A 271040-nucleotide genomic window follows, 5' to 3' on the forward strand; every position below is an offset into this window, starting at 1 on the left:
AAGAAAAGAAAAGAAAAGAAAAGAAAAGAAAAGAAAAGAAAAGAAAAGAAATAAAAGAGAAGAAAAGAAAAAAGAAAAGAGAAGAGAAGAAGAAAAGAAAAGAAAAGAAAAGAAAAGAAAAGAAAAGAAAAGAAAAGAAAAGAAAAGAAAAGAAAAGAAAAGAAAAGAAAAGAAAAGAAAAGAAAAGAAAAGAGAAACAACTAAATCATCTGGTCCATCCTCTGCCAATTGAGAACTGCTCCTCAGCTTTGCTGCTGGTTTGTGTGTAGCACTGCTCCGTGAGTCAACCAGTGGGACTTATGCAGCAGCTTAGGGAGACTCTTGCACAGTCAACTGGGAATTTTTTTCTTCATATTGATTTACATAATGATGAGATCAGTAGGGTGGATATTTGGCTTACCCTAGTATGAGATGTTGTTGGGTTTTCTGCTGCATTTCAGTGATAATTTACATCGTCTAATCTGCTTTACATTGAACAGCACTGCGCTTCCTTCAAAATACATTTTAAAAATCTAATGCTAACCCTCTACATCCATCATAGAATAAATAAAATGGGTAAATGCTGACCTATTTTGCTCAGGTTTTGTGATGGTTCCGCCAAACTTACAGTTTCGATGTAAATCAGACCTCTGAAGGAGGCATTCTCTGTTGCCTCACCACTTACAATGGTTTGTTTCAGATTTTTTTGCTAAATACTAAACCTCAAGAATATTAATATTCTTTGCAAGGCACATTATAAAAGGTAAATTTCTATAGATCTGCCAAACTTGGTGATATAGTGGCAGTGGGATTTCTATTTTTTTTTTTTCTTTTTAAATAAATCAAGAGTGGAATGTCAACAATCTGAGATAGGCCCAGAACATGGGATCAGGAAAGTCCCAGCAGCTGCGGGGCTGGGTGAGTCCCAACCCACATCTGGATCTAATGTGGGGCCAGCTCTCCTCTTGGGGTGAAAACCCAATGCATCATGCCAAAGCCCTTATTTAATAGATCCTTCATGACGACGCAATTTGACAGTAAACAAACAGGTTTCCAACGCAGATGCTGTCGTTCGCAGGGTCCCCACGGTAATTCACCTTTTCAGACCCGTTTTCTTAAGGAACGGACGCCTGTGACCCGCGGTCCGTTCAGTTCCCGCAGCTGCGGGGTTTTCTGCTCAGAGCGGGGACGGCGACGGAGCGGCAGGGAGCGCTGACATCTAGCGGGTGCTGCGGGAAGCACGGACGCTGCTCCTGCTCGCGGCCGCCAAACTGGGCTTAAAAGACGGCTCATTCTCAACCATCAGTTGCCTTGGAGGGGCACTTGGGGGCTGTCCGAGGATACATGGCAATGTCCTGCTTCTGACAGCAGAGCATCCATTACTAACTTCACAAAACCATAGAATCATTAAGGTTGGAAATGACCTCTAACATAACCCAGTCCAACCACCAGCCCACCCCCCCCACGCGCACTGCCCACGTCCCTCAGTGCCACATCCACACGGCTCCTGAACACCTCAGGGACGGTGACTGCACCACCTCCCTGGGCAGCCTGTGCCACTGCATCACCACTCTTGCTGAGAAGAAATTATTCCTAAAATCCAACCTGAATCTTCCCTGATGCAACTTGAGGTCTTACCCCTTATCCTGTCACTGTTACCTGGGAGAAGTGGCCAATCCCCACCTCACGACAGCCTCATTTCAGGTGGTTGCAGGGAGCAGTGAGGTCTCTCCTGAACCTCCTCTTCTCCGGAGTGAACAACCCCAGTTCCCTCAGCTGCTCCCCATCAGACTTGTGCTCCAAAACCTTCACAGCTTTTTTGCCCTTCCCTGAACATGCTCCAGTGCCTCAATGTCTTTCTTGTAGTGAGGGACCCAAAACCAAACACAATACTTGAGGTTCACACAGTTTTGGGGCTAGATGTAATTGTCATCGTGTTTCTCTCCCCAGTGATTGGCCTTTCTAGCCTCAGTAAAAAGAAATTATAAGGCATTCCATATGCAAAAGGAAACATCATTCTGGTTTTGCAGGGAGATAAATCTGTTGGCAAGCTGGGAAGTTTCAACAAGCAACCATAGCTCATGGAATCCTTCCACCTCTACTTGGTTTGGGAGCTACTACATTCATTAGTCAATTCTACAATACAAACTATTTCTCTTATTAAAAGCACATATTTAATTAGGTTAAGATGTAGAAGAAAAGAGTACTTTTATCCATCAAGTTCTTCACTGCAGTTCCCATAGCTTCTGGCAGAAGCAGCTCCCCAAGCAAGGAGGATTACCCTATATCACCAAATTGTTTTGCAGCCTTTCTTTTCCTCCCACCCCATCATGTCCAAGGCAGATGGAGGGTCTGGAGAAGAATATTTACACTTGCCCATGGTATACTGCTTCTGAAAAAGTTCAAGCATTAGCAGATGCTCTCTTTCTTTGCCCCAGCTCTGCCTTGGCTAGAGTTCCCACTTCTTCTCCAGGTGCAGATGATAAGATCCCTTTTGGGGTCTAAGAGGGAAAAGAAAACTCCAAAGGCTGGAGCCAATTCAATATACCTTCCTGCAAAGGGAATGGCTTTCTGTGGAAGACTGTAGAAAGAGAAACAGACAAGAGAAAAATAGACGTTAAATACTTTCACTTCCATACTCTTAAAAAGACTTTCTTCCTTATTTTATCTGCTTTTCTCCAAGATCACATTACAAAAAAAATGAAAATGAAAGCCATAACAAAAACAAACAAACAAAAAACCCCTCAAAACAAACCCCACAACAAAGAATAGGATCTGCAGCATTAAATTTGAAGGAGGTGGGACAGGAAAACCACCCTGACACTGAAGGTCAAACCATCACTCTGTAAAGTCTACTGCTGAGGGTAAAACAATAAGGGAGTTAATGTGATATATTACACCAAAGGGACTACATTAGCTGTGCTTGGTCAGTTGTACTGCTGTTTTCATCTCTGACCACTATTCTGAAAATCACAGGCTCCCTGTCTTGAGGAACTGTAAACCAGGACTTGATCCTATTGCAGCAGCGCATCCTCCAGTGAAATGTTCAGCATGCCTTGCTTTCTGGCACCTCTCCTCCCATGACAAATTCAGGTCATGCACCGCCAGCTGGTGACCGACACAGTACTCCTCGCGGGCAAAGCATCTGCCTAGAGCATTGATATGCAGGTAGATGTCTTTTTAATTCCTACTTGCAAGATCTCCTTGATCACTACCCCATGCTAGCCATTGGGCTCGTCTTCAGCAGCATTTCCCAGTGACTGTATCAGGCAGCCTGAAGACTGCTGTGGGAAGGCACCGAGTGCAGCAGCAGATAGCTTGTCACTTGGCAAAGAGCAGGACAGCCCTGCTGGGCGAAAGTGTCGCTGGTGGCGTGGAGCTTTGTCAGGCTGGGTGTCCCATTTCCTTCCGCTACACAGTATGTGTCGACTCTAATCAAGAGTGTGATGGCATTACCCTTTAGCTCTCGTAGCCCACCGGGGATTATCACCATGCATTGGTACACGGAGGTTTCAGAAGCATGCAGAGGCGAGTTGCTGGGATGTCAGGGAGCCACGCAGAGAGCGTAAGTCACTGCGAAGGAAACAGCCTCTTCTTGTCTTTCTTATTATACATGTGTATGGGAGAGAGGGAAAGACAAAGCCTGCTTGTTGTGCTTTCCTAAGCAAGACATATGAAGCTGATTATTTGTAGGATGAAATATATGAGCTTAACTCATGTATCTGTTAGGACTTTAAAAAAGAATGTTAAAATTCTACCTCCTTCCCCCAGCTGGGTTCATATGGGTAACATGTTCCTTTAGTGATGTACCTCCCCTTTCTAAGCTGCTAATAAATAGAAACAAAGCTGGGGCAAAACCACATTTCTAGAAGGCATGATATTTTGGGGAGGAAGGGTGGGAGGGAGAGAGATCTGGGAATGTTTTTATTTTCACCCAAGAAAATGCAGTTTGCACACCAGCCTGCTCTGAACACAGGAGGCTGCTGTAACTGTTTGCTGTTGCTCCTGTTGGTAACCAAATGCCGCCAGCAGATGAAATCCTTTGATACCTCGCTGCTGCTTCTGAACAGCTTCCCCACCATGGCTGCAGAAGTCAACATTAGGAGTTTATGCCGAATTTTAGATATAGCTGTAAAAGATTCAAACTTTTTAAAGGAAAAAGAAGTTAAAAAAAAAAAAAAAAAGAATGCAAGCACGCCATCCTTTGCATCCAAGTGAAACTTGGGTCACAGATGCAGAGAAGTGCAAAGTTTCATTGTTACATCATATTTACATTATTTATTTGTAAACTGCACTTACTGGAGCGCATGTTCTTGTTCACTTCACATTGTTTATTACCAAAGGTCCATGGAGCCTCCCCAGGCTTTGGATGTGTGCAGGCAGTTCTGAAGAGCAGAAAGAGTTTGAAAGGAGCCAGAAAATCAGTTCACACACTCTTCCTGAATACATATTGAAAATATCTTTGCCAAGCACTGGCCTCACTAGAGCCAGCCTGTAACAAAGCCCAAGGACTTATTAATTCTCAGAGTGCAGAAACAGGTGCTGTGAGTCTGCTACTTCTGCAGCTTGGGTTTGTGCTTCTCTCCTGATAGTTTTTCCTACTCTCATTTAACTGTTGGGGCAAAACTTCTTCAATACACAGTGATGAAGTGAGCTGTAATTAGCAAGGGAACCCAAGAGCTGAGGATATTAAATTCGCACCCTGGAGGCACAAAAAACTTCTTGCCTTTCTACAGCTAGCACATAAGCCAGTGAAGGGGAGCAGGGACATCCACCTTATTAACATCCCATGGCCTACATTTTTGCTGGAGGAAAGTGCTGATGCAGTAACCTGAACCCCATCCCATTTTCCTAGCTCCTTGCCAGTGCCGTCTGCCCAGCATGTCTCACTGGTGCACGCTTCTCTGCTGTGTGCATATGGGCAGCAACATGGGGAGGGCACCGTCAGGCATGTGCCAACACCTCTCCGGGAGGAGAAGTTCCAGCTTTTCCTGCCCAGAGGAAAATCCATGCACAGGTGTGGGGTGGGTGTTTGTGAAAGTGCTAGAAAGAAGTAACACATACAAGATATAAAAGGTCAAGCAAGAAGCATCGCTTAAGAAGCAGGCAGGATGAGGGAGGATTTAGACACAGGATGAAAACTGTAAAACAGGCTTTAACACTGTTGTTGTGCTCCCATGGGGGAGAGAGACTGAGCTAACAATTTTGTATTATGGGCAAACAAAATATAAAAGTAAGCCTCTGTGAGAGATCACTGTGCTTCTCCTCTCTGCTCAGACAGGATTTGTTTTTCATGTAATAGATGTACTTTACTTACAAGAAAAGCCCTCAAACCTAAAAGTCAGTACACAAAAGCATCTCAGTTCCTGACTCATATATACAGTTATTTCACTGAAACAGCATGTGTCATCAATAAGATCAGATTTGCCTATTTCAGTCTTGGTATAAAGATATGACCTGGATGTTACCTCTCTCCCTATAGCAGTAATATGGAGCAATGCAAAGACTGTATTTGAAATCAACCCATTTCACACACATTTGAAAAAGCAGAGGCTTCTGAGGCATTAGGTTGCTAAGTATTTTATGAAAGCAAACATCTAGGCAGACAAAACTCCCTGTGTGCAATTCCAGTGCAACAAAGGCAACAGCAGCACTGCAGCCTGGAAGGCCAACCGCACCCTGGGCTGCACCAAAAGAGGGATGGTCTGCAGGGAGGGGGAGGGAACTGTACCCCTTCTGAGGCCCCATCTGGAGTACTGTGTCCAGACCTAAAGCCCCCAGCTCAAGAAAGAGTGGAGCTGTTGGAGCAGATACAGAAGATGCTCAGAGGGTGGGAGCACCTCTCCTGTGAAGGCAGGTTGAGGGAGCTGGGCTTATTCAGCCTGGAGAAGAGAAGGCTCCAGGGAGGCCTCACTGTGTCTTTCCAGTGTGTGAGGGGAGCTTATAAACAGCAGGGAGACTGATGTTTTGCATGGTCTGATAGTGGTAGGACAAGGGGGAATGGCTTTAAACTAGAAGAAGGAAGATTTAGGTTAAATGTAGGGGAGATTCCTTACCAAGGAGGCAGTGAAGCACTGGCACAGCTGCCCAGAGAAGCTGTGCTGCCCCATCCTGGGAGGCGCTCGAGGCCAGGTTGGATGGGGCCCTGGGCAGCTGAGCTGGTGGGGGGCAGCCCTGCCCACGGCAGGGGTTGAGGTGGCTGAGTAGGATTTGAGTCCCCTTCCAACCCAAGCTGTTCTGTGATTGATTTATTCAACAGAACAGAGATTCCTTAGGGATGCTCACTACTCCACAGGAAACAAGCCCTTTGGACCCACTTCTTATGAAAAGAGCAGTAAACTCATCCCATCCATTGCAGCCCATTGCTCTCTGCGGTGTGAACACTGGGGACCGTCCTGGCAGACAGGGCTCCTTCAAAATGTACAGATCCAGCCTCACAGCAGCCCCCTTGAAGATACACAGAGAACTCAGGGACGTGGGACCTTAACAGAGGCACCAGCTTCTACATCATGTACTCCGAAATACCTCAGCTCCCCAAGAGACAAAAACACCACACCACATTGCTCACAAAAACAAAACAGAAAAAAAGACCCACCACATTTTCTTAGACTTACCCTGGTTAATTGCCCAAAAGAAGAGAGAAAAATGTTTTCTGTTTCAGGTTCTTCTACAAAGAACAAAAGGTAAAAGTTATCCAGCATAAAAGGACCTGAAAACCAAACCCAAATTCGCATGAGCTTTCACTCCAGCGCAAAGCAGCTTGGCTATGCTCCATTAAGGAAGGCACAGCTGGCAGGTGCGGGAACTTCAGATCTTCTGGTTTAATCCAGTCCTCACAAGCAGAAGTAAGTAAATCAGTGTAATTTTTCACACATGGCTATATTGACCCTCTGCTAACCCTCCTCCAACCCCAGTTACAGAAAGGGAAATCTCACTCCACTTCTCCCCACTTCTGTAGTGAATTCCCTAACTAGGCAGCACTGGGGCTCTCCTCTCCAGTGGAGCAGCCCTAGCAGGTGTGGCACTGCTCTTTCCCTGCTTCTGACCTGGGCTCTAACCTTCCCAAGGGTGGAAGGTCTGTAACAAAGCTCATAATGTCTGAAGTGCATTTCTTGTGCCTCTCGTATTGCATATAATCTTCCTCCAATATTTAACTATTGAAATTCCTGCTGCAGAAACTTGATGCTTTCTGTGGAGCATCCATTATACAAGATAGTGCTGCATTTTGAAGAGACAAAAAGTTTGTTCTTTGGCATGCTTACTCAAGCACGCGCATTAAGTCAGTGTATGTGATATGAAATGTATGCGAGTAAGGTTATTCACAAAGATAGTGGCAATGGAAGTGTTGAATTGGCAATTGGAAAAACACTTGAACCAGTTATAACCTGCACAGAAGTGTTTTATTCATTTTGCTGATGGCCTTGGAGAAAAAAAGTAAGAGGAAATAAACCCAAAAACACTATTTCTGGTCATGCCACAAAATATAGCACATCATGAGCTTGAGAGAGAGATAATCATCCTTACTCCTCCTTTTTAGGCACTAGGTGTGGCCATAAATCTTTGTGTTTGACTGATGAGGTAAAGACAGATTTTCAGCCTTCATTCCATATTGCCTGACATTTACAGCTTTAAAAATTATGTCAATATTGCCTTTGCAGTGTTATATTTTTTTAGCTCTCCTTGGGTCTATTCTAAGTTTCCTTAAAGATGAAGCAGCCAATAATTAATTTGTGCAAAAGAAAAGGCAGATCCTTAAGCCCTTTCCTGCTGGAGAGCAAACCAAAGTGTGTGCTTAGGGATGGAGGTAGTTAAGGGGTTTCTCATATTCCTCTTTTTCCCATGAGGAAGAAGGTGATTTGTCAAAGCCCTTATTATATAGGAGGATCCACTTACAGTGTTTGCAGACATGAATTCAATCCCAGGCTATGAGTTCTAGCATTCTTATAAAGATTCCCATATTAGCACTGCTGATCAGCATTGTGCTGTTTGAATAAGATGTTCACGAAGCCTCCATTTGAAATACTCAACAAAAAGCAATGTATTGCTATTAATCACATGTAACCCAGAATTAAGTTTAACATTTGGAAACTTATAACAGTTTGGAATGTTATCTCTTGGCTATCCATTAAGCAAGCCAGGGAGGCAGGCCTCCTACCAAACGGCTCTCTTTCCCTAGCTTGCTTTAGATGCATTACAAATGCCCACCAGTGAGAAGCAGTTTTCCAAAACTGTTCTGAACAAGATAATTGGATGCTGAAGGCAACAGAATCTCTTCTACTGCCTTCAGAAAAGGCTGCTGCTGGAAACTCACTTGACACGGATGACTTCTTTTGCCCACTACCGATCTACATCCATCAGACTCCAGTTCCTGCTCTAGTCGTTAGAGATGTGTGCTGGTGTGATACGGCTACTGCAGCCTTTAATTTGGAACTTTTGTTTGGTTGGATATCAGGCAGTTCTTACACCTGTAACAATCTCTCCTAGTCATTATATTCAAAGAGATGTTCATTATGAAGCAACGGGTTTCCCACCTTTCTACACCAGGTGAAATTCTGCCCATCTTGATTGAGTAAGCAGCATTTTCAAAGAGAATTCACCATATGATGCTGTTTTTCTTAATTTTTAAGTTCTTTTCCTTACCTCACCAGCTCACTCCAGTGTCTAAAGAAAAGCTTTGCAGCTGTTAGTCCTGTAATGTAGTTGGTTTTGAGGGGGCTCCTTGAAAACTCGAGAGGGCACATCTTCTGCCTCAGTCTCTGTGAAACCTCGGGCAGATTCACACAGAATCATAGAATCATAGAATCACAGAATGGTTTGGGTTGGAAGGGAGCTCAAATCCCACTCAGCCACCTCAACCCCTGCCGTGAGCAGGGCTGCCCCCCACCAGCTCAGGCTGCCCAGGGCCCCATCCAATTTGGCCTTGAGCGCCTCCCAGGATGGGGCAGCACAGCTTTTATGGGCAGCTGTGCCAGCTCCTCACCGCCCTCTGGGGAAAGAATTTCCTCCTGACATCTAACCTAAATTTCCCCTCTTTTAATTTACAACCATTCCGCATTATCTACCACTATTAAACTGTGTAAAAATCCTGCTTAGGAGTTCTCTAATAGACGTAACTGCTGATATTTGGTCTGAATTTCTTTTAGTAGAATTGTCTGTAATCTGTTTCTGCTTATAAACTGAAGCTTATACCTTATATGAAACAAGCTGTAAAAAGAAACAGAAGAATTTGTTAAATCCAAAGCACTTGCTAGCAGATTCTTGAAAAGTTTTCTTTTAGGACACGTTGCTGAGAAACATACAGTGTAAAATCACAAAACATTAGTTAAACAACAGGAGAAGTATGCTGGTTTTGATCTTTCCTACCACACTACCATTATCTACAGGAGATCAGCATTTACTACTTTCTCCCTGTCATTTTTTGGAGTGGTGAAATTCACTTCTGTGCGTTTACAGAAGTGACTGATCAAAACACTTTTCTGGTAGGGACCCTGGAAACATTTCCTGTTGATTTTGAAGCCTGACAGTTGGATTTGTCTCTGCTCAGCTTGAGTCATGGCAACCACGACACTTCTGGCTGTGTTGGATTTCAAGATGTTTCAAACTTCACATGCTCTTTGGTGAAAGGACCTCTAGAGGGAGGCAAAAAGAGATGTGCATGTCATGGTGAACAACTTCAAAAAGGGGTGAGGGAGAAGGCTGTCTTTGCAGGCCAAACGCACTTCATACCTCTTGAGGTCTGGGGTTCCGTCCATGCTATCATGGTCCATCTCAGTTCCTTGACTCACTGCTTCAGCAATATCAGCTTGGACTCCTCCCTTGTGCCAAGGGCATTCTGTGTCCTATTTAATTCCTTTCTTACTCCTTCACAGTGGCTTTTGTTATTCTTTATCCCAGCAACTCTCTGTTTTGTATATGAGTCCTACAGTCTTCACCTACAGGGATTGTCAGTTTTCCCTTCATCACTTCTGCTCCAAATATAAACCACTGTCTGTACAGGAGTTTTTATGCAGTATTTGCTGCTGAAATATACAGTGAAAGATATGTTGTAAATATTTTTGCTGAATTTTGTGACAGATTATTATGGAAAGGATATAGCTCTTACAGTACTAAACTGCTTTGGAAAAAGTGTTCTTCTGTATTCTGGGAGACTTTGAAAGACAAAGGACTTTTTATGGTTGAGGTTGGTCTTTTTTGTTTTTTTTTTTTCCCCTCAGCATAAAGCAAAAAAGCCAAATAAACTACTGAACTCTCCTGAATGGGACTGTGAGTCAGCTTCAGGGAGAATCTAATCAACAACCTGTCATCTTGCCTTAGCTTTAGGAGGGTGGGGGAGGCTTGAATTGCTGCAGCTCTTCTCAAGGAAAGTGCCTATCACCTGGTTTCTGCTGCCAAATGCGTCAAGGGGAGCTGGGATTCTAAGTTCTTGCTTTTAATCAAACCATATCCCTTTCTGAAGCTGGGTTCAGCAATTGGCTCAGCCTCTTCCATGCACAGAAGGTCTGTGTACTTTAGACACTCAGCCTCCTTGCACGTGTAACTTTTTCAGGAATGCACAAGAGAGATAGGAGCTCAAGCCACAGCAATGTGAAAAGATAAAGGCTCCTAAATCTCTTTTGGTGCTTGAGAAAAGGCTAACTGTTGTCCCTTCTGATCATAGCGAGAGGAAGAAGGAAGAAAGATGGGCTGTGAGGCATGCCTGTGCCATTTCAAGATTTTGGAGCTGAAAGACAAAATCTTTGAAGCCAGTTGTGTAACTGGATTGGGAGTCCAGAGGGAGTGCAGAGCACTGGTGTGAAGTGCTTTCTTTGGCATGTCTGACTCAGGAGACAAGTCTTATGAACCAGCTACAGGTTCTGAGTGCCTTTTTGTGGTTAACTCCAGCTTGAGAATGTATTGCTTGCAATAGTCTAACTTGAAAGTGATGAAAACATAGTTTGTTCAGCCAAGTTCCACAACCAAATCTAAGGGGCACAATTTCCTGGCTAGTTTCAGAAGAAATTAGGTGTTCCTGTTGTTATTTTGGTTTCCTGAATCAGAAAGAACAATGGGAACCTTAGGACCACATCCATCTTAGCTGTGGGAGGACCAGTTCTTCCAACAGAGATGAGGCCATAGCTCCAACAGTCCTCTAGGTTTCTTCCTTCTTGCTACATTCACTTCTTTTCTCCAAGTTATTCCCTAGAAGAGATATTTTTATATGTTGTTCAATTTTCTTCAGACTGCAAATAGCTAGAAAAAGAATTGTCAGACCAAGGAAGAGAAGGTGAGAGAAGGAGAAGACTCAGGCTGCTGGGATAGTGGTGGCCCATATCTCACGGGGTATGGTTGTCCCAGCTCATGGTTTGACACTAGCAGCTGACAGGAAGAGAATGCTGAGATGGCACTCATGTGAGAAGATCCAGAGACACAAGAACTACTTGGAGTCTCTTTATTCCAAGATGGAATATGGATGGAATATGGATGGATATGGCAAGAAGCTCAATACTAGTATGGGCATTTGTTAGTCTGGGTTGCGTCAATCTACTCTGCTACCTTTCTTCTAGTACAAGGGTACATTTTCCACTTGTTGCTGAGATCCTGCCAGTTCCTACAGGCTGAATGTCATGAATCCTTGATAATGCAGCATATTTCAACAGCTTTTGATGCACTGATGATTGCAGATTGCTGCTGACAGTTTTTCTCTGAAATGAGCCTTATATGGTTTTTGACATGAGAACAGTCATGATTCAGTTAAGAGCTGCTGCAAGGCAATATGAATGGGTTTAAAATCTGGCCTGTTTCTACCCCCCTACCCATTACATACAGAGTTCAGAATACTTTGTAAGGCCTTTTGCTCAGACTATACTAACTATGGAATATCTTATCATCAGTGTGCTTACATCCAACAGCTGAGCTCTGCTGCTAGCAGAGGGAGATTCAAATGATATTTCTTGATGGATTCAGAAGACCAGCTCTGTTGTAAATACAGGGGTGATGTAGAGTAAATGCAAGTGACTAAGGTGATTATATGTAACTGTGTTGTGCGTATCAGGAAAGAAAGCAATTTGGAGGTGTGAGTTTGATTATTAATTTGGTTATTTTTGATTCTGACTTCTTGGTGCATAGACAAGCATATGAAAGTGTCATACGAGTAGTTTTATTTTCCAGTTGCTGTTTTTTATATCTGTAAAATCTGCATATTCTGTATGTATCTTTATTTACTTTATTTACTTGCAGTCACCCTGCAAGAGCAATGATTGCTGTCTTGGCCACACTTTTCTGTTACTGTAATTCTTTTTTGGTAGGCATCCCAGACAATAAAAGACACAACCACATGTTCTCAAAATGCACTGGGCAGACATGATCACAATACAAAGATTGCTCTTTGCTGATGTTTGAGACCTCATCATGAGATCTGCCCTGAAGATTTAGTGGTGGAGTATGGCTCAGAAATGGGAGATTAAATATGAGCCCTCACAAGGGATGTAAGCTCAGTGTGAGAAGTTATCTCCAGGAGGAAATGAGAAATGTGGGAATGCGCTCCAAGAACTGATCCTCACCTGCTGTGTGATCTAACTTTTATACCTCGATTTCTTTTTTTGTGTAGCACAGGTCATGTTATCTACCTTCTTCTGTAGATCTTTCTCAGATTGAGAGTTGTCTAGACACATAGCAAGTAAATATTATGTTATGTTGTCTGAGGTGAACACAAAAGGACTCTCCTACAGTAATGTGCATCAATTTTCCTTGACTTGGAGAAGCAGATCCCTACCCTGAAGTTCACTCACTCCATGTGTCTGGCCTGACTTACACAGGCCTTTCCTTTTAATTGCGGAGCAGAGCCCTTAGACATGTTGGATAGCATCCACTTAGTATGCTGCTTTCCACTTAGTGGCTATCAAAACCTATTTCTGCTCACCTGACAGTGAAGAAGATTGAAGATTTTTTATTCCAAAGCAAACAAAAGTAAAAGCTTTTGCTGACCTATTGCCACTTGCCTGAGGACTTGGAAGTGAGCTACAAATTGCGTGTCACTCAGCAAGCCATTATAAATTCAGCATGTTCCTTCTATCCAAATCAAAACGTTGATGCAATTTGATGCTCAGACAGGGCTAGTTCACCATGCCCTGCAGGGAAAGGCCCAGCAGGGTATGGCCAACATAGTGCCAATGGGACCAGAGGCCTTCCTGGGAGGTCAGCTGTATATGTTCACGTCTGCCTAAAGAGAGAAAGAAGGGAGGCCTTTCTGACAGGTAGCTGTCTGTCCTTCAGAAACCAGAACCCACAAAATGCCAAATGCCTTCAGTTCCTATTGACTTCAGCAGCCACTCCTTAAGAGTGATGGTGTCTGTCAGGAGAAGAGCCTGAGACTTGCATACATTTTGTTCTTTTTGTTTACCTGGTAAAACTGATGCCGTTCTATTAATCTATTCAGACTTATGGCAGCTGTCAGTATAATACTTTTTGTGTTTGATTCTCTTCGTGTCCTGACGGCAGCTGAGGCAATGAGAAGCTGATTTTATGTACCTGTAGATGCACCTCTCTGCGATTCCTCTGAGAATGAGTTCCATGGCAATAGGAACCTAGTCAAGCAACATCCTCAGGTTTTTACTTCTAGCATTTTTTTGTTTGTTTGTTTTTTTCCCCCCAAAAGTGATTTTTGCACCTGGTCCCCCCAGAAACATGGGTTGCTCTATGACTGCCATAGAAATTTTGAAATACAGATGGCTTTCGCAGTATGCTCAGAAGCAAACCTTAAAACCCTAATTATTTTCAGATCATTTTTCATCTCACTGATACAGATTTTTCTCAGTATCAGTGAATGTCAATGAGGACTTTTTATTACTGGGCCACTGGATATAGAAGAAAATAATTTGAAGTCTAGTAAAACAGTAATAATTCAATGCTGATATATTCAGATGTGTCTGGAGAGGTTTCAGGGTTATTATCTTGGTGGAAATACCACAGTTTCAGAGGCCTGAATTTGCCATTTACTTTTTGTTTCGGAAGCTGCAGTACTCAGTCTAAGAATATGTAGTTTTCACAAACAGAATCTGATAGAAATAACATATGTCTTTTTTAAAACAATGCTTGGTAATAAACCCAGACCTCCAGTATTTTAAAGATATATGTAATGTTTTGGTGCCAGCTACTCAAAAATCATTTAGAGACCAGCAACACAGGATCAGATTCTGCTGCTGTTCCTCAGCACGAGTCGTATTTTGCTTCCATTCAACTCTTTTGAGGCTAATTTGTAAGCAGATAAAACTTGGTGTGAGAAAGAGCAGTAGAGCTGGACCCTGAGTCATACAGCACTTGGCAAAAATTAAAAAATACCATAGGCTCCTGAAATTTTCACTGAAGACTGGTGTTCACCAGCAAATAATTATTATTAAGGTGATAACAGCAAGTCTTGGCTTCACTGGCCCTTTACCACTTTGAGTAAAGAGTTAAAGAGTTATTTGCCAGGTTATTAATATCTTGGCACTTGATGCAAAAACAAAACAAAACAAAACAAAACAACAACAACAAAAAAACCAACCACCAAAAAACCAAAACAACAAAAACCCTGTAGTTTTCCATGGTTCTTAAAGCTGAGTATACATTTATTGAATGAAAGCATTTATTAAACATACGGGGACAGATTCTCAGCAGACATGTAATAACTTGCTTCCACTTGCCAAGGACTCCTGCTTGCTGTGTTTTATTATGCTGACCACTGCAGATTGCATGGGTAGAAAATGGTAGAAAAAGGAAATGGGTGGAAATGTGTCTTTACTCTGGAGAATCAAACCATTTTATATTTTCTGATATGATGTAGATCTGAACTCTGTGGCTTGGGTTGCCCTCACAGTTTTGTTTGTTACAAAATCATGAGTGGCACAGAGAAGTGGGGAATGGCTGTTCTAATGCAGGACACAGTTTAATATTAAGCATTTGTATGGGTTGAAAAAGTAGTTAGACAAAACAGTGAAAGAAAAAGTCATTAACGTGAAATGCAAAGATAACATTTCAGGGTCAAGAGGTCTGTGATTGTCAGCTTGCTGGAGGCAGGGATATTATTTTGGAAATGTCACATGCTTTTCTGTTTTTACTCTTTCCTAAACCTCAGCTATTGGCACTTTTGGGATACACTGCAGGAAAGCACGGAGCTTTGATCTACCTTGCTTGTAAATTTTTTCTATATTGATAAGTAAAACACATTTTTGAGTCAAAGAATGAGAAAAACTTTCAGAAGGAGGCTGCTTTATACTGAGATACACGCTTTCTCTATAACCTGGATTTAAAATATAGCTTAAATCTCCCAAAATTAGAATGGTTCAGATAATTTGGTATGATCTCATCACCATATATGTTGATGGTACAGAATTACTAGGTGAAGGGAGACTTTGATACCAAAATTCAGGCTGATTAAAATTAAATGGAGTGTTTCCAGTTTACAAAGTTTGGTAGAACTTTGTCCATCTCACAGATAATCAGTTTGATCTCCAGGAGAATAGGGCAAATCTTGCAGGCCTCCTCAGTTTTCCTTTACCTTGGCTCAACTTCCACTGAAAGACGTAGGCCTTTCAATCACATAAAGCATTCGGATGTTTCCCAGCAATGCTAAATATCAGAAGATAGACAATCCAACTGGTTGAATACAGGGTGCTATTAAAGGGAAATTAAGGTCGTGCAAAGAAAGCTGTAGTAGGTGTTCAGAGCATGAGTTATGTGCACCGCTGGTTTCTGACATACCTTCCTCTGCTCAAGTAGACATCATCAAACAAAAAGGGCCGCACATTCATGTTGCTTAATGCCAGCTTGAATTAAGATCTGCTCGCACAATTCTTGTCTTTCATTTGTTCTCAGAGTTTGTCACCGATTGAGGTGACCCTAGCAATTATGTCCTCTGAAAACATATCAGTGTGAACAGTGACAAAGAGATAATTTGACGCCATCCAGAAGTAAAATCTTGGTCCAGGACTTATTTAGTGGTAACTTCAATGGGTACTGAACTTGGGGCTGAGAGATTTCTACGTTCATCTATTTATTGCATCTATACAGTAAAAAAAATAAAGAAAGAAAGAAAAAGATAGAAACATGTAGATAAGTCAGAAAACATCTAGGGATGATCAAGTGATGTGAGTCACAGAAAGGCTACACAGATGTCAACAAGAGGGCCTGCAGGCTGTTATTTCCTCCTCTTTTGCTGTAATTGATTTGTAAAATGTTTCACCAGCCATACAGCACAACGCACTGCACTGCTTTATCTATCAGCATTCAGATGATCTAATGCTACTGGCCAAATCCAAGGGATGATTGTTCCATAGCATGTATTAAGCTCCAGGAAAAGGAAGACAGTTTTTTGCTTTTTTTTTTTTTTTTTTTTTTTTTTTTTTTTTTTTTTTCTCTGTGGAAACAGTTATTTTTTATATTTGTACAGTATATTTGTATCCTCAGTAAGTCTTTTAAGCAATTCTGGGGGGCAAGAGAGTTCTCATGGAGAATCTGATACATAATATAAAGAGAGATTTGATACATAACATGAAGAGAGCTTGACCATTTCTGCATACCTTGAGCCTCAGGACTCAGCAGCTGTTGTGATCTTCACAGGATGCACGATATTCCAGTGATATGTGAGAGAATGGAGAACAAATAAAACAGAAAGAGGAGGGATTAGATAGTTTAGGTCCAAAAAGCATTAAACAGCCCTGATAACTCCTGGGAACTATTTATTGATTCCTTCTATGTACCGTACATTCCCATTAAGTGATTTCATTTCCTTATTTCTCCTAATCAGTTTGCTTGGTTTAGAAGTCTTTTGCTCTCTGCAGCCTGGAGGTGCACAGATAAGTTCCATCTCTCATGTGGCTACGCTTTTTATTGCATGTGAAAAGTTGATACAATAAAAGTGACTCCTTGGAGCCAATAGGTCTGGAGATTTCATCCTCACAAATTGCTGTGCCAAGGAAGTACTGGAGGGTTAATTGCTGCATTAGGCTTTGGCAGAAAGTCATGCCTTTTCCCATCTCTGTGATGGGCACTAACAATGTCACTAGAAGATGTGGCTGCTTATGAAAAGCATATTGCTGCCTTGGAAATAGTAGGAAGGGACTAGGAATAATAATGAGTCAGTGTACTGTAATCATAGAACTACTGAGCTGGAAGGGACTCTTAAAGGCCATCTGGTCCAACCCCTTGCAATAAACAGACACACCTACAGCTCCATTAGGTAGTCAGAGCCCAATTCAGCCTGATGTTGGGTGTCTCCAAGGACAGGGAGACATTATAACAGTAGTAGTGACAGCAGTACAGCAGCATTGGAGTAGCCCCAGATATCGGGCTAGCCAGGGCACTTTGGCAAGTTCTTGTTCCCTCCCTGGGAATTCTTCCTAAAACAGGGCCACCCATGAGGTTCTTCAGGGACAGAACAATCCTGGCCACCTGATACTCTCCTTGCAGATTTTGCAGTCAGTTTAGGGCTGGAATTCCTCAGCCTGGCTGCTTGGCAGCACTTACGTCCAAGCCAGGAAGAAAAATCCACAGCTATACAGGAACAAGAAGGAAATGAAAACAGAGGTGCAGGACACTGAGTATATTTCTATTGGCTCTGCCTGCTGGGTGCAGTATATCAGTTCCTGAAAGGTCCCTCCTTTGCAGATATTTACAGAGGCATCTGCAGCAGGCAACTGGACAGTACCTAAGTGGTTGAAAAATAAACCCACAGTACCTCATTTCCCATTCTTTGGAACATGGTAAAATTGTCTCCTGTTCCTTTCAGCTCCTAAACTCAATATATTCATCAGCTCATGAAAAGACACTGGCACATGGTCTGGAGAGACGCATGTTCAAAGAAAACAAACCTGCACCACCAGTACTTTCCAAATTAAATAAATGCCCTCGTCATTGTATGTACTTTTGTAAACTAAGATAGCAGCACTGTGAATCATTTTCTTCCATGTGGTGCTGAGCCCCTTGGAATACCTTTGCACAAAGGTTTTGTGCACAATGTATTTGTCTCTGTTTAAAAAGACACTGGTTTCCTCTGCAGTGCTCAGTCATACTCACTTGGTGATGTCCTGCAGTAAAGACATGCAATCAACTTGTAGTCATGCATCACATAGCATTGGTAATAGAACAGTTCATCACAGACTAGAGTGGAGTGTCCATCCCCATCTTGCCACTTGGGGAAGAGGATGATGTGCTATTGGAAAAACACAAGCATCAGTCCTACCCTCAGAGCAGGGCTTAGTGCATTGCTTTTCCTTGGAGCTCACATTCAGCTCATGAGGGGCAAAAAAGCCATCCCAGCACCAGACTGAAGGCTCCATTTAATCCTGCTTAAGGAGTTTTGAATATTGTATGAGTCTACTACCCCTCACAAGGGGAGAATTTTCACCTCAGAAGGCCAGGTAATAGAAGAACTCCTGACACCCTATCACTCCCCCCAAAAAAAATCCAGCACTGGGCCCAGAAACAAGTCTGTAACTTGAGTTGCAGAGCAGTCTGGATGCAGATTGAGAATGACCTGTGCTGTGTTTTACATGAGTGCATGAGTCTTACTTATTACGCTGCTTTATGATTCCGCATAGACAGAAAGGATTAAGTTCCCATTCATGTCCAGGGACTATACACACTAGCAGCTATTAGATGTAGTTCATCACCTGTTCAAATCCCACATGCATTGATAGGAAAATTAAATTCAATTTCCTTTCAAGTTTAAATATCTCTAAAGATATTCCCCAAACCAGGAAAGCACTCAAGTGAGTGCCTCACCCAAAGCATGAGAGCAGAGCTAGCAAAGCTCCTGGACCGGGTTGTGATCCATCGCTGATATACACCTGCACCTGAGAGCACATGGCATGAGGTTAAGGCACTGGGGTACTAGAAACACTTGATTATTGTTGAGGTCCTATGATTTTGCTCCTGTCTGCAAGATTTTCAGTTTTAAAAAAAAAAAGGCCAACCGAAAAACCAAACCAACACACCAACCCAGGGAAATTAGCTACAGAAAGGCAACATTTCAAAAGCACATAGTTCTCTTGGTCTCTTGGGGAAAATTTTACACAATCCTAGTTTCAAAATAATGTTCAGGTTGCAAAATTGAGCAATCATAAAAGTCAGGAAATTTAAAAAGTTAGTATGTGTCTTTCAATGTTAGCTCAGCAATAGCAAATATATGTGGTGGGAGTTTATACTTGCAATTTCTGGGTTATATATTTATAAAGTTTATACATATATAAACTTTAAAGTATTCTTGTTGACCTTTAATAAGCAACATAAACTATATCAGGTATTTTATGTCTATAAAAGGAATCTTAATTATAAGAATTTCCTTGCTTTGGAATTCAGAGCACTTGATTTTGAAATATAAAATGTCCCCGCTGGGTTGCTGAGTTATTTTGGCTTTTTTCTCACTTACGGGTGAAAGTAATTGCTGGGACAGAATGGGAGTTTCACCTGTGTCAGAACACAATTCTCACATCAGAATACTTTTGTGATGTTTATGAAGGGCCGTGATTTATAGAGCTAGTGAAGACTGACTTAATTCTGGGGGTTGTTGTGAGAAGTACGAACTTCTGTGGTAAAGGACCGCAGTGTTTCCCCTTTTTGCTGGCAGGAGAACTAAACCTCCCCAAACAAATGTTCTCTACCTGAAATTAATAATACGGAGCTGTTCCACAAAATGTTTAAAATACAGAATGATCTTTCCAGGCCAGATGTATGACTTTCTCAAATCGACGTGTTGTGGTTTAACTTACCGTGAAAACCTAAATACAGTGTGATGGTAGTGTTTAGATAAGACAGATGTAGAGTGCAGTGCAGGCTTGGTCTTGCAAAAACGCTGATCCTTATAAATGAGCTGTATTGCGCTGTGGGATTTTCCTGGCTGAGTATTTCAAAACCCAGGCTAGATTAAATCATCACAGCTGGGGAGAAAAAAATCAAGAGTTAAATAACTACTTTATGAGAGCTGTAAGAGTGTGAAAGTTTTAAGAAGTTAAATAATTACAGCACTCTCTGAGAGCTACAGGAAAGACAAATGAGTTTGTGGCCAGTGGTTGTATTTCTGCTACTCGTGTACCAAAAGACAAATGAAAGTTGTCAAAGATGTTGGGAGAATTTTGGGGCTATCACACAGCTATCAGATGAAACACAGAGCAGTGCAGGCCAGTAAGGAGTCCCACACGTACCCAGCTCGCAGAGAGGATGGCACCTTAGCTCAGTGCTCCCACCAACTTCCATACTGCAATGGTGTCATGGGCACTGTGCAGTCAGTCACAAGCATCACGAGTGCTCAACCACTTGGCTGTCAGCTCATTTGAGTGGAACTGAATTGGTCTGAAAATAAAATATGTCTCCCATAGAATAATATAGAAACATGGGATGGCTGAGGTTGGAAAAGACCAGTAGGATCACCCAGTTCAGCCATCAGCCCACTCCCACCATGCCCACTGCCCACGTCCCTCAGAGCTACATTCACATGGCTCTCAAACACCTCTGGGGACGGTGACTGCACCACCTCCCTGAGCAGCTGCCTCGTCACTTTCTGACAAGAAATGTCTCCTAGCATCCAGCATGAACTTCCCTGATGCAACTTGAGGCCATTCCCTCTTGTTCCATCACTTTACCTGCAAGAAGAGGCCAACCCCCACCTCGCCTCCCTTCAGGTGGTTGTAGAGAGCGATAAGGTCTCCTCTGGGCCTCCTCTTCTCCAGACTGAATAATCCCAGTTCCCTCAGCTTCCCTCCATATGTTTCCTATGATGGCACACATGTTTGTAGATCAACAGCTTTGTGTAAAATCTCCACTGGTGTGTTGCAAGACCAAAGCCAAAGCAAACATTGAAGGGCAAGGAAGATCTTTTCATCAGGTTTGTTTCAGAGGTCTCAGCCCTTTAACAGGACAGGCTCAGGGAGTTGCTCTGCATTTATACCTACACACACAAGCCCAAGATGGTGCCTTGGAGGCTGAGATACTGGTAAGCTGGTTGCTCCCCTGGCTTTTGGAGTGGCATTTATCTTCTTGTGCAGTTCTTACAACGCTTACCACTCTAACAGCCTCTGTGCACTTTCACTGGGTTATCAAGTACCTGGATTTCTTCAAATACATCTTCAGCACTTCAGCATTAAGTAATATCAATAGTATGAGAGTGAGGGGACAAGGGGAAGAAGGAGTGAGCTTAGGTGGGATACAAGTAATAAAAAAGTATGATAACTCTCAGTAGGTATTTGCAGGGCACACACATCAGCGAGGTAATCTGTTTAGGCTGATTCAAGGAAATATGGCTGGAAGAAGGAGCATGAGATTTTAGCTTGGCACTCAGGAGGTATTTCTGAACTGTGAAGCATACCAGACTGCAGAGCAGCCTGCAGCAGGAAATGTCAGAAACTCCAGGACTTGAGTAACTCAAAGACTGACCTGGCAGAATCACCCACGAGTAGCCTGCAGGCAGTGCAGTCACTGGCCATAAATTACCGTAACTCAGGTACAGAAGGTAGCCAGCCAGCTACACACACACAGACTGTGGGACACAACCCCAAACCTCTGCATCCCGATACACTGAGCCAAATGCTATGCTGGTGCAAGTTGGTGCCGCCCTATCCCCATCACCAAGTGACACTGTGTGGATTTATGCTAGCAGAGAACGTGGCCTGAATGCCCTGACCTCTGAGCTAAAACAGCTCCAAGATCTCTTCGTGCTCCAGGGCAATAAATACTCTATTCTAGCTGCTAGACTTTCATAATCTGCCCAAGCAGCGATTAATTCACCAGCTCACGCTTGCTGACAGGAATCCTCCAGGGCACAGAGCCCCCCGTAAGTTCTGCGTCATTCGGGCTGCAACCTTTTCTGCAGATGTGGTGGCCTTTTAATCTGAGGGCCTGATAAAAGCCCAGCCTACGCACAGACTTTCCCTGCTTCCAGCAGATCATGTTCCAAAAGTGGATATGGTTGTTTCAAACGCAAGGCTATGAGAAGGCTTTCTGATGTTGATGTGGTTACATTTGTTCTGGAGGGAAAAGGTCCGCAAGACATCGGTATGCAAACGATTGGGGTCTGAGTTCCCATGACTCCTTGTTTTGCACAGTTGTTTTTACATACTGATACTGCATATAAATTCTGTAAATCAACCCCCAATCACTGAGATAAATTGTTATCTTGCCTTTTCCTTTTATACTAACTTTCCAACAGAATGCTCCATTCAGTATAGAGCAGCATTTTGGTGGTCTCGCTATACTACATCATCATTTGAATTGGTGATGAAACCCTCCATTGAAATTATTGCCATTTTGTATGGAGGTGAAAGCCAAAGCTATCTAAAATGCAACCAGTATTTTGTGTCTGGCAAGTGGAACCGCATACATGACTTTCACAGCACCAAGCATTTCATAGCACAGTATCTTGTCCCATCTCCCACTGAAATTTTAATTGTCAGCTTTGTTGTGTCTTCTGAGCCCTGGAAATGAAGTTTGGCATCTGTGATTTGCCCAAAACTCCCTAAGAATATTGTGGAATAACATGGATAATGCCCCCATACAGCAGCCTTATTTGTGAATACAACTTCCCTGAATACAGCCCATTACACTAGATCAAGTGAGGTTCTAAAGGAATAAAGGTTGTTTAATCACATACATATACAGTACTTTATAATGTTTGTGTGTTTGTGGATGGATTCAAATTACCCAAAGAGGTACTAATAACTCCAGCAGAGTTTCTTCTAAAGCCACAGTCAACATGTAAGAAAAGAGTCCATTATTCCCACCATGTTAAACTTACTCATCTAGCAGTGTCCCATAGGCAAGCAAACATTTCCTAGATTCAGTAAACCAGTTTCAGTGAGAGGATTGACTTTCTGAACGAAAATGAATGTTTGTAGTGTTTATTTGCTACAGTGCTCTTTAAGACATTAATATTATAAATAAAAGGTAGTATCAAGTATTGCATGTAGTACTTTATAAATGTACCATTCATCATCTCCTCTTCTATGTTAAACTATGAAGAGGAGCCCCTATCATAATGTGGATGTTTATTATCTTTCACAACTACTGACCTTGGCTACATTCAGTGAGAAATGAGATCATGTGAGCTGCAAGTGGTCCAGGCATAAGAGCCTTAGATCACATGCCAACCAAATAATTGCAACACACATATCCCTCTGTCCAAAGAAATCAATCATTATACTATAATCAATCATAATTCAGCTTAGTTTTGTTCTTTGTTTCTTTTTTCCATACCATGGGTTTTATAGGTGGACCTTGAGATGCTGTTATAGGTGTAACAAAGGACTTCAGGTTCATCACAGATTGGAGTACTTGAAGCATTCTCAGACTAAGCATCCAAAAACATCAACGGAAACATCAAAAATCACTGGACTCTTTTGAAATCTTTGGTCGAGAGAACAGTTTTGGAAATGTCTAAATGTACAAGTTTGGAAATATATATATGTGTACACATACACATCATTTCTTACAGGGAGTTGCTGATTGTTCAGTCTGGAGAAAAGAAGGTTTGGGGGAGACCTCAGCACTCTCTACAACCCTGAAAGGAGGCTGTGGTGAGGTGGAGATCAGCTTCTTCTCCTAGGTAACAGTGATTGGACAAGAGGGAATGGCCTCAAGTTGCACCAGGGGAGATTTGGGCTGGACATCAGGAAAAAACTCTCAGAAAGAACAGTGAGGCAGTAGCACAGCTGTCCAGGGAAGTCACCGTCCCTGGAGGTGTTCAGGAGCCATGTGGATGTGGCACTGAGGGATGTGGGCAGTGGGCATGGTGGGGGTGGGCTGATGGTTGGACTGGGGGATCTTAGTGGTTTTCTCCAACATCAGTGATTCTATGATTCTGGGGACACACCTTCATCCTGAAACCCTGATGTCAATTTGTGCAGTGCCAACTGCTGTGTGCTACAGTCCTCCTTCTTGAGGCCTGCTCAGGTGCTATCTGAAGTACCTCAGTGAGGAGACCCACTCCCCTCAGCTGCTGCTATTGACCCCACATTGCAGGTGGTAGCCTTGAGGGCAGCTCATCCCAGTGAAGATCTAAACCACCTCCTGCAGCACCTTTCTCAGCTCAGGGCTATCCAGAAGACTAAGGTGACAAAACTCCAAACTCCAGGAAAGTAAAACTATTGGGATCAAATTGTGGACCCTTGTCAGCACCCATGACCCAAACAGAGACATGAAAAATCATTGTATGGAAGTGCCGCTTGTGCCAGGCTGGTTAAAATTCAGCAACTCTGCACAGGGAAGTCCTGCAGACTTTGGGGTCTGCTGAGGGGCTCCCACTCCTCCCACACATCTGGTGGAGCTGCAGCTGTGCAGCAGTGATCAATGTCAGAATTTGCTGCGAGGTCTTGCTTCACAGGGAGGGGTTAGAGTGGGTGTTGGGTCAGGGTTGGTTACAATGCGCCTTTCAAGCTTTTATTGATTTCCTAATCTCTTCTTCAGGAAAAAAAAAAAAGGGGGGGGGGGGGGGAAATTGAAGAACTATGCTGCAAGCTCTACAAACCTTATTTCCCGGAGATCTACTCACCCACGCCCACATACTGGGAGGGATTTCTTCTTAAAGAGAGAGAAGTGCCAGCCAAATTTTCCTCCTAAAAGCATTTCAGGAGTTAGTAATTAAAGGGCCATGGGATGGAGAGAAAGCCAAACTCAAAGCGAAGGAATGGATACCCTTGCTCAGCTGCCTGGCTGAAGCACTGCTAGTTCATGCCTCAAAGCTCTGTTTCAGCTGGTGCTGATACATATGCCCAGCCATTATTGAATTTGGGTGTGTGGCATTAAATAAGCATGTAAAATGAATGCATACCTTGTGGCCTGGCTGAGCTGAGGTCCCCAATGGGGAGCACCTCAGGTCTTATTCCTTGCTGGAAGGCTGAAAAGGACATCGTTGCACCTCACCAGCCTGCAGCTCCCCTGCAGAGCTTGAGGCTGACAGATTTTTAGAGTTTTTGAGAGAACTGGTGCAGAACTTGAGGACTGAGGTGAGCCCTTGAGGAAGTGAGAGAACATGTAGCTAAGGGCACACAGAGAAATAGCAAAATTACTGAATGAAAACCCATCAGCAGAACTTCCTCAGCCCAGCAAATGAGAGTAACTGCAGACAAAATCTGCATGAGAAGAAGCAATCCATAAGTCTGGAGAAAAGACTAGGAGAGAACAGAAACAAAAGGATATGACTGATATGGGCACAGAATAGTAAAATGAGAAAAAATGAAAGAGGCAGCAGTAAAAAATGTATCTGCCATTTAATCCAGAGTAAATACCCAGATTAGTGACATCAGTTTCTGCTGTTTATTTGGAGCTTACTTTGGAGACAAGTCTCTTAAAGCTACCGCAGCTGTGGTACAGCCCAATGGAAAGTAAAGCCTGGGGCTTATCCCAGCCATGGCTGATCTTGTAAAAGACAAGCGACAGGCAGAACAAAAAGTTTATGTGGAGAAGTGTTCCTTCTTCAGAGCTTTTGTGTTCTTAAAAAGTTGGCACAAGCTGAGAGAATGATGAAAAAAAAGCTTCACAGTTCTTCTTCACAAATTTGCACATTATTCTAGCACCACTTACTGCTTAGATGTGCCGTCCTGCTCATCTTGGTCCAGTAATGGGGCCTTGGCATTAGGATCTAACAAAATAGCAGTGCTCACTAGACCAGCTCTGCTGCAAGGGTTCAGGTATGCCAACTCACAGCTTCATGCTGTTATGAGTTAAACTGCACCAAGAGGATGAAGACAAAGTGGTTTACCTGAGATGATGGGACAGAAGCTGTACTGCTGTAGAGCAGAGGGAAACAGGCACTACTGCAGCTGAAAGGGGCTTCTCCCCCAGGAGAACAGCCGTTTGACCAGCCTCTGTATTTTTTCACTCAGGACAGATGTCTCGCTTCCTCACAAAGGCTGGCTCTGGTTCTCTTATTTCCTAAAAAAATATTAACAAAACCAATCCATGCAGAAAAATGGCTTGCTGCTGCTCTTGCATTTAACTAGGCCAGCACAGGAGAAAAATTCCACCAGCCACACACCTGATCCCACTGTGGTGGTCATGTTCCTCACGTAACCTGTTAGGAACAAAGCTGTAAGGTGAGACATTTTAACAGGGGCGCTGATGTTCTTTGAGATAAAGGCATTACGTTTCTGCTGGCTTTGTTGCTTTCAGATAGGGAGTGAGAGGGCCGCTCAGCTGTGCTTAAAGCATTATTCAACACCAGGGGCAGCTGGCATCCACTGAGGCACATGGAAAACCTGATGCCAAGCAAGTGGGGCTAATTAATACCTGTTTCTTAAATTAGAAGGCTCTTAATGGCTAATGTTTAAAAATAACACCCTACCAATATCTAAAAATAGCTGCTGCTGAGTCTCAGAGTATTCTGACCTCCATTGAATTGGAAGTCCATTTCCCGTGACTGGTGGTGTAAATCACATTTACCTTTTATATCCCGTTCTCTCTGGGATTAGCTGCAAAGCCTAATGCCTGACCTTGAAAGCTTGTTTGCAAACACAGAGGAGTAACCTATGGCACTCTTCAGAGTGGTGTGCAATATAGGGGCTTAACATGTGGACTAAGCAATTGAAGGGAGTGTCTTTGTGCCATGTCCCAAAGTGAGATCTGTTTCTGCCTGGTCCAGGAGGGGTGTTGCCAGGGTGAGTTCTCTAGCAAGTGGTTTGCTTAGATCTAACAATGAGATGCCTTGCAGGAAAGAGTAATGTAAAAAAAAAAAAAAAAAAACAACAACAAAAAAAACAAAAAAAAGTCCCTCAAAGTTTAATTTTCCTTGTGCATAATATAGTAAATAAAATAATCTGGAAGACAAACATAGCTTGAGGACTTCTAGAGCTCTTCATCTAGCACATGGTGGGAACAGAAACCAAACATTTGGTGCTACTGGTGACACCTGCCTGCTTATTCTCGCTGTGCACCTCCATGCTGTGCTTGGGCATAATGTTTGCCATGCTACATTGCAGTACCTTGTGACAGCTGTTACAGAGAACAGTATGCAGTGCACCCTTACCTCAGAGAGACTGTGTGATACCCACCAGAAATAGGATTTTTGAGAGAAACCCTCTGCATTTTTCTCACTGCTTGCCAATTGGGCAAATTACTTCCAAAACCACACACAACAAGTTATTTTTGTGTAAGCATTAGATACAGAGTGTCTGAAATGAGGCCTAAAATGTGCCACCCTAAAGCAAAGCTGGTCTAAAGTTTTGCAAGGGGCTGGTACCCACCCAACACCGCTTCCTTCCCACTATATGTCCGCAGCAAGCAGATGCTCTCCATACCAAAGAGAAAGAGCATGTCTGAGCACAAGTCTCCAGGTCTGTAGGACTGCCAAACCCATGCACTCTCCATACATTTCAGTTTTTTTCCAGTCATCTGGTGCAAAGTCTAAGGTGGATTCTGGGTTGTTCTGGGAAGAGATGCTGCATGTTTTTATTACGCAGAGATCAGTGCCTGTCATGATGTCATCTGGAGACAAAAATTGCAGTCCTGCCTCATTAGTGAGATAAGGTGAATGTAAACCAGCTTTCGCTTCCCTCACTCTACTTGTTCCAACAGTCTTCATTAGTTTCAGCAGATGCTTTCCTCCCTTTCCCTGCAAAAACTTAGGCTTTCCCTGCAAACAGACATCAGGTCTTTTGCAGGATTGGAGCCTAAATTTGTTTCTGTTTCTGAATTCCAAGTTGGATTTTGATGCAACTGTTATTTTATATATTAAAATATCAGGTTTCTGCCCACACACAAAATACATGATGTATAACAGACCTTTCAAGACAGCCATTGGAACAGGCCACTTAACTGCGATTTATACCAAAGGAAGAGTTCCTATTCCTTGCTTTTCAGATGGAATTTATATATGACAAAACTGTGAAGGTGTTGCTCCTCAGAAGCTCCAGAATGTACATCTGGTTTCACATGCTGTCATTTAGCCCACAACCTAAAATCATAAGCTGAGTCTCCACAGAGGCTAATGAAAATTACTCCCCTTTGAGCTGCTTTATTAAAATGCAACCTCAAGAATTACTGGCAAGTCAGGAAAGAGGCTTTAATCCAATACTTGTTATCCTCTTCCACAGGTTTTAAATCATTCTCGTTGCTCCCCAGTTTGAGCAAATACACCCTCATTGTTTTTGTAGTCCTGCTGTGACCTTCTGGGAACGTTTTCATCGTGTAAAGCAACCTGCAGCTCCCTACTTTATAAATCTCACTCATTCTGAGTGTTAACACCAGCTAATTCTCTGCTTTAGGAGGAAATCATGTTTGTTTTAGTGAAGAGTCTGCTGGGAAGAAGAATATTTCAATTTAAAATATTTTTTTCCATTTCATAAATTGTCTCGAGTTTTTTTCCCAGTGGGCAATAGAAGCCTGTTTATATAAGCGGAGAGGGAAGCTTACTTTCCCATTACTTCCACAAAAATACGATTAACAGCGATAACTATGCTAATTATTGCACTAACCGCACTTGGAAGGCACCTTACTGGCTGGAGAGGGAATGCATTTGGGTAATAATTAACTTCTTTTTTCCTCAATTACCTTTTATTAGGAGAGTGGAAGGTGTCAAGGTAAAACAGCTGCATATCTTCCAAGAAAAGCCCATGTTTTCCGAAGGAATTCAAGCGGAGGTGCTTTATTAAGGGAACCGCTCAGGACAAACATTAGCATGGCAAGCACGGCCATTCAATTACTTGGCTTCTCTCTCAGTCTGCTCGGCCTAATTGGGACACTAATTGCTACTATTCTGCCTCACTGGTGGCGAACAGCGCATGTGGGCACCAATATTATAACAGCTGTGGCGTACATGAAAGGGCTCTGGATGGAGTGCATCTGGCACAGCACGGGCATCTATCAGTGCCAAGTGCACCGCTCGCAGCTCGCACTGCCGCCTGACCTCCAGGCAGCCCGTGCCATGATGGTAATTTCCTGCATCCTTTCTGCTCTGGCTTGCGTGATCGCCGTCGTCGGTATGAAGTGCACGCGCTGTGCCAAAGGGACTTCTGCCAAAGCCTCCATCGCGGTCTCCGGAGGGATTGTTTTCATCCTGGCTGGTCTCGTTTGCCTGGTACCCATTTCCTGGACCACTAACGACGTCGTTACAGATTTCTACAACCCACTGCTTCCCCAGGGGATGAAGTACGAGATAGGCCAAGCTCTGTACTTGGGCTTTGTCTCTGCATCACTGACCATCCTCGGCGGTGCCCTGCTCTGCACCTCGGGCCAGTGCAGCACAGACCAGGCTCCACAGCAGCTGCGGCCTTGCAGCAGCAGGACGGCTCCCTCCTGCAGACCACCAACTGCCTACAAGGGAAACCACGCTTCTTCCCTGACATCTGCTTCCCATAGCGGCTACAGATTGAATGACTATGTGTGAGTTCCCTTGAGCTGCCTGTGGGATGCAGCTGCATCAGAGTTTCTGCATGGCATAAGACAAAGCTAAGATGATTTTTAATTTATAAGGGTAACAATACAAAGTTTACTGTTGTTTTTTTCTTCCTTTCTTTCCATAGAAAGAAAGAATTTGAATCCAGAACTGCTCGCTTCAATGCACGGAAAATAAATGCAAAGAGAGCTGTGATACTCCACGGACTGCAAATACCTGCCTACTTCAAGCTGGGGTTTTGCATGCAGGGCAGTTCAAGAGCAGTTTTGCTCTAAAAATAGTGTTTGAGCTTGTAGTTTCTGCCCTGCAACAAGTACGAACTGGCCACAACTTCTTACTCGAACAGTGTTCCCACAAAAGAAGATGCAGTTTTGCCTAAAACACAATGTCATGGCAAAGCACAGAAGTGATTTCCTGTTGAGTTTCTCATTTCCGTAATGTGTGATATCTCACTGTGACAAGTTAGTTGTTTGACTTCTTCACTTTTTTTTTTTTTTTTTGTAGTGTTCAGAAATTTTAATACTAATAAAACTCATGTATTTGATAGCATGTTGTAGCCAATATTTTAAAAGTTTCTGCAATGTTTTTACCTCATAAAAATAAGATTGTAATACTTTTTTGAAATATAATGGAAACAAAACTTTTTCAGTTGATCGGAGTGATAGCATGGTTTGAGTTGGAAGGGTGCTCTAAGATCATCTAGTTCCAATCCTGTGCTATAGGCAGGGATACCTCACTCTAGACCACGTTGCTCAAAGCCCCATCCAACCTGGCCTTGAAAGCTTCCAGGGATGAGACATGCACAACCTCACTGAGCAACCTATTCCAGTGTCTCACCACTCTCACAGTAAAGATTTTCTTCCTAGTATCTAGTCTATCAGCTACAGGGTTCTTGAAATATGAGCAATAGAAAAAAAGTATACATTTGATTTTAAACTCCAATTAAAGGTGGAGAAAAATTAAATAATTTTTAGAAATTGCCACAGAATAGACATTTGATTCCTTAGGAGATATGATACTGTGAATATCCATGAATTCTGAAGATTAGAAAAACAGCTTTTAGAATGCTATCTCCCAAATACCATGTGATTAACATAACCTCTTAGGCTCAGTCCCAGAGCTTTTTGCCTGAGATCTTGACTGAAGATGCATTAAGCATGGGGAAATACTGCCCTGCTGGGCCTTGGCACAAAAAGTAACCTCCATGCTAGAAGAGATTGCACTCAGGGATTGTAAGCACTGCATTCCAGGAGGAATATAAATGAAGAAAATCCTGATAAAATGCAATAGTTCACCTTTGTATTCAAACAATTGAGAAAAATAAATGAGCACTTCATATTACAGTGAAGACCAGTACAAAACGTACTACGTGACCACAGTATAAAACCATCAAAACCATAGAAGCCCTCCATTCCTGCTAGCCCCACAGAGTTGTACATCCCTCTGGAACAACATATAGACCAACATACTGACATTTAACAGGGCTGAGAAAAGCACTTCCAACAACTGTGAGGTGGTGCACTTCATTTGGCCAAAAGCCTGTGCGCAGTTACGTTATCACTGGGCAGCGCCTCCAGAACTGGGAGTCTTTCAGCACTTCCCACATTCTCACCCTGAACCTTCCTTTCCGTGGTTGATTACTGGCCTTTTCTTTAATGTTGATTTGAATTTTGACAGAGTGTTTTTCAGCATCGAAGCCAGTCATCGTCATCACTGCTTTTAAAAAATGAAATGACATTTTAAAGCAATTTGCTGAGAGCAGCAATCACAAAAAGGATGTGGGGCCGGGCTCTGGCACTGGAGTGGTAAAAGACCAGTGTTTTATGAACTGCAGGTATTACATATGATGTGAAAAAAAGGTTGTACAGAAACCTCACTAACACTGAAAACAACTTAATAACAGATTTGGGGATGCAAGGAATGGATTAAAAAACTGCCTTAGACAATGGATTCTTAGTTACGGTGAAGTAAAATTGCTCATAGTCTATTGCACATTTTCTGGGATGCTTTTTTAGGGGGAAAGGTAGCCTAATAAAAGGTGGCCAGTTACGTAGGGCTTTTTCTGTGTTTATGCTACGGTAGATCTAGCCAAGTGATTATGATATCAACTTTGAACAAGATATTTGGACAGCCATGAATACTGGAACGCAAGTCCAAGTCCAGGAAATGGGCTTGTGTGTCATTAGGTAGTATGTTTGCTATATACTGATAAATTATTTCACTTGCCAAGACGTTTGTGTAGTGGGAATGCTCATGTGTAGTGCTATTCTTACTGCACAAATTCCCAGCCAAATAGGTTACGTGATAGTTGTAAGAACTGGCAAAAATACCTGGAAGTGCTCTGATGTCAATAAAGAAAGTGAAATGGTTTGTTTCACAGGGTGCTGTGAACCAGTGGATCCTATCCCCTGCTAGAATCAACATATGTTTCTGTTTCTTTTTTCTTTTTTTTTCTTTTTTTTTTTTTCTTTTCTTTTTAAGCTGTCATTTGGAGCAGTCTTATCCACTCTAGCAACATGAAAGGTCTGGCAGCAAGCAGGCAGGTCACTGAGACCTCATCCAAGGGCTGAATTCCCGGTGCCTTCGCCTTCCTGAGTAAACCCTCAGCCATCAGTGGCATCCAAGTGTAAAAGACTGCCAAGGACAGGCTGAGTTGCCTTGATATCGTCTCATAGAATGTGTGTAACTCTGATTCAGGGCATCACAAACAGTTAAATATAAATAAAGGAACAGAAGAGAAAAAAATCATTTAGTTGCTGCTAGAAATGGGTTAATAGTTCAAGGGAGAAAAATGCATCATTCTTTTATGACTGAACCTGTGGGATTAAAACCATGAGCATCCTTGCCAAACAGTATTCCACCACCTCCCTTCTTTTGCAGAAGAAAGATCTGACCAGCAGGCCATAGAGACAGACTGATCTATTGGCATGAAGCCTGGACAGGAGGCGGGCACAGAGGCAAACTTAGGCTCTAGATGCAAGGTGTGCTAGATGCTTGGGAAGTGATTAACTTTTTGGTAAAATCAACACACACCAGTCTTTGGCCCTGAAGACACTGTTATGTTCAAACCTACCCATCTGCACAATGGAGGCCAAAAGATCATGATATAGAAGGGTTACACAAAGCAGCACCTGGGATATGCAGTGCTGCTCGCAGACACAAAACCAGACTGGGCAGAGAGAAGCTCTTTGGGTTGACCAGTGTGTTTGTTTTAGGTTCTCCACAGTGCCTAGCACAAGCGCTGGAGTAATGTATATGGCAAACCATAGGAAGAGTAACTCATTTCCTCAAGAAATGCTTCTGAGTTAATAATACGAAGAAATGAGTTAGAAGTTCCAGTAATCTAAGACAAAAGTTATCAGATCATTTCTACAATTAGCTGTTAATTAGCTGTTAATTGTCCAGTTCTGGTGCCTCCAACACAAGAAGGACATGAAGCTGTTGGACCAGGTCCAGAGAAGGGCCATGAAGATGATCAGAGGGCTGGAGCACCTCCCCTATGAGGACAGGATGTGAGAGCTGGGGCTCTTAGCCTGGAGAAGAGAACTCCAAGGAGACCGTATAGAAACCTTTCAGTACTTGAAGGTGTCCTACATGAAAGCTAAAGAGGGACCTTTTGTAAGGGCGTGTAGTGAGAGGACAAGGGGAAATGGCTTCAAACTGGAAGAAGGTAGATTTAGACTAGATATTAGGAAGAAATTCTTTACTGAGTAAGACAGTGGAATATGTTGCCCAAAGAGGTTCTGGATGCCTGAAAGGGTTCAAAGCCATGCTGGACAGGGCTTTGAGCAACCTGTTCTAGTGGGAGGTGTTCCTGCCTATAGCACAGAGATTGAAACTAGATGATCTTAGAACTTTGAAATTTTGTGTACAGAATATCTACATCTATTTGGCTGCTTACTTTGCTGTGTATCCAGTAAGATGGTTTGTGGAGAAATAGGTTAGAAAGATGGGCAAAGGTAAAGGCCACGAGGCTGAGGAGGTGCTTTCAGAAAACTCAATCTTTTTTCACCCTAGCTGATCTTCTAAAAGGTACTATTTTTCCCTGTATGCCTTATTTTGCCATGCGGTATAAGAGAGACTTAATTTTTTAATTTGTTTTCTTAAGAAATAGTTCATAAAGCTTAGCCCATGCTCAACCTGGATATTAGGAAACATTCCCCAGCAAGAGCAGTGATGCAGTGGCACAGGCTGCCCAGGGAGGTGGTGCAGTCACCGTCCCTGAGGTGTTCAGGAGCCGTGTGGATGTGGCACTGAGGGACGTGGGCAGTGCGCGTGGGGGGGGTGGGCTGGTGGTTGGACTGGGGGATCTGAGAGGTCTTTTCCAATTAATGATTCTATGCTTCTATGTATTCCTATTACCTAGATTTGCCTTTTCTCACTGATAAATGAGTACGTGGTCATGTCAATTCCCAGGTTATTTCCTGTCTTTTCCTGTTCTTCTTACCATTACACCAGAAGACATGTCTGAATCTAGAGAGGCTAGATCCTGACAACCCATAAATCCATAGGAGATCTCTCTTGAAGTCACTAAATCATAGACTATTTCAAGTTGGAAGAGATTCATAGGGACCACAGAGTCCAATTCCTCATGCTATTACAGTTTCTCTCATCCTACCCAAGCAAGAGATCAAAATAAGGTGTTTCCCTTTGCTGAGAAACCTGCCAGTTTTGTAGGATGGTTATTCATTAGCTTTAACATCTGAATTGGCAAAAAATACTCCACAGAACATGGGCAAGATGCACTGAATTCCTTTTTTTTTTTCTTTTTTTTTTTTTTTTTCCCCAATGAAGGCTTCCTAGGGAAAAATGCTGTTAATTTTATTTTCTAATTTAAGCATGGGGAAGATCCATTCATTTTATTAGCTTGCACCTGAAACAACTTTGGTAAGCAAACTATTAGAAAGTAGAGTGAATAAAAAAAGTGAATCAATGCGCAGATTTGATCTGTTAAGAGAATATGTATATGTACTTTATATATGCGTGTGGACATATAAAACAGTGAAACTCTGGCTCTACTGACTTTACTGAGGTCAGAATTTAACCTATAAGCTTATTATTATTGTCAATACTTCCAAGTCTATTATAGAGCTTTTAACTAAAAGGCCTCCAGAGCAAAGAGAGTCAAAGTCATGGGATTTTTGCCCTGTAAGAACAGCAAGGTAGGAGTTGGAATGGCCATTTCAGAAAGTGTTTAATACTGAGCAGAGCAGCTGTATCCGCTGGAATGTATAAATGAGTCTCCCTTCCACTTGAGTCAAGGACAATCAATTTTATTTTTAAAATGTCATAATTGGTGATATTGATCAACACTCCCTAATGGGGTTGCTTTCGAATCCATACTGGCTTGGGTTATTGCTACTTCCCTTGCAATTCATGCTCAATTAGGCTGCCTTGCTAATGCATGTCAGCTTCGTTTAATCGCTCCTGGGCCTGCAGTGTGAGAAAAGAGCAAGCTGACAGAGTAATCCCGTGCTTTCACTTTTCAATGAGCTGCCTATTTGTCTTATTTGTTCATGTTTTAAGGGCTAAGCAGTTGTTATACTGAAAACATAGAAAAGCAAAAGTCAAGAAGTACTAATAACCCTTGAAAAGCAGAGTTAGAAGACGATTGCTTGTGCAAAGATTGTGCAAAAATTTGTGGTATTTTGAAAATAAAGTGGATTTTGTAATCAGGGTACTATTGAGTAGAATCTGTCTCATAAAAACTACAGAAAGAAATGGTGAGAAGCAAACAACTTCAGCGGGCTACATTGTTGGAAAAATAGCCTGTTTATTTGCTGGTGGGCTGAGGATAATGTGGCAGAAGCGGCTAGGATTAGCTGGCTATCATATCCTTATGGTTGCTTCCATAATATTTAACATAACTGTTAAGAAATGTTCATTGATTATGAGAAAGGGAGCAAAAGAGAGGTGGCAGCAAGCCATCACAAAGGAATTGACCACTGAACACATGAGATCTTCAGTCTGTGAAAGCAGTGCCTGCATTTCCCAGTTGTGAACTGAAACAAAGTGAAACCTACGACCAGCCAAGCATCTGGCTGCAGACAGAGGCTCTCAGGGTGTTTCTGTCAAGATCTGAAACCAAACACCAAAGGAAGGAAAATGCAGGTATGAGAAAAGTGAGGGAAAGGAGCTGAAGGGGGCTCTGTGCAGCGCAGTGCCCCCTTTATGGCTGGGCTGGCTGTCCCTGGCCGCCTCTCCACCTCCTGGTGAAAGGTTGGGTTTGCTGAAGAAACAAAGACATCAGAGAAACACGTGGAAGCAGTGCTGTGAGTCCTGGATTTCCAGCTCCTAAACCTGATGCGTACCTGGGGAATCAGCCCCAGGTCTCACCATGAGAGGTAGACTAAGGCTGCATTGTATTTCTTGTTCCCTTCTAATTTTGCAAGTGCGAGAGGTGGATGTTGCTGCACAAATGTCTGCCTGATGCTTAGGGGAGGAAGAATAGTCTATAACATTTTGGGTGCCTTGCTTCCTTGGAGATGAGGGCTCAGCATCAGCAACAGTGCATTTTGCCTGGAGGGAGACCTGACCTGGGTTGCAGCTGAGTTGATGTCATTGTTCAGAGCTTTGGAGGAACCATCACTCTCAGCCTGCGGATCCCTCTCCTGCAAGAGGTGAGTGGCAGCACCTCATGTCTGCACCTCTGCAGAGCTATGCCCACACCCAACAAAGTTATTGTAGGGGAGTATTAGAAAGACAATATGAAAATAACCTCACACCAGTACATGGCTGCTTGCCACTCTCTGTTTTTCATTGATTTCTTAAGCTTTTCATTTCCTAGACATGACAGCCTCCCTCTTGTTCCCTGTTTCCTCTGATCCAGACTTGCCAGGTTCCTTGGCTTACGAGCTTACTTCCCTTCTAGTTTTAAGCTTGCTGAGGGCTGTGCAGAGGACGGAAATTAGAGCAAAGAAAACTGAAACCACTCAAGACAGGCAGGGAAAAAGAAAGCTGTGGGCTTCAGTCTGAGATTTCAGCTTAAGAGGGCCAAGAAACATTCCAGTATTCTTACAGAGGCATACCATTAGTAGAGCATGAAGATGGTCAGATGGTAACAACACTTACAGAGGCCACCTAGAAGTGCTCTGTGATTCATTACTACTGTCTTCAAATAAAATGTTACCTGAACTCTACACAAGGTAATCTTTTTTTTTTTTTTTTTTTTTAAATATAGCTAGCTCTCTTCTGTAGGTCTCTTCCTGCAAGTTACTGTGTTAGAGCTATCTTGTACAGCTTTCTTATAAAGAAAGGAACAGTGCTACATATATATTTACTAGTATATTTTAACTGTGATATCCTTGCTCAGGAAACCTGGAGATCCTGCATGCATTTAGGACCTAATCCTACAACATTATGGCCTGCATAGCTTTGGGCAGAAGCAAACAGAAAACACCCAAACTGTCAATTCTTGCTCTCTGCACCCAGTTGTTGTGGGCGTTAATTGCCTAGCATGAATCATTTGGGTTCATCTACTTTGTATTCTTGTTTTGGCTGCCAATAACCGAGCATTTTTCACTATTTTCACACTGAACACTCAGCTAAAACATAATAACAACAAAAAAAAGCACCCACAAGTTCAAAAAACTCTCCAAAAATTGTTTCATAGTTTTAAAGGTCTTTTACATACATGCATAAATATACATCTACTCATTTACTTGCATGTATGTATTTTACCAGCTTTAGTTTTTGCAGTTGAGTTGGATGAAGCCGAATTATGTTCGTGGGCATCCATTAAGTGTACTTAAATTGGTCACTATGTACTCCTTTATATCAGTTTATTAAATGAACACTTTATTGGTATATTGGTATGTATTAGAAATTATTCTCCTGTCCCAGGTTGTGACAGACAGGCTTCTTTAGATGTTCAGGTGTAGGCAGTGCAAACCCAGAACCTGCTTCCCCTCTCCCAGCTTTTCCTTGCCTATACCAGTTTTGAGCACATTTGAATTTTTAGACAACTATTACACAACTGTTTCAACATAACAGAGTAAAGACAAAATTGATAACTGAAGTAACATGGTCACTGATGTCTGTGGGCTATAGGACAGAAACATTATGATGAGAAAACTCAGTTTAAACTTAACTGCAGTTGGTTATAGCATAAGTATACACATGTACCTAGAGAGATTTAGGATTTCTAACTCTATAGTAAAACCCAGCGTAGTGTGGAGTACGAAAGAAGCATTGCACGATTCACTGTGTGTGACAAACAGACTGCACCTTTGAAAGGCCACCATTGGTACAGAGGGACATCCACTGCTATACAGAGACAGAACAGAATATCTGACCGAACCTCCCCATCCTCAGATGGGTGCAGGACACAGTCCCATTATAGGACTTCCATGTAGCTCCAGTTCCAGTGTGTGACTGAGTGAAGGGCATCATGCTCTGGACACTCCAAGGGCTGTCTCAGTGACAGACCTGCAGCCTGTCTCTACCTCCTGTAAAAGCCAGTGGTGAAACATCCGGAATTAAGCCAGACTTAGCACAGAAATAGGGCTGCCAGCAGGAGCAGGGAAGTGATCGTACTCTGTACTCAGCACCGGTGAGGCTGAACCTCAAGGGCTGTGTTCAGTTTTGGGCCCCTCACTACAAGAAAGACATTGAGGCCCTGGAGTGTGTGCAGAGAAGGGTAATGGAGCTGTGAGAGGTCTGGAGCACAACTCTGATGGGGAGCGGCTGAGGGAACTGGGATTGTTCAGTTTGGAGAAGAGGAGGTTCAGGGGAGACTTCATCACTCTCTACAACCATCTGAAAGGAGGCTGTGGTGGGTGCGGGTCAGCCTCTTCTCCCATGTAATAGCAATAGGAGGAGAGTTAATGGCCTCAAGTTGCACCAGGGGTGGTTCAGGTTGGGTGTTAGGATAAATTTATTCTCCAAAAGAGTGGTGAGGCACTGGAATAGGCTACTCACGGAGGTGGTGAAATCACCATCCAGTGGAAAATAACAGGCTTATCTGATCCCTTATTTTCTTATCTGAGAATGGTAGTTTTCAATACAGAACTTAAAATATTATTAAAAAAAAAAACTTTTAGGTAGAAAAGGCCTTAGTTTTTCTTGGGGAGTGGATAGTGCTGGGAGTGACTGGGCAGAAGGGCATAGCTAGTGAGTGGAAAGCTCATTTGAGCAACTGGGATTAAGATCTGCAGGTAGAAACTGGTCTGCCAAAAACAAGAGCAGGTTGAGCATGGGAGACCAGCTTTATGGATTACTGACTAGTCCTGTTCCCATACATCACAGTGTGCCAAGTTCACTAGATGTCCCTCCTTACTGTAAGTACAACAAATATGACATACTGATATATGGCTTCTGCTATATCTATTTACCTATAGGAAATTAAAGATGGAAGAAGAGAAAAACTATTAAAGAAAAACTGAAGACATACATAAAAACTCAACACATTGATACAAAATGAGTAATTAAACTTAAAAATTGTGTCCCAAAATATCTTAAAAAATAAAAGATAAAATCTACATAAACTCAGAGCGTCCACCTCAGTTGCTACTGAATGCTACCAGTACGTTGCTCAGATTGGGTAAAAAAAATGAGAAAGCTGAAAGAACTGGTCAGACACATCATTCTAAATATCCTTTACAAAGATACAAAGAAAGTAGCACCATTCCAAAATACAAGCATTATGTTCCTTAATCCCAGTGACAGTGGAGCAGCTCAAATGTTTTCTGGTAGCCACCACCATAGACTAGCTGATATCATATTTGCATCCAGCTGCAGGGATAGAAACACAGCATACTTTTGCACAGTAAGAAAATCAGTGAAGTAAAATTCACATAAGGAAGTTGGTAGTTATTTAGCAGCTTACTGGTCAAAATCTTTGCCGCAGTTTCACTGAGGATTTGGCTTGATCTAGTTAATAAAAGAAAAATGAGGCCACACAAGAACAGAAGTTAAAAGAAATTTTCAAGAAAATTATGGAAACTTCCATTTACTGAGCCAGCATGGCTGAACTCAACTATGAAGAACTCGAGAACAAAAAGGACATAGTTGCTGGAACATAATCTCAGATTCCTTTCCTTTTCTCAAACTTGAGTAACATAAAAATCCCAGTTCTTACACTAAATCTGTTCATCAATGAAACTTTACCATATGCTGCAGCCAAGAGCGCTTCAAAAAAAGCTAACCTTGTGATACTGAATACCCCTGCAGAGTTCATCTAAATAGTCTGCTTGAGATGGAGAAGAATTAAAGATTTCTGTGTTACAAGCATTCATACAAGGAAATAGTACTGATGCATGTAAATTTTTACCTACATGAATGCTTTCTGATTCTCTTGGTAGGTACATCACTCAAAGGTAATATTGCAAAGGCTGCAGCAATCTCCAAGGCAGCAAGAAAGAGCACTAGCTTATATCAGCCATTAATCAAAGCCATCTGTTAAAGTCACTTAAATTTGTTCAGACTGCATGAAGGAGGTATATTTAACACCATCAGATTCCTATCTTTATTTTCAAACAGAGCACAGCAAATATTCTTATTCCAATATTTCAATTCTTACACCGTTCAGATCAGATTGAGTTGCATCAGTTACATCATGTATGCTTTTGGAAGGCAGCTGAGGAGAAAGACCCTGAAAGTTGGGACAGTTTAGTAAAATATATTCCTTTTGCTGAGCCCTGTCAGCCCAATGAGTCAGCTTCACACTTGTTAGAATTTCCAACAGTTTAATGGAATTAGTATTTGTTTCCTCTACAGTGAGAAAAAAACATCACTTTGCAGCTCTTTAAGATGCCAGCTGCAGAAAAGTGACAGCAGTTGAAAAGGTATTTCTGCCCTCCAGAGCATCAAAGTGCTCACCTAGTGACTCAAATGAACAACAAATGCTGTTACTTCTGGACACACAGGCTCCTCCCAGGGCTTCAACTCATCGTGTCCCACAGTCCCAAGTAAATTTACTGCTTTTGGCTTCTAGTTTGGCACCACATCTCTGAAGTTACATGGTAGACATAAGCAAGCTGACAAATTAAAATAGACATGGGCTTTGAACAGCGTTTCTGAATGTCTCATTGCTTCAAAGGCCAAAATTGTGTAATATTGGTCATTAGAAGAACTCACACTTTACAAACATGGGACTCTTCAAATTAGCCCTCTCTTCTGGTAACAAGTATGTCATAAACATTCAATATCAGCATGTAAGTTCTCCAGTAGGATTTCCCAGACCTTTATGCCTAGGCTGCATCAGAGGTCCACCACTCACTCTGTCAAAATGAGAAACACCATTTTAACCTTTGGAGTCCCTGGGATATCATACAGTTATCTCATATACACTTCAGATGATGTACTGAGCTTATGTTTCTGTATCTTTTAGATGACAACAGATGACATCACTATACTTGTAGTTGTTACTTTATTTATGCTTGATCAGATACCAAAGTGTGAAAGTCGACAATATCCAATCTAGATGAAATCATGTTTGACTTTCAAAGTTACGACTGCGTTTTAAAACATCCCCAAATGACAGACTGTGAAAAATACTCTATGAAGCTCCATTGTCATTCTGTATCTCAATTCTTCCATCCTCTATACTTCCCTTCCATAAATTGTTGGTATTCCCATGCAACAGTTCATTATTATTATTGCACGAGTAATTAGATAACAAACTTTAAAGGCAAAAAACTTATGGACTTACTGGCTTTTCTGAGCTGGTATTCTATTCCTTGCCAGCAAAGTATCTATCCTACATCCATGTGCTATTCACAAACATTATAACTTTTCCTGTCAACATAGGAAATGATTTCGACAGTGTCAGTTCAATGAAAGAAGTTTTATAGAACATTTCAAATCAGACACTGAGGGTGCAGTTGGCAGAAAGCACTCAAAACTATGGATTAACGAGCACTACATTTTAACAAAATTTGCTCCTAGTGCTTTTCACTTTGGAAAATGGCACTACATTTTCCTTGTAGCACAGATTTGCATCTGATTCCTTTGACTCTTCCCTCTTTAAATTAGTAAACTGTGCAGCTTATTTTGGAGAAAGGAGAAGAAAAGTCATCACTGACGTTAAGCTATTAATAATCTTCATAGACATTAAACAATCAATATGCAATAGACACCTACCAAGGGCTGGCCTTGCCAGGTGGTTGGGTCATGCTAATGGGTGGGTAGTGGAGATGGATGCAGTTGGTATTTTTAACCATTTCTTCTGCAGGATCCAGAAGTTATAAAATTCATCAGTCTTCTGCAAACTGGCAGTAACTAATTTAAAGATTTCAGTTGCTGAAGAGTAAAACAGAGATATTGCAGCTTTTCTTTAAGGACAAAACTCTTCAAATAAGCAGATGTGAAATTTCTAAAGGAAGGCTGGCTAAAAAGCTTCTCTTTTCAAATATCCTCTCTCCTGGTGGTTCAAGACATCAAAGAGGGCCAATCTAATACTCCTAGCTTTCCTGCAACATGGATATCTCTATTTTTAAAGAAGCACAAAATACAGAACTTATCCTAAACTTAGTGGTCTTTAGCTAAGTATTGCCAGTCCTAACTAGATTTGTCCATGGGCTTTGAAACACTTCCGGACATCAACAGACACAAAACCACCTCAAACTCTTTTAGCTAATCTCTCCGGTGGTTACAGCTGTCCTATTCCACTATTACTGTGGGTAGGCAAGAAAATAAAGAATCTTGTTAATTAAATCTGATAGAGCAGAAACAAAATAACAAGCTCCTGTGATAAAAACTGAACAGTTGTCTTAGGTCAGATAAACCCCCAAGAAGTTCAACTGAATGGATTGTCACAACAGCAGCAAATAGCTCCAGTATCCTATCCAGAAAGAGGTTCAGCATCCAACCCTAGATGCCTGTGGCATTATATTAGTGCCTAAAGGTTGCTACATCTATGTACAATGACTGCACTATCAGCAAGCAACTCATTACCCCCAGGAAATCCTAAGAGACGCATGGAATATGGAAAGCATTATGCTGTCCTGTGGTATCCACTGGGATATTTATGTGACTTGCATCACTGGCAGTCTCTCAAGCACTGATGGATTTAGCTCTGAGAACCCTAGGGAGGCATGCAAGGATCTCTGCCCCTGCTTTTTGACTATGACAGCCAAGCAGCAGGGAGACTGAGAGGACTGCTGCCAAGTTCACTAGAAAGGTTTTAAACAGTAACCAGCTTACTCAGCACAAAGCAGTGACAGCCAGCCTCAACCCTTTGTGGTGCAGGATGAAGCAGCTTTGTGACCAAACTTTACCATCCCCCAGATCATCCAGAGGCCCACGAGCTGGCTGTCAACAGCAGGGACCAAACATGGTCGCAGGAATTGAGCACAGTCAAGTGCTGCCTGACATGGGACATTGCAGTTCACACCAGTGGTAGAAGAGCATCGTGACATGTATTTCTGAGTATGGCAACATACCCCATGCCTGGGAGAGAAGAAAGAACTGGAGCATCTCAGCTTCATGCCATTACAGCAGGCGTATCCTCTGTATCCAAAGGAAAGGAATACTACAGCAGATTATGAGCTGAATTATCTGCTACATCTCCTCTAAACTTCAAGATATTCAATGGCAGCCAAATCCAACCCATGTTTCATCTGCAGGCATGTGGAAAAAGCCACCTACAGCTCCCTGTAGGTTAATCACAGGATCCCAAAGGATGTAGCCAATACCTCCCTTCCTATTTCAATGCAGTCTGAATTGGGTATTAACTACCTGCTGTGTTTGGCAAGTCTCTTATTCCTAAAATAAATAAGTGTATGAAAAGTCATAAACTCTATATTGGACTTTTTCATGAAAAAAAATCAAAGTAATGTCAGGTTTTTAGCAGCCTCACTTATTGCAGTAAATCTGGCTTCCACAGCTGTTCATGTTGTACCGTGTGCTTCAGCCAAAAGTAGCTGCAGTCCAACATTTCCTTCTTAAGGTATCCTTTACCCAGAGCAAAGCCAAGTGAATTTTGGACACAACTAGCATGCTAGAAATTATGAATGTGCTCTTATTAGAGCAGGTTGCATGTTTTACATTAAATATTCATTCAAATAACAGTCCAGCAAAATGTTTGTCAAGATGATAGTTACTTTGGCTAAAACAGCACATTTTTCCTCCAGTCTCCACCAAAACCTGCCCATATTTATCACACTGGGAATCTAAGGACATTACCAAAGATCTTGCTTAAACTCGGCTGAGCTCCTGCACTGGTGCCAGATCCTGGTCTCCTGTTTTATAGCCGTACCATTTCAGAAATTACTTGGTTCTCACTAGGGACAGCCCTTTTACAGGTTCCACTGCAGCTCATAAAAGGGAAAAAAAAAAAGGGAAAAAAAAATAATAGAAAGTAGCATTTTCTGCTCCTGCCTGTTGAAATCCTGCTTGTGTCGAGCTGAAACTCCCAGAATGCCTCATAAAGAGATTTGATTTCAGTGTCATGGTTTTCTGTGAAGAACCAAGTTTTCCTCCACCTCACACATCCTCACTGCTTTCACCCCACTTCTCCTTCACTGCAACTTTCTCTATCTCCCTTTCTTCAGTCACCACTTTCTTCAGCCTTCTCTGTGCTGCTATGTTCCTGCAGCCATTTTTCCAGTCATGGAACAATCTTTCTTTGCTTGGCCACAGATGTTTTCTCCTGCTCTTTTTCCAAATACACCTCTGAAGTCCCTGTCATAGACTTCTTACATTACTCCACTTGTGCTGGGGACTTGAAAGACACATTCGTTTGGTGGTCATTTGGTGAGTGGTTGGTTTCAGTTAGAACCTGAACCTGCAGTAGGCTACACAACATTGGAGAGGTCTCCTCATGCCAGGCAGCAGACATGGCATGCACCAAGCTTTGTACATCCTTTAATGCAGAGAGCGAAAATGTTTGTGACGCAGTTCATAAAGGTATTTGCTCCATACAGCTTATCAGAAATACCAGACTGGAAAATTCTGTGCCTTTGGTTACCCAGAAAACACCTCTTAAACCTTTCTTCTTTTGGTATTCTTCCATTTCATGGCTAATGCACCTTTCCAGAGTCTCAGCATCACCCATACGTAGCACTTACTGTGTTCTCACAATGGCATTAGTATTCTTTTTTCCCTTTGAAATCTGGGATGTAACCATGGGCCAAATTTACAACAGATACGACATATATAAAGTCTAAACATGAAAGTTTTCCTTTAAAAGACGGAGAACTTCAGTATTTTTGAAGAACTACGTACTGTATTCTGAATCAAAACCAGAGCTAGCGAGGCGGTTGAACAAATAAAGTTAAAGATTAGCAATATTGCCATCATGTGGCTACTATAAGCAAATGCTCAGACACGATCCTGAATTTATTAAGTATCAGAAAGAAGAATGCATCCTCTGAATCCTGCTGTTAAAATTAAAAAGCAATGTTTAATGTTGATATTTATTATTATAGATTACCAGTAGCTACTTTCCTACAAGGTAACTACCCTAGGGGGTACAACAGGCAGTTACATTACTCCTTTCACTGTCATCCCTATCCTCATGGATTTATAGCTAACACTTAAGAATTCACTCCAAAATCAATTTTGAGGTATTCTGCAAGAAATTAGAAAACTGAGAATCACCTCTTCCTGCAGAAAGCAGTAAGGAAGATCAAATAGTCATTTTACACAGTGGTTTTACATACCTTTCATATCTGCAATGGTTTATAGGTGTTAAAGCTCAAATGCCATAATTAGTTTCTCTGACTACTGTTAGGAAGATTTGTTCTTTTCAATAATGTTATTTTCACTCTTTTCCCATGCTGTTCTCTGCATAATCACAACAAGCAATTCTACACTGACTAAAAAATGGACAAGACAAAAGATGGCCACATCACAACATGACCTGGGTTTTTGCAAATTTTGTATAAAGTAGAATGTGTGCATACACATGATTTATAAGCTGTTGCAAACTTCCACTCCATTCTGAAAACTGCTTCCTTATTTCTGGGAATCTGATGAACAAAATAGAAAGAAAAGTGTATTTACTCACAGCACTTCTACAAAGAACTAATCCATACAGGTACTTGCAAGACACTCCAGTTTTCCTGGTTGAAGAGCAGTCTAGGTATGCATACACACACTATACCCACTACAGACCATTCTATGAGACACATTCCAATAAGCAGTTGTTCATCTTTGTTACTGTACTGTCTGCTCTCAAGCACACACTTGAATCCAGACGAAATATTGCAGCAAGACTGGTTGTGTTATCACCGTATATGCATGTGAGACACACTGATTTAGCTTGTTGCTGGCCACAGACATTGCCTTCTTGTAATAAATTATCATACAGCCAGAGATGCAGCTTTTTTGTAGAGTCAAAATACAAGTTTAAAATGCTGGAGCACAGAGCCAACATATTATCTCTCTTCTGCTTGCAGACTAAATCCATACCTTATTTTATGCCCCACTATGCATAAGTACATCCAGCTGGTGCAACCTTGCTGGTGCCAGGACAGGCAAAATAAAAACATCCACAAAGGTCCCACAGTGCCCAGTATGTAGTAGGTGGCATTCATTTAGCCCAAAGTATGGTTTTAAACCAGTTCAATTAAACAGGCTAATATATACAAATATCCATTTCCATTTCAATCTGGCCTGTTTCCCTTAGCAAACAAAATTTAAGAACGCCTATTTTAAGTTATTTCAAATAAATATGCCTGCGTAACTTATTTATTTATTTTTGCTGGTTAAGTGCACAGGAAAATTTTATACCTAGACAAAATCTGACACTATTTATAATCATTGCTGGTGTGCCTAAGAATCATACCATGCAAGTGTCAGATAAATAAGGCCCTACAAAATGAAGGTTTTCTGGTTAATATAAGTTGTAGTAAGAAAAATGTTTGGAAATGTAAAATATGAAGGGAAAAAAAAGGATATAAACTTAGGCTAGAGTGCATGCGAGCACTTAAGCACAGAATGAATCTAACATCTCTGTAACTGCATGGCACAAGGAAACTTTTAGCACCAAAGCTTTGGAGATCTCAGACATTCATCAGTCCATGCTAAAAAGATACAAAAAGATCTTCTGCTTTCATGAGAACCAGGATCAGGTTTTCACAGTCCCTGGACAAGCCCAGATTTAAGAACAGTTTCCAGACAGAAAGAAATTTGTGAACCTTTTTAATTATTCATGCTCCCAGAAGCAAACCCTCTCAAGTTGCAGGCCAGGAGGCCTCCAGGCCATGGCTTTTTGGGGTTTCAGTAGAGGGAATAAGCAGCCGCATTCTCAGCAATATCACTTGGATGAAAGTGGCTGCCAGGCTCAAGAAAAACACTGCTGTATGTTTGGCACACATGAAAGGGAACTGGCAGGGGAAAAGCTTAGCTGCTCTCTGTTTGCAAATTCCAGTTCTTCTGCTGGTGCTAGAGCACCTGCAGCCCAGGACACTAAGTCAGAAAGGCAAGGTCAGGCCATGCTGGTGGAAGGGAGGGCTCAGCAAGTTCATTTGTCCACAGCAGAGTACTTATTCCTTCTCTCGTGCCTCCTTTGGAAAGAGGACTAGAGAGAGTAGTGAATATGCAAAGGTCACACTCAGAGAAGGCTGGAGCTGCAAATTCAGGAGAACCTTGGCATCCATAGGTTGCTCTGCCAACTCTCTGAAAAAGAAAACAACAGCATAAAGAAAATGGCAGTACCTCCAAAACCTCATGGGACGAAGAATAGGCCTGCGTTATGGAGTTCTGAGCTGGTCAGAGAGTAATTGGCACTAAATCTGGGGATTTTGCTTTAGAACTACTGGCAGTGCTGCCAAAGAAGGCCCAATAGATCTCTAGATCTTCTATTCGTATCTGGAATGTGGTGGAAAAGGGACAGAAATACCTTGTACATTTAGTACTGTCTTGCATCTTGAGCACTCTTTGCCTGGTAGGCTTCCCTCAGCATCCAAATTCACAATAGAGTTTCCATTAAAACTATCAGAACCTTTGGCTGACCGCTCCCCAGACCAGAAGCACCGCTGGATGTGTGAGCAGCCAGCTTTCCACGCTGCTGTAGCTTTGACTGTCTGTTACCCCAACCCAGGATACTGACTCATCAGAGGTCAATTGACTGGAAGATCTGCAGTGTCAGCTCCTGCTGGAGAAGCCTTCTGATCTGCCTGAGACTGTTGATGAGTAGATTAGGAGAGGCTGTGCTCTGTTTCACAGCTGGCAGCATGGAGGAGATATTTTGACTGATGTCAATCTGTTGCATTTTCCTCCTGAGTGTATCTCTACGCTCAGCTCAAAAATCTTAATCCACACCACTGACTTTTACAGCCACCTCTGTTTTTACCTGCATTCTTCTCAATAACTATGGCCCCTTCCTACTCCTTAGACAGCAAAGAGAAAATCCAGAGGTATCACTAGGAAGGGAAACTGTCTCACATTTGTCTGATTGAGATTTCCCATTTGGACTCGAGAGCACAGTGAGCACCGAAGAGATTTGGGCCTTTCTGCCTACTGCTGTAAGAGCTGTCCTCTTTGCAAGTAAATATAGAGGGATCAAAGTTCATGTGATAGCCTCAGCACCCCATGGTTATTTCCTGCTTGTGAGGCAGGAGCTTAAGCTACACAATACAGAGTTTCCACTTTGAATCCATAAGGAAATATTAACCAAGTTTTGATAAAAAGCGATTAAATAATGGGATGTATTTAATATAGGTAGCCAGATAGAGGAAAAAATAAAACTAGCACTGATAGCACAGAAAGCATTATGTCCAGCTGTCTAAAAATTAACTATTATTACACACCAAAAAGTCCTTCCAGCAGTAAAGCAGTGAAACCACTCAATCTAAAATGTTGCAAAGCCTGTTTGAAAACACTAGTGCAAATTGCTATATTCCTGTATGAAACAAGGTATCAATAGTTCAGTGGCTCACTGAATTATTTCGTTTTAAGGAAGTAAATCTATACGTTTTTGTTGAGGAGCAAGTATTCCTTGCGATGGTAACGACTAATAACTCAGAGGAGGAAAAGAGCCTGACTAGGCAGCACCAGTCTGACACAAGTTGGAAGCAGCAGAAAGTACATTTCCAGTCAAAAATAAATAAAAATGACACTAATTAAGGAGTTGTCCTTTTGCTCTTGCAGAGAGAACACAGTTTACACGAGGGCATTGCTTGCATACTGCCCTCACACACTCCGTGGCCACTCTCTCATGGATACACAGCTACGTGTGACTGCCCTCATCTTCTGCATTTCCTTTTAATAGGGTAGAAGATAAATAAAATGGCAGTGCAACTTTTTAAGACAGATCAGAACAGACAAGCTGGTACTGTAATACGGACACACACAATTAACTTTTGACATAGGGGTGGGGCATGAAAACATGCAGCAATATATGTATCACAATCTGGGAACTCCTGGAAAGACAATCCAAAACTGGTCCTGGAGTACACACCAACCAGATGGCCCATACGCGTTTCAGATCCTTCCTATACCCTCTTCAAATAGCTTTGTGACAGAAATGATGCTTAAGAGATTCCTGGCAAGTTGAGGGCTGCATGTGGTACTTCAGGTCTGTTATCTTGGATCTCCCAACAAAGAAGGGATGTGGTGCTCAGGGACATGATTTAGCGGAGGGCTGTTGGAGTTAGGGTAGGATGGTTAGGTCGGGGTTGGACTGATGATCTTTAAGTCTTTTCCAACCTGAGTGATTCTATGATTCTATGACTCTAAGGGATATGGTGATACGGACATAATAAACAAAAACCAAACACGTCCTTTTAAAAGGAAGCTTGTCAAAATAATAAAATCAATTTATTTGTTGATAATTTATATTTGCTATATAGATTCAATTACAACATGTTACTAAAAACTGTTTTCTTGCTGCCTGGATCACTCTCCGCCATAACCGCAAGAGGAGGAATCCTGTTAGAACAGCGGCATCTAGTGGGCACTCTGCGCTTCGTTTTTACATCTCACTTCGAGCTGCAGCTAGGGCTTTTTAGAGCCACGGGCTGAACTTTGTACAACTAAACAATTACTCGTCAACAAAAGAAAAAAGGGCACATAGATCAAAATAGATCAAAAGAACAAAGAACTTTTTTTTTTTCTTCTGACATTGGTAAATGATTACATAGACACATTTAAAATAAAATAATATACAGAATTGAGACATAAAGATGACCTTTTAAAAGGTCAGTTAAGGTACATGTAACTGAGAAAGGAAAACTTTGTTCCAGCTTGCGCCCGTTGTCTCTTATCCTCTCACTGGCACCACTGAAGAGTCTGGCTCCATCTTCTTAACAACCTCCTTCCAGGTATTTATAGGCACTGATGAGATCCCCACAACCCATCTCTTCTGTAGGTTGAACAGTCCTAGCTCTCTCAACTTTTCCTCATAGGGAGATGCTCCAGACCCCTTCATCATCTTAGTGGCCTTTCATGAGGGTTCCTCCAAGACCTCCATATTTCTGGAGAGGCCAGAACTGGATGCAGCACTCCACCTGTGGTCTCCACAGTGTCAAACAGGCTGAAAAATGTATGTGGTTAAATTTACTTGGAGAAAGAAGCTCTGAATCCTTCACACGGAAAGCAACGGTGGCACTGCTTCTACTGAAAATGGCAACAGTTCTGATGCCTTTCCTGTAACATAACATTTAAGAAATCTCTACGTGGTTGCTTGAGTAGCATCCAAAGGAAGATTACATTTCATCAGAAAAAAAACTCCACTCAACACAGTTTTTGCTCCATCAGAAGTGGCTTCATCTTGGAAGTTTCAGGACATATTCTGTCAAGAGTACATAACCTGCCTTTATAGCCTCTGAAGAAAGACGACCATTCCATTTGACATCAAGACCCAACACAGTTTGAAGGCTCTTATTATGGCCTTCCTCATTCTCAAAATGCATGGGATAGCTTAAGCCCCAGGGGTTAATGGGCAATTCCTCCATAGTGGGAAGGAGTTAATGATTTTACTGAAATGTGCATGCTAAGTCCTAGTAAACTCTTATGGAGGGAACTCCCAAGCACAAGTCGAAAGGACTGCAAGGCATTACAAACACCCAGAGTCCAAAAGCCTTATGTGACTAATTAGGAAGACCAGTGCCTGAGAGATGTCTGCCTTTACAGCAAGAAAAGCAGGAGAGGCAACAACAGAACTATATGGTTCGTGATTGCTCCTACAGGGGTTTTGTCTGAAGAATATCTGAGGTGATTCCAAGGTTTGAAGGTTCTTTTTATCCACAGAATCTCTGGCGCTCTCGGTAAGCAATCTGTCTGATAGAAGCCTGCGTGTCAAGTCCTTTCATTAGAAAATAGAAATAGATCAAAAGAAATAGATCAAAGTGTCTGCTAAGATTTCCTATGGTCTCAAGCGACCCTGAAGTCACAACATAAACAGAACGTGTATCTCCTGTAAGGTAGATATTTGCTATGGAAGAGTCCCTGACTGAGCTGGCAGAAGTTGGTACTCCTGCTGCTGCCCACATGGTGTGGAGACTGGGCTTCAGAAAAAGAGCCATAACTTTTTGCTAGGAGTCCACAGAGAAACAGGCAAATAAAATTTGCTCTCTTGATGGATGATGACAATCTTGCAAGTAGCAGTAAAAAAAAAAGATGATGGTTTCTTTCCTTGTGACAAGCAGCTCCTTGGAATGCCTCTGGAAGCTCATCACCCGACTGAAGCAGAAACAGTCTTACAGTAAAAAGGCAGATGAATCAGCGCCAAGAGATGGGGATGGTCATGAAGCAGGCACAGCAGCAACACCATTTCGAGTTGGAAGAGACCCTTCAAGGCTATCTGGTCCAACATCCCTGCAGTGAACAGGGACACCTACTCAGTAATCCCTGTGCATCGTGGCCCAACAGGTACAGAAGATCATGCTACTTTCACCTCAGAGAACACAAATCGGTATCAAAATCCTGTTTATTTGGTCTTTGAGGGGATTTGCTGCGAGGGTACTGATATATACAACTACAAAATATTTTTGACTGGGTGCAGGTTCTGGACACCCAGTGAAGAGTTCTGCAGTTCCCAAGTTTAAAACTGATTTGTTGCCTCTTAACAACAGAGTAGAACATAACTAACAGAGAATGAATAGAAAAGGGAAGTGCGAAATTATAGTAGCAGAAGAAAAACTAAAACTAATGAAAGGAGTCCTTATTAGGAAAGAAAAAATACCAGGTAACGTTATGACAGAGATGATGATGTGGAAATAATCTCCAAATGGAAGCAGTGAAAGTGTCAATAAATCTACCAATCCAATTGCATCGCAAGGCAGTGAGAAAATAGGCTAGCAACTATATAAACAAATGTGGATGTTACCAGAATGTGTGTGGCATGAAACGAAGACTAATACTCTGGTAAGTAATTACATTCAAAGAGCACAAAGGCCTGTTATGTCATTAACACTAAAATAACATATTCAATCTTACAGCTTTCAACAGAAAGAAGCTCATGACAAAATGCATTTTGTAAGAAAACAAAAAAAAAAAAAAAAAAAAAAAAAAAAGAACTCCCACAAATGCATTACTGTGTTAGTTACAAATATTTGCTTTTTAGCTAACAATTCAGATCTCTACGAATTTTATTTCTACAGATTTCAGGGAAAAAAACTGTTTCAGATGTAACTTCACTTGGTAACAGACTTTTCACTCCTGTCTGTAAGAAATCCCAGGTTTGGCTAGGTCTAGTAAAGTTCTACCCTCATCTCAGTGGTTTAAAGAAAAATACAGTTAGTTCCTATTAACTCCTGTTGAAGTTTGATTGTAGTTAACATATTTCTATTCGCCTGAAACTTTTTGGGGGATAGGTATCTGTAAGCATTTCTTTGTGGAATTTTTATGAAACACTTTTCAAACATTTCTATTTCTGCATGTCTGATGCATTTATATACTTTGAGAATGACAGAAAACAAACACTAATTAGACACCTTAAAAACAATCAAATCCAGGGAAATCGAAGAGATTTAATACCCATTCTCGCTTTCCCCTCCCATGCGTCTCAGAACTTCATGACAGAAAAGTATGGACTAAATCACAAGAGAATTTTTTGTCTACATGGTATCGTTAACTAGATATAACTATTTACTAGAATAACTATTTACATTTTAAGTATTATCTTCTCAAAAATAAATACCTGATATTAAACAAAACTAATGAAATGGATAGGCTTGGAATGCTGTGGCTGAGCACTCTACTTCTGGAGTCTTCACACACCAGATAAAATTCAGAGCAGTGGTTTCCAATTGTAGGTCATAGTTTAATTATAGGAAATATTAAATAAATCAGATTTTAAAAGTGTAACATGCATTGGATTCATGTTTTATTTTGTTGGCCAAAACAATTTGAGTTATAAAAAAAGAACTGGGGAAAGCTTTTTGTGCACTTTCAATGTACAAATTCAAATCTTGGTGCCTCAGGAAAATCTCATGTCTTCATTTTTGTAAATATAGACACTTCCTTGTTCAGTGAAGAAGCTTCTTCCACTGCTTAATGCTTATAACAGGTCTTCAGAAAATGTCTTCCTTCTGCTTTCTGTTTTTTTTGCTGTTCTAGCTTCTGATTTCTATTTCAGTATCAGCCACACTGCATGCTGCCACATTCAGAGCATAAGAAGGTTTGCTTCCATTCCACAGGTACAGGAGAGCACTGATTATTCAGCACACTGCTACAATGCCAAGTCAACTAAGTCAACTAAGCCAACTGCCCCAGTGAAACAGCTTCAGGTATTTTGTTTCTTCATTTTCCTTAAGCAACATCAAATCAGAATGAACCCAATTCCTGAGAAATTCTATTTACTTGCCAGACAGGCTGCTGGAGGACACGATCCATTATAAACACCAACTCAGGAAATTCAGATGGAAACACTTAGGTTAGTGACCTAGTGAACAATTAGGTTAGCTTTTTGATAGCCAAATTTGCATGATTTCCTTGAACTGCAGCATCGAAGAACGCAGTCTTCAAGAAATAGATCCACACTTTGAAGACACTTCAGAGTTATTTCCTCTTCCGTAAAGCTACATTCCTGAAAACTGTCTACTGCTGCCAGACTACTCACAGCACTATGTCAAATACTCATACAGTACTTTAATCAGGAATTGAGGATTTATCATTTGCAGAAAGATACGGCCGCACTGTGTTCAGATTGAAGAGTCTTCTAAGAAACCAGCTGTTATTTGTTTGGTTTGCAGCCGATCTGATCTTCAGCAGACACAGAAAGAGGCATTTCCTCAGTTCTAGGACGTTTAGATGCTGGGGAATTTTGAAGACTGTCATCAGATGGTAATGGCCTCTCTGAAACAAGCAAATAAAAGTCATTGGTCTGTTGATTCATGAACAATTAAATACTCGAGAAACTGGTTTGAGAGTCCAGCACCTGAAACAAGCTTCAGGTGTCTTTAAAACCTACCTGTGTGATCTGCAGAACAAGTAAGTTTACTCTGCAGTGTTTCAAATGTCAGTCAATGGTACCATTATTATTGAACTGCTGTAACATACTGTCACATGAGCAACTGAGACAACTGCAGTGAGAACAACACACTTCATGTAGTCAAAAGCACCTTTCAAACACACCTACATAATGAAGAAGCTTTACAATCTGCAACTACTTTTACATCTGTGCTTGATTTGAGATCTTTATGGCTTGTAATAGAAGTTTATAATGGAAAAAAAGACTGGCAAAAAATTTTGCTGGATATTAAGATGCAGCACAAAAACTTACCATGTTCCTGTTCTGAGGAAGCAGGCACAGGAACCGTGTCTGTATATACTGAGGCTGGTGTTTCTGGCTTCAGTGATACCAAGTTTATTCTCCTTTGAAAGAGAAGAAACAGTTCAATTACTTTATTTGAAGATTTATTTGACACACAGTAATTTAAATTTAGGTCTTGTTTGGAAATATGTTACTAAACATACTATCTTCTTTGATATGCCAAGTAGGACGTTTTCAGAAGTTCTTTGAATACAACTACACATCTTTTTATTTATCTTTTTCCACAACAAAATACTTTTTCATATGTTGTATTTGAAATAATCCTACAGAGTATGTTATTTTGGTCAAATATTTTAAAGCAAAGACTGGCTGAAAAGGCAAAGAATTTAACCTGTTTCTTGACACCTGCTAAGGCTTCCAATTCCACTGCAACAGGTTACTTATTCCTGGTCTAGCCCCATCCACAACATTAACACTTTTGACTGATAGAACTCTAGAGGATTCTTTTGATCATTGAAGTGTGCTTTTAAAAATAAACAAACCAAGCCAGCACAACAACAACAAAATAAAATATTTCTTTACATCACATCTTGTGGATGACACTTACAAAATAAGAAAAGTGGCAGAGGATTAACTGATCTACTAAAAAACAGATCTTACAGGCAGCACCATGCATGCTACTACACAAAGACACTTATGGTATAATTAGCTGATATGATAAAATATAGCTTATTTCTCAAGATTAACTAGCTCCAGACACCCTGCCCTCCAGACATCAGTCACTTTCGACTCTCTAGTTAGCCCTTCATTTGTTAGTCCTTGTACACATGATCATTGATGTACAGAAAGCCATCATCCTGCAATCACCTTCTCTAAGACTGCTCTTTGCAGCTGACAATGAAACCCAGAACCTGCTTTCTCAATGACCACCTCTTCCCTAGCTACCTAGTAATCGATTTATTCCTTCGAGAAATACCAATAGGCTCCTAAATCATAAAATTAGCCTTTCTTTGCTGACAATGTCTAGACTTCTAATTGTGTGTGTATCAGCTCAGGATCTTACATTGCAGGCTCTGTGACAATATTGCAGAATGTGCAACAATCAATACTTGAATCACAGGCAATTTCTGAAAACATCTAAATCTTCACCCTATGGAACATCTTCAGGCAGTGCTTTAAGACCCATTCATCTGGTTCTTCACTTCTCGAAATACTTCTTGTCAGAAGGGTTTCATAATATTCCCTGTCAGCTGAAGGCATCATCTTTCTAGAAAGTGGGACATAAAAACAGACAACTGTGTCTGCCATTTCAACAAGGCTTAAGAGCCAGGTAAACTTTGCTACTGCCTCACGTTTTAGACAGAAATATGAGAGTTACATTTAGGATTTTAAAGACATTTTGACCTTATAGTTGCAGCACAACTAGAACAAAAAGTTCCAGGTCAAGACCAGGAATTTATATGTAAACCTCAAACCTTTAAATGTAGTACAAGCACAGCTTGTCTTGGCCTTCATATTTATGACTGCAAATGGCAATATAAATCTCACCTTGGCGTCTTGCTCCACGCTTGTAAAGTGTTGAGAGTAATCCTCCTGGGCTGGTTTCCTTTAGAACTCTGGCTGGCTGGCTGGCTGATTTTCCTCTCCTCTGAAGATGAGACTGGAACATTTTTTATGCCAACAGGTGTGAAAGGCAAGTCCTTAGCAGCAGCTACAGGCGTTTTAGGTTGGAGAGTGGGAGTGCTCAGAGGAGTTCCCTCTGTCAGCCTCGAGCCTGGGGAAATGACTTTGTGTGGTTGACTCTTCTTCACTTTCTTCTCTGTTGCACCAGAAGTCCTGACATTTATTTGAGGCTTTTCCTTCAGTGGTATTCCCAGTTCATCCTTCTCAAAGGTAACAAACGAACAGTACCCATCCGTAGAAGAAATAGCAAGAAAGGCTCCATCACTGGACCTATTTGGAATTTTTTTCCATTAAGGGGAAAGGTGAAAACTTCTTTCTTCAATCCCAACTCACCTCCATATATAACATACACTGTACTCGTCTGTACTTCTTCCCCTCCCCCAGTACACACATACATCTAAGTAAAACTGCAGTCAAGTGAAAAAACATCCAATTCAAAAGAACAAAAGATCTTCACATCTTGCCTTCACACCTGATTTAATCTCTCTGGCCATGCCAATGATTAGTGGTAGTGTGCTGCTACCAGAAACTACATCCATCTGACCTGGGACACAATATGGTCCATATCTTCAGCCACAGTTTCAGAAATATTGCTGAACTCTGCACATCCAGACCAGAAGAGCAATTTAAGCTCTCTAGTTATGACCCCCAGGCTAAGTAGAAGCCATGCTCAGAATCACTGTGGTGTTCACAAGGACAGGGGCTTGGTGCCCATTTTAATCAGTGATGTTGTGCTTGTACTTTCTTCCATTCCCCTTCTCGTGTTACACAATGATTTTCAGTTTCTGAGCATCAATTATAACTTCTAAAAAAAGAAGTGTCCACATGCTCTTCAGTTTAGAAATATGGGTCAGAAAAGCCTAACAAGCCCAATCCAGCAGAGGGATTATTCTGACTGCAGAGACTTGACTTCAGTTTCCAGCTCCGGTTCTGACTTCCTACATCAAGCCAGATTAGCTACTATGCATGAAGAGCCACCATGAAGAATTATACAGATAAAGCATTATTTGGCCACAATACAGATACCTAAACTCAAAGATAACCTTGGTAATCTCAAATAACATCACTGTTACCACTTACACCCCCTGGACAATGGGCTCTTTATTGTGCATGTATCTGTACAAATGCCACCTGCTTGTCCTTTGGCTGCTGGCACCTTGGTTCCCAGCTGATCAAAGAACTGTAATTCTCCACTTTACAGAGCAAACAAGATGACTTGCTGTCCAGATATTGCAATGACAGTGACCAAAGATGCGTCATGAATGAAACTCAAAAATAAAGCAGGACACCAGATGCAGTGCAAAGCTTCAACACAAAAACAGGACGTTCTCCCCAACACAACAAATCTTAAGAATCTAACAATGACCTACCATGAAATGTCACTGAGGGTGTGATAATGTATGTTAGAAACATAACCAAAAGGGAAAGACTGCTCAGTGTCATAAAAAAGCACAGAATCTTCTGAAGCAACAGCAAACACCAATCGATAGGGTAGATTCAATAGAGCGGGCGATGATTTCTGACTGATTTCATCTATAATGCAAACAAATGGAAACACTGAGAATTCTCTCTTGTATTCAGTGCAGGGTAGTAACTGCACTAGTTAGTCGTTATCCAAATAGAGATTTAATTGTTCATCAAATAATGACTGAGAAAATAGCAAGGCTATAAAATGTAAAGTTTAATGGCAAGCATTAACATTTCCATTGTCCACAGGTTCTACCGTCTCAGAGAGAAGACAGAAGTTCAGGTCATTCAGGTTGCTCATATTTTGTTTTGCAAAGTCTGTTACTTCCCAGTTCATGTTTTTCAACATAATTACGCACCAAAGTTTAAAGAGACAACTCCTAGGATATACATTAAATCAAAGTCACCCCAAATTTATGCCTGCACATTACATTCTGTATGTCTCGTACGAAATATATCTTGGTTTCCAGCTTCTAACTAGCCTTTTGCTTCCAGCATGGTTTCATTGTAAGGACAGATTATTCCGCTTTCCACTGGACCGCTAGCTAGCTACTTTCCAAAATTCCTAGAATACAGGTCTCCTGTTCACTTCTGTGATTATGGAAGCAATGCAGTGTAAGAGGCAGGCCATTAACATGTACTTGCACTTACAGATTTCTGGACTACCGCATTTTCACTTCTCTAGGAGCGTGCTGCAGAAACTCACCACTGCATTTAGAGCTACAGAGCATGACAGCTGACACTTACCTCCTTGCCACAGAATAGCACTGGATCTAAATATTATGATGGAAATACAGAACACAACACATTATCTCTAAGCCCTCTAAGGAATACTGCACACTAATCCTCTAAAGAAAGAGGTTTTATTTCACTCCTGCTTGAAATGAGCAAAACTCTGCCTTTTCAGCAGAACACAACCAGTCTGGTTAAAATATAAACACTCCTGCCCCACAGGGCTCATAAGAAGGCTAAAATTCAATCTCCAGGTAAGTTCTCATGCAACTTCATACCACTCTTCCCCTCCTCAGAATTCCCATTCTGATCAGAGATCAGCATTCCTTCTGGTTTGGCTTCCCTGAATAAACATCAAAGGGTGTTGCAAACTACACTAACTCTGTGGTGCTTCTGTGATGTGCATAGTTGAGACTAAAAGAAAATATTTCATTGCATTGCCCCTTTAGTGCAAAGCCAAGTTATTTACATTTTTCCTTCCCCCCCAAACAGAATGGTTAAAAGTTAAAGGAAAGTACTAAGAATTATTTTTGTAGCCTACGGTGCCAAGTAAGGCATTCATCTACTATTTCAAAAGCTACTCACGAGGTACTTGAGGTAAATTCAGGGTCTTAGAATCAGGAAACAGCTTCTAAGATGTGGTACAACACTATCTTAATGGAATGTTAAAAGGCTGGGGCATAAAATTGTATGGCCTGAAAATAAACAGTCACACAGGCCTTTTCACATATTTGCTGTAAAAATCATACTCCCTGAAGGATTTGCAGTACCTTTATTAAGTGCTCGTCTCAACTCAAAGTAGACTGGGCAGCAGCGAACAGCCAGAGTTGCCTTTCCTGGACAGGGCAGATGACCCATGGGCCTTTAAGAATAAGTATTTCAGAAAATAGCATTTCATTAGTATTATTTTGTTTTTTAATAAAATAATATTGACATCTTATTGAACTCTACCTTTTAAGATTATTTCTGGAGAAAACATATGTGGTGTTTGTCACATTTTCTCCTGATTCAACACAGCCAGCTGCAAAAATAAAGGCAAAAGCATTACTCATCAAATCAAAAGGTACTGACTGTACACTTTATGTCTATAAACATTTTACTTCTCGAGAATTAAACTTGTCATTTAGTTGGGCAAGAGCTGTGCAACTTGAATACAACTTAAAAAGGCATCCTAAATATTTATTTAACGCTGTTTGTGTTCCCCTTATATAATTCCCACTCAAAGCTTCTTTTTTATGTTGCCTGACATCTATAAATGCTGTGCTTAACTGCAGGGCAAACTGATTCTCTCCTTGCAATGTTATTTTTACTATAACTGCATAATGTTTTTAAGAAAGAATACAAACAAAGCGAGACCTGACAGTCAAAAGAAAATAATAACCCCTCATTTCTATTTTAACAGAAAATGTTGCCATTTCCATGTTTCAGTTAAGAAAAATGCCATAAATATCATTTTTTATCACAGAGAAAATTGAAGTTCTGAGCCATTAATGAAAACGTATTGTGGAGCCTCTATTTCCTTCAAGGGGAAGATGATAAATGAGGAATGGCATCATTCAGATAAATAACCCTCCCCACTAGTCTGAAAAGCAATCTTTATGCACGCTTCAAGTATAAACAATGCACTTGATAGCATATGTTCTTCTCACATACCTGGAGTGAGCAGTAAGGAACCATCAGGAGTAAAACTGAGTCTGCGGAAAAATGACTTCATGCTGTCATCATGAAACATCCGATAGCTCTTAGCCTGTAACATTGAAATCTTGACTATTACATGTGCCGTGAATATGTCAGCAGGAATTCAAGTGAGAAAAAAAATCACCTGGTTGTACAACCCATCCTCTTGGAACTTTTAAAATAAAAGGCAAATATTTTAAAAAAACACAGCTCCTTCAAACTCATTTTCTCTCTTTGCTATTAACTCTTTACAGCTAAGAAAAATAGGCCCTAATCCCTCTTCAACTAATCAAAACACTCTAAGAGTAGTCACATTAGACCAGTAATCAAGGACTCATAACCTGCAGAACAACATTATGTAGCAGTCAGTGTAAAAGCTTGTTCCACAGGCATTTAATTTTAACTCTTTAAGTAGAGGTTTAAGTAGAACTTTTATAATGGCAAAGAGCCCTCTCTCAAACCTCTCCTTCTGTCACTACAGCAATTGTTACAAATGTTTAAAAAATATAAATAAAAGAAATTGAAAAACCAGCTTGGAATTGTTATTTTAGTATCACTTTGAACTAACTTGGGGAAAGAAAAAAAAAATTTTTTGGGTTCTCTTCAACAAATCAGTAAAAATGTAGGAAATTCTAATCCCATTTTTCCTAAGAATTGGTTGCAAATTTCAGACTGCTGCACTGCAAGTATTAATGCGATGTTTTATCCGTCAATAAACATACAGCCACTATCTGACAGACAAGTTTCCAGTCTGTTAAAATTCACATGCATACAATTTTTTTCCACACTACTTCTAACGTTTACCAAATGTTAGTGTTATTACTGCGCACAAAATGCACAGTGTTATGACTTTACTCAGCTGAACTTGCTGAAAGATCAAGAGCAGCAGGCAATGTTTTCTGTTGATCGCTTCTAAAATGGCACAGGAAAAAATATGTAAAACACAAAGGTGAGACAGAGACAGAAATAGGTGATGTGTGGATTATTTGAATGGAAAATGCTCCTCTGCTTGCAGGGAACAGAGTAACTGATATAGAATAGCACCCAGCACGTTCTACAGTACCATTAATAACAGAAACAACATACCTCTCCTTCAGCTCCTGACTCAGATGGCATCTTGGTAACATTGAATGCCACACGCTTGGTTTGCGTGTTGTATACCCGCAGAACCCTACGTAGTAGAGCATACAATTAGCTTTCACAGTGTCCTTTCACCCCAGGTTTCACACAGTGTTACAACACTTCACTTTTTGGTCAGGACTGCCAAATATAAGAAAACTAAGTGACAAACACAAAAGTTTTAACTCCATTCATGAGAGACCACTAGAAAAGCTATATTTTTTATGGCTACGCAACCAATTAGCCACTGACAACTATTTGACTCAATCATGTTTCCAAAGTACCAGCACACGTGTTCATAAAGGAATTTAATGGATAGCAAACAGCCATGCCATTCCTACCTGTGCTGCAGTGGCCACTATGCTCCTGTGACGTGGGAACTCATCTCACCATTAGCTACATTTTGGGGCCTTCAATGAGTTTTCTTAGGAATAAATGAAAACTGGAGTGTAACACCACAGAGAATGTTTGAGCTCTGCTGACTTCATCTCCCTAAAACAGCAAGTAGCCAAAGCAAATCTAAGGGCTGGTCTACAAGTCCTGTCTTTTCTGCCAGCTCTGACATCCACTGAAACCTTTGCTTGGTTACACTGGTTTGTTAGGCTAGCAGAGAACTAACCTAACAAAAGATCAATTTGATTTGCTGAAACAGCTCCATAGAGTCCTGACAGAGTAAGGAGGAGAAAATAGGTGATGCTGTGGCATCCAGCAGTTGGTTTGAGGCAGCTGTGGAACAACAAGCTCTGGGTGCCACACAGCTAAGCTGGCCTGGCAAAAGTGGAGGAAATCTCTCTACTCCAGGTTGCTGAACATCCAGTCCAAGCTCCTGTTGGACTCTTGCTGAGCTAGATATTTGCCAACCTTGCAGAAGTGCCTGAAACTTGAGGAGGTAGGAGACTTCCTCTATTCAGATTAGTTCATGCTTTAGCTTGTGACTTGACTCCAAGAAAAACTTGTGCATCACTCTATTACTCACATTTTGCTGCTGTTCGTTTTAGTAAAAGCAGACAAATTTCTCATAAGTGGTTATCCGAAGACAGAGGCTCATAATGAACCAGTAGTCATTAACTCATCATTTCTCAGAGCCTATTGCAAATCTTAAATCAAAACTACTTCTGCACTATCACAGCAATTTTCTCTGCAACGGGTGCCAGATGGCACGCATTTATTAGCCAGCTGCAATCCCTTCAGAGCAGCACACATGCCCTCAACAGTTTAAGCTGAACTGCAAAGTTCTGACAAGCCCCAACTTTTATGAAGTGTGCATTTGCTTTCCCAATGACTTCACTTACAAAACTCCTGGGGACAGGGAGGGAGCAAGAGGGCAAAAGAAAGGTATCAATGGAAAAACATTTTAACTGATTACTTAACCTGCTCATATCTTTCTGTAAACTGTATTGATAAGGATGGACTTACTAGATCACTGACAATCAGAGAATGCAGCAATCTCTTTAAGATGCATCTGGTATCTCTAATGACTAATGGCATGAAAACTTATTGCCTAAAGACAATTTTCTTCGAAAGGCTGCATAAGCTTATTTGCCACTTAGAAAAGACACTCATACCTCAGGAATCACTTACCACAGCCATAAAGCTAACTAACTTAGCACGTTGCTTCATCTCAGCTTTCTTACAGAACAATCTGAGCCCACATAAAAGTCACATTTATAACATATCTGAGCATGAGTTAAAAGTATGTTTAAGAAGAAAACATCAAGGCAAAACACTTAGAGCAACAGCTCACCTATCACAACTCAGAGTTGCAATGTACTGGCCTAGAGGATCCCAGGTTATTCCTTGGACATAACTCTTGTGTTCATTTAATATTGAAACCTTCTGTCCTGAAATTACAAACAGTTCCCAAATTCTGAATTCAAATGTGCTTTAAAAACATTTATTCATTTCAGAAATAAAGCAAAGTAGAATGTTTTAAAATGTAAACAAATAATCTTTTGAACATGCATATCTATCCTGGTGGTACCTGACAAGAATGCTGGAAACAGGTACATTCTAGAAATAAAACAGCTAGTTGCAGCCAATTGGCAATGCCAATTCAAGAGCTGTTCCCTGTGAACTAACTCAGATAAGCAGCTTGGTTCAGGCATCAAATGAGCACACTTCAAAACTAAAAAGCATATCAAAATTTTTCTGATGTAGATAAAAAACTTCTAACGAAATTCTGAAATACTTTTCAATAGTTAACTGATTTGGGGTGTATGAGAAGTCAGAAATTCCAGCATTAAAATGTAACATTCAGGTGGGGCTAGAGATAGCTAGGTTCCAGGCCTGTAGAAACTCACTTCCTCCACCAAGCAGGCACTGAAAAAAGGCACTGCACGCTCACTGACTGATCATTTACTCACACAGCTTTCAGAAACGCTTCTACAGCAGTGCTAACTCATTCTTTCACAACTAAATCTATCATGAAAGCACGAACTCTCCAACCCTTCTACAGTGGAGTGGCACAAATCCAAAGTGCTAGGATGAGGTAAAGTTACTTGTAATTCTCATAAAATATTTCATTTTAACTGTCGGATATGAACTTCTAACAGCACGGTCTTGTTTTGTTTCAAAGACACAGCTCTTCGAAAAGATAACACAGGGTTGAGGCCAGGCTGCAAATTCCAGAAGTCCTTCTGGTCTGAAAGTCCCTGTTTTCGGTGCCCAACAACAATAGATGCCTAAGAGCATAAGAAGAAAGTGAGCACCTAACTGTACTTCTCCAGGATGTTCTGTGAGTTTCCAAGTTTGTACTTACACAATAAGCCAGTGATGTTGTCTTTGTACTAAACAGCCCTCTGGATTTTTTAATTAATTTTCATTCAGTCAGGTTTTTTTTTGTTTGTTTTTTGTTTTTTCCTTAACTATGCAATCTTTTAGCCGGGGTCAAGCTCTCCTTGAAACTCTTTACTTTTGTGTACCTACAACCTCAACCACAAGTCCTACATTTTCCAGTACTGGCCTCTTACTTCTGACTTACTAGTTCTGACACTGCCTAGAAGACACAAATTTCCTCCACAGCAGTAATTTCATGGTAAAAGCAAGCAGTAAGAATGGAAGGACATTCAGCATTTTTATCAAAAATTAAGGTGGCATCTGGTAACAATACCCATGCACGAACTTACACTCTGAGCACACACACGTCTAATTGAACATCCATGTAAGTTATACTTAAGGAAAGTCAACTATTTCCACATGAAATCAGAAGTGAAAGCAATGATCACATTGCTAATCAGAAAATATTAAACTCCTGTCAAGGAACCTAGCCTAGCTGGTTACTGGCAGCTATATACACACAGCTGGAAACTGCAGTGTCCAAAATATTCTGCACTGGCCCAACCTCTACAGGGCTTTTCTTGGAGAATATGAGCAATCCCACAGCAGTGGGATGAGCATGAACAAAAGTGTTTTGCTGAACAAAGCATAAAAAAGTGTCACACCTGAAAAAAAAGAAGCCTTCTGCATTCTTCTGTGCTTAGCTGAGGTAGTTACATGATACCAGTCAAGTTTTGTTTGCTTGCTGGGAAGCGTGGGGTGAGTACGAGCTTGAGGGAGGTGGGAAGAAAGGATAACATTCGCTTTCCAAGTAATCTGAAGTGATTACTTGTGTGCAAAAACTTTGCTGATCTGAAGGTATCTTTATATGCTGGAGTATATGCCTCACAGTTCCAGAAATCTACCAACTAAGTTGACTGTTCTCTCACTGAATAAAGATGTGCTTAATTACTTTGGTAAATACTTGGGGATACTTCCATCAAGGGTGGAGCCACAATGGCTAAAACACAGTGCTTACCTTTAATGACATCCCACATGATAGCCGTGTTATCTACAGAGGCAGACGCCATGTAATTCCCATCTGAAGTCCAACAAATATCATACACATCTTCTAAGTGGCCTCTAGAAGCCAGCAAAGGAACTGATTATTAAGGCAAACAGGTACATGTAAATGTAACAGCTGTACATGTTTTGGGGTTAAAAAAAAATAATCAAAGAGAGAAATAAACAACTGTTGAAGAAAAGGAACAGCACGATTTTCAGCTTCTATAGAATTTCCATACTCAGAGGCATTAAAATGTTTTATAAAGCACATCCTCCTTCTACTCAATGTAGGTTTCTTTAACATTTCTTTTTTCACATGCAATAAATGTCTCTTTTCATAAAGACTTTCCTGCATACTTAGGGGTTTCAGAAAAACAGTAAACAAAGATGCATATGCAGTAGAAATACAGAAAACTAGGTTTGATTCGATGTAGCTGAACAAATGTTTAAAAATATTGAGAACCACCCAGAAAGGCTTCATCAAAAGCTATGCATATTGCTTGTAGTTTGAATGTTTATTATATAGGGTGGGAGCTTCGGTAATGAATATTTGCAACACTAAATTTAGGGGAGGGGGATTGGCTCTGTTTGCTTTAAGAAGTTAATGTTACTAAGGATCATGCTGGTGTTTTATGCAACCTCACGAGCACATCTGAAACTGTTCTCACAGAAATCTCAATAGTTGCAAGGAATGTATTGGTTATGGATAGCAATAGTTACTTATGTTTTGTAAACAAGTGTAAATTTTGAATGATTTTGGCAGTATAGACAGAAAGTAAAACTTAACAGATGCTACACAGAAAGCAAAACAAATATACATCTCATAAAAAACTACTGCAGATTGCAGAACCACCCATTTCTTGCAATCTTCTGCTGAGAGTGAGAACAGAACACCACAGACAGTACTGCAACTGCAAACCAGCAGTGGTTTGATGCCTTAGCCACTGTCAGCAATACTTACGTGGTCTCTGCAGGCAAAGTGTGTCTATCTTATTAATTACAACATGGTTTGAAACAAAAGCTGTCCAGTGTAGAAGATTTTCAACTATTTAAAAGAACTAGTTGGAAAAGACTCCTCCAGCCTCACAGCTTCTATCTGGCAAATCTGCCCAAACTATTTCAGCTACTGATGTTTTTTATTTTAATAATGATCAAAATCTGCACTACGAAGCTAACAAATAAAACTTTACATTTACTTATATACAGGCATTAAAGTTCAAGTGATTGCAAATCTTAGGAACCAATTTCAGAGCACAACAGCTATGCCATGCAAATTCTTTATGTCACATAAATGCTGTAACAGAAGATGCAGGTTGGCCCTGTATCAAAACAAAGAAATTAAAGACAATAAAAAGATGAACTCACAGTAAGCAAATTTTAGAGAGTGTTGGAAGTCCTAAAATCACTGAACAAAAGACTGTACTAAATGATAAAATTCACTGTGGAATCAAAAAACACTGAATAGAAAAACATCTCAAAAATATTAAAATACCTTAAAGTTTTAACAACTGTCCAGTTCTCCTTGTTAAGCTGAGCTTCATCTTCATCCTGAAAAGCCAGTGGTTCCAATTCTTTGCTATCATTCAGCTTCCATAATAAAATAACAGCATCTGGACAAGAAATAATATGAAGCTTCTTTTCCACTTGTTTGCTAACACATTATATTTAGTTTAATGTTACAATCATCTCACATATGATACATGAAGAACAGACCTTAACTTGCACTGGGGAAGAGATGTTCCTACACTGCCTTACCCTTTTATTTTTTTGCATAATGCTTTAATTAAAAAAAGCAGATTCCCAAGAGTAAAATGAGAGTACAGTGTATAATCACAGAATGGCCTGGGTTGGAAGGGACCTCAAGGATCATGAATCTCCAGCCCTCCTACCATAGGCAGAGCCACCAACCTCCCCATTTAATACTAGACCAGGCTGCCCAGGGCCCCATCCAACCTGGCCTTGAACACCTCCAGGGATGTGGCATCCACAGCCTCTCTGGGCAGCCTGTTCCAGCACCTCACCACCCTCATAGTAAAGAACTTTCCCCTGACATCCAACCTAAATCTTCCCTCCCTCAACTTAGAACCATTTCTCCTAGTCCTGCAATTATCAATTTAACTTTCAGTTTGCTTTGGATTAGAGCTGGCTATGGTTCTGTATGTCATGCTTCTTGAAAATCTTCTAGTGCAGAAGGTAACACTCAGCTCTGTCTCACAGGACATACGCCCACCTATTGCTGTCCTTACTGGGACTGAAGAAACTACATCACCCTGGAGAGACAGGAAGAAACGTAGAGATTCAACCGCAGCTTCCCTGCGACACTAGGCAATCCATTCAATCTCCCCTCCTTCTCAGACTCACAGCCAGCAGTAAGTTACATAAAAACTAACTGCATGACAGGCATTTACTGCTTACAGCCAGAGGGCACATAGGAATCCGAAACTGAAATCATGAGAAGGTATGAACAAGTCCATACGTTCACTTTTTCCCCTTCACTCACCAAATGCACAAACAGAGCTTCTTTTCATCAGCACCACTGAGCACTGTTACTCACCATCTCCACCAGATGCAAGGACTTCACCATTGGGAGAGAAGCGCACGACATTTACTGCTTTGGTATGGCGGGCGAGATTGGACAAGAATTCCACAATAGCTTTTCCATCCGGTCCTTTTTCCACTTTCCAGATCTAGTTACAAAAGCACTGCGGGTAGTTTTTGGAAACAAGGTATAATCTACACGTCTCACAAGAGTTCACAGTTTACTCCTTGGACCATCATTCTGAACTTACCATCTGAAACTTCCACAGGTAAAGCTGCAGCAGTACCACAAATTTTCCCTCTTTGAGCTACAGCTGCAACAGCACTGAAGCATAGAATCACAGAATCATAGAATCATAGAATCACAAGGTTGGAAAGGAGCTACAAGACCATCTGGTCCAACCATCCTCCCATTACCACTGCTACCACAAGCACTAAACCACATCTCGTAGCTCCTCATCCAGACGCCTCTTGAACACTGCCAGGGACGGCGACTCCACCACCTCCCTGGGCAGCCATTCCAGTGCCTGACCACTCTGAGAGAAAAAATTCTACTTTATGTCTAACCTAAACCTCAATTTGCCTCTGAGGAAAAGTTTTGTTTGGACTACTGGAATTAACTCCTAATTTTTCATGACATGAATCCCACTTAGTACTTCCAAAAGAAAGAGGCAGTCCAGCCAGACACATATCACAGTTACAATTCATGATAATTCGTTACAAAACACATATGAAAGTATAATATTTCACAAAATATCACGTTGAGGATCCTAAGGAACATGCATGGATCCAATCAAAATGCACCCCACTGTAAAGACAGATTTGCTCTTTGTACTGCAGATCCTCTGCTAAAACAGAACATTTACCTATTCAAAAGGAAATGCGGGAGTAATAAAAAAAAAAACAACCTTATTATTTCTGTTTTCCTGCTTATCACACATATAACAAGACTCTCTTGCAACACTCTTGATTTATTCACACATATCAGATGACAGAAGAATGACAGAATATAAATAGACCCAAAAGATAATTAAAATGTAAAATTTTAAGCAAAGATAGATAAATAGACAGAAAGATAAACACACATCGCAGAAAACCTGCATGAATTCATTGCCCTCCAGTCCATTCCCAAGGAGCACATGAAGACTCTTGGCTTGGAATCTGTCATCATACCAGAATGAGTTTGAGAGAAGAATTTTGATTAAACAAGCCTTCTGTTTTACTGCACATCACCAGGATGAAGAGACATAAAGGAACTCAAACATGAACTGAACAGCCCAGCACTGATGGGAAACCTAACTATACTGCAGTTTTGGATCCAATAAAAAGGGAGGCAAGCATTTCAGAAGTGCTCAAGCAGTACTCAGAAAAACTCTGAGCACTGTATCTACCTTCCGTACTGAGAAGCTGTTAGAAAAGCAACAACACATTTGAGTCAACTATATTTGTCTGCAATGAAAACTCTGCCTCGCCAGGCCATTAACTTTATTTAAGGAGTTGACTAACATGCAATGAAAAAATAATATGGCTCATTCAGTGCTCTTGATTTCCCACAGTTTTCCAACGCACGCTAAGGCTATTAGAAAAAACAAGTGATACTGAATGACTGGGACAGTCCTCATGGCCAATAAGAATTTATAAGAAAGAAAACAACTGCTTGATTTTGCAGTGGTGAATCTGATAGCCACTTATTTTGTGGCTCAGGCTACGCAATCAATCGTTATTTTCAGAAATGACTCTCAAAAAAGAACAGCTGATTAACACAGCTTGCTAACACCAACGGAAAACCATTTCTGAGAGCTGTACATGGAGAATACTGAAAAGGCATGTGGAAAGATCCCACAGTGCTGACAGCTTACAAAACAGGCAGACGAAGATCAACTGTGATGAACACAAAGGAACGAAAACCAGTTGTTTGTCATTAACTCATAAGATGATGCCATAAATTTGGGGTTACTACTTAATTGCAGAATCACAGGGCTTGGAAGGGAACTTTGAAGATGTCATGGTTTTATGATTTTTTTGGTCATCAGTATTCCACACTATAACATCATGTAATGCATTGGGAGTGGGGTTTGATATCTGCCGAATGTTCGTCCGTCGGAGAAGAACTACATTTCCCCAGGAGACTTTGCTCATCATTTTGCTCAGTATTAGTATTTATTATATTTTGAGGATGTCCTCCCCAAAACCAGAGAATACTGAGTGGCAGGGAGTGTGGAAAGGTCTGGGAAAGACTTTAGACAAATGGAAATCTTCAGTCTCATGGAACTTTACTCCAGAACACCTGAAAGACCCTGAGAGTCTAAACAGCTATTTAAGGCAGGAATGTTGCGGCTTAGGCAGTTCTGAGGAGGCACATATGATTTGGGGCCTGGCTAATGCTTATCGGGCCTTATTCAATACTATCCTGGAGAGAGAGAGAGCTTCTGAAATTGAAAGGGAGAGTCTCAGGGAAACAGTTCAAAATGAGCGAGAGAGTCTCCTGCTCCAGAGGAAAAACCTCCGATCTGAGAGAGATGCCCTCCGAATTGAAAGAGACTCCCTGCAATCCAAACTCAACAATCTTCAATCTCAACAACACACCCTCCAATCTGAGCTAGATACTGTCATAATTGAAAAACAAGCTCCAAGCTGAACTGGAGGATGAGAGCATTGGAACCGACCAACCTGATCAACCACAAGAGGCACCACAATCGATGTCAGCTGCCCCTGTAAGAGGATGGAAAACAAAGCGAATCTCGACTCAGTTAGAAGAGAAGAAAGAGGAGGAAAGAGGTCCAGAGGAGTGGCTCCAAGGTCCGAGAGAAGCACCTCTGAGTCCAGGGGAGGGGCCCCCAGTAAGACCACGGTCACCAACACCTACAAGGGCAAGAAGTCCTGGAAGAGCAAGAGGTGAGCAAGATATTGTTACCTTTGTGGATCGATCTCTGAAAATGAATGAAATTCGAAGTCTGAGAAAAGACTTCTCACGCCACCCAAATGAGCCTATTGCTACTTGGTTACTTCGATGCTGGGACAATGGGGCCAACAGTGTGTGGCTAGATAGTAGAGAAGCTCGCCAACTGGGTGGCATTGCTAGGGACTCAGCCATTGACAGAGGTATTAGTACATGCCAGAACCAGGCCTTCACCCTCTGGAAGAGGATGTTGTTAGCTGTAAGAGAAAGATACCCCTTCAAAGATGATCTGATGCCCGAGAAGAAGAAATGGGCTGATTTGGAAGAAGGCATCCGTTATTTGAGAGAATGTGCTGTGGTGGAAACACTACATAGCCCCGATTTCATTCCTGATGAGCCAGACCAAGAGCATGATCCTGAGAGAGCCAGGTGTACACCAAATATGTGGCGTACATTCACAAAGACTGCACCAGAAAGGTACGCCGGTACATTTGCAGCTATGTATGGCAGAGGGGAAAGAAGACCCCTTATAAATGAGTTGGTTAATAAGCTTCAAGACTTTGAGTTACATTTAAGCCCTCTACGAGCTTGTGTTTCAGCCATTGAAAAAGTAGCTGAAAAGCTGGACAGAATGGAGAACAAACAAGAAGATATAATAGATAAACTATCAATTATGCCTGATGCCGATGAATACATGGTGGTAACAGATACATCCAATGAGGAACAGAATTCCCAAAACAGCCTACTTGAGGGGCTAGCCAACTTGATTTCCTCCCAGTCAGTGTCATCCAACGTCTCAGCTATCAAAAGAAGATGTCCTCCTGCTCGAACAAGTGACAACAGTAAGACCACGTCACGTTTTGCCTTGTGGCATTACCTACGCGACCATGGAGAAGATATGAAGAAGTGGCATAAGCAACCTACTCCTGCCCTTCGAGCAAGGGTAAAAGAGTTACAAGACAAATCAACCACCACGGTGAACTTCTCCAGAAAGGTGATTGCTCCAGTTGCTGCAGACAACAGAGGTAACAAATAGAGGGGCCCTGCCCCCAGCCAGGGGTGGGAAAGGGATAATAGAGTTTATTGGACTGTGTGGATTAGATGGCCTGGTACATCAGAACCACAGAAATATAAGGCCCTGGTGGATACTGGTGCACAGTGCACTCTAATGCCCTCGAGTCACCAAGGGACAAAATCAATTTATATTCATGGGGTGACAGGAGGTTCCCAAGAACTGACTATGTTGGAGGCCGAAATCAGCCTCACTGGTAAAGACTGGCAAAAGCACCCTATTGTGACTGGCCCAGGGGCTCCATGTATACTCGGTATCGATTACCTCAGAAGGGGATATTTTAAGGATCCCAAAGGGTATCGATGGGCCTTTGGAATAGCTGCTGTAGACACAGAAGGTGTTAAGCAGTTGTCTGTTCTGCCTGGCCTATCAGAAGATCCGTCTGTTGTGGGGTTGCTACGAGTGGAAGAGCAACAGGTACCGACAGCTACAAAAACGGTGCACAGACGGCAGTATCGCACCAACAGGGATTCCTTGCTCCCCATTCAGAAGTTAATTCATCAATTAGAGAATCAGGGAGTGATCAACAAAACTCACTCGCCCTTTAACAGCCCCATATGGCCAGTGCGTAAAGCCAGTGGAGAATGGAGGCTGACGGTGGACTACCGTGGCCTGAATGAAGTCACACCCTCATTGAGTGCTGCTGTGCCAGACATGTTAGAACTCCAATACGAACTGGAGTCAAAAGCAGCTAAGTGGTATGCCACCATTGACATTGCTAACGCCTTTTTCTCCGTTCCTTTGGCCAAAGAATGTAGGCCACAGTTCGCTTTCACATGGAGGGGCATTCAGTATACCTGGAACCGTTTGCCCCAGGGGTGGAAACATAGTCCAACTATTTGTCATGGGTTGATCCAAGCTGCACTGGAACAGGGAGGTGCTCCTGAGCACTTACAGTACATTGATGACATCATTGTGTGGGGCAACACAGCAAAGGAAGTTTTTGAGAAAGGAGAGCAAATAATCCAGATCCTTCTCCGTGCTGGTTTTGCTATTAAGCGAAGCAAAGTGAAAGGACCTGCCCAGGAAATTCAGTTCCTAGGCATAAAGTGGCAAGATGGCCGTCGTCACATCCCGACAGATGTGATCGACAAAATCACTGCCATGTCTCCCCCCACTAATAAGAGACACAATCGTTTCTGGGCGTAGTGGGTTTTTGGAGAATGCATGTTCCAAACTACAGCCTCATTGTAAGCCCACTTTATCAGGTGACACGGAAGAATGATTCTGTGTGGGGTCCTGAGCAGCAGCAGGCTTTTGAGCAGATTAAACAAGAGATAGCCCGTGCTGTGGCCCTGGGGCCAGTACGGATGGAACAGGATGTGAAGAACATCCTCTACACTGCTGCTGGAGAGAAAGGCCCCACTTTGAGTTTGTGGCAAAGAGCCTCAGGAGAGACCCGAGGCCGACCCTTGGGATTCTGGAGTCGAGCCTACAGGGGGTCAGAGGAGGGCTACACTCCAACTGAAAAGGAGATCTTAGCTGCTTATGAGGGGGTTCGGGCTGCTTCCGAAGTAGTCGGTACTGAAACACAGCTCCTTCTGGCACCTCGACTGCCAGTGTTGAACTGGATGTTCAAGGGAAAGGTTCCTTCCACCCATCATGCTACTGATGCCACTTGGAGTAAGTGGGTTGCGTTGATTACACAACGAGCACGGATGGGGAACCTCAGCCGTCCAGGAATCCTAGAAGTCATCATGGACTGGCCTGAAGGTAAAAAGTTTGGAACACCACCAGGAGAAGAAGTATCACGTGCTAAAGAGGCCCCACCATACAATGAACTACCAGAGAATGAAAAGAAATATGCCCTGTTCACAGATGGATCGTGTCGTATTGTGGGAAAGCATCGCAGATGGAAAGCTGCTGTGTGGAGCCCCACACGACAAGTTGCAGAGGCCACCGAAGGGAAAGGAGAATCGAGCCAATTTGCAGAGGTAAAGGCTGTCCAACTGGCCTTAGATGTCGCTGAACGGGAGAGGTGGCCAATGCTCTATCTTTACACTGATTCATGGATGGTAGCAAATGCCTTATGGGGGTGGTTACAGCAGTGGGAGCAAAATAATTGGCAAAGAAAGGGCAAGCCTATTTGGGCTGCTGACCTATGGAAAGATATTGCTACCCGAACAAAAAATATGGTTATAAAGGTGCGTCATGTAGATGCTCATGTGCCCAAGAGTAGAGCTACAGAAGATCAGCGAAATAACCATCAGGTAGACCGAGCTGCCAGAATTGAGGTGGCTCAAATAGACCTGGACTGGCAGAACACGGGTGAGTTATTTCTAGCTCGGTGGGCCCATGAGACCTCAGGTCATCAAGGGAGAGACGCAACATACAAATGGGCCAGAGACCGAGGGGTGGACTTAACTATGGGTGCCATTGTACAAATCATTCATGACTGTGATACATGCGCCACCATTAAACAAGCTAAGAGGATGAAACCTCTCTGGGAGGAAGGGCGATGGCAAAAGTACAAATATGGGGAGGCATGGCAGGTTGATTATATCACCTTGCCACGATCTCGCAATGGTAAGCATTATGTGCTCACCATGGTGGAGGCAACAACCGGGTGGCTTGAAACATATGCAGTACCCCATGCTACCGCCCGAAACACCATATTAGGTCTGGAGAGGCAAATCCTGTGGTGACATGGCACCCCAGAAAGGATTGAGTCAGATAATGGGACTCATTTTAAAAATTCACTTGTGGATACTTGGGCCAGAGAACATGGCATCGAGTGGATTTATCATATCCCTTATCATGCACCAGCCTCTGGTAAGATCGAATGCTACAACAGGTTGTTAAAAACGATGTTGAAAGCAATGGGTGGCGGAACATTTAAACACTGGGAGAAGCATTTGGCAGAAGCCACCTGGCTGGTTAACACCAGAGGATCAATCAGTCGAGATGGTCCTACCCAATCCAGCTCCCTACATATTGTAGAGGGAGATAAGGTCCCTGTAGTACATGTAAAGAACATGTTAGGAAAAGCAGTTTGGGTTTTTCCTGCTTCTGGGAAGGGCAAACCTCTTCGCGGAACTGTCTTTGCCCAGGGACATGGGTCCACCTGGTGGGTGATGCAGAAAAACGGGGATGTTCAGTGTGTACCACAAGGGAATTTGATGTTGGGGGAGTGCAGTCTGTAATCCCATGTGTTAAGCATGATGTAGTGATGTAGAATAAGGGGTGGAATGTCATGGTTTTGTGATTTTTTTGGTCATCAGTATTCCACACCATAACATCATGTAATGCATTGGGGGTGGGGTTTGATATCTGCCGAATGTTCGTCCATCGGAGAAGAACTACATTTCCCCAGGAGACTTTGCGGTCAGCAAGGGGATATAACTCCAAGCAAGGTCACCTGATCCTTCTTCTTCGCCTGCTCTTCGCTGTCTGCGCTTCGCTATCTGCGCTTCGCCGCCTGCGCTTCGCCATCTGCACTTCGCCGTCTGTACTTCAGTCACTCAACTGGACTGCACTTCTCACCCCAGCATTGTGGTGAGGTCTATACAATTCAAACAGACTCTCTCTCTCTCTCTCTCATTGTATTTTACTAATACTATATTTAGTAAAATCATTTGTTCCACCTCAGATCAGTGCTGTTGTTTTCAAGTATTTTGGGGTCCCCTGCTTCCCCTTTCCCAGAGGCGCGGATCCGCAGATCCCTCCACCCTGCTGGTCACGGAACTGGGCCGGACCAGCCCATAAACCGTTGACAGAAGATCACCTAGCCCAACTTCTCAATAAACACAGATCATCTTCTAAAAGATTCAGTTTGACACTCGGCATTAGCCAAGAGCAGTAAGCATAGATACAGCCATTCTGTCTACAAGTGAACAACCTCATGCTTTTGCCCTCAACATCTATTCCACTCATAGAACCATTAAGGTTGAAAAAGACCTCTAAGATCACCTAGTCCAACTGTCAGCATAACAACCACGTCCCTCAGTGCCACATCCACATGGCTGTTGAACACCTCCAGGGATGGTGACTTCACCACTTCTCTGTGCAGCCTGTGCCACTGCCTCACTGCTCTTGCTGAGAAAAAATTGCTCCTGACATCCAATCTGAACCTCCCCTGGTGCAACTTCAGGCCATTAGCTCTCATCCTGTCACTTCTACCTGGGAGAAGAGGCCAACCCCATCTCACCACAACCTCCTCTCAGGTGGTTGTAGAGAGCGATGAGGTCTCTCCTGAGCCTCCTCTTCTCCAGACTGAACAACCCCAGCTCCCTCAGCTGCTCCCCATCAGACTCATGCCCAAACCCTCCATAATCCATTGTCCTTTTTGGGACATTGCCCATGGCCTCGATGCCCACATCAGCTCCTAAAATACCTCAGATAACACCTCAGATAAGAGTACGTGTCATGCTTTATGCTATTTATGCCAGGAAGCAGAACAGAAGAGGTGTGAGACATACCCGGACAGCCGTGTCCACACCTGCGGAGGCCAGTCGGTTGATCTTCCCATCAGTTCCGTGCTGGAAGTCCAAGCTGTACACAGGCTCCTTGTTGTGCCACGCTATCTCGCAAGTGATGACCTTCATGTCTGCTAAGGAAAACAGAGCAAAATCCTGGCTAAATTCCTGCTCCCTATAACCACGATCCAAGTTAACGTGGACCTCACAAGCACTACAGGAACTGACAGGACGGTAGTTTCAGGAAGATCACTGTAGGTCGCCGCGATTACAGCGGCAGAGGTTGCTGTCCGACCGTTGCAGCACGCAGCACACTTCGGGCAGGAACTGCAGCTCTTCCCTCCTGGAGGAGGCCGACCCGACCCCGCACCGCCAACAGAGGCCGCTCCCGCCCGCCGGCGGTGGGAACTGGCAGTTTAACCGCGTGGAAGAACATAAGCCGCCCGACCCCGCCGCTCCTCACCGCACGCCCACAGAAAGCATCTGGACCCCTGGCCCAGCCGCACCGCGCGCCTCTCCCCTCAGTCCCAACCACTGTAACAGCCGCCCGCGCCCCCAGCCTCTACCTGCGACCCGGCCCGGACCAGCTCCAGCGCGGGAGCGCGTTTCCCGCCCCGCGCATGCGTGTGGGCTCTGGGCGGGCTCGAGCGGGGCGACAGCGCCCCCTGGTGGCACTGCTGAGGGCACGGGGCGGGGAATGGAAAGCGAGCGGCGTGGGGCACGGCAGTACGGCGCGGCTGGGCAGCGGCGTGGCCGGCTGCAGGGAAGCGCGGGAGGTTTCCACAGCTTCTCAAACCCACAACGAGGCGGCTTTCCCCTCGGCTTGAATCATAGAATCACAGAATGGCCTCGGTTGAAAAGGACCACAGTGATCATCCAGTTTCAACCCCCTCCTGTGTGCAGGGTCACCAACCACCAGACCAGGCTGCCCAGAGCCACATCTAGCGTGGCCTTGTATGCCTCCAGGAATGGGGCATCCACAGCCTCCTTGGGCAACCTGTTCCAGTGCCTCACCACCCTCTGTGTGAAAAACTTCCTCCTAATATCTAACCTAAACGTCCCCTGTCTCAGTTTAAAGCCACTCCCCCTTGTCCCATCACTATCAACCCTCATAAGCGGTTGTTCCCCGTCCTTACCTGCTCCCTTCAAGCACTGGAAGGCCACAAGGAGGTCTCCCCAGAGCCTTCTCTTTTACAAGCTAAACAAGGCCACATGCATCATACATAAGGAAAGCCGGTAACAGACTTACTTGCTTATAAGGGAAACATAGCACCTGATGACAAGTTTTGATCCAGCAAATTCAGATTTATTTTTTCATTTTCATTTTTTACAAAAAATACATTTTGACAAATAAAAAGCATTTCCATTAGTCCACTGTTCTTCAAAGTGTAAACGTACACTGTAATTTTTCCATTTTTAATATAGACTTACGCTATATTTTATGTCATCTACAATAAACTCAACTACAGAATCTGATGAAACATAATAAATAATGATGAAGGAACGGAAAACTACACAGCAAAAAAAAAAAAAAAAAAAAAAAAAGAAAAACTTTTTAAAATTTACATTACAGCCACCTCTCCAAAAATCAAACATTCAATTTAGCCATCATGAAGCAAAGCAGTATTGCATTATCCTTATTGGCATACTGGAACAGAAAGCATCCTGAAATCAAAGTACTGCCCACTGGAAGAAACTGAGCTACAACTAAACGGAACATAATCCAATTAAATATGGACAGCTAACAGTGCAAAAGCCAAAATTCTTGGCTTTACAAAATCGACAATTCCTAGGAACAAACACTGAATGCAGTTTCGTGATTTTATTTTTTTAAAAGCAAAAATTGGTTTTTTTGATCGCTGTTTGGATGATGAATGCCACCAGAGATAACAGGTAGATGGGCTCTTTGCCCACCCCTTATTCCTGATGACCTCAATGGAAAAAGCATGCAGTTGGCTGAAGAGAAGAATACTGTCACCACTGTAATAATAAAACTAGTGGCTTAATAATTACTGTGACTATATAAGAGGGAAAAAAGAGAAGGAGTCACCTATCTTACCTGTAATAAAAGATGCCTAAACATTAAGATAGCATAAACAAATCACATTTGAACATCTTCAGCTTTAGCTTACTATGTCATTTGACACCACAGATAAGAAAACATGCCTCTTGTTTCTCAAAATATTTCTACTTTGACTAGTTAAACAAGGATTGAGTAGCCTGACATTTATGTGCAGCATGGCCCATTGTGATTGAAAGGTAAGCCTCATACTGAGAGGCTTAATGCTCGCTTAATGCTCGCTTAATGCTACAACACTTTTTCTTCTGAGATAAAATATGCAAATATTTGTATACATTACAGACCTCTATGTCAATTATTTTCTGCATTGGGCAGCTCTAAAGTAAGGCTTTAAAGTCTCAAGAGGTGGTATTACAGCAGAGGTCCTCCAGGAATCCTATGCTAGTTTTGTGTATGTTCTCTCCAACAGATCACCAATTGCTTTTGACTTGGAAAATAGGCAGGCAAGAGCTGCATGTGAAAACTGACCACTTGAACTCACGTACTGGAACATACTGGACTTATAAACTAGTACTGCTGTGTTCGTGTTCAACTGGGAACCATGGGGTAGAACCAATCATCAATCTGACTGCACTCCAATACAATCTGGTTCTTGGAACGAGGAAGTAACAATCAAGTAATACGGGCAGGACACAAACAGGCATGTGGTCTCCAAGACTGGTAAGGCTGAAATATCCCATGGATTTGTTTATGCTGCAAGATTATGTACAGAAAATGTCTTCTAGCAACACCAGAAAATCCAAAAGGCTGTCAAAGATCATCCATATTCAGGATAAAACCCCTAAGGAATTTTTCTTCTTTTGGTAGTAAGACAATAAATACTGCCAATATGGCCAAAATTTTCATCTATTAGTTAAATTTCTAAACTATTAATGCAACACACAACATTGTTGATAGCAATGAAAATACTGTAGTTTACAATAAAGTTACTGAGGTTTGTTCTGGGAAGAAAATCAACAAGGTTCCTTTTTTGCATTTTTAATATATTCCACTGCTAGGATTTTGGATGAGGAAAAAAATTGCAAGTATCAATGCATATATAAGACCAAAAATCAACCAAAACTTTTGTAGAAAAGTATTAACATTCTTAATCATAAAAATATTTGCAAATTTAATTACAAATACATTTTAAAAGCAAAATCTTTAAGTACATCGAGGTTGGTCGATATTGACAGTGTTCATTTAAGAGGACGTTAAGATACTACCCACTGCATCTGTGGTAACACCTGAACGTACAGAGTATATACATTTATTGATCAAACTGTGAAATATATAAAGCGAAGAAGTATTTACACTTCAGAACTTATATAAAGGTTATACTGGAAGATCAAGTAGGGCTCTGTGAAAATTTTAGTATCTTAAGTGCTGCTGATTTCATGCATTTGTTCTACAACTTGTCCTAAAATTTCGTCCACTACGTCAATGTCGTAATTGACTTGTTGCAAGTCTAGATCAGGCATGATTGTAGCCAAAAGCTGTCCAACATTCACTCGAAGGGAGCGCAGTTTCAGGCTGTGAAGAAATAATTGGAGATGTTTAGATGTGGATGAAGCTTCACATCCAAATACACAGAATGTTAATTAACAAAGTTTCAAATAACATTCAATAATAGAAAGGGTCGGTATGCGACTTCCATAAACCAACAGAGAGCTTATGCAATTGAAACTGCAACAAGATAATTTCAAGATCTATCATTTTTTCAAAGCTTACTGTCTTGAGTTTTAACTTTGAAGGTGTGTATTTCCTTCATTTCAAACAAATACTAAGATTTCTGCCTTTCCCAGAATGGATTAAAGGTATTTTTGAATACTCCTACTGAAGTTAGCAAATAAACATTGGCATAACCCTTTATCCTACAATATTTTATTATTTCTCAAACCAGTATTTAAAAATATTTAGTACATCTAGAATTGCCAACTACCACCATATATGGGAGCAAAGGAAGAGAAAACAAAGAGGAAAGAAAAAAAGAGAAGGTATGAAAAAGTAGTTTGTCCAAAGGTTTGAAAACATAAAGACAAAGTAGCAATTTTAATAATGTGAAAATACTATTTCTCCTCTTTTTGCTTTCTTTCACGATTCCACTGCCCTATCCTCTTCCTGGTCAAACTGCTTCTAAGTCATTCATCCCTTCTCTTGAGCATTTCCTTTACCATTATTTTCTTTATTATCTCCAGTAGCCATTCTTCATAGAGTCATTACATCCCAAAGGACCTGTAAGTACACCACAAGTAATGCATGCAATTTCTAATTCTTCTATGTAGAAGTAGTCAGATGCAGTAAACAGAAAGTAAATTGCTAGCAGATGCAGGGGAGGCTGAATCCCAGAACAAAAACAAACAAAACCCAAACAAATTTAGCTTGAAAGGGGTCTCCAGAGGTCATCCATTCCCTTCCCCCCAACCCCTAACACATTCAAAAAATGGTTATTTCAGATAAGGTTGCTTACAACCTTCTTGTGTTTTCAAAATCTCCACAGATGGAGATCCCACCACCTTCCCCGGACCCTTTTTCCTGGGCCCTCACTATGAACATTATTTTTTTCCTCTGTCTCATCAGAATTTCCCTTCTTGCAGCTTGTTTCTATTGCCTCTCATGCCACCACTGTGCTAGTGAGGAGTCAGGCTTCACCTTTTTTACACCTTCATTCAGCTGCAGAAAGCATTAGGATATCAGATCTCAAGGCAGCCTTCTCTTGTTGCGGCTCCTTCCCTCAGCATCTTACAAGATGCCCCAACCCCCTAACCATCCGGGCAGCCTTCAGTGGATTTGCTCATGTATGCTAACGTCTTTCATATAGTGGGGAACCCCAAAGCAGACACAGTACTCTGCATTTGCCCAGCACAGGGAAAGAACCTCTGCCATACAACTGCTGGCAGAACACTGGGCACTCCTGCCACAAGAGGCACTGTTGATTTGCATTCATCTTCTAATCCACCCCCACCACAGCCCAGGACTTCCGCTTGTCCAGCTGCAGAGATGATTCCTAGCAAAAGTGTAGAACATCACTGCTGCCTCTACTGAGCTTCCACAACATTTCTCTCGGTCATTTTTTCCTACTTCTCAAGGTCCCACTATATTACTGCTACCATCCAGGGTATCAGTGATTCCCTCCAAATCAGCTCCACTGTGAGTTCACCAACTTAACTGCACTCTGTCACGTAGGCCATTAATGAAGGCATTAACAATTATTGGCCTTCATATTGATACCCAGGCTTAGCAGATTGGCAGTCTGCTAAGCAGTTTTACAACCCACCAGCTACTCCACTAATCTAAATCATATCTCATAAAATTTGATTATGATATTATGGCAGTCTATTTTGAAAGCTTTCCTAAAATGAAGGCCCAATCTCCCATTATCCACAGAGCTGGTCATCTCAATGGAAAGGTTACCAAGTTGGAAAGGCAATCTTTGCCCTCAATAAATCTACGCTGATCGTTTCTAATCACCTTGACTATCATGAGCTTGCATGCAGCTTCCAGGCAGATTTGCTTCAGGGTCTTCCCAGGAACTGAGCTTGTACTGGCCAGTCTGTAATTCAGATCCTCATTTTTGCCTGCCCTAAATATGGGCAGGACAACTTTTTTTTAATTATTATTTTTTATTTAAACCAGTTATCAGGGACCTGCCACAAACTTTTGGATATCATCACAAAGCCAACTCTTCATCATCTGGCCAGCTCTCTCTGACACATTTCATCTGATTCTATGGACTTGTGTGTGCTGTGCTTGCTTGCTTCCATCTTGTACGTGTACTTCTTTTATGTGTTTACTATTTTTTATTAACAGAGAGCAGCAAGATCCCTCCTTAGAGGCGTAAACTTCTGTTTAGTTCAAAGATACACCCTGGACACTGGCACAGTTCCAGAGGATTGGTCTGCAGCAAGTTCTTACATGAAAGGTCAAATCAGTTCCAAAACTGAAAACAAACTCTTTGCAGTATGGTACTACTGAGTCAAGAAATAAAAATAGCATGTAAAAGCAAAGATCATCTGCACAGCATAAGCTAATGATCACCCCTCCCTCTTTCCTGCCTCTCCTTTCTTCTTCTGCTTGTTTTACAAGCTAGAATCTAGAAACTCTTCTAACATTTTCAGCATTTAAAGTGTCAGTATGACATTCTATTGAGCAGTGGTCAAGTACTTGTTTAAGCAGCAATAAGTCAAAACTAAAATAAAATCAGTGGATGAAAAGGTGAAGTATAAGTGTTATCAACTTAGAAGTCACAAGAGGCAGCAAAAATAATTCCAAGAACCACTTTTTATTATGTGATTGTCAGACATGATTTTTGTCAAGGTTTTTTAGGTACAATCAGCCAACCAAAATCTTACTTGAAGTAGTCTAGGAAGAAGAAAATTGATACCTTTCTCCATCAGAAAAATTAACAGTGTCTTCTACATTACTGGCTGTAGAATCATTTGCACGCGCTACTGCTTGTGGGATTGAAGCTTTCAACTCTGCAATTTCTGATTTAAGTTCTTCGCATTGACAGGCAATTTTATTTTTCTCCGCTTCCAGTAGTTCCACCTGCAAATAAATAAATAATTTTATACATCAATGTGTTGTGTTTGTTTAAAATAAACAGTCGTGGACTGCTTTTAATCAGCTTTTTGGTGACATTTTAGTATCTGGTGACATTTTATGATACTGCAACCTACAGACTGTTTCAAAGTAGCCAGTTGAACACACTGCACTCTCAGCCTGCAGTCAGACTCTCTGAATTTTGCTTACTGCTGTCAATGGAATCCAATAAAACAAAAGTTTCTAGGCTAGATTATATGTATTCCCCACCCTCCTAAGTGGTTTGATTAATGAATGGACTGAATTTAACCATACAATACATTGTGAACTGGAATTCATCTAAGAAAATGGAAAGTTAAATTCTTTGTTTGAAATACGCCTCTGTTTTAACTAACATACCTGACTTTTGTATTCGTCTCTCTCAATGGTGCATTTGTCCAGTTGCCTGAAAACATCATCCAGCTGCACAGCAATTTCGTCTACCTCACTCTTACTTTCACCGTCAGCACACCTGCTGCATTCAGTTTTTAAGTTCTGCAGAGTACTGCATTGCTCTTTTAGTTTTGCTATTTCTTCTAAGGCCTGTTCATAGAGAAGGGTTTTTTCCGCCAAACTTCTTTCATGAACGTTTTCTTCTGCAAATGAAGAAACTGTCTCAGTTGACTGATGGCACATTTCTTTTTTCACATACTTATTGTTCATTTCTAGTATCCTCTGTTCCAGTGTTTCTACTTGCTTAGTTAATGCTTCACATTTGCTTTGGTACATCTCCTTCTCTTTGTTTGCTAATTGCAGCTGATTTCTCAGTTCGTTTCCAAGATCTGCAGATGTCTCAGGAAGATTATTTACATTGTGCCGGTTAGTTTCCGTTTCCGCGTTGGGAACTGGAATATCGATGTCATCTTCCACCTCTTCCTTTTTAACAACCAAATTTGGGACCTCCGTCTGCGTTGCAGAGGTCAGCTGTTCACTTCTTGATTCTGAAGTACTTGCACTGCAGGGTTCTCTTACGTCACTGTTTTTTTTCTGCTCCTCCTTGTCAACATTTATACATTCAGTTTTTACCACTGGAACATCAGAATCTGCTGAAGGCTTTGGAGTGCTGCTCTCCTCTAAAATAATGACATCATCATCATCATCACGGCTTTTGAATGGCCTGTTATTTAAACGAGGTGTCTTTATAGTTAAAGGTGTCACACTGATGAGTATCTTCCGTTTCAGACTGAAGAAGAACGCATTAATCTGATTACTGTATTGCTCAAAGCAAAGTCATTTGTTTCAAACAATGTTTAAATGTGTCTAAACATGCAATTCAAAACTGCTACTCAATAACTAGAAAGGGATGTCTCCCTGAAGAGCATCTTAAGATTATTAGTCACAGTAAATACCTTTTCTGTAAAAACAATGGCTGAAATCCACACACTAGATTATTACTTTCATATACTATTTTGAGACAGACACAACATTTTTGAAGTGGGGAAGACCTGTAAGAGAGGTTAAGGAAAACATCCTGTCGAATGAGGTTAACACATTACAGTATTTTCCTACATTAAGGCAAGTCACTAAGCAATTTTCCTTGACATACAGTATTTTCTTTTTGTTGCTCTCTCTTTTGTTCTTCATGAGGTTTCTAGGCATCATTTAACATAGTTCTTCCTGTATTACCGAAAAGTGACACATGAACTTTGGTAGCTGTGACCCAAAGATGGGATTACACCTGACAACATTCCTTTATTTAAAAATTACTAATTTTAGAAATAAATCTATTTTGTACAGGTTCACTAACCTGTTATCAGAATCAGAATGAGGTGAAGATACTGATCTATTTGAAACAAGCAGAGGTCTTTTGACAGAAGCATTTGATGTTTCTGGTAAAAGTGCTCTTGGAACAGCTTCCCTTCCACTCACAGGTGTGAACGTTCTAAAGTCTTTACTTGAGGAAACGGGTGTTTTTAAAAGCATTTCGTTACTGATCTATAAGATAACGTTAAGAACGAAAAGCAATAGACGTTAGTAGAGTCTTCAGAATAAGTTTCAAGTAGTCCAACTAACTATCTGAAAACACTTGAAATTATGATAGACATTTCTTCTGTATTCTGCAAGGATTCTCCACAGAGCAATCTCCTTGAGCCCCAACTCAATATTTTGCAGTAAGGAAAGCGGACTATAACCCTTGTTAAAAACAAACAAACAAAAAGTTATCAGCTTAATGATCACATTCACAGAAAACAAACAAGACAGAAGAGAAAACACAACTAAACTCTACTGATGTTAACTGTTTCCTTCATGTCTTTCCCATGCTGGTTTCAAGTCGTGTATTAAAAAAAATAATAATCATAGCACAGTTGAGAGTAGCAAGGTTTCTTGGTTCTTAGTTTGTTTTTTTTGTTTTCTTTTGTTTTCTTTTGTTTAATTTGCTTTTTAAGTCTGGATTACAGACTTCTGGTGGATTTCTCAGAAGACTACAGCTGCAAACTCCTTCCCATGCAGAGATTTATTGTCTGATCTTAAAGCGTTTCCCAAGAAATACCTATTATAGGTACCGTGTAGAATCCTAGGGAGTACTTTTTTCCAGCCTGTTCTGTACCCATGTCTGAAGTCTGACCATCATACACAAAATATGGGACAGAAATCTCTCTTACAGCTGCTAATAATAAGTTCCATTCATAAAATATTTAAGTATTTTGTTCATTTTGGGCTTTTAGAAATAACTTTTTTACTTGGATTAAGCTAATTGCAGGAAAATGAATGCAATCAAGTAGATAGGTTAGAACAGCATGTGGAAAATCTTTTATCCAAAAATTGATTGGTCTGAAGTTCACAGTTACTTTGAAAGCTACGTCTCACTTCTTCTGAGTTCCAATCTGTATACTCCTGTCACTAAGCCATTTTTTATTTGCATCTCCATTTGAATTTGAGCGTCTCCTAGCAAAACAAACTCTCAAAAACACAGCTATTACAAATTCTACCCCTCCCCCACTCCCTTTTTTAAGGTCATCTTTACTTTTATATCCTTATCACATATCCCTCTACAAGAAAATCCACTTCCAACAATTAGATACTGTGCTATAAAAACAAGTAGCAGCAACTGACGTTATTTTCTAGTACTGTTTTGTGAAGCAGCTTCATCCCCTTCAAACTCTTTCTTCAGTACAACATATAAAATGCACCACTGACTTCTATCATTGGACAGAAGAGACAGGGGATTTCTGGTTTACCAAGAGTAAGCACAGCCTATACAGCTATCAAAAAGGTTGCTGACCTAATCAGCTGGCCACTATTTAAAGCAAACTAACTCAAAGCCTAGCCCACTGGATCAAACTGCATAGAAGTGGTGCCAGAAAGAATAATGGCTACCAAAGTTGGTTTGCCATCAAGCTCAAGGAGAGTTACCTGGTACTCTAGGCGCTTCTTCAATTTTTCCCTGTCTCTGCACAGGAGCAAGGGGGAAGAAAAAAAAAAAAAGAGCTTAGATTCAAAATGTTAATTAATGGTGAAACCAAAGCAACCTCACTTAAATCTGAAACTAAACACCTTATTTTGAGCTATACACAGTGAATTTCAACATTCTACTTCACTGAATGAAAATTTTCTGCATGACCTTAGAAGCTACTAGTTGAGCTAAATCTAAGCTGAATTTAAACTTCAAACATCCCTCTCAGATTAAAATAAAAAAAAAATGTTTGAAAAACAGTGAAGGCCCTTTTCAGAATGTAAACCAACAATTCATTAAGATTGCTCAAGTCATTTTTTTCCCCCACGCATCTTAGCTAAGAACCCTCAAATTCTTTAAACAAATATTACTGAGTTTTTCAGCTGCTTGAAAATAGTAGTCACCCAGGCAAGGGCTCTTAACAACCATAATGACTTGTTTAATATACTGTACCTGAACACCAACTTTTTGCTTTATTCTCCTTGTTACTAAATGATAGAGGCCTCTTTACCTTCAATATCATGTCAACATGCCAATAACAGCGAAAAGAAAAACACTATTTATCTATTCACTGCTGTGATTAGGTTTTGACCTTAGGGTACTATTTTCTGAAAGGATGAATTCTTAGAAGGGCTGCAGTTATACCACAGGTGAGAGAAAAGTGTGTTTAGCTTTTATGCTCCTTTTCTAGGAGCTTGAAAGTCTCCAGTACTCACTTTTTCTTATAAGTTTTCTCATACGTGGGATGTATTAAGTCATCATCTTCTGGTTCTTCTGGCACATGACAATCCCTGAGTTAAGGAAAAATAAAGAGCTTAACATATGTGCTTACATTAAGCAATAAGCTAAAAAGTAAAAGCAGTGCTTAGATATTGGGCTCAATATAATTTTACCGGAACTGTGGGTCAGGGTTCAGTGAGCAGTACCACTTCTCTGGCAAATGTTCTATTCCATCTGGTAGCTTCCGCCATTTCAGACACGCATCACACTGCACCCATGTCTGATCAGGCTGCTTTCTGTAATGGAAAAAACATATCAGAACTTTCACATGAACAATTTATTTGCGCGATCAAGAATAAAGCTGTAATAACAGTATGCAATGTTCTTCTATTTGAAAGTGATACTCACTGTATCTCCTCAACTGGTAAAGCTAATGGATACTCCTCATTTTTCTTTGCTTTCATTTCATTCCAGTAGTCGTTAAGCTTTTCTCCTAGCGCTGCTATTGTAAGCCTGAAAACAAAATTTCAGACAATACCTGAAATAGTAAAGTCTTAGCACAGAAAGAGTGTTTATAAAGAACAGTGAAATAGTAAGTATATGAAACACCCTAATACTTACATTTTCACAATAGTAAGCTTCTCACTTTTTGTAAACCCCAGAAGTTTGCAATTGTGGGAACAAATGATTGTAGGATATGAAATTACAAGAAATTTGGCTTGGGATGCAGACAGTTTTTAAACTGAAATAAAATGCTTGATTCAGAAGCACAGCGAAGTACAACGCAAAACCTGAAACCAGTCCATTAACTTAATTTCAATCATAAAAAAAGTACAAAACTGCCTCTCCTCTGTCAGTCCAGCACTGGGCTATGTTTATCTGTTAACTGCAGGCTCACAATCATTCTAGGCTGGCATAAAGCAATACTTAACTGACACTGCAAATACACGTTCACTTCAGTGTAGTACACAGTCTACATGGTGCTGAAAGAAGCAGGGTGGTTTTTTTTCCCCATATTAATTTTTAGCTGGATTAGTTTTCTGATCAGGAACCCAACCATTTTGCAACGGTATTAGAGCTGGCACACAGGAAAGAGTGATGTGGAAGAAGAATAAGGAACCTAGTCCATCCCGGAAAGTTTCCATCTGGAACACCTCTGAATTCAAGTCACAAATTTTGGTGCCTGAAGAAGGAATTAGCAAAGGGGCAGAAATGAACAGCAACACATGGATTGAATCACATCTCTTCTGGTGAAGGGAGAGAGGCAAGTCAGCTCATGCTGATCACAACATTACAGCACCAGTGCTATGTTTCCGTTTCGGGATGGAAATCTACATTTTAAAAATCTGTAGAAGCAATCTTTTGTAAAGCAAAGAAACAATCAAAAAACCTTCACAATACATACTACAAGTGCCAAACAACAACAAAAAAAACCCACAATCAGTGCTCACTGTGCCAACTTGCAGAAACCCAGTGTAGAATCAGTGTAAAACCTGATTAATAGCAGTGCCTATGCTATGGCACATCCATTGCCAAAGGAACTTTTAGTGCTACCACAGAAGAAATGGTTCAAGGAACATTTGTACTGAAACAACAAACACGAGAATGATTCCCTGGTCTATTTTAACTTGTGTTCTCATTAACAGCTTTGCTAGTTCAATAGTTGCAGCCACAGGAACTGCTTGAAGCTGGCATCACCACTGCAAAGAAGAATACAGCAAGCTATTTAAAAATACAGGCAGAATGAACTGTAGTGGCTGCAGCAGTTACATTGCCAGCTACCAATCATGCTCCTCCTCCACTGAAAGCTGTGGTTTCAATGGCAGGAATGACTGGAGTTTTCCTGCCACAACTCCTCAACTACTACAATAAACAGTTTAGTTTATTACAGTACTCTGATACTGTTTCTGGGTTACTTGTATATGCAGAGCTGCATACAATCAGGCAATTAAGGAAAGGCTTTGTGAATTTTTCAGCTGTCCTTCTCAGGGGAACACCAATAACTGACTGAAGGGCAAAATACACAGCCTGACAAAGGTTATGACGTCTCCTGCCAAAGTCTACTACCACTTATGTTTGTGAGTCTACATCTCAAAATTTTTAAGTCCACAGTGAAACTAAGTCTGAGGATATAGAGGAGGAGATGTGCTCTTTTAAGCACATCCAATCAAAGGAGAGTGGCCATAGGTAAGTACAGAGACAAACCTGACTGACACATGATAAGGGAGACAGTGCCAAGAACAGTCCTGGTCAGTCACGCTAAATGGTAAGGATACGCAGAGTGTGAGAATGTTTATTTTTTCAGTTGGGAGGATAAGGAAAAGGAAGGAGACAAACACAGAGTCATAAAACCTGATTAACTAGTATTAACAAAGACAATGATCAGAAACAAAACTGGGTGTTATCAAGAAACTGATAAAGATGCAATTCTGAAGGCCCAAGATGTTGGAGAGAGGTCAGTGGAACCATGCTAACATGCAGGGCAAGAAGGATCAGACAGAAACAGTGCCAGGGGAGTGTTAGACAGAAAAGAGTATAAAAAAGTGCAAGTTGCATATAAAACATGGCAGGGCAGTATACTTGACCAACCAATCACTGTGCTTGATCCCTGCAGCCTACCTTATCTGCTTATTGAATTTTAACTCTCTCCATAATCTCACTCTATCACATGTATAAGCATTGCAAAGACTAAGTGCCAGCTACTGGTAAGACGTGTGCGTATGAGTGGAAACAGGTGCCAGCTACTAGAGACAGACTAGGTCTGTCTGTGCTCATTTGTCCAGAAGCACCTGCAAGTGTGCCTTGTGGGGACAGTATTTTATATCAGAAATAGCAAACTCAGAAGAAATAGTCCTCAGAGCAAGACTAAAGAGGCATTCCTCTCTCTGTACTCAGTACTGGTGAGGCCACACCTCAAGTGCTGTGTTAAATCTTGAGCCCCCTGCTCCAGGTGAGGCCCAGGAGAGCACCCAGAGAAGGGCAACAAGCTGTGAGGGGTCTGAAGCACAAGTCTTATAAGGAGCAGCTGAGGGAGCTGGGATTGTTCAGTCTGGAGAAGAGGCTCAGAGGAGACCTCACTGCTCTCACCTGAAAGGAGGCTGTGGCGAGGTGGGGGTCAGACTTTTCTAGGCAGCTAGCAATAGGATGAGAGGGAATTAAAGAGCTGTGCTAGAGGGAGGTTCAGGTTGGGTATTAAGATAAATTTCTTCTCAGTAAGAGTGATGAGACAGTAGCACAGGCTGCCCAGGGAGGTGGTGCAGTCACCGTCCCTGGAGGTGTTCGGAGCCGTGTGGATGTGGCACTGAAGGACATGGGCATGGTGGGGGTGGGCTGGTCGTTGGACTGGGGGATCTTTGAGGTCTTTGCCAGCCTTAATGATTCTATGCTTCTTTAAGTGTGCATGTTGCCTTGATTTGTACTGAGCAATAAGGTGGAACAGCCAGCACACAGTGGACCTTTGGATTGGATTAGAAGACCCTAAAATTGGGCCAGGGGTGTCAAGTGATCAGAGGGGCTGTGATGGTACTCAATATGCTTACAGATATAAAGTGCGTACTTTCACTAGTGACCTTCAATCTCTATCTGTTGAGGAAAAAGAAGGGTACGTGACTGTCTACATCCATACTTTATGCACATCCCACACACAGGTGCTGCTGAAGGGAACACACCAACCACATCAGTGTTCTGTGTGTCTGCATCTCTGAGACACGTGCTCAACTTCACTGCTAGTTAAGCCTGCAAATGGAAAAGTGGCAGGGAAAACAGAGACTCTGGGCCCCAGAAACTCTGGGCCAGGGGGCATCCGGGACACAACTGCTGGGGGAGGCAGCTGCTCCTAACATTCCTTAGCACCAAGCAGCACCGAAGATAGAAAATAGCCTCATCATCTTGAAAGGAAAGAAAACACAGTGGAGTAATTCCCAATGTTTGCATCTTGGAGATTTCCCCTAGACATCTTTTCTGCTGAGGTAACTCATCCTCCCTAACCTTTCCTTCCATAATGGCAGTGCAGTCAATTCACAGAAGAACATTGTAAACAGACCAGACAATTCATATGGCTTAAGAACAATTTTGTTTTTTTTTTTTTTTCCCAAATCAGATTAGATTCTCAGTGAGGTTTACAGTGCAGCTATAACAAGTAACACACTGGATATTGATTGATGGGATGTAGCTTCATTGCAGCTTCATTCCAATTCACAGCTGCCTTCAGGGTGTCCTGTATTTTCTAAGTGCTCTGTCAGGTAGACTTAAGGACATTAAAGTCTACTTTTAAGAAAGAAACTACAAACAATAAATGAAAAACATCCAAAAACAAAGACAAAAACAAACAACCCCTAGGAAATTGTGATGAATCTCTGAATCATCAATCATGTGGGATTCATATCTCACAGTTTTAGCCATCTGCTACAAAATATCCAAAACTAAGCTAGTTATTCTGGGTTCATCCCACAATAAGTGAAGGGCAGAGTTGCAACCAACTGCTTTTAGGGCATTTGCTTAATAATGGTGAGCACTGTACCCTTGATTTCACTGATGGCAATGAAAACGCTATGATCAGCATATACGCTCACATCCTACCCCTACTGTTTAAAACAGTCATGCAGTTTAATGATGGAACACAAGTATCCTTACTACTTAAAAGGGACAAAACCTTTTACGGTCAAGTATCTCCCAGAGAACAACACTATGAGACAAGAAGTCTGTAAGAATACACATTTACCTGTATTCATTTGTGTAGTCAAAATCTTGTTTGTTGTGAGTCGGTTTTAGGAAGTTGCACTCGATAATCCCAACTACGCCAACACCCATGTTGTTTGCCTGTAAAAAATTATGATCCATCAGGGAAAACAAAACAAATCCTACACTAAAACTCTAACATCTTGACAGAAGTAATTATAATTTATACATCCACCAGGTCAAAATAACCTCCTGCTTTATGAATAGCCTCCAATAGAACTCTTGACACAAATCCACCAGCCCTACAATCCATCTGTCTTTCTGTTCTGAAAGGCACACCAAATTCTATGTCTCACACATTAAGCTTAGTTTCAAAAATTAAAGAACTGTGTGCAACACAATGCAATTATAAACTGCTATGCCAAATTGAAAAAGGCGTATTTACAAAAGCACACCAGTTTTCACCCGTATTCTTCTTTTTCAAAAAGCATTTGAGTGAAAATGATTTCTAACAACATTGGTTTTCAGCTTAAATTCCTACCTTTAACTGACAGCCAACTCTTTCATAAGCTTTGATGAGTCTGTTTTTATGATACATCATTATTCCATAGTGATCTTTGTTTCTACAGTTAAATCCAAACGTAATTCTTACTGTTTTAGCCTTTTATTGGATATTAAGGAAAAGTCTGGTTAATGTCATGTGATAAAATACATGTATACTTCGAGGGCTCATTCTAAACTGGGTCCTGGTATTTTCATTTTTATTTTTTTCCCCTCTCCATCATTTAAGTATTGAGATAGTTTTTGTTTTTTTTTTTTTTAGTTGAGATAGTATTGAGATAGAAAAGATTTACAAAATAATTAAAGAACAGCCATAAAGACAGCTGCAACATTCCCAGCAGAATCTACACAGCTTACGTACAAAAACTCATCATTAAATTTAGCATGCAATCATCACATTAACAAAGGATACATTCAAGAATTTTGGCCTATATATATCACGTTCAATGAAAGCAAGGCTCTTGGAAACCAGCTGTGTTTTCACTTTTTGTCCTCGCAGAATGATCTGCATTCTTGGCTTCAGATACAAAATACTGCAGTAAGCCTACAAAATATACAATAATTCCCATTATTCAAAACAACAGCAATGAGATCCTCGCTGCCACCACCTAAAAAAAAAAAACCCACACACCTAAATAACCTCAAGAAATGGGTACTGTAAAACATTTATCACGCTTGGAAAGACAAATCCAGATTTTAATTGAGATGTTACGAAGAAATTTTTTAGCTCCTCCAACCTGACTCCACAAAATACAGGAAACTCAGATGCACATACATAATACAAATCACATTAAAAGCAACTGAAAGAGAACTTTTGTAAACAAGGCAGGTGTCTGAAGATACAGTTTCACTATTATAAGAGCTTTTAAACATGTTCAGATATACAAGCCTATATTCTTATTCCCTATTTAGAACTCAAAAATTATATCACAGACTTAAAAAAAAAAATAAAAAGCAGCTGTTAACTTTATTCCAAATGACTTACAGATTTATGACTTCAGTGAGCCTTAGACTAATTGAATGTTGTATTTGAGCTGGAACAATACTTACAACACTATTCAGAAGCACTCAGAACACCCAGTAATTCCAGGTGCACTTTCTTATAAGAAACATATTCAGAGACTATGGCTCAGTAGTGTAACGGCTGCAATAGGCCTGCACTCAGGGCTAGGGCTTTACTATATGTAGGTCTTGAAACAGCTGCTTTATAGTTCCTTGATCTCTTTTGGAACCTAAAGAGGACACTGCCAGCTGAAAACTAGCTACACTGTATCTGCAGGACTATGTAAAAAAACAGGAATTTTCTTCTGAAAGAAAAACAACACAAAAACAAAAAAGCAGATGTTTATAGAAGTCCACAAACACATTCTATGTTTTCCAAATACTGTTGGCTCATTGCCCTAACGTTTAAATTCTGACTTTGTCTTTTTTTCAATCAACACCTCTACAGTATGGCATATTGCATTAAAACAAAAGCATATATCACCTTGCTTCCACAGAACAAGTAAATAAATGAAAAAAAAAGAAAAAAGTATACATACTCTTAGCGAGTAGTCACTTTCTGGAACTATCTGGTCCAGTCTCTCTTGTTTTTTATATCCTCTTTTCCCTGTTTCATCTAAGTCTTCTGGAATCCTGATGTCATATTTATCTTTGTCAAAGTCAAATTCTGTTTTATCATTTTTATCTCTAAGAAATAAGAAAAAAAATCTAATTATGAGAGGAAAAAAAAAGATTGAGGTGAACCTGATATCTCATAACTAAATACCTGTCACTTCTGCCTAATTAATGTGGTTGCTCATGTGTTTATAGTTCCGCTTCTACCTTCCAAATGGACTGCTTATCGATGATAAATATCCTTTCTGACCACACAACTTCTATAATAAGAGCAACGTCCTTGAAATAGGAGCACAAATCCAAAACAGCAGTCAGTCAGTAGAGCTAGATGAAAACTAGCTGTCCTCAGAAAACCTGGGCCCAAACATGGACAAAGTGAGCAGGGAGACACCTCCCCAGGCAACCACTGAAGGCTCCCACAGAAGTGCAGAAGACTCAATTATGTTTGCGTAGCCTTGTACTACTATCATCTTGTGAATACGTACTAGGTTGGTGTGGCTTATTAGATAGGTGTATATTAAAAATTTTCAACTATAAATAGAAGAAGATGTGAAACCTGGGGTTGCATGATTTGTGGAGATGACCCATCTTGTACCATGTGCAGAGAGACATGTCTGCCCTCCCAACACTTGTTTTTTCCCCCCAGAGTGTTTCAGGTTTTAAAAATGCACAACAGACCCAGGGGATATCACAGAGATACAAGAGGAAAGACACAAAAGAAACACAATTCTTCTGCGTCATAATGGCTTTCCTTGCAGACTTGCTAGAAATCAAAAACATTCAATAGCTTCTTTTAGAAACCCAAGGAATATAAGAGAAATGTTAGCAAAGAAAACTTGCATAAATTCTAACTTTATTCTAATTGCACTTCACTAATAAAAGCATTCAGTGTTACTGAGAACAATTGCCGAAGATTCCTACTGCTGTGAGAATGACAAACAACAACTCCCTAACTCAGTAATTTTTCATCACAATTTCTTACTGCTCACCAGAGGGTTTCTTTTATTTAATTGCACTAGCAGTAGTTTTGCACAACATTTAGATATAGATTTTGTTACCTCCAGCTTTCTTGCATAAAAATCTACTAAGCTAAAAGTGATGCAAGTTCCTAAAATATAGAAGAAATTAATGAAATAGGAAAAGAAGAAAGCCTTTCATCAGCTATGATTGACTGAGGTTTTGTTTTGTTCTGTAACATTTAATCCATTGTATCCCAGAATGAGTTTTCTCTCCATCCTTTTTTTTTTTTTTTTTTCCTGACAGGCAAGAATAAACTATTTTCCTGCCAAATTTACTGGCCCATAAAACCACTTGAAATTGCTTCTTACGGATACCTTGCTATTTCAGGTTTTCAAAACTGCAGTAAACAAAGCACTCAGGAGCATAAAACGAGGTAACATACTCCCAAACAACTAGCTCCATCACTGTTAAAAGCAAGCTAAATTATTCCAATGGATCATGATATGAGCTCCCTCTAAGTTAGAGAGCAGCAACCACGTAAGAGGACGAAAGGGAAAGGAGATGAGAAACGATAACATCCAGCTGCCACTGCTACAGCAGCTGTTTAAAGAAAGAAAACAGCAACTCCAAGCTACCAAAGTCTGAAAATCCATTCTTCTGTGAGTAATCCCACATATATATATATATATATATATGTAGATAAATGTAATGAACTGCATCTATTTACTTGGACTTCTGTTTTTACTATGATAAACAGTTAAGAAGTTTAGAAAGATTCAAGTCTTTCCCAATTGGTTTGAGATACCAGATTTATAAATACTCTTATTTCAATTTTTCTTCCGGAACAGTAAAAGATTTTATCAAAATGAAATACAGAATCCTTTATGTTCTCCTTTGGCCAAATAATTTGAGTCTAATTTCACCAACTGCAGCTAACTTTCCATCCAGTCTTCTAGAGTTACTCTGCAAAAAAATCCTTGTGTACTTGCAGACGCTGAAGAGATAATGCAAATGAAAGATATGAGCAACTGGGCCTCATCTTACCTTCTGAGATTCCAAATTATGATTCTTGTTCCTTTTTTCCCCATTATAGCATCTAGTTCAGCCACTAATTTCTCCTCAGTAGAAAATAAAGAATGTGTTAAGATGGCCTTCAAACTGTTTTTGGATTCTGCTGGATCACTTATCTGTCGTAAGCAAAATGTTAAGGAAAGTAACCTTAAATGTTACTTAAAAAATAATAATAATAATTCAGAAGATTAGTAAACTTCTGCAATAGGATCCTGCACCACTCAGAGGCTCTCATTCCACATCTCAAATACAGAGCTCCAAAAAAATGTAAAAGTTCTTAAACACGTTATAGCTTAAATAATCTTCTGCCCATCTTAGAATGCATCTCTAAAACACGACAAGGAGATTTCCTTTAATGATGTTACCAACCACATTTGAGACACACACACAACTTTTTGTTAGGAAATTGTCAAAAGGATATGTTGGTTGTTGAATGTCACTATAGGAACCATGACATGTTCTGCTTTTGTGACTTCAAGGTAAGTCTGAGATAAGAGACCAACACTCATGGTTTCTCCATTCTTGGTGAAGACTATTGCATCTTTCCCCAGGCGCATGGACCCTGATTTAAACCCGTTTCCATACAGTCCCACTGGAACACGGCCATTCATCACAGATTTCTCACTGAAGCCGAAGCTGATATGAAAAAAACAGATATTAGAAGAGTGTAAAAAGCCCCCCAGACAACTGAAAACCCAGAAGATGCATGCAAAGTGCATCACATTTGACTTAACCACATTGAGTCCATCTCTTGTTCTAGAGATCAGGGACTACCATGCAATTAAACAGTGCACAGCAACACAAACTGTGAGAACACCTGTATAATATTCCTAAAATCACGACACAAGAATTTGGAAAAAGTTAGATTCATCTTTTAATTATCTAAAAGACACCATCTGCCTGTAATCATACAAAGGTACATTCCCACATGTTTCTAATATTTATCCACTGGCTTTGCAATGAATACTGGAAAAAGTCCCTTAGGTTATTTTCCTCTTTAGTCACTCCTCCCGTTTGCTTAAATATACACGATCCACATATATTCTACAGGTGAACTACACATCACACTTGAAGACAAATGTGTAACTGTATATGGAGCATGGAATTTGACAAATAAGCTATTAATTATGGTATATTGCAGAAAAACAGTCATTTGAATTCAAGGTTCCTCAAATTTATATCCAGAGACTTATCTGGAATCAGACGACTATCTTTCATAATAGAAGAGAACTTGAACAGCAATCGGTTTGCTAACTGCAGAAAGAACAGTTCAAATACTATAGGATATTAGAAGGTAAAAATTATAACAGCATCAATTTAATTCCCCTTAACATTTCCGTAGTACATTTTCAACACTTCAAAGAATTGGACTGAACTGAACTTCCCTTGTCTCTCATTTGCTAACTTAGTCTAAAGCATGCTCAAATGCAGAAAATATTCTCCTTCCACTGAAAGGCACTACAGAGTTTACACTGCACATGCCCTGCACAGAAAAGTAAATGGGAATGCTGATGGAAAGGATAAAAGGAAACTAGGAGATAAACAGCGAAAGCTGTATGAAAGCTGTACTAGCATCTCTGTCCTAGAGCCTCACTTGGGTAATCACTCACCCTCAAAAGCGCTAAATAGAAAAATGAGCATAGTAGATTACATGTGAGAGAAAGGAGTTAAGCTTAACAGTAACAAAAATAGAAACTGGAATTGTGACAAGAAAAAAATACACAAAAGAGGTTATCCACCTTAGCATTTTGTGCAGCTTCTCTGAGTTCATACCGTTTCCATTATCAGTGAACGTCAAGCATATATTGTTGTTTATCACTGTTTTGTCTATCCATATCTGTTTAGCACTCACATCTGGATCATAAGCGTTATCTGAAGTGGAGAAAAGTAAACAAGAACAGGATACTAAGAAAAAAAGGAATCATAGAAAAGTAAACACTTAAAACACGCTTGCACTGAAAGTGCTCAATTCCAGTGAACATGCCAAAAAGCAACTCTCAAAGTTATTTAAATGCTTATGTGACACATAACACAGCCTTATCTGGTAGTCATACACACACACAGTCTATCTGCCAAACATTAGTCTTGCAATGCTTTAACTATATGGAATTGCTGTCTCTAACTTTATTATGGTGCTGTGCTTCATCAAAAAACGTTTGTCCAATATGGCATTGTGGGCTCTCAATTTTGCACTTGTGGTAATCCAACGACCCTGCAGAGGTACAGGGAACTAAAGGAGCTCTACAATTGCAGCGGCTTTTCATCTCTGCAGTCAGGTATGTGATCACAGAATCATAGAATAACAAGGTTGGAAAGGAGCTACAAAATCATCTAATCCAACCACCCTCCCATTACCACTGCTACCACAAGCACTAAACCATACCTCGCAGCTCCTCATCCAGACACCTCTTGAACACTGCCAGGGATGGCGACTCCACCACCTCCCTGGGCAGCCATTCCAGTGCCTGACCACTCTGAGAGAGAAAAAGTTCTTCCTTATGTCTAACCTAAACCTCCTCTGGTACAACTTGTGGCCATTTCCTAGGGTCCTGTTTGCTGCCTGGGAGAAGAGGCCAAACCCCTCTTCATCACGACCTCCCTTCAGGAAGTTGCAGGAATTATGTGCTCACTCAGACTCCTCAGGAAAGTCATGGAAAGTTTCACTGAAATAAAAACCTTTTTTTATTAGAATTTTTTAATAAAGAAAACGTTGTGCTAAAAATGAAGCCTCCTACAATACTATCCTCTTTATAACTATACTTATAAACAGTAGTGATTTGCAGAATCAAACTCTCTAAACCACAGAAAGTTACAAGAGCAGATACGTTTTTATTTCGGTGCTGCGCCACACGCCGGGTACAAGGTGGATCACTCCTCCTAGCTTGCACACCAGAGTGGGATCTCGATACATTTATAAGCTAAGCCCATACATATTCAGCAGTATTTCCCAAGACCTACTGACATATTCATTACTTTTCTGGGAATTCATTTACATACTGTCCCTCCCCTAGTGCGTGTGCAGTAGCTTCCTCTGGTGGTCGTTGGATGAAGGCTCGACGTCTTCCTCCCCACCTGGTGGTCATCCCTGGATGAAGTCAGTAATCTTCCTCGCCACGTCCTTCCGACCTCTGTCCCAGTTTTGAGCTCTTCTCCCACCATGCGTGCCTCTGCAATTTGTTATCCTGTTTGCTCCCCCTTTCCATTGCTCTCCCGTTGGCCCCTTTCTGCTGACTTGAGAAGGCTTCCTTTTGGGAATGTGTTTGGGTTAGCAAAAGTTAAACTAAGCAATTCCTTCTGAGTTAGCAAAAGTTAAACATCGCTTAGATGCTATTTGAATTCCTTTTGAGTGAGCAAAACTAAGCGGTGTTATGGACCCCTTACATCTTGTATTCTTCAGCTTACTATCTCAGTGAATCAAAACATTACCATGAAGAAGTTCCATCAAAAGCCAGCAAATCTTGCCTGAAAACAAGAAAAATTTTCCAGCTGCTACGAATGACAGCAACATACAGCCAAAAACTTTGGTTGAGATGAGTAGCTGAAACAGAGAACAGGAAACAAAAACCAGACAAGTTTCTACTTTTGCTTTCTGCATCCCAGGCAGCTGTTGCAAAATTCACTTCCAGCCACCGAAACACCTCATCTGACTGGCTGGTGGTGAGGTTACTGTCCACACTCCAGATGATGGCACATATACACAGCTACAAAAATATCTTACATACTGTGGACGTTCTAAATGAGAAATCAGACGTTAAAAAAAAAGCAAAAGCCTGAAGCCCAAGTACTGGAGGCCTAAGTGAAAAAAATTATTGCTGCTCCACTTCATTACCAGCAGAGCCGACAGCCACAAACATACATCTTGCTACTGCAAGTTGTTCAGATCTAAGGAGGCACAACTTCCACAGAAGCATAAAATGCTTTATCTTAAACTCCCTATTTGCAGGATTTGAAAGAGCTGTGAAAGAACGTGTGTCCCTGCCTCACTATTTGTTTCACAGGTTTAACTGAAAGGGAGAAATACACAGCTCAGGCCAACACAGCAGGCATAGAAAGCAATCATAACTCACAGCTTGCTGTCTGTGAGCATACACTACACATTGCATCCACAGTGAAAAAAGTTCATAAAAATAATTCAGCATCAATAAAACATTTCAAGTACAATTAGAGTGAAAATATTTTAAGTCAGTCTATACTTTGTGCAAGCTTCCTGATTTGCTAGCTCACCAACTCTCTCTAGATGTCCCATTTAACTTCTCCCCTGGAAATAGCATCAATAGCTCACTTACATTTAAACTGACTGAGGTCTAGCAGAAATCAGCAACATAATTACCAAACATTGACACTAGGGACTAGAGTTTAAAAAGCAAACTTCAGCATATAGATCATTAACATCTTAATGAGTGGACAGAAGAAAACTCAGGCCTCCATAACACAGCCCAATAAATAATGCTTGACATTTGGCATACGATGTAGCCGTGCACATAGCATGTGAAAGACAGTTCACAAAACCAAAATGACTCACTAGTCATGTCACTGCTGTGCCTTTGGTTGCATGCTAACACATCAGAGAGCTGCAGATGTGTTGGCACATGGTGTGTGCGTGTCCCCTCCCCGGAGACAACCACTGAGGGACTCATTCTGCTTGAGCAACGTGCTGAGCACAACAGGGGGGTTGGTGTTTCTCACCCTCTGCCTGGCTGCCCAAGGCTCCCCAGCTTTCCTTATGGCACGCAGAGATGCATCGTACCCCCATGTGGGGAGCTTCCAGCCAGGAGGTGGGTGGAGATAGGATGTGCCCATCCTGCTCTTTTCCTCCCTTATCTCTTTCAGTTCTTCCCCATCTGTTCATCAGGTCGGATATTAGTAGGAACAATTTCTTCTCCAAAGGAAGGGCACAGCTGCCCAGGGAGTAGTGAGGTCATCATCCCTGGAGGTGCTCCAGAGCTGCAGGGATGTGGCCCTGAGGGACGTGGGCAGTGGGCACAGTGGGTGTGGCTTATTAGGGTTGGACTTAGGGATCTGAGAGGTCATTTCCAACCTGAATGATTTGGCCCTGCATATGGCAGGGGAGTTGAAGATTCATGATCCTTGAGGTCCCTTCCAACCCTGGCCACTCTGTGATTCTGTGAATGATTCTGTGATTCTATGGTGCCTTCCCAGTCATAAACCACGCTTCTTTTCTCTGCACAAAAAAAGCTAAGGGGGAAGGAAGAGGAAAAGCAATCCGAATCAAGAGGTTTTTCCAATAACCTTCCCTAAAATCTCACCAGGTTACATTATACTCTAACAGACTTTAAGCCAATCTGCCTAATGCCATTGTAAAGGTCAATTAAATTCACCTTAAAAAATTTACTCTTGGCTCACTGTGCATTTGGAAAATGAATTAGAAGCACAAGCTGCCTGAGAAGTTTCTGATATTTTCCTAATGAACACACCAACTAATGGAAGAAAAGGAAAGAAAAGCACTGCCAAAAACACCCTTTGAACAAAAGGGTTTGCTGGGCCCAGTGAGGAGCATGGAGCTGAGCTTTTGAGGACATGGTGAATGGGCACAATGGGGATGGGTTGGACTTGATGATCTCAGAGGTCTTTTCCAACCTGAACGATTCTGTGGTTCTGCAGACCTTTTTTAAAGCAAAGCATATGACGAAACAGAGGCCAAAGGAAGGAAGAAGGCAAGCTTCTATGCCTTAGACTGCATATGTTTATTAATTCCAGCCAGGTATGGCATGACAAGATAAGACAGCTGAAATGACTTAGCTTTTCAGCCATGACTCATCACCAAAACATCTAGTCCTCCCCATAGTCATACGGTTATGATTTCCGTCCTTCTGGCAATTCTGGCCTTATCTAACAGAAAAGTTCTTATTTTGTTAGGTTACTCCTCTTCTGAATTAACAAACGACGAAACCAGGGCAGAGGAAGCAAAGGAATGTGCGGCCACAAAAGCAGCTCCCTTTGGCAGCAGACAACTGCTAGATTAACAGATCTTTTCATACCCCACCTTTACTGTAAGGAAACAGAGAAAGTACACTAACCATTCCCCAACTAAGGAAACAAGAGTATTTACTTACCAGTTACTCAAAATAAAAGACAAAAATGACAAACAGGCTCTAATAAGTCAAACCTATACTCAACCCCTAACAAACAGCAGATGATAAAAGCAATAACAGAACTCCTGGGACGCTGTTGAATGGACTGTTAAAAGGAACTACTCAACCATAACCCAAAACAAAATAAGGATGTTTGAGGGGCATTGTGTCAATGTCAAGAAATTACTGAAAGATGTTTTGGAAGAAGCACTGAAGTGAAGAAAATGGAAAGGTCCAACGGGTGAAAAAAAGTGTAGGATAACAAGGGTGGAGGAATAAGGGGAATAACAAAGGCTGACAGTGTGCAAGCTGGTCAGTATGCTTTCACGGTTGGACCCTTTGTCACTCAGTTAGAAATAGAGATTAATAAGAATGCATAACAATTTCCTACATGAGCGTGCTCTCTCACATTAACGTGTGCCTGTATGTATTCGTCCTAACAAAATTCAAACCTGGTTAACCACATCAAGCAGGAACAGAGTAAGATCTTATTTGATGGAACAAAAAAATCACAGCTGGAGATAAAGTTTCATAAGTATTAGTGATCCACATACCTATAAGCTCAGCAACTGCACTGAAGGGCCAGGTGTGACTGGTAGAGTTGGTATGCAGGAACTTTGGGCAAAGCTGAAATAAAACAGAAACAACAGCATCAGTTTGTGATCCAGGGTGAAGTTACAAAAACCCATCCATGCTTCCATCCAAAAGTAACAAACTTAACATAAGCTCTCAAATATCAAAAATGCACATTTTAAACCATGAGTATTAATCTGGAAAAAAATCCCACCTAATACACCCAGTGACTTAGTGTCTAATGTCACTGCTCCCTTTGCCCATATTGATCAAAACTGCCTGTTACTGGGACCTGTCAGATTCTTTCAAATGGTAGCTGTAAATGCTGGCAATTCAGGCTCGTATATTTCAGCCTCATTTACTATCAGATGTAACCACAAGAATGTAGGCACTACTAGGACTAGACGGCAACGTGCACAGTAAAATATGTATTTATGTGACACATTTTATAGATGTCAGTGATAAAAGTATTCTCAAGTCATTTATGAAAGCCTAGGTTTGTATACATTCACTCAGATCAAAAGAACAGGAAAAGCAGAACTAGGAATCACATAACTTATGGATTTGTCAATGCAACGTTTGGGGAAGTTTAATTGTTGACCTTGGTATAGCTGTATTTGCAGAGAATATCTGTAATTATGCTTTTACAAGCTCTTGAGCAGTGCACATATATGCTTATGCCTCATTGGTGCAGTTACACTGATGGCATAAAAAGCATCTAGGAATATCCAACGCTGGAAATAGCTCTCGTGAAGTACAGGTGCATGAGAAAACATAATCCATACCATATATAAAATAAGGAAAATATTTTAGAATAGCATGTATGTATCCACACAACCAATTTTATACAACTGCTACAGTAACAATCACTTTCACATAATTAGTAAGGACTAAACTAGAGGAAGCAACCACTTTGGGTCCCCAAGATCATTTATCAGAGAAAAGAATAACGCTACAAACAAGTTCCAGAGCCAGGTGCCACAGTGGGAGCAAAGCTGCAGCAGCCCTTGTTCAGATCAGCATCAACTGCCAAGAAATCTCACCTTGATTCAAAGGTCATTGAGAGAGCAGACACACTTTTGGATTGCAAGTTAGCCCTGGTATTTCTCCACCAATTTAGACTGCAAGTATAGACAGACACTACCCTCTTTACTGCCACGTGTTTTAAAATTACTGTTTTATAAACTGTGGTGAATTCAATCAGCCCAAGTCACTGTGCTTTTAAAAAAATTCCTAATGGATGCTTACAAATAATTTAGGATTTAAGACATGGAGCCCAATTACCGGAAATGGCATGTACACCACAGCTCCTGTTAAATGGAGCTTTCAATTTCTTCAGTCTACTATATGACAGCTCAGCAGATCTTAAGACCTGAAAAAAGGACCACAAGTAGTTTTGAAAGGCATGAATTTATAGTTGTGAACCTGCCCTGCTCAGACAGCGCTGAGGAAAGAAAGAACTTCAGCATCTGTGGGACTGACACAATCAGAGCTGTGTCCTCTTTTCTGTGAGGCAAAGTGTGGATCAGTACAGCAAGAAAATCTCCTCATGCAGTGCCTTGATAACGCGATGCCTCTCCATTCCTCGTGTCACAGCTGCATACCAGTGACTAACTCCAAAAAGAAACATCTTTTATAAACAAACATAAAAATTCTGCCAGTCTCTCCTGAATTGCTGTTTCAGATGGTAAGGTTGTGAAAAAGGCTGAGAGGTGGTACCCAACTGCAGGAACGTGAACAGTTATACAAAACTAGAAGATACGAGTTGGAACATGAGATCTTTAAGAAATTGGTTCTTGGCTCTAAAGCTCCTTCAGCTAAAGGTGAGCAGCCTGGAGGGCAGTTCACAGGAAAAGCTACAGAATGACAGAATGGCCAGGGTTGGAAGAGACTTCAATGATCATGAATCTCCAACCTCTCTGCCACAGCCAGGGCCACCAACCTCCACATTTAATACTAGACCAGGCTGCCCAGGTCTCCATCCAACCTTGCCTTGAGCACCTCCAGGGACGGGGCATCCACAACCTCTCTGGGCAGCCTGTGCAGCACCTCACCACTCTCTCTGTAAATAACTTCCCCCTGACATCCAACCTAAATCTTCCCTCCTTCAACTTAACACCATCTCCCCTTGTGTCCTGCTTTCAAAGAGTTGCAGCAGATAGCATCATTTACTAATGGGAGGCTGTGAAACAAGGATACACAAGAAAATCAGACTAAGAAGATGGAGAAGAGTGGTTGAAGGGCACTCTCTAGCTTGCTTCAAAGCATATCCAGCTGCTAACACAACTGAAGTGGAACTCGGTAGGAAATATTTAAGCCTATTTAGCTTTATGAGTTATGCAGTACTAAGGATACAGTATGAGTGTTAATCCCCACGTGAATGCTCACTTTTGGCTTTGTCAGTATGGCTGTGGTTAAAATGATCCAGCTGCTTTGCACACTGACCAAAAATATTCTGTCATTGAGTGGGTTTTGGTTAGCTATTCCATTTGGCATCCTGAGAAGTGCAGCAAATTCCCTCTGAAAATCCAAGTAAATTTCAAACTGTATCTACAGCTCATATGACAGAAAAACTCACTGTACCAGGCAGAGCATCTCCTATAATTATGAGCAGTAAATATTTAACAATAAAACAACAGCTTTGGGAATTCCAGTTTTCCAAGAAAAACTGAACTATTCCATCCCTCACGGATCATTTCATGCACAAATCATAACTACTGAGCAAGCAGCCTTGTCTATCAGAGCTATTTTGCAGCTTTTGGATGAACAACACCACTATCATTCTCCTCCTCCTGCTTTTCTTCCATCTGGCTGCTCATCCCCTTTCCGCTACATTCTCCTTTCCTTCTCCCTTTCAGTTATGCTGATACACTTACACGACCACAACAACGAACTGCAGCACGGATCTGATGCAAATTACAACCCTTTTTTTAAATCGTATTTTTAACCTGGATCACTCTCACAATATGTCTCATGGTGCACATGAGCAAACATTTTACCAGAGCAACAGCAAGAGATAAACACCAGAATAAGAATGAATTGCCAGGCCTGCTTACACCACCTGTGTGGTTCCTGCATGCCTATGAAACTAATGCACACGTTCTGTTGAAGCCCAACTTATTTCCACAGAGCAGTGGCTGACAGAAGAGACCAAGAGCCGGTTCTGCATTGCTCTTCACTGGGAAACATTGTCTGAAGGTACACAAAGGTGTTATCTGCTACAACAACTGTTATCAGCTATTCCATCTCTGTATTGAAAACCTACCTAAATAAATAAATAAAGCTGCAGTTAAAAATACACTGAATGAAAATCTTAAGTTATGACTACCAACAACAAAAAAAAAGAGCATCCTGAATACATATCAGAAAATTACCAATTGCTGTTAGCTACACCAATTCTAGTTGAGACTTCTGATCTGTAAGTTTGCCAATGCGATTTCTAACCCAAGATAGATTTTAAATCATATCCCAAGTCGTGCTACCCACAACAGATGTTAACAGAGGCATGCTTTTCCCCTAAATTAAACTACTCACGCATTCAAATGCAAAGGGAGATTTCAATTTTTTTTTTTTTAAAGCATTATGTTATCTAAAAAGCCAGATGAGCCCTTCCCTAATAAAAATCAGGAACTTAGATGCTGAATGAAAGTGCAATTCCCAAACTTCAAGCAGGTGACACTTACACGTAATCTCTGCAATCACGCCAATTAAATTAAGGTAATTTAAGCAGCGCTGAGGGCACACTGAAGCACCATAAACCACAGAATATTCCGAGTTGGAACGGACCCATAAAGATGACCCAGTCCAACACGTGACGTATGCTTTACATTCTGACACCTGAACAGTTATTTTCCTGTAAGGATCCAGCTTCCCCCCACCACTTAATTCCAGATTTCAAAGCAAGGCCCCAAGCTACGTGTTTGCGTTGCTAGCGTTACTTAGAGGCGTACAACCATACAAACGAGAAAGTCCCTCGAAAATAGCCAGTTTCAGCCACGGCGTATTGAGAAACTGAAAGAACAGCGGCAACCCCGCTCGCACTGAGAGTAAATAAAGAAGAGATCGGCTGCAGAAGAAGGACGGCAGTGAACAACGGGAGGCCGAGCAGCACAGCACAGCAGCGGCGCCCACCCCACCGGCCTCGGCTGTAAAGACGGCCCGGCCACCTCCCGCCGGGAGCAGCTGCAAGCCCGACTGGAGCTGCCTTCCCGCAAGGGCCCGGCCCCCGGGCACAGCGAGCCGCCCTACAGCCTCCCGCTTCGGCTAAGGAACGGCGGCCGCCGTCCAATCGCCCGCTTCCTCCTCCCAGAGGCGTTCAGCGGGAGCTTCCCTCAGCCTCCGCGGCCCCGCGCAGCCACCCCGGTTCGCCCCTCCTCCTCCTCCGTCTCCTCCTCCTCCTCCGCCTCCTCCTCCCTCGGTAAGGGCCACCCGGCCTCTCAGAGACCCCTCCGCCGCTACCGGGCCCCGCGCTGAGGCGCTCACCGCGCTGAGGCGAATGCCGCCCTGAGTTTTCGCCGCCATCTTTTGTGCCGCAGCGACAGCCGGGGCGGGAAGGAGCGGGGAATGGGGGCGTCGGGGAGCGCCCAGAGCGCGCACATCCGCCTCGCCCCCCTCCCGGCGCGCTTCCGCCGCCAGCCTCAACCTCTTCCGGGAGGGGGCGGGGCTTAGAGGTAAGGCCACGCCCTCTCCGCGCGGACAGATGAGTGCGCGGCGGCGGGCGGGGGAGAGGGCGACGCGCTGCCGCAGGTCGGCAGCCAGCGGGGAGGCGGGGCCGTCGCCTGCGGCCGTCCAAAGGCTCGGAGAGCGGGTGGGGCGAGGCTGGCGTGCCGCGGAGGGGGCGGGTTTGTTGTGTTTTGCCTTCCCTCTCTTTTTTAGGTAAAAATGCGCGGGCTCACCGGCCACGCCTGGGGGTGGGGCTCGAGCGGGCTCTTGTCCCGGGCGGCCCCGCGGATCGGTGGGTGGAGAATTAGTTTGGCGGATGGTCGCAGCCGCGGGGTTGCGGTGAATAGGTCTTCGTGCAGGTGGGATCGGACACAGGTCGTGTCCCTTAGGGGTCCGTCCCGGGACAGTGCTCTTCAGCATCTTTATCGGTGAGCTGGGTAGTGGGATCGAGTGCATCCTCAGCGAGTTTGCAGACGACGCCAAACTGAGTGGTGCAGCTCGTACAGTAGAACGGACACCGTCCAGAGGGCAGGCTTGAAAAGTGATCCCGTGGGAACGTAATGAGGTTCAACCAGGCCAAGTGCAAGGTGTTGCATTTGGGGCAATCCCAGTTATGAATACAGACTGGGAGGAGAACGCACTGAGAGCAGCCCTGCAGAGAAGGACTCAGGTGTCCTGACGGATGAAAAGCTAGACATGAGGCAGCAGTGTGCACACAGCCCAGAGAGCCAACAGTATCCTGGGCTACATCACAAGAAGAGTAGGCAATGGGGAGAGGGTGGGGATCATTCCCCTCTGCTCTGCCCTCATGAGGCCCCATCTGGAGTACTGCATCCAGGTCTGGGGCCCCAGCATAAAAAAAAGTGGAACTGGTGGAGCAGTTCCAAAGGAGGGCAGGAAGATGCTCAGAGGGCTGGAGCACCTCTCCTGTGAAGACAAGATGAGGGAGCTAGGCTTCTTCAGCCTGGAGAAGGCTCCAGGGAGACCTCATTACAGGCTTTTTTTTAACTACTTAAAAGAAGCTTATAAGCAAGAGGGAAATCAACTTCTTCATGGTCTGGTAGTTGAGAGGTCAAGGGAGAATGGTTTAAAACTAAAAGAGTGGAGATTTAGATAGCAGGGGGGAAAAAAAATTACTGAAGAGGACGGTGAGGCGATGGCACAGCTGCCCAGAGAAGCTGTGGTGCCCCAACCCTGAAGGTGCACAAGGCCAGGTTGGATGGGGCCCTGGGCAGCAGAGCTGGTGAAGGGCAGCCCTGCCCCTGGCAGGGGTTGGGATGGATGGGCTTTGAGCTTCCTTCCATTCTGTGATTTTATGAAATGGAAGCAAGAAGATCTGTTTCTGGCCCTTTCATTTTCAGTGTCAGTTTGTCCCTGAACGAGAAAGGAAATCCGCACACTGCAGAAGTAAAGGGCTCACGAAGCATTACCTTTATCAATCTTCCCAACTAAGAAATGCACAACAGCATGACCTGGGGAGCCTTTGAGTAATACAGGAATGAATTGTTTGTAAGAAGATGTACTGTCGTCTCAAGCTTTCTTACCTGTCTGTGCAGATTCCTCCTTACATGAAGTAATCCAAATGTTATTGTTCTCTTTTGCTATTTACTGTACTCCTACTTATCTGACAGTTCAGAGATGCATAACCAAAAGCTACATAAATGTGTAACTGCTCTATGTGGGCAGAGTTCCTAACAGCAGGGGCTGACGTTGCTTCTCTGTTTTGTCTTTCAGCTGTAGTAGTGGATTGCTTCTGTTGTGATCCAAGTGAAATTGTAATTCTGAGTATTTGGTAACATCATTTGTAGGAATAAAAAAACCAAAACAAATCAACTCAGAGATTTGCAACTGTTTGCTCAGGCGCGAACCCCAGAACGCAAGGTAAGAACTTAAAGGGCTTTGACTCTTTTTGCTAACTGCAGCTGCTACGTCAGATACACTTGCACAATAAAGATTGCACAATTCCCTTTCCCTTTTTCCAGTGGATTTCTTATGTGTTTTTCAAAGACAGCACTGAGGTCAAATTCCAGTGCCATTATTAATGAGTTGGCAGTTTTCCCAGTATAAATCACACCACTAAGAAAAGAGACTGCAGGAGTAACTAGAGTCTCCCTCACTGAAGACTTAGTACTGTGTTCTCCCAAGTTGGCTAAGTAACATCTACAGCAAGGTGCATATTTCACAAAATTCATATTTCACATCCTGTTTACTCACAGAACAAAATCTGTCAGCTGTTTCATTAAAGTTCTTGCATTTCAACTATCTGCAGGTATTTTGAGCAGTGGACAGTTACTTACCTTGAGTCCAGACTATTTTCTTTGTGAAAGACCTGAGACAGTTGTGGGGTTTGATTATTTTCATATATGTATTTATAGCTGGGAAGCTCCCCATTGTCTATTATAACTACACTACATGTTCCTCTCTATCTCCTTTCTTTATTCTTCCAATTTTTCAATCCTGTCATCTCAGTTTTCTCCTACTAGAAAGCAGCTCTTATTTTGGTGGAGGTCAAAGAGAAAAAAGCAACCCAACAACCGAAGATACAGGTATTGTAAAATAAAAAGTTTGAACTAAAAGCCTGAGGTACAGTAATTCATGCTGATCAAAACCTTACAAGCCTCTGCTCAAGAAGTTATGGAAAACATACATCAGCCCCTGCCTGAAAGTACCATCAAGTTTTGATCAACTCTTTCTTTCCATCTGCCTGCTCATACCATCCCTTTGCTCTGTTGGCAGAGATGAAATCAGAAGGCCTAGTCTGCTGGGCACTCACCTCTGCCAAGGGCTCCTCCTGAAGCTCTGCTGCTGAGCGCCAGAAGACAACCAGCATTGAATAAGTAAGTCGGGGAGCTGCTTTGGGACAGTAATTGCAAATCACGGAGGTGTTCTGTTACTGCCAAACCTGATGATCTTTATTTGACTAAGCAGGTACTCAACAGGCATTGAGTACTTTAATGCTACTAAATTAATACTATTTGTACTATGCTACAATATTTCCCAGAATACATGCAACATATTGCAAGCATTTTCAAAATATAACTAAATATATAAAGATACACTGCATAACCTTAAAAATATGTACAAAGACTCAGGGGAAAGGGTGAAATATGAAAATAGCTTATTCATCAGGGTCATTGAAACCATACTTTTCTAGCATTAGAACTTCAAGCCGAATTGAAGAGTTCTCTTCCCCCCAAATGAAAAAGGCAGGACTTTCAGGGCTTTTGCCCAGAACATACAAAAGCATCAGTATGAACTTCAGAAGTCTCTGGTGAAGAGACTTCATGCAACAGGAAGGGTGGGAGATAAGACAGGGGAGATGGTGCAGCCTTGTCCAATGGGGATGTATGGGCAGGCACGCAGCCACAGCTGCAGGGACCCAGATAAGGTCTGGAGCTTTGCACAGAAGCCTTCATGCATTGAGATCGAATTTGAGAGCTTTTACAGAATCAGAGAAAAAGACAATCCATCAGCAGTAGTCTAAAAATGAGAATTGCAGCTGAAGAGGTATTTCAAAAATAACATTTAATATTATTATTAGAATTACATTCAAATGTAGCATTGAATACAATTAGCCATTATTTAATGCTCCGTATTTAAAGTTCTGCTGTTCTTTGGCAGTTATCTTGGTTGCACCAACTGTATTTTTCTTCCCTTCAGGAAAAGGAAACCTCTGTGAATAATTAAATACTTTTCCCCCTATGTATCATGCACTGTTGCTATGCTGTCTCAAAGCTGAAGTATGAAAAAGAGAAAACTAAGCTTGAAAACAAGCAAAAACTACATCACACAGCAAAGGCATTTTCTCTCCAGCTCTTGCTACTGAGTTTGAAGCAAAAGTTTATCAGATATATCTACAGTGAGGTTATACTGCTTTGGTAGTACAACCATCTTCCTTCACATGGATTTAAATGCAGTACTGTAAGAACTAAAGTGAGTCCCGTGTAGAAAAGGAATGAAGTTCCGCTGCTAACGATACCTTTAAGCATATTCAGTGGCAAGTCTCTGCCATCCAAGACTAATTCAGTTGAGCCCATTCTTTTTTGTTCAGAACCCGTTTTATAATGATAAAAGAGTGCAGGCCACTTAAAGCAGCAATCTGCAGAATCACAGAACAAAGGCAAAAGCACACACAGAAGGCAAGAGAGAAGCAAGTGCTATTTTTGCAGAAGGTAAGATCATCTTAGAGTTCCAAGCAGCTCAGTCACAGATTCAATTTTTAATGCTTACCACCACATCCTGGGTGGTGGGATGGTGATGCTTGATCTCATGCACATCTGAAGCCCTGACAGATAGAATGGGACATTCCCTTCCAAAGGGAATGGGAAAGGGAACCATCTAAGTTAGTGCTTTATCACCTTTTGTTAGCGAGTAAACTAAGTGAAGACACAGGTTTAGACCTTAGAGGAGAACATAAAGCAAAAGGTTTAGTAGCAGAAAGTTGTCCTAGATTGTTAACAGCAATTCAATAGCATCTCATGATTTTAAAAGTAGTCCCTAAGCATGGAATGCAACCACTCACCAGAAAGCTAAAAGTCAAACTACCAGGTCATCCTGAGTATTAGCAATATTATTAAAAAGAAAATCATTGAGCTTATGTAAGCAATTGACAAAATTATTTTAAAATATCCTTTTCCAATTTTCAAGTGATGCTTAAAAAGGATTTTTTTTTCATTTGTGCTTATTCCAACAGCATTAGATTGTTAATAAATTATATTAATACAAATAATTCACATCCCTAGTACTACACAGTATCACATCTCATTCTATCGCTTTCCTTAACAGTCAAAATTCACAGAAACTTTAAATTTAGCACAAGTCTATCACATTACCTTCATACAGCATTACAGTTGTAAAGCATGTTGCTTAGCATTTCATTATTTTAGTTTATAATCCAAAGATGGATTCATACATCTGTAGGTAAAAAACACTGCCAAATAACCTTCCATTTTTTTTTTTTTTTAAAACTCACAAGAAATAAATAAAAATCCCTGATCTTACAACCTAACATTAAACTATTCATTTGGCATGTCCTTTATTATTATTATTATTTAAATTAGGAAAAAAACACCAGTAATGATGGAAGTCCAACACCAAGCACATTTACCTCGGTTGAGATGTTTCAAATAACACAAGTACCAGTCTGCAGCTTTGTCTTGTAACTCCATTTCTGTGGAGGCAACATTGTTTAAATAAAGAAGCAGACAAAGCTTTTCATCATGAAAACTATGATAAACTTTCCCTTCCAAAGAAATCAGTATTGCAAATCCAGTCAGAAAACCCAATATCAAAACCTCAATGGAGTCCACCTCCTCATGGAAGAAACAACGTTCATCTAAGCTTTTTGGTGTACGTGTGGCTATGGTGGTACTCATCCACTAACTGTCAGAAGTGTCCTTCAGACAAGCAGCTTCACTGTATGGTAGCACAACTAATCACTGTCTCTTCCAGGTCCTGAATGGTAGAAGCGGTGCAGATCCAAAAGAAGCTGCACCTTGAACATTATCGTAGTCATGGCACTGTGAATGACATCCCTTCCTCCTATAATACGTAGGAACAGCCAAATACATTTGTTTGAATAAAAAGTGTTTCTTAAAAAATGAATTTTCCTTCAAATTAGGCTGGGGGCTTACAGTAATTTATATTTTTACAGGATTATCTTCATTTAACTGCATTTTGTAAGTTGCGAGATGATCTTAGCCACTGAAAGAACAAAGTTCTTTCATTTAAGAACTGAATTAGAATATTCTTTGATTAGTCAGCTAATTAAAATGAAAAGCCCTCAAGGTAGTGTAAATTATAAAATGTTACTGCATAGATTGGTCATTTGCACATGTACATGTCTTTTATTTAGGAATCACTCATCCTGAAGAGCAGTCTTATAATACAAAGCTGAAATTACAAACGTGGTAAGTCTGCAGTTCTTTGCGTAGTAAGGCATATAAAATAGATCTGTTTGAAACTTAAATTACCTGTTCACAAGATGCTAAGTTTTAGGATCAGTTAAAGGAAGAAGAAATAGAAGGGGGCTTTAACTTCAATACATGGCTTTTCTGCAAACTGATTGTACACTGACATGCAAATTTACTTTCAGATCACAGTTCCAAAAGTAGTGTAAAATACTTACTTGAGAAATTACTGGATAAATGGTACAGTTGCTACTTTCACCAAGTTAAAAATCTTCTACCATTATTTACAAATCTCTTTAATCCTTCACAAGGAAAAGAAGTAAAAGAATACAGTAACAGTGGTAAATTACCACCAAGCTGTACATCCTCCTTCCTGCCTCCCCAGAACACAAAGAATCCTGCTTTTTATCACCACTGGGAAGCTTGAATTATTGAAGTACATCCCATAAGAGCTGGAAGAAAACCTAAAATGTAGTTTTAAAATGGGGAAAAAAAAAAAAAAAAAAAAGAATTGCAGTAATGTTTTCTCTTTGTTTTTTGGCTGCTTAACCACATAAGTGTCTGATATGCAGCCTAACTTTCCATGTTTTCAAGGAAGTCACATTCAACACTCTCTTCAAGCTGTTGCAAGATCCTTATGCCATTGCTGCCAACGTAGTCCGCAGAGAGAGATGCAGAAGAATGTGAATTGTGGGCCTCACTCCCTTTTGTTGTAAATGCACAACACAGTGTCTTGAAGAAGGGCATGAGCTGGGTAATGCTAGATATAGAGCGGAAGTTCAAAAGAGGAAATTTGTGCCTTTTGGAAATTCCCTCATCGGTGTTATTTCTTTCCTGTAAACATGCAAACCAAGATTTACTTACTGCATTAAGACACAATATCCTACTAAATATGGCTCCTTTGAAGCCTGTATTATACACTTGGTTTTATACTGAGGGGTCCACAGCCTACAATTCCATCTCAATATGAATTGTATAGATGGTATAATGAGTTATTTCTATATTCAGATTTGAGCTTCTGTTAAATGAAAGTCCCACAATTTCAGAACACTGGAAATTTGGACAAGCCTTCAGGAGCAGGTATCAGAAAGCTGCAGGATGCAAAGGTACCTGATAAATACTAACGTATTCTTCTGTAAGTACTAATACTAAACCTTAATGGCAATTTAAAATGGTCTTACGGTAAACTTCCTGACACTCCACATGCAAAAGAAAACTGGAATCTTCAAGATACATTTGTGAAAGCAGGCAGATAATTTTTAAAACCATATGGAATCTTAACATCTAAAAACCTCTTGCCCAACTTACAATCTTACCACTAATTTAGAAAAGTTAAAGGCTTACAAAAGAAAAATAAGTAAAGCACTTTCTTTACCCTGTATTTCATCTTTAGCAGATCCATTATTCGTATTATGTGTGGTCTACATTCCTGATGATTTTCTACTAGATGAGAAGTCACAGTAGAAGACTCTGTGTCCACCTCTGGGACAAATGCCCATTTATACCTAAACCAAAAGGATTACATTGCTAAGAAGACAGGAAAAAAATTCCCTGTTTGGATCAAACATAGTTAGCAAAGCACTGGTTTGTTCACAGAAAGAGCTGTCATAATTACAAAGTTGTGCTATTACCAGAGCTAAACTTAGTGAACTAGGAAGTTACTACTTCAGTACTATATCAGTACTTAAATGCAACTGCCTCCAAAAGACTCCCAAGTGTGGCAAAGGGAAAACAAAGAACTGTCCTTCTTGTTCTTCTCCCTATTTTTCTATGTGAAATAACCTTCAAATAAAGTGAAATCTTCCTACATTGACAAGACTGAATTGCCTTTCTAAATATCCCAAATTACTTTTGTTCTAGAATCAAAGTCTGCACTTGTGAAAAGAACAAACAGTGAAATTAATATTTGGAATTATATTAAAGGACAAGTACAGAAACAACCTGCAGAACAGTTAAGCAACTAGAGGACTTACATTTGGAACAGCTGCATCCTATCAGGTGGAAATGAAAGCGCTGTGTCTAAAAACTTGCAAGCAGATAAGTACAAAGACAGCTCATTCTGCTGGATGTCAGATCCACTGCCATCACCTGAGACTTTCTGTTTGCTTAACTTGCTGTTGCTTCTGTGGTAGTAAAAATTGAGAAGCACACGATTAAACACAAATCCACCAAGTGTTTTCCATTCAGCAAAAGGGAAATGTACACATTTACACAAATGTGCACTTGCACCTGTGCACAAAAGTCTTATTTTTATTCCGTATTAACACTGAGATTTATATAAAAGGCTGTACGTGGAAAGATATCTAAAGTATTCAGAAAAAAGTCAATGTTAAAATATTCAATATTCAAACACTGATTTTCATATCCTTGTATGCAACTGTTATGTACCAGTTTTTTCTAACTATAACTATTTCTGCTGCTTAAAAAAAAATACTGATTTACCTGTGTCAGAAATACACAAGTGAAAAAAAAAAGGCAGATACAGAGCAAGCGCAATTGCTAACAGCTTTCGCAGGTTTTACAAGCTTTCATCAGTTAAATGTTAATTCTTACTTTGATGGTTCATCTTCCTCAGTTAATTCTTCTTCCAGTTGTAGAAACGTCTGAATCTTGAAATACATAAATTTATGGAAATGCTGAATCATTTGAACAGCTCAATTATAAAAAGATACGCTTCACATATTAGTGTAAATACTATAAGGAACCACAGACTCTTAGTTTACTCACAGAATCACATAGTGGCCCGGGTTGAAAGGGGCCTCAAAGATCATTAATCTCCAACCCCCTTGCCACATACAGAGCCACCAAACTCTTAAACAAGTTAAGAAATTGTGAAAGAAATTGCATTATCAACAACAGCAACATTGATCAGAAAGGTATCTCCTAATAACAGTGTTGCTTCTTTTTCCAAATTATCAAACTAACGCAGACCTATGAAAACATTTCCTTCCATCCAGGGGTGGATCTGCGAGGAGGTGAAATGCAAAGAATGTGAGAAACTAATTTTAAGTTATCACTCATTCCTTACCAATTCAGTTACCATAATTGGCCACAAGGAGGTTAGATGCTGAGGAGAAATCCTTAACAATAGAACTCTGAAGAGGAGGAACATCTGTGCGGCAACTAAAGAAGTCTGTCCAACACGGAGGTTCTCAGTCAGTCGTTCTGAAATAAATTATGTAAGAAAGGAATGTTGTACTTCCTTTTTTTTTTCTTTATAATTTTAATGTTTACATATGTATCAGAGCTGAATGGAAAAGACCACAAATCTTACCTTGTATTAAGGGAAGATAGAGATGATACTGATCAATTTCTCCACTGAAGACAGCGAAAGCTTGCCGCTTTAACAACATTGCTTTTTGTTCAAAACTTGGGTAGAGCTTTAAGGCACTGCTCTGCATATCTGTAATACATAAGAATTACTTCTTTAGCCATAAAATGACTAGTGACTTGAGATGAAAATAATTTCTGTATCCTGAGATCTTTTAGAAATAACTACTACCTTTATACCTACAGGTTGGAGTAACATGTTGGTGTTGATCCTGATCTACTCAAACTAGCAGGAGAATTATATAAAACATACTCTGCAGCTGTCCAGAACTTTAAAGCCCTGCCTCTAACATGCACAAGTCTCCTCGTTTCAGACTCTTAAAACTGTGGCTGAGGGATTTCAAGACTTTTAATTCTTACCAAGACAAAACTAAAATGGTAAATTTAAAAACATACAATGTTAAAAAAAATGCATTAACATTTGCATTGTAAGCCTTCAACTATTCTTTTAAAAGATTTCAACAAGAGACAAAAGCTGCTTTATCTTTCAAAGCTCCAGGCAAATGTTAGGGTCCTATCCCATCTCTTCTCCAATTACTTTTCTTCCATATTGTCCTCAAGCCTGAACTAGAGATCAAAGCATGTTGCTCAAAGACTTGCTGTACTGGTGCACCATATTCCCACAGCTCTGTGCAAGTATACAGATGCATGCAAAGTTAACTGGAGTCTCCTTGCTTTCTCACAGGCAACAGTGCTACAGTCACCTTTCAGCAACTTAAAATAATGGCCAAATGTGCTTGCAGCAGTCCAACATTAACATTTCTGGAGTAAATATTTTTAAAATGTTAACATTACCAAAATACAGTCTGAACTGAGAACAGTTTTCAGTGGAGAATGAAGTTGGTCACATAATCAATTCTGCAGACGCAGTGTTGCCTGCATTTTATTGACACATTAGACACCAAACAGCTCAGAACCAAATTTAAATATAATTAATTTAAAATTAATGCAGAAATAAGTTATCAGTAGCTAATACTTACTCATCAAGTCTTTAAACATAGTTTTCTCATGTGTTAGAAGGTGATCGATAATGGATCTCCAACTGGATAAGACATAGAAGGAACTGGATAAGTAAAATATCAACAATATAAAGGACATGGATAACCAGAGAAAGCCTTGGTGTAAACTCACATAAAAAGATATTGGACAAACAATTCATACTAGGCAACAGTTTCCAACACAAATTCACTATGCAGAACCTTATCCAGTTTACACATACTGAATTCTATGTCCTTCAACTCCATTATATGCCATTTCCAAACACTAATGGCAGTTGTTAGCAAGAGAGAGGTTTATTCTTCTGTGCCATAAAGATAACTTAAATTTCTATAATTGAGTTGAGTTTGTTGAGATCTGTTTTTTAATGTTACTACATTCTGTGAGCAAGTACTATAGAGAACATTCAATATTAGTCTCTAAGTCTTTCTTTGCAAATCATCAAATAAACTCTTGGAGTGCTACCATCTCATGTCTTACTGAGTGCATGAAGTGTCCATCTGGAAAAAAGCCGGATCCATATACAACTCAAGAACTTCTTTTTTCCATGCTCGCTTGGTATAGGCGTACCCACTCAATGAGCTGAGCAACTGAGAACCAGCACGGAAACTAGGAATGTTGTAGGTACTGGGGGAAGAGGAAAAGTAATGATAAATATCAATCTTTTAAAAAAGTTACATTTGTGTATCTGGAAAATTAACTGTTTTCTGCAGAACTTCTAACCAAATTATCTCAGAAACAGAATAGGCTGTGTTTACATTAGCTCATTAATTCAGAGCAGTCGCAGATCAGTTGATCAAAGCATTTTCTGCAGAAATTCCTCACATTTTCAGAGTATCTTGTATAGGGTGGTATTTTCTGATTAGACTTATCATGGCACTGCCCACCTCAACTACATGCGTGGTTCAAATCTTCCCCAAAAGAAAGTTCACAAACTAGTCAACAGGTTCTGCAAGGTACAGCAGGGAAGGAGTGCCTAACGTGGCACAAACGTAACGAAGGCCAAGCCTAACGTGGTTGGAGCAAGGAGAAGAGACCCTTGATGAACTGATGCCTGTCAAATAGCTTCCTGGAAATCCTGGGTATGGCAGCTGTTCTGACACCTCCACGGAGAGGGCATCCACAACCTCTCTGGGGAACCGTTCCAGCATCTCACCACTCTCTCAGTAAAAACTTCCCCAACATTTAAATTGAATTTCCCTTCCTTTAATTTAAAACCATCACTATCCTATCACTATCTACCATCATAAAAAAAATTATTTCCCTCATGTTTATGAAATGCCTTTATATACTAGAAGGCCACAATGAAGTCTCCCCACAGCCTTCTCTTTTCCAGGCTGAACAAGCCCAGTTCCTTCAGTTTATCTTCATAGGAGAGGTGCTCCAGCCCTTGGATTATCTTCATGGCCCTCCTCTGGACCCTCTCCAAAAGCTCCACATCTTTCTGGTGTTAGGGACCCCAAACTTGTACGCAGCATTCCAGCTGGGGCCCCGTGAGGAAAGAGTAGAGAGAGACAATCACCTCCCTTGCCCTTGCAGAAGTTGTCATTACCCCCTGCATTAGTTCACAAGGACATCCTAACAGCAGTGGAGCAGAGATGGAGTGAGTGCTTGGGTTATAGCAAGCTCAGCATTACAGCATGATGCTGTAATTTCCAGGAACAGTTTCCGTGGTGGCTATATACAGGATTTTCTTCAGGTATTGCAAATAGCAAAAGCACATGATCCACTTGTGCAGTAGTATATGCCTGGGTTCAACAAGGATGGCATGCATTTCATTTATCAAGAATCTGAATGACTTGCTGATAGGTTAAGTACATTTTAGTAAATACATTAGAAAATGACAAATAAATTAATAGAGAAGAGCTTCCCAAAATTTCTATGCTTCACTCTGATTCATTTCCCTGGAGCATGGAATAATCTTCATACCCTGCTGCACTCTCAGGATTGCTGGCTTCACTTCCTAGTAACACTCAACTCATCACCCCTTTTAGGCATGCCTGGTTATTCTGGTTGTATCTTCCTGATCCTTCATACTCTTTTTTTTGCTCTGTACTGCATACTACCTAGTGGTTTTGACTGCAACCTAAACAACACTCGAGACAATCTCCTCTCCCCTCCCTGAACTGCGGCTGTGATCTCTCCCGCACTTCAGTATACACTGGCCTACTTTGGAAAATGTAGAAGCCAAAGAGTAGCTGATAGGAGGAGGGGAAGCCTGAAGCCTGACAATAGCTACAGCAGTAACAGCTGTCCAGTGTTTGCTGGAGAAAAAGTAAGCAAGAGAAGGTTGCTTCTTGCCAGTTGGCAGAGAGCTGCTAAAAGAAGGAAGTTCATTTGATTTTTAAGAGATTTGTGGATAGCACTGAGAGTTTAGGGGAAAGGGAAGCATGAAGACTGATGAAATAGGACTGACTTAGGAGACCCTAGAACATGGGAAGTAAATCTCCCCACGAAGACAGTGCTTTCATTTCCCTCCTTTTGCTCCTATGGGGACAAAAAAGTTACACTGGAACGTAACTTCTCTAGAATGGGAATAGGTGGGAGGACAAACAGTACCAGGCATCTTTCCCTCTGGGCAAACAAAGTCTACAGTGTCTATACATTTACAAATATTGGCTAATATTGGCTAACACTGCCTAAATAGCACAACATCCTACGAGAACAGAGAGAACAGGAAAGGGCCTTAAAATCTCCTTGTCTCTTGCCCTACCTCACCCTTCTATAACCTTGCACACATAAATGGGCTCTGTTGTTTGACCAAGCATCAGCCATGAAAGAGTGCTGGGGATCAGCACTTGGCAGCAAGCAAAGCCGCTACTTCCAGTCAGATGTGCAGCAGCCGCAGCCAGGGAACATAGTTCACTGGCATTCCTGCAGAGGCTGTCATTTTCCCAGTTCTTAAGAGCCTCCTGCTTGCAAGCCTCTGCCAGTCTGGTATCATGCAAGCATCATGCAGATCCCCTTCCACTATTGCCTCTGGTATTTTCCTCCCTTTGCAGTGCAGTCCTAGCCTCTGAGTGCTCTGAAACAATTCTGTGGAGTACATACTGCACCACAGCTGCATGGGAACTAGATCTGTTGTATCTCCCTCCTCAGAAGACACTGCAGACAAGAAAAGAGGAAACCTATCAGCCTGAGAGTCTGTGAAAGAAACACAGTAATCTATTATCTGTGGCCTCCCACCCCTGAACCTCCAGCTTTTCTCAAGGAGGCAAGGATAAGGCTTTTGAACACAGAGAAGGACTTCTGCCAGCATGTGCTTTAAGTGTGCTCCAGGCCATACCCCAGACCATCCAGTATGAAAAATGACCTAGGCCTGCATCTTTCAGGGGATGCACACAGCACTATGGCTGTTCTCTGCCCACAGCCAGTGCTCAGAATGCCTCCTGACACAGAATTTTGCTGGATAAGGTTAGGATGTGACAAGGGTTCAGAGCTCTGTTGCAGCAGTGACATGTCAGCATGTGTGACATTAGTGCCTCTGGATGCTACTTGCATGGTGACCCTCAGACTTGAAATGGGCCACGAGCTTGACAGTGAGCTGTGACTTGAAGATTTCCTCTAGCTCTCTACAGTGAGTGCACATCTGCTAGGCTGTTCCTTATCTCCAGTTGCTCTCCTGGTCCTCATTCAGACTACCAACAGATGTTTAGACACTTCACAAAGAAGACTCACCAGTGGCAGATTGGTAGAAATTAAAAAGCAATTATAATAAATGGCAATAAAAGCAATAGTTTTCACCAACAGAGAAAAGCAACTGGGCAGACAAAGTAAGAAATGGTTACGTGTAAGAAGAATAAAAGGATGAGGAAACAACAGCAGCAAAACAAGTAGTTGCAGTGAAGATCTGAGGGATCATGGTGGATGGCAAATAAAAGAGTAGGATTATCTGACTGGCAAGAACTGCTTCAGAATGTCCCAGGTTTAACAGCCTTCCACTGGTAAGCGTGGTACATATATGCTAGATCTCCTCATGGCAGTGCAGTCAGGAATTAGTAAGCCCTATTGGGTCACACTGCAGAGGACTTTGTTAGTTTCCTCCAAAAGGAATTTAATTCATGCACCAAAACTGGTTTGAGAACTCTCTGCTTTTCATAAATGGAGACAAATCACGGGATTCACCTCAAAACTAAACTACTGCTGAAACCAAACTGCTAATGTAAACACAGCCATCAAGTATTACCCTGAATTTTAATTCATTAGAGCAATGGTCAGAACAACAGTCTCCAAGTACAGGAGTTTTACAGGTCTTGTAACAGAAACATTCACTTGTCAGTGAGATTGAGAATTTTCTTGAGTAAAAGATCAACTTTATGATACTTTATCAACTATTAAGTACCCCTGAGAAGGAAAAAAAAGCAGAAGTCTGTAATGTGGTCAAAATTAAACTTCAGAAAAATCAGATATACAGAGAGAGAAGTCACCTGTGGTTGCGTAGATAAGGAAATACATAATATAGCAAACGGGAAATCAATGGCACAGCTTTTTCTTTCTCATCACTTCGGTAAACCATGTCCAAAAGAGAAGCAAGAACCTTAAAAATAAAATTAATGTCTCATTAAACCTATAGCAGTTGTCTCTGACAAAGGGGAAAAGCTACACTGTGTTTCAAGATAGGATGTGGATGTGTGTGGGATGCCTCATTAAGATCTAAACCCCCACACACTCTACCAGAAAAACCTGATGTATTCCTCTGCTCAATAATAAAAGTAAATAACTATAGATGAGAACAGCAATTGCAATGCAGGATCCTACTTACTTCTGTAAGGAGTGAAAGAGCTTGGACACTGTATATTGAAGGAGCAGAAGCAGAAACCATTGATGATGGTGCCACTGAAGTATCTACAGGAGGCAAAATCATATAGTTTTCACTTCAGACGAGACATGTTTAAATTTTGCTGTTAATCCATTTTCTTCCCAAACAGAACTGTTATTTGCATGTTGGTACTACACAGAAATGCTTCTGGGTATCTCACCACAGTAGCATACTTCATGCTTTGTGTTATTCTGTCCCACGTATTGAATGCACCTAAAATAAGTTTTCCTCTGTATTACACACCATGTATAGTATTTACTAAACCCACTTAGGCTGGCATTGCTATTGGAAGACAATGAGTATTTTTACTTTTCATCTGTATTACTTCCTTCTCAAGCAAACTACACACTAACACATTGTACTCTTTATTGACTTAAGCAGAAGAGAGAAAGCAGTGGAAAGTCAGACAAAACCACATTACCATTCACATCTTCAGTGTTGAACTCATCTGGCAAAATCTGAGGCTGAGCTTTCACTTCTAAGTTCCGGCTCAGCCAGCTAGTCTGTTCCAAAGAAGAACCAGCAACATTCCCTACAGCCTCCAAGATCTTTTGGGTCACTTCCTATAAAATAAGATGTCAATCTGGCGTTAGATAAAACTTACTATCACTTGTGAAATCCAATGAAGTCCTTTTCATATGGAATTAAAATCAATAGGAGGCACTTTTAACTCTTAGAAACATATATACTTCTATGATATATTTATTTATCTGTGCTCTCAATATACACTACTGCTCACTTCAAGTAAGACAAGAAGATGGGAAGCAAGAAGGAAACCTATAAGTTAGATTACCATGGAGATTTTAGTAATTAATTTCCACAGAAATTACTAATACAGTATCTACCTGCTCAGTATCAGTCCTGACATGCTTTATATATCCCATGTCAACTGTCAGAAGACAGTATCTGAATTGTTCAGTCCCTCAGGAATGACATAGCAGTGCCTGTGTTGAGACCTGGTGGTGTCTTCATTTCAAATTTGGAAAGCATTTAGTGAGCCTGAGTTCTATTCTATGGAAATTCATCTGTCCATATCAGTCTTTCTACTAGGGGTAAAGTAAGTATCAAACTATATACATATTTTAGCACATTTAATTCCAAGCAATGAAAAGTTGGTCACACTGTAAGGAAAGTAAATCTTAAGTATCCAAATTAAAACAGAGTTCATTTGTGAAGAGACTGCAAGATGTCATTTTGCTAGTCAGTCTCTGAAGCAGATATACACAGAAGTGCTGGGACACAGAATTCCCATAACCATAATAGAGTCTCACCTCACAGGAAGTGTTAGGTTGGCTCAGAGCAAAAACTACACTTATGTGGGTAGTGCTTACGTTGTTCTAGTGAAATCACGATCAGTAGAGGAAGAGAATACTGCTCTGCTCCATCCCTTTTTTACATAAAAGGTGAAACGACAGTTATCGACACTGCAAAATTTAGTTATGTCCTTCAAGGACAATTATGCCACTAGTTTTCTAGACCGCTTTGAGATTTAGATATTTTACACACGTGATATGAACTCATGACAGTCAAATTTTTGTTATGATTTCAACTCTGAGAAAAATGATACAATTACCCAAGGAAACTAGCTTTGAATAGTCCATAGTTGCTACTGTGATTTCGTACTTTTTTTGACAAAATTTGGTTAGGGACATTCTATGCAATGTGTCTCATATTTCAGTCTCCTGTATTTAAGTAAATCTAAGTCACGATGTGTAAATGTGCATTCATCCATTCCAAAAGGACAGGTGAATTTGGATCCAAAGTACAGATTAGGTCATCTCCACTTTTACTCAGATATACATGCCAAATAAACAAACTAGAAGAAAAAGTTATACATATATAGACTGTACCTGCAAATCTCTTTGGTCTTTTTTGTTTTCTAGAGTAGGTGTCCTGGTCACAAAGTCATTCAGGGTACTGTGGGAAAAATCAATTCGCTCCAAGTTAGCAATTGGATAGCTCTACTCACTGCATCCATAAACCTTCTCTCTTACGCAGTACCTGAGAAGCAGAAAGTGTCCAGGAGGAGCCAAGTTCAACTGCACAGATTCCTTCAGAAGTCCTAACAAGGACTGGAAGTTCTCCTGTAAAGCTGCAACAGGCAATCTGTCAAAAAAAAACAAAAAACAACAAAACAAAAACAAACAATAACAAACACACACAAGCCTGAAGTTAAGAGTTAAAGCAACAAACAAACAAAAAGGTGTAACTTTGTGTTCTAGAAGCTTCTATCAATATTAGGAAAAAGCAGGATCTGAAGGGCTATCTGACCCAACAATATGGAATAAGTATCTGGTGGCACAGCCTGTGTGCCTACATCAGTAAGGGCTAGCAGCATGTGCAGTATGCCAGCTCAGTAAAAGGAATGGTTCATCAGGGGAAAGGAAAAGAGTAAAGCTTAGCTGACCAATCCACTGCCTGCCAGCTCACTCGATCTCCATAGCTTATTGCATACAGTATCATGTGCAGTCTGATACATCCCAAAGCATCCATATGAGAAAAGCCAATATGTGAGGAAACACTGATTCAAGAAACATTTCCAATCACCTGTCTGACCCACTACGTGTCCAGTACAGACTGCTTTCACAGCAATTGTATTGTGCTTTTCTCAAAATGAAGGAAAATGTAGAAGTTTGCTATCCAGTCATCTGGAAACACATACCAGATAAGGAGACAGATTGTAACACCTTATGTAAATGTCTTGCTAATGAAATATCTGATCTGTATTGCTCTGTTCATATGCAATGAGATTCTCAAGTGACATTAGCAACATTTCATTGGAAAACAATCTAAGCCCAGTTATTTTGTGCCTATTAGCAGTGAAGTGCTGATAACAATTCCCTACCTAAAGGTATTCTGTAACTTTGCAACAAAGAGATCAATGTTGAGCAAAATCAATAATGTTAACTGTTATCCTGGTACTCTGAGTAATATTCAAACAGAAAATCATCTTTCACAATGACTGAATTACCTTTGAATGAAAGCATAACTGAACTGCAACATTGGGATATCTACAAGAGAGGATTTCTGAAAAATAAAAGCAAAAAAATTCATTATTTACCCTCAGAAGAGTAGAAAGCTCTAGCTGCTGGGTATCTGTATTCAATGGAAAACATCACTTCTAAGAAGCAGCTTGTACTCATACAACTGAGCAACTATGATACAACTGCCTATACAGGAGTGCAAGAGATTTCAGAGTTTCAGAGGACTCTAGTTCAGAATCAGTGACATTACTTCTGAATATCCCCTACAGTTTCTCAGAGCTGTAGGATCTCCTACAATGGTACACATGATAGCTTTCAAGGAAGCCAATATTACTAAGAGGAAAACAGCAGGGGCAGAATAAAAGTACTTCTAACTGCTCAGATAAGGGTAAAGAAGTAGAAATATCTCACTAAGCAGGATATCTATAGCTTTATATGTATCTTTATAATACTTGGAATCATCTTCAGTACCAGAGGACCCATAGCTACCATACCCACAGTAACTTTTCTGGCAAAATTTTCTAAAGAATCTACTTAAACTGATTGTTTAAAGAAAAGCTAATTCTGGAAAGCATAACTTGTTCAGGAAACTTTGCACTTAAAAAAAAGTAACTTTTCTTCTAATAATATCTAAAGATGCATGCTGTTCTAGATCTACCTCAACACATTAAGATAATGAAATTATCTTCCTGGTTACCTCTTCACCCTTGATTTGAGATGGCTTCTTGACCACTTCTTTGACTAGATGTAATATAGTATCAGTTTTCAGTGTGTTAAGTGCACATATTAAGTCCACAAGAATGAGCTGAGATGCACTAGCCACCGGAAGTATCTGACCAAACAAAAAACACATCTGTCAGATCATGATACCAAGCAAATCTTCAGGCTGATGAGCAGCTTTCAGTGGGACTACTTATGTGTAAATACACAAAGCTTAAATCAGATAAATTACATCAACCATGCAACCATTTGCCACGTGCAGATTGCTTTCAAAACCTTCCTGAAAACGATTATGTGCAGGGTTCTGCAGTTGTGTCCTACGAATCAGATGCAGTGGTATAGCCCTGGGGAAGAGGGGCTGGAAAGCTGCCTGGCAGAAAAGGACCTGGAGGCGCTGGTCGATGCTCAACTGAACAGGAGCCAGCAGTGTGCTCAGGTTGACCAAGAAGGCCAATGGTGTCCTAGCTCACATCAGAAATAAGTGTGGTCAGCAGGACCAGTGACAGCACTGTCAGGTTGATGGTTAGACCTGATGATCTCAAAGGTCTTTTTCAACCTAGATGACTCTACGACAGTGTGTCCAAATGAAATCAGAAAAGGTCAGTCTTCTGCTCACAGTACATGCCTAGTTCCAGAGAACTCTGTATCTCTAAACTTCCTCTTTAGATAGAGCAGATAAAGTAAAACTGGCAATATGTAATCACTAAGATTACAATCTAGACCACCGTCAGATTTAACTTGCCACATGGTCCTCCTAATCTGATTACTTAATTAGGTTTAATTGTAGCCCTGATGCTTTGTGGAATTGCATACAAACAAAAACAATTTATCTTTGTCATATGTAAACAACATCAGAAAAAAAACAACAAAACAAACAACAACAACAACCACCAAACCAAATCAATCTACAAACAAGACCAGAACTAATCATATAAATGTAGCATTTGCCTTTACACTGGAAACCTAAGAGTTCCTTTATTCAGTTTTACCTTTATTTTACTTTGACTCCTGTGAGGTTTCTTGCTATTCCATACTGCTGCAACTGCTGTCATCAACTGGATTCCAAGTTGTGCTGTCAATGGATTCAGGAAGTCCAGTATTTTAGTTCTTAATGTCTGTAGAGGGAGGAAAAAAACCCAGTATGCTAAACATTGCAAGGTAAAGGCTAATTCTCAGTCTGTAAAATATTTGTCCTTTTCCAAAGATGCTAAAAAATACAACATGGTAAGAAATTACTCTCCGTATGTATTTGGCAGTCAGGCTGGTTTTAATAAGTTAGTTGTGTCCTTCTTAGAGAAGGGAGGCAGATATTTTAGAAAACAGATGTTGAAATAGGAAAACTAACTCCTTATAGTGCTCTATTCTTTTTTTCTCCTGATTTTTTTTACTACTACAGTTTATCAATAACTATAGAAAAAGGAAAAAGCCTAGTATTTTTATTTCCTCAGATGCATGCTCTACTGCCTGTGGAAACTGCAGACAATTCAGGCTCTACGGCAGTTAGTAATAGAAGCTCACAGAAAAAAAATAAACATTAAGCTGGTCAAGAATGAGTCCAGATGAGCAGGAGGAACAGAGAAAGATGTATTTTTGTAGGAAAGTACTGTGAAAGTTCATAGCTTTTAAGATTTCTTCAGAAACTCTTTATGTCCCAGCATCATTCTGGAAATGGCAAAGCTATTTCTATGAACTCTATCTAAAAAGCACTGGTGAGAGATGAGATGATAAGAATGATGACATATACGGTAGTTTAAAAAGAACTCCTACTTTGGTTGCTTTAAAGTAGACTGAGGAAGAGCCTTTAGTAGTTCCAAAGAAGTCGGTTGGTCGTTTTTGAGAGTCTTCCCTCTTTATAACATTCCAAAGAAGGGACATGGTATTAATAATACGAGGCAACTCTTCCAAAATGGCATTCCTAGCATTTCTCAAGTTTGCAGGTTCAGCTAGACAGGATGACTAGGAAAGCAAAAACATGAAGATTAAAATACATTATCCTGTGCACTACAGTGACTGCTTTCATGCTGTAATTAGGAGTCTTTTATAATGACAACCTCACAAATAATCAAACGCTCCTAGTTCTGAATTATACTGCTGTTGTTAAGAGTATTTAATTGGCTGCTGAATGTTTTTGTGCACATTCATCTACGAAATTGTTAGAATTATATCCTTTTCTGCCTTACATCGCAGGAACAAAAATTTAGGGAACATATTGGAAAGCATTTTATCAACCATAAGGAAAATAGAAGACTTGGTTGATGACAGAGCAACTACAGACAAACTACATAGGACTAGTATATGCATGACTAAGATTACACTCAGTTGATCACAATCGACTTTCCTTTCTTCAAATAAAAGAAAATCAAGTCCCTTCTTCTTCACACATTTACATAGTTCACTTCTGTTGATGTATTATCAGGCTTCCCTGTCTTTTACAAGCTTGCCTTTGCTACTTAAATTCACTTCAGAATGAAAAAGGGATGCATACTCTGACAAACTAATACAGAGGTGTCAAGCAAATGGTAGGAAATGGCAGGCATTAAGCAGTTACCTTTTTAGTTTGATTAGGGTGATCCAGGAGGCAAAAGTGACCAATAGTTGTCAGACCTTCCAAAAGGGTTAGTGGATAATCAGGTGTAACATTCTCTCTTTTAGAGGTTAAGCTTTTGGAGGAAAAAAAAAAAAAGAAAAAGCAAAAAAAAAAAAAGCTCAACAGTCCAAGTGGTACTCCATGATGAAAAATTCCAACAGAGATCTATTACTGTTCAGTAAATGAACACTGCAAAAGAATATTGGAATGACCAGACATACAGTAATTATCAGAACACAGAACTCACAAACTATGCTTGGACAACCCATTTACCCATCTAGACCTTCTAGATATTATTCCCCACCTCAACGTGAATCTTTAGTGTTCAGTTCTTTTTCCCTGCTCTTTTTACTTACTGTCTGCTTTGAACAGTATCACAGTATCTTACTTCTGCAGGATCTGTGCCTTCAATTAATTCTCTAAAATCCTGAATCTTATCGGAACAGAGACCTTGCTTTGTACTTGGATAGTAAGCAGTATCACACATGCTGGTCATTCTTGCTGCTGGTCCCCTTTCCTCTCTTCATCCAACTGCTGTAAGCCCTACATCAATAGAACTGCATCCACCTCATCTAGGCTTGAGGGTCAGATGTCTGTATATGCAGCAGGGTTTAAGGATCAAAAGATCAAACTCTGTGAGTTACAATGCTAAGTAAGTAACCATGCACTAGTCTGTAGTGAAGGGGACTTGAAAAAAAAGTTTCAGCATAACAAAGACCACACTGCAGACTCTTACCTTGCAGATGTTTTCACAGATATCTTCACAGCTTCATTTTCGTACTGTTTGACAAGCTCATCCAGGTTTTTACAAATCTGTACAACAAATGGTGCCACAGTCCAACCTAATGACTTCCCAAAATAAGGCAGGGAACACGTGACTAAGCTTACCCAAGTAGGATGCATCCCATAACCATACTCTGGTTGTAAACCTCTAACAACAGCAGAGACAAATAATCCCTGTGAAGTTATTGGGTGTGGATAGACATACTGCATTGCACCAATAGCCTGCTGGAAATTAAGAGCCTGCTGCCATTCCCTGGAGAGGTCTGGCTGATTCTCCTGCTCCTCTGGAGTCTGCCCAAGATGATGCTCCAAGACAATCAATACTTGCAAGAGCTTCAGCAACTCAATCTGGAGCGGGTGCTCGCTCCATATTTGATCATGTCCAAAATTGATTAGGCTCTCTTCAAAAAGATCTTCTTCTGGAATGTTATCTACGCCACCTACCATAAGCAGTTCATACCGTTTCTGACTTGTATACATAGATGCAGACAAGGACAGAAGAACAAACTCCTGAATTTTGCATCTTCCTAGCAAATTCCGTATGAATTCTACATTCTTATTCTCTGCTGCTTTTGCCATGGTAGCCAGTTGGGTCATCATTCTAATCAAGACTTCCACACTTTTTACCTGGACATCTCTGTTGCCAAGCACATCTCTGTGTGTAACCTTCAAGTAGCACGGATAATATGAGCGCAGAAAACTGAGGCAGAGATAAGTGAGCAATTCTATTAGGAGAGAATGGGGACACATGGTTGGGGACTGAGTCTGAAGCTTGCCATAAAAACTCTGCCCTACAAGAGCTTCCTGGTGACGAGCTAGGAGATTGTAAATAAGATTCAAATGTGCAGTGGAGCTGGTATCCATGCTAGTACTAGCTACAGCTTCAACAAATTCTTTAGGGTTTGTTTTAAGCACTGCCTCCAGAACAGAAAAAGCATACAGTACCCTCTTGGAATCATAGGGTTGCAAATATAACAGCATATGTTTGAACAGAGCCTCAGCCATCTCCTGTTTCTCCTTCTGCTGCTTGAGCAACCTAGAGTTTGTAATTTCCTGGAGCTCCAGGTCCACCTCTTCATCACTTGACAGAGATTCTGACGCTTGAGTCCTTTCAGAGTCAGCACGCACAAGGTTTAGTGCTACACTGGATTTGGAGCTTTCAGGAAGGAATGCTCGGTTTGTGTTCTCTTTGCCATCAGCTGCAGCACTGTCATTATCCTCACTGCTCATTTCTTGCATCTCCAGAGAAGGAGAAAAAGAGGATGTATTTTCACTGTCATGGCCTGTGCTGGTGTCCACTGATTCTGTGTGTTCACTATTATCCTGGTCACCACCTGCCTCATGTGAAGTTACAGGGTTACAAGAGGCATCGTTTTCAGACTGTTCTGTTTTTAACTCCAGCTTCTCTGGATCTTTTTCCACTTCTGCCCAAATTGCTTCTCTATCCACAGCAGTAAACTGACTCAGCGGGAGGTTTTCCTCAGAATTGCTCTCAGAGACACTAGATTCTTTCCAGGAGACCTTTTTCTTGCAGAGCCAATCATGTATATCTTCCAAAAAAAAAAAAAATTAAAAAAATTTAAAATAATGTATAATGGGTCATTACGCACAACATTCTCTATACTGAGCAAGTTATTGTAAGAAAAAAGAAAAGATTTTAAAAAGCTACTCTCCTCTGCTATTAATTGTAATGAACTGAGCTAAAATAAAACAGATTTTGCTTTTTGAAGCAATTTTTTTTTTTTTTTTTAAGTGGTAGAGCAGTACTAAGCTACTCTAAGCACAAGACAAGAAGATCACAGCACAAAGCATGTGTTGTTTTTCTTATGCTATGATGCTTGAGATGTGGAAATATTTTTTATGCTTTCTGAGCATAAAACATTTGTTGAGATCGGGAAGGAAATGAGAACAAAGAGCTGAAGTTTTCCTTGATTACATGCTGTGAAACAAGGAAAGAATATATTAGCTCGGTGTTTCTACAGCATCTTCTAAACAGGTCTCTTTGGATTCTACCAGTGTCTGTCATCTAATTATTTGCCAATCAGGACAAAAATAATTATACAAACAGATAGCTAGACTAACAGAATGAGGGAGATAGGTGACACAGAAGTTCATTAAAAAAAAAAAAAATACTGGATACTTCTACGCAGTATTCCTGATCTACTCCAGGGAAAAACCTTGTTACTTGGGCCAAATGATGCAGGGCATCTCATAGCCACACTGCTCCCACCAATCCCAAACCTAAATAGGCTGCCAGCCTTCACAGGATTCTGCACTTGGAGCAAATCCTTAGTTCATACCTAGATATATCTAAGTCTTCCACAGCTACTCCCTAAAGGTCTCTGCCACATGAGCTGTTTGTTCCATATCTGCCATGTGATCATGTGTGGTTCATAATGTTTCTCATTATAGATCTTAAAACGATTGCCAAATTAAACTAAAAAACAAACAAACAAGTGAATGACAAAAAAAAAGCCCCAAAAACATACTGATTGAAGAAAGAAATCTGATACTGAGGGTGCATGGTCTGCTGGTGGAAGACTTGGCAGAGAGAGTAAGATTTGCCTGTTCATCCCACTTACTGGAACAGCTCCTGGACTGACATAGTCACCAAACTGCTCCTGGATTTCATTTGGTTGCAAACCTAGTTTTGCTCATGAAGGGATCCTGTAAACAGTGAACACACGTGCAGTGTGGATCATTTAGGAATGGTGATGCGAAGTGTGGGGCAAGATCCCAGAGCAAAGCAAGAAGCAATCCAAACCAACAGTGCAGGTGCAACTACTATAACAGAAATTGCCATTAGTCCTCGAATTAGCATGACTTACTCCTGAATTCTGCTTTAGGCATCACCAGAGGTACATGGATGAGGAAGAATCTATGGAACTGAGACAAGATAACCCAGTGCAACAGGATGCCATCACAGTCCAGACATCACCTTCAGCAGGTGTTCAGAAGTATGTTATGCTACGTCAGCACTTACAGTTTCAGTCCAAGAACAGTTTTACCTGTTGAATTTTTCTGTTTGATGTAGTGGATGGACGTGCGTTGTGTCTTTGGATGAAGCAACAGCAGCAGGACTGGCTCAAGAATCCGTGCAACATCATTAAGTGAAAGAGCACGGATCAGCCAGCCCTGTGCTGCAGCACCAATTGCACCATCTGAACAATTGAGACTGTCCAGTACCACAAACAGAGACCTGAATGGAGAGATCAGAACTAATAAGTACAACTGAAATACCTGAAAAAGTTAATGCAAACAACAAAGTTGTTGTGTGGAAGACTTAGCACAAGTTCATGTAAGCATCAGCCAATAGCTCATCTCTGCTAACAACAGGTTGATCATGCACATTTTCTTGAGCTGAGGTCAACTACACATGCATTTGTAAAAGCAAGGCCAAACATGCATTCGCACTGTAGAAGAACAACATACTGTACAAAGTTTTCATACGTATATTTAGGAAAAACTCTTAATACTTTTCTCTCCATGTTCTGCAGAAGTTGTTGTCTCATAAATATTTAAGTCATTCTAAACAAAAGGTTTTTTTTGTGTGCGTGTGCGCACTAGTTCCATTTTCTTTGAGAAAACAAAAAATATAACCCACTCTAAGAGAAAAAGTGTCTGCTATGCAGAAATCTGTCGGCAAGTTATCTTTCATAGAAGCAGCTCCTACTATTTTTACAAAAGCTTCCTTTACACCAGAACATAAAGTTGCTCTTCGGTGCACCATGCAATGAACGCAAGCAGAAGTGCAAGGAGTCTGAAGGCTTTTCATTTGCTCGTGAAGCTCTATAGAACTTTCTCCCATCCCAGACAAAAGGAGCAGAACAAAGCATAATATAAACATAAATATAAGCAAGTGGAAATGGAAAATACCTATCAAAGGACCGATTGTGAGAAGATACTCTGCTGCCTTGGATCTCTCTGGTCAGGTGCCACATGACAGAGAATCTGAACAGGGCTTCCAGCCTTGTTCCCTTTGCAAGGAAACAAGACACAGACATTATTTTTTCCAGTATTTATCTCTGAGTAAATTTTTAGTGATTTTTAAACCTCTAGCAGAACAATAGTTCTGCTATAGTTACACAGATGACTACTAATCCTTCTCAGGTATTTTGAGAGTACTTTTATGCAGTAGACTAAACCAAAATGCCAAATATCCATGAATGCACAACCAAACCTTGACAGCCACAAAGATGCACCAATACACCAAAAATATAGTTCAGGACTTAGGTGTATTATAAACATTTACTCTTGGTTTGATGTTAGGGAGGTCTGAAAGTTGGATGACAAATGGGAAAGACACTGCTGTATCAGGTACTGTTTATTATTGGTGATTTTGTTTGAAAAGCATTAACATATTTCCAAACTTTTAAGTTTCAAAATTGCAAGCAGAAAAATACAAAAACATTGCTGGAGAATGAAGAAGGCTGTTGTAAGCTTTGTTGTGCAAGACTCATAAATAAACACTAAGTCACCGCGGAACTGTTTTGTCATTAAACCAGGTAAGTAAAGTAATTAAGAACTGGCTTCATTTAAATACAGCTTACTTAATATGAGAACTAAATACTAAGGCAGACACGGGGTCAACATTTTGCTGGCATACTCTTAAAAAGTAATAAAATGCTGCGTTGGACTAAGAGTCAATTGTGGGTTTAGGTCATTTTAGAAATAATGACAAACACTGCAAGTTTTGAGATGCTAAATTATTTGGGCCAAAACTAAAGATGTTCCAGCACGGACTGATACAGCTTGTATTCAGGGATTAAATCTAGCAGTAGTCCCAAGGAATCGCAGTGGAGTGGACAGAGAGTCTGTGGAGAGACAGAGGGACCACAGAAGCAAAGACCCTGGGATGGAAGGGAACCGGTTGCAGTTTGGGAAACACCAGAAGAACTCTACAGTAACAAACGGGCTTCAGTGAATACAAGACCTACTTTATCATGATCCAAAAGCGCATGGCATATAATGTCTTCACAGATATTTGCTGATGGTGCCAGGCAATGCAGCCTATAGAATAGTTCCACACAGGCAATATGATGTTCTCGTGTCTCTTTGTTCAGCTGATTCCAGAGCACACAGGCTACTCTCTAGGGTACAGTAAAAACAATAAATAAAATAAAATGAATAGGCAATAACAATGTCATTTCTTCACTGACTTCAAAGCTTTCTATTGCATAAAAGCACTCTGTTGCTGAAAGATATTTCCAAATCTTCCTAGGTTAGTAAAGAGCAAGAATTCAGGTCATACACTTAAACCTAAAGGAATATACTTTCCAACTCTGATATTAGAGGGTAGGTAATTCAAGTAGATGTGCATCAGAGTTCAGGAAAGCACTTCTGCTTCTATTTTCTGGGTCAAAACAGATCACACATATCAGGCACAGAAGCTGGAAGCGGAGTAATAAACAGTAAGAGGTTGGAATGAACTCTGATACCAACAAATGGTTGAGATGAGGAAAGCATCTTTGAAGTAGATGCAATCAAAACAAGGAGGACAGAATGTTTGCATCATTATTTATCCTCTAGTACTGACTCTTACTGAAAAATTTGAGTGGTATCTAAGTTCTCTGAAGTATAGCGCTTAGGATAATGAAACTTAGCCCTTCAAATCTACCTCCATCTCAAGAATTTGGACACAAACAACCAGCAATTTAAAAATAGCCTCTCACTTCTGAACATCTTATTGTGAAGTACACAAGTAAGAATGCAATTTCTTTCAAATGCTTGTGAAAGACAAAAAACAAACAAACAAACAAACAATAAACAACCACCAAAACCAGAAGTAAACATATTGCTCCAAAAATTCGTATGGATACTACTTCCTTTCCCACCCCACCTTGGATTTACAGCTGGGCAGTAATAAAGAAAGAAAGGGTTGACACCTGGTAGAAATCAGTTTTCTCCGAGATGATCTTTAGAACTCCAGGAGCAATGGGAGGAAGCGTGACCATCTGCAGCTTCCCGAGGAAGGGGTTGTGGCCAGAGACTTTGTATCGCTTCATTCGGTCTTCTATCACAAGCGCTAGCGACTGGGAATGGTTGATCACCTCCAGCAGTGTGAAGATGGACACATTCTGAACATAGCAGTCATTTACACAGCAGCATATTGTCATTAAGGACTTCAGCCACAGAGGGAAGCTGGCATCACAACCTCCTCAGAAGACAAGTGAAAAAGATTAGGGTACTCAAAGATTATACTCTTACCTTCAACTATTCTTCAATCTAGCTCACAGGATCAAGAGACAAAAATGACTACAGAATTCAGCTGTGATGCTATCATAACACCCCTTGCTTCAGAAGAGCTCTCTTCAAAACAAAGTGTACATTTTCCCTACTTTTCCTAGCAGAGAGGACCTCAGTGACCCAACAGCAAGTGCACTCCTGCTTTCCAGATTGTTTAGGCACAATTAGTTTTTACAGCTGCCATTTTCCAGCTGTCACTGTCAGAGATAACAACAGAGGACTGCTGATCAAAAGTGGCTCCTTGGAACTGCACTGAGGCGTATCATTCCAGTAGCCATAAAGCACACAAGGAACTGATACAACTAACAGCATGTCAAGCCACTTTCAGCTCTGCTGCAAGAATGATCAGATAACATTTTATTAGGACTTGACTGGATACAGTCTGAAGTATGAATTCACGTCTCTAGCTTCAAAGACAAATGTTTCAAGTACTTAACCACCAGAATAAAATGAATACTCTTCCTTCTCCTCATCAGACAACTTCTGTACTGCATTCAGCCTACACCTTCATTATTAGAGGGTCTCTACCCCTTTGCCTTTAAACCTTACTGTTTCTCCAAGCTGCGCAGTTGAAAATTATATCAAAAATAATCTTACATAATCCTAGGACAACGTTCCAAAGAAACACAAGTATGTAAGGAAGCCTTCTAAGTACACTCAGTACAGCTAAATTGCTTAATCAAGTGGAAGGCATTGCAAATATGCAAGCATCTACATCAAGGAGAGCTCACCCGTGTAAATGATAAGCATATCACTGTTGCTTTAAGGAAGACACCAGAAATTTGTATTGAGGTGAAAGACAAATTTCAGTTTCCCACCTCATCATTCACCACAAAACAGTCTTGTCAACAAGCCTTCAAGCCAGTAACTGCTCCTAAAACTAATGAAAATTCCTAGCACAGACAGGCCCTTCAATCATACAGGATTTTTTTTTTTTTTTTTTTATATATGTTAGCTTTAATCAAATTCCTTTGAACTTTAAGGTTAGGAAAATGGATATTTTGCTTCTATTATGGGCTCTGATTTTCCATTTAATCCATCAACCCCTAATGCTTCTTTTATTATGGATCTGTTGAAACTTCTGAAATCTGCCAAAAACACCCCAGGCCAGAAGATCTTCTCATCCCATCATCTACAAGTTTTGCAGTGAAAGTCTTCAAAAAAATAATTAAAAATGCTTGAGAAGAATTGTCCTCTATCCCCAAGACACAACATATACCCTGATGTGGTAAATCTTGAATTCATAGGCAACTTGCCTTCAGATCAGTCAAAAGGCATTACCTACTGATTGCATCTCTTGCAAGTAACTGAGCTCACATTGTAATTTGTATTCCCAAATGCACAAGTTGTCCATGAAAGGAATCTTTTCTTACCAGGAAACTGAAACAAAGAGATATACAACTGCTCCATTTCCTCCTCCGAAAGATAGACGGGGAACGTGGTACAATCCAACAGAAGGTGACAAGCCGCAGCAAAAGCTTCCTTGCAGTCAGCTCTAAGGGGTCCCAAGACAAGCATCACTTGTTCCAAGTCCCAGTCTTCCTCCTTTTCTTTCTTATTATCAGAGTTGCAATCAGAAGAAAGGTTAGAACTCTTGTTCTTGAATGGTGACCCTCGAACTGAGAACAATTCTGAAAGCATTTGTTTAAACTGAGGTACAGTGATTTGCTTTGCAATCTTTTTCTTGCTGGCACTCTCAGATAATCTGTAGCCATTCTCTTTCTTCTCTTTTCCACTCAGATTAATTGCTGAGATGCTTTCATTATTTGCTTCTTGAAATTGCATCCCAAAAATGTATTTACTGGAAAACTTGGCAACCAGCTCTTGGATGCAATGCAAAGTCTTCTGAATGCTCCCTCCTTTTTTCCAGACATCATCTCTCTCCAGTGTCACATTTGGCACTCCTAAGTGCTGAGAGAGCTCTGGGGAGGAAGCACTTAGACCAATGCCGCTGTCTTCTGACTTCAGGGGAGGGAATGGAGTCTCGTCCTCCTCTTGCAGCTCTGACTTAGTCTCCAAGGTTACATCCACATTTTCCTTTTTCACCGGGCTCTAGAACAGAAACATTAACATAATTAATGTGACAGTATTTAGTCAGTGATATTTAATTTGATTCAACTGCATTTAAAACATAACAAATATTTGTGTAGTCCTCACACTTTCACTCAAACATCAACAGATCCCTGTCTAGAGATGCTTAGCAAATGGAAATATTTCCTTAAATCCACTTTACAACTGGAACAGTATTATTTATGCTTGATTATTTTCAGTCAAATGCATTTATTTATTCTACTGAAAAACATTCAGGCTGTGCTTGTGTGACCGCTTCACACCAACTGTTCCTTATTTGCCATAACAGTCTCCTGCACCTAAGTAATTCCACATCGTATTAAGCTAAAATATTAACAAAAAGCCTTATAGACCTAACCAGCTGTAATACTGAGCTTGATTTGTCAACTCATCTTTAAGAACTGCATGATGCTGTCTGCCTTTTCAATACTATTAAAAGCACATTTTTTCTTAATACATAGGATCATAGCCTCTGTTTCAGAGGAGACTACTTCACCCTCACAAATAACTGAAACAAGTCAGAAATATAACAGTAATTACAGGACACTGAATAATCTGGAAGGGGACAAAATAAGTTCTGAAAATCTGTATTGCTTCTGTTCATCATCTACATTTAAAATTAAAGAACTAGTATTTAAAAACAAGACTCGTCACAATCAATTTTACATATCGATAACTTGTGAAATACTTACCCCATTTCTACTTCCTGTCTCAACGTCCAAATAGGAAGGAGGCATTTGCACTTTGCTAAGCACCTTAAAACATGTCTTTAAGGCATGAGTGAGTTCTGGCAAACTTAATATCTCCACATTTTCCAGGAGAGACTGCACCATATAACTGAGCATCTGGGGAAGATACTGAGTCTGCACTTCAGAGTAGAGTTCCTAAAATAAATAAGTATTGTTTAAAGTAGCTATCAGACATTATTATTTAACTGTGTAGTAACACTGGTTAATTGCTGATAACATCAGTTCACGAATATGTAATCTGTACAAACTTGCTTCAGAGCTATTCTTCTTCCTTCATTCTGTATGATAAATGTATGATAAAAAACAGATCATACCCTAAAAGAGTTATGACAGTCTGCCAGCTACTATGAGACAAAGAAGTCTCATTCCTTTCACTGGATTACCATAATTTTGCTATTTTGCTAGTTATTTTGCTAGGCAATAGCAAGGATAACCATATAGAAGTCAGCATGTGAAACTATATTTTGCCAAACATGTCATAGATGCACATACACATACTTGCTTGCTTCTATTATACATCATCTACTAATTATTTGTTCTTAGGCATCTAAAGACATCAAAATAGTGAACTGCAGGTTGCCTTACCAAAGGAATCACATCAAGAAGAAACACCAATAATGTGCAGAGCTCTGAAATTGTAGGAGGCATGCTAACATTTTCAAGAAGATCTCTCGTCTGTGTGGACTTCTTTCTAGCATGGAAATAAGCACCATTTTAAAAAATTTTCCTGTCAAAATTCTTGTTACAATGGAATACTTTCAGCAGAACAGTTAGGCCTTCTAAAGTAAAGTAAAAAGAGATTTCTAATACAGCAGCAGAAAGCATCCTGTCAAAAACCACCTGAACTGCTGCATGTATGAGAGATGCTCAGTGTTTCTAATTTTCATATCAAATCTCTGTAGACTCTCTGACTAAGTGTAACCTTCTGTCTTACATTTAAAAAGAAAAAAAAAAGGATACACTTGTTCTCCAAAAAAAGACAAAAGCATTTTCCCTATCCACCTCTCCTTTTAAGTCTTTCCCAGTCCTAGCTGCTATTAAAACATAAAAATAAAAAAAATTAAAAAAATATTTTTTTGTATGCAATTATTAGTTTGCATTATTTAATTATTTCAGGAAGCAACACATATAGCTATCTGAATCTAACTTGTACTGAGGCCCTACCAGAATGCAAATGCTTTGATAAACTTTATGTTCTTACATAGATAGCTGTTATGCATCATTTTTGGGGAGGGAGGGTGCTCTATTTTTAGATAACATAAATACCTGAAACAATCTTCAAAACATTTAGTCATGTAATCCCAAAGAAAGTCTGTGCTTAAGGAGGTAATCAACACATTGACTGTTTTGACAATTTCCGAAGCATTTTTGTTCTCTTTGATTGCACTGCATGGAAGGAAAAAAAAAAAAAAAAAAAAAAAAAAAAAAAAGAAGAGAAAAAGATATCAGCAAAGATTTTAAGAGCATGTATGTTACAGCATTAGCTGATGTGATCTAAAACCTTATTTTTCCTCCAAGATATTGATTGCTTCAATCCAAGGACTAAGAGATTCTAGAATGGCTAAATTTTGAGCATCTTCCAAGATGAAAGAAATCAAACCTTACTGAACTTGATCACGGCCAACAATAAGCAGTGTTCTTCAATTTCTTCTCTTCTAATCAAAGAAATCAAGCAGGCGCGTGGAAAATGTTAGGGAAGTCACAAGAAATCTGGTATTTTATATAGAAGGCTACTTAGCTTTTGAAACAAAAATTTGCTTTATTAGGTTAGTTTTTATTAACTTGGCTTAATATATATATATATATATATATATTAAGCCAAGTTAATAAAATATATATATATGATAAATATATATATATATAAAATATATATGAGACAGTTTCAGTTTATAATTGAAAAGTTGTACCTTGCAAGTATGTTGCCACTTTGATTGTAGCTAAGTCTGAGATCAGAACCAAGGGCATCCTTGCAGTAGGAATAAAAGGCTCTAATAACTTCAAGGAAGAGGTCCCCAACAACCTGTGGCCCTACAATTTGAGAAAAAAAAAAAATAAACCCTGCAATCATATCAAAGTCATTGCTAGGTAGTTCAGTTACAAGCTTGTATAAATTTGAATTAGGGGTAACTAGATTTAAATAAAACAACAACAACATGAGTTTTGAAGCATGAAGAAAATGATTATGTGGCTTTTTGAAACATCAGATTTTGGGAAACATCTCAGTCAAAATGAAATTAAGTACTTACAGGGATTTTTTTATTATTATTATTATTTATTTTAGTTGAATACTCCATTTTTCATTTTTAGGAACTTTTAAAGTGGTACTTGAAAAGTCATAGCACTGATTCTATTTTACATCTAAGACACTTCAGTAAGGCACATCTACTGTAAGTGGGTATAAGCATACCACAGACTTGCAGTTCACATGCCAGAAATAATCACCATATCTATAACTGTAAGGAAAACAAGCAAATTTCCCAATACTCATTCAGCATTGTAGCCATGATTAGATTTTGAGGAACAAAATCTGGGAAAATAACTGCAATAGAGAAAGCTCAATTGGTCAAATAGAACCATAACATGCTTTTTTATACACAGTTTTAAGAAGAACCCAGAAGTCAGGTGTATGCTGTCATGTGCACCCAAGTGTCATGGGTCAGCACACCTTCATTTTATGTAAAATTGCACATAAAGATGAACAATTTATATGTACAGTATTCCAAATATGGAACTATTAAAAAAGAGTATATAAAGCATTCCAGTGAGTGTTTCTACAGGAAAAAACAAAGTTACATCACTAAGTAGCAGAAAAGGTCAAAGATTCTGCTGTTTTGTTTTGCCTTTTTTTTTTTTTTAAAGTTCATTTGAAGAGGAAGTGAAAGTTATACAGGTTTAAAGCTAAAGAAGTTATAATTTGTGTGTTGACTGAAACAGAAAGAGTAAAGCATATCATGCAGCTCAGCTAAATAATCCTTTCCTGTGGTTCAGATTAACAATGACTGTCAACAAAATAAAACATACAGTAGGCTATCCACTATCAGTCATCCACTTTCTAAATTAGATTATAAAATATGTGACTAATCCAACCACCTCAGTCACCTGTTCTTCCTTCAACATAGTTTTCAGGAAATGAAAATATTTTATAGAATATTCATTAATTACAACTGTTTTTCAGATATTCTTACAAAACATTAAAATTAACAGCTGAAGGAGACATAAGCACCATTTGATAAACAGACTAACAACGGCCTCTATTAAGGTGGCATTCATTTAATAGGGAAGTAATACAGAATTCTCCTTTGTCCTGGTAATGTTTTGGTACTACTTTAATGGTCGATGTACTTAAGAGGACTTTCCAGACCCATGAAAAACGATGGTAATACACAGACGCCTACAAATAAAGAGTTTAGTCTCAGTATATAAGTTTTATTTGTGATAAAGACTACAGGCTTAGTCAACACTAATATCTTTCTCCAGAATAACACCTAGAATGCTGAGGAATACAGTCAGTCATTGAGACTGCACTGGCTTCTAAAAACGACCTGTTAACCTCACATACCCATCAGATTCACATAATAGAGTTTGAAAGACTTATCTGTACATGGTTCTTATAAGAATACTCTGAAAAACTAAATTCTGTTAAGCCCCTTAGATTTTATTTATGACACAGAAAAAAACTTGACCTTTGAAGGGTAAGCTGGCAGGGTCTCATCCATGCAGAGTTGGGAAATTCACACAGACAAGAGCATAGACGTGTGACCAAGGAAGTGGAGGAAACTCTTCACAGCCCAGTCACAGAGCCTCAGACTGTAGCTCCCACAGCAGTGGCAGGCCTGTGCAAGCACACAGTGCCACTGACAGAGGCACCTCCATCTCCCAAACCCAGAGGAGGTTATTTGCAGCTGGAGCAGCTGCAGGTAAATGGGAAAAACAGTGCAGTCTGACTGGTACAGGCCTACAAAAAGACCTGCGAGCAGCCAACCAATGAAAACAAATCCAGGAAGTAGTAGTACTGGCAGTTTTTCAGATAGAAGCCTCCTTACAAGACAGAAAGTAGAGATGTCTGACATTAAACCTTAGAGATTAAGCTCCAAGGAGCGAATAGAGCAGAATACTGAAGCTAGGATAGTAGCTTCAGTCCTAGAACTGGACTCTGAGCACAGTGGAGGGTTCTCCTTGTGATAATTACAGGCTGTAGTGCACTGCATCCAGTGCAGTGCTCTGCAGAAAAGCCAGAAATAACCTGGAGGGTGTTTGCTTTAAAGCACAGCTCTTAACCAGTTCTAAGGCAAGTAAACCAGTCCCCCTGCACAGCAAAGCACAAAACACATACAATCAGAATTCAGAAGAACTCCACAGGGTGCTATCCTGAGTCCTATTTTCAAAGCTGATAAACAAGAAGTCTAACAGTTTTAACAGCCACAACAGAAGTGACAAGTAACATTACCTATTTCAGGTTTATCAAGGAGACTGATAAGGATGCGGAAAGGTTTCAGATAAGCTTGATGCTGTTCCTCCGTATCAGACTCAGAGAATTTCTGATGTAAGATTTCAGCCAAGCTCTAGTAAAAAGAAAGAATCAAAATGTTATACCTAGAAGAGAGATTTCCATTCTATTAACAGTTGGTCTTCCAAGGCCAGGCTGGATGGGGCTTTGAGCAACTTGATCTAGAGGGACGTGTCCTTACCTAAAGTAGGGGTTGGAACTAGATGACCTTAAAAGTCTATTCCAACCCAAACCATTCCATGACTCTACAATTCCTAAGTTTTATTTTGTGTATCATCTACAACTGAACTCCAATTTCCCCACATAGACAAATGGATGATATCATCTTATCATGCGCACTCAAGAGCTGATCTTATTCAGGGAGGCATTTTTAATAATTTCAATTAGATTCCATTTGTATTTGTAAGCACATATTGTGTCGGGACAAATACAGAAGGCATTCAGATTGAAGAATGTAACAACACTGAGGGGATGCTATAGTTAGGGATAGAAAGCTCAGAAGGACATATGAAGTGATGCAGTGAACCACAGACGTAGTTTGTGCTAAAATTTAAAAGGATCATAAAAATATCTGTATAGAATGAATACCAACCTCAACTAAAAGATCCCTAGAGTATTTTCCAAAAAAATAAATAGCATGGTCTTCAGAAGTTGTTGACTCCGGAGCAAAAGTACCCCCTTTAATATCAGAACCTACAAGACAAACCGAGGCATGACAAGTACAAAGAAACACTACATTACCCACTACCTACACTACAGAGAACTACACACACCTTGTTTATAGAGTATTGAAACTACGTTGCATTTTTTATCTTCATAATTTTAACACTTTACTTGAAACTAACTCATAAGGTGCCCAAGGACAACTTCTGCAACACAGTTAGAGACATCCAGGTGTATTATAGTGAACTTCAAACGTAAATCAAAACCAAGGTCAGGTCTAGATATGGGGTAATCAGAGGCACGTTTCATGCAATTACACAGTAACTCTTTTACAATTATAACTCTTGTCCTATCACTTTCAGTCTCTTCTGGCACTTAAAAAGAGGCAGACTGGGAGAAGCCAGAGCTCATTTATAGCTCCTTCTTTGACAATTAACCCTATGAAGGAGTCTTTAATAGGCTATTACTTCCAAAAGAGCAAGGTTAAAATGGCACTCTGTTCCTTTCAGATGATTCCGGGGTGAACTGTGAAGGGAACCACAAATAACTCATCAGATGCCCAGTGATTCAGGACAGTGAAATGAATTCAACCTCTGAAGAGAAAACCTGTTTAATAAAAATCAAGCATTCATTTGACAAACAGGTACTTTATAAATGCAAGCAGAACAACATTTTCTTTAAACATCATTCATTAACTACTCAAAAAGCATGTTATATTTTTAAGCACTGAAACAGTTTCCTTTTAGGTCCTTGGAATATTGAAATCGCTGGCTGTATATTGTACCATACCTAGCAACCATGCATATAATCTTCTATTGAGTGACATGTCTCTCCTCAACAGTGTTTGTGTAGCTGCTGACAGAACATAGACTAGATCAGTCCTGCGCAGTAGAATAGCATTTTCATTGTTGTCCTAGGACAAAAAAAGACAGCTTAGTTGTTTACAAACACTGAAACAAGTCAAACTGGTAATGAGGGTTTTGTATTTGTTTTAAAACTAGTAATATTTGTGTTTTGGGAGAGGGAAAAAAAGAGGGATAATAAACCATCAATGACAAAATATTTTGTTTACTAAAAATTTCAGAAAAGGGAGCCTGACACATCTGTGTGATTATTTTCCTATTTATAGTACAGAGCCACAGTTAAGCTAATAACACTGAAGACTTCATTGTGTTACATCTTAAGACTTGAAGTTATTTGGTACCTTCAAACTACTACACAACAAGGCAAGTTGGGAAATGATGGGGGACAGCTAATGTTTCAAGTATTATTTGTTTCTCTAGTTATTAACAGAAGTTATCTTAGTTTAGCATAAACAATTCCAAATGCTCTATATTTTTCTCTGTGCAGCTTCCCAAGCCTGAACATTGCAAGCATATTTGAGATATCACAACACTTGAATCAAAGCACAGCTTCATTTGAAGCATTTTGATGACGTAGAACTGAGTTAGCTGTATGGAGTATGAACGCATAGATAGAGGAGAAGCTGCAAAATCTGTTTTTATTGGTTTTCAAGGTACAAAGTTCAGACATTTAGTGATAACAGAGGTGGCACCTGGACTAGTTTCCCAGTAATTACCTCCCTGCACAAAGTGCACATATGACAATACTAAAATAGTCCTCTTACCAAAGCTGTATCAAATGGAAAGAAGAAAAGAATCACTTCGAGAGTGTTTCTTTGCACAAGGACATTTGAATCCAGGACTGATACACACAAAGACTTGATCTGTGAAACAACAAGAAAGCACAATGGTGTTTTACTTCATGATCATAGCTAAAATACAATCATGAGGAAAAAGATAAAAACCAAACTGGATTAAAGGCGAACAATATTATTTTACGTGAGAGGATAATTATTCACCCATTTACTTCCTCTCCAAAAAGAGCCAAGCCAAAAATTTTGCAGAATACTGTTAAAATATTGTTAAAACTTACAAAATACCTGGTTTTGTAACAATACAGGATGTCACAACATGGTACCACTAACTATCAGACAGAAAGTGAAGTCTAACAAAATGCTGATGTTAAGTACTTAAGCTGACTTTACAGTAATTCCATCACCTCAACACCAATTACTACTGCCAACTACCAATTACCTACTGATGTTTTCTGTTTTACTGAAAAAATAAGAAGGCATTAAATTTCAGAATTGTCTTCTAGGACTGTAAACATTTGAGAAATCTACATTAAAAATTGTATGTAAGGTATTCATGGTATATAAGGCATAATTCAGAACAAGCAGAGACAAGGTGTCGTGTTTATCTCACGAGTCAGTTTTCTAAGGCTGTATACAATACTATGGAAAAGTGCAGAAAATTCAGAAGATTTGCATTTTGCAAACTGAACAAAGTATGCATGGGAGATTCTCTGGTTACATTTCAGGTAAGATGTTCCCATGAAGTAATTGCCTAATAATGCAATTCTGAAGTACAGACCTTTCAGCCTCTCTTTTTCTCACTCTTAAGAGCATGATGTTCTAATCCAATACAGAGAAGATACAACTTGCTAGCATGCTGTTATTACGGTAGGTAAGACTGTTCCACAAGAAACATAATGAACTTACTGTAAGGTTATAATCAGTGCCAAGCATGTACTTCTGCTGTTTTCCAGACTGCTCTCTGTTGATATGACTGACAACAAAAAGAGAAGCAGGCAGCCTAATGGATGGGCTGACCAGAACACTGCCCCAGAGTGCTCCATAGAAAACTTCTTGGCCCATTAACAAGGAGAGCTTCACAAGCAAAGCATCTGTTCTGTAAGAAAGAATATTTGACGTGAGAAAAGATTTCTGTTCCTATAGTTTTACATCAGAAAAAGGCAATTACACACAGTACTGTAGGCCACAGATTTTTTTTCCTCTATTTTTGTATTATCAGCATTGTCCCTTTCCACAGAAAGATGGCCAGCATGTGATTGCACAAAGAACAAACAAAAGAAAAGCAATCAAGCAACAAAACCAGAACAAACAACGATAAATCAACAAAATTAACAAACAAACAACCTTCAGTCCTTTGTCACTGTGCACATGCATTGAAACAGTTTCTCTGCATGCTATGGAAGCTTCTCCTGTAATTATCTGCTGACACTAAGCTCCGACCAAACCTGCAGGAGCTCTAATTGCAAAATATTGACTAAGAGATGTGCCTGTTGCTGAGCTGGAAATACTTTAAGCTGATGGCAGGCTGTGAAAATTGATTTTGTCTGTCTGGGTATTGGAAGATATCCCATATATTCGTACTTAAAAATCGACGGGCTCAATTTTTAAGTCTCAAACAAGCAAAAACGTGAGAGAAAATAACACAGTTACTGCACATAGAACTGGAACACTGCAATTTGTTAAATGGCAATTACATTGCAGATCCTATGACTTCAGGCACATTCTCTGCTTTGGCAACTCTGTCAGTATTGTGGTGCAGAAACCTCACATTAGGAATGCAGAAGTGAGTGAAAACAGAGAAGTCCAGTACAGAAGAGAGGAAAAAAAAAAAAAGACTCCAAACCCAATGTTCTTTATCCATTTCCTCATAAAGTACCCTTCAAGACATTTTCTTTAATGTGTGTGTGTGTGTGTGTGTGTGTTTAAGCATTACAAGGATACAGTATCTATGTCTCTCACAACGCTGAGTTAAAAATTAATCCAGCACAGCTCCCAGCAAGAAATCTAGCCTATCTTTCTTGTACCCAAATCATTACCACGAGGAAACTAAAGAAAGATATTTTTTTATGCGATTTGTGTGGTTTGTAAGACGACATTAAATTTTAGCAGAAATCTTCCACACAGCGAAATATACGGCCAACTTCTGTCTGTGCAAGGTGAAAACAACGCCATCAAGAACAGGGAAAAAAAGGCATACAAACAGAAGCTGGATCTTGGAACTAATCTGCATTTGCCAGTAACTCACTAGATAGACACTAGTTATAGGCAGTTTCAAAATAAGCTGAATCTCATTAAGTCTTGAGATGGATAGAATATTTAGTTTCAAAAGATTCCCTTACTTCCCAAATTCCCAGCTATTAGTGCTGTTAGAAAGAGGAAAGCTACACATCACTGTGTCTTGTAAATCTGTCTGAAAACATAATAAAATCCATCCTTCTATAGCAGACTGTATGAGGTACACACGTGTCTACAGATAAGATGCTCTGCAATTGCCAGCTGAATACTACCAAGCTGCAAATACATGTGACCTATTCTTACATGTTTCAGTGACTGATAAGAATTTTCAGTCTAACACTTGTTGTTGAGACATTAGATCTACAACTATTTTATCAACCATATCATATATAACTTAGCATTCAAAAAAAAAACAAAAAAAAAACCAAACAAAAAACAGTGGGAACAGCCAACATATCCAGACTGTAAATACAGATGGAAATAGACTATAAAGGTTTAAGCAACATTTGTTTGAAATCTACGGTAGCTGAGTTCTTACAAAACACTTCTGGTAATTGAAGTAAAGCCATTACACAAGTGGGTGCTGAGCTGCTCTTCTCACACGCTCCCTGCTCCTGACTACCATTGCCATTACTGTCTGGGAATGAGTAAAACAGTTCTTCCACAATAGATGCTGTAAGGGTTGCCTCTTGCTTCTGCTTTCAGAAACTGAGGCTAAGTATCTGACACAGAGAGATTGGAAAGGAGAGAGAATGCAGCTGCTCTGTTCCGTCACAATACATATTTAAATAGAATTTCCTTACAGAGCAGCAGTTTGGGAAGACAGGTCAATTACTCAGGAATTTGGAAGAGCATTTAAAAATGCTTTTTCATTCTGTTTCTTCAATACATCGATTTTCATCCCTCCTTTTTCTCCTCTCCTTTCCTCCTCCTGAGATGAAAATAGACGGGGAAAGGTTTTTCCTACTTCAAAGCTGTTTATTGCAGCTTTCAGGGAGTCATCATTCTGCCCTTAGAAGCCCTTTAACAAACTTGCTCTTTCCATAACCAGCCATCAGATATTTTTTCAGAATTCCATAAGAAAGCAAAATACTGTATATTACTTTTACATTAATTCTCACCTGTCATAGATTTCTGACCCTTCTTCCAATCCAGGCAGCAGTCCAATTACAAAGGCTTGAAGACCAGGTAGGAGGGACTTTTGGAGAGGAAGAAAGTATTTCTCATACAAACCAAGGAGAACTGGCCTCACTGACATTGCTGCATTTGCCAGCAGAGGAAACAAACCAGAGCTGAAAAAAAAAAATTAAAAAAATTAATTAAAGTAGACTGTGAAATGCATAAGCTTTTAAAGAGAAGTTTACCTGTACAAGAACAAGTCCTTGGCAAGCCATTTTGTCCCAATTATTTTAAAGATTATTTCATAGGTTTCTAGTGCCTTTAAATGTACTCCACTAGGAAGTGCTGGATGCAAACACTGAGATAATCTTTTACTGATGATCAGACGTCTTGGCAATAGAGAATACTTCAGGTTACTCTGAAGAGCCTGTGGAAGAAAACAGGTCAGAATGAATATCTCTAATGTAAAACATGGTTTATAATGACTGTTTTTCAAAGGTTTCCTACTAGCAACCAGAACTAAATAACATTCAACGCTTTTCTCTCATAAATGCAGATTGTTTCACTTCAACAGACTTCTGCAATTGAATTTTAGTACGAAATCAGTTATGAACAGCGTAGGAAAGTCTGATCTTGCTTTCCATAGAGACTGGAAATCAAAATCAAATGGACAAAGAGAGCACAGTCTCATCCTATGTCCAAGGGAAGTGGGAAGGCAAGAAGTGGAGTGTCTCAGCTTTTAAGGACAGGGGATAGTGTAAGAATTAAATAACTGTCTTTCCTCATAAATTAACATTGCTCTTATAGCTGAAATAGACAAATAATCCTCTCACTAAAGTATGTGTATAAAAATCTGAAGTTACTTGTAAACCTGCGTGGCTATGCTCAGTATGCTTTAGTAACTACAGCCATTGTATGGATGAATAAGTCAAAGATCTTCAGGATAGGAAACAACTACGTATTGCACATAGGCTAAGGCTCAGGAAGACCAAACTGCATTGCCTTTCTTGAAAACATTACTCTTCTCATTAAAGCAAATGAGTATGTAAATACAAATAAGTATGTTTCTAAAATTGAGAAAGCAACAATTAAAAGAAAGAAGTTGCAAGTAAATGCTACTTCTGCCTTTAATCACCAACTATTAACACAAACAAGTGTTTTACTGCAGGTTGCCTTTTGGGATGTTTTCAGGATGAGGCAGATTCGTGACTCTCCCAAAGGCTAAGTCTTGATCTTGTCCCATGTAACCCTTTAAAACTCTATGTTATTCTAGTATGCCTGAAAAAAAACCAAAAACCCCACTAGACAAAGGAACTAACTCATGCTTGTCCAGTTCCAAGAAAAACACTGTACATCAATGATCACAGCATTCACTTCAATGGAGAATCCTGACTATTCACATCAGCGTTCAGAAGAAAACACAAAACTCATCCTACTTCAAAGGTGTGTGCAGTGTATCATTTAAGACTTCACAGTAGTTGGGCAAGAGAAGTTAAAAATCTTCTACACTGCATTATTTCTCCTTTTTGCTGCCCTGCCTAAGCTGAGACTAGCTCTTAGTGAAGAGTTTCTAGTAAAAAAAAAAAAACTTCACTCAAGAAGAAAAAGGCTGTGAGATTAACAGCAGTAAATAGAAAGAAATGTCACATTACCCTGAAACGCATACAGTACAAATGCCATTTGGAGCCATTTTATTTCCTTTCTTCCCTCCCTCCCCTCTCACCCCCACCATGATGCGATTTGCATTTTAACTGGTATTAAAAGCCAGAATTGAAGAGTACAGCATAATCTCACACATGAAACTCTAACGGGCAAAAACTCTACTTGCAAAATTAGCTTTTATTTTTGAGACAGGAAAAAAAAAAATCTTTAACATGTTGTTGTCTTGTACCAACTTTGAAAGGTGGACTTTGAAACATTCTGCTTATATTGGTTGGATTATATTTGCCCACACCTTCTGTAAATATAAAAGAAGATGGACTACAAAAAAAAAAAAAAAAAAAATACACCAGTGGTAAATATTTTCTGAGTTTAGGATCAAAGATACCATCTTAATATACTATCTGCTAAAATCTTCATATTAACTACATAGAAAACAGCAGGTGGACAGCTGTCCTCACAGGATTGGGAACTGACATTATTCCCCCTGCCCCTTTTCCTTTTTTAATTCTGTGAGCATAATTTGATGGTCTTCAGTTACTTAAGGGCTGAAACCCACCCTGATCTACATTTTCTCCTTTTCTCCAGCTTTCCTGCATGTGAGCAATTATGATAGAAGAAGAGTTACGTTATACACATAGAACATCTTCTAATGCACAAGGATGCTTTTGCCTTCTTTGAACATGAGCTATAAAGGGCAGAAGACTATCTACTCTTTATAGTGTATACACATGGCTTTTTTAGTGCTGTGGCTGAAAACACAAAACAAACACAGGCATGCACACAGGAATATTTCTATTTCCACAGTTACTGGTTAAGGCCTACACTGCTTTATAGCACCACAGTATCAATTTGCCTAGACATTAAGAAAAGCAAGCAAATCAAGTAAATATTTATATTCCCATAAACAAAATTCCAGAAAAAAAATGCAGCATGTATATTCAACCAGGAAATCCTCTAACTCTTATTTAAGTCAACAGCAGTTGGGAGGAGTGAGGGAGAAGGCCAGCCTATAAGTCCATTTTCCACTGATTCATTTGCCAGATAAGTTTGAGAGAAATTCGTAACAGAGCTCCAGCTTCCATAAAAACAGCAGCATGAAGTTCAAAGCTGGTAGTTAGGAAACTGGGAACTGAAGTTATATCAAAAGAAGGAGACACATCCCCAGCTCTGCACACTGCATTTGAGCGCTGGGTGCGGTGAAGTTCCATAAATCCATTAGAAGGCAGGGCTTCCCTTCAACAGAAGGCAAACGGTGTTTGTAAGCCAGCAAACAGCTGTCATAAAGACATGGCAGTCACACTTCTCATACAAACTAACCAGCATCATTAAGGGCTCTGCTGACAAAATCTCTGTTTCGGAAGAATCTTTCTCTCCCCTCAAGAACATAGTGTTGCATTAAATGTTACTGCTGAAATAAAGGTCAGCTGTGCAGCAGCAATGATTTTTGTTCTTTCTTTCCCCTTTCCTTCTAATTTGGTTGAATTCTGAACAGACTGCTACAAGAATTTTAAATGTGAAACAAGGCAAGCTTGCATATGCTGAACTATCACCTATTTCTAGGTTTAAAAATAAAATAGGGGTGGAGGAGGAGAACCTAAAAATTTCTTCTATCAGAGTGACTTTGCAGAGTTGTCTAAAGTTGTATCCTATTACAGCATTGGAACAAGCTGGCAAAATCTGCAGTAGCACCATCACTTTTTGGCACTCAGACAATCCCGGATGCAGCAATCTGTACTGAAGATTTGAAAACCTTAGGCACAAAACAGCGTTCTACGGACAGCAAAAGTATGCAAATTTCCAAAAATAATTAAAACACACTTCAAGGCTGTATCCATTAAGAGCAATGAGAAGATGGTAATCCTACTTCTTGAAGCACAGAGCAGCCCACGCTGCAGCTACTAAATGATTGGTTTATATAACTAGAGGTAGGATCCATCATTGTGCTGTGCAACACACTGTAAAATGAAAAAACAAATATCTGATGTAGCTTAAGTTAGCAACCTCGCCAATGCTAGCTTTTGTTTTCACTCATACACCTGGTACCTGCTGCAGTTCTGGTCAGAACACTGCAGAGGATTTATCTTACCTAATCTTACAAGTCCACGTCATCTAAAAAACCATGGGCAAAATAGTAGTAACTCACTTCAGGCTTCCTACAAAGCCAGTAGGAAACATGAGCAATTTTAGGACAGGATTCTTCTGATCTACTTTAAATAGCAAGAGGTGAGTCACATCTAACTAATTAAAACCTTTAACCTTATTTCTCTCCCTGCTTAAAAGTGATTCAAAGTAAAAATGTCCACACTGAAGACATCAAAAGTTAGATAAGCTTTGTCTCCCTTAAGTGACAAAACTGTCTTTTGAGATGTACAATCCGACCGTTTTAGCTGATCATTCAGACTGACGTCAGGCAGTTCCTCTGCTGCTCCTGTGGTACTACAAGATACCATGAAACAGAGAACCACAGAAGCAACAAAGAGATTGTGAAAAATAACATTCAGTGTAACCTTGGTAGGCATTTAATATTAGCAAGAAGTAGTAAAACTGCCTCTTTTTCACCAGCAATAAGAACAGCAAGAGCTCCAAGGCCATGTGTTTTAGCCATGGCTGAAAGCATTTGTATCAGCTTCCTCCACCCTTTTTCTCTCATCTTTAAATAGGAGCCCCATGCCTATTCCTTCAGCCTTTGTATTGAAAGGGTAATTCCACTGAACTTTCATGGAAATAAGGGCGTGGGTATTAACCTGTGAGACTCAGTAACACAAGTACCACAAGACCCAGTACTCTACCTACAGGAGAAAGAGCCTCAGAAAATATTACAAGTACGTAAGCAAGAGCACTCACAATTCAAAGATCCTTTTGAAGCACGTGCTTAAGATCTCCCAAACAACACCAAAAACAAAAGTCCTTCCAAACTCCTCCTCTTTGCTCTCTCTCCCTTTCTCAGCATTTTCATGTTTGCTTAGTAATAGGCATCACTGTTACTAACACTCAGACTCCTGAATATAATCATGTGCTGTGTAAAATAATTTGTATTTTTACAGACGTTTCTGTCACTAAGATAATGTTCACCTCTTTCCTTCTACCCACTCATTTCATTCTTGGATTATCAGAAACCGTCAGTAGAATAAATTAGGCTCTTTATGTTAGAATCACACCATGAAAAGAGCTCCCCAACAATATTTTGCTTTACAGAAAAAACGAGATATCACAGGAGTTAAGCAAATAGCTACTGATATCTTATCTCACAATCTTCCTTTTTGTGGCACACTCCCCTGACTTTTCTGTTATCAACCCTCTTTTCAGATAACAGGCAGAAGCAGATGAACACTAGGGATGAATACTCTTCTACCAATTCCTATGCTCCTAATACGATTAAGTCCACAAAATACCACAGCAGATGGACTGATATAACAGCTGAAAGCCTTTCTGTTTGTTTCCCACTATGCTGTTACGTATTTTGGCAATCCTGTGCCCTGCACAGGAGTTTCAGCTAGGTGTTAGTCAGTTGCAGTGTATTCACCTAGATTCAGATAAAAGATCAAAGCCTACTTTCTGCCATAGGCATGTAATCTCATTTAAATTCTGATTTTTTCCTTTCAGGAGAAGCATTCTGAAGGGCTTTCATTCTCCTTATGACTGTCCTCAGCAAGAATACAGGGAGAAATACTGTAGGCAGAAACGTGCAACTCCTATTAACAAAGCAATACGCAACTTCCTTCTGTTGATAAGGAAAAAAAGGTGTCTGCCCTTTAGAAAACCTTCCATTTAGATTCTCCTTCCCTTTGAAACCTCTGTGACATTATGATTTAGCAACAACAGCAAAGTCACATGACACACGTCTGCTAACAACATATTTCCTTATGAATTCTGCAAGAGCTGTCTCCTCCCATTCCTATTTACTTGATGATGCAACTACTCACGCCCCATGTACACTCAGGAAGAGCATTATGTTAAAATAAACTGAATGGGACACAAATAACATTATCCTTCTTTCTTGGGCAAGAGGAGAAAACATTTCCTAGGTGTTTTCCCATATGAGACTTTTTATTTTTTCATATTTTCCATGGTCACACAAAACAAACCACCAGCAGCAACAAATCAGTTATTTCCCCAAATATGAGGACGTGGTCAAATTAATGTCTTCTTTAAATATAATTTTTTTACTTGGTAGCTATAGTAGAATCTGCGACTTCTTGGCCTACATAAAGCCTTATTCAACTATCCTAGGTTCAATTTAACCATGACTGTGAGACTGTTTAAAACCAAAATCTAAATTAGACATACCTGTATATATGTATAAAGGGAACAAACGCAATTTGAAGAAAATCTTTGCTGGTTTTATCAGGATTTCTCATATTTACACAAAAGATACTAATTTAGCTGTTTCCATTACCCCTTCTTTTATAAACTAGTATTTTCCAACTAATTTTTAGTTTTTTTTAAACACAGTGAGTTACAGTGAATACAAAGATAACAAACAAATGAAAAAAACAGTCCTGTGACACTGTACCTTATTGAGTTTGCCAAGGGAAGATATAAGATCTGCCCATTCACTTGATGATTCGAAGTTTCTCAAAGCTTTCTCAATTGCTGAAGAATAATTCCTGTATCTGTAATCACCAAGTAACTCCTGCTCCTCTGGGTCCATCTTCAGTTCTCATAGCAAGGTGAAATTTCCTGGTAAACTAAAATATATACAGAGTTTCAAAGAGATAATTGACATTTAAGCTCTGGTAAACATAAAATGTTGTAACAATAGATACATAGAAACACTGACATCCCAGTAAACCAGTCAGATGATCCCATTGCAAAATGAAGTTAAAAATAACTTCACAAGCGTGACTCCAACTCTCCATCAACTGTTTTAGTGGCTTTGCAGTCAGAGTTCCCTGTTTATGAAATATATATTTTTTAGTTGTTGTTGTGTTTGTTTTAATTCCACGCACAAGGATCTGTCACACAGTAAGAAAGGAAACTATAAAGTCTCATTGCAAATAGGCAGAATGCTGACAAGCAGGGAGACACGAGTAGTTTTCGTCATCGTGCAGTGTAGCACGTGGAATGTGAAACATTTCATATCAAAATATAACTCTTCAGAGGAGGCCCTTTAATGGGATTCCCAGCCCTTAGAAGAAGAATCCCTCAGAACTCAACATGTCTAATTGCCAGCAGGAAACGGTGACGTAAAAGGCTCAAGGTGTTGCGCAAAGGTGACAAGCCATGCATCCAAGCCTTCCTTTACTTCACCACAATGTGTTCATATATTTTTTGCAGAGTAGAAAAACAAGTTTTCCAGACGTGCTTTCCTCATGTTCAGATAAAACACAACCAAACCAAAGCTGGTTTAGAACAATAGGAAATGGGCTTGGGTGCACCGTGCATGCAAGAAATTTTATCTGCACTCCTGTACCAGCTATGATAATAGTTCTGCTGGCTAATATCAAAATAAGCACCTAGACACATGCTTAGGTTTCAGAATGCCAGGCTTAGGTCAATCTGTGCTGTCTCACTGACACAAGAAAGTGAGTATAGTCCTGTAGTAACATTCTATCATGTTTCTGAAAGACGACTGCGTTCAGTTTCCTGATTTTAAGTCACAAAGATAAGTCAAAGCAGTCTTCTGCATTCTTAAAGAAACAAAACAAAACAAACAAACAAAAAAAAACACACCAGAAGGGAACCTGAACTGTGTATTATCCTTGAACAGGAAATAATAACTACATTGAGAAGGGGTACGAAACTCAAACAGAAAAATGCAGATGGACCCAAAAGTGAGAAGTGATTTCAAAGGCACGTTTAAGCCACTTTTGTGCTCCTTAATAGAAGGATCCAGCAGGGCTCAGCCACTGCTAACAAAATACCTGATGTTGTTCAGCCTAGGTACATCTCTACGATAAAAATATATATAGATAAATGATGATCTACCTGTAGGTGTCCCTGTACATTGCAGAGGAGTTGGGCCCCTTCCAACTCAAACGGCCCTATAATTCTGTGACTGATTCTACGCTAATGGCAAGGCCATGTGCGTTTTTGCTTGCCTGTTCTTGTGGTATTTTTTAACCCGCCACAATAAAGATGCAAAAAGCCCCGTTTCCCTCATTTCCTCCATGTGCCCGAATCACCGGACTGCTGGACCGCATTAGAAGCCGTTCCAAACACCCTGCCGTGAGCAGGGCTGAGCATCCGTGTTGATTAGAGGAAAGCAAGCCCGCAACAACACCAAAATTTACACACGGCACCGAACAGCAACCTTTACGTGCTGTCAGGAAGCTCCACAGCAGCGGGAGGTACCGCGCCGCCCGCCGACAAACGCAGGTGACCGCGGCGGGAGCCCCGCGCCGCTCCCTCCCGCCCCCGCGCACCACCGGTACCTGACAGCGCCCCGCAGACCCGCCGTGCTGTGGCTGTGCTGACGGCGGCGACGTGTCCCGGTGTCGCGGCCCGGCCCGCAGTCACTATGGCAACGGGAAGGAGCGAAAAAACCGACCCAACCTGCCACCGAGCAGCAGCCCCTCCCGCTCCAGGCGGGCTGCGCTGCGGTAGGCAGCTGGGCGATACCATTGAACGCAGCACGAGGGGAGTAGAGATGAGGGGGGCAGGGAGCATTCAGGAGCAACCCAGCTCCGATCCAGCCTCTGGCTGACCTGCCCAGACACATCTCCTCGCGCATTCACCCACACAGCAGGCTGCCCGGCCCTGCGGGCGGCACAGCGGCTCACCCACGGTGCCCCCCCGCAATTCCGCGGGGAGATGGCACGGCTCAGCGCCGCGGCCGGGCTTCGCGCGCCCCCTGGCGGTAACAGAGCGGCCGCCGCCCTTACGGCAGCTCGTCCCGTTCCGCAGCGGCGGGGTGCCACCTCCTGGGGTGAGTGGGTGAGTTCTGTGGTGAGAAGGCAAACCGGCAAGGTACTTACTGATGGTTCTGCGGTAATAGACTCTTATCTCAGTTCTGTACCGTCTTTCCAAAGCTGGACCAGGAATCAAAAAGCGCTGCTGGCAGCTTTTCACCGCTCATTCTCTCTCTCTGTAGTCTTAGCAGTTACTCACAGGTTCCTATGCAGCCCATGTGGCTGCTGCACATTCCATCTATTTGAGAAGCCAGCATCTGCTGACAATGTGAGGGTCAGCGTGTGCATATGGAGCACATCAGTAACAGCTGATCAACATGTAACGTGCACATGACAAAGGCATGAAGCATTTTGCAATTATTTTTAACATTATTATATCTATATATACGTCTTTAAGATCCTTACCAATAGCACAGATTATGGGACTAAGTGCAGCCTCTGTAAGTTTGCTGACGACACCAAACTGAGTGGGCTGGACTAGTACTAAATGAGCAGGTTGGTGGCCCTGCCTTGACAGGGGGATTGGAGATTTGTGATCCTTGAGGTCCTTCCATCCCAGGCTGTTCTATGACTTTGAGTGCTGTGGAGTTCCTCTCAGCCTGATGCTGGTGACATCAAATTGGTACTGCAGAAGGAAGGGATGCCATCTAGAGGGACCTGGGCAGGTTCGAGGAGTGGGCCCACAGAGACATAATGAGGTTCAGCAAGAACCAAGTGCAAGGTGCTGCACCTGGGCTGGGGCACGAGATACCCCACCTCATTTCAGATATCTTTTCAACTTATGACAGATCTGTAATAATCATAGATTGGCTTTGGTTAGAAGGCACCTCAAAGACCAATCTTCAACCTGCTGCCATGGGCAGGGCTGCCCCCCACCAGCTCAGGCTGCCCAGGGCCCCATCCAACCTGGCCGTCAGGGTATCAAGTCAGCTGCGGCACAGTCTACTGAACGGAGAGGCCATGGAAGCATTCAGTCTGACGGCAAACATGGATTGGAGCATGCACTGAAACCAGCCAGCCTTCAAGTCAGTCCACTTTCTTATTTCTTTTCATCAGTAAATAATACTGATGAAAGTTTAACAAGTTGCTTGTTTTCTCCACATTACCTCCATAGAAGAATCTAAACCAACACATACAGAAATAAAACCAGAGGCACTTCTGTTGCACACCCTCTAAATACTACACAACTCCAATCAAATGAAACAGACACTGCTATGGGGTGTCTCAAAGTACAGGTACATATCTGAAGACACAAATGTAGGATTTTAAGAATGTAGAATAACTGTGACAACGTGGTGAGTAAGGCCCAAGGACAAGAAGACAATCCTAGCTGGAAAATGAGATGTTAAGTATTGCTCATTAAGATCTATGTGCTATGAATGGCTCACCTTGTGAAGTGATCTGCAGGCAATGACAACTGGCCTCCAAGACCAGAACATTTTCCAGCTGATGGTTTCCTTTATTGTCAGCTCCAAAATGAAGTAGTAGAATTTGTAGAGTAAAAACAAAAACTGTAATTTTTCTGTTGTAAAACATCATTGTTCCTTTTTTTTTTTAATTCCATTATTTGAGGGGAGAAAAACTACAAATATTTTTCTATGAATTCGAGACTGGCATTTCAGTTATGTTCTTCATTTAAACATTTTAAGTAATACTAAGTGGTTTATATAATTTTCTTGATGCATTTTTAGCCTGAAAGGAACTCCACAGCACTCAAAGCCACAGAATGACCCGGATTGGAAGGGACCTTAAGGATCATGAATCTCTAGCCCCTTTGCCACATGCAGGGCCACCAACCTCCCCATTTAACACTAGACTAGGCTGCCCCGGGCCCCATCCAACCTGGCCTTGAACATCTCCAGGGACGGGGCATCCACAACCTGTCCAGGCAGCCTGTGCCAGCACCTCCCCACTCTCATAGAAAAGTATTTCCCCCTGACATCCATCTTAAGTCTTCTCTCTCTCAACTTAAAGCCATTTCAAGATTGCCTGTATGTTGGATCATGCTACCACAAGAGTTGGGTTAAATTAAAGTTCACTATAGCCATAAACTAGTTCAAAAAGTTCTTTTTTTTCAAGTAGGAAAACACCACATCATTACTAGCACTGTCTATATCCAGCTGATACAGAAGCCTGTACAGTTTCCACTCCCAAAGTTTTGCCACTGCTGCCTGAATGGCTCCTGCACAAGCCATGGCATCACCAATGAAGTGCCTCCACTGAGCTCTCACAATTGTCAGTCCAGTTCCTTTGCTGTTCCATGTCACCACAGTCACTGCATTGCCAGCCATTTTCTTTAGCTAATAAATTGCAAAGTGAAAATGTTACTGACATGCTGTAAAAAGAAAAGCAGTAATTCACATGTAAAGGTTTCATACAGTAGAACAGATCATTATTTCATTCTTTTCCCAACCCTTACACTTTATACAATGACCACTCCGCAGGCATGCCAGAATCTGAATACAACAAAACACTTCAGACATAACAGACATGGGAGAGAAGCAGGGAAGCAGCCTTAAAAATAAATTATGGTTGAACAATGGAAGCCCTGTCCAAAGACTCAGCCTGCCAGGCATACTGTACAGCTTGTCCTCTCATTCTGCTCTTGGCAAACAGACCTCCTCTGGAAGCCTGCCACGCACAGTCCCAGCTCTGTTCCCAATATGCAGTCCTCATCCCGCTGTCACAAGGAGATGGGTGTGCATCTCTTGCAAAAACTCCTCCCTGCTTCAGGCTGGTCCTGTGAGCGGCCATTTTTTGGCTTCTCCTTCCTCAAGTATGGCACCGCTGAACTGAAAGGCTGTAAGAGATGTGTCCTCTGTTCTTTCGATCTGTATCAGAAGAAACTGTATTATAATCAGTCACTACAAAAACAGCATTTCTGATGGACTACCAAATAGTCTTCCACTTTTCTTCTTAAAAAGAATAAGTGCTGCAAAAGGGCTTAGCGTAAGAAATTGAAACATCTGTAAGACCGTCAAGCATCATTTGTTTGACTTAAATGTAGAAAAAAAAACCAACAACAAAAACCACCAACAATAACCCAGATGCTGAGTTAGACTTAAGGAGGAGCTTTAAGGAGTGTAGAAGAGACTGAGAAACTGATTTGCTCTTACGATGGATATAATTTAGCTGCATTAAACACACCAGGGATTCTTAGCCTGCTCTTCATACAAACCTTATGAAAATAAGTAGAAGTTTGGGTAAATGTTCATTTGTAAAGTTCATACACACAACCTAGAAGGGCATGCAACTTTTGAAACATAACGACTCAAGTGTCAAGAATCAAAGTATGTGTGACTCTCCACTGCTCAATTACATCTCTCAACAGTTCTGCACGATATATTACTAAATCAGAATAGCCAAGTTTCCCCCCACCCCAAATACCACTAAGACAGCCAAAGAACATAGGAAAACCACGGTCCTTTCTGTTGCACATTAGAATGTGAGTCATGGTACTAGCAGAACAGCCACTGGAGCTACAATGCTGTAGGCAGCCTATAGTTGCTACACAGAATGCACAAGCTTTTTTTTTTTTCCCCCCTCCTTTAAACAGGGATTTTTTAAATGATCTGTTGCCATTAAGCACCAGGCCTCAGATGTTTTTCTTCATAGAGAATATATCAGCATGATAACTTCAGGAGGCAACACTCATCCTCTTTTATGATATGTGGGGCTTAACTCATAGCAACACTTCCATATAAATAAAAAAACCAAACCAATATCTCTAAAAGATTAATACTCTCAGCTTTGTTCTGTGCTGTTAAGTGATTACCAAAACAACACATACTGTGCTCAGTGTCTCATAACTTAAGACTTCCCTGAATACAAACTACCACAGAAAGCCAATGTAAAACTCAGTTGGCTAAGCCATTTTGCCATTGTCTTGCTGACTCCTGATGATGAATTAACATGACTGTTACATTTTTTTCGTGACTAAATAAGACCTGCAATTTTCCACAGCTCTTTCAGTCTCTCAGCATTGAAGAGGGAGGTATCCTCTTCCTGCATCTTCAGTCCTGCCCTGCAGGAAACATGGAACAGGCAGGGTCTTTGAGACTAGCCATGGCTGTCATGCTATCTGAAACCAAGACATCATGGAAAAGGTTAAGAGGTTAGTGCCAAGTGTGACTAAAACCCACCTCACTCCTACCAGCAGCAACCAGTTACCTCAACCTACCCATAGGCTGCCTTGTGGCTCTGCCTTTCCAAGTTAAGCATTGGAAACACAATGACTAACTATTAAAACAACAACATTCTCCATATTACTGCTTCCTCTACTTGCCATTTTACTTGAAGGACTTTTTTTTTTTTTTTTAAAGAAAAAAAAAGAAGAAAACTGCAACAACTATATTCTTAGTTCATTTTTTTCCACTACACAGAGGGCATTTATAGCAGAAACACGAAGTCACAGCCAGAACCAGTGATAGAGCACCCGGTGGGAAGACAGTGTCCACCCAGGGGATTTGAGTTGCATGCAGTGTACCTCAGTAACCAGAAGGGGTGAAGCCGGATCCATCCTTTCCCAGACCTCATTTAAGTGTTGGTAGTGGAGGCAAGAGGATCTCTCTGGAGATTCCTGCTTACCTGAGGCCTTCTCAAAGGTAAACAGCTCTTTTCTTTCATTTCTGTGTTAGCAGCTGCTGCAAGTGGGCTCATTCTCATCTGCTGTATCCAGAGACTTTGCTACCTCACTATTATCGTGGTACTTTCCATCCCATTACAGCATTTAGTGTGGGTTCTTAGTATAAAAACTTCAGGTTGTGCAATAAATGAAACTGAAGTCCTGCAGAAGTTCGGATGTTTGCTACACCAGTTCTATAGTTTATTTTGTCTCTGCATATTCCAAACATCACATACTTACATTAGACTTGGATACAAAAAATAGACTCAAACATAGATTTTTAGTATTCATACCAGAATAAGCCACTTGTATAAGTCTGTAAGTAATCACATTTCATACATATTAATAAAACCAACTAGGTAACTAGGTAACTTTCCCTATTAGTGGTACATCATCGCTGTTTTTGTTTCCACCGAATTCTGTTCTATAACAATAAGCAATCTCTATACAACAGTGATTCAGTTTGAATCTGATAAGCTCCTCCCAACCCAAACTAGTTAGACTGCAGCACTGAAAAAAACCCTCTCTCTGTTGAAGAAATCCCATACAATCTTAAGAAGCAACTATGGTCCCCCAAAAAGATCCACTGCACAGAGAAAGCACAAGGCATCTGTCTCCTCATATAAGCCCCATTTCACAGAGATATGTAGGCTCTCTTACGTGGGGAAAAAAAAGAAGGGTTGGCAATGATTTCACTAAAACTGAACTCTTGTAAAACAAGGTCAGGCACATCTGTACTGGGGCAATACCAAATCAACTCATGTTAACTAGGTTGCAACACTCCAGAAATCAGAAGTCAGGCTACCCAATCAATGTTGCAAGCAAGCCAACAGACACCACTGAAAGTACCATAGTACAGACAAAATGTTAGGGAACTCAGTAACTGCAGCCCTTGCTACAAAGACAAAAGACCCAGTGCTAAAGTGGCCAGGGCAAGAGTGATCTAGATGTATATATCCCTACCAAGGCACATGTTAACTCACAGCCATGTTTACCACTTGCAAGGGTCCACAGATGTTAAGTTTACCAGGCTCGAACAGTTTTGTCACTAACAAACTGGCCGTGAGGACCATCAGCATCAGAAGGCAGAAGGGCTAAGTAAACAGGTGTCTCAGCTCCTTCCTCTGGTGATTTAGGGGCCTTTGGACCTGCCATGTCTGTTCTCACCCATCCAGGACAGCAGGCATTAAGAAGGATGTGGTCATCTTTTCTTTTCTCATTTAACATCCGGGCTTGAATCCTGGACAAGACTGTGACACCAATTTTGGATACCCCATAAGCAGTATTTGGCCAACCTTCTTTCTCATGCACGCTTTTCTTAGTATCTTCCACAAACTTCGTCATGAGCTCCACTAACTCATCCTCAGTGATTGTGTCGCTGCGGAACTTCTTTTGCAATTCTTGGCTACAGCCTGCCAGAGCTGAGATACTTTGCATGCTAGAGACATTCACCACTCTACCTGTTAAAAAGAGAATAAAGACTGGTTATATTTGTACATACTAAATAAACCCCAAATTCAAGTCTGTTTACAGCTGCATGTTCACTGAAACAAACACCTGTAAAATATTTTATGTGAACACAACTGATCAGGGTTCACTTTATGTTCAGTGTTTGTAGTGAGTTTCATCACAAAAAGATAAAGCGTGAATCTGCAAAAACTCAACACTGGATTTCAGGAATGCTTCCAGGAAATAGCCCGTTACAATCTGTAGGCATATTCAGAATAGAAGGTGATTTTATCAATAACGGCAGCCAGATGTTAAAGTGAAAAATATTCCTGGTTTTGCTACAGCTTTTAAAATGCAGCCCAAATGCCAGAATAATGCAGAATTCAACAAAAGCAATCTAGTCACTAACGCACTGGCACTGTCAGCTTATTTCCAGAATACAAACCCCAGCATGCAAAACTGCAGCAAGCTTTCTCTCTCCTAGCATTTCAGTACACAGGAATGAGTCAGATGAATCAGTAATTCACTCATCTGTACCAAAGTTGCTCATTTCCTTCTTTTTTCTTGCTAGTTCATAACAATTCAGACAACAAATATAGTTCCTCGTTGGGCAGTGTGTTTCAAGACATTAAATTGCAAAATCCTGTCATAAGCACCAAGATGCATACAGAACTATTTCTCTACTTGTTATGTTATACTTACCATAGGGCTTCATAAGAGGCAACAATTCTGTGCAAATATTCCTGGTTCCAAAAAAGTTTGTCTTCAGCGTAACCTCTGCTTGGACAGCAAATGGAGTTCTGTCATTAACTTTTTTTAAATGGTGGTAGCAAAGGAGGGGAGGAAAAAAAACAGAAAGAATAAGTCAGAATTATACTACTGTTGAAAGGAAGTTACTGCACGAACAGAAAACCCCAGAAGTTTTTCTTATGGCTGCCCAACCAGTCCATTGTTTTATGTGGGGAGGACACAGGGGAAAGGGACAATCAAAAGGGAAGGAGATCCTGAATCTAGGGTACTGACATTGAAGATGCAGCAGTTTAACTACCACCCCTTAACAGCATTACAGCATTCAGATTCAAAAACTAGGGCAGACAACAGTTTCCACAGCCTAACTCATTTGTCATCATGTCTTTTGGGGTTCTCACCCAGGACTTGGTCAGAACAGCAAGACACATTATACAAGATTCTATAAGAACAGAAGGATAACATTTGATGCAGTCCAAAAAAAAAAAAAAAAAAAAAACACAAAACCAAAAACACCAAGCAACCTTATTCTGATAAATACATGTGTCATAAATAATTCCCCTGAGCTGACAGATCTTTGCTGACAGAAGTAAAAGAATGGGAAATAACAGTTAGCAAAGAGCTGGAAACTGACATACGTAGTCTTAAGCAGACCACAGAACTGCACTTAAGGCTGCAATTTCAGACAGAACTGACAGCCTGCCACCAAAGGTAGGGTAGGACATACCATCAGCTGACAACCTGGCTTATCAGTAAGCTATATGCTATGCAACCTCTACTTTGCAGGGAAATACGCTAAAGTGTCAGTACTCCTCCTGATCTGCTACAGGCTCAATCTCAGCAATAATAAAGGCCGCCTATACAGATGAAGTAGGTCTTCTCTTGTCTCCAGAGCCCAGACCTATGTAAATTTCAAAGGGAAGCAGCAGCAGTTCACTGCTTTCACAGAAGCTCACCCAGAATGCTGGTCATGAGTACATATTCATTTCATAAAGGGACATTTTTCAGCGGCCTGTGGACTTCAGACTATGTGTAGCACAGAACAAAAGCAATTAAGTGATTAATCCTTAACTGCAATAACAGTACTACAATAAAGAAAGCATAAATTCTGGGATGTAAGCAAAAACCTAACAAGCCAAGCTTCAGTACAAATGCCAAAATATGAGATAGGCATCACAGCGATTACACAGGTGTTAAACCCTCTATACTAGAACTTAACAGCAGTTATAAACAGTTCCTCTATCACAATTCTTAACCATATGACCTACTGTTGGCTCACTGTAAGTTGTAAGCAAGAAGTCAAGGCAGAGCAACTGGAAACAACTTCTGAACAGAAAAATCTATGATGTTACAAGGAAAACAACAGAAACTTCATTGCTCATGTCTTTTTTACCTATTTGTAGACATGGCACTCAGGGATATGGTTTAGTGGTGGCCTTGGTCATGGTTGATGGTTGGACTTCATGACCTTAAGGATTTTTTCCAACCTAAATGAGTCTATGATTTATCTGTTAAGTGAGTGCACAACAATGATTTTAAGATACCCCACATGAGCTATAGCAAGTCTTGCTACAGTGCTGTCAAGCTGGTGAAGGCCAAGCTGCTCTGAAATCAGCAACAACACACACTGCACTTAAGTTACAGCCCAGTCTAGTTCAAACCCACTAACACCAGCAGGCTGAGCTAAGGATCTCATTATGAGTTAAAGAAATGCTGTTCTGAGTACCTGCAAAGTCTTTGCATGATATACTTGGATTGAGACCGCTGCTGTAAGACTTTAGCACCTATTTGTCCACAGTTTGGGATGCACTCATTTATAGTAACAGCTGCCCTCTATTGGGCTGATGATTAATACAAACAAGGGGAGATTTAGATTAGATGTCAGGGGAAGTTTTCACTGAGAGAGCAGTGAAGCACTGGCACAGGCTGCCTGAAAAAGCCATGGATGCCCCATTTCTGGGCATGTTCAAGGCCAGGTTGAACGGGGCCCTGGTCAGCCGGAGCTGCTGGGAGGCAGTCCTGCCTTTGGCAGGGGGTTGAGTCTGGTTGAGCTTTAAGGTTCACTTCAATCCAAACCATTCTATTATCGTGCAGAGAACCAAACAAAATATGGCAGCTGACTGGACTACATGAGCAGCAAGTGAGGTTTTATCCACACTACCTGACAGGCTGCCTTAACTCACACTGTGAGCAGGTGAATGAACACTTATGCTGTGCTTGAATAGCGTAACATGTCTTAGCTAGAGATCAGGCAAAGAGTTTTTTTTAAAAAGTCCAGAAGACACAGAATGAGCAAGTCTGTACTGGCAGAGAAATGAACTAGTAGTCATGGTCATGACCTGTTCCATCTGGAGCTAACTTGATTTTCAATGATTTTTCATACTACAAATAGAATACACTCTGCTACCCTACAACTGCTGTGCCTTCCTCACTTCCACTACTTTTCTACCCCCCAGGAGATGAAAGTATTTAATTCCTGCTCAACACAGCTAGATTTAGGTTAACCGTTCTATTGGTGATCAACTGGCCTGAGAAAGTTAAATAACGAAAACAAAAACACCCAAAGGATCTCTTTAACCACCCTGAACCTTTGAGCAGGTAACGCACAGAGTAAAGTATGAAGCTTGCAGAAGAGAGAAAACAATATCCCAGAAGAACATGAATGACATTCATGCAGATAATGGGCTCCCATGAGCCTGATGGAACTCAAAAGCATTGCAGCAACAAACCCAACCATATACCTGAGTACTTTCATGTTTTGTATGTGATGCAAATAAAATACTCCAGGGAAGCACCCTTACACACAGTTAACACAATAAGTGCTAGATGAAGAGTCATTTCACACTACCTTCTTATCATGCCTGGGGTAATAGGCAGCTTACTCAACCAAAAAACAGCCCAGAAGTTCCATATAAAATAGATTTATGAAATCCTTGCTGCATACACTGTACTTTGCCACATAACTTTATACCACGCATGACTAACAACTACCCCAAACAGCCCAATTCCTACCTTTAAAAGCAATCCCTGCATTGTTAACTAACACATTCAGACCTCCATACTTCTCCTTTAGGAAGTCCCGCAAGGCTCTAATGCTTTGCAGATCATCAATATCCAGCTGGTGGAAGAGCGGATGCAGCCCTTCCTCCTGGAGCTTTGCCACTGCTTCCTGACCACGGCCAGGGTCTCGGGCAGTAAGGTACACATCCCCCTTGAACTGCTTGCACATGTCTCGCACAATTGAGAATCCAATCCCTTTGTTGGAGCCGGTCACCACAGCCACAGGCACACTGGACATTGTCTTCTCTGGATGGATGCCAAAGCAACAGTCACTGCAAATTGCAAGTAGGAAAGTTTCAGGGAATCATTGAGTGGCTTGGGCTGGAACGGGCCTTAAAGACCATCTAATTTCACACCGTGCCATGAGCAGTCAGGCAAAGTTTTACACCTAGAAGGGTGGAAATGTATATCTACAGATGAACCAGGTGGGTTTTTTTTTTTTCCCCTTAGAAATTCTATTCAGAATTGCTCTTTGAGTTATGCAAGTTCATGTTGTAAGAGTCCACTAATTTACTAAAGTAGCACGAGGCTTTGGCAAAGAACTGCATTAGGTGGCAATGTTTTACAGAACACCCAACCAGCCTCGTCACTGAGTAACTGCTCTGTACCGTTACGTTAGCTGCTGATAGGAGGGACCTGGGCACATCCCCCTCACAGGAAGACTATCCCTTTCTAGTGAGGACAGGCAGCTGGTTCAGTGCAAGCACTGAGGCAATCCAAGCTGATAAACAAGGGCTCAGTAAAGGGTGAGGAACTGAGCCCGCTCACTTTAGACTTAATAGTCATTTCCCTTCCAAACAGACTCGTAGCCAACCCTGAGCCGGCATCTCTTAGCGAAAAAACAGTCGGGACAACCGACTGCTAGCCACCCCACAACCACCCCAGGGCTGCTACCCACCCCACGGGCCAAAGGAACAGACCACACCGCTGCAAAACCCAGAGAACCCCGCTGGGGCGTGCCCGAGGGGCTACAGCCCTCCCCAACCCACCTCCAGTACCACGCACCTTCCCCCACGCCTCAGTTCAGCGCCGCTACGAGCCGACCGACCAACAGCAACCACACGCAACGTAGGGGAAGGTGGGCGCACTTAAAATGGCGGCGGGCGGCCCCGCCTCCCGCGGCGGCTAGGGCGGGTCGGGTCGGACTCGGCAGCGGCTGTGGAGGTTTCTTCCTCCTCTTTGCCAGGTGGGTATCGTGTGACCGTCTATGCTGTGTCTCTCTGGACGGAATCGGGAGCTGGAGGGAAATGGGATTCCGTAGTCGTAGCCAGACAGGACGATGCAGTACGGCTGTCGAACATGCGGTGTTGCTGCGCCCTGTGGTACTGGGCTTCTTGGTGGTGCTCTCTGTGTGATCAGGTGCCACGATTCTGTTGATTTTATTACTTTCAGGGAAGCCACAGAGGCAATTTATGCTGTCTTCTCTAATTGTAATACATTTGCTATGTAAAAACAGTTTTAGTTCTGTGTTTATAAGTCCCATTTCCTGTATACTGTTATGGATATGCCTTGGCCCAGATGATGCTGCAGATATGGGCTTCTCCTCTCCCCTCACCCCCATCACCCCATGTTCATTTATGGCTTTGCTTTAGACTTGTAGGGATTGCTCCGTCTGAAGAAAAGGAGGCTCAGAGGAGACCTCATTGCTCTGTGCAGCCATTTGAAAGGAAGTTGTGGTGAGGTGGGGTTCAGCCTCTTCCAGGTAACAGTGACAGGACAAGCAATATGGGTCTCGAGTTGTGCCTATGAGATTCAGGATAATATTAGGAAACATTTCTTCTCAGCAAGAGCAGTGAGGCAGTGGCACAGGCTGCCCAGGGAGGTGGTGCAGTCACCGTCCCTGAGGTGTTCAGGAGCCGTGTGGATGTGGCACTGAGGGACGTGGGCAGTGCGCGTGGGGGGGGGTGGGCTGATGGTTGGACTGGGGGATCTTAGCAGTCTTTTCCAGCCTTAATGGTTCTTTGATTCTATGTAAAGAAACATGCAGTGCTTGAAAAGGTCATTGCACATTTTTAATATATATATATTTTTAATTCAGATAGTCTAAATAAGGAAAAAGCGGTTTTTTAGTATGAAGAAAAGCAGAGGCCGGACAAGTCGAAAGAGAAGAAGAAAACACTTGCAGAGATTTATGTATGGAGGTACTATCCCAGGAAGTAATGCTAAATAATAACATAATCAGTTGTCTAAGTATCACCTTATGGTTTCACAAACACCTTTGTGCTTTGAAAATAACATTTGTAAACATCAGTTTCTGTGTGTGTTAGTTTACAGTTCCAGACAGAGGATGGTGAATATTGTGAGCTTTTTTTTCTGAGTAGTGGAAAGCATAGCCACCTTCTCACATTCTTTGCCCCTTGAGTATGTTGAATATATCCTATAGTTCTGAGTGCTCCCAGTACCCAGAGGCCCACAGCTTAGAAAACTAGTACAAGGAGAGCCTTACTTGCTATTCTATTATACCACACTAAGAAGTCCAAAATACAGTTTTTTTCTGAATGTACAGTCAATGTTTTTTGTTTTGTTTTAAAATGAGATATTATAGCACTTATCCCCTTTTCATTTTTAGTCAACTGCAGTCACAAACTGGAATACATTAAACTTAAGAAGTGGCTTAAAGACAGAGGATTTGGAGACAGTAGTTTAAGACCAGCGCAGTTCTGGGGTAATGTTTTAATGATTTACTGATGGTACTTACATCTGATTCTTATAGGAATATTGGGTTCCTACTTCTGTTTTGAATCTCACACATGGCTAGCATTGGGAAAAAGCCCCTTACCCTTAGTCCTCTGAAGGACTTTCTGCAAATGCATGTGAATGTCATTTAATATGAACTGTTTACTGTTTCTTGTATAAAGATAATCCTTAAGTGCTAAGAGAAAGTTTTAAAGAAGAGTACTCTCTTTTAAATATTAGCAGTATTAGAACCCAACCTTGGTATCATTTCTTTATCTCTTTCTTTTCCCTGCAAATTCAACAGCTCTAGTGAAACAGACAAGTAAATGATTTTAGAGGTTGGATTCACTTACTACTGTTTGCAGTAAATATATTTATTTGTATTTTTTCTCTTTAATTAGGTAGTGTTTCAAAAACTTTTGCAATATTAGAGGGAGAGTAGAGAGGATAGAATGAATCAGAGAAAAATATTGGGAATAGAAATTATAAAGTTTAGTTAAAACTCTGAAAACAATAACAAGAACCAGTGATGAAAGATGTGTTTAAAGAAAAAAATGGGAAACAGAAAGTGAGAATGGCTAGAACTGGAGAGCAAGTGTTGCAGGGGTGCAGGGGAAGGGTTTTCAACCAGGTCCTGAAAAATAGTAGAAAAGTAAAGAGAGCATCAGAGAAAAAACAAATGAGATGTATATCTGGAACAATCTATTATTGCTTTTTTGTTATTTGTAAGGGATATGTATGCTCTTTCAGAATTTTTCCTTGGAGGCTTGTTCATTTATTGCCGTTTGCCACTATCTTCTGTATTTTACTCTAAGCATCCTGTTTGTTCCTACTTTAGGTACAGGAAGAGGACTAATGACAACAAGAGCTCTTCAGGTTAGTAATATTGATTCTAATGCAAGAGCTTCTCTAGAATCATTGATACGTAATGGCTTTTATAACAAAGAAACTCAAAATTCCAGACAAGGTGTTTGCAGTCCTTGTTGTGAGTGCAATTTCTAGCCTAATGCCAGAAATTGTAGTTCCAGTTTATCTGTAAAATCATATTGCTGAGGACTTGTTGGCTGAAAACCTTATTGTATTCATTGACAGTGATTCAGTATGCAGCCTTGTGTTTCTGTTAAAGGCAATAAGTGGCTAACTGAAACCAAAAGGACCAGGCTCCTTTCCTGCTGTATGCCTTCTCCTTTAGCCACTGGCTTTCATAGCTTCTTTTGCGCTGGATGCAGTAGTCTTCCCTGCTCTTGGGATAAGTTCACAGTAACACTATTTGGTAAATTCTCAGCTACAAAATAGAGATATTTTTTCAACATAGTCACCACTTCGCATTTTCACTAGCAACAAACAAGAGCCTGTGTGCTGTGCTCCTTAAAATCTGCACCAGCAGAAGTGACCCACTCACGCCACTGCAGAAACACGTTGCCCACTGCTTTACTGTGCTCACATCCACTGTTTGGTTTCTGTCAACATTCAGCAAACATTGATAAATGTCACTGGGTACAATTTTTTCCACATGGTGGAATTCATTGATGCTGCTTTCCTTCATATGCATTTCCATGTGAGACGCCCTTGTGTCAGATTCCTCTCTGCTGCCTCTGTCACATGGTAACAAAATGTAACAATATTGGTGGGAAGATTCAAACCTCAGCTGCCCTACCACTGATGTCCACCTCTGAGATTGTGGGCCAGCATAATAAAATTGGAGGAATTACTTTTGGAGCAGCCCTCACACATCTTAGTACAAAGCAAGTGGTGATGCTGAATAGCCAGACACCAAACTCTTTGTGAACATTTGACTTTCTTCAGGTGAAAGTTCCTACTGATTCCAGTCATTCTCTTTCCCTTGATGACTTTGACCGTCATAAAACCATGCTAGTTTCCATTGAATTCAGTATCACATCTGATTGGTTCCTGGAATTACTTTTTTCTGGGAAATATCTCTATCTTTCTTTATAAATCATATAGTAGATAAGCCGTTTATACTTGACCTTTACTATTCTTTTCTTGTTTGTTTTTGTTGTCCTCAAAGGCAGGAGAGCTGGTTATTTCATTGCCCGAAAAATGCTTAGTCACCACCAGCACTGTCCTTAACAGCTCTTTAGGAGAATACATTGTGAAGTAAGTGAAAAGTAACGTTCTGTGGCAAGAAAGGAAAACAAGACTTTTCAGCTGTCCCTTCCTCTGGATTGTGAATTAGTAGACGAATTATCTTAAGCGGTGGTAGGACATAACTGCTTCCCCTAATTTGTGAGCATTTGTTGTAAACTTTCATGCATTCAGAATGTTCCGGAAGTGAGATTTGAATACAGACTTGGAGAGATGGTATGGACTTGAATGCATCCTGCTTCTAGATCCAGTTCAGAGCTAAAAATCAGTTATGAGTGACTTCTTGGAAATTTCAAAATACCCTTCAGTAAGAGAAGGAGAATAAAATGAAGCTGCAAAGCAATCACATGGATGTACCTTTTTAGAAAATGCAGAACCCGGCCTGTGCTGGACACTATTTGTTATGTGGCCTAAAAAAAAGCTGACAGAAAGAGAACCCAAGAGGTGAACCTGAAATTTGTACCACAAACCAGTTTTTATAGTTTCTCAGTAAAATTAAGTCAAAAGCCCCTTTGAAATCATCAAAAGGACATGGAGATTAACTACAAAGAAGTTTAAAATAGAAGCTGTTTATAACCTTTTAAAGAACTAAGAGAGAGATAAAATACTACTGCATCCATTTCCTGTCTCACCTCTGTATATCTGCTTTATTTTATTTTATTTTATTTTATTTTATTTTTTTTAATAGATGGAAGCCTCCTGTATCTCCTTTGATAGCACTATGCACATTTTTAATAGCAGAGAAGCATGCTGGTGAGAAATCTCTGTGGAAGCCGTATCTTGATGTTTTACCCAAGACATACAGTTGCCCAGTTTGTTTGGAGCAAGATGTAGTTCAACTTTTTCCTGAACCTTTAAGAAAGCAAGCTCAGGAGCAAAGAACAACGGTCCATGAGTTGTACATGTCTTCCAAGGCTTTTTTCTCTTCTCTGCAATCTTTGTTTGCTGAGAACACGGCAACTATTTTTAATCACAGTGCCCTGGAGTGGGCTTGGTGCACTATTAATACCAGAACAATATACATGAAACATTCCCAGAGGGAATGCTTTTCTCTTGAGCCAGATGTTTATGCATTGGCACCATATTTAGATTTGCTAAACCACAGTCCAAATGTTCAGGTAAGAGTCTGAAAATAGATCACTTAATATCTTGATATATATATGAGCATGCTATCTCAATAAAGTATGCATTTATGTGATAGATTAGGAGTGTCTGGAGGCCAGTGAGAGATCTCATAGTGGAGAAATTGTCTATCTGGAGGACACCTGCAAGCTGAGTATGCATGATTCATATATACCCTGGAAGCTGTTATTCAGTAAAGGAGAGGTACAGGGAAAGCCCACAGTGACTGGATGCAATTTGCTTCCAGGGTAACAGTTAGGAAGAACCCATTCACAAATATAACCCTACCCTTCTCTTCCCATGCTTTCAACTCCTCATATAACTGTTGTGTTACAACAATCCTTGTGTTACTTCACCTCTGTCTTAAAGCTTCTGGGTCATCTTAGGAAAGTGTATAGAGCAGTTCCACCTGATAACAGGGTTGGAACTCTGTGTGCCAGCATATTTCTGGGACTACAAGAGTAGTCTGGTTTTATTTGCAGATTTGGAGTTTCTGTAATAAGTCTTCAGAGTGGATGGCACATCCTAAGGTTTTGATTTTCATTCTTCATACTCATATTTTTTAGGGTAATTTTAGAGTGCAGTTGTCCATATATGTTGCCTTTTCAGATATCTAAAACACTTGTTTGTACCCTATTGTTGCAGTATTAGAGAAGTACTTAATTCTGTTGGATTTTAATATTAAAATTCAGATTCCTGTTCTCGTTGTCTTCCTGCCAAGAGTAAAACCTTTTGTTTTTAATTAATCATAGGTAAAGGCTGCATTTAATGAACAGTCAAGAAGCTATGAAATTCAGACACATTCACAGTGCAAGAAGTATGAAGAAGTATTTATCTGCTATGGGCCTCATGACAATCAGCGACTGCTACTAGAATATGGATTTGTTGCCATTGATAACCCTCATAGCAGTGTTTATGTCTCATCAGGTTGGATTTATAGATTGTCTTAACATTGAAAGGTACAATAGTAGAGAGCAGAGTTTCTTCAGCAGGAGGTGTGGTTAGAAATGGACAGCTAAAGGACGGTGAAGAAGTTCACGTGCTTGTGTACACATTTATGCACAATGCATATTAAGGCATTTTTATCAAAACATTTATGTGTATTTCCAAGAACTGGAATAGAGCTCACTTTGATCTGCATAGGACTTAAAGATCAAAGTTTTTAAATTGGAGATGTTTTCCATACATTTTCCTCTTGTGAAATTGTGACTCTCATTGGCATTTATTTAGAGCTTCCCACAACTGGATGTCTTAGAGTTGTTGATAACTTTGATTTGAGTCATAATTTTCATTATAAGGATATAGTTGTGCAGGTTGCTGATTGCTTTTGAGAAATAGTGAGCCCAAATATATTTTGATTATATTAAAGTTTCCCCAAATTTAGCACTTTTCTCCTTTAGCTAATTGACAAATACAGATGAAATTCATTTCAGAATTGAGAATTGTCATTTCTTCTGCATATGATTTACACAAATGTTTAAATTTGGTTTTATGCAGATACTCTCCTAAAATATTTCCCACCACTGGACAAGCAGAAAAATGCAAAACTTTCCATTCTGAAGGATCATGATTTATTAGAGTAGGTATATGAAGTTTTTTTGTTTCTATGTGAGCTTTCTTTTTTTACTGTTCATTTTTTCTGGGAGTCAAATTTTGCTTCTGGTATCAAAATCCACCATCAAATCATTTTTATGTAGCAAACTGGTTTGCTTGCTGCTTGTGAGAGAACGTGCAATTGGTAAATACCAATATCAAAGCTTCAGATAGGCTTCAGTGTCCAGCCTGTCTTCCTTCTAACTGTGGATAGAAGCAGAGTAAGGTTAGTCAATGAATCTTCTAGTTCTGAAGAGTTGGTGTTCTTCTCTTGTTGACAATTGTCAGGAAGAAAGCTGTCAGGTTGTAGAACACACCCTGTACTTTCTGCATCTCAGCACTTCTTACTTTCTAGAAACTTGACCTTTGGATGGGATGGACCATCTTGGAGACTTCTTACAGCTCTCAAGGTGTTAAGTCTTGGAGAAGATGAATTGTAAGTTTCAGTACAATATTTTAAAAATGTGCACATGTCGTTTTCCTTTATTTGCTCTTTGCTGCCTGTGAGACACTGGGAGCAATTTTTCTGGGTTCCTGTATCTATCTTACTGACTGTGTGTGAGAAGGGAAAAGAAGAAAGTCAGATAAAAGAATATATTGTAAAGTCAATGCTTATTTGTTGCTTTGATCTTTGACTTTCTTGTATTAAACACTATGCACACCCCATTGTTTTCCCTTCCTATTTCAAGAACCAGATGTTTCTTTAAGATTCTGACAGCAGGCAATTTTTCTGTTGATTTGATGAAACTTGCTTGATTTCTTTGACATGTGCTCCACAGACTGCTTCTGCAATTTTAGGGCTAAGAAAGTTGTTGAAATTCATCTCCAGTAGCTGTCAGTGCAGTTTTGATCATTTGTTCCAATTGACAAATTTGCCTTAAGTAGGATTAATAGGAAAAAAAAAACCAAAAAGCCTTTTACTCTCTTGGTTTTGATTTTGATTTAACTCTTTGGTTTTGAGTTTGTCCTTCAGAGATTGATTGGTGAGTGGAAAAAGTTGGTTATAAGAATTAAAAATAAATCCCAGTGACACCAATTTTAGGCCCGTAAAATATGTCGATATGTGAAGTGAAGCTTAACAGAAGCTGTGCTAATAAGCTCTAGGAGTACAGCTTGTTCTCCTAACTGGTTCTGCTGAAGTTGGTGGTAGCATGACAAAGCAGTAAAGCATTGGTCCAAGTGCAGACTGTTACTTTGTCTGAAAGGGTAAGGTTGGAGGACTGGAATTGCTGCTCTGGATTATTAAATCTTCTCTTTATCTTGCTTGTCTCTTCTCTGTGCCTTTTTCAGATATGTTAACCTACATTTCTTTATGCCAATGATGTTATTCTTAATATAACCACGTATTTATTATTCAGTAGTGGGATGCAGCAAGTGATTATGTGTTGTTTAAACATTATGCTTCTAGTACTTGCTGGAGGAGAGCACTACTTGGTGATGTAATTTCAGCCAGAAATGAACAGCAGGCTTTGAATATAACAAGAAAGATATGCCATTTTTTAATAGAGGAGACACAGCATGTCCTTCTGCAGGTAATTTGACTAGAAGAACCAGGTAGCTGAGATATTTTCAATCCCTAACATAAATGTACAGCAGCATAATTTTCAGGGTTGAGAATGGAGTGATCGGGGTAATTGAGTTCACTGGGGTGGTGTAGGGTTTGTCACTAGGATTACTGACACTGCTGTCAGTTCTGTAGTTTTTTTTATATTAATTCATATGGTATGGAATACCTCTTTGGCCAGTTTAGGTCTGCTGTCCTGGTTCTTTTCCCCTCCCAGCTAATTGTGCTCCCCCCAGCTCCCTTACTGGCAGACAGGCAGGACAGTATGAGAAGCTAAAAATCTGAAACATCCTTGGCTCTGTATAGCACTACTCAGCAACAACTAAAACATCAGGACATTACAAAGCACTGTAAACAAGTGAATCATGTTTAACGTTTCTCTACCTACAGCATTAATATATTTGTTGAAGTTACTTCTAAAAAGAAAATGCAGACCTAAATACATTAGGCACATAAGGTGTTGCACACCTGCCTCGTTGCATTGCCCTTCCTCTCCTTCTTTTTGGCATGCTTCCTATCCACTTGATGATCGTTTCATTCTTTTTTCAAAATAACTTTTACATAAAGATAAAAAACACCCTGTATTTTGACATAGTTGCATGGGATCCCTATGGAAGGTGAGCTTTCCACAAAGTTTCTGTTCATGTGCTATATTAAATAATTGGAATTTTGAATAATTTCATTCCATTTGTATAAACTCCAGATTTCCCAGATGAAGAGGGACAAAGAGAACCTCAAAAAACAGCTGACTTTGGTAGAAGCACTACGCTTAGAAGATCTGAAAATATTACAAACATCAGCAGAGATTCTTTGCAGCTTGAATGTGACAACAGTTTGATCCACCTGGAGCTGTGATAACTGCAGCTGATCTCAAATGGATCTCATTTGCTATGGATATGCCTTGCTCAACTGTTTTAATGGACCTGGGTGGCAAAGAATAACAAAAGTCATCGTAAAGTGCCCAGATTAGTTTACAGGATCACATGAGCACCAAGGGCTTATTTTGTTCTTTGCTGATCGTCAGTAATACAAAAGGTTAGCCCAGAGGGTAGGGAGGAACATAGGCAGCTTTCATCACACTTCATCCAAATCATAATTGCTTTGAGCAAAACAGCTTATGGGGTAATTTGAGCAGCTCTAGGACTGGGGACTTCAGCAGTCAGACCCTCTGATCCACGCCTGTGGGGCAAAGGCATGGATCAGAGGGTCAGGAAGACATTCCTCAGCATATATTTTGAGTTCTGGCACTTGACAGAGAGGGAAAGGAGGGAGCTACTTGTATATACCCAGAACTAATCCTTTATCTTTTCCCTGAGAAATGTGCGTGTGCCCAAGAATAAGTAGTTCACATGGTGTCAATTCATTATGGGAGCAATAAATGTGGACTAGAGCAGAGATTGCAATCAGCCCTTTTGTGACTGATGCCAAATTGTTCCCTGCACAGTATCAGTGCATGTTTCTTGAACTGAAGGAAATGAGAACTTTTTCCTTTCCTCTCAGAGCTTCCTCCAAACTCATTAGTTTGTGTTCTGACTCCTCCTGCTGGAAATGAGATCAGAAAGGATGTATCAGTTGGAAGCCCACCCAGACGTTTCATTTTATTTTCTGTCGTTTCTGGTGATGACACTGACAAACGTTTTAATCTTGCCCTCAAGGGGATATTCTCACGAGCTACCTTTCATTATTAGTCCAACCTAAATAAGGAGCTCAAGGTCCCTGTGTGGTTTAGGAGAAGGAAGCTTCCTTCTAAGGGTGTTTCCGAGCAGGATCCATGTCTAAGCTTTATAAACTTTGTAATTGTTGTTGTGTTGTAATTATTTCCCATTGTGTGGAGATTCATATTTTGTAATTTTTCGTTAATACTTTTAGGCTTTTTAAAGAATTGTGCTTTTAAAGAATGTTTATTTTTGTAATTATTTGGATTAATTTTCTACAAGACTGTTATCTATTTTTTAAATAAATTATATAAGGCAATAAAGGCATTCTAGCTAATATCATTTAAAGAAAAAAATGCAATAAGTGAAAACTTCTAAGAAATAAGCTAGCATAAATTCACTTTCTGACTTTCTTTGTGAACATTCCTTGTGAACAAGAGTGTTATTGTATAGACCTGGTTGGATTTGAGGAATCCAGGGGTCTTCTTTGCTGATTCTTTTCTGCCTTGTTCTATTTGGGACACAAAATATTTATCATCTCCCAGAATTCTTGCATTTCACTTATGTCCCAGTGCTGTTGATGACATCTATTTCTTTTTTTTTTCCCCTACTCTCCTTTACCAAACTGTGGAGCTCTGAGAAAGGCTTTTCCTTATCTAGAAAAGTGTATTGGCTTAGATGTAAAAGAACCAGAGGAACAGTGAAGTAACCATTTGTTGTTATTTGGATTCCATGTCACTGAAAAGAGAAGTTGTTCTTCGTTTTGAGGTGCCATCCTCTTAACTTATACCTAGGATTAGGAAATTCTGAAAAAGAGATATTTTTGCTCTTGTTTGCCTGAGCCTGCTGAGACTCTTGTACTCACACACTTTCTGGATCATTCATGTGGGGGTGCTGCCAGTGTGTGGTTTCTTTGTATTTCACAGCAGAGAGCAAAGTGAATTGATTGGGAGAGGAACTGGAGTGCTTCCAGGAACTAGAAGAATGTATATTATATCCTTTATACCAACTTAATTTTGTATTTGCTTAAACTGTGATTTTAACTCATGTAAATCACTTGGCATCACAGTTAACACACTGGTCATGTACTGAAGTACCCCCTTGAGGAGATGACTTTCTGCTTTTCTGCTAATCCTGCCAAGTGCAATCTTCATCAGCTTGCCTAAGAGTCCTTCTGTATCAATGAACATGGCTGCAGAAGAGACGGCAGAGCTGAGAACCTGATGCTGACAGTTACTAGCCCAGAAAGCAGTTCAGTCTTGGGTAGTTCCTGGATTGCAAAGTAGTTGAAGGGAGTATTGGTATGCTAGGTATTATATATGCTTAACCTGTTCTTACTCTTGTTGAGGTGGGAGAAAGAGGAGTACTAAACTAGAGAGAATCTTGCTGCGAATTCTACTGTTTTTATGATTAGCATTGAACTGGTTGCCTTCTTAGATTGTTTTCATAGTATGTTTCTTATTCTCTAAGAAAAGATGTAATTCCCAGATATGGTAAAGCTACACAGTCTCACTGCAGTCAGTAAGGCCATGCTATCTTAACTTAGCTGAGTATCCAGTTTTTTTGTTTTTTCCCTTATGTTGGTGGTTTTGAGATAATTTTTTACTGAGCTAGTACTGTACTTAAGGAAGATAAGTGGCTTTTTTCTTATGCCTTTCAAAATGGATACTAGTTTGACAGAAGTTTATTGCAGTATAGGCCACACATTTGTACCAGCTGGTCTGAATACGGGCTCTATCTACTTCTGTAACTCCTACACTCTCTGAGGGACTACAGGAAGGGGATCTGGCAGTGCGAGATAGTAGGCAGCCTGAATTGCTTGTCTGTCTCTTGGATGTAAACACAGCAGTAAGCCCCCAGCTTTACCTTAAGCACTCTAGCAAGTATTCTGAGTAGAACCATGTGTGTTTAATGTCAAAGACAAATTCCTGCCGAAATAAATTATGAAATCGGGACTAGCGCTTTTGTAAAGCATCAATAGCAGTGCATTTTTAACATGAATAAACCGGCACAGCATAGGTAATGAATCAGCATTTATATGTACATCTACAGGTGTCAGCAAAAGCTTGGGTACTTCTTTTGAATCAAACCAGAGCTATATACCAAAGGGACATCCTAAGCTAATCTATGAGGTAGGGTGCCTGAGGAAGGAACTGCGCTGGGAATGTTCTCCAGCTGCTTTAGAGAACATTAAATCGTTTTCAAAGAGTGAAGGTACTGTCAGCCTCCATTCAGAACTCCTTTGAGCTTCAAACATCTTGTGGCTTTAGTGATTTGCTGTTAACATTTGGCTTTGGCTATCTGTTAATCTAAAAAGAAATTTAACTGATTCTAGTGTGGAAAGATATGATTTATTTCCTTCTTGTTAAAAATTTTCTTTCAGATCCTATCTGCAAATCTCAGCAATAGTGGGAATCACAGAATCACAGAATTGTAGGGGTTGGAAGGGACCTCCAGAGATCATCGAGTCCAACCCCCCTGCCAAAGCAGGTTCCCTACACCAGGTCGCACAGGTAGGCATCCAGGCAGGTCTTGAACATCTCCAGAGAAGGAGACTCCACCACCTCCCTGGGCAGCCTGTTCCAGTGCTCCGTCACCTCACTGCAAAGAAGTTCCTTCACACATTGGTGCAGAACTTCCTATGCTGCAGTTTCCAGCCGTTTCCCCTTGTCCTGTCTCCACTCACCACTGAAAAGAGTCCGGCCTCGCCATTCTGCCCCCCACACCTCAGATATTTATAGACCTGGATCAGGTCCCCTCTCAGTCTCCTTTTCTCAAGGCTGAACAGACCCAGTTCACTCAGCCTTTCCTCATAGGGGAGATGCTCCAGGCCCTTCACCATCTTCGTGGCCCTCCGCTGGACTCTTTCCAAGAGATCCCTGTCTTTTTTGTACTGGGGAGCCCAGAACTGGACGCAGTACTCCAGATGAGGTCTTACCAGGGCAGAGTAAATAGCTTTTCGCCATTGGCAATACAAATGTAGTATAGACCATGGTGATGAGCTAGATTCTCTTCCAGCTTGTGCACTATTACTCAAAGAGAGCTGAAGTAGGACTGCGTTGTGCGACTGCAGAGTAGACACTGAGTTTGAATTGGTGCAATGAGAGACGCTTCATATTCTGTGATAAAAATGTGAGAGAGAAATAGTACAACTTATTTTATTTTTACTTTTAGGGTAGGGGGAGTTGATCTACTGCAGCCTCAAGTCACTGAAAAATGATAAACATGAAACCCTTATGATAGTATCTTTCCTGTGTCAATTTATGTAAATACAGCATGGGTTTTCTTTGATCTTCTACAGAGAATGACTTCTAGTTTACAGTTTTCTTCAGCTGTAATGTGTGGAGCTCATCCATCATTGCTAAGTGCCTTTAGACCTGTCTATTCAGGACAAGATAAGGGAGTATCAACTCTCATACTTTGATAATTAAAGCTTTTAGATGCTGTATGAAAACATTTCAAAGATGACATTTCCAAAGAAAGAGCTTTTAGAAGTGATGTCTCCCAGGGTATGTAGCCCCTCCCTTACTTAGAAGGTAAATAATACTCCTTTAAAAATGCCACACTTGGGCATAACTTGAAATGACTGTTTGCACTTGGTGCATCTGTGACTACAGATAAGGTGAACGCTAAGACTGAAGGAAATTTTCCCATCAAAATAATAAGTTTGGTTAGACAGTAAATATGAAGTAAAGTTGTTATGAGATTTACAAGGATTACCTCATTTTCTTGGGGAGCTTGGCACAGCAATTGGTTTGAGCCATGTGAGAGTAATGATTTTTATCATTTCAGTGCAAAGGGAAATCACAGCACAGTGACTGGAATTAGCTAAAGGAACTCAATTGTATTCCTGTCTGTAACAAAATTTAGGCAGTGTTAGCCTGTTGAAGATTGGAGTAGAAAGTAAAGCAAAAAAATATTTTTCTTGAGTGTTTTAGAGCATACTTTTAATTCTGGAATTAGTTTTTAGAAATCACTGTGATAAGCTATATTAAGTGGAGAAGGAAGGATATTTAATGAACCCCAAACTATACTGGGTAAAACTGGTGCAATTTCTGCATTGTCCACTAGATGATGCAGCTGTACTACAGAGAAATAGAATTTACAGCATAGCTACATGCAACTGTAATTCTATATTATATTTTAGCAGTAGACAATATAGTTTTCAATGGGTACGCCGTAGTCAGTATTACATAAATAATGAAAAGATGTGGTTTTCTTTCTGATGACTTCAGTTGAAACTTGAGGATGCATAGACTTACGTCTTCTTTCACTTTTATTGTATTTTAAATTTGTCAGAGTTGCTTCTTCAAGTTAAATCAGGTTGCTCTTCCATGAAACTATCACCTGAGCCATAACTAATGACTCACATCATCTTTATTATCATAATCCTAATGCTTTAGTTAGTGCGGTTGCAATGTCTACTCGTGTGTCTTGTTTGTTGGAGTTTAGTTGCCATATGCAAACGTTTGCACAAGTCTCCTCCAAAAATGACCTTTGATGTAGCTGAATGAACTCTGATTGAAATATCTCCTCTGGGCACAGTGTTTCTGTGGACTCTACCTAGTGTCTGTTCTCTATTGTATAATAGTAATAAGCTGGTGTTTGACCACTAATTTCCTTCCCTGGAAATTTCTTCCCTGCCCATTTTCATAAAATCACAGTGGCATAGTTTGGAAGGGAGCTCAAAGCCCATGCCGCCTCAACCCCTGCCATGGGCAGGGCTGCCCCCCACCAGCTCAGGCTGCCCAGGGCCCCGTCCAACCTGGCCTTGAGCACCTCCAGGGATGGGGCACCACAGCTTCTCTGGGCAGCTGTGCCAGCACATCACTGCCCTCTGAGTGAAAACTTAGTCCTCACATCTAACCTAAGTCTCCCCTCTTTTAGTTTAAATCATTCCCCCTTTTTCTACCACTATCAGACTCTGTAAGAAGCCAGTCCCTCTCCTGTTTACAAGCTTCCCTCAAGTACTGGAATGCTGCAATGGGTCTCCCTGGAGCCTTCTCCAGGCTAAACCTCAGCTCCTCATCATATCTTCACAGGAGAGGTGCTCCACCCTCTGAGCACCTTTGTGTCCTCCTCTGGACCTGTTCTGACAGTTCCACGTCTTTTTTGTGCTGGGGACCCAGGCCTGGATGCAGTACTCCAGATGGGGCCTCACAAGGGCAGAGCAGAGGAGGACAATCACCTTCCTCTTCCTGTGGAACACCCCTCTTGTGGTGCAGCTCAGGATACTGTCATCTTTCTGGGCTGTGAGCACATACTGCCAAGTCTTTCTCCACAGGGCTGCTCTCCATGAGTTCTTCTCCCAGTCTGTACTCATAAATGGGATTGCCAGGACCCAAGTGTAGCACCTTGCACTTGGCCTTGTTGAACCTCATTATGATCCCATGGCACCACTTTTCAAGCCTACACAGGTCCCCCTGGATGGGTCTCTCTTCTATTGTAGTGACTGCACCACTCAGCTTGGTGTCACCTGCAAACTTACTGAGGGTACACTCAGTCCCAGTGAGTATGTAATTGATGAAGATGTTAAAGAATGCCAGTTCCAAGATAGGCCCCTTGGGATGCCACTTGTCACCAGCCTCCCCCTGGACATAGAGCCAATGACCGCAACCCTCTCATTGTGAGCATCCAAGCAACTCCTTAACCATCGAATAGTCCACCCTCCAAATCCATATCTCTCCAATTTAGAGATAAGGATGTGGTATGGGACCATGTCAAAGGCCTTGCACAAGTCCAAGTAGATGACATCAGTTGCCCTGTCTTTGTGCACCGATGCTGTTACTCCATCTTAGAAGGACTTCAGATTGGTCAGGCATGAGACTGCTTGTTATAGTTGATGTATATTTGTTTCACAGGGACTTCTGAAACACTCAGTGTGTGTTTACACTGTACATCTTCGGGGCTCTTTTGGATTGTCCCTGTTGTCCTGTAAATAAAAGAGTGAAGATAAATGCTGCTTGCAAAGCTATTGTTTGCTTCTGAAATCCTCTCTCCTGTTCCTTATTTATTTTCCTGTGTCTCCAGTGCTGTGTCATACTGCAATGCGCCAATCTTGAAAGCACTGAAGTGGATTGAGATCTGTTACCATCATGAGTATGGCAGGAGGAAGATTAGTTTTCCTTTTTATGTACACCTGGACATTTCCAGAGTCTTACCTCTCCACTAGACTGCTAGAGTTGGGCGGGAGAAATTGGTAGATGAGCACCATGTCCTTTGCAGATACATCCAGATGCACAGCTGTGCTATTTTAGTTTTTCCTTCCTGCTGGGGACTGCTCTGGAAGGAGCTGGCAGTGGCATTTCGGCTCTTTTGACCTTTGGCAGACAATGATGACCATGGACAGGACAGAGAGACATTCTCAGCGTGAGGCTGGTGCCATGCCTGTCTGTACCACCCAGCCTGGGCCAGCTTCCAGAGTCTGTATCTCTATCCTTAAGAAGCCAGCTCTCTTTACAAGAAAGATCCAGTGCATTTGTGTATCCTTCCCATGACATGGACTTCGTATGGACAAAGATGCTTGGGTGTGGGTGGGCTGGTCTGTAAAGGATGTTGGCAAGGGATCATAAGGGACTCTGCCATCCCAAGATGACTCACACTGCTCTGAAATGTTTCTAAGTATCACTTAGATGCTGAGCCCCTGGTTCAGGAATGGGAAAACTCTGTGGGTCATGGGAGGCTCCTAAAGGACTGCTGGCAGTGCAGTGTGGGCTTGGCTGTGGAGGTGGAAGGGAAAGGGTGAGCAAGAACAGGAGGAACAGCATGGTCCCACTGGACAGGGGATGTTTTGTACCCTCATAAAGAGCACACCATATAGTGTGGTGGCCAGGATCACCAATTCTGTACAGATTGGAAGTGGGTAGGAAAGTGAGGGAGATAAGCACACAGTTGGAACAGCAACCATTAGAAAATGATACAACATAAAGCAAGTGTGTATGAGTGTCTGTGTGTGCCATGCTTTGGCTAGCCAGTGCTATCTGAGCTCCATGAGAGCAGGGTTCATTTATGCAAGGGAGAAACAGTATGAGCCAGAACTGCAGTGATAGAAGAAGCCCTGTGGTTGTACTGGTCCATCAGGATGCCCCTCTTCTCTATGCTGTCGTTTACAAGGAGATGGGGATGGATCCCTCCATGTTTCCAGGTGAGAAATTTGTCTTGTCATGTCAGTCATGCTGCTGCTGGTATGGAAGTAACATCAGCCTGTCTGTGACATGCAGCGCATCCCACCATTGTTCACTGGTGAGGCTGTCCTGCTCTATGGGATAGGATTTGGGGGAACATGAGTTGCTCAGGCTAGGATGACTTTAAGTGTGGAGCTATTTGGTGAAGTAGAGAGTACATACTGGAAAGAAATAAGCAGTCCTCTTGGCCAAGTTTGCTCAGGCATTTCCAGTGGGGTGCACTCATGATCAGTCCTTTGAGCATGATCCAAGGTTAAGACAGAATAGTCAGAGAGCTGGGCTTTGAGGGTACAGCCAACAGCACTCAAAGGGACATCATGGGTGTGACTGCTGCTTTGAGACTACTATTTTTATGTCACATTGGTACAAACTGGCTAATGTATTCAGAAAATAAAGGAGAGAAAGAGAGGATAGGATAGTCAGATTTGCTTCCTTGTGACTCCAGGCTAAATTCACATGAGAAAATCAGAAAGTTATACCTAATATGCTTTGAAGCCAATCTTGAGCATAACTCCATTGGAGATTATTGCAATGATAGGTGGTTGTACATCTCTGAAGAGGTCCCTGCCCTTGGGGAATGGCCATTCTGCTTCTAGACACAGCTAGAAAAGCATGTACAGTTGGTACAAGCACAGACCGGTCTTATCTGAACCACGGGAGACCTAATATTGTCTCTCCCTGACTGCTTCTGGCTAAAACTGAAAAATCAGTTCATCCTATGTCAGTTTAATTTCACTAGCTTGAATGGAGCTACATCTCACCTTTGATATTTGGCCTCAGGGCTTCACTAGGCATAGCTGTGGTCCAAATCTTCCTGACAGAAATCAATTGTTTGTTTGGGGTCAAAGCATAATGTTCATTTTAACAAGAAAATAACAAAATAGTTTGCAATTACATGGGAATTATTGCAGCCTCCCGGAAGTATCAGAGAGCATGACTCCTCTATCAACCCACTGTTTGAACTGGAAGCACCTGGGTGTAGCCTGAACTAATGTACATAGGGAATCTTGAATGCACTGAGCTCCAATTCCCTTTTGTGCAGTGTGGCTGGATTGGCTAAGAGGTAGCTCTGGCTATCCTGAAGCGTGTTATGCTTGTGTTGAGATGGGACTAATGTCCTCCATTGCAGGTGTAACTCTCACAGTAACAAGGTTTGCATGGCTTCCATCTACCCGTTGTTGAGCTTGCTCTTACTCTCCTCCAGTAACAGCCCAGGGATAAAGCTAGAGAGGAACAGCTGATGCAGCTGAAGTGCTGAGGGTAGGCTGCCTAGGTGTCTGTGTTTTTCCCAAAAGGAGTGTTGTTCACGTGGAAAAAGCAGAAACTGGTTCTTTCTCTAGGACTTCCAAAAGACAGTGGCACATGGCAGCTGACCAGCCACATGCACACAGCCAAGCAGCATCTCTGTGTGCAATGAGACCTGTGCATGTTGGTTGTCATGACTGTGTGTCAGGCAATAGCTCTGCACCTGTGCACAGCCTGATTCATGTCATCTGTACATGCTCTGTCCACTTGACATTGCATGCACAATAAATGCACCACTATGTTCATGCTTGCAGGACTGGCTGGCAAGTGAGTCCCTGGGTTGTGCCTCCATGAGAATAATCATGGAGCCTGAGCTAGGAGTCCTTTCCTGAGATCTGAAGGAAAATCCTTCCTGAAGTTTTCAACTATAGCATCAAAAATAGTGGAAACTCATATCAAAACAATGACTGTTTTTATTAATATGTTTTTCAAAATTATTGGAAGAATCCCCTGATGATCACTCCACCACCTAATAGAAAGAAGCAGTGCGAGAAAAATGATGGATTGAGCACTTCTAAGCTTTTTTTTTTTTTTTTTTTTTTTTTTTTTTTTTTTTTTGGTTAGAGGAAATGTGCAAAGAATTGTGAAACAAAGAAACCCCAGGCCATAGCAAAATGAAACAGCATGAAAAATGTTCTTAATGTACCCACATTCTCTGGATTTTTCCCCATTTTCCCCACTGTTTCAAGATGAAAGTAAGATTTGAATCCGAGTCAATAACAAGATGCAACTGTTGAATGTCAGATAGGGGGGAAAATATGAGCATTACTTGGATAATTCAGAAAACAGCTGCTGCAGCGACGTAGCTTTGTACAAGTTAGAAAAAGATGCTGCTCCCCTTGGGAGGAAGAGACAGAATTCTGGTAACTTGGTGTCCTGGAGCCAACAGCAACACTGCTGTGATGCTGTGTGTGCCCTGGCCAGGCAAAGATCAGGGGGATATCTCTGGGGTCTGGGCTTTGGGGTCTCTGCGCCTTGCTCATAAACACTTGCCTGACTCCTGTGGGGCTGCAGAGTTGGAGAATGTGAGGAAAGCAGATATCATGATACAAGGACCTGTGAGAAATGCTTCTGACAATCTCAGGTAGTAAATGTAGAGCTAAATGGACTGTTATTCTGTGTTTAAAAGGAGAAAAGGTCAAAAGAGTACTAATAGTCAGTTTTTTAAATCATTCTTTAAACACCTCTTCCAGTTGTATGGCTTGAGCTATTTTTTCTCATCTCAAAGCTCTCCACGAACAATAAATATTTTAAAAATATGGTATATGCTAGTTGTTACTGGCTGCAGGTTGCAGTTTATATGTAAATCAAGTGCTCCTGACAGCAAGATCCACTATATACCCTCTTTGCACTCTGAGCACTTTAATATTAGAGAATCATTCTCTCCATTAGTGCACTTATATTATGAAGAATGATGTGGAACAGAGGTATTAGCAACTCTTCCTTTGTTTATAGCTAAAAAATATCTGACTGCTTAAAAGAACATGAAAACGAGTTTTGTCTTCCCTTCCTATTACTGTCAAACAAACTTCACCTCCGTGCTCAACATCACATGGAATTTGTCATTGGCAGGAAGCGTAAACCCTACCTTGTGAATATATAACTTACAGTCACTTCAGAGGGAGAAAAAAATCCTTTCATCATGTTCAGTTTTCTTCGCTGTTTTATTTCACTTAAAACATCACTCACTACCAAATGGTATTTGTCAGTAGTAATTGGCAAATGCTGGAGGCGGTTTTCAAGGCTGTCTGAATGGAAAATCTCAAAGCAGTTGTCTGCACTGAAAGAAAATATTACATTTGATCTTTTTATGATTCTCACAGACATGATGTATGTCTGCATTCCTCAGCCCAAAGAATTCTTGGTGTTTGGGTTTCTTTTCCTTTAAATGACAGGAAGTAACACTTCAATGTTATTTTGCAGTATTGTCTGAGAATTAACCACAACATAATGGTAATGTACATTTTTTTAATGCTTTACAGGGATTCATTTTTATTAGCCATTTATTGTGGTTTTGCTCGCTGGCAAGGTTCAGATCCTCTCGATGATAACTGTGGCTATTGCATTTCATCTGCATTTCTATTTAGACACGTATTTCTCCTGATGTGTTCTTTCTAAATAGTGTCTCCCTCAAAGATTGCCATGCAATAAATCACTTTTCCTTAATGCAATTGGACAAATGTATTGTTGCTCTGGTCACCTCTGCCCCTGCGCTTTTTGGTCATTGAGAGCAGGGATGGATAGCATGTTACATTAATGCTGTGATTCAAGCCCACAGAGCTGAGGTTTCTGTTGTGCCAGGTAAAGCCCAGCACAAAGGAGTGGAGGACACAGTAGTGGATGAGTACTGACTCTGAGGGCTCCAGCACTGCTCAAAGTACCTCTCCTTTGCTCCCCAGAATTTTAGAAACCCAATGCCATGTACAGTGTGTGATAAAGCCAATTCCCATCTTGCAATCACTTTAACTTTCCAAATTATTTCTATTTATTTATTTTTTGCATCTGTAGAAGTCTCCAAAGCCTTGGCCTAGCAATTCCCAAGCATCTATGAACTGCAAATGCAGCTGCTTTGATACTGCAGCAAAGCTCTGAAAGCAGTGGCTGCTCTGCAATAAATGTGACCTCTTCCAGCCAGGGAGCACAATGACTTGGTGATGGCACTATAGTGACCAGAATGATTCTTGTTTCAGCTCAGGCGCCCTCCGTGTGCTCAGCGCAGAGCAGAGGAGCTGAGGGGAGGCCTGATGGCGGCTGCAGCTCCTCACAGGGAGCGGAGGGGCAGCGCTGAGCTCTGCTCTGTGTGACAGCGACAGGGCCCGAGGGAACGGCATGGAGCTGCGTCAGGGGAGGGCAGCTGGGGGTCAGGGAAAGGGGCTGCACCACAGGGCGGTGGGCGGGGAACGGGCTGCACGGGGCTGTGGGCACGGCCACCAGTGATGGAGTTCGAGGGGTGTTTGGACAGTGCTCTCAGACATGTGATCTGATTTTTTTGGTGGTGCTGTGTGAAGCCCGGAGTTGGGTGAGATGATCCTGATGGGTCCCTTCTAGCTTGGGATGTTCTACGATTCTATGATTCTTCCCCTGGCATCTCTGGGCTGGCCTCAACTCTCTGCTTGTGAGACAATTGGCGCCCATGTAAGGTGTTCCTAGTGATGGCAATGAGCACTTGTTCAGAGAGTACCTCTATAGTTACCTAAGGGCTTCACATCTGCCTTTCATCACAAGGCATGATTATATGCTGCTGATTTTTGGTGTTGTTTCACTTGTCTTCTGGTTTCCAGCTGTACTAAATTTGAATTCTCTTTACAATTATCAGATTTAGAAGGAAAAAAAAAAAGTGATTGTTCTATGCAAACTAAAAGCCTAAGTTCACTCACTGAGGCTTTAATTTCTGTGTTAAAGAATGTGGGCAGCTCTGATGTGCTCTGTATCTATACCTTGGCTGTATGACCAACAATTAATGACATACTAAAATGATGGTTATCTGCAAGAAAACTTCAGCAACACAGCTTGCTTTGCTGCGGTTAAACAAGATGCTGCCATGCCTATAGACACACTGAGTGCTCATAGTGAGATGGCTGTGTGTGTACAAAATATTCACAAATGTATATATGTACAATTTCTTTTTACATATGAACATTTCCTTTTACCTTTAAAATCACAGTATAACCCCACAAGAGGGAAAAGGATAACTTATTTACAGGCAATGCTGTGTTTACATTGTACCACTGTAAACCGGAGTTATCTTCCCTCCACACAGAACTGTGTGTTTTGCACTGATTCATTCTGGGATTACTGGCTAAGGGAGGTCAGATAAAGCTCATATGATTGCAACTAGAGACTTGGTCAGATAAAAGCAGGTCTTTGGGTGCCACCAGGGCCCCTCTCGGTGTGCTTGTGTGCGTGCAATGGGCTGAGTCCTCATAAGCTGCTCTTTGAAGCATTAGGAGGGCTGGCTAAGGTCTCAGGGTGGAATGCCACCTCAGGGGACCCAATGGACACAACTTGTGTTCACCACCCTGCTTCATCCATGCCACAAACTCAAAGGAAATGGAATTTTGTTCATTTTGCCACCTATGGAATAATTTGGTTTTAGTGTGGTCTGTTGGTGCTTTCTCACTTGTCCGCAATGAGAGCTCGTTCTTTCCTGCCTCTAGGGATGCTCACCCACTCTTGCTGGGCAGAGTTCAGTAATACCACTCTTTCTGCAGTCTGTTACTTGAGCTATTTAGCCACATCTGCTGCAGATCCGACTGTCACTTTTTCACAGTTCCCGAATTAACAGCACATCAGAGATTTTGAAGTCAATAGCACTATTATTCAACAGAACTATGTGAGCTCATGAGCAAAATTAAAGACAAACTGCAACAGTCTTCTAGCCCCAAAAGTTTAGCGGGCCTCGTTTACTTATTATCCACAGGCGGTTACTGTTTTCTTCTTGTAAATCTTGTGTGAGAGTGTTCAGAAATGCTTTGCTTTATTTTTGTCACCAATCAAAAGAACAATAAATGCACAAAAAACACATTTGTCTCACATGGAGCTAATGGCTCAGGGATGTGCATTAGAGATGATCACAGGCTTTTACAAAAAAGTTCTGGTCAAGTCTTTTGGCCAAAAGGCCTTTGGTCTGGAAGGTGATGCCAGACCTGGCAAAAGAGGTATGGCACAGAGAGGTTATGGCATCCTTCAGAAGTAGGAGAGCACTGTGATAGATCCAAATGAGAGTCCTGGGTCTAAAAACCTGCAAGTTTAGGGGAGTCTCAAGTCAGTCTGGATTCGGTAGTATGGATCAATCTCCTGACAATGGCTCAGGAACAACCCCATACAAATGAACCTAGTAGTGCTGGAAGATTCATCTTGGCATGTCAGAAACTGGAGGAACAGGGAAAGGAAGAATGGACTGATCAGTCATGGCGCTGGAAACATAGGCTGTGCAGGAGAATAGGCTGGTTCTCTTGCTGAGGAAGATGAAGAGATGGCTGCAAAGCATACAAAAAGAGAATAGCGCGTGCAGTACTCACAGGGTTTTCATCAGCATTAGTTGTGGTTTTCACATGAATAACTGTTTCTGAGTATGTAATGGACTTTTCAACAGCAGAAGTATTCTGCAAAAATTATGGGCTGCTTTTGCGTAACCTGTATCACAGTTTACTATGCAGCTTTCCCTAGGTGCCAGCAAATCAAATATCTTTATAAACAACATTTTAAATAAATGTTCTGATCTGCCATCAGGAACAAAAAATTGTAGAGGTAGGGAGTCATCCCTCCTTTTCCAAAACAGTTTGTTAATGGTCAAAACAAGCAACAAGCCACTGTAACTGCCAAGTGGGCATTTTTTTTGACATTTTAATATTAAATAAATGAATCAGAGTCTTTCTTGATGAGTTCATGCCAACTAGAACTGGCTGTCAGTTCAAACTAATTGAAGTTAAATGTGATTCTATGCAAAATGTCCATGCTTCCACTACTGTCTAACGTGAGGTATTTGAATAGGAGCTAAGAGGCACATAGGCCATATTTTGGCCCTGTTTTCAGGAACAGATCCACTCCATTGCACACTTGTTCTTTGGCTGAGGCACTTTGAAGTCAATGTGGTATCTATATTGTGGATTCGGCTGCCTTCAGGATACTGCTATCACCTTGTGACTGTGAGATTGTGGTGTATGATAATTCTAGTTCAGGTCTCAGCAGCAGTCAAAAAAGCCCAGCAGTCAAAAAGGCAAACAGGAGATTGCTGGGAAAGGGATAAGGATTTAACAAAGTATTTTTTAGTCACTGTACAACTCGTGAGTATACCACCTTTTAGATAGGAATTATAGAAGCACAGAATCATTAAGTTTGGAAAAGTGCTCTAAAATCACCTAGTCCAACCATCAGTACATCTCCAAATATCCAACATGAAACCTTTTCTGAATACTAGAGTATGACACAGCATAGTATAATATAATGCAATATAGTTTAAATAATTTAACAGTCCTCTCTTTGGTTACCACTTACTGAATGCTACAAAACTAGAAAAGGTAAAGAGAAGAGCAGAGACTGAAATGATCCCTGCAGAAAGTGAATTTAAATGTACCAGTTTTCATAAGTCTGGAAAAATAGACAAAAGGAATGGCAAAAAGTAGTGGTAAGAGACTATAAAATCAGGAATAGTATGGACAATGCAGATAGGAAAAGATTACTTATTCTTTCTCAAAATACAAACAGTAGGGGGTCCCTATTGGGATTATAAAGGAAAAAAGAACAACAAAAACAGAAGGGAAAACTTTTTCACAGTGGTGTGTAATAGGTTTATTGAGCTTATTGTCTCAAGATGTCCTGGAAGCCAAAAGGATTTCCAAAAGGGACGAGACAAGGACAGAGACAATGGTCTGGATGCAAACTGCAACAGGACCACCATGCTTATGCTGTGTCTCATGCTTTTCCCTTGAAACACTGCTGCTCTCAGAGACTGGACACTGGGACAAATGTTCTTAGTTCGCATACAGAACTGCCATTTCTTGTCAATGTTTCTATATTCAGAAAGCACCAGATGGTTGTTTCTAACTATCACCTCGCTTGGGTAACTGTGTATGTTTTACAGTTCCAGAACCACAGTAGGTGTATTGTATGCCTATAAGGCACAAATCGGACACAGGAGCTGATTTTTGCTTCCTGAATGGATAACTTGTGTGATAAACTCATACCCAAAACAGCTAAAAATATTAGCATTTGATTATATTTTCCGGTAGTATAGTTCACAGCAGAACTAGTTCATCACAGTAGTTTCTGAAAGGTGTCCATGGCACTAGCACAACACTTAAGGTGTGTGCTGATGGAGAGCTTCTTTCTGATTTTGCAAAAGATGAACTTGAGAGACAACTCCGAGCAACAAACTGAATTATTCATGGCAGAGTGAAAGGAAATCATGATATAACTTCCCAGAATACCAAATAATACTGTTGTACAGCAATACATGAGAAAGTCAAAACAAAAGAACAGATTGGCACAGGGCTGCCAATGTTTCCAAAGGACGGAAAATGCAGTACAGAGTCCATAGGTTAGCAGCCGATAGGGTTGCACTTTGGAAATTTGCAGTGCCTGCCCCTTTATCTACACAACTGTGCTTATTAAATGTATGAGTCTCCTGTGTCTGTTTGAGCTGTCCAACCTTGCAATTTAAGAACAAACTTAAGAGTTCCTCAACATTTTTGTTGTTTAAATCTTAAAGAGCTTTTCTTTGGCAAATCCATTCTGGGTTACAAATTTCATTTAGTCAGGATAAGCTTTTAAAGGAAAAGTGCTGGCACTGTAATAATCCCCTCCTGCTTTTAAACCTGCACATAATTTTAAATTTTATAATGTTTAAAAGAGAAACGTGATCTGTTTAGAGGATTTCAGTGGTATTTCAGGACCTTAGGATCCTAGAAGTCCATCTTAAAACAAAACAATGTTTTATTTCTGCCTTATAGATTTCCTCCAGATGTTTTCAGACCTAAATGCAAGTTCTAAAAAATGATATTAGTAACCTTGGCTCAGTGTGTCTCTTACTCAAAATTGCGTTTCTTAATTTAAAATTATTTAGAACAGTAGATATTAAGGGAAAATCAGTTTAAGTTTCTTTGTGTGCATGGCTTGGATTTGATGCTTCATCACTTAGCTGCAGACAAGAGTATTTTTAAGAACGCCTTGTAAGCCTTTCAGGAAGTATATGTGAGATTTAAATGTCAGCTCTCAAGGGAGCTGAGAACTATGTTCAATTGTTTTTAGTTTTCTACTTGTGTGATTCTACTGATGACGTGAATGCTGGTTTTTGTTGCTTTTTCTTTTTTTCTTTTTTTTTTTTTTTTGCCTTTTTCTACTCTTTCCAGGATGCCTTTGCAATGAGATGCTTCATAGAAATAAGATTTTCCTGTTTGTGCATTATTTTAAGAAGAAAAAAAATGAGCAATTATGTAAATGTAACTCTGGGGTGCTAGTGACAAGGAAGACATTGTGCCCCATTAAGCAAGGAAGAGAATCACGAAAGCTGATTTACAGATTTATCACTGTGTGCCACTAAGATCTACTCTTTGCCTGTCTTTTATCTGGTCACTAGCCTATAAGAATTGCCAAAAAATCAACACAGGATCCTCTGGATGCTCACTCTCTCAGGCTGCCCAGGGAGATGGTGGAATCACTGTCCCTGGAGGTGTTTAATAACTCTGTGGATGTGGCACTGAGAGACATGAGCTGTGGGCATGGTGGGGGTGGGTTGATGGTTGGACTGGGCGATCATAGGGATCTTTTCCAATTTTAATGATTCTGTGCTTCTACGATTTTGCATGGGGTTCCCTCAGCGTTCATTCTGGGAAGGAATGAAAACACTTGCAACACCTGTTCTGGTGAAATGATTAGTCTGTTGAGTGTTTGGTGGTAAGGTATGAATCACAACATTACACAGTGCTGTTTGCTTTCATAAAACATACATGATGCAAGAGGGGTCACATCAGCTATTTGCTTATCTTTCAGCTTGTTTAAAGACTAAACCACAGCCATGTTGGGATAAAACAACTGAGGTTAGATAGTGCTAGTAGCACTCTGTTAACTCCTCTTCCCACTTACCACGAAAACCTCAGCACTGATACACTTCTGTGATATGTGCAGACCAGGAGAGTAATTGGAAAATGTATCTTCCTGCAGCATGCCAGCTGACTCCTGCTGATGGGGCTGTGGTGAGGCCTGTGCTGTGTGGCCATGCGAGTGGTAAAACCAGGGTCTTGTCTCACATGGTCATGCTCCTCAGGGACACAACTGCTTGGAAAAGCATGGCAGCAGGGGGTTTAAAGCTGTGTTAGAGGTACAAAGAGAAAATCGACTGATGTTGAGTGCCTGATGATCTCAGGCACCTTGAGCACCCAAAGCTGAGGTGGTGACTTGGCTTTTACTTCCAGCAGTGCCAGAGACATGTCTTAAATAACAGGATTTTACAGTATTCTTGCTGTAGAAATGGTTCTCTATTACACTTCTGACTGATTTATAGGATCTATATGAAGGAAATAAGATTATGGATGTGTGCAATTGCATCTTCTCTAAACATACCTGAGCTAGCTCCTTCAGTGCTAGTGCCAAAGCACGAGTGCAAGGAGCAGCCAACAGCTCCAATCTGAGAAGCCATCTAGTTGATCAGAACCTGATTTAGCCACCCGATAGTCATCTTGTGCCCAACTGAACCTGGGCTAGTCTCCACTTTTTAGATAGGAATCACAGAACCACAGAATAAAGTTAGCAAAGACCTCTAAGATCCCCCAGTCCAACCACCAGCCCACCCCCCCACGCGCACTGCCCACGTCCCTCAGTGCCACATCCACACGGCTCCTGAACACCTCAGGAACGGTGACTGCACCACCTCCCTGGGCAGCCTGTGCCACTGCCTCACCGCTCTTGCTGAGAAGAAATTCTTCCTAATATTCAGTCCTGTACCATTAAATGGTGATAGACAGACATGCTACTTATGGAGTTATGCTGTGGGTTACTGTATCTTTGGGTTTAGCTCTGCTTATACACAGCATCTCTTGAACATAGCAGCCTTCTGTGCTAATCACCTTGTGTTACACACACACACCACAGTACCTACGGGACAGAGACACACATGCAGTCTAAATCTTACCCGAGCTCCTTTGCACCTGCAATGTCTTGACTCTTTTTGCAGAGCCCATTCTCTTCATGAATGGAGGATGCAGAGTGTCTTTGCTAGTAGTACTGAACCTGAACCTCAGGGCCTTGAAGTGCAAACTTATACAGCTTGAGCCAATAAAAATGAAATCCTAGCTCTTGAAGTAGTAGCAGCAATCTTGTGGCCCACCCACTGCTCAGTGCTGCTGGAGAAATGCGCTGAACACATGTGTCTGGATGAGAATAAACCACTCTCATGTGTGTGCCTCTTCCTGCACTGAGGTTTCCATCTGCTTTTACTAGTTCTGAAGGGATGTGGGCAGCAAGCCTCTTGAGTATGTGGAGATAACTGCACGCTTCCGCTCTGAAGAGCAAACAACTCCTTGATGATAAAATCTTTGATGACACACTGTGGTTTTCTGTGATAAAGGATTTCTTATGGCCTGTGCTATCTGCACATGGAAAAGCTGCTGCCCTGGGCTCAAAATGCCTGCTCCCTGACAAGGCAGGGAGATCTGCATGTCCCATTGCAGAAAGAAATGGCAGCAGGTGGCAGGGAAGCATATGAGGACCCAGAGTGAGTTCATGCACTGAGATATTTGCCATATTTTGGCAACAGTGCACTTTTCTTTGTGTGTGTGTGCGTATGTATGTGTGTTGTATTGTAATGTTGAATGCGGAATTTAACACAGCACTTTCCAAAACAAACACACCCTCCCTTTTTGCGTCATATGAATTGTCTGTACCTGCTTCAATATAAAACATGATAAAGAATTAGGTCATACAGATGATGGGCAAAGTGAGTGACACGATTAAGAAAGAAAGCTGCTGCTGTTCTGCTGAAGTTTTTTGTTGAGCTGCGTGCACCACTATTAAGACAGATCTTGATAATTTTACTCTCTTGGAACATTAGACTCTTACCTCACATTTAATTCTCCTGCCATCTGTGAAATGCTCTTTTACATCTTCTCTCAAGATAATCTTATTTGTAAACACAGCATTAATCTTCATACTTATGAGTCAGAGGTATACCTCTCCGATCCAGGTCATCACCTTCTGTCCAAACAAAAACTTTGGCTGTCTCTTGGCAATCTCCTTATGGGTGTCCATCTGTCAACTCTAAAACAGCCTAACTGGAAGTGTACAATATCATCATTCTGCCTGCCATTCAGTTTATAGTCAACATACTGACATCAGGCTAATTTATTGTCCTATTAAAATACCAACAAAATCCTCCCCAAATGAAAAATAAAAAGCCTCAAAGATATTCAGAAACAATTCTGATATCTTACACTGTTTTTAGCAGTTCTTTCATCTGTTAACTGGAAGCCACGTTGCTCACAAGATGAGATACCTATATCTAACAAGCCACCTCACTATCTCTCAAATAATAATTTAAAACAAATAAAATAATAAATAAAACTTAAATAATAATAATAAAAATAAATAATGGCACCCATTTCCTTATATTTTTGCCTGCGCGTATCCTGGTTCATGCTTCAACTGTAAACTTTTTGGAGCATGGGAGATTTTTTGTGTGATATGTTGTACACCACTGAGCACATTTGAGTCCAAGTCTAAGACAAAGTCTTGAGAACACTTCAAAAATTAAATTCACACAAATAAATAAATAAAATAAATAATTCACACAAATAAATAAATAAATGTAAAGAGCAGTGTGGAATACTGTCTATTAAACAATAATGCAGAGTCAGAGCTTGGTCATTTTTTAACTTGCTGGTTTTTGATCTTTTGCAATAATGTTAAAAAAAAAAAAAAAGAAAAAAAAAGAAAAAAAGCCATGGTCCTGCATCCTTAATTTAGTTCTCACCTACAAAACAAACAAACAAAAAAAGCTACCCTGAAAAAAACTGAAGAACTGAGTCTTCTGTGCTGACACCCTACTGCTATCAAGCACTGCAGGCATTTTTGCCATTGCGGACATCTAGGCTCATAGACTGTCTGAAACTGCTAACCTGTTTCAAATTCTAGTGCTCAATATCTCTCTGAAATTTCTCTTGAAAAACTGTGTTCAAAAATAATCTTTCTGGGCATTTCTCTAGTTTCAAGGCACAACTGCAGGCAAAGGGCCACCTAACACTTTGCTAATGATTAGAACTTTTTCACGGTATCAATATCACTACCCTTTGGTTATTCAGAAGACAGACAGCAAAAGCAGTTTTATGCCTCGTTGTAAAGTAGATGACCAAATATATGTTGGATATTGGAAACAATTTCTTCCCAGCAAGAGTGGTGAGGCAGTGTCACAGTCTGCCCAGGGAGGTGGTGCAGTCACCGTCCCTGGAGGTGTTCAGGAGCCGTGTGGATGTGGCACTGAGGGACTGGGCAGTGGGCATGTTGGGGGTGGGCTGACGGTTGGACTGGGTGATAATCTCCTACCTTAATCTCCAACTACGATTCCATGATTTTATGATTCCATAGCATCACAACTCAAGCATCAGTGCACGCTCTGGATAGACAGAACTATTATGGTAGTAACCAAACTGTGAATCCACATGATCTATGGTAAAGTGGGCTCGAATTTCAAGTGGTCTTGATATACTTGCTCTGGTTTCCTGAGCAGTGTGATCTATAATCTAGCTACTGAGCTGCTGGACCATATAGTTTGGGCTTTCCAAGCATCTTGTATTAAGATGTTTCCTGTATCTGATTTTCCATTTATATCCTCCTGGGATCAACTGACAAGAAATTAGAGAACAGCAAGCCTTATTAAAAAATTCTCAACATGTTTGCAGTTGGAAAGAATTCTGCAAAAACTTGTCTGATCACTTCTATGACAATTTAATGTAAGTTTCTTTATGGCTGCCCTGCTCTTCCCCTTACCCTTCATAATAGAGGATATTCCTGTGTCGATGGCCACTGTGTCCATCTGTGCACTTCCTTTGCACAATTTCCGGGCTTCTTTCTCCTTCATTCTTACATTTGTATTAAAAATTTTTCCAAGTCACTGTAGGTTAAAAACCTGACTCCTTTGCTCCAGCCTCCAGCACTGCCTGCCTTTGGCTCCTCTATCACCATAACCTGGGCTTAGGTCAGTTATTACATCCTTGTTTTAAAATGTGTGCTATATACCCACACTGAAGATTACTTTCAAAAAGAGGTTGTCATGGCTTTTGCTAACAAGAGAGACACTTGTAATCTCTCACAGTCATTTCCTTCTTTACTCGTGAAAATCAGGTAATTATACCAGCTTATTAGAGAACAGGCATCAGGGACATAGGAAGACGTGGTCAGAGAAAACGTACCAGAGATTTGATGTTGCTCTTTGGAATACTTTTCATGTTCACCTGGTGTATAGCAATATGTCCCCTAGATCACCATTCATTGCTTCGGGTTTCCAAAGGCAGCTTCTGTCTGTACACATGAAGGAGTTCAAAGGCACAGGGTCCTCTTGTGTTTTTCAGGTACATGATCTCACTTTGGAAGTCCTGGGGTTCAGGCAGAGGAATAAAACGGATAAGTTTATTTTCACGGCTGGGAATGAGTTATGGTAACTCAGCAACAAAAGCTGGAAACACAAAAGATAGGACGGCTGCCCGCCTACTTTGTAAACTCCATGCAGGTGGCTGAAAATAATACCTGAGCAAATATCACCAGTCACTTCTGAAATTTTCATTGTATGAACATTTGCTGTAGGTGGTTCACACATCTATTGGCGTTTGCTTGGCAAACAACCTGGTTTGGAACAAAAGAAAAAGACTCCCAAGGAACAATTATGCATTAATTAACCTTACAGATAATGTTATCAGCATTACTTTTTCTGCCACTAAGAACTGTAACACTGTTCTCCGTTTTAATCTTAACATTGACACCATATGCGTAGCTATAATGTTTAAAGGTAGTGAATTTTGTGGTCTGATGTTTTGAAGACCCCTTAGTAGCTTCCACATGTCTTGTGGTCTTCACAAAACAAATGTTTTCAGCAGTTTGCAAGACTGTTTTGCAAAGGAAGTATCCAACTGATCGGATGGCAAACTGCATGATGTCTGTTCAGCTCCCTGATTCTCTACCATTGGTGTGGGCAATCTTTTAATATTTGTGGATCCTCTATAAAACTGGAAATTGTCCTGTCCTTCGAGGATTGCCTGCGGAAAGGTGTAACATGGATATGTACTTATTCCTGTAGGCAGGTAATTCATATTTTTGGAAACTGTGTTAGAATTAAAAAATCATTAATATGAAGTGAAGTGGTCTACAGAGTTGCCCAGGAAAAGCTTTCTTAGATGGAAAACACTGGATGGAGGCCTTCAGCCTCACTGTTGATACGTTGGGTGTTTGGAGAAGGAGTTATCAACTGTTTTATTCACAAATAAAGGGCTCTGCACCAAAACCTTGTGCTGTTTTAGATTGCTTTGTCTTTCCCTGTTCAATCTCAGTCCTGAATGACTATTTCTGGAGTTTTGGTGCAGGCCTGCCTTATGTATTAAACAGTTCAGGATGCTTAATTAAGATGTTCAGGAAGAAAATTCTTTGCAGCTTGATTTTGAGAGGTCCACCAACAGTTTCTTCTAATCCTTATAGCTCAGCACAAATAAGTTCCAATCCCTGAATGAGGCTTCTGCCTACCTCATAGAGAATAAGAAATGAAAAAATAATATGAAGTATGCTATACAATTATTTTTGGTAAAGATATGACAGACATTTCATAGCACTTTAAAAGTTGTATGTTTCCCTGCACCCCACTTGGAGGCACTGTATTTTCAGGGCCTGCCTCGAGTGCTGGAAGGGTTCCTGTAGGATCAGACCTCTACAGTACCTGTACTCAAAGACGTACTTGAAAACCTCAAGTTAGTTTGACCTTTTCTGTCCTGAGGTAAGTGCTTTGTAAGTGAGAGAGCATGAGACCACTGCAGTCTGCTTTTGTCCGCTGTGCTTTCTTGGTAAGCTCTCCTGGTTGGTACCGTCTCCTGGGTGGCTTTTCTTAGCGCTCTGTCTGCACTCTAACTTTCCAACACGCCTCCCTCCTGCACCAGAGGCTTGGTGGGTTGGATACCTACAGCTGTTCCCAGGGGTGAAGAGATAGAAGCCTTCCTCCTCTATGGCCTGTAGCTGCATCTGGCCCTCATGTGAGTGTGCTGGCCTCTGGGAGAGGATGGAGTCGAGGCTCTTTGATCCCCACTTTGAGAGTAATGAAAAGGCAAGTCTCTCCCTCCTGCTCTGACTAGCACCACGTAGTGATATTCCTAGGAGGTGATGCTCTGCCTTTAAAATAACTTTATTATGTATCTGCCAAATAGCCAGAGCCTCATGCTCGCAGATGTGAAAAGCAAGGTTTTTTAATAGGAGAAATACAGCTCCTCTGGGAATAATTCCATCTCTGTCAACTGAAGCATTGCCCGTGCTAGCATTTAGCGATGTTCTTACTCCCTTTTTTAGAAGAAGAAAAACTGGCTCCTCAGGCCCCTTCTCAAAGGCTGAAAGCATTCAGGACTGCAGGGCTCTTCTCCTCCAACCAATAAATATTTTAAGTTTTGAGCTTTCTGTTGAAAATATATTCACAGAAGCAAAGGCTGAACTCCAGACACAGCAGATCTTATTCCTGAGGCCAGCTTGCTGTTGTGCTCCAGCACTTGGTGTTCTTGGATGAACATGAGCCCAAAATGCTGGGCATGACCCATGGAGCTGGCGAGGGGCTCCTGCAATGGAAGGGACTTAAGTAGCTCCATGAAATTTTAAGAAGTTATTGTTCACTATTAAATTCATTGGTGAAAATAGAAACATAGCAAGAAACAGTTCTAGCTCCACAGAGTTGTGATTATTTTTATAATTCATAATTAAAAATATGTTGGGTGATGTTTTCCTTATTGGTTAGTTAGGTGTCAGTCATTTGTACTTTGCATTTATGTTCATTTTAGTTGGTAAAGCCCTAGAACACAGTAATATATGTTTCTTTTTTCACAAGTGTCTCTGAGGTTACTGGAAATGCTCACCTTGTTAAGTATCCACCATAAATTAAGACTTTTAGGAGTTCTCAGGAAGAAAGCAGTGTGATTCTGGGAACCACTGCTAGCCAGTGTTCCGTATTCCATGAAAGCCAGATGTGTATGGATTTTGCTGCTTCATCAGCTTTCCTAGAAAAGGATGTGCTCATGTCTTTGCAGTCACTATCTCATTAAAGACATTTCTCTCCAAATCTTTATGTTCATGTATGCGTGATTTGCTTGCCATAGGCTTGGCTGGGCTGGATCTGGCCCTGTACACAGAGTGTTAATGCCACAAAATTCAGAGCTACCTCTAGGTGAACTGGGAGTGGTCTGTTTTCCCTTGATAAATACCAAGTGAATGGTAGATACCAGGTAAATACCAAACTGTTTTCCTGGTGTGGTGATGCTTTCTGAACAGGACATAAAGGAGGTCTGGAAAAGTGCTGTGACGTCACTCAGGAAAACAGGAGAAATGATGTCCATACTGGTGTCCTGACAAGATGACAAGCTGGACACTTGTCTACCTTTTCTGTGGTTCCTAAAATCCAAAGCATGCATATGGAAAGCTTTGTTACCTTCTTCATAACACTGCTTTAAAACAATACATAGTCAAATTCTGATTCACCTTGGTGCTACCCAGTGACAGGAAGATTCTCACTCTGTTGAGAAACAGCACCATGGCAATAGGATGGCCACCTCAAACGTACGGACCCAAGCTGCACGTGGCTTTGGGATTGGAATCAAGCCCATACCTCATAGCTTGACACATCCTTCCCCCTCAATGCCTCCTCCCAGCACCCGGCTCAGTGGTCTGCAGGTGGTGAGTGCCATGGCTTTGTTCGCAGCACTGCTGGCCCTGTTTGCCCAGCTGGTGTCAGCTCAGATCGCTCTTTGGGTTGGTCTGCAGAAAGATTTGCCTGAAAGGTTTGCATATTCCAAGAAACCGCAATGATTGAGTACACATGAAAGAAAGCATTATGATGAATAATCAGGACATAATCAATGATACCCATTTTGCATTATAAATGATGACGCTTATACTCAATAGCTTTTAGGCAGAGTGTGGGTGTGACAGTTTGAAAAACAGAGAGTTTAGTATGACATGAGAGCTGTCAACTCCTAAATACAGTAATTAATGACCCGCAAAGCGTGTGGATTTTAAATGTGTCACTTATTTTTCTGAAATATCTCAGGAGTAAAAAAATATTTGTAATTTATCATTAATAAAAAAAAACTGAGAATGAGAATACACATGGGCAATGAGAAATCACAGTAAATAAAGGTCATGGCAAAAACACTTCATGCTTTTATTGGTAATAGGAAAAAAATCAGACCTCTCTCCAAGATTTCTGTCAGTCGACATCCTCTTCAGTGTACCTTTTTAGAGGTAGAGGTATACAGGGATTGGCTATATTTTAGAATATTGTCTCCAAGACTAACACTGGTAGCTTAAAACCAAGACTCCAAAGAGAGGCTTTATTCTGTTGGATGCCTGACACTAATCCTGCAATATCTGAATGTGTACCACCCTTCTTGTAGGACTTGATTAGTATCAAAAAAGGACAGATCTCATTTTTGAATGAAGCTTAACAAAGCATTAGCTTTCAAGTGTTAAGCCTCACGAGGACACCAGGCCTACTATTGCTTTCTTGCTCTGCTCCTGCCTGCATCTCATCCATTGGCTAAAGATAATTAACCATTGCAGCTGTGCTATTTTTTTTTTTTTTTTATCATTTCATTGTTTGGCAATAACTCATACAGCATAGAAAATGGACAAAATTCTTCTCCACCAAAGTCCTTTAAATACTTTCTTCTATTTAATGTATTAAACAGTTTTTAAAACTATCAGTACTCTGAGTTATGTATGCTTATGTATAGTACCACCACCTGCCCACCCCCACCATGCCTACTGCCCACGACCCTCAGTGCCACATCCACAGGGCTCACGAACACTCCCGGGACGGTGACTGCACCACCTCCCTGGGCAGCCTGTGCCACTGCAGCACTGCTCTTGCTGAGAAGAATTTCCATCTTGAGCCTCCCCTGGCACAACTTGAGGCTGTTTTTCTCATCCTGTCACTGTAATCTGGGAGAAGATGCTGACACCCGCCTCACCTTTCAGGTGGTTGTAGAGAGCAGTGAGGTGTCCCCTGTGAACATCCTAGACTGAACCATCCCAGTTCCCTCAGCCGACCCCTCAAGACCTGTGTATGTCCAAGTGCATTCTTGGCTGCTGCACTGCTCATGTCAATGACTACAGCAAACTAAAGTCCAATCTTCCCCTTATAAAATGCATTAAAAAAAGAAGGTAACAAGTGGGTTGTAACTGTTCTTGTAAACCAAGATGGCTCCTGATGGGTGAAATGAATACTTGGGATACTTCCAAATTAGTGCTAATATGTCAGTGACAGCGTACACAGTCCTTCATTGTCTCCCTCAGACAACATTATGCATTTCTGTTTTGGTACAGTAAATCTTACCTTTGATATAGTTTTGAGTCCTGAATGTTTAAAATAAACAAGGTGCAGAAAAGGTGCAGTTTAATCTCTAATCACATCTGAAATACTGTGTGAAGCTCAAGAGATTATAATTTGACAGTGACCATTTCCTAAGTGTTAAGATTGTATTTACTCCATGCATGCATGACGAAATCTCATGTAGGTGCTTTAATAAATGAAAGAAAACATGTATTAACATGTTGTCTGGAGCACTTTGAACCAGGAATCATAATCACAAAAAAATCAGAAAGTACTATTTTGTTCATACCTTTGTCTTGCAGCGTTCATGCAACCAGTAATAGTGATTTTGTCAGATCATTGTAATAAGATCTCCATACAGACTAATGCATTGCACATCTTGAATTGATAGGTGGATGTTTCCTTCCCAGGGATGTATAAGGAATGCAGATGTTCTTCTTCAGTCTCCTTCTCTGTCTTCACTGAGCCCTCATCTGCCAGGTATGTCTGACTCCAACCTCTGACTTCTAGCAAGGAAGGTCTGACCACTACTTTGTGGAGCCAGCAGTTGAACTTGATGATCCTTATGGATCCTTTCCAACTCGGAATTTCCTATAATTCTATTCTTTGTCCTGCTTTCTCAAAACTGTTTTTCAAATTGAGCTGGTACAAAGAGAGTGAAGAACGTTTTGGATACTACACATTACCAATGAGTGTAATACAGAAGCATCAATAACATTTTAACCTGCACATTTACTTGACATCTTTTGCTATTGTTTTTATGACTCTTTCCCGGCATCCTAGGTCACCATGACAATCATTCCTGCATATCCACGACCTTTAGTCTCTATGGAGTGGTTATTCTCGGTTGTCTGTCAAGCTGGCCGTGGCACTGGACTAGATGCAAGCACAGATGCATGAAGAATGACTGTTCTGGAAAGGTGCCATTTCAGCAGAGGAGGCAGGATGAGAGGGGAGTGGAAGCAAGAGTCTTGCCCAGGGTCAGGAAACTGTCACATGGCAGAGGCCAGAAATGTAATCCAGTTTTCTCAAGTCTCTGATAAATATCTGTACAGGGCAGTCCCATATTGAGGTAAGCTCTCATTTGCTTTAGTTAGGGGATTTATTATGTGGAATCATCATATATAATCAGTTCTGGTACACGGCTGAAAAGTGCAGGGCAGACAGCAGGGAAGTTTGTGGTAGTGAACAAGCTAAGTTTAGAAAACTGTTCTCATTCACTCTATATGTGAGTTACCTTATTAGTTTGAGTAATATGGAAGAAAAATGCATCAGCTATAAAATAAACAGAAAAAGCATAAAAACAGTGGTGTAAAAAAAAATATAATTTGATAAACATTATTCATAAGGCTGGTGTTGGTTGCTCATTGTGGAAATATATGAATCTTCAACATTAGGATGCAAATGCAAAATATCACTGAAGTCTAAACTCCTGTCAGCTACAGATTGACTCAGAGACCCACTGGGATGATCGAAAGCCTTCTGACAAATTTCAGCAGGGCTCATACCAGAATCATGTATCTGTGCACAAACAGAAGCTGCACCTTATGCAGCAGAGAGCAGAATTAATTTCTTCATGTGCTGAAGGATGAGTTATACCATGTTGTGCATATGATGGAAGACTGTGAGCTCTGGCTTACGCCTTATTGCCAGCTCCTCAAATTCATAGCTCTATATGCTAACATGTGGTGTCTTCTAACTAGTTATTAAATGTGCCTTTTTTTTCTTTTTAATACAGTAATTTTCATTGTAAACCCTCAGAAATGTCCCTTACTCTGAAAAGCTGTTGTATATGTCTAACTCAATTATTTCTTTTTTTATTCCATTCTTTTGTTACTTGACCTGGTGCTTTCACTTCAGTTTCTGTAACTTGCAATTACAGTTTGGGAAATAATCCTCCAAAGGAGCATACTGTATAGTTTAAAAATTTTTCTCCTGAAATGTCAATGGAATAATTTTACTTTGGAATAGCTTATGAAGGCTTTTTATTGCATTTCCTATTTAGATAAATTCAGCCAATGCAGCGCAACCTGCACCTCTTAAGTTAGGGCAGAGTTTCCCTCTGATTTCAATTAATTATGGTCAGTGAAGACCAAATAGGATTTTGATACATTGTCTTATGGCCTTGAGTGGACTTTAAAGAAGCTCAGAGTCACTCTCTTGTCTAATTTTTCAGATGTATAAGCTATTTCCCAGTGTCTTGTAAATAATACAGTATATCTACTATAATGCAAGATAACATGGACTTCAGGTCTTCCTTTTGATGACTGTTGTAGCCCTGACTAATGGCTGAGAAGGTCAGCTAAGGCTTCTGAGTAACTGGCAGCATTGTGTGCAGGTACTGGCATGAGTGCCTGCATTGATATTAATGTCACGTTGCCCTCATTAAGATGCAGCGTCTGATAATTCATTCTGCTTAGAACGTTGCAAAAATCACATGCTTGAGGTTTTGATTGAATGCAGTTGTGCTGTTTCTTTGTCCTCTATTCAGCATGAGGATCAGTGACTTTTCTTCGCCATCCTGTTTCATGTTTGCTTTCTCCTGTTGAATCATAGGCAAGTAATCACAAAAGCCTTCTTCATGATCCCAGTTCTCTACTAACCTGTCAGGGACATGCTCAGTGGCATGTATGTTTCATATCTCCTTATAATGTGTAGCTACACCAAGCATCAGAATCTGAATGAAAATCCCAGCTACTTGCTTGAAAGATAGATAGGGTTTATCTGTTTATTTATTTATTTATTCTTGCTCAATGCTTGCAAGTTAGAAAACAACAACAACAAAACGTTTTCAGAATGCCTGAGTAGCTGAAGAATTCAGTGGGAATTCTGTGTTGTGCCATGCTGTGCTATGGTAGCCCAGCCTGATATTTCTCACACATTTTTGCACATATTTCATTGCAGCACTTTGTTGCACTGTCTTATTCTGGTTCCTTTTGCAGGATTCTGCTTTATGGCAATGATTAGATTCATGTGCTGGAGAATCCCATGCTGGTTTCTGTGTCCAGCCTGATCTCAGCCTGATCTAGTTGGACCTCCTCTAAGCAAAGGATTGGCCTGGAGTTTCCTAAGGTCCCTTCCAACCTGAATTATTCCAGGATTCTCTAAAATCATGCATTCTTTTCTCCCTCAGAGGTAATATAGTGGAGCATATTCATGCATGATTAGCTGTAAAACTCAACAACATTAACAAGGACATCTTTATCTTGTTGGAAGCTAGAAGAACTTAGCAGCAGTATAGGCTGTCTGATATACCAATCAAAAAATGGTGGAACTTTGAGGAAGAACAAATGTTTTTTACACAATTACTTCCCCTTTCTCTTTGGTGAGGGAGGAATGAGATGATATCTTTCACTGCAAACCTTGCCAAAGACATGTCACAGTGTAACCACAGTGGTATAGTAGCTGGAACATCATGGGTTAAGTCATTGCTGAGCTCATTTAGAGCCTTTTTAGACTCTGTCAGTCCTGAATGACAGTACCAAGAGAATCCAAGGCAGACCAGATTACTGACTTGGCTATCTAGCTGAGGTCTACCTCTTTGATATGATGCCCAGGGCAGTATGTTCTGCAAAATAATGCTCTGGAGAGGCTTCCAAATGTTGGTGAATGCATCCTGTTATCCCCTTTTTGGCCTGAAGCATTTAGTAAGTAAGCAGTTTGGGCCCCACCAGGTGTTTTCTATTAGAAACTGAGGCTAGAATCAATCTCTTATGTCTTTGGATCAAGCAAGAGTAGCATCTTTGTAACAGATTCAAGCCATGCCTTAAAAACCCACTTACTCAATTTTTGTTCTGTGTCACAGCCACAAAGCCTATGTTTGGTGCTTCCTTACTGCCTTCTTTGTTAGATTTTCTGTTGTTATTTTATTTTTTTTTCAGCTTTCTTCCCCAAATTCCTAGAAAAGAGGAAAATAAACGTCAGTTCCACTGACAGTTAGTAGCCAAACCTCTGCATGTTTTCTATCAGTACCAAATGCCTTTATGACAGATATTTTCTACTTAGGACTAACTCTATGAGAATACTTGATCAACAGTGGGTTCTCTCAAACTCATAGTCACCTGACTCCATAGATGAACTGTATAGCTCCTTTATGCACTTCTGCATCGAACCTGGGCATTAATTACACTCATTGCTAGTGCAGTGTGTAATAACGTTTTTGTCATGTTGCAGATTTAAAGCATACTATGCTTTCTCTTACACTAATTGCTTTTCTATTATACAAACTGTCACACAAGCCATCTCTGCAGACACATCAGGGCTGCTATTCCCTGCACTGCTGGCAGTGCAAAAAAAATGTGTAAAAGCATCAACACTGTCTGGAGAAGGCTGTGGAATACAATCGTAGAATCACAGAATCATTAAGGTTGGAAAGACTACTAAGATCACTGAGTCCAACTGTCAACCCACCCCCACCACACCCACTGCCCACATCCATCAGTGCCACATCCACCCAGTTCCTGAACGCCTCCAGGGACGGTGACGCCACCACCTCCCTGGGCAGCCTGTGCCACTGCCTCTCCCAGTGCCTCTCCACTCTTTCTGAGAAGAAATTTCTCCTAATATCCAACCTGAATCTCCTCTGGCACAACTTGAGACCATTCCATCCTGTTGATGGTTATGCAGAAGAGGCTGACCTCCACCTTGCCACAACCTCCTTTCAGGAGCAATAAGATCTCCCCTGAGCCTCCTCTTCTCTAGACTGAAGAACTCCAGCTCCCTCATCTGCTCCCTGTCAGGGCTTTTGCTTGAGACCCTTTACAGCTCTGCTGCCCTTCTCTGGACACACTCCAGGTCCTCAAATGTCTTTCTTGTAGTGAGGAGCCCAAAACTGAGCACAGCACTTGAGGTGCGGCCTCACCAGTGCAGAGAGCAGAGGGATGATCACCTCCCTGCTCCTACTGGCTGCATTCATGTATCTCTGCTCTGTGAAAGGAAATGCAGTTTCGGCAGAAATTAAATACTCCAGAAAAAAAGCATGCTGCCATGCTCTTGCCCTCCCTCTTGTGCAGTTTTGTTGTCCGAGAAGGGAGTGAGCACTCCCCAGAGGGCTGCTGAGATGATCTGATAGCATGCCAGCTGACATGGGGTGGGAGCTCTGTCTGGAGTAATGGTAGCAGTGGGAGTGATGGGAGGGATTTTCAGATGGGCAAGGCAGTGGGCTTTGTTTTGGTGTTTCACTTCAAAGAGTTCTGGTTGATCAGGTGAACTGCGAATTTGGTGTTTGATGAGCACTGGTTGAAGAAAAAGCAATCAGATAGATGATTACAGCAGTGGATTTTTTCAGACTACTCTTGTCTACATAAATGATTCTGTTTTGCATCTGCTGTAAGCAGCAGTAAACCTAGATTAGAAAACAATGCAACACCCTTGAAAGCCAAATGAGGCCTCTTTCTTCTGAAGATGACAGTTGAGTCTATTTTTTTATGATGTCTTTTAAGGCTGCTAAATTGTTCTCTAATCCTTACCTCAGGGCTAAAAGCCTTTCAAGAGAACAAACATATGTAATATCAAAAAGAAAAGGTCTGCGCTGCACACTCTCCAAAGCAGCTTGTGCACAGACAGCTCCACAGAGGTTGCATTCAGATGAGCAAATGTGACAGAATTGCATTCAGTAATAACAATATCCTCAATCAAAGGCATCAGCTGCTCTCATATGCACTAAGCCTGACTTCTGAAGTCTGTGAAAGAATGAAAATTGGCACATGTGAACACTGCACAGCATTTGCAAGGAGGTTTGTGAATATCTTCATAATATCAGAGAAACATTTGCCTGGGAGAATTTCAGAGGTTGCACCTTTCTGGCCTTCACCATTACAGAAATTTTCCTTTTATTTTTTCTACATGACTGAGTTTTGCTATTTTGTAGTAGATAGATTAATTGAGAATGTTAGCAGAGAGATTTTATAACACATATATAATCATAGAATCATAGAATCACAGAAACATAGAAACATAGAATCATGGAACGACTTGGGATGGAAGGGACCCCATGGATCATCAAGTTCCAACTCCCCTGCCATAGGCAGGGCCACCAATCTCCAGAATATAATAAGAGTTCAATCTCACTGATCTCAGAAACTTAATTTACCTGGAATAAAGGTATATATATATATATATATATACATTATTTTATTTATTTAAACTTGATTTTTACCATAAACTACCCGAGGAAAACTTTCTGCTCTCCAGAACTGGAGCTTGGCCTGTTCTGGAAGACTAGCCAGCCTTTGGTTTTCAGTAGTCTTTGGGCAAAATAGTAACAAAAATGCCTCCGAATAACACCTTTAAAAAAGTATTTAAATTTTAAGTATTTAAATTGTATGTATTATTAATGGTACTGCAATGGCACTGCCAAAGGTAATTTCTCATGAAGCAGGTAGATCTCTGCGAAGACCTAAGAGATAGGGCAACTTTAGGATTCTGCTGCTTCATCAGGAGCTGGCTGGGAAAGGTGATCAGGTTGCTGGTCAGAGATTGTGGGCAAAAGTGTGAATTGTCCTTCCAGAACCAAGTGAGCAGACTTTAAACCCAAAGTTGTACCTGATCCAACTGGGCATGATATGCGGTGGGGCAACCCCAGCCCCTGACCTCTTAGTGATGATTTCCAGGCGCAGGCTCTCCTGACTGTGGGTGCATATGTGCTTTCTGATGTATCCTGCAGTGTTCACTGGAGGGCTTCTGTCTTGGTAAACCTTTTTGCCAGTAAAAGTACTTATGAGAATGTGAGTTCAAGTGGTCATAGAATCATACATTCACAGAACGGCTGGAGTTTGAAAGGACCTCGGAGATCATCTAGTTTCAACCCTCTGCTGTAGGCAGGGCAGCCAACCACTAAATCAGGAACTAGGTCATAGGAAATTCATTTAAATAGTCAAATGAATTTTCATGGGAATTTTCTGTTGCATTTACCCAGAATTTCAAAAATCAATAATTATGTAATGAGTAGCTCCATTTGCCCAGGAAGTGAAAGCTACTCATAGATAAAGTAATAATCAGAGTATTTGTTCACTTTTCTAAATATATATTTAGCATCATTTGGAAAAAAAGCAGCGACATGAGGCTTTGGAGCAGACCCTGAGTATGTTTCCTGCCTGTCTCATCTCAGGACAGTGTGTCCTAATCACTAAGGAAGTGATGCTTTGGAATGAGGTGTCTTGTCCTTGCCTTATGATATTGAACTCATCTGGGATTTGATGCTGTGCATGTAACTCTTGTATGCATTTACCACACAGACAGGTAGATCTCACATGAATGATAGACACAAAGGCTGCTCTGCTCTTTCTCGCCAACAATGTGAGAGTATTCGTATCGTTCCTTCTAAAAATGATTGCAAAACTCTTCCAAAGTGGGCTCCTGCTATAATGTTTTCTATATTTGCATTGTGGATGAATCAGCTTGTGTTCTAATGTCTTTGCAGAGAAAAATTAATTTCTGTGCAGGGAGGAAAGAGACATTCACTGAAGATCAGTAAAAAGCAACAGGAGAAGAGTGCTAGCTGCAATAGGACACTGCTTTGCACAGCATGTCTAAGGTGAAATCTAATTATTTCAAAAAAAAAAAAAAAAAAGCAAGGCCAAGACCCTCATTGATGTGCCTGTGCATCCTTTTGAGTTATTCCACTCATGCATCCTTCTTGCCCTGAATTTTGGAATTGGTTTAGCAGAAATAAAAGGCAGAAAAGACAGACAATCTGTGCTCATTTAATTCACTTTTTAAAAGCATGGGTAAGATGTAGATGTCCCTAGAGATGTTTGAAGGCTTGGGAAGAGAGTCAGAACCCTGTGCCATCCCAGGGAGCTGGTGATGGGGTGACAGCACCAGGTCCACTCGCATATCTTGGGCTCTGTTGATGAAACAGCTAATTCACCTAAAGCAAGATGTTGTAGTTCTCAGCTAGGAGCTGAACCATAGAACCACAGAACCAGGAAGGTTGGAAAAGACCTCTGAGATCCCCCAGTCCAACCACCAGCCCACCCCCCCACGCGCACTGCCCACGTCCCTCAGTGCCACATCCACACGGCTCCTGAACACCTCAGGGACGGTGACTGCACCACCTCCCTGGGCAGCCTGTGCCACTGCATCGCCATACACATACTAATATCCAAGAATGGCTATTTTGCTTTAATTTTACATCCTCTCTTAGTTGGTATTAAGTTTTAAAGTAGACAAGTTTTTAGAACTGTGGAAGTCTAAGAAATTCAGAACAGAGCCCCAGAGATTTATATCCCAAATTACTGCTATTGACATGGTCACAAATTAACCACTTCTGTCTCTTTGTCGGCAATTTGTCTACCCACAGAAATGCACATTTATCCCCCTTGGGTCTTTGTTAAATTTAATATGGGAAAGAGCTGGTCCGTTCATTTGTTTAAAAAAAGCAGCAGTAAGTTTTCACCCCCCCAGTTTCCCTCAAGTAAAATCAATGTTTAAGAAGAAAAAAGAAAAAGAGAAAGGAGGAAAAAAGAAAGAAGTAAAACAGAACAAAGCAAAGCAAAGCAAAACAAAACAAAACAAAACAAAACAAAAAGAAAAAGAAAAAAAAAGAACAAAAAAAAGAACAGTTTTGCTGCCTGTAGTAACTCTAGCACTCATGCACTGAGTGAGGGTAATCACCATCTGTTAGACATTTTGCTTAAAATATCTTATTGCTTATGTTTTTATATGTTATATATCACATTCCGAACTCCTAAAGAAAGATAGAACAACATTCTCAAATTCTATCATGGTGATTTCACTGGTTCTATACCATCAGTGCTGCTAACAAGCAGGATATTATATGCAGATTTTTTTCAATTAACGAGCAACAACCTCCAAAAATCTCATTTTTTGACCCATTTGGTTGTGTGTGATTTTGGAAATTTTTATGAAGAGAGACAGAGTTTTCTCTCAAAATCTGCACGTTGGTTAAATTCAATGGCTATTTTAAAACTAGCACATTTTATGCAGGAATCGAATGCATTTTATGCAGATGGATCAATAGCTTAAAATCATCACCACTCTCAGAATCAAATTTAAGTATTTTTCCAAGAGCGCATTCCTGATATTTTGCTGCATTAGCCTGGTCTGGTCACTAGATGTTGCTAGGTGTCCGTGTTAGTGGTCTTTTTGGCTGATTTAGCCGTACAACTCCACAGATAAAAGAGAACGGTTGTATCAGTAATAACATAAGCAGTTACTTCCCTCAGTTTATAAACGCTAGCAACAAAAAAAGCCCCCTCTGCCTTTATTTTCTGATAAAGCTGTGCCCTCCTGTTATTAATGGATGCTACTGAGCAAAGCAGATCGTCTGATCACTGCCTTTCGAGAAAACATTTCCAAAGAATGTAGTGATTTGTTTGGATATTGGGAGGATTTGGGGCTAATGAGTTATGGTACCATGAGAAAGAGAGCTAGCTGTCCTTTTCATTCTGAAAGTAAGGCAAAAAGGGGTCCTTGTCCTTCAGCTTACAGCCACCGTAGAATCATAGAATCATAGATCACTCCGGTTGGAAAAGACTTTACAGATCATCGAGTCCAACCACGACCTAACCATCCTACCCTAACTCTAACAGCCCTCTGCTAAATCATGTTCCTGAGCACCACATCCAATGGTCTTTAAACACATCCAGGATGGTGATTCAACCTGTGGAATTTGTATTCACCTGCTCCTTGAACCAAAGTTCTTCATAAATCAGTGGAAATCTTAGTCTCCCAAACATTAACTCCTATACCATTGGGCTCACACATTGAATAGGTTGTCTTTTTCTACTGCTGAAGCATGTTATTTTTTTTTTAAATTATCTCCCACATCAACAGCATTTATGCACATGATATTGTCTTGAAATCCGCGGAGTGAATTTGTGGATAGTAATTATTCAATCAAGCTGTGATAAAGTAACTTTTATTTCACCAAAATTTTGAATCCTTAACTTTAAATTCAAATTTGAATTGAAGATGAAAACACACAATTGGAGGGAAAAAAACCTAACAATCTTGAAAAACATGGAAGTGTGGAGTAGAGTGCTTATTTAACTAAATCTGTACTAAATACAGCAAGGAGTGTTGCCAGCCAAAACGCCCTCCCGCTTTGCTGAAACCTACTGGAATGTTTTGTGTCAGAAGCAGTGCAGTTCTTCACAACGTGTGCACACACTGTGGGTGGAATTCCTCCAGCCGGGCTGCGGCTGCCTCAAGGTCCGGGTGTAATGGAAGCCAGCAGCTCGGCTCTGCCAAATGTGATCCATCCCATCCCGAGACAGGTGGTGAAGATGGGCAGGATGAACCCACCTGGGCACGTGTCCGCCTCTGCTGATGACAGAGAAAGCCCAAAGGGCTGGTTTACTTAAGGTCTGACCTCTGGAAGACTGAAATTAGTTGAAGTGAGGCTGAGCTTTCTGTAAAAAAAATGCTGGTACATGGCAGCTAGTGCTTTTCTCTCCTTCTTACACATTCTCGTGTTAAAAACATTAAAACATAATTGTGCTGTTCTTTTTTGATGACTGTATTTCCTATAACAACTAACTGTGACTATTTGTTCGAAGTTCTCAGCGGTAGGGGAAAGAGGAAAAGAGAAAGAATAAAGATTTCTGACCAAGGAAACAAGGAAAGAATGGAAAAGGAAAAAGCTTGGAGGATAACTTGGGAAGAAACATGAAATACACAGAATAAATCTGAAGACTTGGAATTAAACATATTTTTTTTATTAAACTGTATCTGTCTGATGAAAACCAGCATCTCTATTCCTCTCAAAAGCAGCTATCATCAGAAATAGTTCACTGCATTGTGCTATATGAATGTTTTAATTTATCACTTTTCTTTACTTTAGAAATGTAATTTCTGTCTTTTTTCCTGCACTAGGAAGGATAGTTTACATGAATCAGCCTGAAAGATGGGAAAAATCTGAAACCACACTCTTTCATTTGTTCATATATATATTTAACTACCACATGTACAGAAGTGAAGATGAGTAGGAAAGTGTGCATTATAGCGCTGGTAATTACAGCATCCATCGGACAGATAATCACAGCATTCAAAGACTGATATAACTTCTTTCACTAATGTCCACTTGCATTGCTCTCCATTGTTCCTTTTCTATGGGGACCATGAAGATATGTGCTCTGCATCCCACGAGGAGCTTGAGACCACCTTCTGCAGAAGTTCCTCTAAAAATATCCACTTTGCAGCAGAATTTAATCTGGGAGCGACTGTTTCTTTTCCACTGGTGGAAGAAAGGGAAACAATATTGTCTGGTATTTGTTTTAAGCCTGCAATATGTGGGTTTCTGGTCTATATTCAAAAGGTCTGCTAAAGGTAACAGAATCCATCAAACACAAGGAACTGAAAACCACTTGCCTATGACGTTTGTACATGAGCAAGAAAAATAAGGACGTTTTCTCTCTTATTTTGTATTTTCCCAAGCTGACAAGGGACCTAACATTTGGCTGCCCACCACCATCTCCTGCCCACTGTTCTGCCCATCACCTGCCTCTGTGCATGGGTGACAGAACTCAGCAGCCCACGGGGTGCTGCTGGGACTGTGCAGCCACCAGTGCTGCTGCACAGGCTTAGAGCTGCCCTGGAATGCAGCTGACCGCCTGCTTCCCAAAACCACCAGAGTCTGCTTCCCAAAATTGCTGAGCAAAACATTTTTTTCCCAGACCTCCCGACTCTTCAATTCACCCACCTTTGCATAGCAGCAAAAAATATGCTCTGCACGGCCATGCCCACATGGTGTTTATACTGCGTTTATTTCTGTTGTTAAAATTGAAAGAAGGGGAAGGAAAGATGAAAATTCCCATCCCTAACTGAATTTTGCATGTATGGAGAGATCTCTACAGATTAAAATGTGTTAAGTCTCCACACAGTTAACAACATGTCACTTGGTGAGAGAATTTTCATAATTAATGAACTGGTTCAATTTGCTCTGCCTCTTGACTTTGATTAATACATTTTTGAGTGTTCCCACTGGGACTCTGTCCAGTTTGTTTAGTAAGCTCTTATGTCTATATCCAGTTCATGTGCATGGATCAAAGTGTTGGCACCAAGTGCTGGCAATATTAGGCTATGGTACAGCCATTCTGACTCCACTTAAAAAGAAGATAGCAATATATCTTAAAACAAGTTCTTTGTGACTCATTAAAAAAATAGGGGGGAGGAGGGGGGGGGGGGGGGGGGAAGAAATTTCACACCGTATTGTGTGGAAATGCTGTGATTTAAAAGTTCATCTCACGCAAGCTTTGCCAATTAAAGAGTTATTTATCAATCTGGACAGTAATTGTGCGCACCCAAACTGGCAATTTGTTCGATATTAAGCAGTGAGCTGCAAAACTCCCATAATTAACCAACCTAATGAACATCAGCCTCTTCTGCCCAGATGTTGCGGGGTGTGTGACACGTTGGGTATGGGTGCATGGATGTTGCTGTACTTGGATGTCAGCTCAGGGTTGTGCTGGCCCCATCCGAAGGCCAACATGTGATGCTGAAGCACTTTTCCAGCTCTGTTTCCTAGGGTATATGCCATCCCCAGGGAGCTGGAGGTTTGAAATGGATCAGTGATAGACACCATCACTGACAGACAGCCCCTGGGAAATCCTTTGTCAGAAGAAAATCTGAGAAGGCTCCAATTGGGTTTCCATTTAGCGCTGTGTGTGCATCCACATCAGCCCTGGGCTCGCGGTGCTGAGCTTCGAAAGTGTGGCAGTTGGAGAAGTGTATCTGGAGCCTAGAGTTTAAATTAATTGGAGGAATTCCCCAGAGCTCAATCTCTGCTTTCCCCTGGGGCAGTGGGGAGCAGGCAGTTAATCACCAGCAGTAACGAAGTGTCATGCCTGCTGCCCTGGTTTTGTTCAGACGTTACAAGGCTGAGCGATATTGGATAATGAACAATGGGAGACAAGCTGATGGAAACACAGAGAAAGCTGGCAGATTTAAGTGCTCATTGTTCAGCCAGGAGCAGGAGAACTGCCACAGAAGAAATGTATTCTTTTAAACTTTTCTCATGGGTTTCTTGCTCCCGTAAGACTCCAGTGGGTTTTGTTGCTCTATTCCTGCTCTGTGAGGATGCCAGGGTTGTGTTTGTGTCTATCAGCTCCATCTGCAGCATTTCTCTTAACAATTTATATCTTGTCATTTAAGCACTCTTAAGCAGTCTTTTGCCCAGTGGAAAAAAAAATGCATGTAGTGTGCTTTACACGATAAATAAATCCTGTGAAAAATTGGCAGAGGTGAGCTTTCATTCAGTCAGTGCTTTTAGTCACATGCTTATTTTCATTACATACCTTACATGTGACTTGCCAGCAAATCATGAGTGTGCTAATGGCTGTTTTCCTTTGCCACATACTGCAAAATGTGGAAACTCAAACCACTCATTAAACCAAGCAGACAGTCTAGCACAGTGTCCACACAGATTTGCCTACCAGTAGCTTGCCCTCTTCAGGGATTCTTCCCTTTCAGACCCTGGTCTGCAAGCACATTCTGTCCTGGGGGAACTCAGTTAACTCTGATAACATGAATGAAATACAGCTTTGCGTTTTCACAGAAATGTAGAATCGTAAAATCATTCATCTTGGAAATGACCACTTGGACCATTTAGTCTAACTACCCTAGTCCAAAACAGCACACAGTATAGAGTAACCCACCTACCTGAAGTAATTTTTTTCACTTTCTTTTCTGCATAGTATATAAGAGTACTGAAACAGAGTGCAGATAAGACAGAAATGCTTCCTTGTTTTCTATTTTCATTTATTTGGCAGATATTTAGCAAGGGTTTGTTTTACTCTTTGCTCTGACTACTGATCAACCACTCAGTTTCTCGTCTTCTACACTTCCAAGTACTACAGGGTGTTCAAAAAATGAGAACAAGAAAAAATGAGGAAAACACAGTGCTGTCAGAAAGACTCAGAATCAGATGTGAACAGTTAAAGAAGTTAGAGTTAGAACTTCTTTTAACAAACTGGTTAGATATCCAATGTATGTTCTGCCTGTAGCAAGCCCTCATAGTACTCCAGGGTTTGCTGGCAATGGTCTCCCAGTCCAGCAGCAGAGGGAAGGCTGTGAATTTGAGATGTCTTGCCAGGTCATTTGTTTTCTTTCAATCTACTGGAGTACAGCATCTCACACTGTAGTTTGCATTTGCAGTAGAAACTACTTCTAGGAGGATTCTACTTTCTTGTTTCTCTGTTTAGCAATATATTCTCTTCTTATAACTTTTTTTTTTCTCCATCATTTTGGCCAGTGGCAACCCAATTTGGTAATGGAGAGCTTTTAGAAGGTGGGGAAAATTAGTTCCTTATCCTGTACTTAAGCCCATTCAAAATGTACAAGTAAACCCAAAGACTGCTATGCTGCTGTAGAATATGTAGGAACTGCAGCTTATGGGATGACTGCTGGGGTACACGCATGACTTCTTGGCTGAGAATGGGGTCTGTAAGGGGCCAAATTCAGGGACTGTATGATATGTCCTATGTGAGTTCTGCATTAAGAGCATGAGATTTTAGAGGTCCCCTGTTCAAGGTCTCATCTCACCATAAGACAGGTGTGGTCACTTTACCTGGATTGCTCTCTGGCATTTACCATTGACCCCAATCCCATCGTCTTCACTTCCTCCCTGTCCAGGCCCAGTGAGGCCCAGTTCTGCTCATTGCATGGCCAGCCCTCTTCCCAGCGTGGGTTGGTGTTGGATCTCTCCATCCATCATTTGTGTGTGCTAGAACAGTGCTGTAATGGGTCAGATTGCATCCTGTACTTTTTACTCCAGAATACATTCACATCTGTCTTTTGTCCATTGGAGAACTGAAATGTTGGGAAAACTTTCAACAGTCTTTAGGTTGTCCAAAAAAGTTGATGTTGTTTTCAGTATTATTGCCACCTTTTTGTAGGATCTTCCCCCTAATGAAAACATGAGGGGTTAGAGCAGATAGAGTTTTAAAAAGGGGAAATACCAAGATATTTAAGAGAAGAGGAAAATTGGCATTGATTACTGGAAAAGCCAATGAAGTCCTGGAAACAAAATTAACAAGGCTGCTGTCTCATCTGATACAAGAAGCAGGGAGGCAGGAAGGGAGCACAAATTAAACTAGCAGATTCAAGATTTACAGCCAACATTGGCATGCCAGCCCAGTGTGGGGTGAAGCTGGGGGGCCAATGTCACAGAGCTGTGGTGACAATAGGAATTTGTCATGTTCATAAGGACAAATGGGATGCCGGCGTGCCACCTCCACCCCAGACCCTATGTCTTCAAGGGAGGTGCTGGCACAGAAAAAACTCTGGTTTTATGCTCCAGTAGCAGGCGCCTGCTACTGGCTGTTGCCAGGAACAAGATATTGGGTTAAATGAACATTTTATCTGACCCAGTACAGCAATCTTTCAGAGTGTTATGAGGAGGACAAGCTGTGCAGTTGTGCAGGTGCCACTGCATACAAAAGCAGATGAAGACAAATTCCAGTACTGGAAGACTAAAGCCAGGACCTGGCACTGCTCTAATGTCTGTGAACATCTATAGTTTGCACCCTGCTTCTAAAGCATGCTGGGAAAGCCTGCAATGCCCTCCAGAAGTTGAAATGTTGCTTTTCTGATTTGTGCACCTAATCCTGCTGAGGGCTTTGGCAGATGATGGTTCCACAGAGAAGTCCAAACCCATTTAAGTCAGTGCATTTAAGGTGCTGTCATTTAAAATTACAGGAAATCCCAAATCTGGTTTGGCTGGTGATATATAAAGAAGCTTCTCTAAATAAATTGAAGAGTAAGTGGGACAGTGAAATACTTTGAAGCAGATTAGACAGGCACAGTGACTCCATTGAAGAATGTTTTACAGAGCAGCTGAGTTGCTGGCAACAGAAGTGAGATCCTTCTCACCTGCAGGAGGAGATTCATTCTGGATGAGTCTAAGAGGGGCTCTTCCCTGGGTAAGACACGAGCAGCTAAACATTCTTCTTTGTGCGTCTCTATGTTTGGGTTCCATTTGTGAAGCACTAATTGTGATGATCGATCCTTTTTATAATTAAATTCAAGTCTTCATAGTTTATATCGTCATGTGATATTTCTGTAATGCTTACGCACCTTTCTTATGGGCCCTGATGGATTCAGCAGTGTGAAAACAGAGGAAAAGAACAGTTTCCAGTTCAACCTAATAAGAATATTACTACTACAGGGCAAGCAGTGTGTTGATTTGTGCTAAGTTTTCTGGCTGCATGTGCAGAAGAAGTAGCGCTTGATCAAAACAGGATCTGTCACTGTCATCTGCTAGTGAAACACAGTAATTGTCATTCCATGTTTCCAAGAATAAAGAAGGACTGGTGCTATTTCTCTGCTTCTTGCAGAACACAAAGATCAGTGACACACATAAAATGGCATTTTATTAACTAGACATTTATATTATAAAAATTATTCCCTGACAAGCAGGAAAGTCCCAAAAATCTGAGTCACTGGTGTTTGAATAGAAGTTTTGTAAGGCTGAGTGTGGGTCTTTATAAATAGAGCATTGATGAAATAAACAGTCACTTTGTATCAAGAAGGGAAAGTTTTCTATACACACATGCAGTTTTCATATGTCAGTGCCACGACTTTGAAGCTTATTTTAAAATGTGCAATCCTATCAGGAGATTTATTCAGTTTAACCAGCATCCTAACTTGTTGCTGATCTAAGATATGCATTTTGCACTTGGTATATACCTGCCTCGGCTCATGCTTGTGGATAGATTACAGATTCTGTGCTTGCAGCCCACCTATGCTCTGGGCTGCGTTAAAAGAGGAGTGGCCAGGAGGAAGAGGAAGGTGATTATCCCCCTCTACTCAGCTCTTGTGAGGCCCCCCATCTGCAGTACTGCATCCAGGCCTGAGGCCCCCACTACAGGAAGGATGTGGAGCTCTTGGAGTGGGTCCAGAGGAGGACCACTAAGATGATCAGAGGGCTGGAGCACCTCTCCTATGAAGAAAGGTTGAGGAAACTGGAATTGTTTAGCTTGGAAAAGAGAAGGCTCCAGGGAGACCTCGTTGTGGCCTTCCAATACTTGAAGGGAACATATAAACAGGAGGGTATGTCTGTTTATGAGGATGGATACTGATAGGACAAGGGGAAATGGTTTTAAACTGAGACAGGGGAGGTTTAGGTTAGATATTAGGAGGAAGTTTTTCACTCAGAGGGTGGTGGTGCACTGGAACAGGTTGCCCAAGGAGGCTGTGGTCTTTTTCAATCTCTATGAGTCTGTAATTCTAAGAGTGTAAGACACGGACAGCTGATCCAGCTGTCATTGCACTCTGATGGGGTACCTGAGGCTGACACCTCAGCAGGTAATACTGGGCTGCTTTAGCAGCTCTGCTCAGCTTCGTGTTTGTTCACCAATCTTATTCTGGCTGTGGTTGCAGGCAGAGCCTCTGCTCATGCATTTGCACAGCTCGAGGTGCCTTATCACTGAAGATGTCAAGGACAAGAATTTCCTACTATTTCCCTGAGAGTGAGAAAGTGTTTCTCCCCTGGAGATCATTAGGACCCTTGAACTTACGGGTCCAATCCTCCTTTCATTTGAGACTAAGAAAAGAATCAAAGGGATGCTTAGCAGTGTTGGGATGAAAACTCTTTGCAGCAGCAGAATGGCTGACAGCAGCAAATGAAAATGTGTGAAGAGGAAACAAACATTAGGTTATAAAACCAGTCATAATGTTGGACGGCTTAAAGTAAACATTGCTTTATGTTTATTTCCTTTCTTTTATATAGCCCAGGATAGTAGATGACAGAGATAGTGCAAGATCAATTAGTTTCTCTGGTTGATCAGATAGGAAGAGAAGTTTCTGTAGGGAAATAGGGAAATCAAGAGCAGTACATGCACATATTTTTTCTAGAACTTTAAGTGTCAGCGCTCTGCCTATCCACATTGTCAGAGCAATGTCAGGAGATGCAGGGAACATCCCGAGAACAAGCAAGGCTTTCTGTTCTCTCTACCACAGGATATCATCCCTTCTTTCCTATTAGTTTTTTTTGTTTGTTTGTTCATTTTTTAACTAATCTTTAATGATTGCAAATGTTTTGTTTTTGTATATAAACTATATAAATGTTATTGGAGTCATGCAAAGATGTAAACACATACTTGCCTTTCGATCTACCTATCTTTCTTACATGTTTATGCTATTAAGGAACAGAAGAAGTAACAACCACAAGTAGCTGCTAAAAAGACATTTTCCCAACACTACTAATGGGAAAGAGTGTAATGGGATGTGGTAATCACCTAAATAACAACAAAACAAAAATAGTCCATTTGTGTGGATTTCATTTTCTTGCCTTTTACTTGATCGGGCAATTGGGGGCAAAGATTTTAGGAACAACTTCAATCAGCCAAGATTAAAAATAAAAACTCCTATCCAGAGGGAATGAGCAATTAAATACAACTGTGGGAAATGTCATTTGAAGAAGAACACTTCCTCCCTTTATAAAGTGTGCTGAAGATGTGAAAGGGCACTGTGTGGAAAGGCAAAAGAGACAGGTGACTGGAGGTTTCATGCATATGCTTCTTCCTCCACCTGAATGCCTTTGCCAGGCTTCTCAGAGTCCCCACCTGATTTCCCTCTTGTTCTCAGGTGCTGGCCTCCACCATAATGTGGCTTAGTTGTTCTGGCAAGTGCCCAGAAGCCAAAGGGCTGGTGAATGTGGCTTCCCTGTTTGCAGCTTGCTAGCTTGCAGTTATCTGATAGGATTCGAGCACAGTCACAGCCTTCTCCCAGTAGCATGAGGCAGTTTTGAAAAAATGATGCCCTTCCCTTATCTGCCTTTCTTCTGGAGAGGTGTTGGCACTGGTAATGTCACATCCTTCCCTCTCTGAGGTGAGATCCATTCCTGCTGCTAGAATGGGCGCTTGCTGTTGTTCCAGTTCCTCTTGCAGTAGTGCTTGAAGGAGATAGGGCTGGAGATGTGGGCATGGGCTAGGGACAGGCCAGCTCTACCTTGTGCATCTCCCGAGGTCTTAGGAAGCCTCTGAAGAGAATGAATGGCTGTTTAAAAGAAATATTTATTGAACGTGAGAAGAAAAATGTTGTTTCCTCTGTTAATCTCACTGAAAATACACGCTGTCCAGAATGCCGTGCTGCCCGCAGGTGAGTTACAGTAAGTACATCTCTCCTCTCGGCTCAAAGGAGAGTGCTGCATTTCATCTCTTGCCTTGCAACATTTGCATACACATGAATGGATGAGCATATGATTTTTAAGGAGTTGTGCTTATTTCAGAGTGGCCTAATATTCTTTTTAAGGGTTTTGATGAATGTAGGCAAGTAAGATTTAACAGCACGTCTAGAACTTCCAGAGCACAGACTGAAAAGGTATCGAGGCTGGCAAGCTCAAGATCGCCCACAGGAGTGCAAAGAAGCTCTGACTTGCTTGACTGAGGATCTCCCTCTATCCCACACAATACAGATCTCTGTGTTTCTTTATGCAGGGGCCACAAACACCTCCTACCTGTGCTTGCCACTAACTGTTGGTTATTGCCATGAACATGCACAACACACCTGCATGGTACATGCCATGCTGGCATCAGCCCAGCATGAGAGGATGGCATGATCTCCAAATTGCCCAGATCTCCTCTGGCCCCTTGTGTTTGCTCATGTTTTGCCCTAGGGACGTTTACTTGGATTTTCACTTTCTGAAACAAGAAGTGGGCAACGATCCCCTGGTTATTTATGTGCCCTTTGTGCTTTCTGGTGCTTAGGCTTGAGGCAGAATGGAGCTCTTGCTGTGATGTGAGATGATTCCTCCAATTCTGGCAGATGCGTAAGAATCAGGCTGTGGCTAAAGCTCTCTTCTTAGCTCTGCTGTGTATACTGATAAGCACAGGGGCTGTTTCACATAGTGGAAGAAATGATTGCTCTATTACAAATGATTTTGGGGGAAAAGCTAGACCATCTGGGAAAAGACTGGCTTTGTAAGAAGCTCCAAGTTAAACGCAGATTTTCTTGTAAAGCCAGCTTGCTCCACTGCTATGGTTCTATGAGCCCATTTGAAAGGTTTAACTTTCCCTGAGCTTGGATTCCTCCTACCATCTCTGAAGGGAAGTTTTATTCCTCTGTATCAGAAAAGTGACTTCCCAACGTGAGGGCTATTCTTCATGTGAGGAAAGAAGTGTTTGGATGAATGTAGGGAAAAACAATGACACCCCTGGGGGTGTTGGTTGATGCTCAGCTGAACATGAGCCAACAGTGTGCCCAGGTGGCCAAGAGGGCCAATGGCATCCTGGCCTGCATTAGAAATAGTGTGGCCAGCAGGAGCAGGGAGGTGAGCATCCCCTCTACTCAGAACTGGTGAGGCCGCACCTCGAGTACTGTGTTCAGTTTTGGGCCCCTCACTACAGGAAAGATGTTGAGGCCCTGGAACGTGTCCAGAGAAGGGCAACAAAACTGGTGAGGGGTCTGGAGCACAAGTCTTATGAGGAGCGGCTGAGGGAGCTGGGATTGTTCAGTCTGGAGAAGAGGAGGCTCAGGGGAGACCTCATTGCACTCTACAACTTCCTGAAGGGAGGTTGTGGTGAAGAGGGATTTGGCCTCTTCTCCCAGGCAGCGAACAGAACCCTAGGAAAGGGCCACAAGTTGTTACCAGAGGAGGTTTAGGTTAGACATAAGGAAGAACTTTTTCTCTCAGAGAGTGGTCAGGCACTGGAATGGCTGCCCAGGGAGGTGGTGGAGTCACCGTCCCTGGCAGTGTTCAAGAGGCGTCTGGATGACGTGCTTCGTGATATGGTTTAGTACTAGTGGTGGCAATGGTGATGAGGAGATGGTTGGACTGGATGATCTTATAGGTTGTTTCCAACCTTGTGATTCTATGATTCTATGAATGACATTATCTCCTATGATATGGGCTGAAATTGATAGGTCATTATGGATGAACTAGTTTGCACAAAATAAATTGTTCTACCATAGACTGTGTAATTTCAGATTAAAACCAATCTTTAAAAAGTAATCTTTCTACTATATCTTACTTTTTTTTACTTCTTTGTGTTCTGCTTGCAAGCAGGCACATCTCTGGAACATCTTTGAAGAAAATACCTCAGACATCTCACAGGAAAAAGTGTGTCTATGAAATTTTCAGCTTTCCTTTCACTGTCATAAGAAGCTTTCACCACAGTGACAGCTTTTAGCCTCTCCCCTGTTCCTATTTCTTCCTCTTTTAAAATAGAATAGGTTAAGAATAACTCTTTGAACTAAAGCAACATGGAGGTTATGCTGATGGGAAAAGAGTTGGTGACCTGCTTAGTCTGCTTCAGTCAGAGTCATGTACTTTCATTATCAGAGGAGTATTCTTGATTTCTGGGTTCAACACTTCTATCTGTGTGGTAGAAACCTCATATATTTCGTAGTGGAATACCAAGTCAAATGGGATGATTTGGTCATTATCTTCAGGTCACTCTGACCTGGATGCAAATTTTCTAAAGACTCACTTAAATCTCTGGTAGACAAACAGCTGCAGAGCTCTTCAGGAAGATGCAGACTTTTGCTTTAAAACACTGTTTTTTGAGAAGTTGGTCCGAGACTTCAGAATATATCCCTCTGAAAACTAAATGTGATCCTGGACATCACTGGCTTTAATTCCAGTTATCTCTGTTGTGCATTCTCTAAATAAAATCTAAGGTTTAGTGATGTGAACAACAATTAAGCCCAGCACAACATTTCAACAAGTGCACAGCTTTTCTGTGTGGGGCTGGTAAGAACGAGCTGCAGGTGTCAGGTGCTAGACACAGCACGGAATGCTCTACATGTTCTACTACTTTGGTTTATAGAAAGAGTATTTAGGAAAGAGAAAAATGTACATGCAAGGGGTTCAAATCTTCTGGACTTCGAGTAAGCATTTACTAATAAATGTAAGAAATACAATGATAACAAATGTGAACTTTCAAGGTGGTGTTAAACACAGAAAAAGATAAATCTGTTCTGTATAGCATGGTATCATGCTATCTGTCTGCCTTAAAACCGAGTAGAGAAAACTAACAAAAACTCATGGAGAAAAATAACATCTTGAAGACATGAAGTTCTCTAGATATGCATGAAAATTGAAGATTGAGTGGAAGAGGGAGATCTGCTATAAAGTTCCTGCTGGGGCCAGAAAATGAATGCTGCAGTTACATGCTCTGTTTGGATTGCCACCTAGCTGGCCTGCACAGTTCAGGCTATAGCCTCTGCCATGTTGCAGATAGTAATTACATGGGAGAGCAGATAGATCAAAGGTCTAGTGGTATGGAGAGAAATTACAGATATGATAGAAAGAATAATGTCAAGGAAAATACAGAATACTATGAGAAATTATGCTCTTGCAGCCTTGGAGGGAGCTGTAGGGATAGGCACAGGCACAAATCTGTAAGTAACCAGGCTTATTAGCTCCTATGTCCAACATACGGCTTGCAAAATTTTGTTAAGGCTCCAAACCAGGCACCTGTGATGTGCAATGCTGAAGGAATGGAATATTGTAAACTCATTGAAATTGATTGTGTCTGTAAACTTCTCAGTATCAGTCCTAACCAAGAGAAACACTGACAGGCTAGCAATGAAAGAATGTGCTATAGATATTACTGCAGATGATTCTTGGGTTAGCAGTTTGGTAGATAATTTCTTCTTAAACTTAGTGACGTCTGAAAAATTAGAAGGTGAAAATGCTGTGGGAGTAGATATGATTAAATATGCCATGATTCAACCTCCATTAAGGCAACAGAAAGACTTCTATTATTTTCCCAGAAGATAGCTAGGTGAGACAAAGGAAAAAAATATGTTGCAAGTCTTCAGCAATTCTTTTTCAACATCAGTGATTCTAGACATCTGTGAGCTTTGGTGGACAATATAATTAAACTTGAGAGGGAGAGGACTCTTCTCTTCCTTTCTAAGGATCATGGTAGATCATGGCCATTCACATGCATGACAGCAACCTACTTGGGAGCTAGATTGGCACTTTGCTTCTTATTCCCAAAGTCTGCATCTTCTACAGCTTTAGCTGTGAGACTGGAAGTGGGATAACTGTTCTTCAAATGTCTTTTTCCTCCAATTGCCTGTAAATGATTATTGATATAAAATGAGGTGGAATATGACAGTGATTTTTAACTATTACCGATAAATACACGATAATAGAAGATCAGAACCCACAATATCCTGATATGAATAGCTGTGAAGACCAAACTTCAATCACTGGGGGGAAAAAAAGTTAGTGGACCAAACTTTCAGGATGTATAAATCATGGAAGTTTTATTGTAGTCAACAGATCTTTGTTCTTTTCACCTCCTTTTAAGTGATTTATACAGCCAGAGAGCAGACATAGCAGCACACAGAACTTTCCAGCCTATCTCTAAAATATTTATCCTGCTCTAGAGTTGTCTGAAACCAAAGATGCCAAGAGCTGCCAAGTCTGGAAGTTGGATTATGTTAAATCCTATATTGTTCTCCTTGCATGGTGGCGGGATAGATGCATGCTCCTCTTTCTTTTACAGACTAACAAATTGTAAATCATCCTTTACAGAAAAAGCCAAGTTTAGCTGCAGTCCTGAATTGGGAAGAATATATTTCCTGTTTAAGCTGTTGTATTCAATTCCAATTGCCCAGACAGTTTTGCTGCCTTCCATTCTTCCAGTCCCATTTGCAATACCCCTTGGTGCCTGCTGGGCTGCCAGCACTCAGTGGTGTGGCAGCATTGTTGCCTCTCTCTTCCTTTTTTTTCCTGGCCATCATTTACAAGCTTTCCATTTATCTTCTGTTTACTAAGTTCTCCTGCTCTGTTCCATGTTTGAATCCACACCAGAGGTCTACTACTGCTCTCATTACTGATGAACTCATATTATTCCCGTGTGTGTTTTTCTTTTTTCTCTTTTTCTGTTTGTTTTGATGCTTTTGTGGTAATCTACACTAAGGAAAGGGTCACTGGAAAGACACAGAAAATGCACATCTGATTCTTAAGAGCAGAGCACAAAATGAAATACCGGAGATGAAAAACAATCTAGGAAAATACATTCTGAAAAATGAATTTCAGATTCTCAAACCAACTCTGCATTGATATTTCTCCAGAGAAAAAATGTTGTTAGAAACTTGGCCCAGTTGCATGTAATTCTAGAGTCTAATCTACTGATGTTTATCATCTGTTAACACGATTCTCTGATTCTGAGGCTTATTTTAACACTTGGGATTTATTAACCACTGCTCAGTGTTAGTCATTTGCTTAATGTATGGAAAATTCAGGACGCTGGTAAGTGAGAGTTAGTATGACTTAACAGAAAGATTCTTTGTGTCCATGGTGTATGAATTTCCCGCTCAGATATGAAATATCAAAAGGGAGCTCTTCATAAAGTAGGTCAGAAATATTCCTTACATATCTCACAGTCTTTGAATCTGAATTTTCTTGGGGTAATATCAGTATCAGAATGGTGTTTAAAAAAAGATGTGTCTCCCCTGTATTTATCAAGGTGCTACTTAATTGAAGTTGTTAGCTACTAAAGGCCATCAACTTTTCAGAAGTGTCACAAAGAGGTGAATTTTCCTTTCCTCTCCTTTCCTCTCCTCTCCTCATTAGACATTGAAGTTCATTAAATGTCAGTGACCAAAACAGACAAAAGGAATCTCTCTCTGCAAAACATTATTTATTAATTCACTGGTTACTTTAATGTGTCTCAAAAATCTCATTATAGTTCACATGCCATGTTATGATAGTTTTTATCCTCTTCTAGAGCAAATAAGAAGATTTCAAAACATTTTGAAGTATTTATGATGGTCTTGTTTTTCCTAGAAAATCAAATATTTGGAAGAAAGTCTAATTGAACAGTATTGGAGATGGTAATTTTTCTTTGTAGTAGGGAAAATAATAGCAGTGCTAACTTCTCCTATTCCTATCTCAATGAGCATGTGACAAATGCCCAGGTGGCCAAGAGGGCCAACGGCATCCTGGCCTGCATTAGAAATAGTGTGGCCAACAGGAGCAGGGAGGTGATCATCCCCCTGTACTCAGCACTGGTGAGGCCGCACCTCGTACTGTGTTCAGTTTTGGGCCCCTCACTACAAGAAATACATTGAGGCCCTGGAACGTGTTCAGAGAAGGGCAATGAAACTGGTGAGGGGTCTGGAGCACAAGTCTTACGAGGAGTGGCTGAGTGAGCTTGGGTTGTTTATTCTGGAGAAGAGAAGGCTCAGGGGAGACCTCATTGCACTTTGCAGCTTCCTGAAGGGAGGTTGTGATGAGGAGGGGTTTGGCCTCTTCTCCCAGGCAGCAAACAGAACCCTAGGAAAGGGCCACAAGTTGTTACCAGAGGAGGTTTAGGTTGGAGATAAGGAAGAACTTTTTCTCTCAGAGAGTGGTCAGGCACTGGAATGGCTGCCCAAGGGAGGTGGTGGAGTCGCCGTCCCTGGCAGTGTTCAAGAGGCGTCTGGATGAGGAGCTGCGAGATGTGGTTTAGTGCTTGTGGAAGCAGTGGTAATGGGAGGATGGTTGGACCAGATGATCTTGTAGGTCCTTTTCAACCTTGTGTTCTATGATTCTATTCTATGGTTCTAAATTATTGGCTTTAGACTGCAACAAGATTCGTTTGCTGACGTTTAGAAATTAAGTTTAGAAAATGTTGAGTAAACACCCTCTTAATAAATTCCTTGAAAGTTTTATCAGTGCGAACCCTTTAAAATCAGAACACCTAAGAGTGGTTTGCCATTTTTCAAGTAGAACTGCAAAATCTGTGGGGCAAACAACTTAGTTCCATGTTATAGTCTGAGAACTATGTGATTTTATGTCACCAGATTCTGTTCTACATTATTTGAACTGTGATTTTGTCCTGAAAAATAATTATTACTGCTTCACAGCATTCCTCTGTTTATACAGGCACTAATTTCATGCTGAAGGGGATCAGCAAAAGGGCTCTCATATAATATTTCTTGAGGTGTATCATGATTTTCTTAAAGCAAATATGTAAAGACAAAAAGACATTTGTGCAGTATCTATCCCTGGGGCCTAATGTTCTAAAAAGAGAGTGAGAGAGATTTTTCATGGTGGAGTTATTGTGTGAATTCCCACCCCCGCACACATTGAGTTTTCAGTCGTTTGTGCAATATGGGAAGCCTTAGATACAAAGCCCATAAAAGTTCTTAGAAGTATTTTGGAAAGCATCATAGAGTTGCCCTTAAAGAGAGCATTATCTCTTGAGAGGGAGGAAGAAAGTTGGTGTTCCAGCGTCTTTACTCCTCAATGTTTTTGCTCTGAAATTGTTGTCATGTGTAGCAGAATAACGATAGAGATTTGTATCCTGAAAAAAAATAAATGCGCAGATCAGTGGCACGATCCATCAAATCTTAAGAATTGCTTTCAGCTAAAAGTAACCTTTAAAAATGAAATATAGCTATTGATTTAGATCAATATTCTTTGTCATTCAAAAAGCGTATGAGTAGATTCCTCCTTGTTCTATCAAATTCAAAGTTTCCAACCCAGTTTGGGTCACAGCACATTGATCTACCATTATAGTATTAAATTCATTGTTAGCTAAGATATTGATAAAAAGGCTAACTGCCCATCCAACAAATGTAGAGTTCTAAATGATCAAATTTGGAATAAGACTGACTAAGAAGGTGGAGGACAATCATTAACATGAGTAAAAAGTTGAAAATCTTAGCAGATATAATGTGAATATGTAGACAAAATAGGAGTTCAGGTAGAAATAATTTACGCAAGAAGAGAATAAATATATGGAATAAGTTAGCAGAGAAAATAATTTCACAAGTGTAAATAAGTCTAAAGGTCTGCCTCTACTTGTTTCTGAAAGGTAAACATTAGAAGGCACAGCAGTTGATTAAGGGAAGTTAATAAATATGTGCAGAACTTGGTATCTCTGGTGGGACATTTTTGTACCAACTTGGGCACAATTGATTTCATATTTGTACCCATATGTGTACTGTGTATGTTCACATTAGACATAACTGTGAATCTTTACAGAAGACAACTGGCTTAATTACCCTGTGCACAAATGTTATCTGTGTTGTGTGACTAGTTAGCCACACGTTGTGGTTTTACTCAGTAGCAGCTCAGCACTGCTCAGCCATTCACTCACTTCCCTCAATTGGGATGAAAGTGAGAACTGGAGGAAACACAATAGAACTCATGGGTTGAGATAAAAGCTATTTACTAAGACAGAAAAAGAAACTGGAAAAAAAAATCTGTTGTTAAATATATGTGTATATGTATATACATCTCTCCGCAGAGCAATTACTCACCACCTGCCAACTCATACCCAGTTAACAATACAACTGCCTTCTGACTGACACCCTGCCGACAACTCAACATCTTGCCACCCTCTGACTTATGCCCCACTGATCCCTACAGCCTAACAGTCTTCTGCGTCCAGTTTGGAATAACTGTTGGCCTCATTCATTCCAGCTATTCTGGCTATGTCCTGTGCCATCATGGCAGTGGCTCTTGCCCATCAAGTAGCCCAGCCCAGCCCTGTATGTGCTCCCATCACTCAGCACCATTCAAACACCAGTGTACTGTTAGCACTGTCTAAACTGAAACCAGGACACCAGGTCAGGTCATATCACCCTACAACTGTGATTTAATGGTCCAGCTTTCAGAAGGTAATTCTCCTGCTATGTGAAATCAATTAATTTTTGATAAATGAGACTCCATTTATGGGTACGTGCACCTGAAAATGCTTTCTGTAAACTGTCAGGTGACCAAACAGAGAAGTGCATCACAATCTAGCAACTACTGCCTGTATGATTATCAACTTGAATGTGTACAAATACTAAAAAATACTTGCCCCTCTTAAAAGCTTGACTCCTGAAGTTTTGATATGTTCAATTTTTTGTCCAAATCAACAGGTGTACTTTTCTATTGGCTTCAGAAAGTTTTGGATAGAGTTTTAGTATCTTCAGATTTTATTTACTGGCTTGCTTGAATGTGTTTGGTGTAAGATGCTCTTTTTCCCTCCTTGGGAAGTTACAATGCTAACACTCACCAAGTGAAGCCTTCCCTGATATTGATCCTCTCTTTTGTTTAGCCCTTCCATACAAGAACATAGGAGAGAGAGGATCTCCTTCCACTTTGACAAAAGCTGTATGAAGGACAGGGGCTTAATTAGCTTCACTAAAATGTGGCCATCATGGGCTGAAACATCCTGGCAGCCAAGACAAGCTGAGGTGCCCATTGAAATCTCTGCCTCATTTTGGTCATTAAGTTGAGATGCTAATTTTAGCTGTCAAACCCAAAATGTCTCTATAGCAGTGCTGCTGTGCAGACTATATTAATTTCATAAGAGAGAAAACAACACCTGTTGGGCCAACAGAACCATATAAACACACAGAAGCACAAACTGTCCATCTCACTGTAACTTTGTGCGTCTTTTACCTTCAGTAACTTGGGACACTATGAACCTGAAATCCTTGTATTGTACAATACAAGTTCATAGGAAAGTATTTCCTAACAAGTAAAATGCACTGAATTATAGTATAGCAAAAATTCCATACACCATATCACCTAGAGCTTCCTGTTAAAATATATTGGACTGTAATGATCGTACTATGAGTTGTAGACAAATAGATTTGATATATATATATACCCTCTGCTTTTTGAAGAATTTCTGAAATACTAAATTGCACATACCAAACTCAGAGCAGTGCTTCTTATGGCTTTTGTCATGTACAGTAAAGGAGAGCACATCCTTTGCTAGGTGGGTTGCTAATTTTCACTTTTGCGTTATTGAAAAAAGAACCCTTGGACTTTGTTCACCTGGTTAATGGTGGATATGGGAAAGAAGAAAAACTATGAATTTACAAATGTAAAGTGCGTTTCAGATGACTGGCACTTCAACTGTCAGTCTACTCAATTTATTCTGAGGTTTGCTGTGTGATTTTACTGCAGTTGACTTAGTGGGAAGCACTATGCCAAATCTCTTTATATTAAATCTGTTGGAACTTCTATGCTCAAATTTAAAAGCAGCAGCAAGAATCTGAAATTTCTCTTCTTACTATCCAGGGAAGGGCAAGAAATGCCAGGTCCACAGCAAGCAGCATCATGTGTACTGGACCTTGGCAACTAATGGGCAAAGGTTATTGGCAAAATTTATTTCTGCAGATGCAGCTTCCTCATTTACCCTGTCCTGTGGTATCGGATGCTGAATAAACATCTAAGGATATAAAAAGGACAACCTCTTCCCTATGGGAGTTGATGAAATACCCAGAATTAGAACAGAAGTCAAAGCAACCATGATATTTATAAACAGGAAAATGCCAGCTTCCCCCGTGGTCTATCACCAAATCTAAGCATTTTTTACAAAATGAACTGTCTCCTGGTTTCTGACCACTGAATACTAATTTGTTTTTCTACATAGCTCTGTTTCTTTAAATGATACCTTATCTCACAATCATCTGTTGCTGGAATATGGAAGAGGAGGATTCAGTTCTAAAGATAATTGTGATAAATTGCTCGGAATCCTTCAGAGTTTTTAATGTTTTTACTTTCCCTCCTGAAGAAAAAAAATATGATTTAAGTGCAGATAATGATCTCTTTCTTCTCTTTTACTGCCAGTCATAATATAACACCCTATGTTCTTGTCTTGCATGCAAACAACTGAAATCTCAGCATTTCTATTATTGCTGTATCATTAGCACATAAGGACATTAGCTGTCCTAAGGGCTTATGCAGATTGCTCTTTGATACACAAAATGCAAAGAAGATTGTGCCTCCCTGTAAAACTTTTTGTTATGTAGATCTCATAACCCAGTGAGTTTATCCAGATTTTTGAAGGAATTCAGCCTGTGTTCAAACATGTAAATAGTGTTCAGATTTGTAGAACTGCTCTAAACATAGCAGCACTTAGAAAAAACATTTCCTTGAAGGGCCTTTTTTTCCCCCCAAACAGCTACTCACACAACACATCAATATTACTCATTGCTAGAGTCCTGGCCTTATATTCTATTACCTCAGTAAAAGCTGAAAGTTTCTGTAATCTGGCTTGTAGTCTGTCTAGTGAGAGTTGCTTTCTTTCACTCAGATGGTTTTGGGTATCACTTTTTGTAATACCTTTTTCCATAACTTTCTATCAGGGAGATGCATAATACTGGGCCACCCATGTGTGGAAGGAGGTGGATCATGTTGCACTAAGGTTTTTCAGGCTCTCTTCTCATTCATTTACCATGGGTCTTTGTGTATGTTGCTTCTTGGCTGCCTGATAATTGATGGGGAGGACTGAGATGCCCTGGAGCAGGGGCGTTCAGCCACTTATAGGTTTGGAAGAGCATATATATGAAGACCACTTTTTACTGTACTCCGTAGAACTGGCTTTTCACTCAGTTCTTGTCACACACACCTTGCCAGCAGGAAATACTGAGTCTGAGTATCTTGCATGTGAACCTAACATTCATCGGATTTCTGATTTCCAGTATCTTTTCAGGCTTCAAAGAAGTATTTAAGGCCTGAAATGAAAAGAGAGACCCACCAAAGACAACAGGAAGATCTTACTTTAGTTTCAGAGAGTCCAGGATCTTTGGTCAACACCAGAGAGAGGGAAGCAGTTAAAAATGGGATCTTGAGTGAACAGGAAAAATAGGAGGAGATGGGTAAGTCTGCAAGCTGTGAGCTGTATCCTGTGCTTGAGTTTTGAAGGTAATGAATGACCTTTCAGTTTTCAATTCAAGAACATTGCTTCTTGGTCTCCTGGGAGGTACTTTCTAAGTCATTCAAAGTTGTTCTTACACTGCAGCTTTCAATTTCTTTACTTCCGCAATGCAAAAAAGCATCTCAAAATTGGTAAGAACAGCTATGAGAGATTTTTTTGTTCCTGTCTCTCTCTGACCAGTGCTGAACTCAGGAAGAATCTGCTTCTGGCTATCAGGGCAGATATGAGGACAAGGCAATTACAAGCAGGAGGGGAATCAACTCTTTGAAAGGATTGATAACTGCAGGACAAGGGGAAATGGTTTTAAGTGGGAGGGGAGATTTAGGTTGGATGTCAGGGGGAAGTTCTTTACAGAGAGAGTGGTAAGGTGCTGGAACAGGCTGCCCAGAGAGGTTGTGGATGCCCCATCCCTGGAGGTGTTCAAGGCCAGGTTGGATGGGGCCCTGGGCAACCTGGTCTAGTATTAAATGGGGAGGTTGGTGGCCCTGCCTGTGGGAGGGGCGTTGGAGATTCATGATCCTTGAGGTCCCTTCCAACCCTGGCCATTCTATGACTCTGTGTGATTCTGTGATATATGGTAAGTGTCAGAAACATGCCTGAAAATTAGTGCTTTGCCTCTTCTTTGTTCTTCATGGCTCAGACAGAAGAAGACAAGGCGGTTAGTGGCATGGACCAGCTCTTCATGTCACCTGAATCAATCCTGGGGCTAAGGGTATGTGATTAGGGATGTTATTTCTACATGTGGACAGCTGAACTCTGTCACAAACACCAAGGCATGGAGTCACCAGTGAAGTGATTCTCACCCCCAGGTGCATCAGTACCAACAACTACAGAATGTCATCTGGCAGCTTATTTTCTTACCTTTCTCCTTGCAAGGTGACTCAGGGCACCTTATTTGGCAAATGCACCCTCCCATTGCTTTGCATATCAATAGGATGTACACTAACAAGGGAGCATGGTAAGTTAATTAATGTCTAATGTGTACATTACCAATGGGTTGGAATGTGGTCGAACAACACTTTTTAAAGGTTTATTGAAGATATAGACCATCTTGTACTGAGACAATGAAGCTGCGTTTTCCTCGTCCTGATACAGATCCAGTTGGCTAGAACCTCCTTGAGCCCTTTCACTTGCATGTGAAGGATATTTCCTGACAAATATTAACATAAAATAGAGAATGTACGAGTGCTTCCCTTTATTCCTGTCTGCTTTTTACACTTCTTGGCAACTTATAAATTGTGCTCATAATTACATTATTGTAAATTCAAGATAACTCATGGGACATGCCTGTAGGCATCACTTTGTTTCCTAGTTGGGCAAGTAAGAGGGTAGTGAATACATTTTTTCTCATAGTTTTAAGGCTAGTAGAGGATTAAAAAAATAATAATACTTGTTTATTAATATATAAAAAAGCTTATCAAAGTACCCCCTACTTCAATATGCCATTTGTAAATAGCTGGCATTGTGTTGCTGAAGTTGAATGCTGACATAGTTGCCCTATTTTCCATGTGAAACATGGAGATAGACATATAGCATTAATATTACTAGCTCTATGTAGTGAATTATCTCCTAAGTTCCTTATCTATGCAAATCAGAAATATCTCAGAGTTACTCTGTTGGAACACAGGTGGTTCACCTGAGCTAAAAAAAAAACAACAAACAAAGATAAAAATCAGATCCTAGTTCCTGAGTTTGCATTCTATTTATATGTGCAGAGCAGGAAATATTTTGTAAAAATCCTGGGTATTTCCAAATAACTGACTTCTCAGAGGAGTAAAAATGCAATCAAAGTATTTCCTTTCAAAGCTGCATCATTTTATGATTAGTCAAGGGTTTTTGGTAACATGAATTTCCTTTTCAGAAATGTTTTCTATTACATCTGTTTATTTTCTTTTTTAGCAATGCAATTAAATCCCTCTTTCATCAGATGGAAAATTTGGAGCAGATTATTTAAATATATATATATATATATGAGTATGCATGGATGCTATAGCAAATGCTTAAATATTTCCTCCTTCAGCTTTATGCCTGTCTGTGCTAAAATAGATCAGGATTTGATCCCAGAAATTATGAATATCCTTTCCAGAACATCCTTTCGTTCCCTTTCCTTCAAATTTAAAAGCACTGGGATGATGCATCCAGTATCACAGATTTTATTAGCTGAAAATATCCCTGCACATCTGGATGAACAATTTGAACCATCTTGTGATGGAAGTTACTTATCATTTTCCCTCATCTTATGCATTTTACTGTATATGCATATGCTGATACACTTTCTCCAACGTAATTTAAATACAGACCTTTTATAAATGAATTATTACCCCAATTCCACAGCTGTGTTCTAGTGTTTATGGAATAGTTTTGTCCAGATTAAAGGACAGAAATTTACATTCTTTTACTTTGATTTCTTATGAGTTAAATTAACACGGAAGGAATCTTGCAACCTTCCTGTTACTTTTTTTCAGTTACTCCTGACAATCAGTTCTGGGCCAAATCAAGGCCTGGCACCTTTGCCCCAGCTTTGTCTCCCACCAAGAGGCTGGAAGTGTTGTCTTGCTGTGACATGGCCTCCTGCAGCTGCTGCTCCCTAGACTCTCTTGGAGGAACTCCTGGTTCACTCCATGTGGGAGTTTTGTGGTTAGTCTTGTTATTGGTGTTGACCCTCTGTTCTCTCTCAAGACCTTGGTGGTCCTGTAGGGCAGCTGCATGGGAACGTGCCCTGAAGTGCAGTTGTGATGCTGATAGGATAGCATGGGTCCTGAGGGGGCATTTTTTCAGGGAGAGGAGGGGGAGGAGAGGAGGACACTGGTTGGGGCTGGAGGGTATGTCATCCATGACGTTTGTAGCTGAGGCATATGATCCTTCTATGCAGCAAATGAAGCAATAATAGTGTGTAATGAGTCTGATTTTACTTCACGGTAAGTTATTGCACAGGCAGCCAGCATCTGGCGTTCAAGATATACTGGCAAAAGAGTAAGTTTTTTTCCTAGTTTGGTCTTCCAATAGAGGGGCTTGGCAACCAGAGTTCTGTGGCTTACAGTAGATGAAAGATATTGACAGGAAATGAGGAGAAATCCTCAAAAGCAGAAGTGCTGAATATTTTTGCCCATTGCTAGGAATAAAGTGGCAATATGGGCCCCATAACAAGTACTGAACACACTGAAATGCCTATGAGAAGCTCCTTGGGTGCATAACAAAATAAGAGGCTGTGTACCGGATTCCTGTGTTTGGGGCAGCAGTGTGCAGCCTACCCAGCCCTGCAGGATGGTGGTGCAGAGCCACTGGGAACCACGGTCACCATGGCTGGCTGGTGGTCATGCAGGGCTCCTTGGTACCCTTGCAGTACCACTGAGCCTGCTGGCCTCCCCAGTCTTCCTGATTTTGGTATTTTGCAGTCCTGTTTGGAAAGTTCACCCACTGGCTTATTACCCTGTTCCTAGAAATGCTTTCACATGTGCATCCCTCCACACCTTTTCCTATGTGATCTTGATCCCAAGCATGTTAGTGGCAGGGCTGGAGCTGCCAGGGAGGGCTGAGAGTGCATCTTTGGCTGAGAGGCTGGGAAGCCAGACCTATAGATAGCCCTGGATTTATTTGGACTGGCTCTAGCTCCTTGTGTCACTCAGAGAAGCCACTGAAGGCTGGCAACACAACCAAGGAGGAAACAGGGCTATTGGGAACGGCGGCTGTCCTGGGACAGACTGAAAAATGGTAAGCAGTTGACTAGGAATGCCGAGGCTCTCTTGAAAATTCAGGACACTTGATGGTGAGGGAAGATTCCCCTTGCTAACATGTTACCGTTGCCAAAAAATAGGAGTTGTAACAATTTCAACCTTCTGCTAAGATGTGAGCCACACACGCTCTTTTGAGAATACCTTAAAATAAAAGCTGACTTTGGCAATAATAACATGCTTGTAAATAAAGAGGTTGACTTTTGTGAAATGTTATCCCTGACTGGAAGCATCTGAGCAGAGCCCCTGAGGATAATTTCCTTTCCGTTGTGTACAGAACAATGATTCACAAGCAGGTCAGGACACTTTTTGCTTTTTGAATTAGAATGTTTCTCGTTAACTGGGTGTAGCTGAAGGCACTCTCCTGCAACCCTGTGTCACTTCCCTGTCAGGAATGTTGACAAAGATGCGTATATAGTGCAAAAGTGCACACTGAGCAACAGGGACCTGCTTCAGAGCTGACTTTAAACCACACAGGAATTTAGGTATGTAAAACAACACCAGTAAGCATGTGTGCAACCTGAAGTAATCTTGTACAAGGACAGGATTGCAGCAAGAAAGGAACTGGTAGAGATCTGCCAGCTCCTCAGATGACTTGATTTGAGAAGCAGTGATTGGCTTTATATTTTAATACATGTTTTGTTTCATAACTACCCTGATGAACACTGAAATCTTAAGCTGCAAGCTTCATTCTATTGGCAAAATGTCATGGCTACTGCTGTACTGCGTTCTCATATCTTATGCAAAGTCATGGGAAAGAAGATGAAGAAAATATTTTCTTGGTGAGGTTGCCAGCAGATCCAAAGGCAAAAACCAGGTTTAACTTCAAGCCAAAAGCTCAGGACTGACCATCGGAAATTTTGTAAGATAGACACCACTGGTTTAGAGTCTTTAAGCTGCACATCCCAAGTAAACCACAATAAAAGCTTGAAGAGGAAAGGTCAGACCTGTGAAGTGCTATTTGTTTTCACTGAAACTTCATCTCCCACTCACCCCCAGCCTAACCAGCAACGGAATCAATTACCACTTGTCAGTGGTAACCTGACCCCAAAAATGAAACAAGGACATGACCTCTGGGGGGAAAAGAAACCACGAATGAACCACTTTCTCCTGCAACCAAGGGTTAACAGGCCTGATCCTCTTCTTTTCCCCTTTAAGAAAAGATCAATACCACCATTCTGTACATTTACTCTTCCTTTCATCAAGGATGGCCAGTAGGACAGTGAGGTTATTGAGATTAGGTTTCATAAATTACTCCATTTAATAATTGAAGACAAAGTGGTTCCATACATTTTAATAGCATTTAGCGTAACCGTTCAAATTTGTAGGACTCATAATAGATCAATTTCAGCTGCCATTACCACTTGAGGTAATAGTGCTTTCACTTACCAAGCTTCTGTTAAGTATAGGATCAGCTTGTCAAAAAGTGGTCGGGTTTAAGGCAGTATCCCATGCCCTCCCATTTCAGACAAGTCTTGAAGGGTACTCCCAAAGGAGTATCTACGATACACTCTGGACATCTCTGTCACTTCATCTCACACTGCAGTGGCCGTGGCGGCTGAGAGGTCTGTTCATTTCCATGTATGAAACAATACAAGAGTATTACTTGGGCATCCAGGACCAGCCTTGACTTGCTCTTTTAAAGCATGAGAAGCAAGCATGGGACACATAGGAGGAGCATCTTCTTATGTTTCCATTTCTGAATGTGAGGAAATACCTACACATAAAGCTGAAAAAGTTATCTTCTTGGGAATGGGAAGAGGTCTGTCCGAGCAGCGGGATTTGAGTAGCTTGTGATTGACACCAGCTAACACTGGCCTCACAGGATTAAATACAATATTTTTTTAAGACATTCTCTCACACACTACTAAAATCAAAGCTGCCCTCTCTGTTTGATCACTCTGCCATTTGGGTTTGTTTACATTAACACTGCATATGAAATTATCTGATTTTGCCTGTGTGCTTGTTTCTTGACCTTGTAGGCACTCTCCAGGACTGTAGCAACCTTAGCTTTGCATTTCTTGCACACCGGAGTTGATCTTGACTTTAATCTGTCTGTACTCTTTGCTACACTGTATTTTCCCTGAGTTACAACATTTCTGTAACAGAAGGTTCGCGTTTTTGTGTGGTCAGCCTTTATCTCTGCAGGCCTGAGTCAGGGCAGAGGTACTCAGGGAATCTCATTAGGCTCTCTGCTAAATTTTTTCTAGGAAAGATTTACCTACAGAGGTATTAGCAATCACTCTGTGGTAGATAAGAACCAGATATTGCACTTGTGGTATGTGTTGGGTGCTGAGCACAGCCCACACAGCAGTCTGAAGAGTGTCTGCCAAAGGGGATGTTGAATGCACACAAACACACACTATTTTTTTTTTTTTTAAGATACTCTGCCAGGACCCTGCTGACACATCAGGCATAGAGAACTACTTGGCATCAGCCATTTCTGAAGCATTTTCCCTGCCTGTACTTTATAAAAAACAATACCAATTTGCATATTCCTGTTTATGCTTGTATATTTAAACAAAAGGATTTTTCTTTTCTTTATTTTCCCCTATACTTTGGTGTTTCATTATTATTATTTTTTTCCCTATAATTATCTGCCAGGGAAACCAAATTTTTTGAATCTTCTTGTCTTGCAGTTCCTTGAATAAAACTCTCACCCAGTTTTCTTTGCTGCCTCAGGAAAAAAGAAATTTCATAAGGACATAAATTGTGGACACATCATCAAATCCAACCAAGCAAATAGGAACAAATTCTCTTCTCCCATTCCCACTCCCCCTCTTGCTGAAAAGCAAACAAACGGAGCTGTAATCTGAAGGAGGCAGGAAATGAAGTCAAGGAGGAGCAATTCAGAAAATACATTTTTTTTGAGTTTCACAGAAGAATGTATTTCGTGGTCCTGATTTTGCAATCTGGTGCTATACTGGTGATAAATTGACAAAGAAAACCATTTGTGCACAGTTCTATGGAGGGGAACCTCTCCAGTCCTCTACTATGTCAACAGACTGCACTAAACATGAGCAAACAGATGTGGCAAGGTGGACCACCGTATGGTGGTTGTGGCTGAAGAATAAGTGGGATGTGATCTGGCACGGATCAAGTCAGAAAGGAGAAAACATGAGGTTTGTGAAGTCAGCAACACAAGCATCTCACCTTCTTCTGGCCTTCACTTTTCCAGTGTATTTTAGTAAACTTAACCCTAGCTGTGACTTCCCAAAGTATACAAAATAGCCTTTCATCACTGAATTTCTTATGAACTTCCAGAGAAGTGCTACATGCAAGGAAATTAATTAAACATGTCAGAAAATGATTGCTTTCCACCTGAGCTTGTCACAGCTTCTAATTAAAATCATGAGTGCAAAGTCACTTTGGAAAGATTGAAAGGCATATCATTTGTCAGCTACACAGAAGATGGACCTGTGAGAGTATTAGAACTGCAAAAGTAAAGCTTTTGGGGGAAATATTTTAGAACTTTTGGATTTAAAAAAAACAGTAACTGTTTTTCAAAGGAAATGTCTGAGAATTCTATAAAAATATGTTTTTCCAAATACCTGAGATTTTTGGCATAAAAAGATAAGGAAAAAAAAAAAAAAAAAAAAAAAAAAGCATTAGACTTAATACCAGCTTGGCTGGTCAGTCCATTTTGTGATGGACGGATCCTTAGGGAGACATCTTCAGACCCCAAGTTTCCCTTCTCCAATGTTCCCCCTGATTCAAGGATATGTTCCTGCCTTATATTAGGTCTCCAAAGTCTCAGCTCTAATTCCTCTCGCTTTTTGCTCTACTTTACAAAGCCAGCCCCCTCCCTACAGGGTTACCACCTGCTCTTCTTTCCTTGCTCTGCCTAAAGGTCATGTATCTCAGATCCTGGTGGGTGACTCATTTGTCAAGTGGTTCTAAGGGATAAGGCCATGGAATGGCCATTTTAGGGAGTTTTGCACCTTTGAACCTCTCTCACGTCTGCTTTTGGCCCCATGGATGTTTTCTTGACTGTGAATGACTTCGGGATACTGGCAGAAGAATGCTGACGTGGCTTTGCCTGGAGCCTGACATACTTCAGACAGAGAAAGGAAATAACTAGGGACAGTCATTACTTTTCTGTGGGCACTAATGTCTCTTCTCAGCAGGACCCAGAGTCAGATCACCTTCCATTAACTATTCTGATTTTATGCTGAATTTTAGCAGTATTTTTTCCTCAGTTTTCCCCCTGCGTATTCCAGCTATCAGACTTTACCAGACCAGGTAACAGTGAAAGCACAAGAGGTAATGCTTTTAAGTTTTGTCAAGGGAGGTTCAGGTTAGATGTTAGGAAGAGCTTCTTAGCAAGAGCAGTGCTGCAGTGGCACAGGCTGCCCAGGGAGGTGGTGCAGTCACCGTCCCTGGAGGTGTTCAGGAGCCGTGTGGATGTGGCACTGAGGGATGTGGGCAGTGGGTGTGGGGGGTGGGGGTGGGCTGGTGGCTGGACTGGAGGATCTTAGAGGTCTTTTCAAACTTTCATGATTCTATGATTCTGTTATTCTATTTAGAATCTGTCCAGAGCTACTCTTTGCTTTATGAAATGCCTGAAAACTGATCAAGATTTCTCTTAAAACTATCCGTTGTTGACAAACTTTTTGCCCAATCCTTTCTTGTTAGCTTGTAGGTTACTCAAAAACAATCTCATGAAAGTGTTGGGAAATCTACCTAGGGCTGATAGAATCTCTTTCTTCACTAACTAAGTAGAGTGGAATCATGTCCATCTTGCTTATGAACTTGAAATTCATAAATAAATGAATAAAATAAATCTGTGCTATTACTTCACAACTGTAGATTTTGGAAAATGTTTGCCTGCCTGTATAGATCCCTTCTATAACAGGGCAGCGTATGGGCAGTGCAATCCAAATCTGCATGAGCAGCACTGAAATATGAACTTTGTATTTAGAAATGTTTCTTTTGTCAGAATTTGTCCCATTGTGCTCCCTTGGTCTTGTCACATGTTTGGGTAATCAAGTGACTGCCCAGTTGTAATTACTAATCTTGGTTTATTTTGTCGCAGGCAGACTGGGACACAGAGGGCACAGTTTAAGATAGTTCCTAATCATGCGGTTTCTTCTCCCTGTTGCAAAATAAAACCAATTTCCTGAGTTGAATGTAGGGAATGGTGGAACCGCAAATGGATCTCCCCACTAACTACTAAAGAAGAACTTCTTCCATTCCCTGCAGATGCCTAAAGTTAGACCTGACATTTGGATGGGAAGAGAGGATGGAAAAGGGTAAATCCTTTGCTCTGCGCCTTGTTGCTATGCAACTCTTTGCTAAGGGGAGATAATTCAGCTCATCAGTCACTGTCTTCCCCATGCCCTCACGAGATATGCTAGGGACAAACAAGTCACTAGCACTGAGAGTGAGTCAAATGAACTGACTGTACTCATGCTGAGAGTTGGCCATCCTTTGGCAGGAGTTCTGGCTTTCAAAGAGCTAGTTAAGGTGATCCAAAAGAGAGCCAGAGAATAAAGTAATAGTAGCGTAATACTAGTCTGGGCTAGCACAGCTCTGGTGCTCCAGTTCCTTCCTGGGCACTCTCTTAGTCTGTGGTGTGGCTTAGACAGAACTGACCCTCTCACCAAGGAGCACATCTGGGTGATGTTGTGTGTAGTCAGGATGTGGCTTTGTTTAAAACAGCGTTCTTATGCTGAAGATGAGGAAGTAACAGCAGTATGCACTGCATGAACTGTTATGTAACGTGGTCAATAATTATCAGCTAATCTTTGGTAGCACGAGCAGCCTGTATGTCTGCAAAGTTGTTTTTTGTCTTTCTGGTGTGCAATTCTAAATGAGAAAATATTGGCAGCATGCAATGTAAACATATGCAAAGAGCATTTTCCTGATGAGATTATAAAAGATAAAACAATAAAAGATTATTGTTTTCCTGGAAATTAATATTTTACAAGTGGGGTAAAGGGACTATATCCACAGAACTGAAGAATTTACAGGTGTGCGTGATGAGTCATGAGTGTGAAAGCAAATTCCTCCTGAACTCACAAGAATTAACTTTGCTAAAATAATCTTGGCTACCTGCAGATTCTGTCTGTGTTATATCAGGTATTGGAATGACAGTAAAATAAGGGACTTTGCATTGCTTCTCCTAAAGGAGCATTCAGAATTCATATGTCAAGGGGCTCTTCTCAAGCCTGAGGTGTTAGTTTTGGCTCCATGGCTCATTCATGGCAAACTGCCAGTTTTGTGAAGTCTTGGCTAGGAGGGCAAAAGGTAAACCAATGCTTGTCCTGTTCACAGGCTGTTTATTGGATTTGACCAGGAAGTATTCAGCTAGATAAGCTGACTGAAGCAAAATCCCTAAGTGCATTAATGTCTGTTGCTGAATTCAAGTGGTGTTTTGAGAGAGCTGACACTTGTCCTCGCTGATGGATTTTGTTGAGTTTTCTTCTCACCATATTTATGTCTGTAGAGAAATGCTAGCTATAGATGTAACACAGAGCATATTTTAGAGAATAAACAGTAATTCCACTAGAAGTTAATTCATATAGCAAATGTTAAATGTTTGAACTGCAATTACATCTCACAAAAAAAAAAAACTCACAGGAAGGATGACTTTGTATTAGTCTTCCACTTTCGTCTTCCATCATAATTTAAATTCACACATTGCTTATTGTGATCAATCCACATGAATTGTTTTCTTCCTCTGAAACCATGTGGTTCTTTAGTATGAAAAATGGGATGACATGATGGACATGACGTTGTGCCCTTTTGATACTTGTTACGATTCAGATAAACAGGTTTGGTTGTGGCTTCATTTATTGGGCAGATGACTAAGCTATGAAATTGGAAATGTTAATTCCCAAAATATGAGCCTTCATTACACTGGAAAACTGTGGTTTTTTTTTTTTTCTCCTTTGATGTGGTCACTGTGATGTGTGTTAGGAAATAAGCTTATTAATAGGAGTCCAGGGGTGCAGGGGTTTACAATGTAAACACACATATCCAAGTAGCTCCCATGAGGGTCCCTTTGCAGTTAGTGGGGAAAAATGGACACTATCAGGGTGTTTTTCCTCTTGCTGTAACATCAGTTACAGCAATTGCCTACAGAGTGAACTGTGCCTTAAAATTTTATACTTTCAACAAGTGTAAGAGGAGTCTATCATGAGCCTTAGTCAGTCTTACCACTGCAGTCTGCTACTGTGGAAGTCGAGTTCAACAGCAGGGGGTATTTTTGTCATTGAAAAAATGATTGCTTCACTGTAGTAATGAAGGAATATACCTAATAGCCACAGTGCATGAATATATTTGTGGAAATACTGTTTAGGAAACAATGATACCATCCCACTTGCACTTTGCTACAGCTCAGTATTTGTGCCCTACTTTTACCATGTAACTGAATTAATCCTCACAGCCTTCTGCTTTTACCTCCCTTTCAGAGATGGTGAAAGTGGAGCAGAGGCACTTCAGAAACCAGAGATGTTGAGCTTCCTCAGATTTCAAGGGAAAGGATGTCCCAGAGTGACTCAATCTCTTGAATGCTCCAACATCATTTCTGGCAATCCATCTGTGGTAATACTTGGGATAATACAAAATGCACCCTTCTCCATTTGGAAGAGAAGAAGGTGATGAAACCACATCCTCAGGCTTAAACTAGAAGCACTTATATTTGTGCTTATTATCTCATTTCCTCTGTACAATTTCTGGGGCTTTGCATGGAGGTCATTGCATAGTCAGCAAGCACTAGTTTTACCCTTGAAGGCACTGTTGTTCCTGAATTTGTTTGCCCTAAAAGAAAACAAATTCCTACTACCCTTTACTCCAGTCCCCTGGGAACATTCACCATCTTGCAAGAGCAAACATCTGAAGAACACTTTTAGTGGTAATTGGCTGTTTTAAATGCTATTTACACGTGCCAGTGTCTTGCCAAAATTGATAAACTGTGATCCTAGAACAGCCTCAATTTATACTTTGCAAAACTGTATCCAGAAGTTTATTTGATATCTATGTATTTACATAGCTGTAATATTTATTACAGTATGACTTAGATCCTTTCTCTCTGAAGAATACTCGATCTAAGTAGACAAGCAAGAGAAAGAACATTGAGTTTCTTGCCTGAGTTTTTTTTTGTTTGTTTGTTTATCTCATATTTGTGAAAAAAAGTACTGAATTAAGTTCACCAAAATCTGTGTGTCACATGGCTACGAATTTCAAACAAAAGCTCTCAAATCCCCTTTCTGATGGTAAAACTGCTTAAATTTTCATGGTGAAAGAATTTTCAACTTCAAACTTCTATAGCAAGTGACATTTCAAAAATTTCAGATTGACATGATGGTCTTGGCTGCTCAGGTTGCTTCTGAGTTAAAAAGTCAGTTATTTATATATCTGTTATCACCACCATTTTATAAATGGGGAAATGAAACAGAGAAAAAAGGTCTTGTCTTAATCACATGGCAACTCTGTGTCTGATCTAGTAGGGAGCCCAGGATCCCAAGTTCCAGTGCAACAGTTCAAAGTTTCAACCACAAAACAAACAAAACAGTCATGTTCTTTTTATAGCTGGAAACCATCACTGACTATGTTGAAAGACCCGCTTGGATTCTCACATTTTCAGCTTGTAAGAGTGATAGCACTTCTCAGCCAGGTGGCAGTCTCTTGCCCTAGGTTAGAAATTCCAATTTTAAGGTGAACTGTGTGGTTTACACCTCGTTTGTGCTCACAAGACCTTATCACTCAAACCTGATGACTTCTCCAGCCGCTGGGTTGAACCCATATGTGCTACTGTCCTTCAGTGTTGAAGAAACAAATTCCAGCCCTAAACCAGCATTGCCCAAAACTTAAAATAATAATGGAAGGGGGCAGTTGCCTCTACCAACTGTAGTCTTCTTTTGCAGTTTGATGGGAGCAGCACGCATTCAGGCTTGAAGCGTTCCTCATAGGTAAGATCAGTCTGGGAGGAAGTGACATCAGGGCTGCCTGGCAAGGTTTTAATCCTATGCATTATTTAGTATGTGATATTGTTGTGGGGAGGGACTGCACACTGAAAAAGATATTTTCTGAAGGAAAATAAAGGAAGGCAGAACAGCTGATTAGTTACTATTATCAGATGCTAATGGGTGTCATGTTGATAAGATGGTAACCAAATAGCATGTAGAAAGGATTTTAGTGCTAAGTACTCCATTGCTTTTGTGTGATGCCTCATTACTGCACTTGGATCCTCTCCTCTATAAATTTTTAATGACCTCACCATTTTTCATGTAACACTTCACTCCTTTCTTTACTCTAGTTTTTGTCCTGCTCAGGTTCTCAACTGAAGTGAAAATGCATTTTGTACTTATACGTGGAGACCAGTTTTTCACCTTGCTGCACTGAGTTCTCTTCAGGAAGAGAAAAAAAATTCAAAACTCAACTTTTTTTTTTTTTTTTTTTGGTCAAGGAGTGATGGGAAAAGAGTTCTAGTAAGACAGTTCTGTGGTGCCTAACAGTTCTATATAAAGCTACGGGATAGTTATGGCACAATTACAGGGTAACACCATTTCCATGTGTCCTCCAAAGATAGAAAGTGTGAGGTAGATTCTCACTCCTTTAAGTATCCTGAGCTGCATCAAAAGAGGAATGGCCAGCAGGCTGAGAGAAGTGATTGCCCCCCACTGCTCTGCCCTCATGCGGTTCCATCTGGAGTACTGTGTCGAGATCTGGGCCTCAGCACAAGAAGGACGTGGACCTTTTGGAGCAGATCACAAAGGCTATCAAAGGGCTGGAGAATCTCTCCTGTGAAGATTGACTGAGGGAACTGGTCTTTTTCAGCCTTAGTATTTGGCAACTCTGCATGCAGGAGAGGGGTTGGGTCTTTGAGATGCCTTCCAACCCAAGCCATTCCAAGATTATATAATTATTATATATATATATATAAATATTATAATTATATAATTTCTCCATGTTCCCTATCTGTACTGGGGATGCTTTAAGGTGAGCTGGGCATGACCCAAGAGTGGCTGCATGAGGCAGGCTGGCCTCCTCCTCCTGGCCATAGCAAAGAGGCTTAGGGAAGCCATGGGAAACAAGGGTGGAAACGACAATATCTTTGGTCTTGTTCTGGTCTGTGTTGAAGACTGAAATCCTAGAATCATAGACTCACAGAATAATTAAGTTTTGGAAAGACCACCCAGTCCAATTGCCAACCCACCCCCACCATGCCTACTGCTCACATCCCTCAGTGCCACATCCACATGCTTCTTGAACGCCCCCAGGAGCAGTGACTGCACCACCTCCCTGGGCAGTCTGTGCCACTGCATCACTGTTTTTTCTGAGAAGATATTTCTGCTAACATCCAACCTGAACCTCCCCTGGTGCAACTTGATATCGTTACCTCTGGTCTCATTGCTTGTTATGTGGGGTAATAGGCAGACTCCCACCTCATCACAACCTCCTTTCAGGTGGTTGTATAGAGCAATGAGGTCTCCCCTGAGCCTCCTCTTCTCCAGACTGAACAACCCCAGTTCCCTCAGCTGCTCCCAATCAGACTTGTGCTCCAGACTTCTTACAGCTCCATTGCCCTTCACTGGATGAACTCCAGGGCTTGAAAAGTTAGAGAGAAGTTTATACCTTGGGAAGAAGGAAAGTTTCTCGCTTGGACCTAGTTAGTGTCACCTAAAAACAGAGCTGCAGATATTAGCCCTGCTTACTGTGAGACCTTTTTAGAACATGGTGTTAGAAAAATGTGTGCTGATTAGTCGGAGGAATAGCAATCAGTGCCAAATAGTAAGGGTGAAGAAACTCCCATGGTTGAGGTTTTACAAACTAGGTTTGGGAGAACCTTTCATGGGAAACAAGCTTGAGGAAATCCCTTTTGCTTTGGCTAGGCTGTGGCTGTGCTCCTGCCCCAACACGTGGGACTCCTCAGCCAGGGATCAGGCTTGGCAGATGTAGCCTATTACCATGCTGAGCGCAGAGTGGCTTCTCACTGACATTTCTCGGGAAAGACCTGCTTGGAATTTCTGAGGGAGCTTCTGCTATCTCAGGCTTGCGGTGGCTGCTGCAGAAACAGTTTCTTGTGGTATTATCATAGCAATTTTTCCACAGATCCACCATCGTCACCATTGTTTTTTTAACAGATAATACACATCTGAGAGCAAAGCTCCTTGGGGCTGCTACTCAGGCTTTCCTCTTTGAAAGAGTCTTTTCTGATCTTTTCTGAAAGATGAGACATGCGGTCTCACGTATTATTTTTTATTTTTTTTCCTCTGGAAATATCTGAGTCACACTTGCAGGGGTAATGGGACACAGGAAGAAGCAACTGCCATATCTGGTACAGTGAGCTCACTATTCCAGCTTGCTAGACAAACGTTTATGTGTTCAAATAAACAGCAATCACAGCTCATGGGCTGATCTGCATGTGACACCCAACATACTGCTTTGTTATGTCATGTGGTGCTGAGAACGGGCAGTGGTAACACTGGGAGGAGGAAGCAGTGGGGCAGTGTGTGCTGTGGCATGATATTGCACGCTCAAGGAATCTGTCTGCTGGGAGCAGGGGTGGAGAAAAATGATGTTCATAGGGTCAAATGTTGCTCTGGAATCTCAGTTTCTGTATTTGATCAGTCTGAGAACAAATTTTTCTTCTTTTTTTTTCAGAGCCTCTTTTTTCTCTGTATAATATAAAAACCACTTAAGAACTTGTAGACAAAAATAGCAAGTTTTGTCCTGTGGAAAAGTGGAAAATTAAAAGGATTACTCTGAAAGTAATGCCTCCTATTTTATTATGTTGGTCCAGAACATCAGATGTGGATGTTGATGGTATAGCAGTACAGGTTGAACCTGCCTGTCAATATCCCATTACATGTTATTGTTGTGTGACAGATGGCAGCAGAGGAGCAGTGTGACACAATGGTATCTGACATGGAGATGCATATGAAGCAAAGGTGTGTCATTGAATTTCTCCGTTTGGAACAAATGGCACCCACTGACATTCATTGATGCTTGCTGAATGTTGATGGAGATCAAAGAGTGGATGTGAACACAGTGAGGAGTGGGTGGTGCATTTCAGCAGTGGTGTTGGGGACGGTGGATCACCTCCACTGGTGCAGATTTTTATGAGTGTGGCATGCAGGCTCTTGTTCATCACTGGCAAAAATGCATAGCTAATGGTTGTGACTATGATGACAAACAGTGTTTTGTAGCTGAGAATTTGCTCACTTAGTGTAGTGGAATTGGGCTCTTTGTATCTGTTGTAGTGCCTGTGGAAATATATAGGAGGCATTACTTTCAGAGCAACCTACATGTTTAGGTAAACATACTGTGGAATATCTATAAACATTGTAGTCCCTACCTACTCTTGTTCTGGAAAGTAGCTGTCTGGGCAAGGAGTTGTGTAAACCCAAAGCAAAAAGAGATCTCTTACTTGAAATAGCTAACCAAACTGATAGATTTTTGGAATAGCTATGTTCTTGCATTCTTCCCTCTCCATTCTGCATGATAATTTTTTACAGAGGAAGAATATCAAAGACAGAATAACATCACTTGATACTAATTTTCTTTTTTTCTTTCTTTTTTTTTTTTTTTAATTTAATTAAAAATCACGAGGACTTTTTCAAACACTTTAAATTCCCTGATCACTGAAAGTCTTGGAAACTCCCGACACAAGACTTTTTCCCTTCTGTCTCGCAATTCAGTGTCCTCAGAGCAGAATGGGTATTTGGGTGCCAGTGCCAGGAGTGTGTCCCAGAACTCAAATATAAAGCAGCCAGGCAGGGCTCTGGGGAGCCCTGGGGAAGAAATGAAGAGTTCTCTTCCAAAGATGTGGAGTGGCTCCAAGGAGACTCCTTTGCTAATTCTCCTGCTTCTTACTGCCAAAGAGTGTTCTGCTGGCTACTTAAATCTGCAAGATCCATCTTACTTTAACCATACTGAAAAGGACTGATGTTTTGGGGTTGTGCTGTGCTATATTAAAATCCATATTTCAAACAATAAATGCTTTCAATTTATCCAGGCTAGTCTGTTTCTACTGAGCCAAACTTTCAGGCAGCTAGCTAAACCTTTCAGTAATATAAAGCACCTTTTTTATCTTGTGCCAACACTGTAATGCCTCCAATAATTTATGTTTAATTTTTAATACAGTTATCTATCATGAGTAATTATGTGGGCTGCTCACAATATTCCATTTTCTGTTATGTGGTTTTTCTGAAGATTGTGGACTTAAAAAAATACCAGAGTACTACTACTTCTCTTCCGAATTTACTCCAAAAAAGAAATATTGTGGCGTATTTGAAGATACTGTATGTTAGACTCCAAGATGTACTTTGCTCTGTCTTTAGATCTACTGATTCCAGTGTGAGAAACAGTGCAAGCTGCTGTGATTTATATACACTGCACAGACAGAAGAAGGATGAGGAGTGTTCCTCACGGTCACAGGCAGGGTTTGCTGGTGTTTGCATATGGAGCTCAGACTTTGGGGACTGGGCTCTGAGCACCTGATGGAGCTGTAGCTGTTCCTGCTCATTGCAGGGGAGTTGGACCAGATGGCCTTTAAGTGTCCCTTCCAACTCAAATAATTCTATGATTCTATGAAAATGTCCCTGCTGCCACTGGTAGTGCACATCACTACTGAGATAGGCACTCACTTTCCTCTCCAGAGGGTAAGGAGAAGTTATCCCAGCTTTCCATCTAACAAACATCCTCCTCTGTGCTCATAGATCTCAGCACCTCACAGCTGTGCATCACTGCCACTGGGGACTGGCACTGCTGCAGTGCCCCTGTCCTTACCCCAGTATGCCTCAGAATTGCCCTAAAACCATTGCAACATCCCAGTGTGCTCTGCAGGGAGGGCTGGGGAGTGTGTGATGCTTTCTAATGGCAAACTGGAAAATATCCGCTCCTGGCTCAGAGCTGATTGCCCCAGGAACAGCCAGGAAGTGTTTGCCTGCCTTGAATGACAGCCTGGTTTACACGTGCAATAGGAGCAGATGGTTTTGTTAATCTGTATCTGGCAAAAAGCACTGATATGAGTACCAGATCTGTCTGAGGGACTGGAAATGAACTCCAAAGGGCCATATAAGTTTTCCGTCCAAATCTACACTTTGAGATGTCTGTGCTGCTTCTCCTACTCTGTATGAGCTCTGCTCTTTTGGGAGGGAAAAAAAAATGATTCTTTTTTGCTTTTTCCTGGCCAGACCACAGCTTGTCCTGACATGCTCTCTACTCTGGGAATTGAGAGTGGGATGTGTATGGGACTGCTAATGGAAACATATACCAGGAAGGCTGTCTGAGCCCTGGATGCTTGTCAGGGACATTTCCATCCTCTGTATTAGACAACAGTGCTCATCTGAAATGGCATTGCTTCAAGAGTGAATGATGCATCAAACTCACAGACTCAAAGTAATAGTCTAAAATGCTACACTGGATGAGTCCTGTCCTTGCTGTGTATCAAAACAGACATTTTGCTGGCATGCAGTTAGAAGCCCTCCTTCCAGGCTGTGGCACTTAACTTACACTCAGAGCTGTAGCTCCATGTATGAATGTAATATATTGCTCACCAAGTCTTTGTCAGAAGTAAACGAGGTCTTGTGTACCCACAGATTTTGTCATTATTAATTCCAATATTCTTTGACTTAATGAAAAATACTAGCTGTTTTTAGGAGTGCTGTGAGTAACAGCAGACTGTGGTTACAGACCTGTGACTACAGTGTGGTTATTGAAGGCAAAAGGGCTGCAGACTTGGCTTCATCAAAATCCAAGGTAAAACTTCTTTTGATGTCAGCATCATCAGATTTCACCCAGATAAAGAAGCAGTTTATTTTGGTAGCAGCACAAAGTTTAAGCATCACATCCTATGTATCATCACGTATACAGGTAGCATTGAATAACACAAAACGTGCAGGTAAATCTAAGACTGTAATTCAATCAAAGACTTTTGCTGATGTTTTAAGCTGAGAGTCAAACAGCTTAAGTAGTTTATGACCAGCAGTAGAACTCCCTTGATTGAATTACTGCATAGGCATTCAATTGCATAAATGTATTTTTATTTGTATGGTGTGCCAAAGTCTGATTTTAAAGTTACCAATAGCCAGCTGTAACTAATGGAGAAAGAGCAGTATGATATTACACTGCCCCTTAGGAAAGGAAAATGAATGATGTGCTCTGTGCTCATGTAATAATAACTGTTGTAGTACTGTAGGGAATTAATTCCTTAGTATTCATTAAAGGAAGGAGAGCTTGAGGTTGTTAGTCAGAAATAGACACTGACCCCTACACCCGAGTGTACGACCTGAGAGATTTCCATTACTGTCAGGCACCTGTCTATGGACCGGATCCACAATTTTTTATAACCCTCTTAGATTTAAAGGAAAGGAGATGAAACAAGGTGAAAATGGGCTCAGTAGATGAGCACTACAAATACAACACAAATCCAACACTGTGCAGAGGACAAAGAGGAGTTACAGGGACCCCTGTGGCTTCCAGCACTCCTGCTCACAGGGAAGACACTGAGCCCCAGCCACCAATCTTCATGGAACCACTTACACCAACAGATGCAAGGTCTTTGCTGGCTGCAGCCCAGCGTCCTCCAAGGGGCTGCAGCTTTTCTGCTTTCCTCTTTCACTACAGAGCTGGATAGCTTTACCAAGAGCGATCCAGAGAGCATGAACATTCAAATCAGTCCTTTTTGGAGGTGGTCAAAACTGCTCAGTAGCTGTGCAGGTTGCCTGTATCACGGGCTGTCACAGCAAATTGGAGCTGACAGCTAGAAACTGCTCACATAGATTTCCTATTGCTCCTTTTAACTGGCCTGTATTAAATTGCACCGAAAGGGCTGACAGCCTTAAAATTCATGCCATTATATCACATTAAGGGCTACAAAAATCTGCCTGCTTTCACAAATTTCAAAGTCAATTGATATATAAGCCTAGAAGACATCCTATAGCCTCGAGACACAGCACAACCAGCACACGTATGTGCGTGTTACTTCTGCATCTAGGACCATCTGCAGTTCTCAGATATTACCCCGTATAAACATTTCTTAGAATCCCATACAAAAAGGAAATACTTTACATACAGAAAAAATTACTACAGGCATGAATATTTCCTTCAGGGAGACTTCCTTCTGAAAGGACATGGCTTTCGAAAGCACTGTTATTACTTATCTTGGGCTCATTAATTACAAGAATAACCTGTGTATGTATGAATACTCCCACTGAGGGAAAGGCTGATGTGTGTTTCAGTGAGGTGTGAAGATGAATACTTGCATGCCAGGTAGACTCAGTCCTGTATATCATAGATGACAAGGCAGCAGTATAGACACAGAAACATGAAATTCTTGAATATCTTAAAATTTTAATGAGGATAAAAGCAGGAAAAAATGCACATAGTTGTGAAAGAAATGTTATGGCTTTGTCCTTTCTTCGTCATTTGATTTTATCTAAGTTAACACAGTTTTTAATATTTGACTTCAGAAAAATTCTTCCTCTAAAATATCTCCATCGCAGCAAAAATACTAAGCACAAAGGGAAATGGTTTTAAACTAAAAGATGGTAGATTTAGGTTAGATGTTAGAAGGAAATTCTTTCCTCAGAGGGTGATGAGGCGCTGGCACAGCTGCCCATCAGAAGAAGCTGTGGTGCCCCATCCCCGGAGGTTCCCAAGGGCAGGTTGGATGGGGCCCTGGGCAGCTGAGCTGGTGGGGGGCAGCCCTGCCCACAGAAAGGGTTGAGGCTGTGTGGGATTTGAGCAGGGATTCCAATCTAAACCATTCAGTGATTCTATGATTCTATGATATTATGCCAACACACGGGTGATAAAATCATCTTTTAATAAAACTTATGCTACATCTCATTTCCTGGTTAGTTTTGTTGTTGTGTTTGAAGTGGGATGAATTATGGCTCTATTCTCTTGGTTTGTGTATCAAACATTCAGCTCTTGCTACTCTGTCAGTAGACTTCCACTTTTTAGAGAACTCTAGTAGAAAATAATTTATTTTTAGGTCTCTAACTAGACTATCTCTGGATTCAAATCAATGTAAATAATATATATAAAAGACTAGCAGATGAGCCAGCTCTCTCACACACATAGACCCTTGACTTCCTGCCTGACAGGGAACTTGTTGGAAGTCAGATGATCCTTAATTTGACACTTGAGAAAAGAACAGTTAAAGGCAATGAAACGTTACTCTACTTCTCTTTCTACCTCAGCAAACAAGAAAGAAAATTATTCGTGTCATCCATATCGCACATTTTAAAGTCCTTTGTATAATCAAACCTCATCACACGTAAAACATGCTGCATGCCAAAGCAGTTAAATGTGTCTTTGAGTGTATTATGGTTTCATCAGTTCCTCTGGTTGCTGGACTTCAGAGCAGTCTGCTCTAAATCCTGAGAAGAGCAGTTGGATTTCCATAGGTCACCAAAGCTTGTAGTGGTGACAGCCTGACCTTGGCACAGCTTGAAAGGAAAATAATCTCTTCTAAGTTTGGGAGGGCCAATTCAATAGCCTTCAAAATTCTGCTGAGGGAAATAAACAATTAACAGAGCAAGCTATGTCCTCAGCTGTGTTTGATAGATTACATCATGATTTATACATACAAACACATTATATGAGGATGGATCCTAGTCTCATACTTTCAGTCCAGAAATCCAATTTTCAGTGAACATGTGTTAGCCCACCTGTTTATTTACTTTTAAAATACTTTATTTGGTGTGTAATAGGATGTGATTTTATTAACTAAACTAAGCAGGATTTTCCTAGGTTTCAGTTTTTATCACATACAAATTCTTCTCTTAGAGTCCCTTTCTGATTCTGACATCTGTGTTTGGATGTGGTCTTTAAGGGCACTGTTAACTTCTCCACTCTGATGTTATGTTAAGGACTTTGATCTTGTAAGGGTGTGATAATTTCCACTGTGTGGTTCAATGTTAGTTCCAAAGAAAAATCAGGCCAGAAGATAATAAAAAAAATATTGCACTAAATAAGAGGGTCAGCCACAGCTTTCCTTCATATCATAAAAAGGGCAATGTCTCAAAAGCACCCTGGGAGGTCATTTGTGACTCAGAGCCCTGCACAGTAAGAGTATTGGTTCTTCCTCACCCGTGAGAGCCATCACTCCATTCAGGCTAAAGTCCCAGAGATTTGATTTAAGAGTGTTTCCACTCAGTAGGCCAAAATTCTTTGGCCTCTTCTCCTTACATGCCGCACAAGGCACTGGGAATTGTCTGGTTTTATGCACCAAGTCATGTAAACAAATTCACTATTTGGATCACAACAAGGAATTAATCCTCAAGTTTCCAGGGAAAGAAGAGACATATATGTTCTAGCTCTGTTGCTTTCGGTAGCCCTTCTGCAAGTAGGTGCTGAGTTGGTGCTAAGGAAGTGGTTCAAAAAGGAAAGAACTCTATCTGTATGGATTGGATGCATTTGTGTATATCTGCTTGTTCCTGTGTTGGGGTTAATGGAGCACAAACGATCAGGTTGTTTGAATCAGTCAAGACAATCAAGAACTCTGTAGGAAACATGGTTAGAAGACATGCACTACAGAAATATGAGAAATAGTTAAATGAACTAGCAACTCAACAAAATTAAATTTTCTGTATTGCTTTCTGCATTTTTCCAGTCCTAGCATATCTTTCAACAATAAATATGTTCCAGTGTGATCTCACTTTAACTATTATTTTCCTTCTTTTTACTTTTTTTCTTTCTTTTTACTTTTCTTTCCCTTCCTTCCTTCCTTCCTTCCTTCCTTCCTTCCTTCCTTCCTTCCTTCCTTCCTTCCTTCCTTCCTTCCTTCCTTCCTTCCTTCCTTCCTTCCTTCCTTCCTTCCTTCCTTCCTTCCTTCCTCCTTCCTTCCTTCCTTCCTTCCTTCCTTCCTTCCTTCCTTCCTTCCTTCCTTCCATCTTTTTTTTTCTATTAAGGGCTTATGAACTATCTTTTCTATTGCTTCCAACATGTCTGTCAAACTGATTTGAATTTTTGCTGGTATGCTTAAATTGTTGAATATGTTACAGTCTGTAGTACACATAGCTGCAGTATTTGTGCTGCCTGTTTTTCTTTCTATGTAAATTAATTAAAAATCTAAAGTAATTTTGAAGCAGTAAAGGCATGATGATCAAGCAAAATTTGCAGAAGATACTAAAGTAACAGTGATGAACCAAACTTTCAGACTCTAAACAAACTTGGAAAAGAATCATTAAATCAGTGCTGGTTTTAATTTAATTGTTTTTTTTTTTTAAAAAAGGTCATGAATTCTTATCAGGCTTCCTTAAAGGACAGCTTGGCATTGGCCCTGACTTCTTAAAATTAAAATTATATTGATTTTCCATTTTATTAAATAAATGTTTCTCCCTGAGCTTGCTTTAGGAAAAGAAAAATGTTTTCAGTGCAATTTTCTGTCCAGCCATTGCCTAGACTTTGACTGTGGAACACACATCTATGCTGAAATTAAGAGACAAAGGAGAACTTGTTCCAAGTTTCTGATGATACAATGCAAGTTCTGCCCTATCAGATTTATGAATAAAATGCAAGTTCTGTTAAGTTGCCCTGTACAATATCCTGTGTAAAAACTGTGCACAAATGTTTATATTCATGTTAACATTCATGTTTAGGAAATAAATTGGTGTTGTACTCAGATGCATTGTAGAAGCCAACCTTTCCTCCTTGTCCCCCTGCCATGCACTTCACTCTGGACTGTTTGCAGCACTTATTGTGGATTATTAAACATGCCAGCATGACTGCTGTGCATAGACTGCCTCCTAATTCCAGATTTATCTTGTACAAGGCACGCTAAAAATTATAGCTGTATGAAAGTGGGACTTTGACGCTGTTGAATCCTTCAAGATTAAAAATGTTAATTTCCAAGTCCATTAGGACTTCTTGCCCTTTTAGGATCTTTTTAGTTTAGGAAGACCAGGAAGACCTTTTCTAAATTTGTCAGCTTTAAAAGAATGCCTTGACCTCAGGGACAAAGAAACATTAATTAACTGAAGAGAACCCGTGAACTTTGAACTTGAACCCACGCTATTCTTTTGGTTTGTTTGAGAATTGAGACCAAAAACCTGCAGAGGTGAAACATGCAATGCAATGTGGTGCAAGATCCTTTACTTCTGTCCTGTTCTCGTATTGCAGATGGGTTTCCTATATGACAAGGGAAAAGTTTTTGACAATTCAGTATTGAATAAGGTGGTCTCCAAAGGAACTACATGCACTTTCTGTACTTCTGTGTGATTGAAAAGGAATAATTTGGTAAAATAGTCATTGTATTATTTGCATAAAGTATTTTAAGACAAAATTTAAGCACTAGGGAGATTAAGAAGTTTATTAATCTCAAACTACAAATGCAACTGTCAATCTTATCAACTGTGGAGAAGTGAACATTTTATCCCAACACAAAGACAGTCACTCTGACTCTAGCTACAGAATATTTAATCAAGAAATTTCAAACCAAAGGCATAAAATAAAACTTCTTATAAACAACCATCAGCTGTGAACCCATCAGATTGATAAGGCCACATGCAACTCTTAAATCAGTAATACTCAATTAGTAAGTTTAAGCCATAGCCTGTAGTTTGTAGTGGGAGCAGGAAATGGCTGAACAGAATGACTGCAACACCCTCCATTTACATAACCTCCTGCCAAGCACCCTGAGTGGCTCATATGGGTGGTGGGAAATCAGTTACAGATGGCACTGTTTGAACTGTCTGAGGTTTTTAGGTTTATCTGCTGGCCAATATGAAATAAGCAATGTCCTCATCTCTTCATTTCCTTACTTTTAAATGCCTGGCTTTATCAAATGGCATAAGAGGTTAATAATTTTTCTCAGTTATGTATCAGCTTTAACTAGCTTTTAAATCAAAACTGTTTATTTATCAGTGATGGCATTAGGAGCAAATGGGAGGTTAGAAAGTGTTGCCTGAAACCATGCTCCCCTGTCATAGGATTGAGATGAATTTTTAGCAGAAACAAAGTAATACCCCAAGATCTAATTTGGAAGCATTAGCCACACTTTAGAAGGGAAATATAATTTTAGCTTTTGAAAGAATAATAATTCCTTTCCAGATCCATTATTCTTCATTGGAATTACATAAGAAAACACCTTCTCCCTGGTATTTTATAGGAAATACCAAGAAGCAGAGCATTCCTACCTTATGGCATTTCCATAAAAACATGCTCTCCTACATCATTTTACTTTGAACAAAATAGCTTTTCTTGCTTTACAATGTTTTCATCAAGAATCCTGAGCATATCCTTTCCAGGCTTACCAGCTTTGTGGATACTCTGAATTACACTTCATTTACTATACTTATTGCTTACACAAAGCAGTCACATAAAACTTTTATGAACATGCTTCAGGGATTTTTTGGATGTCAAGGGGAATGCGATGTTCCTGGCTGTGTATTTTTTTGTGTGGGTTCTTAGGATCACAAGTAGAATTCAGGATCCTAGTATCTATGTTTTTCTCTTCTATGCTTTTCTCTATTGATAAATGAAGTTTCTTACTGAGGGCTTGCTTTTCTGGATGCTACAAAATTATGATTCCTTGCTGTGTTACCCAATAGCATCCCAAGTTATGACAGCAACTAAAACTGTTATTTCCTTTCTCTTTTCAGAACTACATTGATATTTCACATTCTGTTCTCCATCAGAATTTTTCTCTCATCTTCTTCTTCCCTCTCAACTCTAGGACTGTTAGCTCGTGCACAGGATACTAAAAACTCTAGGATTGCTGTTTTTTCCCTCATTATGTGTTTCAAGTAATTTGAATTAAAATATATTAAAATCTCAGCTCTAAGAACTTAGTGAATTTTTGCTTGTTTTTAGTTTCTAACCTAATCCTGTTCTATGCCTTGAGGAGATCTCATGCAAGCTGCACTGAATATACAAACAAGCAAGAAACCTGCAGGTGAACTTCAGTCCTGGTGGGGTCTGTGAAGGTGTCCCCTTGCTTTTTCTTAGCTGCAGCAGGATGTAGTTAGGGGGCAACTCTGAAGAGCTTGAAGAGTGCTTGGCCTTCTCTGCATGCCCATGCAAAGAGCTGCTTGGAGACAATGTCTTCCAACAAGACTGCCATGAGGCAGGCATAAAGGCCTGAGCCTAAACCATTGAGGGCCACAGAAGACTCCTGTGGCATGGCAGGGTTAGCTGCTGGCTGGTAGGGAAGATGCAGGGGAGGGTCCTCATCTTCAGCCAAGCCAAGGGGTTTCAGTAGGATTGGAATTTCTCTGTTTCTTAGGAGAAGCTTCTTCCTTGCTAAGCTTACTCGATCCTCTTCTCACATCCAAGGCTGTATGAAGACTTGCAATGATCATGCTGCAGACCATTTGCAATCCTTGTACCTCAGGTGACTTATTAATATCTTATCTGACAAGTCAAATTTAAATGCATGTTGAAAAATGACTTTATTCTGTCAGAGCTCATTAGGTTTTATGCACAAAACAAAATCATTATTCTGAGATTTGGAACTGCTTTACTAAAGTGGGCATCTATTGAATATCCTCAAAGCAATTCTTCCTTCTAATATGGTAATTCGTTATCTGTATTTAATTATCTGCAAGGTGAAAGGTTGCTGGGCAGTGTTGTTCAGCAATAGCCCAATGGAAATTTTTAAGTACTTTCACTCTGAGCTGACTGTCTTTACAGATCAATCTTACTGCTAATGACAACCAATACTTTCAGATGTGATTACAGACTAGCTCCATCTTTTCATGAGCCGAGACTCTTTGGAATCATATGTATTGATCTTTTTAATAGAAGTCAAGAAAAATGAAATTACTGTGGCTTCTTTTTGCAAAACTATGATAAATGAGAACTTGGAAAGTTACAGAAGGTTTTTTTTTCTGTTGTGGATTATTTTAATCACTAAAAATGATGGTCTTTTTAATAATGTTTGTCTTTCCATTATGCACATTTGCAGGAAAGCCAGAACTTATTTCTGTATTACTTTTTATAACCACATTTAAGCAAAGACATGTCAGAATTGCCTGCTAGTATATTTAGGTAACTATGAAGGGGAGTCTGGGCAAAAGGAGAAGGCTGCTTTTAGATTCCAAGTGGTTGTGTTTTCTCAATATCTTCAAGTTTAATCCAATTTTTAGAGCAGTGTATTGGAATGCCTAACATCAAATATGTAGAGTTTACCTTTCATTTCTTATTATATTAAGACAAGTAACTTTACACGTGTATATTATTTTTCTTCCCAGAAGTTTCATTCTGGCTTTCACATGTCCAGTTTTCAGTGGATATTTATGCTGCACGGTTTTCCCTTTTGATTTATTCCTTTGTTCATGTTCATGTGTTTTACAAAATATAAGTGCCTGTTGTGCCCTGTCTCTGAGGCCTAGAGGACAGTGTTTTGGCTTTATGTTATGCTATAAATGCACGTGCACCACCCTGAGAATAACATTTTCAAGCTTCACTTCTCATTCTTGTGCCAATAGGAAGTAAAAATGTATTAGATCTTGTGTTAATTGTAGCTATGCATCTTAGATAAATTTCACTGCAAAGGCGGTGGATAAGATAAATCTTAGTGACACCGGGGCAGAAGAGAAGATATGGATAAATCACAGCAATGGTGGGAGATAGATACTGGTTACTCTCACTGGTATTATTAGGAGCTGGAAGATAGACGCGTGACCTACATATATTTAATCGGAAAGACACTGGCAACTCTTCTCAGTTTGAAGAGCAGTGTCAGGTCTTCTTATTGCCTGATTGATCCCCAACTCTCTTCAATCACATGTGTTGTAAATCCATGTTCTTTTCAACTGATTTCCACAAGGTAATTTCCTTCTTTTCTAATCACATCTCCCTAATTTTTTAGCTTCCTTTTCACTTCTCATTAAGTCTCTAGTCACATCAGTCTTCTATACCCAATCATTTCATTTTATTGCTGTCCTTGAAATCTTTAATATTTTAAAGTCAGATTACTTTTTGAGCACTTTGGTAACCTGTACCTCATTGTTTTCAGAGATCCAAATTTAACATATTTTGAAAATCTGGTCAACTTCAGAAGTATTATCTTATGCTTGATTCAGGAAGTTCCTAAACTGTATCTGATTAAAAGGGCACAACAAGGGCACTGTATGTCTGCTCCTTTATTTCTGCTCTTTTCATAACCTTCTGTTAATGTCCATTATTGGAGACATGTTACTGTGATGATTGGTTTTGGATAGATCCAGCACGAAGGTCCTCAGTTGACATCTCTGTCCCATAGGTTTCTTGCTATGCCTAATTTTATTTGAATATCCTGTTCACAGAAATTATTGTACTTACAATTTAAAAAGAAAATCGAAACAAACATCACAGCTCAACTGATTACAATTTTATACTGTTTCTATTTGTGATAAATTGCAGCTTTTAAGAGTAAGCCTTTAAATTTCATACAGACTGAGTCTGTATTGCAGATGGACTAAAGCAGGTGATAAAAATATTTTGTGATAGACTGTATTCAGCTGTATACAATCCAGTACTTAAATGAGAAATCAAAGTTAAAAAAGCTATCTTCTAATAATTGCTATTGTTATGCCTTAATACTTTCATTAAAAATAGTGGATGATGTTTCAGGATGTCTTGCAACCATTCATGGTCAGTCAAAACCAGCCAGTGTTTTCCGTAGTTTTCTGAGACTCTGTTTTACAGAACTGTGTCTGACTGATTTTGCAGAGGAAAACTGTCCATTTGTTATTGAATGAAGATCTGAAATTAACCACATTAGAAAGATAATGGTACAATCGCATTGCAGTGTATTTATTTTAGGACATCTTGAGAAGCCTAATAATTCTTCCAGTAAAAAGTGTTTCTCAGGAAAAACAACAGACCATCTTGAAGATGCCTTGTATTGAGCTCTAGAAGCTTATTTGTTAGTCTGATGAAATAGAGCACACTAAAATTGCCAGCTGATGATTCCAATCATCATCTGAAAGATGATTAACTTTGTTAAAGTAGTTCTGTGAAACAGTGGTTTTGTCATAGATTTTTCTTACCAGTGGATATTTTGTAAGGTGTAACACACAGATAACAAAATTGTTCTTCCATCCCATTTACCTGAGTTTTCAACTCATTTATTTAGATTGAATATTTTTTCTTAGCGTGTATAGTAGAGCACAAGTACTAAAATCTGTTATAACAAGTCAGAACAATCTGGATTAAATAACTCAGCCATTCAGTTTAACCTGTCTAACATTTATGCACATGAGTAAATTTGCTTATGTGAGTATGTTCTTTAAGCTCAAAGGTTCAACTACACCTGTGTGCATGTGCAACTGGATCCCTTCAGAAGCCTCCTTATTTCCTTGAATAATACAAATAAGCTTTGTCTGGGTACCCATACCTCTTGCGTGTCAAAAGAAGGAGGACTGTGCTGTTGCTTCAAGTTTCTGGAATGCTTTCTTCTATTATGTAAGCTTTTACAGTATAAGCCTGAAACAAAAGGTAAAACTGAAAAAAAAAGAAAAAAGAAAAAAGAAAGGGTGCTTTGCAGGTAGACTTGTTTGCAAGATCAGAAAGGAGGTAATTTTATTTTTTCCTTGATACGAATGATTTTATAATCTGAGGAAGAAGGGAAAACTGGCGCACTGAGATAGAAGGATAGCCTTAAATACGGTGATGTAAACTAGAGACAGTTTCCAGCATACTTTCTCTCAATTCCTCTTTTTTTAAGAGAGCCTGTACAATTTCTGTTTCAGTTCACTCTATTACATAACAAATGTACTAGTTACTTTACTAGAGTGAGTAAGAGCAGAGGATGGCCTCTTTCTGACTAACTGTTCAAAAATTTGGCTGTTCATCTCCTTGAAATCTTTTGCGCAACTCAAAGAGAAAATTCGTCAGTTTTAGTTGTCTAGAGCTTTATTCAACCATTGCTCAACATACTCCGGAAGTACACAGTGTTACTGCTAAGAAGTCAGCATTTTCTTGCAATTAGCATGCAATACCATCAAAGACCATTGTTACTTCTCATTTGGATGACAGAGAGCAATAGTTTATTCACCTATCCATCTATCTGTCTATCTATAGGTAGTGCTGTTTGGTAATTTTTTTCATTGTTAAATTTTAATATTTATCATATTACAATTGGTTCTTGTTTTATAGTTTGGAAAGGAAGACAGGTGACTGTGGAAAAGAATATGGAAAATAAACTGCTATTAGGAATGTAAGATAGTAGAAAGGAGAAAGAAAGCTTTTGGCAGAAAAGAGAAGACAGGTTGGGCTATGACACAGAAGGGATAAACCTGCTTCCACCAGGCATCTTGAGTGCTGTTGAAGCTTTTGAAAGTTACATCAAAGAACAAGACAAGACATCTCCCAACATGAGCTCTAGTTCTTCTGTGGTGGTTTCTTTCTCCAAAATAATTGTCAAAAATTACTGAAGAGAAATCTATGAGTTGGGTTGCATTTGCAATATCCAAGTTTTGGTTTTCTTGGAATGATCTGTGATATTCTGACATGGTAATAAAACAGTTAAATCTCTACTGGGTATCCCCAGAAGAGTAATTCAAACACTAGTTATTTAAAACAGGAAAATATTTGGGCTGGTAAAGAATTTTTTCCATTCAACTATTTTTTTTTATGGAAAACTTTTTTTTTTTTCTGATGAAACTTATTTTTTTTTTTAAATGAAAAGCCTTTAATGGAAATCAGCTGTCTGCTTTTTGTGGAAAATGTTGGCTTTTTGTTGAAAGAAGAAAGTATAAAGAAGGCAAGAAAAGAGTATTTCAAGAGATTCCCATATTTGGGATGTAGAAGTGGCTACACATTGGTTAAACATTCTAATAGCTAGTAAGTCATTCCAGTTAACAAATGTCAAAGCTTGTATTGTCTATAAGAGCATTCAATTCTGTGCATATCTAAGTTAAGTGGTCATAAAAGTGTTGAAACATCTCTCTCCAGTGAGTGTTCCAACTCTGCTTCCATTGAAATAAATTAAAATATTCTTATTGACTACTGTAGGATAAGAACTGAGATCTGGGGTCTAGGGCTTGCTTGAATACGCTGTGTGCAAAGGAAGTGAATGTTAGGAGGCTGACTACAGCTGATGACCAACAAAGGGAAATTCATGTCTGCAAATGGATGTATGGCAGTTGGCAACAGACTCTAACAGAAATTGTTTTCCCTCTGGAATTTGATAACTGTTAATTCTTCATGTACTTGGCTTCTGCCAATGAACACAGTATTTTTCACTGATAAGGAATTCATATTGTTAAACTCCATTTGAACTCAGAAAATATTTATGCGTGTATTTGCTTACCAGCAAATATGAACAGCAAATGTCAGAGAAAATTTAATAATTGAGCATAATAAAATAAGCTTGTTTTTGGGATGTCACTTTATAAGTTTCTGAAAGACCAATTGCTCTTAAGAAAACTAAGTCAAGAATGAAATGTAGTGTATGGCTAATTGGGAAAGGATCGATGAATTTAGCTAAGCCATAGAAGTTCTTCTATGGAAACAGTAATTTAAAGCTGTGTTAACAGTGTGCTCTGCTTATGTACCCATCTGTCTTGTGAGGGACAGAATGTCTCAAACGATTCTATAGTAAAAACTTGTCCCCAATAAAAGGTACAGCTGGCCAACTGATCTCTTCTGTGAAGTTCCAACTAAAGAAAGATGTTGATGAAATGAATGCTGACAAAACCTTCTTGCAACTGTAGCCTACTCTGAGATACTTCATCTACACAAATGATTTTGCATTTGTTATAAATTTTTGTATTGTTAACATTCATGAATTGTGCTATTTTTGTGTCCCCAAGTGAATTGGTAATAACTCAGATAGCTCCAACCTACGCTCACTCCCTGTGAAGGAGCAAAGAACAGAAAAATGGCAGCAGCTTTGGTCTCCTCCGTCATACCTGAGCTCACCTGGTGAATACAACTCAGAGATACAATAAAAAGAAAAAGGAAAGAAGGAAGTAACACAAAGCTTGAGGAGAGCAAATAGGGAAATGAGTGTAAAGGTGGACTGAGCTGCAGACCATCTGCTTGTCAAATTCAGAAATCCTGCTGCAAACTAGGGAGGAATTCTTAGCCCACATTACATATCCAAAATTCCATATCACATCTCCTCTTGCCTTTCATAGCCCACTCATTATATTCAGAAATGTCCCACTTATGTCTCTCATGTTTTTATACTCATGGTAGAGTGAGAGGTACACTGTTTTCCCTCTCAGTAGGAACTCTGTTATTCCAGTTACTGTAGAGAAGTCCCATGTTGTTTACATGTAATGTACCAATAGTGCAGTGTAAGAAAACTCCTACTCTTTTTTCATTTTTCTTGGGTTGATGTGAAACAGAAAGTTACAGCTTTCTTTACTACTGCTCTTTTCTTGTTGAAGAGTCAGTTCGGCCATCTTCTTTTTTCTTCCTAGAAATACACCAAAAAAACAGGTGGCAAATATCAGGATAATGTCTGAAAAATGTGGTCTGAATGAAATCTTCTTTCCTGTAACATCTCACAGTACCTGTGGACTATAAAATTTAATCAGATGATCAAGAAGAGATGGCAAACTTCGCATTTGACATGATCTCTCTTTGTATTTTCCTTCTAATTATTTCCATATGCCTCTCATCTGAAGTATTTTTCATTTGCTTCTTCAGCCTGAATAATTCTATGCTTTTCTTGAATAAGGGTGAGACAGCCTGAGCCAAAATCTCCGTTAGAATGCAGTGCTAAAAAGCATTTAATTTAGTGAGAATGCTGAGGACAGGCTAGACCTAGCTTTGAGGTGGCTGGTCACGTTTTCTGTTTCTGAATGTGAAATCCAAGAAATAGGATATGCTTGATTTCCATATCTCCTCAGAATGCCCTGGTGTGTTATTCCTAAATGCAGCCTAGGTCTTCCATTCTTTTTTTTTTTTTTTTTCTCTCTGATGAGGATCTATTCACAGCATTTCTGAACTGAAGAAAACATTACATGTTCAACACAACAAGAATAGGTTACCACTGGCAACTCTTATAGCTGCTTCAGACTTCAGTCTTCTGCAGGGTCATAACATCTGCTATGCATTTATAGAATTCCTACTAATATATTAAAAAGAGTGGATTTATTATGTGAGTGCTGAATTTTGGAGATTTTTCCAAGTGCTGAAACTGGTCAGTGGGCTGTCCCAAAAAAGCTAAATATAGCTGTTTCTATAATTTTTGTATATAATTCTTTTGTAATGGCTTGCTCAGTACTTCTATTTTGGTCACTCAGCCCAAAACAGACTGGGGACCAAACAATGGAAAAACTCCCTTTGTTTGTAAGGCCAGGACTAAAGGTAACAAACCCAAGACTTAAAACCAGAAACTTTTTTTTTATTATTTTCCTAGCAAGAATTAACAAACTTCAAGAAAAACTTAAAATGAAAAGTTACTGACATAAAGATTAGGCTCTCTGGTCAGAACTTAAGCTGCGTCCACCTGATAATTTGTGATGTCAACTGAAATGAAGGATGTACATCTTCTTTTAAGCCCTCTGGATGCATTTTGTATGCATTTATATTCCTTGCTAAGCTGTCATTCATTCATTTAAATGAACGAGGAGCAAGGAACCAAACTACCATAACCCACATCATGAGGATGAGAGATTCCTGGCTATTTTGAAAGTGCATCCTCTTCTCACTATCTCATCATGAAAACTTGGGTTCTTTTTGTCTCCTAAAAAACGTCTGTGGGACAGGAAAATATCTTCTCATTTGTGTGCTAGTCACAACCCTTATTGAAAACTGCAAGGGCTGGTAATCCAGTTTGCTTGTGCTTCTTCTGTTATGACCTTTATTTGCTTACTGGGTGGATAGTGATGACATTTCCCTACAGGAAAATATTAACTGCATAACGTTTTCCTTCTCTCAGGTCATCATCGTCATCATCGTCAATGTTGTCAGATGTCAGGTGCCCCAGTCTGAAGTCAGCAGATACTCCTCCTGTCTGGGCAAGCAACACTGCCAGCAACGCCCTGGCGATCCTAAGCCTCCAGAGTGCCACTCTGTGAGACTGCTAGCCATGTTCAACAAAAGGAATGTTTTTCATGTACAGCTAAGGAAATCCTTGGTCAAGATAAACAACTTCCCCCTCCTACTTGCTTGCTGCCAGGAAGCTCTAAATAGAGTCTCTGTAGTAGGGTTTTTTTTTTTTTTTTTTTTTTTTTTTTTTTTTTTTTTAATTACTTCACATTGGAGCTCAGTTCTGAACTCTAAGCCAGAAAATCCAAGCTGTGTTGGAACTGCTGAAAGACCACAGACCTTGCTAAAAGTTCAGGTACTTCAAAGTTCTAAGAACATGTGTTATCATTTATATCACGCATTTATTTGAGATGGAGAAGTTCTGCTGATACCTTCTCTATCTCCATGATAATGTATTTGCCTAGTGGGAAATCCTCTGAAAAATTAATCTTTAGTTCCTTGTTCCCATCAAAGCTTTATCAAACCCACCAGTGTATGGTGAATCTTATGGCAGCTGGCGCTTCTGTCATTACAAAGGCACTAGCATTCTATACAGTATATTTGCAAGAGAGAAAATGAAGAGCCAGGCAGAGCACTGAAATTTTGTCTTAAAAAGCCAAACCAAACTTCCTAGTACTTGAAGAGAGCTTATGAGCTAGAAGGGGACTGATTCTTTACACAGTCTAATAGTGACAGGACATGGGGGAGCTTCTTTAAATTAAAACAGGGGAGATTTAGGTTCAAAATTAGGCAGGAATTCTTTCCTTAGAGGGCAGTGAGGTGTTGGCACAGCTGTCCAGAGAAGCTGTGGTGCCCCATTCTTGGAGGCACTCAAGGCCAGGTTGGATGGTGCCCTGGGGCAGCCTGAGCTGGTGGGGGGCAGCCCTGCCTACAGCAGCAAGTTGGAGATTTATGATCTTTGAGACCCCTTTCAAACTAATCCATTTTGTGATTCAGTGATCAAATGATTCTATGATTAAAAACTTTCTGGTGCTCACCACAATAACACAGAGGCAAACTGACTGTAGTAAGTGGTCGCAAAAGTAGAGATACTGAACTGAGCACATTATTTCTGGTGGTGGTGCTAAGAGTGCAGATTGCCCCATTGTGGCTGTAAGAAAACATCAGAACCTGTAAAACAACAAAGTATCTGGGTGTGAAAAGGAGATGGGGTGGCAATATGAAGTTACAAAAGCCTGGGAGACAGAGTACAGGACTTAGATGCTGGTCAGGATGTTGTGAGAGGAGAAGCAGGGGAAATGAATGTGATGACTAGAATGATGGAGGTGAAACAGTTGGTAGTAGCAGCTATGAAAAGAGAAGTGTGAAAAGAAGAAGAAGGAGGACTAGGAACAAACACTTAAGCTTTAAAGAGGAGGAAACTGGGTAATAATATCTCCAAAAACATACAGTTGGGAAATCAGTTCACACAGAGCCCTCATTTCTTTTTCTTTCAAAGTATATTACCATTAACAGATGTTGCATAATGTTGCACAATGCCCAGATGTATTTGGTTTCCTCTATCCTATTCCTGGCACAAATTACTTACTTCATTGTGTGAGAAAAAGCTGCTGTGTTATGATCAGATGCCAGGAATAAGTACTGAAAATATTTTCCCAGGAGAGGACTAGGGATACTGTCTTCTCACCTGTGCTGCTCTGTGATCTCTGTTCACAGAACAGTACCAGAACCAGGTACTTATGGGGTTTTATTTGTCTGCTTTTCTTAGGATTTTCAACTATAGAGATAGAAAGCCATACTTGCTGTTATAGATTGTCCAGCTCATTACAGTATTACTTGCAGGTGTCCTGTTTCTCAGAGACATTTCAGTCCTACGTGATGTACACAGCATCCATAGTATGTAAAGCTTCCCAGAGGAAGACCTGCAGTGGATTTCTTTTCACTAACCTCAACTCTAGAGTGAGGGCCCTAAGACTAATCCAGTATTGTGCCTTCCACTTTCAGGTGATTTGCTTTAACAGAGAATGCTTACAGCAAGGAAGGATATAAGACTGCTAAAATGTTTGTAGTGGAGCTGTGCTCCCCACCTTCCAGATCTTCTTCTCTGATGCTAAACACACTTCCTGCAGTGTCTAAGACTTACGGACGCTGTCCTGGATACTTATACTGAGATTTGAGCATGGCAGTAGAAAAAAAGAGGGAACTATACTTAGTCTTTGCTTATGATTCATATGGTTCATGGTGTTTCCCTTTGCCCAACCACTCAGTTAAAAACTAAAGGAAGATGTGATAGTTGGCAGATGGTCTCTGGAGGGAAGGCTGGGACAAAAATTACTGGAAAGAAAACTTGGACAAAAGAAGTAAGTTCCAGACAGGAGAAATACAAGAAAATCTCATGTTTTTAAACTCATAGTGAATTCTCAAAGGCTCAGTGTAGGTTTTCTTTGTCAGGTCAGATAATTATCTCCCAAAGCACTTATCAAGTTGCACTACAGCCTTCTGTGGAAAAGCCAGGTGAATTTTTTCTTGGGAAGAGGCATAAAAAAGGTTTCTAAAATCAAGCTTAGATTAAAGGATAACAACAAATGCTGGTCTTGTGGAAACATTTTATTTTAATTCCACAATATCCTCTTACGTAAACACTAAAACACATTGAATCAATTTTTTCAAACAAACTTGTAAAATCAGAAAATGCACTAGCCTCTGATAGGCAGAAGCATTAATTGCCAGGAGCACAAAGAGGCATTTAAACATTAAAACATTTTGGCAAAATTACAAATGACTTATTTTCCTTCCATGCCCTTGAAAATAGCTTTTCTAAACTCTGAGCTTCCTATGATGGAGAGTTCACCATTAATCACCTTTATGACATCTTGTATGTAGGCTGTGGATAAATCCACGGGCCCTAATCAACCACTTTCCTGAGGAAATTGGCCAAATCCTGACTCTTTGAGGAAGGAGGTGGGGGATGAATCACAACAACTTTGCTATTCAGACAAATCTCTTTTCAAGTGCCCTTAAAGCTTTTTTTTTCATATACAGCGAAGACAGCCACACAGGAAACAATAATAGTTTAATCTCTTGAAAAATTTCCTTCCTGCACTGCAGCAGCCTTTCAGACAGGTAGTCAAAGCACGCCAAAGAAAATTATCAACAGCCGATGCCAAGAGCAGGCTGTTACGTTAGCCTTTTAGCTCTGTCCCTTTTCCTTCCTTATGAGTAGAGAACAAGAAGCTACTCATCTCTCTGACTAAACACCATCTGAGCTACATTTTGCTGTGCATTAGTAACACTTCTGGGCCTTAGGAACTGATAATGGAGAAGACATGGAGGGATGGGTCCTGCAAACACATGCTGTAGTACCTCTACCATGAATAACCTCACTGATTCACATCCCTGGCCTACAAAGAGAACTGTGTTTGTATCCTCCTATGCACAAGCATACTTACAGGTATGTCTCTGCAGGATTTTTACAAGTTATCCATTGCAAGGTTTCTTCCCTTCCCTTCCCTTCCCTTCCCTTCCCTTCCCTTCCCTTCCCTTCCCTTCCCTTCCCTTCCCTTCCCTTCCCTTCCCTTCCC

The 271040-nt window shown here is 40.7% G+C and overlaps 6 protein-coding genes and 1 long non-coding RNA gene across 22 annotated transcripts; 3 read left to right on the plus strand and 4 right to left on the minus strand.

Moving 5' to 3' along the window:
• Positions 1 to 28594: 28594 nt before the first annotated feature.
• On the plus strand, positions 28595 to 29302 carry CLDN14 (claudin 14). Its single transcript, XM_042868147.1, has one exon. It carries the CDS (start codon positions 28595 to 28597, stop codon positions 29300 to 29302), a length of 708 nt encoding a protein of 235 aa, XP_042724081.1.
• A 22418-nt stretch (positions 29303 to 51720) lies between these two features.
• CHAF1B (chromatin assembly factor 1 subunit B) lies at positions 51721 to 75962 on the minus strand. 3 transcript variants are annotated; one of them, XM_042868446.1, is made up of 14 exons: positions 75900 to 75962; positions 75337 to 75464; positions 66964 to 67096; positions 65902 to 66019; positions 64384 to 64487; positions 62335 to 62431; positions 60558 to 60642; positions 59448 to 59541; positions 58746 to 58815; positions 58565 to 58656; positions 56966 to 57128; positions 55461 to 55865; positions 53922 to 54013; positions 51721 to 53494 (listed from the first exon to the last, which is right to left on the minus strand). In XM_042868446.1, the coding sequence occupies exons 2-14, from the start codon at positions 75460 to 75462 to the stop codon at positions 53373 to 53375; spliced, it is 1701 nt and encodes a 566-aa protein (XP_042724380.1). In that variant the 5' UTR covers positions 75463 to 75464; positions 75900 to 75962; the 3' UTR covers positions 51721 to 53372. The 3 variants fall into 3 exon arrangements, with proteins under 3 accessions (XP_042724380.1, XP_042724379.1, XP_042724381.1); XM_042868445.1 differs by having other exon boundaries at positions 75337 to 75467; positions 75900 to 75945; XM_042868447.1 differs by lacking the exon at positions 75900 to 75962 and adding an exon at positions 75562 to 75643.
• A 669-nt stretch (positions 75963 to 76631) lies between these two features.
• MORC3 (MORC family CW-type zinc finger 3) lies at positions 76632 to 106263 on the minus strand. Of its 6 annotated transcripts, XM_042867187.1 has the most exons (18): positions 106121 to 106263; positions 101620 to 101692; positions 96713 to 96845; positions 95395 to 95609; positions 94947 to 95094; positions 92867 to 93014; positions 91738 to 91869; positions 91306 to 91425; positions 90808 to 90905; positions 86496 to 86600; positions 86261 to 86383; positions 86084 to 86158; positions 85328 to 85364; positions 83721 to 83908; positions 82334 to 83156; positions 81777 to 81940; positions 79567 to 79627; positions 78839 to 78925 (listed from the first exon to the last, which is right to left on the minus strand). In XM_042867187.1, the coding sequence occupies exons 1-17, from the start codon at positions 106157 to 106159 to the stop codon at positions 79612 to 79614; spliced, it is 2637 nt and encodes an 878-aa protein (XP_042723121.1). In that variant the 5' UTR covers positions 106160 to 106263; the 3' UTR covers positions 78839 to 78925; positions 79567 to 79611. The 6 variants fall into 6 exon arrangements, with proteins under 6 accessions (XP_042723118.1, XP_042723123.1, XP_042723120.1 ...); XM_042867184.1 differs by lacking the exon at positions 79567 to 79627 and having other exon boundaries at positions 76632 to 78925; XM_042867189.1 differs by lacking the exons at positions 79567 to 79627; positions 106121 to 106263 and adding an exon at positions 105770 to 105829 and having other exon boundaries at positions 76632 to 78925.
• LOC122177616 lies at positions 106230 to 116990 on the plus strand. 6 transcript variants are annotated; one of them, XR_006178113.1, is made up of 7 exons: positions 106230 to 106308; positions 108035 to 108181; positions 109037 to 109137; positions 112155 to 112209; positions 113218 to 113315; positions 113603 to 115388; positions 115726 to 116990. It is a non-coding gene; the product is annotated as an uncharacterized LOC122177616 (long non-coding RNA). The 6 variants fall into 6 exon arrangements; XR_006178115.1 differs by lacking the exon at positions 106230 to 106308 and adding an exon at positions 106319 to 106384; XR_006178114.1 differs by lacking the exon at positions 106230 to 106308 and adding an exon at positions 106479 to 106513.
• Positions 109809 to 155815, minus strand: DOP1B (DOP1 leucine zipper like protein B). 2 transcript variants are annotated; one of them, XM_042867183.1, is made up of 37 exons: positions 155711 to 155815; positions 153850 to 154024; positions 147920 to 148101; positions 147677 to 147847; positions 145227 to 145416; positions 144291 to 144389; positions 143453 to 143576; positions 142593 to 142693; positions 141941 to 142055; positions 139401 to 139521; positions 138760 to 138879; positions 138079 to 138184; positions 137437 to 137628; positions 136048 to 136726; positions 134314 to 134582; positions 133366 to 133518; positions 132305 to 132405; positions 131437 to 131627; positions 128382 to 129978; positions 127607 to 127718; positions 126826 to 127014; positions 126048 to 126173; positions 125036 to 125170; positions 124326 to 124381; positions 123356 to 123460; positions 123205 to 123271; positions 121776 to 121917; positions 121298 to 121380; positions 120963 to 121072; positions 117016 to 117162; positions 116520 to 116581; positions 115484 to 115612; positions 115238 to 115374; positions 114763 to 114818; positions 114183 to 114332; positions 113585 to 113714; positions 109809 to 113043 (listed from the first exon to the last, which is right to left on the minus strand). In XM_042867183.1, the coding sequence occupies exons 2-37, from the start codon at positions 153985 to 153987 to the stop codon at positions 112783 to 112785; spliced, it is 6846 nt and encodes a 2281-aa protein (XP_042723117.1). In that variant the 5' UTR covers positions 153988 to 154024; positions 155711 to 155815; the 3' UTR covers positions 109809 to 112782. The 2 variants fall into 2 exon arrangements, with proteins under 2 accessions (XP_042723117.1, XP_042723116.1); XM_042867182.1 differs by having other exon boundaries at positions 134314 to 134585.
• A 5167-nt stretch (positions 155816 to 160982) lies between these two features.
• Positions 160983 to 167180, minus strand: CBR1 (carbonyl reductase 1). 2 transcript variants are annotated; one of them, XM_042868023.1, is made up of 4 exons: positions 167073 to 167180; positions 166020 to 166339; positions 162963 to 163070; positions 160983 to 162271 (listed from the first exon to the last, which is right to left on the minus strand). In XM_042868023.1, the coding sequence occupies exons 2-4, from the start codon at positions 166303 to 166305 to the stop codon at positions 161835 to 161837; spliced, it is 831 nt and encodes a 276-aa protein (XP_042723957.1). In that variant the 5' UTR covers positions 166306 to 166339; positions 167073 to 167180; the 3' UTR covers positions 160983 to 161834. The 2 variants fall into 2 exon arrangements, with proteins under 2 accessions (XP_042723957.1, XP_042723958.1); XM_042868024.1 differs by having other exon boundaries at positions 167057 to 167164.
• An 816-nt stretch (positions 167181 to 167996) lies between these two features.
• On the plus strand, positions 167997 to 177061 carry SETD4 (SET domain containing 4). 2 transcript variants are annotated; one of them, XM_042868293.1, is made up of 10 exons: positions 167997 to 168208; positions 168637 to 168732; positions 169582 to 169619; positions 170773 to 170861; positions 171538 to 171967; positions 172724 to 172898; positions 173469 to 173550; positions 173920 to 174000; positions 174973 to 175096; positions 175832 to 177061. In XM_042868293.1, exons 1-10 carry the CDS (start codon positions 168139 to 168141, stop codon positions 175964 to 175966), a joined length of 1320 nt encoding a protein of 439 aa, XP_042724227.1. In that variant the 5' UTR covers positions 167997 to 168138; the 3' UTR covers positions 175967 to 177061. The 2 variants fall into 2 exon arrangements, with proteins under 2 accessions (XP_042724227.1, XP_042724228.1); XM_042868294.1 differs by lacking the exon at positions 174973 to 175096 and having other exon boundaries at positions 175832 to 175940.
• Positions 177062 to 271040: the final 93979 nt, after the last annotated feature.

The sequence above is a fragment of the Lagopus leucura genome, unplaced genomic scaffold (genome assembly GCF_019238085.1).
Source record: "Lagopus leucura isolate 7727_CA_CO unplaced genomic scaffold, USGS_WTPT01 Super-Scaffold_100001, whole genome shotgun sequence".
In the NCBI taxonomy this organism is placed as follows: domain Eukaryota; kingdom Metazoa; phylum Chordata; class Aves; order Galliformes; family Phasianidae; genus Lagopus; species Lagopus leucura.

Excerpts from the sequence above, each read along its gene's own strand:
- SETD4 (XM_042868293.1), top strand. The coding sequence starts at position 168,139 with ATGAAGAAAAGCAGAGGCCGGACAAGTCGAAAGAGAAGAAGAAAACAC. Across the intron at positions 168,209-168,636 it reads GCAGAGATTTATGTATGGAG|TCAACTGCAGTCACAAACTG; the intron begins GTACTATCCCAG and ends TTTCATTTTTAG. Across the intron at positions 173,551-173,919 it reads AAGGATCATGATTTATTAGA|AAACTTGACCTTTGGATGGG; the intron begins GTAGGTATATGA and ends CTTACTTTCTAG.
- CLDN14 (XM_042868147.1), top strand. The coding sequence starts at position 28,595 with ATGGCAAGCACGGCCATTCAATTACTTGGCTTCTCTCTCAGTCTGCTC.
- CBR1 (XM_042868023.1), bottom strand. The coding sequence starts at position 166,305 with ATGTCCAGTGTGCCTGTGGCTGTGGTGACCGGCTCCAACAAAGGGATT. Across the intron at positions 163,071-166,019 it reads TGCAGGGATTGCTTTTAAAG|TTAATGACAGAACTCCATTT; the intron begins GTAGGAATTGGG and ends ATTTAAAAAAAG. Across the intron at positions 162,272-162,962 it reads GCCTCTTATGAAGCCCTATG|GTAGAGTGGTGAATGTCTCT; the intron begins GTAAGTATAACA and ends TCTTTTTAACAG.
- MORC3 (XM_042867184.1), bottom strand. The coding sequence starts at position 106,159 with ATGGCGGCGAAAACTCAGGGCGGCATTCGCCTCAGCGCG. Across the intron at positions 93,015-94,946 it reads ATAATTTGGAATCTCAGAAG|AGATAAAAATGATAAAACAG; the intron begins GTAAGATGAGGC and ends CTTATTTCTTAG. Across the intron at positions 85,365-86,083 it reads GAGAAAACTTATAAGAAAAA|AGACAGGGAAAAATTGAAGA; the intron begins GTGAGTACTGGA and ends GCTCCTGTGCAG.
- DOP1B (XM_042867182.1), bottom strand. The coding sequence starts at position 153,987 with ATGGACCCAGAGGAGCAGGAGTTACTTGGTGATTACAGATACAGGAAT. Across the intron at positions 138,185-138,759 it reads TGTTTTGAAGATTGTTTCAG|AAAGAAGTCCACACAGACGA; the intron begins GTATTTATGTTA and ends TTTCCATGCTAG. Across the intron at positions 123,272-123,355 it reads GGACACTTTCTGCTTCTCAG|TACCCTGAATGACTTTGTGA; the intron begins GTACTGCGTAAG and ends TTTTTCCCACAG.
- CHAF1B (XM_042868446.1), bottom strand. The coding sequence starts at position 75,462 with ATGAAGGTCATCACTTGCGAGATAGCGTGGCACAACAAGGAGCCTGTG. Across the intron at positions 57,129-58,564 it reads GAGACGAGCACTTAATAAAG|ATGAAATCAGTCAGAAATCA; the intron begins GTACTGCAAATC and ends TTTGCATTATAG. Across the intron at positions 55,866-56,965 it reads ACCCTCAGTGACATTTCATG|GTCCAGTGATGGAGCCTTTC; the intron begins GTAGGTCATTGT and ends AATTCCAAATAG.